At 38.0% G+C, this 278,813-nt stretch overlaps 15 protein-coding genes and 2 long non-coding RNA genes across 40 annotated transcripts; 7 read left to right on the forward strand and 10 right to left on the reverse strand.

The window, feature by feature from the left end:
• Nucleotides 1–11,504: 11,504 nt before the first annotated feature.
• LOC106084209 (uncharacterized) lies at nt 11,505–12,371 on the reverse strand. Its single transcript, XR_009398077.1, has 3 exons — nt 12,261–12,371; nt 12,049–12,099; nt 11,505–11,935 (listed from the first exon to the last, which is right to left on the reverse strand). It is a non-coding gene; the product is annotated as an uncharacterized LOC106084209 (long non-coding RNA).
• A 20,181-nt stretch (nt 12,372–32,552) lies between these two features.
• Nucleotides 32,553–33,830, forward strand: LOC106084206 (succinate--CoA ligase [ADP/GDP-forming] subunit alpha, mitochondrial-like). The gene has a single exon (XM_013247749.2). It carries the CDS (start codon nt 32,660–32,662, stop codon nt 33,686–33,688), a length of 1,029 nt encoding a protein of 342 aa, XP_013103203.2. The 5' UTR covers nt 32,553–32,659; the 3' UTR covers nt 33,689–33,830.
• Nucleotides 33,831–60,360: 26,530 nt separating this feature from the next.
• LOC106084169 (27 kDa hemolymph protein) lies at nt 60,361–61,268 on the reverse strand. The gene has a single exon (XM_013247682.2). The coding sequence runs from the start codon at nt 61,255–61,257 to the stop codon at nt 60,361–60,363; it is 897 nt and encodes a 298-aa protein (XP_013103136.2). The 5' UTR covers nt 61,258–61,268.
• A 6,528-nt stretch (nt 61,269–67,796) lies between these two features.
• LOC131997133 (inducible metalloproteinase inhibitor protein) lies at nt 67,797–68,380 on the reverse strand. Its single transcript, XM_059367531.1, has 2 exons — nt 68,233–68,380; nt 67,797–68,140 (listed from the first exon to the last, which is right to left on the reverse strand). Exons 1-2 carry the CDS (start codon nt 68,303–68,305, stop codon nt 67,947–67,949), a joined length of 267 nt encoding a protein of 88 aa, XP_059223514.1. The 5' UTR covers nt 68,306–68,380; the 3' UTR covers nt 67,797–67,946.
• Nucleotides 68,381–74,524: 6,144 nt separating this feature from the next.
• LOC106084203 (tetratricopeptide repeat protein 28) lies at nt 74,525–123,242 on the forward strand. The gene is made up of 7 exons (XM_013247745.2): nt 74,525–75,016; nt 90,306–90,538; nt 115,228–118,345; nt 118,432–118,551; nt 118,623–120,297; nt 120,366–121,099; nt 121,172–123,242. Exons 2-7 carry the CDS (start codon nt 90,413–90,415, stop codon nt 123,223–123,225), a joined length of 7,827 nt encoding a protein of 2,608 aa, XP_013103199.2. The 5' UTR covers nt 74,525–75,016; nt 90,306–90,412; the 3' UTR covers nt 123,226–123,242.
• LOC106084210 (uncharacterized) lies at nt 80,396–81,309 on the reverse strand. Its single transcript, XR_001220768.2, has 3 exons — nt 81,193–81,309; nt 80,616–80,875; nt 80,396–80,547 (listed from the first exon to the last, which is right to left on the reverse strand). It is a non-coding gene; the product is annotated as an uncharacterized LOC106084210 (long non-coding RNA).
• A 13,848-nt stretch (nt 123,243–137,090) lies between the features above and the next one.
• LOC106084216 (inositol oxygenase) lies at nt 137,091–138,620 on the forward strand. The gene is made up of 4 exons (XM_013247760.2): nt 137,091–137,368; nt 137,443–137,855; nt 137,971–138,309; nt 138,391–138,620. Exons 1-4 carry the CDS (start codon nt 137,189–137,191, stop codon nt 138,497–138,499), a joined length of 1,041 nt encoding a protein of 346 aa, XP_013103214.1. The 5' UTR covers nt 137,091–137,188; the 3' UTR covers nt 138,500–138,620.
• LOC106084215 (protein suppressor of white apricot) lies at nt 138,609–148,568 on the reverse strand. 2 transcript variants are annotated; one of them, XM_013247759.2, is made up of 8 exons: nt 148,263–148,568; nt 145,089–145,261; nt 144,293–144,480; nt 143,748–144,171; nt 143,202–143,687; nt 142,670–143,143; nt 142,463–142,591; nt 138,609–139,443 (listed from the first exon to the last, which is right to left on the reverse strand). In XM_013247759.2, the coding sequence occupies exons 1-8, from the start codon at nt 148,460–148,462 to the stop codon at nt 138,755–138,757; spliced, it is 2,763 nt and encodes a 920-aa protein (XP_013103213.2). In that variant the 5' UTR covers nt 148,463–148,568; the 3' UTR covers nt 138,609–138,754. The 2 variants fall into 2 exon arrangements, with proteins under 2 accessions (XP_013103213.2, XP_013103212.2); XM_013247758.2 differs by having other exon boundaries at nt 143,202–144,171.
• A 987-nt stretch (nt 148,569–149,555) lies between these two features.
• On the forward strand, nt 149,556–150,481 carry LOC131996800 (uncharacterized). The gene is made up of 2 exons (XM_059366755.1): nt 149,556–150,055; nt 150,124–150,481. The coding sequence occupies exons 1-2, from the start codon at nt 149,892–149,894 to the stop codon at nt 150,473–150,475; spliced, it is 516 nt and encodes a 171-aa protein (XP_059222738.1). The 5' UTR covers nt 149,556–149,891; the 3' UTR covers nt 150,476–150,481.
• LOC106084218 (peroxisomal targeting signal 1 receptor) lies at nt 150,466–152,340 on the forward strand. Its single transcript, XM_013247766.2, has one exon. The coding sequence runs from the start codon at nt 150,568–150,570 to the stop codon at nt 152,230–152,232; it is 1,665 nt and encodes a 554-aa protein (XP_013103220.2). The 5' UTR covers nt 150,466–150,567; the 3' UTR covers nt 152,233–152,340.
• Nucleotides 152,341–152,423: 83 nt separating this feature from the next.
• On the reverse strand, nt 152,424–153,863 carry LOC106084219 (cytochrome b5 type B). Of its 3 annotated transcripts, XR_009398005.1 has the most exons (5): nt 153,678–153,863; nt 153,509–153,597; nt 153,382–153,450; nt 152,738–152,799; nt 152,584–152,673 (listed from the first exon to the last, which is right to left on the reverse strand). XR_009398005.1 is itself a non-coding variant. In XM_013247767.2 (4 exons), exons 1-4 carry the CDS (start codon nt 153,783–153,785, stop codon nt 152,592–152,594), a joined length of 348 nt encoding a protein of 115 aa, XP_013103221.1. In that variant the 5' UTR covers nt 153,786–153,861; the 3' UTR covers nt 152,424–152,591. The 3 variants fall into 3 exon arrangements, 2 of the variants coding, with proteins under 2 accessions (XP_013103221.1, XP_059222739.1); XM_013247767.2 differs by lacking the exon at nt 152,738–152,799 and having other exon boundaries at nt 152,424–152,673; nt 153,678–153,861; XM_059366756.1 differs by lacking the exons at nt 152,584–152,673; nt 152,738–152,799 and having other exon boundaries at nt 153,378–153,450.
• A 1,066-nt stretch (nt 153,864–154,929) lies between these two features.
• LOC106084217 (gamma-tubulin complex component 6) lies at nt 154,930–162,897 on the reverse strand. Of its 4 annotated transcripts, none has more exons than XM_013247764.2 (11): nt 162,419–162,897; nt 159,480–160,098; nt 159,216–159,418; nt 159,007–159,160; nt 158,794–158,929; nt 158,402–158,618; nt 157,391–158,327; nt 156,206–157,318; nt 155,603–156,140; nt 155,278–155,530; nt 154,930–155,175 (listed from the first exon to the last, which is right to left on the reverse strand). In XM_013247764.2, the coding sequence occupies exons 1-10, from the start codon at nt 162,806–162,808 to the stop codon at nt 155,305–155,307; spliced, it is 4,533 nt and encodes a 1,510-aa protein (XP_013103218.2). In that variant the 5' UTR covers nt 162,809–162,897; the 3' UTR covers nt 154,930–155,175; nt 155,278–155,304. The 4 variants fall into 4 exon arrangements, with proteins under 4 accessions (XP_013103218.2, XP_013103217.2, XP_013103215.2 ...); XM_013247763.2 differs by having other exon boundaries at nt 154,930–155,197; XM_013247761.2 differs by having other exon boundaries at nt 154,930–155,530.
• Nucleotides 162,898–163,797: 900 nt separating this feature from the next.
• On the reverse strand, nt 163,798–175,889 carry LOC106084213 (acid phosphatase type 7). 7 transcript variants are annotated; one of them, XR_009397940.1, is made up of 7 exons: nt 175,829–175,884; nt 175,352–175,519; nt 173,173–173,330; nt 172,389–172,732; nt 170,917–172,333; nt 169,916–170,832; nt 167,212–169,841 (listed from the first exon to the last, which is right to left on the reverse strand). XR_009397940.1 is itself a non-coding variant. In XM_013247756.2 (6 exons), the coding sequence occupies exons 2-6, from the start codon at nt 175,461–175,463 to the stop codon at nt 165,423–165,425; spliced, it is 1,296 nt and encodes a 431-aa protein (XP_013103210.1). In that variant the 5' UTR covers nt 175,464–175,519; nt 175,829–175,889; the 3' UTR covers nt 165,335–165,422. The 7 variants fall into 7 exon arrangements, 4 of the variants coding, with proteins under 4 accessions (XP_013103209.1, XP_013103210.1, XP_013103211.1 ...); XM_013247756.2 differs by lacking the exons at nt 167,212–169,841; nt 169,916–170,832; nt 170,917–172,333; nt 172,389–172,732; nt 173,173–173,330 and adding exons at nt 165,335–165,542; nt 165,706–166,264; nt 166,330–166,673; nt 166,749–166,909 and having other exon boundaries at nt 175,829–175,889; XM_013247757.2 differs by lacking the exons at nt 172,389–172,732; nt 173,173–173,330; nt 175,352–175,519; nt 175,829–175,884 and adding exons at nt 165,335–165,542; nt 165,706–166,264; nt 166,330–166,673; nt 166,749–166,909 and having other exon boundaries at nt 167,212–170,832; nt 170,917–171,638.
• Nucleotides 175,890–176,670: 781 nt separating this feature from the next.
• On the forward strand, nt 176,671–177,590 carry LOC106084173 (28 kDa heat- and acid-stable phosphoprotein). Its single transcript, XM_013247687.2, has 2 exons — nt 176,671–177,323; nt 177,382–177,590. Exons 1-2 carry the CDS (start codon nt 176,846–176,848, stop codon nt 177,450–177,452), a joined length of 549 nt encoding a protein of 182 aa, XP_013103141.1. The 5' UTR covers nt 176,671–176,845; the 3' UTR covers nt 177,453–177,590.
• Nucleotides 177,591–177,810: 220 nt separating this feature from the next.
• On the reverse strand, nt 177,811–178,805 carry LOC106084172 (ribosomal RNA small subunit methyltransferase NEP1). Its single transcript, XM_013247686.2, has 2 exons — nt 178,538–178,805; nt 177,811–178,481 (listed from the first exon to the last, which is right to left on the reverse strand). The coding sequence occupies exons 1-2, from the start codon at nt 178,703–178,705 to the stop codon at nt 177,891–177,893; spliced, it is 759 nt and encodes a 252-aa protein (XP_013103140.2). The 5' UTR covers nt 178,706–178,805; the 3' UTR covers nt 177,811–177,890.
• Nucleotides 178,806–181,396: 2,591 nt separating this feature from the next.
• LOC106084202 (homeotic protein female sterile) lies at nt 181,397–216,306 on the forward strand. 4 transcript variants are annotated; one of them, XM_013247740.2, is made up of 13 exons: nt 181,398–181,638; nt 182,017–182,237; nt 193,014–193,265; nt 193,376–195,058; nt 195,563–196,751; nt 196,857–197,027; nt 198,325–198,444; nt 203,452–203,580; nt 209,730–209,785; nt 213,286–213,637; nt 213,865–215,794; nt 215,887–216,058; nt 216,155–216,306. In XM_013247740.2, the coding sequence occupies exons 4-13, from the start codon at nt 193,937–193,939 to the stop codon at nt 216,218–216,220; spliced, it is 5,307 nt and encodes a 1,768-aa protein (XP_013103194.2). In that variant the 5' UTR covers nt 181,398–181,638; nt 182,017–182,237; nt 193,014–193,265; nt 193,376–193,936; the 3' UTR covers nt 216,221–216,306. The 4 variants fall into 4 exon arrangements, with proteins under 4 accessions (XP_013103197.2, XP_013103194.2, XP_013103196.2 ...); XM_013247743.2 differs by having other exon boundaries at nt 181,397–182,237; nt 193,376–195,046; nt 196,857–197,015; XM_013247742.2 differs by having other exon boundaries at nt 181,398–182,237; nt 196,857–197,015.
• Nucleotides 216,307–225,650: 9,344 nt separating this feature from the next.
• On the reverse strand, nt 225,651–251,559 carry LOC106084227 (protein giant). 9 transcript variants are annotated; one of them, XM_013247779.2, is made up of 5 exons: nt 229,634–230,032; nt 229,453–229,559; nt 227,960–228,126; nt 227,320–227,830; nt 225,651–227,207 (listed from the first exon to the last, which is right to left on the reverse strand). In XM_013247779.2, the coding sequence occupies exons 4-5, from the start codon at nt 227,372–227,374 to the stop codon at nt 225,913–225,915; spliced, it is 1,350 nt and encodes a 449-aa protein (XP_013103233.2). In that variant the 5' UTR covers nt 227,375–227,830; nt 227,960–228,126; nt 229,453–229,559; nt 229,634–230,032; the 3' UTR covers nt 225,651–225,912. The 9 variants fall into 9 exon arrangements, with proteins under 9 accessions (XP_013103233.2, XP_013103234.2, XP_013103232.2 ...); XM_013247780.2 differs by lacking the exons at nt 229,453–229,559; nt 229,634–230,032 and adding an exon at nt 231,502–231,663 and having other exon boundaries at nt 227,982–228,126; XM_013247778.2 differs by lacking the exons at nt 229,453–229,559; nt 229,634–230,032 and adding an exon at nt 231,502–231,663.
• Between the last annotated feature and the right edge of the window lie 27,254 nt (nt 251,560–278,813).

Raw genomic sequence — 278,813 nt, forward strand, 5'->3', positions numbered from 1 at the left:
TGCATAAATAATGCATTTTTCACCGCATCATGAAGAAAGGTGGTTTACATATTTACCCGAGTTGGTGGGTATTCAAAGTTTGGCCCGGCCGAAGGCGTTTTTACTTGTTTCAACGTAACACATTTTGTTTAAATTTTTTAAGGCTCTAAAGATCATTCCTGGTTCTTATCTGCTCTCCATGAAATGTTGGAAAAACACTGTGCCATAACATCACCATTAGTTCTAAGAGGCTGGCAAAGCTGTTAGCGCAATCAATTGAAATGGGAGGGTAGTGGCGGCATAGGTTTGCTTTGTTGATGATAGTAACTCCACTAGGAACCTCGCCCTTTGCTATGCAATGCTCCAGGCTGAGTGTGCCAATGAAGACGAAAATCACAAATTCAAAATATTATTTATGGCTTCTCTTCTCCATTCTGTCAATAATCGATTTCGATAAAAGGCCTGCTCCATCATCTCAGACGACCGGCCAATGATGACTTTCTTTATATCCAAATTCATCCTTCGTCATAGATTTACAAATCGCTCAATTTATTATTATTTTTATTTATGATTTGAGCTGCTTAAATCACCATCACCATGGCCACCATGCTTGTCATCATCATCGCTCTGAGCTGCTGGTGCTGGTGCTGCTTCCTTGGCTACAAGTAGATACTTTGTATGTTTGCCATTTTACTTTTTTTTCGGTGCTAGCTTGGAAGATTGTAATAAATTTTCTCGAGTTTTTTTTTATTCTTTTACTGCTTGATTTTGATGTGAATGCTGAAGGTTTTTTTTTTTTGGTGGGAGCAGAACTACATACGTATGCTCTACATTCGCGCATAATCATCGCTGCCACTTCTTGCACTGTGCGCCTTGTGAAAAGAGCAGACCATAAATCATCTTTTTATGGGTTTCCTCTGCAAGGATTGCTGCTTAATAATGAAGACAGAAAAAGCGACAAAAAAAAGAACAAAGAAAAAACTTTGCTTGGTGTTCTATGCTCTCAGAGGACTGTGATTTTTGAATGTTGGATTTCGATTTCGATATCATACATTCGCTTGTGAATGTTGCTTTTCTTGTTCTATGACTTCTTCGATAATTAAAATGTCAATACTTCGTGCCGTCGTGCTGAGACCTAAAATTGTCCGTTTCTTTTAACAACACACATAAATCCATTTCTCCTGTCCACAACTTCGAAAGGATAGCTCTTGAGAAGTGGAAACACTAACCCGCCCACAATGTTTTTGCACAAGTCGGCAGGCAGAATGGTGTTTTAAATATTTCATGATTTCTAAGTGAATTGAAGAAGAGGGCGATTGCTGCTATACGACTCAAAGGCAACCATCCAGTTTGCAGCGGAGAATTTACAGGTCTTTTTGCTTAGCATTGCAGCGCCGTACAGCTTAGCGTTATGCTACGTTTTCGCATTTAACCCTGAAGAAAAACGAAACGCATTATCTGCCACACAGCCCAAGCAAAAAGTTACAAAGAAATCTTAAGAGCTCTGTGCTGCTGCTCTTCAGCTGGGTTCACTCACGAACTGATGCATTTCATCCTACCTTTTTGTTGAAGTCTTCTATTGCTTTTTTCTGACCCTTTTTTTTTGTGTGCATAAGAGTTAAGCTAGCCGAAAATAAGGAAGAGCAGATTTACGAAACCAGAGAGAAAGTAATGCACAATACCCTAAGAAGACGTTTAGAAAGACGATATGCCTCAGCCAGCACTCTTAGAATGGGCTCAGAAATTCCAAAAATACTAGCAAATCACTCGGCTCTCAAGTAATCAACAAAGGTGTCACATTTCATGCACACAAGGGCAACTGTGTATTATGGCCAAAGCCATTCCGCAGAGGCTTCCCTGTGTTTTCTGGAGCCCATCCAAGCGTTCCATTGCAGCAACAAAAGAAAAGAAATACTAAACGATTCTATGATGAATTGCTAAAATTATTTTCTTTATTTGCCTGTAACAAGGTGGGAACACCTAAGCAAAGCAAACCAACGACCAAAGGACGGACAAGAGTGGAAGCGGAGTAAGAGAGTGAGTGAGAGAGAAAAGAAAATCCTACTGTGAAGACAAAAAACTTCGGACAAAGAAGTTTAGTCTACAGTTGTCGCAGCAAACTTTTTGCAAAGTTTTGATAATAAATTTCTCAAATGTAATGCACGTGGACATACGCACTTACCTACCGACAAAAAGAGCATTCTCGGGCCAAGGAACAAAAGTTTATTTGAATTTTCAAGAGTTTGGCTAACAACAGTTCAATTTTTTTCCACAAGAGGATGTTTCAAACCATAGAGGAAAGGGACACAAAGGTGTCATAACGCCTTAGATACATTTTTCATTTTATGAAAGGGAAACTTGTCACGGGTTCCAATGGCTGCAGCATGAGTTACATTTGTCTTAAATTTGAATATTCAGAAAGTAATATTTTAAGAAATTTTAGATTTATTTGTTCAAACTGAGTGCTATTTTTATTGATATACCTACCGCCCTCGGCACAGAATGATTGTTACCTTGGAGTTATTTAGATCACCTATTTTGATGGGAAGATGGGAAAATGCATTGCTGCTTGCACATAAGTCGTCACTTATGTGTAATGTCGGGCTTACAGTCCGCCTTACCGACTGAAAACCCGCCTTATTACTTCGAGGTGGCTCTTAAAATTGGTCCTTACACCTTCGTCTATTACATCGTCCTCGTCCAAGTTGCCATCGTTGAAATCACTTATACACTTCACATCCCCATGTTTCCTATATACAAAGTTCTTGATATCTGGGATTAGTTTCGCGGTCCAACCGCATCTTCCGCTTTCTTGTAGTCTCTTCTCTTATTTCATTTCTGTAGTCTTGGATAGGTACACTATTGTTCACTCTCGCCTTCAAAAGCGGTTCTAGGGGTGCCATTTCTGCTATTATCTGCACCGCAACAGCCGAAAAGGTCAGATATGCCACTCTTAGTACGGCGGTGCTCAGAAGATTAATCAGCTGTTGTGCTCTGTGCTTGGCATGTGTTTCGCACCATAAATCGTTATGATGATACTGGTAGCGATGTCAAATGGCATGGTAATAGTGAAAGAAAATAGTGCAACTGCACGGTAGATACGGCGAGTGAAGGCGCGAATTTAGTGAAATCCATGTCATACTGGCAATCAAATGGCTAAAGATATAAGCATTTGCGAACTTCGATACACGCCCTCCAATCGTTTTTATGGAAACTGCTTTGGAGCCGTGAGTAGTGTGCCATGCCTACTCATATTCACACATGTATTTCGTATAGTCTTCTCCAACAGGATGTAAAAGAGATCACACGAAACCTCGCCTGTCGGAAATCTCATTTAGTATTGAACGGTTGTGGGAGTTTATTTTCTATTTCAACTGCGGAACGTGCAAGAATTATCCTGCAAAGTCGCATCAGTCCTGCAGGGATACGAAGGTCAGACATGGCTTGGAATACCTTTGAACGTATAGGGGTGTCGAAGTCGGCTTTGTAGTCAACGGGAAGATGGTAGATGCTGATTTGTCCTTCTCATGTCTTTTTTTCTTTTGGTCTAAAGTGGACTTTCAAGGGTGACGTCGCTAAATAGGGCCCAATTATCTCATTGATTTTAGACTTTACCACAGTACGCTCGATAGTATCTTGTATGCAATAGGAAGGAGACTCTTTCCTCTATAGTTGATACATACTGTCTTCTCTTTTTTGGTGAACGGGACATAGTATGCTGAGGTTCCAATCCACGTTCAATATGTGTTCTTATAGACAGTTTGTGCAGATAAGCTGATGAGTAAGGCGTATCTACTTGTCGCCCCCATTCTTAAATAGTTCAGCCGGCAACCCATTGGCTCCTACAGCCTTGATCGTTTTTCAAAATGCATGGCGGACTACCCACAAGAAAACACATACTGCCTGACACAGATATTATGGGTCGGTCACCAGAAGAAGCAATTGCAGCTATTGAAAATATCGAAAGAGAATCTGACGGGATCGGCCAGAAAATGGAGACAAGACAAGTGGATGGTGTCAAGTGCCGCAAATCCCAGTACACCCAAGCAGATAAAGAAAAGAAGAAAGTTGAGTACTACAACTTTGAGGCAGTCGGCAAATGTAAATTGTTTTGAAATAAAAGAAAGGAACTGATGCCATTTTGGTATTAAGCAAGCACTTCAGGAGCTTAGCCACCTCTCGACAGATGAAAATACCTGTGCTACTACCTGTGCTGTTGTATGACTCCGAAACACAGTTATTTGTGAAAGCACATGAGGTAATACTTGGAGTGTTTGACATAAATATCATTCGTAAAATAGATGGGTCAGTCTGCTTTGTTGGAGAAAATAGGCTTCGCACAGTGGGATGGGAAAACAATTAGTGGAAATAAGTCTGCCATTTGCAAACGTATAAAGATATCTTCACAAAATTGTATATGGACCCGTGTGTCCATTGGTTGGGATTCAAAGTTGGTCAAATTGGCCCTAAAGCATTTTTGTTCTGGCTGCCAAGAGCGCGTTAAGGCCCGATTTTTAAAATTTTAAATGCTGGAAAGTGTTCGAAAACCCATTCAAAAACACTACTTTTGTTAACCTAATAAACAAATCTTTTGCAGAGGCTGGGCTCTTAATTTGTTCTTTGGGAAGGCATTTCTTACCCGACTTCCAATTTTTAAACAGATTCGTATTCACTTCTTCACTCAAAAGTTATGCGAGTTACAAATCAAAAAAATTGTGATTATATTTTTTCGTCTTTAAAAATAAAATTTTGCTTGAAGCTTTCAATGTAGCTTATTACACTGTAAAGGGGGTTTAAGGTAGATGCGTTTTAATCGATTTTTTTTATAATTTGTGTTGAATCAACTAGGAAACATGTGGAATACAATATTGCCATTTTTCTCCGAAAAAAAGGAAAGAACCTTCGACTTCTCAAAACGAAAAAATGGAACCCTCGAATTGATAAACATATTTTTGTTTGTTTCGTTAAAAGAGATATCTTTATGAAATTTTAACTTTACACAGCTGAGGTATTTGTTATGCGTTATCCTCAATTTCAGGACATTAGAGAATCTGGGCCTTGCTCATGCGCCCTTTTGATTAAGCCATCAATAAAAGCATATAATGCTTCAAAAATATAGCAAATTTTGTCAGTTATCCGAATCAGTTGAAAACTTGAAAATCGGATAAGAAATGCCTTTACAAACAACAAATTAAGAGACCAGCCTCTGCAAAAATTTCAAAAAGTTTAGTTTATCGAATTTTTTTTGGATACTACAGGAGATATAAGGAACAGGGGCTAACTTCTCACATATCAATGAGTGCAGTCCGATTCAAGGTTAAGATCAATGATAAGGGCCTCCTTTTTATAGCCGAGTCCGAACGGTGTGCCACAGTGCGGCACCTCTTTAGAGAGAAGTTTTACATGGCATAGTACCTCACAAATATTGGCAGCATTAGGAGGGGAAAACAACCGTTGACAATTTTTTCTGATGGTCTCGCCAGGATTCGAATCCAGGCGTTCAGCGTCATAGGTCGACATACTAACCTCTGCGCTACGGTGGCCACCATTACATAAAGCATGTGTAAACCAAGAATGGCTAAAAAAAATATGTTCCCCACTTCATATAGTCCACACATTGCCTGTCCAACTTTCCCGATGCCAATTCGATGGACTTTTCTTTTTGGGCCATTTAAGATAGCAAGCTAAGGATTCGAAAATATGTCAATATGAATACGCTGAAGAAAGCCATTGTACAAGAATGGGCAAAAATACCTAGAGATTACATTCGTGCAGCTTCCAACTTGTTTTTTTTTTTTGACCGGCTCAGAGCAATAGCCTAGGTAAAATTGAGTTATATCGAGCAAAATTGAAAGGATTATGAAATGAAGGTTACTTCCACACATTTTTGTCACATGAAGCAATAAAAAATATGTTAACACACACAAAAAAAATATGATTGTTTGAATTGGCACCACTTCGTGTCAGTTACCCTGTTTCGGGTACCGACTTTAGTAAATGGCTCCAAGATCGGATAAGCTATGATGGCAATTACATTTATATTTACGAATATAGCCTACAACTTTAAAAAAATGTGTTCAAAAAACTATGTCATTATTAAAGGAAACTTGACTTAAGATGTCTTAGGTTGTAAATCTGAAGACTCTACCACGATGCCTTGTGGGTTATAAATTTTTATGATTTTGGTTTATTTTTGTTATGTTCTTTAGGAAATGGTGTAGTTTTCACTATCGTTCTGTAGTCAACAAGGCAAAGCTAATGAAGTTATTGTTGGTTTTTGCAACTATCCTTGCAATCCAAGGACACTATGATTGGATGTATGTGTGTGTGTATATTCGTACACATAAATCCATTTCAAATTGCGTTAAGAGTGTTTGTTAGCTCTTGCAAAGAGAGGGCAAAAGTGCATCTAAATGTTTTGCAAACTTTTTTTTCCTGGCCAATGAAGAGCTTGTTGTTGAAGTTGTTGTCGTTGTTGTTACTGCTGACAATGGCCATGACGACAACAACAACTATGATGTTGTTGCCATAAAATTGTTTGTTAATATGTTTTGCTGTGCATTTTATTACTTTTGCTATTTGGACTTTTGTCCTGCAGCTATAAACTAATTGCCATGTTTGTTTTCTCTGACGTTTTTTGCTTTTGTATTTTTTTTTTCTTTGTTTTTGCCTCTCGACTTTGGTTGTTGTTGTTGTTTTTTGCACTTAATATTTAAGTTTTCCATTCCTCATTTGATTGCTGTTGCTGGACTAATTCACTCAGTTCTTGCAGTTGCTGTTGTAGTAGCTGCTGCTGCTGGACTGGCACACAGTTGCAACTTTAATTTTCAGTTCGTGTGGCACTTGACGTTGCACTGCCACTGCTGATGTTGCTACCGCTGCACTGCTTGCTAAATGTTGTACTCTTGTTGTGGTGATTGTTGTTCTGAATTGTTGCCATGAACACAAATACAACTTGAAACAATAGAGAAAAAACTATAACAACAACAGTAGCAGCAGCAGCATAAACACAACTCAACACGACAAAAAGAACAAACTTTTCCATTTTTCCAACAAACAAAAAAGTTTCCTTGCATACAAATACGAGGAGCTTACAGACGAGATCAGGGAACTAAATCCCAGCATTTGTTGGTGATACGATCAACCTAAAGTGCCAACATCAGTTGCAATTGCAATATTTTGTCGGCATAGAAGTTGTAGGAGCAAAATTTGCTCAACTGCTTCCTTAACTAATAGTGGTGCGAAAATAACAATCAAGCAAACAGGTCTCCTGCAATCGCGGTATTGGTAGAATGTGTGGTATAGGTATCACTGTCTTTCTTGTGTACAGGTCATTTGCAGAATGCATCGATAGTTGATTGCAGTGCATTCCGTTTGTAACACCTCGAAATATTGATCTGCGACCCCATCGCCATGACAGTCGATCTAGCTATATCTGTCCGTCCGTCTTGAAATCAACGACAGTAACGCAAAAACACAAAATTGGCATAAAAATTTGGGGTCAAATAACCGTGGGGGATGCCACGGGCAATATGGGTATCAAATGAAGGGTAATTGAAAGTAGAATATGGAAACTCATATACAAATTTGGAGTCAAGTTCATAAGGGCCGGTCCACCCCAAAAATTACTCCCAAACGGAAAATTACTCCCGATCGGGAAAATATGGGATTCAAACGAAAGGTACTTGAGCGTAAGATATTAAAAAATTTGTTATATCCCCAAAATTATGACTCAAATGGGCATGGATACCAAACGGGACAAAATGGGATTCTATTGAATGTGGCAAAAGTGGGCCGCAAACACTTATGGGTGTAGCGAAGCACACCGGACCAACTAGTCTTATATATAAAAATCAATTTGTGTTTGTTTGTAGGTTTGTTTATTTGTTTGTGTGTTCCTTATAGACTCAGAAACGGCTGAACCGATTTTCTTGAAATTTTAACAGATGGTGCATAATGACCCCGTGATGAAAATAGGGTACTATATTTTTTGATATCTGAAGGGGGGGCGGACCCTCCCCCTTACCCTAATTTTCAGAAACGCCAGATCTCGAAGATGGGTGGTGCGATTTAAGCGAAAAAATAAATAAAAATAAAAATTTGGTATCCAAATTTCGGATGGGTTACCTATGGGGACCGCCCCATCCTAAAACCTACCAAACATATATATAGACCAATCACGACAATATGGGACTCAAATGAAAGGTATTTAGGATAAGAAAACGTATCTGATATCCAATTGTCGGACCAAGTGCTAGGGGGACCGCCCCAAGCCCCAAAACACCCCTAAATCGGACATATTTACCTACCATGGCAATATGGGACTCAAATAAAAGATATTTGCGAGTCGAATACGAATCCGATATCCAAATGTGAGACCACGTTTCTGGGGGTCCACCCCTTTCCCAAAACACCCCCAAACAGGACTTATTTACTGACCATAGGAATATGTGGTGACCTTAACTAATAGTGGTGCGAAAATAACAATCAAGCAAACAGGTCTCCTGCAATCGCGGTATTGGTAGAATGTGTGGTATAGGTATCACTGTCTTTCTTGTGTACAGGTCATTTGCAGAATGCATCGATAGTTGATTGCAGTGCATTCCGTTTGTAACACCTCGAAATATTGATCTGCGACCCCATCGCCATGACAGTCGATCTAGCTATATCTGTCCGTCCGTCTTGAAATCAACGACAGTAACGCAAAAACACAAAATTGGCATAAAAATTTGGGGTCAAATAACCGTGGGGGATGCCACGGGCAATATGGGTATCAAATGAAGGGTAATTGAAAGTAGAATATGGAAACTCATATACAAATTTGGAGTCAAGTTCATAAGGGCCGGTCCACCCCAAAAATTACTCCCAAACGGAAAATTACTCCCGATCGGGAAAATATGGGATTCAAACGAAAGGTACTTGAGCGTAAGATATTAAAAAATTTGTTATATCCCCAAAATTATGACTCAAATGGGCATGGATACCAAACGGGACAAAATGGGATTCTATTGAATGTGGCAAAAGTGGGCCGCAAACACTTATGGGTGTAGCGAAGCACACCGGACCAACTAGTCTTATATATAAAAATCAATTTGTGTTTGTTTGTAGGTTTGTTTATTTGTTTGTGTGTTCCTTATAGACTCAGAAACGGCTGAACCGATTTTCTTGAAATTTTAACAGATGGTGCATAATGACCCCGTGATGAAAATAGGGTACTATATTTTTTGATATCTGAAGGGGGGGCGGACCCTCCCCCTTACCCTAATTTTCAGAAACGCCAGATCTCGAAGATGGGTGGTGCGATTTAAGCGAAAAAATAAATAAAAATAAAAATTTGGTATCCAAATTTCGGATGGGTTACCTATGGGGACCGCCCCATCCTAAAACCTACCAAACATATATATAGACCAATCACGACAATATGGGACTCAAATGAAAGGTATTTAGGATAAGAAAACGTATCTGATATCCAATTGTCGGACCAAGTGCTAGGGGGACCGCCCCAAGCCCCAAAACACCCCTAAATCGGACATATTTACCTACCATGGCAATATGGGACTCAAATAAAAGATATTTGCGAGTCGAATACGAATCCGATATCCAAATGTGAGACCACGTTTCTGGGGGTCCACCCCTTTCCCAAAACACCCCCAAACAGGACTTATTTACTGACCATAGGAATATGTGGCTTAAATAAAAGGTATTTGAATACGAATCCGATATCCAAATGTGAGACCACGTTTCTGGGGGTCCACCCCTTTCCCAAAACACCCCCAAACAGGACTTATTTACTGACCATAGGAACATATGGCTTAAATAAAAGGTATTTGAATGTAGAGTACGAATCTGAAATGGAAATATGGGGCTTTAATTAAGGGTATGTGGGAGTAGACCACGTATCTGATATCAACATTAGGGGCTAACTGTCTTACGAACGTCCCACCACCATAACAACCACCAAATAGAACATATTTGCTCACCAAGACAATTTGGGTCTTAAAGAGAGTGGAACTAAATATTCATAGTTTTTAAGGCCAATACCCCAAACCGGACATAATTGCTAACTTTTGCAATAAGGAGTTTAAATAAGATTAGAAAACGAATTTGATATCCAATTTTGAGGGCAATGGCAATATGGGGTTCAAATAAATTATATATAGATATATGAGAATAGAGCACGTTGGTGATACATTTTCAGGGCTTAGAATTTGGGGGACCACCCCAATCCCCAAAAAACATCTAAATCGCGCATATTTACCGACCATGACAATGTGGAGCTTAAATGAAAGGTATTGGGGGTAGAGCAAGAATTTATTCCCATTTTCGGAACCAATTTTCTGGCGGTCTACCCCTTTCCCAAAATACCCCACAAACAGCAATTTTTTAGTGACCATCGCAATATGGGGCTCAAATAAAGGTATTTGGGAGTAGAATACGAAAAATGATATCCAAATGTAGGACCATGTATTTAGGGCATCACCCCTTTCCCAAAACATCCCTAAGGGAAAAAAATTTTTCGACCATGGCAATATGTGGCTCAAATGAAAGGTATTTGAGATTAGAAAACGAATTTGATAACCTATTTTGGGGCCATGTGTTTGGGGGACGCCTCATCCTGTAAACTCCTCTTAAGCCAATGGCAATATGGGGTTAAAGTAAATGGTATTTGAGAGAAGAGCACGATGCTGATATTTTTTCAGGGCCAAGTGTCTGGGGGACCACCTTACCTCCAAAAACACCCCTTAATCAGATATCATGAGAATATCTGGCTGAAATAAAGTATTTTATGAATGAAGTACACCTTAAATCCAAACTTAAATTCGTTGACCAATAAACATCATATGGGATTTAGATCAAGGCACTTATATTGTTAAACTCTTAGTCAAGCGATATGCTATTTTCGTAGCATGGTATTTCACTAAAAGCTCTTTAATTGTCGAAAATAAATATTCCAAGGAAACTTTTGTTCTATATAAAGTAAAAGAAGGCGCAGCGGAGCGGGCCTAAATTTCAATTTAAAATTTTAAAACACAAAATTAAATTAAAATTGTTTAATCTAACGGTCTTTAGACCTGGTTATCCTCTCTTAAATGTCCGTAATTGTAGGATGAATGTATCGTAAATGTAAAGAGGCAATTATGCTTATTACAGAACGTAGAATTTGACATTTCAAACAAAATAATTTTATTAACAAAAAGAACTGAAGGTAAGGGAGGGTCTGACGACGGAAAACTTTAGACATGCCTCAAGGGCTAGCCAGAGGAGACGGCCCACCACGAAGTGGTGCGAGAAGTCGAGACGTCTTTCCAACTTTCCATCGTATAGCCGGATGAGTGTATGTTCTTTCGGGCAGAGCTCTGTGCCATAACGATAGCCGCAAAGGAAATTCTGGGAAGGGATTCACAATTTTCGAAATCAGTATATATCGCGTCCCTCAAGGTCGAGGGTTCTATTTAATGAGCTATGTAAACGGGGTTTAAGAGCTAAATGATATTTTCCTCAAAAAAAAAAAAATTCTCCAAAGACAAAATTCCAATGCAGTTTTATTTAAATGCAAAATTTTCTTGAAATTCTCTCCAAAAACGATTTTTTTTTGAAACTTTCCCCAAAATGTTCAGCAAACTTTCAATAAAATTTTCTCACTGGAATTTCCAGTCGACAGTCTTGCACTCTAAGACCCCTCGTAGTAAGCATTCTTCCATGCGCTAGCAGTTTACATGCATTACAATTATTTATGTTGCAGGAACTTTAAGCATATTTGTCTTCATGCTTGTGAAGTGAAAAAGCAAATGTCCACATTTATTGAAATTTTTTCTGCATTGTTGTAGTGAATGGCATGTTTGTTCCGCAACATGCAGAGAAACCCTACAACTTTATGCGAGTCTTTTACTTGTGGCATTCAAGAGTTCAAGAACTTGGATTTATTTACTGCAATTCGTAATGCAATGTCATAAAACTTGCGAATAGTTCACATGAGAAATGAAAATTTAATTAAAAGGAAAAAACCAAAAACCAGAAATGATGAAATGATGAAATGATTTAAAAGGTTTTTAATTTGTATGTACTTACATTTCCATACACCAAATTATTTGTGTGGTTGAGCCCTTTGGTCGATTTCATCTGAAAAGAAAGAAAATGATTGAGATGCAAATCTAATAACTGAGATGGGCAATTTCGGCAAACATTTAAATGTACATTATAATTAAAATAAAATCAAGAACAAAAAACCTCATCCTCCTCATTTATTTAATCAAATTTATTCAACTTGGTCTTTCATTTACTTTTCAACACCACACCACACCGCAATTCACTGCATCGCACCACACACCACACCATATTTCTCGAGTGCTTTTTTTATCTTTGCCAGCCAAAGAAGCCTCAAACTGAATAATAATTGCAGATATAAACACACATGTGTGTGTGTGTGTATGTGTGTGTATGTCATACTCACACATACATGCATGCATGAGTTGGTATATGTGAACATAAAGAACAATTTGTTAGCAAACATTTTAACTTAATTGCTTTTCCACATTCTTGACACTGATGCCTCTGCATTTCATTGGGGTTTGGCGAGAATGGTCTGGTTGGCTGGCATGCATTTTGCAAATCAAATGGGAAAAGTTTGAATTTTTTCAAATATTGTTTCATTTCAGAGGTTTTGCGGTCCCCAGACACCTCATCAAGTCAACTGGATTCAATTAAATCTTATTGGGAATTCAAATTTTGTTTTAGATTTTCCATTCAACAGCTCATAAAAACAAGGACATCAAAACACAAAATGCTTGACAACTTTTAAAGTCTCGGGTCTATTGAAGCCTGAAGGAAATCCCCATTTCAAATAGATCTGTTGATTTTAATAATGGATTTGGTATGTACAACAATCGGTTTGAGGTGAATTTGAAATTATGGAATTGTTATAGAAAATGGCAAAACAAACTTCTGAAACGTTCCAACTGTAGGAACAGAGGTGGACTCAAAGAGTCCATACATGTCCTCAGAAATCATTTGAGGTATGTTGACATACTCTAAAGAAATAAAAACAGATTATCTGAAATTTTAGATATTTTCTTTGATCGGCTATGATTTCAAACCTGCGAAGCAAGACTTAAAAATAACGTTGCTATCATTTTATTTCACCTTCACACTTTCCACCCATGAAAAATCAATCACGGCGTTGTCAAATAGACCCCATCGGTTCATAAAAGCGTGCCCCGCCACACACACAGATGTGTTCAGATCAACCACAAATATTCATAAGTCAACAACAGTTTTCTTCAAACGAAATATTGCAAAATGTGCCGATATTTTAACCAAAATCGTTTAGTTAGAATGCGGCAACAGAAAAGTTTACGATTTTGGTATTCTGTTGCAACTTTTAAAGATAATCGTCATTGTTCAAATCACATGTTTTGGTTAACGAATAGAAAATTGTCAACTAAACAACGAACAATTATTTGTTGTTTACTAACGATCAGAACGAAAGCAAATTGTTTACAGGGGCTTTTAAGTATTTTTCTATTGATTTTTCGTAAAATATTTCAGAAACGGGTGTACAATCAATTAAAAAGCGTGCTTTTCATAATTTGAAAAAAAATATATTGGGGATTGCGAATGGCCTATATCGGTTCAGATTTAGATATATCTCCCATATAAACCGATCTCCCGATTTAACTTCTTGAGCCCTTACAAGCCGCAATTTTTGTGCGATTTAGCTGAAATTTTGAATGCAGTGTTCTGTTATGACTTTCAACAACTATGCCAAGTACTGCCAAAATCATTCTATAACCTAATTATGCCCTATAGCAAAATTAATTTTGTATACATTTTTTGCAGAATCCATGGTGGTGGATTCCCAAGATTCGGCCCGGCCGAACTTAGCATGCTTTTACTTGTTTACATTAAAATAAGAAAAATTTCGGGCGGTGATAAAAATGATTTGCTTGTTTTTTGTCGTTTTTTTTAATGTTGCCTGTTTTCCATACATCCCAATTGTATGTTTACAAACATCTTACTACATTGCACCACAGACACCTAAGTACGTTAGATCACCCTATGCCATAAAAATCATTTCCGCAAGTTATCAAAAATACGCCTGTTTATGATAATGACAACATTGGTTTATGATTTTGCAACGTCTTTTTCTACCAGTGCAAAGGTGTTTATGTCCAAAACCATTCCTACAAGTTTAAAGCGATTTTTGGTTTGATAAAAATTCGCTGAGTTATTTATGCTTGTAAAACTGGCATTCCATCCAACTGGGTCTTAGGCTTGCAAACGTTGTTTTTTCTTACTACCGGACACAACTTGTGCCTCTAATTTCGATCGCTGACGAATGTCCTTTTACATCACAAATGACTTCGTATAACTTGTTCTTCGAAAAAATCGTAAATATTTAGCCGCTCTCCTTTACGTAGAGCTTTTCTGTTTCTTTAGCTATGTTGGCCTTGTCCAACATATTTTCTAACCTTCAACGATTCTTTTTCGAGGTTAGTATTTACAGCTCACAACAAGCCGATTACTGGCTTAGTTGTATGCCCATTGCGGTATGGGACGGATTAATATCCGCACCTTCTTTTCAACCTAACCTAACCTTCAACGACATTTCGGGTCATTTATGGATTACAACCCAACTTTAGTTGTGTAGCCTACCGGCAAATTTGTGAAATTCCCTTTTTTGTATTGAATTGCATGCTTCTTTACAATTTATTCAGTAGCTGAAAAAATTTTCAGCAATGGTTATCCCCTCATAATGCTGGCGATATTTGATAAGGTACTGTACCATTTGGTTTGGCAGCCATATATAAACTTATCCACATAGAGGTGTCGCACTGCGGCAAGCCATTCGGGCTCGGCTATAAAAAGGAGACCCCTTATCATTGAACTTAAGCTTTAATCGGGCAGCACTCATCGATATGTGAGAAGTTTTTCCCTCTTACTTAATGGAATGTTCATGTGTAAATTTGCATTAGAGTACAATTTAAGAAGAACTTCCTTAATTTCTAGTCAAAACTCCTTCACCACAAAAATGTTCCATTTAAACTTTGGAAAATTGGTAATCTTGAATAACAATGATAACAAGTGAATAACAATTTTGGGACAACAACGTTTTCAGTGTATCAAAATCTTTGTTGAATTTTTATTAACTAAATAGGATGGAATGCAGCTACATCATACGTAGCTGCATTCCATCGTTAGACTAGAAATTTAAAATTTAAATTGCCTTAATTAACTTTCTCATAAATTAACGTTAAAGTGCAAGCCGTATGCAGTATACAGCTTTTCAGTACGAATATATCATTACTGTTGTATTATAGAAGACCTAGAATATTCCACAAAAACCATCCATTAATATTTTCACACACTTTTTAATGCCAAAATGGCAGAAAAAAAATTCGATTGTTTTGTTTAAGCCCAACACATAAACGATTACCTTTTCCGCCCTACGAATTAAACCTTTACAAGGGATGTGGAACCAACATGAGTGGAGGTGGTAAAATCACAGCATATTTTGCGTTAGTCAAATTAAAAAGTTTTACTCTCAAACTCATTCAGCATAGTTGCCAAAGTGAAGCTATTTATGTAACAAGCTGGAAAATATGGCAGCTTTGGCATTTGTAATGTCGAAGGATGAAATTCCCGCAATTCTAAAAGTCCCACGGTGTTCAGAGCGTGCTGATACATTCTGCGAGAACAAAATTCATTACACCTTTTGAACATTAAGCCTTTGGAAATGTTTGATGTCTTTAAGAAATTTGTTATGCTTGTTCTTGATTTTAATAAAGGTTTTTGTATTACCCACATTGATTTTACTTCACTATATCATGTTTCAAACTATAAAATAAATGTGTCTACCTTAAATAATGCAAGTAAAGCGTGTTAAGTTCGGCTGGGCCGAATCTTATGTCAAGTTCTTTGGACGCTTTCTCTTTAAAGGCAGAAATTTAAAAGGGATTTTGGGAGATCATATTCTGATTGAGCTTAAACTTGAATCGGACAGCACTCATTGAAGTGAAAAGTTTGCCCGTGTTCCTTAATTGAATGCTGATGGAAAAATTTGTTGTTGTAATTTGTAATGGTAGGTCGTAACAAGAAATGCCCAAGAGAGCTTTATCAGGTTTTAGACCTATCAGAATCGTACTCGATACATCTGTTGGAGGTCATGGGAAAACTCATTGTGCAATATTTCAGGGAAAGCGGGTAAGAGCTGCGCTTTTTAAAAGCTTAATAATTATAATCTGGAGATTGGTTTATATGGACCGATATAGCTCATACACAATCCCAACAGACCTAAATTAATAAGAAGTATTTATGCAAAATTTCAGACTCCTACCTTTCTTTCTTCGGTTGTAGCGTGATTTCGACAGACGGACGGACATGGCTATATCGATTTAAAATGGAATGACAATCAAGAATATAAATAATTTATGGGGTCTTAGAATAATATTTCGAGGTGTTACAAATAGAATGACGAAATTAGTATACCTCCATTCTGTAGTGGAGGGTATAAATATAGTAATAATATAGATGTAGTTTTATATTACCATCTCTTTCCCAGACGTATGAAGCCATTTTTCCTGAATAAATCAATTAACTAACATATGCTTGTTATGGAAGACAATCAGTCATAAAAATAATTTTACATGCCATTTACTTCAAAGTATTACAGCAAAATTATAGTTTTAGATAAATAAGGGAAGCATTGCAAAGAAGTTTTGGATATACATGACCGATAGTTAAAATGCAACATATCCAAGTATAGCACATAGCTTGCATCAAAGACTATCTGTTGCCATACCAAGATGGGCGAAGAACTTTAAATTTTACCATTTTGGCTTGTTTCTCTTTCGAGACGAGCTCAATGATTATTTACTATTTGAAAAAAGAGGCCACAAGGGCGCTGTGGTTAGCTTGAATCTGGGCAAGGATATCAAAAAGATGGTTAGCTGTGTATAACATCTTTAGCAAGTGGTGTCGCTCTGCTGCACGCCTTCAGATCTGACAATCAAAAAGGTAGTCCCTTGTCACTGAGCTTAAACTTGAATCAGACAACACTATTTCATATAAGGAAAAGCTTCCCGCTATTCGTTCATGGAATTTTCACATTAAAATCTGAATTTCATTCAGTTTGTTAAACTTGCTCATGTGTTATAACTCAAAGGTGTGTCCATTGATCAGCTGTTTACCATTTCTCACCAAAGATTTTAGGAATTTTACAAGATATACAATACTTCTCAATATCGTAAATGGAACACAATTTAGATTCATGCAAGTTGGCGTATCGAATGCACCATTTTTATCAAATACTCTCTGTGTTCCTTCGTAAATAAAAAATTATTTTGGAAATTATTATCAAATTACGCTCAATTGTGTTGAAAAAGTTTTTTTTTAAAAATTTTTGGCCCCATTTATAGCAAGTTTAAAGGCCTATTTTTTATTTAACGGAAAAATTGGAAAATGTAAACATCATACCGCAAGTAACTGGGAGTGTCACTATTGTTTGAACCTAAATTGTGGGTTTATTACAATAGAAAACCAAGCAGTTTGTATTCAATTTCTAAAATCTTTGTTTCACACAAGCTTTTTGTCTCACCCTGTACTGCCGGTATGCAAAATGCCTTAACACTTGCCTCAAGTTATAATAAAATTGCAAAGGAATCTTTTCCTGGCGCATAGACTATAGCCAAACTTTCAAATGGCAGCGTTGGCAATGGTGCGCTATGGTTTATGCCGCCTGAGCTCCATGCAGTTTATGTAGTTCATATTGTCGTTGGCAGTGTTTGTGGTGCGAGGGTGGTGGTGAGGGATGTGCTTGGGGTTTTGTGGCTTCTCCCATGTTTGTATTTAAATTAAGCTTTGACAGTATGAAACCACAAATTAGACCACAAAATGCTTATAATTTGCGGATTTTACACGAAATTCTCCCCATATAGATGTCGTTTTTCAACAAAGTTCCACACTTTGCCCTTTTTTGGTGGCGGCGACTGTGGTCGTGAATGTAAAACAACAGACAAGCTCAGGGGAAATCCAAAGGATACGCTGCAGCAGCAGGAGACGAAGTGCACATTTGGGAATATTTAAATACTTCTCAAACTAATAGTTACCTAATGAAGAGGGATGGAAAAGGGACAGCCACCGCTGCCAAAGGCTTGCCGCGCCACATCACTCCCATCGCCCACGTCGAGAAGAGCCAGACGACAGCCTTTATATTTCTCACACCGTTTGATTTAGGTGCGAGTGAAATTAAAGTTGCGGCTTTCCCATAATGAATTCCATGGCAAAAAGTTAAATAACAATTTCACAAGTCAGCCCAGAAACTAAAGTATACTTTCAGACTCATAACAAAAATGGATTGGAATGGAAGGGGGCGCAGCAAAGTTACCAAAAACTATGCAACATAACTTTTGGCACTGCCACTCAGGTAGCCAACACAATAGCAGCCAGTCTAATTTCATTTGTCGTCAGGGTTCGTATGTTTAAATGAAAATGCCGCAGAAAAATGAAAAACTTATGATTTAATAATTGGCAAAGTTTTTGCTCCGTTCCTTCCTTTCACTCTCGCCCTCTCTATCTCCTGCCTCCCAGTGGCATACATATGTTCGCATTCACAGGATGGTTCTTTATTGTCCTTCTGGCTTATTGCATGCGGCTCTCGCCACCGCCGTCACCACCACCACCACCACCATAATGAACAGTACACAGGAACAATTAGTTCTCCATGTAATATTTAATTACCTCTCACAACATCGACTACAACAACAACACAAACAACAGCAACAGTAGCATCATAAGCTGGGCAGCAACAACCGCATCCACAAAAGTTTTGTAATAATTTATGTTTCGGTTAATGAAAATACGAACGAACGAACAAAGCTGGCAAGCAAACGCAGCGAATCAAATTTCATAAAATGAAGCGAACAGAAATTATGCTGTTCTACACCCAATTATAGTAAAAGAGAACTTTTACTTCTTTGACCACAGCGGTTGCTGTGGAAATGTTAGCACTGGTGGCAATATCTAACCGGACGAAACCGGTTTTGCTTAAAATTTGTCACTTTAGATTTCAGAAAAAAAAAAACATTTAAAAATATACCAAGTTCGGCCAGGCGGAACTATAGGTACGCAGCCAAGTCGAATAAAAATTGGCGCATCAAGAAGGCTCAAGAACTCAAATCGGGGAATAGGGCTTCATCTATTAATGGACTTTGGTAAACGTACTGCGCATATCATTCCAACCCAATCACATAAAAATTGTAGCTTCTCACTGATAGAATACGTTGTTACAAAATCATGCACCAATGGTGTCATCATAATCAGATGGTGTTGATAATATTGACAACGTGCGGCATTTCTCTACCGATGGATGGAACACAGTATAGATTCTCAGCAGCTCACAAAAACTTTTTGCTATCTGTAAAAAACACTGCACAAAAGACGTTGTCAGAATGTGAACGACTGGTGGCAGTTTCGAACGTTTCATTCACAAAAATCGATTGTAGGTTTATGAACACTTGTGATTGAGCTGATAACTTCTGTGTGTGTTCTTTTACTTTTATGAACCAATGGTGTCAATTTGACAACTCCGTAATTGACATTTCCTATGAGTATAGGGGCTCAAAACATCAACACAGCAAAAATACAATCATTCATATGAATTAAAGTTTAAGGTTACAAAATAACATGCTATAAACTGTAGGCCCGACAGCCGGAAGGTAAGAGAGCAACACTATGGTACTGATGAATAGCTGTGGCCAACAGTGGCGTGTAGTCTGTTATCTGGCAAATTCTTTTCAGTATTCAAGAAAAATCCTTCATTTCCTGTGATGTTTCTTTTCATTCAGATTATTCCAACTCTCTCTCCCCTTTGGGAGCAATATCGTATATAATAATAAATTCATTGTCCAGCCATAACAGGCAAACATAATTAATTAACTGTTTTTATTTGAAACTGTTTCAAATTACTAAAATCATAACATCAGTCACCGTTTTTGAACAAGATAATGAAACAACTTTCAATTAAAAAAGCAATTTAAGTCAATTAGTACCAACTAAAACAAGTACAAGCGCGTTGAGTTCGGCCAGGCAGAATCGTATATACCCTCCACCATGGATCGCATTTGACATGTGCTTTGAATGATGCCTTTCCAATATATAGCAGATAGAAGTCATATAAAAATAACTGGTACGGCTGTTGGAAGCCATAACAAAATCGAACGTGCGAAATTTCAGCCAAATCGGGTGGTAATTTATCCTTCTAAAGGCTTAATAAGTCTTCTTCGAAAGTAAGCGTGCTTTCGACAGACAGACATATGGACGGACATGACAATAATTCAGTAGCAATAAACAAACTTTTCGAAAAGTAAACTTCTTTTAGGAAGAACGTTATAATTGTTTATTATAAAAAGAATTTGTGACGAATACATAGAATGTTTGGGTCAAAATACTGTAAAAAAATCTTTGTGCTGTAGAAATTCTTGTTGCCTCCAAACTTGCGCCGTTTGGAGCGAGATTTTTTGTTTGTGTTATTGTAAATGCAATCATTTTGTTCAGCTAAAGTAAAATTTGAAAAATTGTCACTTTCTGAGTTTACATACGCACACGGTCTGAAAGCTCCCCATAACGACTGCTAGTAGATTGAGTTTTACCCAATAAAAAAGTTTTTTTTTAGCTACATTTTCTGCCAACTGGAGTATACAAAAGATATAAACAAACTAAAAGAATCGTCTTTTTCTTTCATTTATCTGATAAGCATGTATTTTCATGAAAATGAATATTACTAAACTGAAAGGTTTTTATTGGCGGACGTTTCGGATGCTTAAAAAATTAAAGAGAGGAATGTTGCACAGTTACTTTAAAAATGGTGCTTCTGCAGTTTTGTTTGTCGCAAAACTATTCCAAATGGTTTACTTTTTGTGTGCAGTCGTTGAAAGTCATAATATAACATGAAACCGTTAGAAATTAGAGGATAGATTAGTTAGTTTGAATCTTTTCGAAAGATAGAAGTACGGACATCGCTAAATTGAATTTAAATGGCATGACGATCAACAATTTGTATAATACAAAGGATTTTAGACTTATAATACGGAGTATTACAAACGAAATGACCCTTTCCTCATTTTAGCTGCATTTTGAATATCATCATGCAGAGAAACTTAACTCGAAAGTTAAAGGCTGTATTGGGCTGCCTCGACATCGACAAAAAATCAGAATTTGGCTTAGTATCTATCATCAATACTATGTTGGTGGTTGATTGACCAAGTCTGTAGATACTGAATGGTCCTATTAGCACACCGACTTAATGAGAAATACACTCAATTGCATCAAGCATACAATGAGAATTGAAGAAGACCTAGCGCATTGACGTTTCAGCTATAATGCAGATTGCGGACAGCGGACGCATATTGACGTTTCAGCTATAATGCAGATTGCGGACAGCGGACGCATATTCGCTTTCACCATGTCGCGGTCTTAAAAAATTCCGCTTAAAATGTATGGGCCCTTGCTACTTGCATACTTGTTTGTATATGCAGGAGGATATTTATGCTTCAGTAAAACTACGACACTCACAATGGAACCAAATGTTGCTGACCAAAAAATTTATCCTTTGGTCCATCTTATCTGATGATATGGTTCAAACTAATTGGCTTATGTTATTTGCCTAAATTATATATCTTTATTCGTCGCGGAATACCAAATCAGTGCGTTCACTTCAACAGCAGCCTGTATATATTTTCCACATACATATATAGGTGCAAATAGAAACACACTCACACCAATGACACACACACAACTCTACGGAAGTTTGGAACATCCGTTTTCCTTCAGTGACTCCCAACTTCCCAAAGCACTTAAGTAGCATTCACAATAGTGTGAGTGAGGTTAGTGCACAAACATATAAACTTACTCACACCCACATACTCTCCATACACACATAATTAACAAACACAAATAAAATACTTAATGTTATGGCTACAGGCAAACCTCACTTAATGTCGCCACCCCCCAACCCCCACATGCAGAAACCCCGCAATTCACAGGAAAACACTGAAGTTGACTCGCAACAGCCCACCATGTGGGCAAAGGGGGTCACGGGAGACTGGAGCGATGTGGTGTGGAGTGGAGCGGGAGAAAACACTTAAGTTAATGTGGAAAGAAGGAGTAACGAGTTTATTAAAGATGCACAGCAATAGGATCAGGGATTTGAAGGTTTAATGATTATTAACACATTATCATAAACTTCAGCGTTAAGCCACTGTCTGATGGCTTGTGGTTGGCTGGCTGCCTGCTTGCTTGACTGTTGAAGCCACAATGAATGCCGTTAGGCACTTAAAGAAGCTGAAGGGACTTGCAAATATTTTCAAAAGGCCTTAAGTTTAAGACTCACATTGCATACTTGTGGAATTCTTTTCTTATGTTTAAATATGCATTCGACTGTATGGTGTGAGAAGCTGGTACATATGCCCACTAAAATAAAAATATTTCTTTCGGCCCTTCTTACACGCAAGAAAATAATTCGTTTCACATAAAGGAAATTTTCAACAGGTAAACTTCTTTTGTGAAAAACGTTGAACTTTGCTTGCGATGAAATTGCATGCTCCTTTACGATTAACTCGTGCAAGAATTTGTAACGAATCCACATTTTTGCTCATACGTTCAATGGCGTGCTCATCAAATTTGTCAACAATTATAAGAGAATGTCAAATCCCAAATTTCGTAGGTTCGTTTAAAAAATTACTGCACTACCTCAATATTACTCAAAATCGGACATACAAAGGATGATTTTTTAACTACTATCTTTTTGGCAACACTAGTTTTAACAGATCACGCACGTTTCGTGTTTTGTTTTACACTCAAACTTCTTCAGTTTATCATGAATCGTCTTACAAATGAACAACGCTGGCAAATTATTGAATTTTATTATCAAAATGCGTGCTCTCTTTAGAAAGTTCATCGCGCGCTTCTCATTCTCATTTTTGGATCAATGGGTACGTAAATAAGCAGAATTGTCGATTTAGGAGTAAAAATCAACCAGAAGCATTGCAAGAGCTACCAATGCATCCAAAAAAGTCACAGTTTGGTGCGGTTTATGTGCGGGTAACATCATTGGACCGTAATTCTTCAAAGATGATGCGAATCGTAACGTAACTGTGAATGGTGATGATATCCAACTTTTCGCCCAAAATGCAAGAGCTTGACTTACATGGCATGTGGTTTCAACAAGATGGTGCCACATGCCACACAGCACGCGTAACAATGGACTTATTCCACCGTAGCGCAGAGGTTAGCATGTCGAGACCATCAGAAAAAATTTTCAACGGTGGTTTTCCCCTCCTAATGTTGGCAACATTTGTGAGGTACTATGCCATGTAAAACTTCTCTCGAAAGAGGTGTCGCACTGCGGCACGCCGTTTGGACTCGGCTATCATTGAGCTTAAAACTCGAATCGGACTGCACTCATTGATATGTGAGAAGTTTGCCCCTGTTCCTTAGTGGAATGTTCATGGGCAAAATTTGCAATTTGCATTTGAGAGGCGAGTTTGTTGAACATTTTATTTCACGTTCGGATGGACCAATTGAGGCATAGTCACGGTCAACATTTGCATGAAATAATCTTCAAACATTATATTGTATGAATCGTACTATCGATTTAAATAAATATTTCATGAATTTTTCTGAATTTTATGAGTTTTTTTGTTAACTTTCCTATAGCTCTTAAAAAATCACCCTTCCTATAGACGGAAGCTATATCCAAATTTAAACTTTTTTCTAACAGTTAAAAAATTGCTATTTGTATACAAATTAACATGAACCGACAGATGGAGAAAAGTGGTTCTGAGTCGATTCGTATTCAATGGGCATTCTGATACCAATACTAACTGCTGACTGACCGACGGTAACATGTCTTCCTCGTTAATTTCTTTACAAAGTAAAGATCGCAATTTTAATCCAATCATCTGCTCAAATTTGGTAATGACACTTTTTTGACCTAGAGACAAAGATTGTTGAAATTTAAAGAAACTGGTTCAGATTTGGATATAGCTCCCATATATATATATATGTGTTTTTCGATTTAGACTAATATTACAGTAATGGTCATTTGTTATGTGATCCTCACGAAATTTGGCACAAAATGTTCTCTTAGGGCTTTCGCCATAACTGGCGCATTTCAAAGGAATCGCTTCAGATTTGGCACGAACGTTTCTTAAGGTGGATTTCATATAAATCGGATGAGTTTGAGATTTGGCTTCCGTAAAATTTTATCGGCCGATATTTACTTCTAGAGCCTTGGCAAGCACATTTATCAAACGATCATTTAAAAAAAAGCACAATGTCTTCTTCTCTAACTTTGCCAATTTGTATTGAATTTGGTCGTAATCGGTTCAGATTTACATATATAGGTACATACTGTTTTTTTCAAATATTTCTTTTTTCTTTTCTTCAATAGTTAAATACTGATGCAATCTAAATTAAAAAAAACGTTTTGTCCTTCACTGAACAACAACAAAAAAGGTAAAATTCAAAAGTATCAATAATATAAAAATTTTATCGGTATGATACTGTTCGGCCCAAAAAAAAAAATATTATTTTATATTTTTGCTCTGTTCAAATTATTTTTTTTACTTTTACCTATAAATCAAGCTGACATACCGTACGCCTATTTCAAAGTGTTGGACTTATAATTAGCGCATTGTAGTAGTTCTTTAAATGTTATAAATGGATTATTTTCCACATGGACATGTGAGATCTTTCGTTTTCTTTCCTCTACTTTCCACGTAAAATTATTGATTGAACTGCATAGAAAACTTTGTTTCTCCAACAAATCATTACATTTGCAATTCATTTAATGAATTTTCCCTCATTTATTATACTTTTGTTCACTTATTTTACCGTCTTCAGTTGCAACCCATCATTAAGATTTAAAATTTTTAATTACGAAACGAATATTGCAAAAAAACCTTTAAATTATAAGCGCACGTCGTTGCTTTTCTCCTTTTAAAATTTTAAGTAACAAAAAAGTAGTATTCTTTAGCAATAACATTATTTTAATAATAGCCCCTATTTTTTTTTTTTTCAAGTGCATTTACAGGAGATTCACCATATCAAGCATACGGGAATTAAATGAGATTTTATATAAAAATTTGGTTCACTATTCGAAACAGTTCTTCAAGAAACCTTTCATGGGTTCTTACTTTAGTTGCTGAATTTTATTCTTTCGTCCCTATTATTTTTTCCATTTTTATACCCACCACCGACGGATGGGGGTATATTCATTTTGTCATTCCGTTTGCAACACATCGAAATATCCATTTCCGACCCTATAAAGTATATATATTCTTGATCAGCGTAAAAATCTAAGACGATCTAGCCATGTCCGTCCGTCTGTCCGTCTGTCTGTTGAAATCACGCTACAGTCTTTAAAAATAGAGATATTGAGCTGAAATTTTGCACAGATTCTTTTTTTGTCCATAAGCAGGTTAAGTTCGAAGATGGGCTATATCGGACTATATCTTGATATAGCTGCCATATAGACCGATCCGCCGATTTAGGGTCTTAGGCCCATAAAAGCCACATTTATTATCCGATTTTGTTGAAATTTGGGACAGTGAGTTGTGTTAGGCCCTTCGACATCCTTTGTCAATTTGGCTCAGATTGGTCCAGATTTGGATATAGCTGCCATATAGACCGATCCTCCGATTTAGGGTCTAAGGCCCATAAAAGCCACATTTATTATCCGATTTTGCTGAAATTTGAGACAGTGAGTTGTCTTAGGCCCTTTGACATGTTTCTTTAATTTGGTCCAGATCGGTTCAGATTTGGATATAGCTGCCATATAGACCGATCCTCCGGTTTAGGGTCTTAGGCCCACAAAAGCCACATTTATGGTCCGATTTCGCTGAAATTAGGAACAGTGAGTTGTCTTAGGCCCTTTGACATGTTTCTTTAATTTGGTCCAGATCGGTTCAGATTTGGATATAGCTGCCATATAGACCGATCCTCCGGTTTAGGGTCTTAGGCCCACAAAAGCCACATTTATTATCCGATTTTGATGAAATTCAGGGCAGTGAATTGTGTAAGGCCCATCGACACCCTTCGTTAATTTGGCTCAGATCGGTCCAGATTTGGATATAGCTGCCATATAGATCGATCCTCCGATTTATGGTGTAAGGCCCATAAAAGCCACATTCATTATCCGATTTTGCTGAAATTTGGGACGGTGAGTTGTGTTGGGCCCTTTGACATATTTCTTCAATTTGGTCCAGATCGGTTCAAATTTGGATATAGCTGCCATATAGACCGATTTCTTGATTTATGGTTTTGGGCCCATAAAATGCTCATTTATTGCCCGATGTCCCCGAAATTTGGAACAGTGAGTTAAGTTAAGCCCCTTGACATACTTCTGCAATATCGCACAGATCGGTCCAGATTTGGATATAGCTGTCATATAGACCGATATCTAGGTTTTATGTTTTGGGGCCATAAAAGACGCATTTATTGTCCGATGTCGCTGAAATTTGAGACAGTGAGTTTGGTTAGGCTCTTCGACGTCCTTCTTCAATTTTGCCCAGATCGGTCCAAATTTGAATATAGCTGTCATATAGACCTATCTCTGGATTTAAGGTTTAGGGCCCATAAGAGGCATTTATTGTCCGATTTCGCCGAAATTTGGGACAGTGCTTAGTGTTAGGCTCTTCGACATGTTTATGCAACTTGGCCCAAATCGGTCCAGATTTGGATATAGCTGCCATGTAGACCGATATCTCGATTTAAAGTCTTGGCCCTATAAAAGGCGCATTTATAATCCGATTTCACTGAAATTTGACACAGTGCCTTATGTTCGGCTTTTCGACATCCGTGTCGTATATAGTTCAGATCGGTATGAGGTATTTGAGTATAAGGTATGAAATTTTCACCGAATTTTGATGAAAGATGGTTTACATATATACCCGAGATGGTGGGTATCCAAAGTTCGGCCCGGCCGAACTTAACGCCTTTTTACTTGTTTTTGAGTAATTTTGTAATAATGTGGCCATCCTTTAACGGATTCTTACGAAATTTGACATATACTTATTAGAATTTTGCACGGATTTTTCCAAAATTTGGTATGATTAAAGAATGAAGTAGGATAAGGTACATAGGTGTCGAGGTAACTTGACCCTGTGAATGAATTTTGCTAATATTTCCTATTGATTATCAAAAAGGGATTGGCAAACCTCAGAAAACACCCAGTTAGTAGACGTTTCAATGCTCTGTTAGGATTTTTCTTCATTATTAACGTGTTCGACAGACCTCTGTTTGTTGAATTCACAGTTCATGGCTAGTAAAATTGTAATTTTTATCTTTTTTTTGTATTCTCAGGTGACGGAGATTTGTTAGTCACATTTCTCATAATATTTCCTACAGATGTTATTTTATTCTCTTCGGGCATTAAAAATCCAATAGTTGGCAGACTACAAGAAACCTTGAAATTTCAGGTTTAGAATTGGCACGTAAAGGACAATAGTTCCTCCTCAATAATGTAATCGCCTGCTGAATTGGATTTCCAAGTATCACATCACCGCCTAACCCATGTTTTTACACGTATCTACATACCCCCTATCACCCGAGTTTTATTACAACGTTACCCAAATTTTAAATAAATAACTAAAGAGAATGTAAGCAAAATGTCTTCCATAAACTACGACCCTTTTGCCCTGCTGGGGAAGCTCAAAGCAACAGAATTATTAAAGGCACTTTGGATATTCAAATTCTACTCAATTGCCATAAACTATTCCGTTTAATAGCTAACATTACCCACGTCATCCCACTCCAAGAAAGATTTTCCACCTCATACATGTGCCTTGAACCCAAGCCAAGCTAAACCAAGGGCGAATAAAGTGTGAGTAGAGTGAGCTTTGTGGCTGTAAAATTTACCTTTAAACTGTCGCCACAATATGTAAATGTTGTCTGGCAGTCGCTACTCCCATAAATATGGTCAGACCGCAAAGTTGTTGTTTAGTTAGACTGGAACGGAAACATGTTGCAGCCAACAATCAATGACAATGTCTGCAGTATACCAAGGAGTTGTAAATGGCCGGTGATTACTACGATGTCGTTTGCATCGTTTGTCGGTGGTCGAGTGTAGCTGGATGGCCTCAAATCACTTTAAGGTGAGGTAGACCACAATGGTGATTTTCTCGGGTAACAACTTTCCTGGTTGAACAAATAAGGGAAATGTCTCACTCTCACCGCGGCTGACAATGTCCTTGTACTTCAATCATTCCTTTTTTGACGATTGCTCGCTGGAAGAGATTGCTGATTGAATAGCATAGACCATCCTTGAGATTTATTTATACATAGAAGTGTGCTATTTGATTATCCTTTCTATGTAGGCATTGCTATGGAAATTATCTTGCAACAAATAAAGTTTCATTCACTGGCCAATACATTTTGATATAAGTGATGGGTTCTTGGAAATGTTTTTCTCAGGATCTTCATTTAAATGTGGCATGGCAACTAGCACAATGTGAAAGACATCCCTTAGACCGTTCCATGCTATAAAAGAGAAATATTTCTTCGCAAATGGAGAAACGCATACCCTCCTTCTTTTAACTCCTTTTGATCCATATAAGCAAAATACGAAATATAATGCAATCGGTTAACGTTAACCCATGAACCGGTTTTAATGAAATATAGGAGAGGCTTTCGTGAAAATCGGTTGAAAATTGTAGTAACTACGACCTTATAAGGTTGAATCGGGCAATCTATATATATGAGAGCTACATCTAAATCTGAACCGAGTACTATCAAACTATTGATAGCGTTCGTCTTTGGGCTCATAAAGTGATATGAGAAAAATTTCGTGATAATTGAATCACAAATGCGATCTCGACCTTGATTACTAAAAAAAAAGGAAATAAAGATGGACAACCAGAAAAGAAGAAGATGAGGACGGACGGACATGCTTAAGTCGAATGAACAGAAATTTCTGAGTTGAACTATACATTTTGACAGCCACACAGTGTTACATGTTCATTTTGTGTTTCTATAATAAATTCCATGTAAATTTGAACTTGGTTTGCTAATTTTAAGGTAGGACATAAAAACTGAACTGTATTCTTTAGAAAGCACTTTATGCGATGTTATTTTCGCGATAGGAGAATGTTATTTTCGCGATAGGAGAATGGATTGAGGATGGGAGCATCTCATACCATCATACCGTTATAATCGAGGCGACGATAGGAAACCTAGAAGGGAGGGAAGAGGTTTCCGATCGCACAGTCTTGGATTGACGCAAACTTAATACTGCCATCTGGAAGATCATGTTACACCGTTGGATCAAATGTAGAGGACAGAGGGGGGCTGCATTGAGAACCCAGGGACAGAGATCTGTTTTAGACTGCCTGACCATAATACGGTCCTGCAGGCGGAGATCCGGCGATCACGGAATGCGTGAAGTGGTGTGGTGCTAACACGAGGACGTCGAATGTAAACATCTTTACCGATAGTAAAATTGCCAAATGGGCAATAACAACAAGGACGGTAAGGTCACCAACAGTTTTGCAGTGTAAGAAGGAGATTAACGCCTTCTCTGAGGTTAGCAAAATCCGCATCGTTTGGGTGCCGGGCCATAACGGAGTAAGGGGAAATGAAAATGCAGATGATGTGGCAGTGAAGGCCAGAGGACTGTCGTCAATAAAATTGGTTAACCCGAAGCCCTTCAGGTCGAGTTAAGGGCGTGGGTGACGAATGCGCATGCAACAATGTGAAACAACGAAACGGTCGGTAGGACGGCGAAAATCCTATGGGGGGGATCCAGATTGTGAGAAGACGAAGCTAGTACTGAAAAGAAGTAAGAAGGAGGTCAGTTTAGCTATTGGTGTCATGACGGAACACATAGGACTACTAGCTCACTTATGTAAAATCGGTGCGGCAAGCGATAGTATGCGTAGGGCATGCGAGGAAATGATGAGACGTTGGTACATTTCCTTTGTCATTGCCCGGCTTTCACGTCTAACAGATACCGACACTTTGGTGGGGTGGGGGACATGAACCAAATTAGGGGAGTGGAAAACAATTAAGGATTTTATAAGTAGCACGGAATTCCTAGCTTAGATTTTCTTTTTCGAGGTATTTAGAGCGTGGCATGGGGCGGCTTAAGATCTGCACCCTCTTTTCGACCTAACCTAACCAACATTTTTATCTTAGGAAATCATGTATTTTCAATATTCTTGTAAATTTATCAATACTTTAAAAGATTGCTGTGTCCTATGTGTGTTTTTGCAAAAATCTCATAAAAGCCAAAAATTTCAAGGGTATTGACACACTTTGACGCTTTCCGTATCTCCCCATTCAGGAGAAATAAGGTAATTTTAAGGTTAGGGATATTTTAGTTGTGTTTATTACTCATAATCGGAAAACATAATCATTTATTGTTTGTTTCTCTTTCGAGACGAACTGAATAATTGGAGATTTTTTTTTTGCAAATGGCAAACGGAAAGCCAGAGATCGCAACACGCGTTTCGTAATTTGGTTTAGAATTACGTATCAGCCATATTAGGTGTGAAGGCTTCAGGGCCGTACGTTGGTTTGTTGTACGTATACGCCTCTACGATATAAATACCACATTAACCGCATTCGACAATCTTTAGCTGTACTTTATCCAATGCATGTGTTCTTGTGTAACGACAGATTTGTTGTCTATACAATTACACTTCTCCCATGGTATACATATGATTCTATGTATCTGTTGGAAGTTGTATTGATGGCTTCGACAGCTAGACAACGGCTCTCACTGCTGCTTCGCTTGCCCAGGTTCGATTCCCGACCGGGATCTGACGAATTTTTTCACTTTCAAGTCTTTTGCCTGCTAGGGCGAAGATTATTAAATTTAACAATGTTTTGGTTGTTTCTCTTCCGAGACGAGCTGAAAGATCGGAGATTTTTCTTTGCATTCATTTATTTGTTGTATTATTTCAACGCCTGACCTAAATATGACCAAGTTACTATGATTAGATAATAAAAGACTACAAGCCAAACATTCCAATGACATAGCATAAATGGAGACCACCACACGTATTGTTGTTACACAAGTTTAATTGATTATAATCACAACTGAATCCATATCCTGGCAGTACGTTAATGAATATTTCAACATTCGAAGCTGTCATTAAAATCGGACACGAAGGTGTTTTTTGTTAAAGCTTGCCATGTTTCGTGTTAATTACATAAGCGTTTGTAACATTGTTACAAACAGACAGGCAGCTACATTAGTCTAATTAGACATTAACGAAGTGTTTTCGGTGAACATTTCTTTGGAGAATCATTGTTATACAAAAAAATCTCATTTTACATCTTTATAACTTAAGTAGGCGGCTTTAAGTTGTTCAACAACTTTCCATTGCCATCTACAATTTTTATACTCTCTACCTTAGGATAGGAATGTGGGTATTCCAAAGTAATACCCTAAACATACCCTACGGCCAAGGTTTTCAGATTGGTAAAGCCGCCATCCGTACTAAATTTCGAGTAAATCTGTTCAAAATTGTTATAAGTACGCCTCTATAAGTTTCAATAAGACGATTTATATACGTATATGTGAGCAATATATTTATCTAATATCCGAATTTGATAAAATTCACTAAAAATATCAACAGTCATAGGAAAATGATATGTGGCAATTTTTGTGAGGATCGGTTAAAAATTACCAACGTTTCGTAAATTTTTGTTAACATCTTCAGGAGTTACGTAATAAATTAGGATATATTAATCGAATCGAAAGTGATTCTGAGTCGATCGGTATACTTATCAATGTGTTTATCTCTCTTCCTTCTGGATGTTACAAACAAATGCACAAAGTTATACTACCCTGTACCACAGCAGTGGTGTAGGGTATATAAATTGTATGAATTTACCTATAGGCTCTAGAGCATTGGTGGGCAAATATACACTCTCTATTGCACATTATTTTGTAAGTGCACAAGAACGTAGTTCATGGGCTGTGAAGTGATTTATGCACCTGTTAGTGTGCCGACCACTGCCCTACAGTTTTGAGAATTCACACCCCTTTTGTCAAATTCACAATATGGTGCTTTATTAAACGAAATTTTATTTAGAGTGCATCTTTGGACAAAGAATAATTGTTACCACGTTGAAATTTTATCGTCGTGGGCTTCGATTCAATTCATATCACTGGATTTTTTTTTAACAAAAAAGGGTTTTCCTGTTCATGAAAAAGGCCAGCTGAAAATAAGAGTTTTAAATATCGCACGATTTTCCTTTCCTTGGAAATTTCTGAATTCTCTCTCCTCAACCACCGGAGATCGCACTGCGGCAAGCCGTTTGGACACGGCAATAAAAAGGAAGTCCCTTGTCATTGAGAGTAAAACTTCTATCGGACAGCACTCTTTGATATGAGAGAAATATCTCCTCGTTTCTTTAATGGAACGTTAATGGACAAATTTGCAACTTTGCTGATTTTAAGTGCATTCTAGCCGTCTACATGCCGGTGCACACAATAGCACACTTTGTTTGACTGCCTAGTCAAATCCAAACCACTTCTACAACATTTTGAAAATCATTTGTCAAACTTTTCATTTTCTAAACACAGTAACTGATATGTGATTTCAACATTCTCATTGAGGAAGTAGAAATTTCAAATACCTCATCTAAGAATAGAAATTTTTATTCAATTTGCAGAAAAATGTCTTTAATTTCCAATGTGCGTCGTTTAATTATCAAACGAGGCTTGCGCTACCCCATTTATGGCAGTCAACGTTTCAATTGTGGTGAGCCATATCATAACACGCTGAGAAATCTCCTGCTGCAAAAGGATACGAAAGTCATTTGCCAAGGTTTTACCGGCAAACAGGCCACTTTTCATTGCAAGGAAGCCTTGAAATATGGCACCAAAATTGTGGGCGGAGTCTCTCCGAAAAAGGCCGGCACCAAGCATTTGGACTTGCCAGTATTCGAGTGCGTCGAGGAAGCCAAGCAAGAAACCCAGCCCCATGCTTCTGTCATTTATGTACCACCTCCAGGGGCAGCAGAGGCCATAATGGAGTCTATCGAAGCGGAAATTCCTCTCATTGTATGCATTACCGAAGGCGTTCCCCAACATGATATGGTTAAGGTGAAGAAGGCCCTATTGGCGCAGGACAAGTCAAGACTGGTGGGTCCCAACTGCCCAGGGATCATAGCTCCGGAGAAGTGCAAAATTGGCATAATGCCTGGCAACATACACAAACGTGGCATGGTGGGTATTGTCTCCAGATCCGGCACCCTTACCTACGAAGCCGTCAATCAGACCACCCACTATGGCTTGGGTCAAACATTGTGCGTCGGCTTGGGAGGTGATCCCTTCAATGGCACCAATTTCATCGATTGCCTAGAACTATTCCTAGAAGATCCCGAATGCAAGGGAATAGTTATGATTGGAGAAATCGGAGGCGATGCCGAAGAAAAGGCTGCACAATTCCTAATGGAAAATAACTGCGGCGATCCACCAAAACCAGTGGCAGCATTCATTGCCGGCCTCACCGCTCCACCAGGTCGACGTATGGGACATGCTGGAGCCATAATATCAGGAGGAAAGGGTGGGGCTCAGGATAAAATCAATGCCTTGGAAAGTGCCAATGTCATCGTCACCAACAACCCCACTACAATTGGCAAAGTTTTGTACAAAGAGTTGATAAGTTTGGGAATTGTGAAAGATGATGGCAAGAAGAAGTAGATGACCTTAAACCAGCTAAAATCAAAAACAACTCAATAAATTCTAGTACTGCTTTTCTTTTGCATGCATTGCATGCATTTTTTGTCAAAATAAATAAACCAACAAAACTGTTGTTTAGATTGTCTTGTAATGGCAAAATGAAGCACACCAAATATTTAAGAATTGATTCATGTATGCCACTTGACGAACAGCATGCTACTTCTAAATGTCTTTATATGAATCATATATGATCTTTGTTACGCTATCGGAGGGTTTGGGGACATTTTAGTTTGGGTATAAGAGGTTATCCATTCTTAAATTTTTTTTGGCCTGATATTTCCCTGTGAAGTTGGAGGTTCCCGCAAACGTTCCCAAGTATCTTTCATTTTTGTCACATATCGACATGGACGGTAGAGTGTCAGTGGGGTGAGCCTTGTGGCTGTGAAATTTACCTTTGTACTATCGCCACGTTATGTAAATGTTGTCTGGCACTCGCTACTAGAGATGTGCATGTGAGTGATTTTTCACACACGGTCACGAGACAAAAAAATTATTCACGCATGCTAACGAGACAAAAATTTTACTCACGCACGACTCACAAAAAAATCACAACTCACGAGATTGCTTACAATGTGGAACATCCCGGCACGGGATAGCTGTGAGCACCACACAGACTGGAACAATGTGGTCCGATCTGTGTGGTGTTCAATACTATCACGAAAAGCTTAGTTACGAGCTACCGGGCGCGTCCTCAGGTTGCGAATAGTGGAATGCTCCATACGGAACAGCTGCAATGGCACCGGTTCTTGCAGAAATACTGAGTGCCACTGATGCTCGATATGACAAGGCGCGTTATTGGAGCCTTTAAATAACCAATAACCACTCTGTTCCCGCGGCGATCGGTTCTTTGGGCCATAACGAGCTTACTCACCTAAAGAAGCTTGACGAGGGTCGCGAGTTATTGGCGCCTTTAATTAACCAATAACCACCCTGTTCCCGCGGCGATCGGTCCGTTGAACCGTAACGAGCTTACTCCCCTAAAGGAGTTTAACGATAACCAATAAAAATGAGGAAAATGTCAAAAAATATAGTGGCATCCCGTGGATCGTGATTTTCTTGTGAGTCGTGATTAGCGTTTTGAGTCGTGAATCACGCACAAAGAATCTTAATTCAATCACGCTCACACACAATCACGTGATTAGATTTGGATTACACTCACGAATCACATGACTCACGGCTCACGTGCACACGTCTTCTCGCTACTCCCATAAATATGGTCAGACCGCATGTTTAGTTAGACTGGAACGGAAACATGTTGCAGCCAACAATCAATGACAATGTCTGCAGTATACCAAGGAGTTGTAAATGACCGGTGATTACTACGATGTCGTTTGCATGTGTCGGTGGTCGAGTGTAGCTGGATGGTCGAAAATAACTTACAGGTGAGGTAGACCACAAACAATGGTGATTTTCTCGGGTAACAACTTTCCTGGTTAAACAAATAAAGGAAATGGCTCACTCTCACCACGGCTGACCTTGTACTTCAAGCATCCCTTCTTGGATGATTGTTTGCTAGAAGAGATTTCTGATTGAATAGCTTAGACCATCCTTGAGACTTATTTATAAACAAATGTGTGGTATTTGATTATCCTTTCTGGGTAGGCATTGCCATGGAAATTATCTTACAACAAAGAACAATAAAGTTTCATTCACTGGCCAATACTTTTTGATATAAGTTCTAAGTTCAATGAAATCCTTTTATCAGGGTCTTTGTTTAAATGTAGCATGGCAACTTGCACGCTGTGACAGATGTACACATCTCCCCATTCAAGAGAAACAAAATAATTTTAAGGATACGAATATTTATGTTGTGTGTTGCTCCTCATCGCCGAAAAATATAATCATTTATTTGTTGTATTATTTCAACGCCTAACCTCAATATGACCAAGTTACTAGGATTAGATAATAAAAGGCTACAAGCAAATCATTCCAATGACATAGCAGAAGTGGGGACCAGCACATGTTTTCTTGTTACACAAGTTGAACGGATTGTAATCACAACTGAATCCATATCCTGGTAATACGTTAATGAATATTTCAACGTTCGAAGCTGCCATTAAAATCGGACACGAAGGTGTTTTTTTTTGTGAAAGCTTGACATGTTTCGTGTTAATTACATAAGCGTTTGTAACAAAAAGACAGTCAGCTACATTAGCCTAATTAGACATTAACGGCAAGGTTTTCGGTGAACATTTCTTTGGAGAATCATTGTTAAGCCACAAATAAAATATAAACTTGCGCAACAACCTTCTTTTGCCATTGTTCCGCAGCATGAGGATGTGGGTATACTTTTTCCGTCATTCCATTCGTAACACTTCGACACATTCGTCTAAGACCCTATAATGTCTGTCTGTCTATCGAAAGCACGGTAACTTACGAAAGAGCAAAGCCACCGAAATATCCTTTTAGATGAAGTTCCCATATAAACTAATGTCCGATATGACTTTGAAGCCCTTTGAAGAGGCAATAAATTTAATAAAATTTGGCGTTGAATACGAATAATGAGAACTACGACAGAGGTTTTCAGATCGCTAATAAAATAATCCGTACTACATTTGTAGTAACTACGCCTCTAGAAATTTCAAAAAGACGATTTATAGATGTATATGTGAGCGATATATTTATCCAAATGCAATATGTTTCATATGCAGGCAAAACAATTAAGAGCGTGCTAAGTTCGGCCGGGCCGAATTTTATACACCCTCCACCATGGATCGCATTTGTCGAGTTCTATGCGCGCTATCTCTTTTTAGGCAAACAAAGAATATTGAATAAGAACTGTTGTTCTATTGGAGCTATATCAAGTTATAGTCCGATTCGGACCATAAATGAATGCTGAATATTGCAGAAGGCATTGTGTAATATTTCAGTTCATTCGGATAAGAATTGCGCCATGTAGGGGCTCAAGAAGCAAAATCGGGAGATAGGTTTATATGGGAGCTGTATCATGCTATTGATCGATTCAAACCATATTAGATACTTATGGTGGAGGTCACGAGAGTAGCCGTTATCCAAAATTTCTGCCAAATCGGATGAGAATTGCGCCTTTGGCTCGAAAAGGTTATACAAACAGAATGACGAAATTAGTATACCCCCATCCCATAAAAATATCTGTACCGAATTTGAAGATGATTGAATAAAAATTAACATGGACACACAGACAGGCAGAAAGAGATTCTGAGTCGATCGGTATGCTTTTCATTAGGCCTAGCACTCTTCCTTATGGGTGTAACTAGCAAATGTACAAATTTATACCACCCTGTGTCTGAATAGTGGAATAGAGTATACAAATTTTAGGAATCGATCTAATAGCTCTGCAGCAGTGGTGGCCAAATACACACATGCTTATGTACGTGTCGGCCCATGGGCTTGCAAATAGTTTGGGCTCTTGTTTGTGAGCCCACTATTGCTAGTCTTGTGAATAGGGAATTTGACTAACGAAACTTTATTTAGGGTGCACATTTTATCGCCATGGGTACCGATTCAATTCAAATCACAGGATTGTTTTTTAAATAAAAAAAATGGGTTTTTGGACATGACAACGAGCCGATGGAAATCCCATGGCAGCCGGTTGTATGTACAGGATTGACCTGATGAAGGCCCTCATAGGCAAGGGTTGCCGCCTCAGTGCATAATATTGGAAAGAATTGGCATTTTTCTTTTCTTAACGTAAAAAGAGTTTCCAACGAATTTTTCCTTCCTTTAATTCTTAATTTCCTTTCCCCAGCCACCCAGCGGTCAAGTTTTGTCGTTCGCGCTCTATGTAGAATTTATTTAATATTCCATTCCAATTCACAACTAAGTTGATTGAAGCAAATATTTCAACAGATTCGTTGGCCCAGCACAGAGTTCTTTTCATAGAAGCCACCACAAGTTTACCTACCATTTCACCTTAAACCCAGTGTTTCCAGTTTTAAGGGGCTTTATTTGTGGTTATTTTGCCCTAGACCCCACTGGCTCTGGCCGCAATTGCAAATGTTGGCAAAAAGGTCTGCTCAGTTAGAATTGCACTTTGCTAAATTTAATTTCATGCTCCGCCTATAAAGAATTTTTCCATAATTCCTTGCCTAATATCCTCCTCTTTGTTATCCTTTTAAAGGCAAAAGCTCTGTATCATTGCCTTTAAGTGTTGGCGGTTATTATGATCTCTGAGCAATTTATTTGCCAGAAAGAAAAGTTGAAAATGTCTTATCATCACTTTACGCATGAAAATCTTGTCCCAATTGAAAGAGCACACAAAAATCCTGCATTAAAAACTTTTCAACATTTTTATCTTCGTGCCAATAACCAGGGCTTAGCAATTGGGGTACACACAGACAGACAAGAGTTGATACCGAAAAACAAATGCCTTGGTGTGATGATAATCGAATGCTTAAAGCAATGTTACCACCTCCAAATTATCCATTTTCAGTGGCCGAAGTGGCAAGGAATGTAGGAGGTATTTGGCAGTGTTAGCAGCACCTGGTGCCACACAGTAAACACGACGGCATGTTTATGACAACATTGTTGACTAAATTTAATCGGGATTACCGATGATGCTGTTTATGAAGAGAATTGGCATCATTAGCGCAAATATTTAACTTTTAGCGGTTAAGGTGACATTGCAGTTGATTTCATTTAGAACAGATTGGGTGTTGATACTCATAAATTCGCTAAAGTAAACACTTGGGTAGTATAAGCACAAATCATTTGAAAGCACATAACAAACGTATCCCCAAAACATTTGTATTTTTTAGAAGATTACTCTACATGGATACCATGTATATCAAAAATCCAAATCTACGTACGAGAACTTTAGCTACGTGGGAACAAACGACTGGTTCCTTTTAGGGTTACAACTTAGCACATAGGTCAACATGGCGAACGTCTGTGATCGAATGGCGGGAACATCAGAAAAAAATTACCAGCTCTGATTAATCCACTAATTCTGGTGACATTTTTAGGTATACAACCGTGTAGTCCTTCATTTTCGAGCTTTAAAAACTCATCAACATAAACAGCATTTATTGATATGAGAGAGAGAGAGAGCGAAAGAGTGAACTGTTCCCGCTATTTCTTAATGAAATCTTAAAATTTGCAACTGTCGGACAGACAGACACGCGAGCATTACTTAACCATCTTAGCGATCCCAGAAATGGTACCCACCTAGGTCTCCAGATGGATATTTCGATATGCCCCTAACGAAATTAATAAACGAATTCTACGGTGGTAAGTATGACACCTCAATTATCCACAGCAATAATTTTGGATTTTAAAAACTTTGATTTTGAAAACAAAGACTTTACAAAAGGGAATGATGTGGTCCGGAGGCCACTGTAGCGCAGAGGTTAGCATGTCCGCTTATGAAGCTAAACACCCGGGTTGAAACCCATCAGAAAAAACATTTTTCAACATTTATGAGGCACTATGACAAGTAAAAACTTCTCTCTAAATGTGTCGCACTGCGGCACGCCGTTCGGACTCGGCTATAAAGAGGAGGTCCTTTATCATTGAGCTTAAAACTTTAATTGATATGTGAAAAGATAGCCTCTGTTACTTAGTGGAATGTTCATGAGCAAAATTTGCATTTTTTTCAATGATGCAGTTCTTATGTTGCTTTTTTAAAGAAATAAAACTTTCAACCATAAAAAATGGATTTCAATTTCTCACTACTCACCGCTGCTGGGATTCGCCTAGCTACACTGAACTTTCGTATCATTGAACTAAAAATGAATGGGGCAGCAATTTCATTAAGATAAAATGTCCTCTTATTCCCTAGCTTGATGCTTGCATAAAATATAACAGCACGTGTAAGTAAGATTCGAATTTAAATCAGCATCTCAAAATTTACAATTTTATTTTGTTTATAACAAAATTTGCAAAACAATATTCGGAATCAATGTTTTATAGTCATCATTAATTGTGCCCAACACTTTCCCTTTACTATTCGAGACAACAATAGAAAAACATTTACAGATTTCAATTGGGAATAGGAATCCCTTAAATCTCTCCATTTGTAGAGACTACAATGATATCTACAATTTAGAAAGTTTTCACAAGGATTCCTCGCCACGAAGGATTGCAAATAGTGTTTTTTGTTTTTGTTTTTGTATGCATTCTGGTTATCCCTTTGCGGAAGGGGAAGAATTTTCCTGAACATATTGTCGAAATAAATGAATAGCCAAATGAATGTGCCTTTGTCCACATTGTCATTTGTATGCATGAGGAAACGGAAGTAGCCAAATATAAAAGACACACACATGCATGTATTTTGAAAATTTGTTCTAAAAGACAAATTGCAAATACCACAGAGTATTAAACAGAGCATTGATTGCAGGTACTTTACAGGGTGGGACATATTCTTCGCCAATAGCAAAAGGACAACCACTTGGATTATTCCGATGCAATGACATTAAAGCACTATACAAACGTTATAAACAATTCATATAAAATGAATTTTGCTTTATGTGGGACATTTATATCGACACCCAATGAAATTGCAATCAAAACATTAATAAATTCATTTCAGATTAGCCAAATCTTAAATGAGCTGTCAAATAAACTTTCAAGTGTATGTGTATGAGAGTGCATGCAAGGATATTTTCTGCATGCAACGTTTAATCAATTGTTCCATATCCCCTAGTTCTTTTCTCCTCTCTGCATCCAATCAACCAGTGTGGGCTTATGAACATATTGCCCATACACATATACATATGAACTTTCATTTTCACTGCATACAGACACAAACTCAAATTGCGTCATAGCACAGCACATGGGGACTATCTCTACTATCCCTATGCCATGCTATTATCCATTTGTCAATTTCGTAACACTTTCGATGCCCAAATACAAATGGAAATTTTGGTAAGGTTCTTGACCAGCAAGCATTACATATACAGAGAGGCGCATATACGAGGGACAGTTAACAAATTGCTAAAGGCTTATGGGTCAAATTTTAAAAGAAGTTAAACAGCATAATGTCGTTCTATCATTGAGCTTAGAATTAAATCATTACTCATTGATATGTGAGAAGTTTGCCCCTTGCTCCGTAATGGAATATTCGTGGGGAATGTTGCACATATACCAATCACTACAGGTGTCAAGTCTTCCCTACGAGCATTTTTTAAAATTTCGGAAGAGCGTTCGTCCCCACGACGAATTCTCCCTTTCATGTGAGTCGCGAAACAATCATCTAGGATATAATTGAATAATCCACTGCGTGTGTGGAAGTTTAAGCAACCCTTCGGCCCGATTCTCTCAGTACTCATTAGGTAGCAATCGTCCGTACAGTCGTGAAACACTTTTCTGGGATATCATTGGACAATCCACTATTAGTAACTCTTCGCGCCGATTCTCTCACAACTCATTGCTTAACAATCGTTCGTATGAGTCGTGGATATCATTGGACAATTAAATGCTTGTGTGGAATTTTTAGTACCTTGTCGTGACAATAATTACGCAACTCATTGCATTATAATCATCACGAATTTTTTTCTATAAATCGCCTTAGTCAACTGTGGATTATTTTTATTTTCATGCCTGTTCTCTTTGTTGGTTTAAAATGCTTGCGCACATTCAATGCTTTTTATTCATAGAATAGCATAGCAAAGAACTTATAAAAGTTAGAAAAGTGTGTGCTGTTTTTCAAAACACTTTGACTGGCATGGTGGATCGCGATTTCTGATCCGCCATGTAGTTTCATCACCAACTTTGTCAAATTAATTAAGGCGCTCTGCACACCCCACGGCTATTGAGTATGGTGTAGAGCACGCTTTTGTTTTGAAACAGGGATCAATAAGTCCTCTAACTCCACTTACCTAAACTTTATAAGTGTTTTGCTATGCTATTCTTTGAATAGTAAGCATAGAATATGATATCGAGCATTTTGCATAACTGATACGTTTTTGAAGAACAACTAATATGCATTTCTCACACAATCATTGCGCGATTCGAAAATCTTGAAAGACTTAATCGCTACCAACTCATATGGAAGAATCGCGGAACAATCTTCCCGAAGATTCGTCTTGAGAACACAACTGCTTACCATGGGGGAATCGTCTACGGCTTATAAGCTTCATCAAGAAGATTCGCGAAAGATTGTTTGACGAACGAAAATGCTTGCAAGACTTATATATAAACAAGTTATAGTCCGATTCGGACCATAAATGAATGCAGAATATTGTAGAATTCATTGCGCAATATTTCTGTTCATTCGGATAAGAATTGCGGCTTGTAGGGGCTCAAGAAGCAAAATCGGGAGATTGGTTTATATGGGAGCTGTATCAAGCTATTGATCGATTCAGACCATATTAGACACGTATGTTGAAAGTAATGAGACAAGCCGTTGTACAAAATTTCTGTCAAATCGGATGAGAATTGCGCCCTCTAGAGGCTCAAGAAGTCATGATCCCAAATCGATTTTTATGACAGCTATTCAGGTTCTATACCGATTTACGACTTACTTAGCACAGTTATTGGAAGTCATAACAAAACACCTCATGCAAAATTTCAGCCAAATCCGATGAGTATTGCGCGCTCTGTTGGCTCAAGAAATCAAGATCCAAGATCGGTTTATATGGCAGCTATACCAGATTGTGAACCGATTTGAATCATACTTAGTACAGTTGTTGAAAACATTACGTGTAAAATTTCAGTCGAATCGGATGAGAATTGCGCCCTCTAGAGGCTCAAGAAGTCAAGACCCAAGATAGGTTTATATGGCATCTATATCAAAACGTGGACCGATTTGAACCATACATAGCGCAGTTGTTGGAAATGATACCAAAACACTATGTGCAAAACTTCAGTCAAATCGGACGAGAATTGCGCCCTCTAGAGGCTCAAGAAGGCAAGACTCAAGATCGGTTTATATGGCAGCTATATCAAAACATGGACCGATTTGGGCCGATTTCAAGCGGCTAGCTTTACTCCTTCGAAAGTTAGCGTGCTTTCGGCGGACAGACGGACGGGCATGGCTAGATCGACTTAAAATGACATGACGATCAAGAATATGTATACTTTATGGGGTCTGAGAGGCATATTTCGAGGTGTTACAAACAGAATGACGAAATTAGTTTACCCCCATCCTATGGTGGAGGGCATAAAAATGAATTTGTGTTTGTGCCGTATAGATTCGAAAACGTCTGGACCGATTTTCTTAAAATTCTTAGGGATGATGCAGAATGGTCCGAAGTTAAAATATGGTACTTAATATTTTTTAAATCTTAAGAGGAGGGAAATTTTTGCGCCATGTGATTGGGGAGCCACCCCATCCCCTAAAAAGACCTCAATCCTTTTTCTAAGGCCAATTACCTGGGTGGCCACCCTAACCCAAATCTCCACCGAACCGTCTAATACAACGCTCGATGAAAAATTTTATCACAATTGGGTATAAATTGTCGGTTATAAGCTTAAGAAGTTAAGTCGAAAGATCACCACCATGGAATTAATATTTTATTTCAATTATCTTGATGAAATCAATTCGCCTAATTTAAGGGCTTTAGAGGTCTTATCGGAGAATCGGTCTTATTGGTATATTTATGAAACTTACTGGGCGAGATTTGGAGAGGTTATAAGAGATCATAAACATATTTCATGTGCCAAATGCCAGCCAAATTGGATAAAATCGGGGCATCTGTTTATATGGGAGCTATGTCTATTTATGGGCCTTTTTAGGCGACATGTTATGGAGGCCATTAGGGGGGACCGTAGCTCAGAGGTAGGCTTGTCCGCCTTTTATGCTAAACCCCTGGGTTCAAAACCCGGCGAGAACATCAGACATTTTTTTTATCAAAAGTGGCTATCCCCCCTAGTGCTGGCGACACTCGTGAGCTTTCTACCAAAGTTAATAAGCCGTGTAAACTAAAGTTATGTCGATCTGCGGCAAGACGTTCCGGCTCGGCAATGAAAAGGAGGAACACTTCCCATTGAGCTCAAACATATGGCGAACTGCACTCATTAATATGAGAGAAGTATCCCCGCTGTTCCGCAATGGAATGTTCATGGATAAATTTTTAATTGAATACCAAAAATTAGGTCTTCTTGAGCCTCAAGATTTCAAAACAGAGGATAGGTTTGTAAGGGTGGAACCCTCGAAACCTACATCAGTATCTTTATTCTGTTGAACACTATAGTGATTTCGACAGACGAACGGACGTAAAGATATGACCAAATAGAAAGTGACAACATTCAATTGTAAATATCTTATAGGGGCAGGAAGTAAAGATATGTTGATGTATTCGAAACGAAATGAAAATATTTACTGTCGAACAGTCTCCATAACGTAGCAGTTGGGGACCGACGAAATACTACGTTATAGAGAAACTGACCAAAATTAGGTTTAATTGGACCTAAGTGCAAAAATAAAAAAAAAACACAGTGGGAATCGGGAAGAGAAAGTTTAGAGAAAACCCTTTGAAATGTTCAATGGTAATAGCTGAGAAGGTAACGAGATTACTTATTTCAAGGCCGTAGTTGTGCGGGCCCCTCATGGCAAGCCCCTAAATCAAACCTTCATTTGTGAATTTTGCTAAAATTTTGCTTTAAAAAAGCAAAAAAAAAGGAACGCAACATGAACTTTTTTAACTAATATACCCTAAAATACCAATCTTTGGTAAATTGGCTATGTAGGAGGCTAAAAATATTGTTGGGTGCAAAAAGTTTTTTTGGGAAGACTGCCTCGGCATAAATTAAAAGTCGAAAATCCCCGAGACCAGAGGAGATATTGTAGAAATCCAGCGGACTTTTTTGTAGGGATTTTTGATTTTTTCAATAAAAAAAAGTTTGCCAAAACAATTCGTTATGGAGAAATAAGTCTGGGTGAGAATTTCAACTTGCGCTTTAAAATACAAATCGATACAGAGAAGTATTCGTTATGGAGAAGTTCGTTATAGAGAGGTTAAAATAGGTCAAAATGGCTGAAAAAAGTTGTGTTTTCAATTTTGATTCGTTACAGAGAACTATTCGTTACAGGGATGTTCGCTATAGAGAAGTTCGACTGTATATACCCCACTTCTATGCGCATTGGTTATGATTAACAAAAAAAGCTCTCGGAATATGTTATCCTTAGTTAAGTTAACACTAATTATCAAATATTTAAGAGAAATAAACTTACCAGTGTCATCAAACACCGAGATCAACACCCATTTTTGACGTAAGAGTGATATCTGCAAAAGAAATTATAAGAAGGAAATATGTTAATGTGACATAATAATTATTTGCTATGTTTTATTTTAGTACGGGATAGACAAGCCGTAAAGGGCAAAAAAAACTCCACTACAAGTCTGCTTGTTTGCCATGAGGTGGTAACGTCATTTGCCAAACTGTCAAAACAATACGAGGGAAAAAGTGAGAATATTTGCAAAACATGTGAGGGCATAGTCAAATAAAATGTATTAAGATTTGCGCATACAATTTTATAAATATTTTATTAATTGGTTTAATTTTATTTAGCCATTCGCATGATTTCTGCGGGCTTCACTTATCTGTGAAAAACTTATCTGTGAAAAACATATCTGTGAAAAACATATCCTGATAACAGATGTTCTATATAAGCCTGCACTGTTCATTTATCCAGAACTTCGTTGTCTTAGATAGATGTCATTTTCATACAATTTTCCTTGCACTGCACTATATAGTACTATTGGGTTGCCCAAAAAGTAATTGCGGATTTTTTAAAAGCAAGTAAATGCATTTTTAATAAAACTTAGAATGAACTTTAATCAAATATACTTTTTTTACATTTTTTTTTCTAAAGCAAGCTAAAAGTAACAGCTTATAACTGACAGAAGAAAGAATGCAATTACAGAGTCACAAGCTGTGAAAAAATTTGTCAACGCCGACTATATGAAAAATCCGCAATTACTTTTTGGGCAACTATAAAATAAAACACAGATATTATCAAATGACTTATTCGAAAATGTTTTTCGTGACTGTGTTTTGAAATGAATATCGGTGCCCAAAATGACAAAGCCAAGTACTCATGCACTCAAACACTGTCCTCGCCTGCCTCCTATGGACTGGTCACAGCAATGAACACCATTTTCTATTGCCAGCAAATGTAATTGACATCTATTTGACACTTTGACATATTTCAACACTGAAAACTGATCTGGCGACATTCGTTCGTTGTGTGTTTCGGGTCATATCGATTCAATTTCTGACAATCCATCAACGTACTCAAACACTCAACTCAAGCACATATGCTGTGGATATTGGTTACAAAACACACGTGCTCCCCTTTAAACCCATCGTCCAATATTTCAGTTGGGAAATTAGGCACCATGTTATAATGCAATACACAATTTAATCAATTACAGCCACAGAGAAAGGTTAAAAAGGCAATCCTTTTTCATACACATTTGAATACACAGAAAAAATATTCCGAAAATGGAATATCATTCAAATGCAACAAATTTCATTGAAACTCACTCCAAACTCGGCCAGTCTCCATTTATTCCTGACTTTCTTTTGTTTTGTTCAGTGTTCAGATATCGCAATAGGCAAAATAAAATTTCCAATACTAAAGATGAGGAAAAAGGTAAATTTGGCTTGTCACTATTTCGGATTGACAAGTTTGAAATTAATTCGGAAATAGAAAATCAACACTCACTGCTGCTGCTGCTACTGCTGCTGCTGCATTTCCTACTATTCAGCCTCAATTTTAACACTTCGCCTCCATTGTGAATACACAACTGCAGATTCGACATATACAACTCGAAGCTAGGACGGTTTATTTGGGTTAAGAGTAGTCATCTTGCAAAGTTGAATTCTTTGCCAGAATGTCCGTCTGCAATTGTAACAGCCCAGAAAGACCAAAGTGAATTGAAATCAAACCTGTGCAAATATTTGCCTTTTTCGATTTAAAATGCAATGCCGTTCACAGAACCTATTTTAGTAGAGTCCTGAGTGTACACGTAGCTCTGTACGTGTGCGCCACAGTCCGCATCTGAATCTGTATCTGTATCCGTATCCATTGGATGGAAGGTATTCCAATAGCTCTTGTGTAACATGCCCAAAGTCGATTGTATTCGAATGAAGCTGCCTAAACCAATAGTTAGAAATTTACATGAAGTATACTTGTAACGCACAATGGGGTTGCCAAGTCCTCACAAAGATTGTCATTGTCATTCAGAGTAGAAATTTAAAACGATAGCAACGGGTCCCCCTGGCAACTTTACCAATACTTTAATAAAAAAAACTCACCTTTCCAACGAAATAACTCCTATATATAAAAGACGGGCGTGATTGATGCAGGACTGACTGATCACTGCCCAGCCCAAAACGGCTAAAGCTAAAATCATGAAATTTTACACGAATGTTGGTCTTGGGTAGTAGGCACGTGACAAGGCGGGATTTGGTGATATTCGTACGTTAAGTTATTAAAAAGTACCAAATGGTACGGAAATTGTGACTGTTTACAAGGGGCGAAATGAAAGGGCTAGAATTATAAGGAATTATTGTGCCCAAATTAAAGAGCGTTTCGATCAAATTAAAGATGTGGGTAAAAAAAAATTATCAAAATATTGCCGTAAGTGGCATAAATAGAAAGATTAGTGCTGCAATTGGCACTATTTGGTACTTTCTTTGTAAATTGAGCTATGAATGTTGGTACATATGTAGGTACACTAGGGCAAACCAAATTGGGAGACTCAAGTGTTTTTGGACGAAAAAGGTGAACTTCGCACAGGACATGAAAGAGATTAAAGACATCTATTGCAAAATAATGAGAGTGGAGAGAAAAAAATTAAATATAAACGGGAGAAAACGTACATTTAGAATCGCAATTGGAACCATTTAGTTCGGATTGAGCTAAAGCTCTGCAATTTTGTGGGATACAACTTGTGTAGATACAACTAGCAACTTTATGATGGGCGACTAAATGATTTTTTCTAAATTCGTACATTTTGGTACTCAAAAAATGTAAATATTTTGCAGGAATTAGTGCTATTTGGTACTTTCTTTGCTAATTGAAAGTAATTGCGGATTTTTTAAAAGAAAGTAAATGCATTTTTAATAAAACTTAGAATGGACTTTAATCAAATATACTTTTTTTTACACTTTTTTTCTAAAGCAAGCTAAAAGTAACAGCTGATAACTGACAGAAGAAAGAATGCAATTACAGAGTCACAAGCTGTGAAAAAATTTGTCGACACCGACTATATGAAAAATCCGCAATTACTTTTAGGGCAACCCAATAGAATTTAAACTCTATCTATACCACTGGTTGTCACTGGTATGCATTCGTCGGAGGCTATTAGGAAAATTGTGTCTGAACCGAAAATCCTTTGGGCGATAAAAAGTTTCGACTCCTTTAAGCCGCCAGTCTCTGATGATGTATCACCGGTTGAATTACTAACTGTGTCTGATAGACATTCCCTGGCTTAGGGAGATATACTCTGCTTGTTTCAGAATGTCATATATACCTGTGAGATGGAGGGACACGAAGGTCATTTTTATTCCGTAAGCAGGAAAACCATACCACACGAAGGCGAACGATTTTCGTCCAATTAGTCTCTCATCCTTTATGCTGAAGACTCTAGAGAGTTTGATAAAAACAACTCTTAGGGCAAAAATTCCTGAAGATCGCCTGTCGCGGCAGCAGCATGCATATAGTGAAGGCAATTCCACTGAAACAGCCCTAGTCGTCTACATAGAGAGTTCTCTCGCTGTCAAAGGATATAAAATAAAAGCATTTGTTGACATTGAAGGTGCTTTCAATAATCTAAAACCGACGTCAATCATGAAGAAATTGGAGTTTCTCTACCGTAAGGAAGTTTATTAATAACTTACTTACTAAAAGATGCATTACGGCAGGCTTGGGGTCTGTGGATCTAAAATGATGTGTCAGCAGAGGAAAAGCTCAAGGAGGTGTACTGTCTCCTCTACTTTGGAATGTAGCCATTAACAAAATATTATTATCTCTGGAAGAAAAAGGCGTAAGTGGTCACGTATGCTGATGACGGCGCAATTATGGTTAGGGGAAAGTTTCACAGCACTCTAAGAGATATACTTCAGGAAGCCTTACGTGCAAAGTGTGTCTAAGTATAAATCAGTGCAAGACAAGTTGTTCTTTGCAGCAGGAGATACTAGTTGCCCACAGTGAAATCTGTCTCCTTGGGTGGAGAGAAAGGAGAAAGCGCAAAGTACCTGGGTTTTTTGCTGGACAGGAAATTGGACTTCAAATCCAACATTTTGGAAAGGAAAGAAAGGCAACTCTTTCTCTATACACCTGCAAGAGAGCCAATGGCAAAAGTTGGGGGTTTACACCGCGTGTCATGCATTGGGTATATACAGCAGTTGTCAGACTTATAATACTATATGGTTGTTGTTGTTGTTGTTGTAGCAGTGTATTGTACACTGAGACGGCAGCCCTTGCCGATGAAGGACTTCATCGGGTCAATCCGGTACGTACAACCGGGTGCCTTGGGATTGATAAACTATATGGTGTTGTGGTCTGGCAGACGGCGCTTCAAAAGTCCACCTACTGCTCAATACTTAAACGGATCCAAAGGATGGCTTGTTTGTGCATCATAGCACTGAGGTCGACACCATCTGATGCACTGAATGTAATGCTACATCTAATGCTTCTGGACATTGTAGCTATCCAAATTACAGCGAGCTCTGTCGTGAGGCTAAGGGAGCTTTTTCATTGGTCATGTGGCGGCTATCCTCGACACAATATCCGATGTTCCAGCCAATGTGGATTACACTCTACCTAAGCCGCTTTTTGATAAAAAGTACTGTACCACTACTCCTGATATAATCGATTGGAACTACGATATCCCTGGTAACAGAAGTTACATAGACTTCTATACGGATGGTTCGAAACTAAGCGACCAGGTGGGCTTTGGGGTATACTCTAAAGATCCAGAACTGGTCATATAGAAAAGGTTACCTGACCACTGCAGAGTGTATCAAGCGGAGATCCTTGCAATTAAAGAAGTGGTGGAATGGCTAAGATATAATGTCATTACGACGATTGGCATAAATATCTTCTCAGACAGCCACGCAGCCATTAAATCCCCTGAGAACGTATTTCTAAACACAAAAACCGTCCTCGACTGTTGCAGATCTCTCAACAAGATGACTGAACAGTTCAAAATGCACCTGTTCTGGGTGCGGGCTACAGAGATATCCCAAGGAATAGTAAAGCGGACGAGATTGCGAGTCTAGGAGCTACCCTACACATTCCAGGGATACTGGAATCTGTGGGTATGCATCTGGCAACATGTAAGCTAAGTTGTCAGGACCCGGTCCAAAGGACAACGAACAATAGATGGTCACAAAGAGGGGGCTGTGAGCATTCTTCCCCAAACTATGTGGCCTAATCTAGACTTGAAGAGGTCTACTGCTTTGCTGTCATTGACTAGAACAGGCGTCTGAATCGTTGTGTCCGTCATGACAGGTCACTGCCTAATCGGTAAACATGCTGACAGACTGAAGGTAGCCAGCAACGTCTTTTGCAGAAGCTGTGAGGACATCGAAGAATAAGAACACCTTCTGCGTACGTGTCCCGCACTAGCAGTCAGAAGGAGTTCCACTTTCTCCTTTCTTTGAGAATCTGTCTTATTTAGCGGATGTGAACATTTGCAAGTTATTGGGTTTTTTAAAGCGATCTGGATGGTTCAGCGGTAGGAACGAGAAGACATCTTCCTTTTTCTGTTCCAGTGGTATCAAAATGGACGAAAACGTCTAAGTAAGTCTGATGGCAGACTGCAACTTAAATCTAACCTAACCATACCTCCGGTTCTAAAATTACTGCCAGTAGAGTTGATATTATAGCAAGGAGTAAATTATCACCAGATAGACAACATTGAGACTGTTTGTAGACCAATTCATTGTACAAAAAGTAAAAAATTAACCAAAATGATGATTGGACATAATTTTAGTCTACTTGAAGCCTTAGATCTCGGAACTTTTATTGATTCTTGAAATGCATATGCCGCCATACCGCCTTGGCAACTCTTTTATCGCCACACACAGCAATACTGAACGCGGTTGCCGTAGAAATTTAAATGCAACACTCTTCATAGTTCAATGCCAGAAATACCAGAAAGCCACTCATCGGAGTCATTTCAGTAGTGTAATCGATTTGCCAAAATAAATTCAATGAAAATTCAACGAATTCTTCAATGAATGCGAGAGTCTATTCCTTTCAATCTCACTGCTAAGAAACAGCACCGTAATGCAAGGGAATGCAAATTCACAGTCATTGAATGAGCAAACCTTTCAGAATGTTTTCAAATGTACTTGAAAAAATTCTAGGCTGCTATTAAATTCCTACACCTGAAATTTGAAATTTGTTTTTAAAGAAGCTAAGAAAAAGGACGTGAAATTAATTGAACTAATGGTCAATTCATAGGAAATTCCTTAAACATTTGATTTTAATAGAATATTTTCTTAAAATGTGATTTCATATTTAAGAAATTTTGGTTATTTTGTCAAAATTTTATTTCCAGGAAAATTTCCGGGACATCCGTCCGATACCAACTCATCTGCTAAAGCGATTTCTATATCAAATTTTGATAAAATTTAATTCCAATATGATTTTTTATGCAATGTCTGTAGGAAGCTGAGAAGACAGCATGCTTGGATTACCAGTTCTAAAATCCCATGGCAGCTGGTTGTAAGTACTGGATTGGCCCGATGGAGTCTTTCAACGTCAAGGTCTGCCGCCTCGGTGTACAACACACTGATACAACAAAACAGTCCTGGGTCCGCGTATTTAAATTTTCGCCTAAATTTGTTTCATTATCAAAAACTTTCTTCAAATTTCATCGAAAAATTTCCAAATCAAATTTTGATTTTCTAAAGAAAAGAAAAGCATCCAGATTGATTGTCAAAGAAAAATTTGTAGATGCTCCACAACGTTGTTAGCGGACAACTGATTTTAGAAAATATATATCCCACTTTCATATTTCAAAACTGGACATTAACGGTCTGGAATCGACATGTTGGAAAAATCCATACCACTAGGTTTGTTACCTCCATGTCTAAGAAGCATTCAAATTTGGGCCATGAATTCGTTTGTAGATGCCTGGACACTATGCAACGTCTCTGGCATATTTACACAGAAACATGCAACGTGCTGCCGATAACGATTGCTTGGTATGTTGCACAAAGATAATCTCTCCTATGAACGTTTAATAGCAACTTTATGTCTGTGTAAGTAAATTTAGCTACACGTTTACATGCCCCCACAAGCGGCAACAGCAACCTTGGACACAATGCAGTATATGCGGGATCTATGGGTATGCGCTCCAAATGCAAAGTTCGTTAAGCTAAACAGATGAACGAGCGGGCATGGCAGCTGAAAAAGAAGATGCACGGCTGAAACAGAAAAAAAAGGAACAAAAACATCAGGCACTCCTTCAAAATGTATTGAAATGCAAATATTTTCTTTGATAGACATATTGGCTACAGAGTATCTAAACGAAAGCATCTGAATTCAACTCCAAGCAAAGGGAGAAAGGACTTGAGCAAACACTAGCAACGGAGCGAGACTTGTGGGAAGTTCTAAGGACCATTCTGCAATGGAGCCATACACGCCGCATTATTGCTTAGGCCACATGGTACTGGGGCAGTCTGCAAGGATAGTTGGTGGGCAGGGAATCTAGAATAAGACTGATAAAATACAAGACTTTGTTATGTGCTGAGGCTGGGTATAGGACAAAGTGAGTAACCTTCAAAGGTTTACTTAAATCCGTCTATTGTGAGGAAGTTCTGTTTTGTTTGTCAGACTTCCTTCCTTTTTTGCAAATACTTCAATTTGTGGAATACAAATTACAAAATTTTACAACAGCGCTTACAAAATAGCCATTAGTCTGAAGTCCGACAACTACACAGGATAAAATCGTAAGCCATTAAGGAAAATATTTAATTGTTTAATATTTTTTATAGCAAATTCAATTAATACCCATTCCATGAGATTTAAAATAATGCAAGCAGAACAAAATATTCTTCATGAATAATATCAAGTTGCACTTGGATTAGAATAACATTAAACTCTCTGTACACCATGAGTTCGCTAGGGAACGTTTTACAATTCTATTTAGCTGTAGCATCCAATGTTAAAACTTCATGCATTCAATAAATTAATAGTTCTGAATCGAATCTGAATCATTGATTTGGAGCGATTTTACAAAGCTCTTTCTATTAGCGCACGATGAGGTCCCGTGGGACCTCGTCAAAATTAGTGTTGTATTGCATTGTATTGAGGATTATGTTCTTTGCTCCTGGATCTACGGATGTAAATTTTCCCGTCTGATAAAATCAAGCAAATGAATACCAGGACCAAACAATATAATCCTAAGCTCCCCTTGAAGGCCTTAAAATATGGTGGCGTCACATTGATGAGGCGTCAGGCGTCACATTGATGAATTGGGGGGTGGTTTTCTGTATCTAGTCTATATCCCATTTCCTGGATTAGGTATAAATTGTGTGTTTTGGATTACAACGATATCTAAGGGAATAAAATCCTTCCATTTGCCGAGGAAAAAATACTACTTAAGTGACAGTTCATGTGAGTTAACAACTCAAAGCACTGTTCTAGAGTAGCGGAATTTAAGTTCCAAGAGCTTTTTGTACTGAGTTTGGAAGACCTACCGCAATCATGGAACCGAAATCTTATTGAGAACCTCTGGGGCATAAAATAACAATGATTTGAAACTTTCCTTATATGTTTCTTTAATTTTTCAATCACTTTTTCTCTTCTTCAGTTGTGTGAACTCCGCGAACCATTTCGAGGTGCTAACGCTTTAATTTACAAAATGAATACTGTAGTAAATCATGTGAATGAGTGGTAAACATTTGTCTTTGTCTCCTCTTAGATTTTAAGTTACAAAAAGAAGACAATTTATAAGTAATTTCAACTTTTTGATAAGTGTTGCTATTATTTTTTCCAAGTGAATTTGCAGAAAAAATCACCATAACGAGTATCCGTGAATTATGTGAAATTTAAGTTCACCGTTCAAAGTCCTGAATGTCTACGAATATTCTGGTTCAGCCTTATACAGAAGTAATCATGTTTTCTAACTCTTTTTGTGCAATATAATTCTAAGTAACTGTTGTCCCTATTATTTTGTACACCACTGTATATCCGTCCTTACAAATATCCGTCTTGAGCATTTAAAACGCGTATGTTTTATCCGGTAATAATATGCTTCAGATCGTACAATATTCGCTTATAGCTACCATATATAGCGATGGATGATCCCATCAAAAACGCTTTCGATAAAATTAGGTACAATAAAATGTATAAGACTCCTCAACTAGCGGTGCGAATTATATTTCAGATAGGAATATATTTGGATATACGAGATCAAATACAAAATTACCGTTATTTTAAATTTTTCCAAAAGTATATGTTTGTTTGGAGGCCACCGTGGCGCAGAGGTTAGCATGTCCGCCTATGAATCCTGGCGAGACCATCAGAAAAAATGTTCATTTTCGATGGGTCGGTTTTGGGCCGAAATCATTGTGCAAAATTTCACCAAAATCGGATAAGAATTTATCCCTCCAGAGACTCAAGATATATAATCTGGAGATCGGTTTATATGGGGCTTATTTACCATTGCAACCGACCTACACTAATAGGAATTTTGTGCAAAATTTTAGGCGCCTAGCTTTACTCCTTCGAAAGTTAGCGTGCTTTGCACAGACGAACGGGTGGATATGAATAGAACGACTAAAAATGTCATGGCGATCAAGAATATATATACTTTATAGGGTCTTAGACCAATATTTAGATGTGTTACGAACGGAATGGCGATGTTAGTATACCCCCATCCCATGGTGGTGGGTATAAAAATCCGAAAATCGAACATACGTAACTCACGAAATTTGAAATTAAGGGTTATTTTTTTATTAGATCAGGGAAATAAACGTCTTGGGTCGATAAAATATTCATTCATCATCCATTCATTCAAATCATGAAAATTTAATCACTTTTTGTTTGTATTTCAAGAGTTAGAAGGTGGTGGCCAAGAACCTCATCACTCAGATATGGCAATGGAAATGTTCTTATATCGGAGGGTTAAATAGAGACTAACAAGAACCCTAATACGTGGGTTGCAATCGGTCAACTGACAACTCTATCGTAAAGCTTAACATTTTTGAAGTTATATGTCCTCAGAATGTTTAGACATACGAGCGCATTTTGTGTTGTTTACAGTAACATAAAAGATTCATCTCGCCAAAAAAATGGAATTAAATCGCAAACATTTTCGTGCGATTAGTTTTTACAACTTTCGACGTGGATTAACTCAACCACAGTGCATCGATGAACTTTATTCAACTTTTGGAGGTGAAGCTCCATCAAGGATCAGTGTTTATCGATGATATGGTGAATTCCACCGAGGTCGTAGATCACTCCAAGACGTATTTCGTGAAGGTCGTCCAAAATCAGTTGTTGTTCCAAAAGCCATGGATGCTGTGAGCCAACTGATGTTGAAAGGCCATCAGGTGACCTATTGTGAGATTGTGACAACCTTAGGCATTAGTGGGACCAGCATACATTCAATATTGCATAAACAAAAAAATTTGTCCGCGTTGGATCCCTTGGATCTTTTCAATTGGTGGAAAGAAATGCTTTAAAAATACAAAACAACTGCATTTTTGAACACTCAAGACAGCGATTTGATGAGTCATCTGCCGTAAAGTCCTGACTTGGCATCGAATGACTTTTTTATTCCCGTAAATAAAAAATAAGATGAGAGGTCATCGTTTTTCGACACCTGAAGAAGCGGTTGATGCGTTCAGAATGCATGTTTTGGAGATACCTCAATCGGAGAGCCAAAAGTGCTTCGACAATTGGTTCAAACGCATGCAAAAGTGTATAGATCTTAATGGGGAATATTTTGAAAAACATTAAAGCGATTTTCGATGATTAATATTTGTTTTTGTGTTCTCTAATCCCGAAATTTAAACGCAACCCTTGTACAAGGACAATTGGCAAAAACTCTTAGAAACTATTGTTATATATTTCCACCTAATAGGCTTGCCAAATATGTTTATAAACACCAACTCAAGTTCCTTACAACCCCAATTTCACCAAGAAAATCACTGAAGGCTTAAATTCACTTGTTTCACATGTTTTGCTTTCAAGCTTTCTGCGGCTCTAGTCGATAGCGCTCTCGTTTTCGTGAGCAAATAAGATATGCGGCGTTTCCACCGCAACACAATTGCAGACTGTAATATAAAAATTCAATAAAATCATTCCGATTGCTTGAAATGGTTATTTGCCTCAAATATGTTTAGTCATCTTATCACTTATCTCTGCTAACCCAATTTTGCGTACTCTTCCCTAGAAACTATCTTTTTTTTTTTGTTTTGTCAGAGTTTTAACAAAAAATGTGGTTTGTCTACATTGGGAGTTGCTGATCGTTCCTCCAAGTATGCTCAGCTCCTTAGTTTTGGCTTAAATGTTTTGTGTATCGTTCTTGCACTTAATTATGTAAAATGCTGTGCAAATTCAATTACGGCACCGCCACAGAAGACAATGACTACTCTCCTTGCCAGAATGGGGGGGGGGGGGGGGAAACGCAACTGCTGTATTAGTAGCACAATCCATAAGGATATAAAATAACCCTAACACCATCAACTTTGCTGGTTACACCCGAAAAAACGGAATGTTATAAAGGGGATTTTGTTTTTTTTTTTGTTTCTATTTTATTATTGATTCATTAAGTATATGTGTTACAAAATTATGTTAGTCCCTGAGCGCCAGAGGGTATTACAGACGCAAGTTGACTTTTTTTATTACACACAATAAAGAAAATTAAAAGAAAGTCTTTTACATACATGGTATAAAGGAGCAGTTATATACGAAATGATTTTTAATAAACCAGGAGCAAACTTCATTTCCGAACTATTTACTGCCAATGTAATTGGGAATGCCTCAGTTCGATGTTTAAGGTAGGTCTGGATTAAATAAAACCTGCGAGATGAAATTACTTCAAATACGAAACTATCCAGACAAAGAAAGTAAAAAGGGATGATGTTTTTATATTTTAGGTCGTGTTAGGAACATTTTTCAAAAGTCTCTGAACAGGAAAACGGGGGGATTGTGTCCAGACTTTGGAGCGTAGAGTAATGCAAGAGAATGCGAGAGTAAGACTAGTTACATTGATACACAACTACTTACACAAAGATAATTTGGGTAGGAGAGACAAATTAAGCACAGTGGGGAGCTCGAAAATTTTTAAAAGAAAATGAGGAAATTTTAATACTAAGCGCAGATAAGGGAAGAAAAACTGTGGCGATGAAAAAAGGAAAATATTGCGCGAAAATAAGATGCACCCTAGGGGACATCTGCACATATAGACGACTAAAAAGAGACCCAACATCAGTATTTCAAATCAAAAACGACAAAATTGTGACCACCCTTTTCAATTAAAACATCATAAACACGACGATAAGAAACAGGTTATTGAGTAAATCTGCTAACGGACTACCAAAAATCCATAAAACAGTTACCCCACTTAGGCCGATATGTTCCTCTATAAACTCCCCTACATACGGATTATCCAAATGCATCGCAGAGATATTAAACAAAGTTAAGAAGGACTCAATATACACCATAAAGGGTGGAAGAGAATTCAAGACGAGAATCAATTAACTTCTATTCAAAGCATCCAAGGAGAATACAAATCAACACTGCCAAAAATTTTATCGATAGGGTGTTCAAAATAAGAGACAAATGCTTCCACATCGAAAATAAGAAGAGAATTCAAAACATATCAGAGCAAAATGATTTTCCAAGAAAAACGGTAACGGAACAAAAAGAAAGAGGATACGAAGAAACTTGCACCAAGAATTCATAAAAATACAACATATATTTCAGGCTTTTCAGAGAGATTTGGTAACTCCAACATTTACAACAAGGACTCATACCAACTGGCACTAAAAAGCGGCAATACCGTCAACGGCCTATTTAGCAAGACTAAAAATCGAACGTGGTATTCAAGATAAGCTGCGCTGGGGACAAGTCCAATTTATGCCCAATGGCATATATTGGCACTACAAAAACGAAACTAAAAATAAGGGTTTCCGCTCATAAATCGGATCAACAGGCAAAGGATACGCCTTTATAATAGAAAACTGCACTCACAGCCCACTGTGTAACTCGAGGACATGTACCAAACTTCAAGTACGTCAAGATGTTAGCCAAGAACCTAACTACAAAAGATGAAGATACACATTAGAAATGCTGCACATAATTAACACCCCAACTGACCAACGTATGAACTACAAAACGGATACAGACCACTGTGCACCAATATATAGAAACTTAATACAAACATATAAGCAATAGACAATAAGCTTCAGTCATTCTTGGGTGGTGTACGAAATACGTTCACTTGTTTTAAAATGGAATTTTTGTTTCAAACGCTTAATTTTAATCATATTTCTATTTTTGGTTCTGTGCTTTTATTCTGTTTTATGTTACTTTAATCTTTTTAGTTATCCATTCCCTGATGAAGATTACCGACGCTATTCGAAATATTGGAAAAATTTAAAATAAAACAATTAATAAATGAACACGGACATCTGTTTTTAATAGATGAAGACAAGGGTGGGCCAATTTGACGCACCATGTTTCCTCAATAGAACGATTTCGATATCTGTAAAGGTCAAATACTTAGGAGTGAACTTAGACAGGAGACTGAATTTGAAATACAACATTTAGGGGCGTACCGAGAAGGTACGTAACTCATAGATGTTAGACAATATGCAGAAGCGCCGTAGGCCCGAAATGAAGCCTGAATCCAAAAATAGTCCACTGGCTCTACAGTAGTGTGATTTGACCAATACTTACTTAAGCCTCAGTAGTTTGGTGAGCTGTGATGGAGCTAAAGTGCAACGTAAGTATACCACAACAGGTTCACAGAACATGTTGTTTTGGCATGGGCGGAGCGATGAGGACCACGCCCACTAGAGCACTGGATACTATTCTAGATATCTGAACGATAGACATACAGTGTGAGGCAGCCACTGCGGCTATGAGACACTTAAGGCAATGGGGTATTGATACCCCAATATGCCTTTTCAAGACCAAAGAATACCCTATTTGATTGTTACAAAATAATTCAAATACGAACTGAGCTAATAAGGTTACATACATATTTAGGACAGTCCCAAGATTCGGCCTGACCGAACTTAGCACGATTTTACTGATTAATCTTCAATTATTCCCTTCCCATCACTATGTTGAATATTTTATGTGTAGACTTAATAAAAGTTTCTCTCCCCCATTTCGAGACTCAATTTCCGCCAGCCAAACATCTTAAAAGGGCTTCATTTCAATTGAAATTTTTGCTTGGGTGTGTTACGGTCATAGTTGCATTTTTAAAATTGTTTTTAAGTTGACGTTTAATAAGTTTTAAATGCTTATTATGTTTACATTCGACGACATTCTCTTTAGAATTTTTTGTTTTTTGTGTTTTTCTTTGCCCTCATTTATTTTATTGCAGAGACAAAACGAGGAAGTTGAAAAACAAAATGAAAACAAGCACTTGCAAGAAGTAAGTGCCAGATTGTGTAATGCAACCTACGTTAAGCATGTTTGGAGGAACTTCTACAACAAAATCAAATCAGTTGGTTCTAAAAAGTTGCTTAAGTAAAGTTGACATCCACGGTAGCCAAGTTCGCGATTTGCCAAATAATATGTCTAGAACTTAATAACAAATTTATTTATTTTTAATAATGAATTTTATTATTTTTTTTTTAATTTTCCTATTACCAATTATTGTGCAGACCATTTCTAAATATTTTCTGAAAATGAAATAAACGCATTGCAATTGCCGGTTTTAGGGTATTACTAATTGCCAAACTAAGTGCTTATAATTGAAATACCCCCCATGAAGTTGCATTCCGTTTGCATGAAAAAAAAAACTGTCGAGGTATGATATCCTCTTTGTTTGTTAGGGGCTACATTTTCTCTTTCCTCACTACCTACCTATCCACCTAGAGAAAAAGCATTTGAAATGTTAATCTCCTGTTTGGGAATGAAAGAAAATTTCAGCAAAGCAAAACCAAATAAACAATTCACAGCACTTTGGCAAAGGATTTCAGCTTTTCTCTTACTTAAGCGCTGCAATGCGGTAGTAGATGGGTTTATGATTCTCTTCAGAGAGGGGGAGCCACAAAAAAAAAAAAAAAACATTGAAAGTGCGACTAATGTGTTCAATTAACCTAATTGCATTATGGCAACAGGGACGAGACTATGTAAATGTATCGCAGATAATCGTCTTGCAACCATAAGGTTGCCTGGAATCACGCCAAAATGTCAGCTGGTAATTGTTTTACCCACAAACCCCAGCATAATGCCATAACGTCATAACAACGAGGTGCACACACACACACACACTACATGGAATGTTAATAATAGCACCCAAGAACGTGAGCATTGAAAATTGTCAAGAGAAGCTGTTTTATATTCGGCAAGAGAAGCAACTAAAACACAGAGGCACTAGCGAAAAGAAAATGTAATGCAATGACTTGGCAATTACTTAAAAGGAGGCCATTGCAATTCGACATTGAAACAATACTGACAAAAAATTGCGCTAATATCCTTGCCTTTGTCTTGCTCAAATGGGCAATTCTTTAAATAATCAAAGTTGGCTCTTTTTGCTTCACAAGATTTATTCACACTCTTACAGTAAAAACTTGACACTTGATTGTGAGGCCAATATTGCCGCCAGTATTGCGAACATTGGCCATGCCAACTTGGGGGCAAGCATCGCCCCATTGCGTTGATGTTTGGATGTCACCTTTTCAATTTCAACTTGACATATGGTTTCTCTGCGCAAGTATCTAAAGACGGACTCCACAATGCCCGATGGAGTTACCTCTTTACACTTTTCCAAATAGTTCAGTACACATTGCTCAAAGTCATGCAGCTCAATGCACTGCTTGGAGCCTATGACCAGTTCTGGCAACTCTGCAGGCACCTCGTCGGGCAGGTATGCGGCGAATGTGGCATTCATGCACTCCACAATGTTATCCTTGTTGGCCTCTAAACACTCGGGACCTTCCTCCGCTATGAAAAGGGCTATCGAATCGCCGTTTTTATGGCAGAGGGCATCCAGCAGCGATGTGAAAATACGCATCATATTGGCATTTTCAATCCTCTCGCTTGGAGTCAAACATACCAAGAGTTGCTCATTGAATTCGTTTAGACACTTCTTCGCTTGGGGAATTCTTTGGCAGTACTTCACAATAACCAAATCCAGATCTCCTGTGGGGCGTGCAGCTTCCACTTCTTCCAATACCTCTGTAGCATTGGCAATGTTGCTGACACACTCGAAGAACTTGTGGCCAGCCCTTTCGAACTTCTCGAATTGTGTTGAAGCTGTGCTATTTAGCAGAACTTTGCTGCACTTCCTCTCCAGCAGATCTTTGGCAGCTTGCAGGGAAAATTTAGATTGGCCCCGATTCGAAGGTAAATAACCTTGAAGTTCACTTTCTAACTCGAGCGCATTTTGGGCACTTGCGTTCTGAATCAGAGCACATGAGGTGAGAAGAACGAGAATCGTACACACCTTGGCCATGGAATTGGAAGCTAATATTCACCCTTTGAGAACTTAAATGCTACTGCTTGCAAATTTCCAATGACCACTCTCAATGGAAGCAGACCTTTATCGGTAAGCATGCTACTTTTTCACAAATACTTCTTAACCATTAGAAAAGTTTGTGACAGGTGCACTTCTCAAAACAGGGTAAAATATAAAATTTCGCAAATAGAGCTTCGTACAGTTTTGTGAATTATTTAAAAGCTTCGAATGTCAAATAATTTTTGTAATAAATTTCTAACTTTAACTTTGGACGCTTCAAATAAACGGTTTTAGGGCTCATTTTAGTCGGCCACTGCACCATACCCTGTCACCACGGATATCTTATCGGAAAGACCAATTCAAGCGCAAGAGATTATCCGCTGGTATGAATGCCGATTTTTAACTTATCAAACCCCAAAAAGCTAAAAGATGCGATAAGACGCAGTTTTTTGTGACCACTACAAATTGGCTCTCGAATGGCTATGACACCATTAGCGGGTATTCCATGCATGTATCTACATTGCCAATTTAAATTGGTACACTCTGTTTCAGAGAAAAACAAGTAAAAGCTAAGTTCGGCCGAGCCGAATCTTATATACCCTCCACCATAGATCGCATTTGTCGAGTTCTTTTCCCCATATCTCTTTGGAGGCAAACAAAGGTCAAAAGAAAAGAATTGCTATAATATTGGAGCTATACCAAGTTATGGTCCGATTCGGACCATAATTGCATTGAATGAAGAAGACCATAGTAGAAGTCATTGTGTAATATTTCAGCCAATTCGAGCAAGAATTGCGCCCTTTAGGGGCTCAAGAAGTAAAATAGAGAGATCGGTTTATATGGGAGGTGTATCAGGTTATAGACCGATTTGGACCCAATTTGACACGTATTTTCATGGTCATGGGAGGATAATAATTACGCCCTCTGGAGGCTCAAGAAGTCAAGATCCCAAATCGGTTTATATGGCAGCTGTATCAGGTTATGGATCGATTTGAACCATTTTTGGCACAGTTATTAGAAGTCATAACATAACACGTCACGAAATTTCAGCCAAATCAGATAAGAATTGCGCCCTCTAGTGGCTCAAGAAGTCAAGATTCAAGATCGGTTTATATGGCAGCTATATCAGGTTATATATCCGGTTTAGACCTTACTTAGCACAGTTGTTGGAAGTCATAACTCAAGACGTCGTACAAAATTTCAACCTAATCGGATAAGAATTGCGCCCTCTAAGTGCTCAGCTATATCAGGTTATGAATCGATTTAAACAATACTCAGCACTGTTGTTGGAAGTCTTAATAAAACACCTCATACGAAATTTTAGCTAAATCGGATAAGAATTGTACCCTCTAGTTGCTCAAGAAGTCAAGATTCAAGATCAGATTATAGGGCAGCTATATCAAAACATGGACCGACAAAGTCCATTTACAATCCCTACCGACCTACACTAATAAGAAGTATTTGTGCAAAATTTCAAGCGGCTAGCTTTACTCCTTCGAAAGTTAGCGTTGGCGCTTTTTCGACAAACAGGCGGACGGACATGGCTAGATCGACCTTAAATGTGATTACAATCTAGAATATATATACTTTATTGGGTCTTAGACGAATATTTTGAGGAGTTAAAACAGACCGACAATATTAGTATACCCCCATCCTATGGTGGAGGGTATAATAAAAACCCATCATCAATCAGCATTTTATGCGAATGCAAAAATTCCATTATATTTGTCTTTCTAAGAACTGCAGTTTGAGAATAAGAATCGGAAATATTTCAAAAGTTCTCAGATGATTTACAAACTCCGTGTTTTAGCAAAATTTCCCCTGCACACAACCCACTAAAAAGCAGAGCAGTGGTTATCCCCTTACTAATGCTGGCTACATTTGTGAGGTATAATGCCATGTTAAAACTTCTCAACCACGTGGTGTCGCTATGGGACACGCCGTTTGGACTCGGCATAAAGGGCCCCATAAAGGCATGAGGTCCCTTATCATTGAGCTTAAACTTGAATCGGACTGCACTCATTGATATGAGAAAAGTATGCCCTGTTCCTAAATGGAATATTCATGGGAAATTTAGTGTGCCGCATTTAAGTTTAAGTTTATTGATAAATTCAATTTCAACAATTTCCCTAGACTTTGGATAGCATAAATAAACAAGGTAAACTAATGTAAAGGCCTTTAGGGCCACTTTCTTCATATCTGCGAGAAACACAACTAGACTCTAAAACTGACTATTACACTGTGCCTATCCTTGGGCTGTCATTTATACAACGATCTTTAAAAATTACTTCACCACAGCTAGATCAATGGATCGTGGCTATGCTAACGCAATTAACGCAAATAAAAAAAGACCTTCTCATGTAGAGATCAGGAGATCTGTAGCTCAATTTATTGGATGCTACCTATGCGCCAGCCACAAAAAGGAAAGGTTCTAAACTCCATTTTGACGACGAAATAAATATTTGCTGACAAAGTCATAAATATAATGAGCAAAATTGCGTTGAGTTTGACAGGGCCGAATATAAAAGCCCCTTCACTATGGATTGCATTTCTCAAATACTTCGGCAAATGTATTTCTCTTTTCTTGCAAACGTGCTCAAGAAGACAAATCAGAAAATCAGTTTATGTGGAATCTCTATCGTGTTAAACATTCGTGTAAAGGATGGTCCAAACCGGATGGGACCATACTCTACAAGAATGTTTTGGTCAAACTGGAAAAAATTGCAGTCTTAGGGAATCAAGACGCCAAATCGAGAGGTCAATTTGTATAGGAGCTATATCTATACACAAAAAAAAAAGTTAAAAATAAACACTTCTTTCATCGGGCCTGATCCCGAAGCCCTAGCTTACATAACGCTAGAGGCATACCCACAAATTCCAGTTGCACTGGAATCTGTAAGGTAGTTCCTAGTCTCGCAAGCCCGTCTGCTCTACAACTCCCTGGGATATCTCTGTGGCCCGGCACTCAGAAAAGGTGTGTTTTGAACTGTTCAGCCATCTCTTTGATCGTTCTGAAACAGTCGAGGGCGGTTCTTTAATTTAGAAATATGTTTCCCATAGATTTAATGGCTGCCTGAGAATATATTTATGCCAATAGACGTAATGACATTACATCTTAACCACTCCACAACTTCTTCTTGATACACACTACAGTGGTCGGGTAACCTTCTCGATATGAGCAGTTCTAGTTTTTCAAAGTACACGCCAAAGCCCAGCTGGTCGGCAAGTTTGGAACCATCCGTATACAAATCTCTGTAACTTCTATTACCAGGGATATCGTTGTTCCATTCGGTTTCATCAGGAAAAGTGGTACAGTACTTTCTATCAAAAAGAGGCTCAGGCAATGTGTAATCCACACTGCCTGGAACATCGGTCATTGAATCAAGTACGTAGCCGCCATATGACCAAAGAGATAGTTCCCTTAGCCTCACAGCAGTTGTCGCAGCAATTTGTCTAGCCGCAATGTCCAGAGGCATTAGGTGCAGCGCTAAATGCAGTACATCAGATAGTGTCGACCTCAATGTAGAGCTGGCAAAATATTGATGGCACTATCGAAATTTTATTTTTTGTCTGAATATCAATGGATATTTTTCCTCTCGATACTATAGCTAAAATGCAATTGTTTGCAAAATTGAACAAAAATCAGCGATCCTACCTTGAATGTATCCTCTAAAATACACTGCGCCTATAGAGGGCGCAATTTTCATCTGGTTAGGCAAACATTCTTTACAACGATTTTCCCCATGACTTCCAAGATTAGTTGGGCGTATAGAGGGCGCAATTTCCATCCGGTTAGGCAAACATTTTTTACAATCATTTTTTCCATGACTTCCAACTGACTTTATTAAATTTCTATTGCTTCCATATAAATTGATGTCCCGATTTTTTGCTTCTAATTTTCATTTGAAATATAGGAGATGCGAAACTTACGATAGTATCGATACTATCGATATTTATTATTGGAAATATCCAATATAAAATCTTGCCATTATCGATAGTTTGCCAGCTCTACCTCAATGCGGCTGTAATGCACCAACAAGACATAAAGGGTGATTTTTTTGAGGTTAGGATTTTCATGCATTAGTATTTGACAGATCACGTGGGATTTCAGACATGGTGTCAAAGAGAAAGATGCTCAGTATGCTTTGACATTTCATCATGAAATCGGTTCGGTTCGAAATGTGTTCAAATTTTGACAAATTTTGTTCAGCGATGAGGCTCATTTCTGGTTGAATGGCTACGTAAATAAGCAAAATTGCCGCATTTGGAGTGAAGAGCAACCAGAAGCCGTTCAAGAACTGCCCATGCATCCCGAAAAATGCACTGTTTGGTGTGGTTTGTACGCTGGTGGAATCATTGGACCGTATTTTTTCAAAGATGCTGTTGGACGCAACGTTACGGTGAATGAACACATTTCGAACCGAACACTGATTTTGGTAATAAAATTCAATGATTTGCAAGCGTTGCTCGTTAGTAAGTCTATTCATGATGAAATGTCAAAGCATACTGAGCATCTTTCTCTTTGACACCATGTCTGAAATTCCACGTGATCTGTCAAATACTAATGCATGAAAATCCTAACCTCAAAAAAATCACCCTTTACTAAGGAACAGGGGTAAACTTCTCACATATCAAAGAATGCTGTCCGATTCAAGTTTATGCTCAATGATAAGGTCCTCCTTTTTATGGCTGAGTCCGAACGGCGTGCCGCTGTTCGACACCTCTTGCGGGGAGAAGTTTTTACATGGCTGCCATACTATTTTTTTAAATGGCATAGTACCTCAGAAATGTCGCCAGCATTTAGAGGGAAAAACCACCACTGAAAAACTTTTTCTGATGTTCTCGCCAGGATTGGAAACGGGGCGTTCAGCGTCATAGGCGAACATGCAAACTTCTGCGCTACAGTGGCCTCTAAAGAATGAAAGGCAAATGGGATGAAATCTAGCGCCTTGCGTGTGCTACGGTTACCGTTGCGACCCCCCATCCCACTTGGTATATACGGCATGCTGATATAAGGGAGTATACCTCCCACTTGGTATATAGGGCATGCTGATATAAGGGAGTATACCTTCCCAAGCAAGAAGCCGGTCTATCCGACACAGTTTGTTATTTAACCGGTGATGCATCATCAGGGTTTGGCAACTTAAAGAAGTCAAAACTTTTTGTCGCCCAAAAGATTTTCGACTCGAACACAATTTCAGCATTTATTTAGGGGGAATATTCATTTTACCATTTCGTTTGCAGCACATACAAACATCAATTTCCCACCCTACAAAGTATATATTCAAGATCGTCGTAAAATTCAAAGACGATCTAACTATGTCTGTCCGTCCATCTGTCTGTCTGTCCAAACGTATGTTGCTATCACGCTACAGATATTGAGCTGAAATTTCGCATAGACCTTTTTTATTAACATACGCAGGATCTGTGCGTGATTGGACCACATCGGGCCACCGTAGCGCAGAGGTTAGCTTGTCCGCCTATGACGCTGAATCGGACTGCACTCATTGATATGTGAGAAGTTTGTCCCTGTTCCTTAGTGGAAGGTTCATGGGCAAAATTTGCATTCCTTCCTTGAAATTTGTACATAAATAAAATTTGATTCAAATCGCCCCTATTTTGCTATAACTATGGTATTTTAGAGATGTTATATAAAAGGATTACAAATGTATCCATGGAAGATGGTCTCCAAAGTTCAGCACGGCCGAATTTAATGCGGGTTTTTTTGTTTATTGGATGTGCCCGAACATGCATTATCCCCATTTAAACCTTATAAGGATCGAAAATCCATTACTGGTGTTTGGGTTGCCCAAAAAGTAATTGCGGATTTTGTAAAAGAAAGTAAATGCATTTTTAATAAAACTTTGAATGAACTTTAATCAAATATACTTTTTTTACACTTTTTTCTAAAGCAAGCTAAAAGTAACAGCTGATAACTGACAGAAGAAAGAATGCAATTACAGAGTCACAAGCTGTGAAAAAATTTGTCAATGCCGACTATATGAAAAATCCGCAATTACTTTTTGGGCAACCCAATATAGTAGGACAATTATTCGCAGCTGCTATTCTAATTCCGTTATTTCAGTAACACTTTAAAAAGTAAAATAAAATTATTTTCCATCTTGACACCTGAAGTCGATGTAGCCTTTCTATCGAAATCATTAACAGATACTTTGCAACGACGTAGGTCGGTGGGGATCGCTCTTTCATAATTGGATATAGCCCCATACAAACGACTACGGATATTGACTTTTTGCTCGATTTGATGTGTGAGACATACTTATATCCTCCAAAACCATCACCAAGTACGGCTCTGATAAGTACATAATTAGATATTGCCCTCACACAAAGCGCTTCACCAATTTGACTGCTGAGCCTCTTAAGCCTCGCTGATTAACCCATTGCGCTGAAATTAAGTACGCGGAGTTAACTCATGTCCTCCATCAATGAGACTAAAAGCGATCCAGATTAGTTTTTAAGTAGACATAGACCCCATATAATCGTGTTCGCGAATTAAGGCTATTACAAGCTTGACCTTCGTGTATGTAAATTTCTTTTAATGTAAACTTTTTTCTCTTTGCAATTTCATAATGGCGACAAAATAAAAAGACAGCAACCAATTTCGTTATGTTCAACAGTTATTAGATCAAAATTATGCATTGGCTCATTCAAGATATGACATTTATCTAACTGTAAGGACATTTGTCAATTGGTATACAAGCACCGCTGGCATCTCGTGCATAGCCTTTATTGCAGTAACAGCCATCGGGACACCTGAAATGTGCGATAAGACAGGGTTTATTGAGGGTAGCACATTCTGTCTGACATGAATCGCCACAGTCGGTATAGAATTCATTTTGTGGACAACTCCTAGCAACCGCTGCAAAGTAAAGGCGGGAGGGGAGAAACCGAATCAATAAAATCAAATAATAATCGTATTGTCGTCAAAAAAAACAAACAAACAAACAATACCTCCAACCACTGCCACCAAAGCCCACAACGTCAGACAGATTATAATGAGATTACGGGAACTAGTTTTGGCCATTGTTAATTGCAATTAATTAGCACACAGATGTTTCTGTTCCTTATTTTGAATCACAACTGACTCCACAAGCAACGAGTCATCAGCTTTTATCTGTGTTATATGACTGTCAGCCATTTCGAAGAGAACTTTTTATTGACATATTGAAAGAACTCACGAAACAGAGACCAGATGAGAGACTTCAACAACACAGAGATCGCATTTGATTGCTTTTTACAAATGAAATGAGCGTTCTACGTAGTTTATAAAAGAAAATCGTATAAGTATCTACAGCATGAAGCTATGTTTACTTTTTTAAAGACCATTTTGGAAATCAATAAGAAGATAAAGATTTGGTTAATATGCTTAGTTTTTAATCATTCATCTAAAGCTTCAAAATATTAAAGTTTAAAAATCATATTTAAATCTATTGAAATTGTCATTTGAAAAATTGTTATCGAAATTTTAATTTCAGAGAAATGTTTGTTAAGAGTTTTTATTGTAATTAGAGAAAATTTTCTGTAAAATAAGTACGAAATTTCCTTAAAATTTTGTAACTCAGAAGATTTTATTGAAATTTAAACTTTTGAGAAAATGTCAGTCAAACTTTGAGGAAAAATTCATTGAAATTTTGTCGTGAGAAAATTTGTATACCCACCACCAAAGTATGGGGGGATATTAACCCATTTATGCATAAAGCTCCCTAGCAAAGTTTATTTCATCTTCTTGGAATTAAGTGGCGACAAATAAGCAATTTTGAAACAGTAGTCTTAACCTTTATGAAGAACGATATGCAGAGAGTAAGCTCAATGTAGGCCAATCTACTTCAAATTTATCATAATTCGAACGGGCACATTGTTGGGATGTTTCCAAAAGCCTGAAAAATAAATCTATTGGTCCCGTTAACGTACATCAATTTTAAGTTGATTTTTCTTGCTTTTACTCTCCTGCCACGCTTGCTTTTTTAGAAGTTTTTTTTTTCATTTTTTCCATTTTTTTAGTAAACAAGAACTTTAAAGTTGAAATTTGATCAAAATTATAGAACAACAGTAAATTTTGCTATGTTCTAACTTCTTTTCATCAAAAATAATCAAAAAAAATTTTCAAAGAAATAAAAACGTCCTATAAAAGGGACACAATGGACTAAGGGGTTAATCCATTATCCATTTCTGACCCCATAGCATATATTCCTGGTCGTCGTAAAAATCTAAGACCATCCAGCCAAATCCGTCCGTCTATCCATCGGTGTGTTCGTGTGCCTATTGAAAATCTGTCTTCAAAAATAGAGATATTGAGTTGAAACTTTGCACAGATTTTTTTTTTGTCCGTAGGCAGCTTAGGTTCAAAGACAGGCTACATCGAACTATAAATTGATATAGCTCGCATATAGGCCGATCTCCCGATTTAAGTTCTTGGGCCCACAAAAGGAGCATTTTTCATTAATCTCCCAAAGGGGAGCTACAGGCTGTTTGACCATGAGAATGAATGTCACTGGAATAAAAGCCATAAATTTAACTAATTTCGCAGAATATTGGTACAATGAGTTGTATTACACATCCAGAATATTGTGTAGATCGGACCATATTTGGATACAATCTCCCGTTTTATGCACTATTAGATTCTTCAACGTCCCTGACGAGTTTGGGATCGGACCATATTTCGATGTAGCTTCAAAGGTTTCGTAAATGGTGTATTGTGAATTGGTGAATGACACCAGTTTTGAGATAAAGCACAGAATAATACTGGCAAACAAAGATTACACTATACAAGACACTGATACTACCCGTGTTGTTATATGATTGTGAGGCATGGGTACTTGTGATAGCAGATGAGGCAGTGCTTGGACTATTTGAGAGAAAGATTCTTCGTAAAATATAGGGACCAGTTTGCGATAATGGAGAACATAGGCGACGTATGAACCACGAGCTGTATGACGACGATAGCATAGTTACACGCATCGAAATACAACGGCTGCGTTGGCTAGGTCATGTTGTCAGAATGGATGAAAAAGCTCCAGCAAAGAAGTCTTTTGAAGGCAAACACGTTGGTACACGCAAACCGGGAAGACCAAAAGCCCGATGGAAAGACCAAGTGGTGGGAGACACCTCGAAACTTCGTGTCAGAGATTTAAGAATGAGCGTAGAAGATCGAGGCGCTTGTCGAGTAAGTAAGTAGGTGTATTGTTGGTGTATGTATTGTTGTTTTGATTGAAATTTGTTCTTTTCGCTGCTAGATTTGTCTAGGTAAAAATTTGGTAAACCTCTTCGTTCATAAAGAAAATTTCTTTTCAATTTTGTCTTTGGGGCATAAACATAGAAAGGCCTCTGGGTGGTGGGCTAAACACACTAACACTAACTTTCGGGGACACTGTTTTATTGGTATACAAACTCCTTGATCATTTCACGCATTGCCACTATTGCAATAGCAGCCATCATGACATCTGACATTCACAATGAGACAGTGTTGATTGAGGGTAGAGCATAGAGTTTGACATGGAGAGCCACAGTCGGTACAGAATTCATTTCGTGTACATGTTCTAACTGACGCTACTATGCCAAAGGGAAGACCAAGCAATCAAAATATGAAAAAATCTTTATAGAAAAGAAAGGCAACACCTCCAACCACAGCGGTTAAAGTCCACAACGTCAAACGGAGTATGATGGGACCAGAGGAGCCGGTGCGGAATTACCGCATACGTGATCGAGTGCGCTTAAATATCGAATGAAATTTCATCTCGTATTTAATGGATGTTATAGGACGTTTTACACTTTTTAATTTAGTTTTATTAGCTATGATCGGTTTAAACATTCGCGTTCAAAATTCTCTTTTAATAAAGAAATACATAATTCACAATAGAGAAATTTAGACATTGTGAATCACCCTCAAATAACACACAGTTGTTTGTGCTCCTTTATCTGAAATCTGCGCAATTCAGTCTGTGAAACCTAAAACAGCGCCATTTAATTTATTTCATGTGCTGCCAGCCATTGTGGTTAACAGACATTTTTAATAATAGCAACCATATTGTAAAGTACTATTCCGTTTGAAGAATTCAACCAATCAATAACTGCGTTGTGGGGTGTTTCGTCATAGGTTTAAATGTAGTCCGTTTTCTTTGCTGAAATAATGACTCAAAGTTATTTTTGTTACAACAAAAATCAAGCAGAGTAACACTTTATAGCAGCAGTAAATATTGTTTTAGTTTTCTTGCTTAAAAACAATCACCTATTGGTTCTATCTAAATTTTCTTCTCTTCGTTCATCATTCACAATAGCCACTGTGGCTTGTGTCTGTGCTAAGTCGACTGTCAGCTAAGCAATCACAGGGTGCACTGAAATCATTGAAATGCATTAGGGGTATTCAAATACTATTTAAAGCTTTTTAAGCTATTTAAAAATACTATTTAAAGCTGAGTATGCACCTGTCGCGCAATTTCCGGTTGCAGTCAAGACATTTGTGTTGCCACTGAAAAATAATTGTGTGGAATACAAGATGGCGACAAACATCGATTTATAATTTTTACCAAATTTTAATCATTTTTGGCTAATAAAGTACATATGTGCTGTGATTATTCGTTTTTATTTGCAAATAACTTTATTTCATGTTTCATGGAGCTATTAAAACATAAATTTTCATTCGTAACTGCAAGAAAAAATTCTCCAGTGATTATTATGTCACCCTGTTAAGCGAGATTTTCGGTAACGGCACCGGGAACGAAAATTTCACCAGAAGTGCATACTGCGCTTAAGATGATAAGTTATCTCAATTTTTTATGGCAATTTGTTGCTAGTTAGAACTTCTCAATTCCCGTACTTGTGGGTTATGGTTGGCGCTTTAACCCCAATAGGAAAATTCCCATATGGTATCAGTACTGACCCAGCCCTGTTTGCTTAAAAAAAAAGTTACGTGACTTGTGATAGATGCAAAGTGTTTAAAACCATTATCCTTTGTTGTTGTTGCTGTTATCGTAACCACATTTGTATGCGTTAAGCTCATAGCTAAGCAAGCTTGTTGCGGTTCATAGGACCGATAGTCGTAAGAACGTTAAAGCCATTGATTACTTAAAGGCGTCAATTCCTCGCGTGCCATAGTAGTTATAGCAGAGCCGTCGACGGCTCTCGATATTGCTGATTATCCGCGACTGCAATCACAGCTACTCCGTACAGGGAGCATTCCACTATCCGCAACCTGTTGAGTATGCACCTGTCGCGCAATTTCCGGTTGCAGTCAAGACATTTGTGTTGCCACTGAAAAATAATTGTGTGGAATACAAGATGGCGACAAACATCGATTTATAATTTTTACCAAATTTTAATCATTTTTGGCTAATAAAGTACATATGTGCTGTGATTATTCGTTTTTATTTGCAAATAACTTTATTTCATGTTTCATGGAGCTATTAAAACATAAATTTTCATTCGTAACTGCAAGAAAAAATTCTCCAGTGATTATTATGTCACCCTGTTAAGCGAGATTTTCGGTAACGGCACCGGGAACGAAAATTTCACCAGAAGTGCATACTGCGCTTAAGATGATAAGTTATCTCAATTTTTTATGGCAATTTGTTGCTAGTTAGAACTTCTCAATTCCCGTACTTGTGGGTTATGGTTGGCGCTTTAACCCCAATAGGAAAATTCCCATATGGTATCAGTACTGACCCAGCCCTGTTTGCTTAAAAAAAAAGTTACGTGACTTGTGATAGATGCAAAGTGTTTAAAACCATTATCCTTTGTTGTTGTTGCTGTTATCGTAACCACATTTGTATGCGTTAAGCTCATAGCTAAGCAAGCTTGTTGCGGTTCATAGGACCGATAGTCGTAAGAACGTTAAAGCCATTGATTACTTAAAGGCGTCAATTCCTCGCGTGCCATAGTAGTTATAGCAGAGCCGTCGACGGCTCTCGATATTGCTGATTATCCGCGACTGCAATCACAGCTACTCCGTACAGGGAGCATTCCACTATCCGCAACCTGTTAACGCGCCTGGTATATCTCAGCTGAGCTGAGCGCCTTCTCTGAGTAAGGCACGATCCACATCGTTTGGGTGCCGGGCCATAGCGGAATAAAAGGGAATGAAAAAGCAGACGATTTTGCAGTAAAGGCTAGAGGACTGCCGTCAATAAACCGAAGCCTTTCAAGGCGACGCAGTCCGAGTTAAGGGCGTCGGCGACGAATACGCATGTAGCCCTAAGGAACAGCGAAACGGTCGGTTGGACGGCGAAAATCCTATGGGGAGATCCAGATCGTGAGAAGACGAGGCTATTACTGAAAGGAAGTAAGAAGGAGGTCAGTATAGCTTTCGGTATAATAACAGGACACATAGGACTGCGAGCTTACTCGGCTTTCGCGGCCAACAAACACCGGTACTTAGGTGGGGACACAATAGCAGACATGAACCAACTAAATGGCCTGTTATGGAAAACAATTCAGAATTTTGTAGCACGGAATTCCTTGTTTAGGGCTTTCGAAGTTACTTTTTAGTATTAAAAGCGATCAACAAGCCCATTAGTGGCTTAGAGGTATGTGAATAATGGCATGGGGCGGATAAATATCCGCACTCTCCTAACTTTCAACGATATTTTGACCTTCATTTTAGATTTTTGTATTTAATACCAAGACGCAAAATGAAGGAAATGTTAACCTTCCAATTAGACCACCCGTGGGAAAACTGGCAAATTTTTGCTATTTTACATTTTAAAAGTTTGTAGAAAGCTCACCAGACGAACTATAGAACATTTGGTCGAGCATTTATTCCTATAAAAATTGTTAAATGATCGGTTTTAACTTAGGCTGTAGTGCTCATACCAACACATCCTCAAGTCAAGTTTTTCGCTCAAGTTCTAAATTTTAATTCGGATGTTTTAAGAATTTGACAAGAGCTCTTACAGACATTTATATCGAGCCATGTCTAGCTTAGACACTTGAATTAGCGTTCGAATTGCTAAAAACTATCCGCAATAAAAGCCTTACAAACAAAATTACGCCTCAAAAGGAAGAAATCATGACCAAACAACGAACTAACCCAATAGAGATCTGATGATTCGATTTCTCTCTTGCCAAATTGCCACTCTGCATTGTGAGCACAACTTCGTGCTTTACCCCAACGACGATCTGTATGCTGTAGAGTTAAGAAGAGAATGCTGCCGCTTCCAACTGTCTTAGATGGAAGTTACTGGTGGCCAACTCTTTGGCTATTGTGTGGCGAGCATTCAGTATTCAACGGGAGCGCAAACGAGTAACAACGTAAAAAAGACAAACGCGGCACCACGCGAAACTTTTGATGGTCAAGTGTGCAAGTGTAGATGGTTGTATAGATGTGTGTGTGTGTGCAACAGAAAATAAAAGATACATATGAGATTTTCTTTAAGTATTCGGCCTTCTCGAATCAGAAAAATTTAAAAGAAAATACCCCACATCAGCAAAAAAAAAAGCAAATTCAAAGCAAAAATTTAAAAGTCCAAAAAAGAAATTGTTCCTAGAATATAAAGGAAAAGGCTTAAATGGTTCTTGGCCGTCTCTTTACACTGAACATGGTGCGGTAGATGCGTTCTCAATAAATCATCGCTGAAACATTAAAATTCGCGCTGTACTCCATCGTCCGAAAGAAAACCAATGGTGACAGAAAAACCAAAATTTCCCTTCACGCGCGAGTATTAGTGTGTGTGTGTGTGTGTGAATGTGTTTGTTTTTGTGTGAGTGTGGCTGAACGAAGCAGCTTTTGGCCGTGTGGAAAATGGTAAAGAAAACGTTGGCATTTTTCCAATTGTATTTTCATTAATTAATATTAAAAGAAAAATTGCAGTGTCACGGGAAAATGCACACAAGTGCGAGAGTGTGTGCCAGAGTCTAGGGACATGAGTGTGTGTATGTGTAAACTCAGTTCGTGTTCGAGTTGTTGTTGTCTTTTTTTTTTCTTTTTCTTTTTGACGTTTTTACGACATTCCTCAGTGTTAGCAGCAGAAAAGTTGTCTGACTTGTTTGGCGTTTTTGGTTTTTTGCTGGCCATGTTGTTGTGGTTGCTTGTATTGTGCTGTGTTTTTTCGTTTTGTTTTCAGTGCTCTGAAGGAGAATCCAACACTCGCACTACAAACACACACACACACACATACCAACAAAACATGGGCGCACATTTACACTCAAGAGATGTATTGTCCGTCCCCACGTTTTGAACCCCAGAAAAAAACAACAACAGCAACAACATGGACTAGCGAGAACCAAGATCAAACACTTTGGCTTCCTTCCCCCCTCCTGCTTCGGCAACAACTTGACGATGATTGGGATTACACCAAGATGACGATGGCAATGATGATGATGGTGTTTATGCAGTTGTGCTTGTTTTCGGACCCCACGACTATGGCTTTGTTGTCTAAGAAATTTAGCAAAAACCATAAGAAAACACCAAAGCGATCTCTTGCTGCTTCATTTAGTTCGGTTTTGTGACCATTTGCCCAATATGAGCAATCACCTGTAATTAACGAAGACGTCTTTTGGTAATCACCCGATAAATACAGTTTCCCAAAGCAAGTGCTCCCAACAAATGCTAATTCCAAACGCCGATTCGATGGTGTAGTTTACATTTCTTCGATTGATTGAAAGAGACCTGTGAAATCATACATAACGCGTTCGTTTCTTAAGTCTTTCGTTTTGTTTGCCCAGTGTTGTGCAACAACAACCACATGTCTCTCCCTCTGGCTTCTTTCTCTGTATGGCCCCCTAAAGAAATACAACATGCGTGTTGCCTTTAACAATGGAAAATATTTAACAAGTCACTCACCGTCATCATCATCATCATCACCACCACTGCCGCCAACACAAGGAACCACAACAACAACAACAACAACAACATTAAAACATTTTGCTAATGTTTATTTAATAACAGATAACAACATAATAACACACCGGGGATGACCGGAATGCCGGAAAGAAGTATTTCGTAGAATTAATTAAAACCAAAAAAAAAAAAAAAGAAAAAGAAGAAAACCTACAACAACAACAAATTTACAAGGCATTAAATTACAACAATCAGATATCGTTTCCCAAAGATGTAATCAAAGTTTTCTAATGAAATAAAGGGAACATGGGCTAATTAGTCAGAAGAAGAAGTCTCAAAAGTTTCTGAGAAATTCATCTAAATGGAAGACTTTTTGTATTTTATAACACTGCGTCCTTCTTCATCTCCCATAACTATAAGAATGGGTTGGGAATTGACTAAAAGTTAAGCCCTTCAACATATGATGAGGGGTCTTCTTACTTCATCATACCGTCAACAACACCTCACAATACTGACCCAAGACTTCGAAATGTATGCATATTCTTGATCACTTTGATATTATAGCAATGTGCGTCAGATTGTTTGACAAATGCTTAAAGTTTTGAATGGGTAAGGCTATCTCCTTGAATTTTTACACAAATAGTTTTTACTTCTATAGGTCATATGGGAAACCTTGTGAGAATGAGATTAACGCATTCTTTGAGTATGGCATGATCCACAACGTTTGGGTGCCGGGCCATGGCGGAGTAAAGGAGAATGAGAGGGCAGACGACTTGGCTGTAAGGACCAGAGGATTGCCATGAATAAACTTTACAAAAGCAGAGCCTTTCAGGGACACACGGTGCGAGTTATGGGTGTGGGCGGAGGGGGATTTTTTATGACTCAGTTTTTCGGCGTGGCAGCACTGGTTGATAATTGTGTCGAAACGTCGTGAGTGTACATGGAAAGTGTTCAGTATACTCTGTCGGTTTGTCAGGGAGAAACATACAATCGAGCAACTATTGCAAATCGAATACCAGGTTATTGTTGAGAGAAAGTCAGAAGGAGGTCATAATGGCTTTCGGTATCATAATCAACACATATGAGTATGGGCACACTTATGCACAATAGACTTGAAACAACTTAGTTGCATAGAACAGAGAACGATAAGGGATTTTGGGAGCAGCACGGAATTTTTTGTGCAATCATGGATGGATTATGCAAAATAAATTTGAAACAACTTGGGGGAATAGAACATGGAACGACAACGGACTTGGTGAGCAGCACGAATCCCTCACAATTCTTTGGGGTAACTTTTCAGTATTTGGAGCGCACCAAACAAGCCGATTGCTGCTTAGGTGTAGGCATGTTGGCCGAAATTGTTAGTTGTTATGTTATGACTTGCAACATCCACGGTTAATAACCTTGAAATAGTTCACATACGAAACGACCATCCAAGTAATCTCTTGAGCATCTAGAGGACACAGTTCTTATCCGATGGTACCTTAAGCTTCCTTATGATTTTTATCATCTGTAATACATAACCTGGCACACAGAGCCCATACACAGCTCTTTTCCGAATTGGATGAAATATTGCATATAGGCAAATCCCAGAAACAGTTTACCAACCAAAAAATTTTCCAAAAGTTCCAAATGAATTTTTTGGTTAACACAAAGGATATGGCATTTTATAAATCTATAAAAAAAAACTAGTAAAAGCGCGTACAGCTTTGCCGGGCGGAATCTTATATACCCTCCACCATGGATTGCATATGACAAGTTCTTTGAATGACCTTTTCAAATATATAAGAGCTTTATCAAGTTATAGACAGTTACAGTCATGGCTGTTAGAAGTCATAGAAATATACCACTTCCAAAAAATCGGGCAAATCGAGTAATAATTACACCCATATTATATCATGTTATGAACTGATTTAGGCCATACTTGGCGCAGTTGTTGGAAGTAATACCAGAACGACACATGCAAATTTTCAGGCAAACCGAAAGAAAAAAGTTTGTTTCTTATTAGAAAGTATTTTTAAACCCCTTAATTCACTATAGGTTATTTACTTTACGTAATATTTCAATCGAAAATTGGGTAAAAATTCCATTTTTTGATCAATCAGTTCTAATATCCCTTTAAAAACGAGCAGTATATTGCACACCTGCCTCCTAATGCCAGCCTTGAAGTTTTCATTTGGTACCGAAAACATTTCTAGAGGCAACGAATCCGTCTGCGGAAATTTCCTTTCTTGAAGAATCTTCAATTATCAATTGTAGTTCAGTTCCCATCAATATTCTGTGCTAAGCCATCCTAAGCTAAAGGACCTAACATTCCCAACTTAGCCTTAAAGAAGCATGCTGGTGTAAGCTTCCTTAAAATCACTTCTAGCTGCAATATTTCTGTTATTTATCGCTTTCATCATCTATAGATAATTACTTCATAGTCTTTTGTCTTCCATTTGCTCAAAACAAAATCTTGACAAGTGTTTTGTTTTGTTTTTAGATTTTACGCTACACAGCTGTTGACACAGCGATTTCATAGTCAACGAAATGCCTCAAAGTGTCAATGGCTTGTGAGCAACTCTTTTCCATAAATATCCCATAAAGATAGACATTTTATATTTCCATGTTGACATACTTCGGCCATTCCATTCCACACCACCCTATCCCACATTAAAATTTTTATCAATTTACAATACACCACGACGTTGTTTAAAAATACGGGTACGGCGATCGACAGGTTGAAACAGTTTTCGGCATAATATCATGGATCAGATTAACATTTTAAACAACAATGGCCAAGCGGAGAGCACAGAGCAAAGAACTGAAAAAATTTTAATCAAATTCAGACTCCCGCTTTGGATTACAAGAAGTATGTAATGCGACTTTTAAATTGGGTTAATAAGACACATTTTGTGGTTTTTCAGGTTAGGCTACGTATGCCAGCTAAGCTATAGTGTTATTCAAACTTTTATTCATATTGGAAATTTCTATTAATTTGGAATGCTGAAGTGCAATAAAACTTTGTCACCCTAAAACTTAAAATAAAACCAAAATACGATGTTTTGCGTTTGTATTCCATGTGTGGTTTGTGCACCCTGTTTGCAATTTCCCATGAAGGTACCTAAAATTTGGAGAGAGAGAGAGATAAACTTGCAGAAATTGGCTTTAGATGATGAGAATCAACATACATCAAGTTGCGTTTACGTTTTCTTGACTCCCTTTCGTATTCAATAGAAACTCTAAAGTTTTTGAAATTTGTATGGATATCTACATACAAATTTCAACAACATTTGAGTTTCTATTGAATACGAAAGGAAGCCAAGAAAACGTTTGACTAACTTTAATCACAACTTTCAAGATACGCATTTATAATGGGGGAGAAGAAACTTTAGAATCAATATTTACAGATCTTTCAAAAATAGAATCAGTGATAAGATTATACATTAATATGCTGGACTGCAACATATCATTGCATTGCATTGGATAGAATCGAACAAAAACTACAAGCTTGTCCAGGCACCTCCTGGCAGGCCCCTAAAATTAGTCACCTCTGATTTTTGAAATATTGTTCGGGCTGCCAAATCTTCATTCGTAGTCCTATTTCCAAAATATCCCTAAAGCAAAGTCCTCTTGAGGTCTAAAAAATCTCTTCTGGTCAAAAAGTTATCTCTACCCGTTCTCAAACGGCAGATTTTTTCGACTCAATACCACTGAGCGTTGGAATTGAATACTTGAAAGACCTTGTACCTTGATCATCGTATCCAAAATTGTAGAAATATACCATCCCGACTTCAAAATCAGCATTCATGTGACTGCCAAACACTTCAGATCAGATATTGTAGAATGAAGTCCAAAGGCATTATGAAATGTATAGAAACCATAAAAAAGCTGCAAGCACATGACACATAAAGATACTCGACCTGGTACCCGAGAGAAAGTGGGAGGATACAATAAGCTAGAAAATATTTCGAATAGAGGACAGAATTATAAATCAAAACTAAAGAGATCCGCGAGTTATTTGTTGGTTTGATCTGATCTAGGTGTACTCTATGGTTTGACATTAATCACAAGAGGTCTAATAAACAACTTCAATTCGGTTAGCGATATCCAAGAACTCTAGCAGCAGTCATAATTTAGCACCGTGTTATATACCCTAAAGCATGACATACCATGTATTGTAATAACTGTAGTAGAAGCTGCCTTGATTGGGAATAAGATGATCCAGTGGATTCGATTGGGCTGATCTTACGAATGAACCACTCACAATTATATTCACATATTCCAACAGGATGTAATATTCCCAACACAAGACATAATAAAGCATTTGATACCATCATCATGGGGACGAACGCATGCATATTTACTATAGGAAAAGTAATCGGGACATGCAATCCTGTCCACATTTTTTATTCTCTTCAACTATCTCAATGTTAGACAAACTGTACACTTGCTTAAAGCATTGGCAAGCTATGAAAATCACGATTTCATGGTGATTGAGCGTTTTGATTTTTCTGTAATAAAAATATACAACAAAAATCAATAAATGACCATAAATAATTAAAGATCCAGATACATTTACCGTTCCCGCATATGTTATCTCAAAGTATAATAAATGGTAAAACATTTGTATACTATGTATGGCTTTAAATTATTACACCAACAACTCTGCTTATAAAATAATCCAATAAAATCCATCTCTTTGCCATCTTGTTTTCTAGGTAGCCCCACCAGCTTTCCAAGTGAATTCCATTTATGGGGCATAACAAACAGCTACCAGATTACATACATTCATAGTTCCCACATATTAGTTTGATTTTACAAAACCCTTAAGACGACTGGCTGCTCTCGATCCAAGGTTCATGCAACAGACATAGAATATCAAATGTTTGAAATTACAATAAATGCCACATTGTTTTCAAATCCGGTTTTTCTTTCTTTCCAATTTTCAAAAATCAAAAAATGGTCTAAATGAAATTAAATTCAAAACAGCTGCCGCATCTATCGACAGAAGACAACATTAATTAGATTGGGGGCCCGAATGCGTAACGTTTGTATCGCGGCGCTCTCTGAACGACCGACCTAACTTATCGATATATTTTTCAATATTTCATGTCAGACCAATCATTCGATAACAATTTGCATAAATTACCAATTACCAGGGCATTGTTGTTGTGCACTTTGGTATTCTCTGATTGAAATTGATGTTGGTATTCTGGTAGCCACAGAATTAATGCTTTCGAATGGTAATCGGCGGAGGGAGGGTGGGTTTCCCCCTGAAAATGTCTTATAATTATGTTAATAAGTTTATTGATATTTCAATAACTGTCATTTGGTTGCTTTGGGATGCTGTACTATTTTTGTTTGGCTTAAAAACTAATATCTCAAAAAGGTAAAAACGTGGGGATTGGAGTTGTTGTTGCAAACCCAATCTTCAAAAGTAAGCGCCGCCGCATTTTGGTACGAAATGCTCATGAGATGATAGTTTAAATTCATAAAAATGAATTATAATGAGGCTTGAGTTGGCCACCATGTACTTGTGTGTTCTAATACTATATGGCATCGATGATTTATATGTTTTATAATCTAAATACACAGACTTTAAATCGTTGACTCAGACAACAATACTCGTCGCAGTAGCCGCAGTCAGAATCCGCCGTCCATATATCATACACCCAGAAATAAAGGTTTGCTGATAACAGCAAACTCTGTCTTTTGTTTTAAAAGTACAGTTGTTTAACCTTTGAAGGAAACATGTTCAAAATTTTGCACATCTCAAAGACAGCCAATTATGATTACGATTTTAGTAGTCTGCTGCTATTTGAAATCATAAAAAAAATTATAAAAGTATAAAAGTATAAAAAGTTATGTAAAAAACTTTTAAATTAAATGATAAGATGTGATATTCATATGGTTTTAAAGCACTTTTGAGAGTTTGAGGTTACAATCAAACTTCCACCAAGTAAAAGTAGCAGAAAATGTTTGCTGTTTTTGCAAAAAATTACTGTTGCTGTTTTTACCAACAAATTTCACTGAGTGTAATAGTTCGTTTAGAGCAGGCGTTTACAATTAGAATGATTAAAATCATTACGAGCATTCTATAAATAATATTTACTCTTAGAATGATCATTAGTCATGTCATATTCTTAGACATATATTCGTGTGTATACAAAAAGGAGAGATTTGATAGTTTCTACTATAAATGAGATAAGGATTTTATAACATGATTCGGACCTTAACTAAATCATTTGAGAATTCATAAACAAGTCAATAGCAGTCTTTCTGGTCAATTTGGTTCTAGAATGAGAGAAGAAGTCTGTTTGCAGAAGTCTTAATTCTTTGGTATATTTGGGGCACTTGACTACTCATTTCCCGTAGGGACATGACTAATGATCATTCTAAGAAAGGCCATTCAAACCCAGACTTCTGCAAACACCAATTTACCCATGAACATTCCATTAAGGAACAGGGGCAAACTTCTCACATATAACTGAGTGCTGTCCGATTCAAGTTTAATCTCAATGATAGGGGGCTCCACCTTTTTATAGTCGAGTCCGAACGTCATGCCGCAACCTCTTTGGGGAGAAGTTTTTACATAGCTGCCATAACATTCATTCAAATGGCATAGTTCCTTACAAATCGTCTGCTTCATGCTATCTTGTTCCATATGCCATTTTCGAATTTTTTGAGTTAGGAAACCGATCCTACACACCCTTTTAAGTATCATTTTTAGTTTTCGATATACAAGGTGTAAATTTCAATGCATTTTGCAAAACTCAAGTGCGTTTATCTCAAATTCAATCATCTCAAGTGGTGTATGAACAAGATAGCATTACACCTCCGACAGAAGAAGAAGACGAAATGGCGCCAGCGTTAGGAGAAGACAACCGCGGTGAAAAATGTTTCTGATTATCTTAGCATCATTCAAACCCAGGCGTTCAGCGTCATAGGTGGACATGCTAACTTCCATTGGCCTTTCTTAGAATGATCATTAGTCATGTCCCTACGGGAAATGAGTAGTCAAGTGCCCCAAATATACCAAAGAATTAGTTGCCCGTCACAAGACATATCCTACAGGGAATGAAAAGTTTCAATTGTCATATCTTATGATTCTTAATTATTTTTTAAAAAGTCGCTTAATTATTGTTAACAATTGCTTATCCGTTAAATATATTTGCTAACTAATGTTATCTTCCTTAAAAATCCTTGCACGGTATACTCATCATTTTCGAACTGTCCCAGGATCTATCCTAAGGTGTTAGAATGGTGGCAATTCGTCACCTCGAGCGACAAATCTTATAAAAGTGATAGGGTTTTCCATGTTAGAGGACGAGAACCTATCCCGTGATAGGTTTGGGACCTGCCCCATTCCCCGTAGAGGCCTTATTCTTAGTGCAGGGAAATCATTCAGATTGTTTTAAATATTGCAATACCTTACGATAACTCTATACTGCTGGTTATATGTTTTATAGGTTCCTTTTCTAAAATCAACGGCAATCTTGAGTTGTAACATTCGGTCTCTTAGTTACATTTCCAATAAGGTATGAGCAAAACTGCTGATCGTAGCAACAAAAGTAAAGGAAAGCTCAGTCGATATATTTCAAAGTTAATATAGGTAACTTCAGTTGCCAGCAGAATTCAAAAGCCACCCTCCACTGTCGCATATCTCTCAGCATATGGCTGAACAGTTTAAAATTCACCTGTTCTGTATCCCGGGCCACAGAGATATCTCAGGTACGATGAGCGCGCGAGACTAGGAACTACCTTACGCATTCCAGGGGAACTGGAATCTATGGGTATGTCTCTAGCGACTTGTAAGCTAAGTCTTCAGGATTGGGCCCGAAGGCTAATGAATGGCAGATGGTCAGAAAGTGGGAGTTGTGAGCACCCCAAAATTATATGACTAAATCTAGATTTGAAGAGGTCTACAACTCTGCTGTCGCTGGCTCGAACAGACGTCTCAGTCATTGTGTCCGTCATAACAGGTCACTGTCTGATCGAAAAACATGCTGACAGACTGAAGGTTGCAAGTAACGACGTTTGCAGAAGATGTTGTGCAGACGTCGAGGAAGAAGAGACTATAGAACACTGGCAGACGGATGCAGTTCCACTTTAGGTTCTCAAATTTAGCGGATGGATGCATTCACAAGTTGTTGGGCTTTTCAAAGCGATCTGAATGAAGCAACAGTACGAACTAAAAAACATTCTCCTTCTCCAGTTCCTGTGGTATCACAAGGGACGTAAACGTCTAAGGGGGTTTGATAGCAGACTGCCAACTAAACCTAACCTACATCAGTTTAGTGTCGCTCGCATTTAAATGTTCATTTACTATCCGTCGTCTTTTTTACTCCATCATCAAAACTGAAGCTGAATCTCTTGCAAAGTTATCTGTTCGACCATTTTCTGGAACATTTCTGTGACTTTGTACCTAATACAGATAAATTTTAACTTATTCAACCACATCGTAAAGAGGCCTGGGACTCTCGAGTTATAAAAGCTTCGGGGCTAGCCAAAAAGAATTCTCACAGAACTCTCATTGTATTCTAAAGGTTCTTTTATGATTTCATAGACCTTTATGTCGGTGTCTACTTGTATACTTTTCTATTTCTTGGTTAACACATGCCTTGGGTTAGGTTGAAAGAAGGTGGAGAATTTTATCCGCCCCATGGCACTATGGCCTTGCACCTAAAAACTGGTACTATATTCACTTTTCGCAATAATTTTCGCTATCCATTATGGTAACGACTCTAGATTAAACTTGTAACATTAGAAAAATTACCATTTTCATTTATTATTTTCTTTTTAAAAATCGAATTCCGCCAGCGAAAAGCGAACATAGTTCCAGAAATCATCTTATTCTGCGTTGTAAATGCTGGAATCCAGTGTTAATCGCAGAATTCATAATCGCTCTCTTTGATGGTTCAAGTCTGATAACGTATCCCCACCTATGTGCTGAAGACAATTAGTCGCGAACCTTATATTTACCTGTATCTAAGGTAGTTGTCTGCCTTTTGGCCAAATCATAAGAGTTAGTGCTTGTGTTAACTTAACAATGTCTGCGCTTATTATGCTTGGCTTCAACCTTTTTACTTGGTTATCGTTTAAAATGTTCCTCTGACATCAGAAACTGTGAATTTTTCTATCTTTTGCTGATCGCCACTAATAGGACACTGGTCTGTAGTCCATTTGCGGAAGGAACTGCTGGATTTGTAGAATGGTCATTCGGTGTTCCAATTAAGAAATCTTCAAAACTTCCCATAATCAAATCTTCAAAACTTATCAGAATTTGCTAAAAGTCAATCCATTTTCGCACCAAACTTACTTAGCAAATATTTCCTACTCTTATTGTCTTTCATTGATGTCTTTGACACCTTTGCATCTTCCACCGTCTTATTGCCCACAAATAATTGTCGTGACAAAACGAGAACTGCTAGTTCCTTCTCTGAAATATGGGTTAAAAATTCACTTTTGTATTTTGCAAAAAAATAAAAAGGGTTTACTGTACTTAGTCTTTGCTATTGGCATACGCATAGGCGGGAGCGGAGGGAACATTTCAAGTCTTCCCTGGAAATCCTTATTGCCAAATTTTGAATACCGTATTAATGTTAACAAAATTCGTTTTGCCTAATAAATGTTTATGTCTCAATTCCTGAGGTGGCAACCAACAGCAACCAGCAAATGGCAAGCGAACGAACGACCAGCAACCATGAAATCATTCTACCACTCCAAGCCATTATTAAAATTTTAACAACTTTTCGGCCCACCGAAGAAAACCAAATCAAAAGATAACGTGTAACGGTTACACCTTAAATAATAAACCATCACTTTCGCAATGGAGAATTTAAGCTCCTTTATTAAAGAAAAAGTTCATTTTTTGTGGCAAAAACAACAACAAACACAAATTCATATCGGCCAAGTCTTATTGCCACAAAAGGCCAAAACATTCAAACTGACAACTGGAAAGAATTTTGATAAATAACTTTATCAGCAGAATAAATTGCAAAAGCCGGACACATTCTCAATGCTCTACCTTTGGCACCACATCATCAAAGAGGGTGCGCACCATTTTGTACTGCTGCTTTGCTAGTCAAGTCAAAATCAATGTTGCCACAATTAACATAAATTGGAAAGAAATTGGGGGACTGTACATGGTTAACACCAACTGCAAGCAATCCAATCAATGGTGGCAGTAAAGATTTGAATTGGTAACGCATGCATGTATTGGACATATGTCACCAAAGACTTAGGAAACAAACCTGACACAAGGATTCGTTCAGCCAGCAGAATGTCCACTCTATTTCTTCAACAGTATGCACCATTTAAATAATAAGTTGATTTGAATAATGTCGGAAGCAAATCAAAACGAACAGAGTGGAGCGATGCAACTTTCATTCGGGAGAATTAATAGCATCATAAAAGTGACTATCATATGGCAAGCATTAGGGCATGTCAAACTGGATGGGTGATTATAAATGAGGATGCCTATTTCTTAGGTGAAAAAGTGGAATGCTTTTCCGTGGAATAGGAAGAACTTATCCAACATCAAAAATTACTATCGGACTTAAACTTTGGCACTCTTTATTTTATTTTACTTTATTTTTCATTATTTTATTTACTTCACTTTAGGTATTTTGGTTTATTCTTTTCTTTCAACCAAATTTGTTATTCAAAACAGAAAAATGTTTCCTAAAACAGCAGTTTTTGTCTGCTGAAAATGGAAAAGCAGAAATTACTGCTGTTTCGGGAAACATAAGGCTGCTGTATTAGCAAACATTTCGGTCAGCTAAATCAGCAAACAAAATCTGCTGTTGTGAGTACAAATATCTGGTGAAAAAATGTTTATGATACTGTTATGTTTGCCTGTTACTTGTATAGATTACTTAAGGCATTTTTTTTTAATTTTGTTGGAATGAATGATTTTATTTTGTGGAATACAACTGTAAAGAAACTAACTGTTCCGTCTATTCGTATACATTTCCAAATGTGGATGAGCTCGCTTGCATTTTTGTCATTGCTCTACTAATGTGTAGATGGCTGGCATGGCCTTTTGTATCTAAATTTGAAGAAAGAAGATTTTCAACAAACAACAGGCTTTTCAGCAGTCAGCCTGATACTCTGAAATTGCAGAACTGCTGCTGTAATAGCAGAACTTCTGCTACAATAGCAGCAGACAATATTAGCTATTTTCACCAAACTTTTCTATCAGTGTAGTACACACCTTCAACTTGGTTAATTTGTCAATTCGAAGCTAACGAGTGATAGCCATTGTACAGTGCATAAATGGTCAAAAGATATATACCTCGATGTTTGTGCAAGGCCAGAAATCCACCCAATGTACAACACAAGTCGGGTAGAGCTGTTTAAAAAACTACAAATTATAATACAAGTTCCTCGGAAGATGACTCGGAATCTATGTTGGAAGCCTTACAAATCTAAAAACATTCAGATAAAATTTAAATCATTTTGGCGCTAGAGGCGTCTATGACGCTAAAAGCTTGGGCTCGAAACCTGGCGGGAAAATTGGAAAATTTTAGGCAGTGGTTATCCCCCCACTAATTCTGGCGACATTTGTGTGGTGTTCGGCCGTGTAAAGCTTCTCCAAAGTGGTAAAGCCCTGAGGCAAGACGTTCTTACAAAAAAGAAATTGTACAATCAAACAAAGAAACGCAAATTTTACATGCAATCGAATGTAGGTAGGGCAAATAAAAAGCCTTGTTTTGATCTAATGTTTAACGCTATTGAATTTGTGGACAAACAATACAATCGAAAATGTACGTATTTGACATATTTTAGACAAAAATGAGAAAACAAGTTGCGTAAAATATTTGTCTAATCTGAACGTAGCTTTAAAATGTCAAGACCGATCAAGCTTATCTATATATACTTTATAGGATCGCAGACCAATACTTCGAGGTGCTAAAAACGTTACGAGCAAGTTGTGCTGAACTCCTCGACATCCGTACCGAGTATGGTCCAGATATGACTACACTTCGATGTAGCTGCTATATATGCCGTTCTCCCGATTTGCCTTATAAAACGTAAATTTATTGCCGAAATTTGCACAGCAAGTTGTGTGGAGGCCTGGGCAGGAATCCTGGCGAGATCATCAGAAAAATTGTCAGCGGTGGTTTTCCCCTCCTAATGCTGGCAACATTTGTAAGGTACTACGCCATGTAAAACTTCTTTCCAAAGAGGTGTCGCACTGCGGCACACCGTTCGGACTCGGCTATAAAAAATGAGGCCCCTTATCATTGAGCTTAAACTTGAATCGGGCTGCACTTATGATATGTGAGAAGTTTGCCCCAGTTCCTTCGTGGAATATTCATGGGCAAAATTTGTTTGTATTTGTAGTTGTATAAGGCTCCCATACATCGTTTCCATACATGGCCCATTTATTGCACGATTTTCTTGAAATTTGGAGCAGCGAGCTGTGTTAGGACCACTCAAGGTCCCACCGAGTTTGGTCCAGTTCGGACCAAACTCGGTGGGACCTTTCGATTCAATCGATTTTGGCGAAAGGTCCTTAATGTATATATCTGAGGTGGTGGATATCCAAAGTTTGGCCCGGCCGAACTGAATGTGTTTTTACTTGTATTTTGTTTTCAAACTTTCAATATTTATTGCGTGCTACCCTAATGTACATTAACGAAATATATGATACGCACTCATATTTTATCGTCGTGTCATTGTATGACAAAATACGTCATGTATTTTGTTTTCAAACTTTCAATATTTATTGCGTGCTACCCTAATGTACATTAACGAAATATATGATACGCACTCATATTTTATCGTCGTGTCATTGGCGCAACCGTTAATTCTAAACGTAATCATCAGCTCAGTTCGCCATATGAATTTTCTGCCTCAACAACTCCCTTGTTCACAGCTGTGCGTTCCACAGAGAAGTTGTCATCGACTCGAATGCACGGCGCCACTCAATCGCCCTCAAGTCTCAAAGATGTTCGTGGATATTCAATCCAATACCCCCTCTCAGGGTTTGATGGCAATGCATTCAACTGAAAGCCGCAAATCAATGATAACATAGAAATATGAGAATGTGGCATACTGCCATTAAAGCAACTGCAAATGCAAATAAAAGTTCTAATTCGCACACTATGAAATCGGCGAATACAGGCTCTTCTACTGAGATTTTGTGGGCAGTTTTGTTGGAAAGTGCCGCTTTGTTTCAATCCTTTGATGGTGGTCAAAAAAATGCCAGCAATAATGAACAAATTCTGGGAATTACATTTTATTGAGAAGTTTCAGCTTGGGTTTTGGGCTACACAAGGAGGCTGCGGCAGGAAGCCAATACGTCACACGTCAGTCGGTCGGTCGTTGCTGCCCTGCCAACAACAATTTCGATTTATCTTGCCGAATGTTCATCCCTTGAACCGTACGACAGTGTGGCCAAGTGAATTTGCTTCTGTGAATCGCAAACAAAGGAGGAAACAAGTGGCGCCTAAAAAAAGACATTCTTTTGTTCGATTAGTCGCGGCATATAAAAGTTCTGGCCCGAAAACATCCGTTGTCTTGTTGTATCATAGGTTAGGGGTTTCAAATGAACCAGGTTTTTAAATATTTTGATTTGTGCTATGAAGAGACCTAAAACCTTGTTCGTCCATCAATGGGAAATATTGTGGTTTGTGTGCGAAGGCTTCTCACAACTCACAACCAACTGCAGATAGATGGCTGCTTGGTCCTAACCAAGACAATTTACACCTGTGCCATTATTGGCCTGACAAATAGTCCACTGCTGCCGAACCACTTGTGTTACAACTGCATGCATGCTGTTGCCAAAATGTTGCCCAGCATCACTTGTTGTGCAATTATGTGCTGTACACCCATAACATTTTGTGGGACACACATGTGGTGGTCGGATACCCCACCACTCCTCTACTACCTCTGTTGCGAGTTGATGGCCTGGTCGTTATCAGATTTCTTTGCGAAAATTAATTTTGAATTCTCTATGGTATTGAAACACACAACAAACAAAAAGTGAGAGGCACAAAGTGCAGTATCGAATTTTTCAGTTGATTTATCGAAAAATATTAATTTGCAATTATTTTCATGAGATGTCCAAAAACAACGAAACACTGAAAAATAATTCTTCACACCAGTGGCATCGAATATCTCACGGACCCATTGCTCGATTTCGATTGGGGCGTGAAAACAAAAAAGAAACTACACCTTGCCCTGGGAAGCATAAAACGACCTCAATTCATTCACCTACAAGATAAAATAATAATTCCGTTTGTTGTTCTTTTCTTTTCAGGCTATAGCCAACTCAACACTTTCCCTCAATTGATACATGAGTCTTAAGCGACATGTGAAGAAGTTTTTAAAACACTCAAAAAATAAATAAAATTAGAAAACGAAACAATGACGAATTATGAAAATTTACTAAACTTGCCGTTAAATTTCAATGGCAATGAATTAAATGCAGAACTGGCCAATGCAAATGTAACCCACGATGCTGTAAAAATGTCCCAGAGAGATTTCTCAGAGGTAAGACTTGAAATCATAAACATTAATAAAAACAAAGTCGGACAATACCAACCTTTTGATATCCAAAAAACGTACAGATATTTAAAGATTTTGTTTCTTGATCAAAGGGTTTTTTTAATGATTGCGAGCTAAAATACCATCCTTAAGGACACATCTAGGGATTCGGAGCGGGAGCGTCATTTTTAGAACCCGGAGCAATGGAGCGGTTTTCAATCTCAAAATCCGCTCCTAATAAACCTTTTAAATACACATTTTTATTGACGAACTTTGTTGACGAATTGCAACAAAAATTATTTAATTAATACGAGATAACTTCAGAGTTAACTTTCATAAAATCGTTTTCGAAAACGTATTAGAGAACCGATTTCTATCAATTTTAAGAGGTTTCGTCTTAAAGTAAAAATAAGCTAAGTTCGGTTGGGCCGAATCCTTAATACCATTCACCATTTAACCCATTTTCAAGTTCTTTGCACGATTTCACTTTATAGGCAAAAACTAAAAGGGCTCAAGCAACAAACTCCATGTATTTTTATACCCGCCACCATACTATTGTATTAAGGGGTACATTCATTTAATTATTCCACCGAAATATCCATTTCCGACCCTACAAAGCATATATGTATATTCTGGATCATCGTAAAATTCTAAGACGACTCAACGATGTCCGTGTGTCTGTCCTTCCGTTTGTTGTAATCACGCTATAACATTCAAAAATTGAGATATTGAGCTATACGTAGTAACCTACTAGTTCTTGAATTAGCAAAATCCAACTATGGGTTGCCCCATAGTGATTAAATGATTAAAGTTCATTCTAAGCTTTATTAAAAATGCATTTACTTTCTTTTAAAAAATCCGCAATTACTTTTTGGGCAACCCAATATATTTAGATATTGCTGCCATGTAGACAGGAGGCCACCGTAGCGCAGAGGTTAGCATGTCCGCCTATGACGCTGAACGCATGGATTCGAATCCTGGCGAGACCATCAAAAAAAATTTTTCAGCGGTGGTTTTCCCCTTCTAATGCTGGCAACATTTGTGAGGTACTATACCATCTAAAACTTCTCTCTAAAGAGGTGTCGCACTGCGGCACACCGTACGGACTCGTTTATAAAAAAAGGAGGCCCCTTATCATTGAGCTTGAAATTGAATCGGACTGCACACGTTGATATGTGAGAAGTTTGCCCCTGTTCCTTAGTGGAATGTTCATGGGCAAAATTTGCAATTTTGCCATGTAGACCAAACTCCCAGGTTAGGGTCTTAAGCTCAAAAAAGCCGATTTTATTGTCCGGTTTCGCTGAAATTTGAGACCACGAGTTGCACTAGTTCTCCCAATAACTGAAGGAAATATGGCCCATATTGGGCCATAATTATGGATAGCTGTCATATAGGCCGAGCTAACGGGATCGGATCGTAAGACTACAACAGGCGCGCATAGCATTGGAATTTATTGTAGAACAGCGAGTTTTATTTGGCCGGTCGACATACGGAGCAAGTATGGTCCAGATCGGATTGTTTTTAGATATATTTAGCCTATAGACCAATCTGTCTATTAAGGTTCTTAATCCCATTTATTACCCGGTTTTGATAACATTTTGAACAGTAAGTTTTATTATGACAGTCGACATCCAAACGGAATATGGTCCTGGTAGGTACTTGTTAGGATATAGTTGTTATAAAAGCCCCATTTATTACGCTGAAATTTGAGACAGTGATTTAGTCCAGGCCTCTGGTTGTCTGAAATGAACATTGTCCAGACCGCACTACATTTAGATATACCTTGCATATACATAGCTCGATATGCCGATTTCGCTCTTTCGCTGAAATTTAGAACAATAGGTTGGACTAAATTTCCCATTTGGCCGAACCAAATTTGTTCCAGATCAGACCATATTTTGCTATAAATTTGGAACATGGAGTTTTAGTTGGCCATCCGGTATCCGAACCGCGTATGGTCTATATCAGACCATATTTGCATATAGCTGCCACATGGACCGATCTGCGATCATAAGCCATAAAGTCTTCATTTATAACCCGATTTCCCTGAAATTTTTAACTGTCTTATCGCCACCAGAACCGAATATGATCAAAATCGGCCTAAACGTGAGCATCTATATAGATATAGTAGGTTTATAATAAAATAAGATGATAAATAAATCCATGGTGGTGGGTATCCATAGTGCAGCACGGCGGAAATTAATGCGATTTTTATTTGTTGTTTATTATAAATTTGGTTACGAATTTCTCCCGGTATATGCTAAAGAAGTAACGTCGTAAGATCCGTTTATATGGGAGCAATAGAGACGGATTCAGACCATACTTGCATGGATGTTGAAGGTTATATGAGAAATATTTCAGCCAAATCGAATAATAATTGCGCCCTCTAGAGGCTTAGGAAGTAAAATTATATGGGAGAATTTTCAGGTTATAGACTGGTTTTGACCATACTTGGTCTATACGACCTCTAGGGGTTCAAAGAGTACAATCGGGAGATCGGTATATATGGGTTATGGACCCATACGGTTATGGACCAATTGGGCCTATACTTAACAAGAATGTTGAAGGTCATAAAAGAAACTGGTTTGCGAAAATCGGTTAACAATTGCGCCTTCTAGATGCTCAAGAAATCAATGCGGTGGATCGTTTTATATGGACGTTTTATAAATATAGTCCGATATAGATGGCGATCAAATTACTTGATGTTGTAAATGTAATGTGAAAATTAGTATATGACTTGCTTCTTATTTCGAATTTTCAAATTTCGCACACCGATAAAAATAGTTGTCTTAACGCCCACCTGAACAGTAGATGGAAATCCAAAGAACAAAGTCATTACTGTTGCAATCGAATGCAATAGCACCCATGAAAGGTTGCAATCATTGTAATCCCCAAATAATAAAGAAGAATGTTGATAAAGGAGGATAAAGAAGAATGTTGATAAAATATTGAACTGCAGGTGAACTGGTGTGTTAGTCTCTGTGGTCTTTCAGCATAACATATGGCAATTTCATAGGATGTGGAGTATTTAGACGACTTTTTCAAATATATAGAAGCTTTGTCCAAAGAGAGCATACGCTGTTCTATCAAATGCATGTCGAACACTCCGCATTGAATATTTGTTTTCCGAACAATTATCTGACGAAAATTCGAACTACCTCTGACTTTTGTCTACAGACCAAATTCCTCATTGAACCATCGATGCCATATCTGTTGAACGCTGGCTTTCTGATTGTATGGAGCTCTGTGGTTGACGTTCTGTCAACAATTCAGAACATACTCACTTTACTAGAAGTAATGCAAGACATCTGGCTGTGTTTTTTTTCCAGCCACCTGTCTAAGATCCGTCTTTATAAGCAGCTATACGCTTGCGGATTTTCCAAGCATAATCTCTATGTTATATTTGACTTCCAGATAGCCCCATTGTTTCCAGACTTTAAAAACATTAATTGGCTCTTTCTGTATCAAATGATGGATGAAATACCATGGGAAGACATTTACCACATGGAAAGTGTTGATGAAAAAGTTTTTAATTTTAACCTGTGTCCGATTGACGACACATATATACCTGTTAGAGCCATATGATCAAAGCTCTTAATTTGGCCTACAAACGATGGAGGCGTTTCGGATTACAGGATGAGTCATTTAAATGAGACTTCTAAACAAACGAACGAATTTTTAGCCAAATCGGATAGTAATTGCCCCCTTTGAGGGTCAAGAAGTCAAATCGGCCGATCGGTTTATATGGAAGCTATATCAGGTTATAGTTATAAGAAGTCAAGATCAGAGATTGGTTTATATGGCAGCTGCACTCATAGAAAATAGTGTGATGAAAATAACAAACGATGTCTGCTGAATAGTGTTAGGTAATTTCCCTGCTATTGTAGCAGTAGTTCAGCTATTACAGCTGTAGTTCTGCAATTCCAAAGCAGCAGGCTGACTGTTGTTTGTTGAAGATACTGCGATTGTAGCCAAATCGGATAGTAATTGTCCACTCTAGAGGCTCAAAAAGTCAAATCGGGCGATCGGTTTATATCGAAGCTATATCAGATTATAGTTATAAAAAGTCAAGATCAGAGATCGGTTTATATGGCAGCTGCACTCAAAGTCTGTTGTTTGCTGAATATTACTGCTGCTTAATTATGAAGGGGATGTTAGAAGAAAAAAATATATACAAATGTAAATGTGTGTCTCAAAGTTTCTAAATAAATGCCTAAAGTAATCAAAACAAGTAACAGACAGCTTTTTTTCAGCTGATTTTTGTATTTAAAATGACAGATTTTGTTTCCTGATTAGCTGATCGAAATGTTTCCTAATAAAGCAGCCCTATATTTGGCGAAACAGCAGTAATGTCTGGCATTTCCCATCTCCAGCAGACAAAAATTGCTGTTTTAGCAAACATTTTCGCATTTACTTGGCACAGTTGTTGCAAGTCATAACGAAGCATCTCATACAGGATTTCAGCCAAATCTTGTAAGATTTGCACCCTTTAGACACTCAAGAAGTCTAGATCCGATATCGATTTAGAAGACAGCTATATGAAAACATGGACCGATATGGCCCATTTCCTATCCTAATAGGAAGTATTTGTGCAAAATTTCAAGCGGCTAACTTTACTTCTTCGAAAGTAGGCGTGTTTTCGGCAAACAGACAGGCGGACGGGCGGACGGTCTCAGATCAACTTTTCGATGTGTTACAATGGGAATGGCGAAATTAGTATACCTCCATCCTAGGGTGGATCGTATAAACATGGGCTATAGAGCTGGGGGCCTCACTCGTCATGTAGATATGAGCAGAGCGACGGAAGTGAAAAAGAAAGTGTAGCCAGCTTTCGAAACGTTTACCAATGGCTGCTATGTAAAGATCTGGAAACCAGGCAATTTCTTTTCACTAACTTTTCAGTAATCAAATCTTCCCGCCTAACATAATTCCCAATTCTCGAATTCTCGAATTTACTTAGAAGAAAAGAGCAACTAAAGCATTTGAGAGTCATTTATCAAGTAAAAGGAGTATCAGTCAGCGATTGAAATACGAATCGGTAGGTTGTGTTCTTAAGTATAGAGGGATTTGGGACTTTCATTTAAAGATGGCATCTTTAGTTTTGAGGATTCGATTCTTTGTAGCGCATTTATAGCCAACATTTTTCGATAAGGGAAAAATTTAGAAAATTATTGAGTTATCTGATTTTTTTGTTTGCATACTCGCAATTTTCTTAAATCTTCTATAAAGTTGTCGTTTTAAAACTTACCAGCTGCCCAACATTTTTTGAACTCGAATCGGAACCTAAAAGAAATTAAGAAATAGGAGAGTTATTAAGGTGTTATTATCTATAAAATGTATGATTTATCAGTTTTAAAATGGTGATATTTGGAGAAAGAAATCTTGGAAGGTATCACCTTCTTGTCTCAATCAGTGTTAGTTGATAGTTTAAATATGACAAATGTAGGCGATACTACAATTCTGTGTTTACTCTACTTTTAGATTTAGGGCAAAACTCATTTTGTTGTCGTTAATATCCGTTGAGATATATCCTGGCAAGTTTTTAGTAAACTTTTTTTTCGCACATGTTTGACTTTTTTGGTCGAAATTACATACTACCTTGAAACTACATTAGTGTGTATTGTAATTCATCTGTTAATGAATTTTTAATTAGTTTTAAAATTCGCCGAAAGCCAAGCTAATTCACTTCTGCTGTCTGTTCATCATACAATTGCCTCATCCAAACTGAACCACCAAAGAGTGGCAGCATCAACTGCGGCACCATTGGAGTGCAGTGCTTCAATCCTTTGATTTGCAATCGTCGTCCTGCCGTATATTAAACACTCTTCTGGCAGTGATCGTAAGAACCCCCCAGTCCACTTGTTGTCGGAAATGTATTTGCAATCACCAAGCTCTTATCGCTCCGATACTGTCTCATCTGCTTTGTAAATTATAAAACAAATTAAGGATGGCTACAAAACCGATCTGTTAACAATGCCACAGACAGAGAGTCAGATAAAAAAAAAAAAAACGAAGCCATGGCAATACACCATACGTACTTGGACAAAATCAAGATAAAATGCCAAACAAAATAAAATCTCCACAAAGACAAGCTCTAATTTGTTGTCTTCGTTTTGGGGTATGCTCCAAAAAGGGCTGGTTTTAGGCGAAACGCTTTTTGGTCTCAAATGGGAGGCCAACAACATTGCACATCTGACCCGAGTTATTTTCTGTTATTCTGTTCGGCAGAGTTCTTTGAGCGAATGCCTACCTACTACCTAAACCTTTGGACGATTGACCTTCGGTTGGGTTCCTTTAATCTTAGCTCCTCTTGGACGATGGTGTTGTTGCGCTGCTTAATTTTATCTTTCTGCATTTTGCTTTTAATTTCTTTTGATTGTTTTAATCGATTCCTGTGCTGTTTTTTCCTTCGCCGGTGTTCATTCCCAGTCCCTGTATCGAGCAGGGATTTGATGCTTATAAGCCTCGACTTAAACTCAATTCGCTACAAAGAAGAACTTGTTTGCAATGCCCTGCGCCTTCGCATCGCTTGCCAGCAGAGGGGACCCTTCCTTCTATTGTGGGAATTAGAGCGGAAAATTTAATTTTCAACTCCAACAGATTAAAAGATATTTCGAGGCAATATTTATGTACGCAGTCTGCTGGCAGTGCGAGTGGCAAGTAGAGAGTGGAGAGTGGTGAGTGGTGAGTGGTGAGACTGGCAGACAGACAAATTTCTTGAGTTTGAAGGCCATTGCCGCCATAAATCTACGAGTAGGCGTTCATCAATACCAATTATTTATGATGGCTTTGATGTAAATCGAAATACGATTTTTTAAATACACATGCATGTCAAAAAGGAAACATCCAAGCGTTGAATATTTCCAATGATATTTCCATAAAAGCAGTCTAAATGAATGCAACAATTAAAACAAGTAGAAGCGTGTTCAGCTCGGCCGAGACGATCTCTGATTGATTCCTGTATTACTTCATAGATGACAGTCCAATTATTATTAAAACTCAACATTTAAAGGAGCTCCTATTTTTAAGGCTATTTTGAGTCTTTGTCTACGCTACACTGTTGTCTTGTTCTAAAGTCAATTTCCTAACATTCAACGATATTTTGAGCTTCATTTAGATTTTTGTCTTTAAATAAAAAATCTTTTTTTGTTTAAAATAAAAAAAAATCTTAATATAAAGCAAAATATTTTTCACTGAAAGAAAGGTTTCCTTATAAAGCTGGAAAATTGATCTTTCAATTAAGTTTGCTAATCATTGGCTCGAATCTTTAAAATAAGGACAACATTTTTTCAGTGTACCCTCCACCATAGATCACATTTGTCAAGTTCTTTGCCGGGTATCAACATGTGCCCAGTGTTGGGCACATGTTTTCCTAGACCATGGGCTTATGTTCCTGTGTCACAGTGTGTTTGTATTAGCCCGTCACTGCCTTATAGGCAAAAAAAGGATAATTGATAAGAATTGATACGCTATTGGAGATATATCAGGCTATCGACCGACCGGACCATGCTTGGTTTAAAAAATATTAGAAGTAATTGTGCAAAATTTCAGCCATATCGGATGAGAGTTGCGCCCTATAGGGGTTCAATAATTAAAATCGGGAGATTGGTTTATGTGGGAGCAATATCAGGTTATAGACCAATTCAGACCTTAGTTGGCAGGTATGTTGAAAGTCCTAAGAGAAGTAACTATGCGCAATTTCGACCAAATCAAATAAGAATTATGCCCTTTAGAGGCTCAAGAAGAAAAGATCCGAGATCGGGTTGTATAGCAGCTAAATCAGGTTATGAGTTGGTTAAGACCTTACTTGGCATAGTTATTGAAAGTGAATACTAAAAACTTCATGCAAATTTTCAATCAAATCAGATGTTAATTGCTCCCCCTAGAGGCTCAAGAAATCAAGATTAGAGATTGGTTTATATGGCAGCTGTATCAGGTTATGAACCGATTTAAACCATACTTGACATAGTTGTTGGAATCCATAACAAAACATCTAATCTAATGTCAGCCAAATCGGATTAGAATTGCGCCCTTTGGAGGCTCAAGAAGTCAAGATTAAAGACTGGTTTATAGTGCAGCGATATCAAAACATGAACCGATATGGCCCATTTACAATACCAATCGACCTACCTAGCAAGTATTTGTGCAAAGTTTCAAGCGCCTAGCTATATTCCTTCGAAAGTTAGCGCGCTTTCGACAGGGGGACAGACGGACGGACATTGCTAAATAAACTTCGAATGTCAAGAAGATCAAGAATATATATACTTTGCTGGGTCTAAGATCAATATTTCGATGTGTCACAAACAGAATGACGAAATTAATATACCCCATCCCATGGTGGAAGGTATACAAAGTAAACAAGTAAAAGCGAGCCAAGTTCGGCATGGCCGAATCTTGGGTACCCACCGCCATGGATTCTGCTGAAATATGAGATCTATATCTGGTTATAGACCGATTTGGACCGTTTATATGGGAGCTAATTAGGTTATAGACCGATTCGAACCTTACTTGGCACAGTTGTTGGAAGTCATAACAGAATACTATGTGCAAAATTTCAGCCAAATCTGATAAAATTGAGGCTTTCAGGGGCTCAAAAACACAAATCGGGAGTTCGGTTTATACGGAGGCTATATAAAGTTCTTGACCGATTTGGACCGTACTTGGCACAGTTGTTGGAAGTCATAACAGAACACTATGTACAAACTTTCAGCCAAATTGCGGCTTCCAGGGGCTTAATAAATCAAATCGGGAGATCAGTTTAAATGGGAGCTATGTCTAAATCTGAACCGATATGACATATACCCAACCGACCTACATCAATATTAAGTATGTGTGCGAAATTTCAAGCAGCTAGCTTTGCGCGTTCGACCGCTATCGTCATTTCGACAGACGGATGGACGACTCAGAATGTCGAGACGATCAAGAATATATGTACTTTATGGGGTCCTAGATCAATATTTCGGGGTGTTACAAACGGAATGACTAGATTAGTATACCCCCATTCTATGGTGATGGGTATTAAAAAAGTGCCAATTTCTGCACCGACGACCTTCTGTAGCATAATTTGATAAGACCTCCAGTTGCCCAAATAAAAATTTGGTCCATTTATATTTCCAATAACACTCTCCCGCTCCCTTTGGTTGGCAAATAAATTACGCAAGGGGCTTTCAAAAATTTCAAAAATTGTTGAGTACGCGAACACTTTTACTATACTACAGCCCATCTGTGGGGTGGAGAATCCAAAGTAAGGTGGTGGCATTAGGTCAGTAGAAGAAAACAACAGAAGGATTTAAAGTTCTCAAGCAAAACTTGTTGAGGTTAGGTTGTATATCAGATTCGTAATCTTCTCTTTAACATGTTTCATTTAGGTCCCATATTGTACCGGTCGGTCTATATGCCCGCTTCCCAGAGCTTTTGGGGATAGACAGCCCTCTAGACACTTGACCCCCTTCGTCTTCTTTTAATGCCATATTTAAAGGACTTTAAAAAAAGGATGGCCCGAGAGCTCGAAGTCTTTTTGGAGTTTTGTTCTACTGACCTAATACAGTAATCCTGACTTGGAGTTTTCTATCCCCCTGAATTGAGCCTAAAATTGCTCCACTATATAATAGGAAGTTTTTAAGAAAATCTCAAGTGCCTAGGCTTACTCTTTCGGAATCAAGTGTGCTTTGGACACACTGACAAAATGGCTATGTAGGGTCTTCCAATGCTATCCTATTGTGGGAGACACAGAAAGTGGGTGGCTTCAACAGCGACGCTTATTTGAACAAGAAGGTCAAACTGGAGTGTGAACCCACGGTTGTCAGCAGACACTGACGCCATTGATTCATGCTGTGAAAGGAAACCAGTTTAACATGTTTTTCTCTGATGCCATCGTTTAGCAAAGATTGGAATGCCATTGAAAAAACACAATTGGGCTTTGTCAAATGCAAAAAGGTGTCGTGGCCTAGGGTCGCACTTAACCTTACAGGGTAATAAAGTGAAAAATGCCCAAAGAGGAGGATACGTTGCCAAGCAAACCCCAACAATGTGGCCAAATAATCCTGGGAAGAACTCCCAAAACAAAAAGCCGAATGCAATTGGCAGGCTAAAACGTTCTTAAACTGTCATTTAAAATCAAATGAAGAAAAATACATTCGTTTTGCATCCGATACAGCCTCTGCCCCAGCCACCGCTGGCTGCAATATGAAACAATTGAAGACATTTAAATTGCCAACATAACATCCTCACTCACTCATGGGAAGCAGAGAGAAGATGACCGAAAAAAGCGATGACATCGTAAGAATGTGCCAAATTCTTAAGAATTAAAATCATTTTACAATACCAGTGCAGGCGCAGAATGCAGCAGATACCGAGAACTGCTGACGAAGATGGCACAGGGAGTACCAACCAAACAGGGAAGAAAAGTGAACGAATTCACATTGAAATCTTTACGATCAACTCACGTCTGGCACGTCTCTTCAGTAGTGACATTACCACGTAAGGCATCTGATGAAGAAAAACATTCGCCAGCAAAGGAAACAAAGGCCAGCCAGCTAGCCAGCCCAACGAAGGGGTGGGTAACGAAACACAAAAGAGTTGCGGCCATTTGGCCAACGTAAATGTGGAAGTGCCATAAGAGTAGCAGTTTCAGTTTGCAAGCAACTTTCAATCTGGGGGTATCAAGGCAAATGACTGAACTTTAGTGCTGCCTAAACTGCCTCGGCCTCAGAGTTGAGTTGGCAGTTGGTAGCCCCACAAAGGCTTTGATAAAAGAAATCGCTGTCCGACAACAATGACAGCGATCGGTGAAAAAAACCCTGTGTCACGTTTGTCAAATCACAGTTTTAGGGAATTGCCAACAAGCCAAAGATGACAAAGAAAAAACAATTCTTCTCTGCAAACAGAGGCGAGCTTGCGCAAACTTCTTTCGGAAAAAAACACAAATTCTTAAGGATGTCTTTCTGTGGTGCCGCGCAGGCAGAGACAAAAAATTCAAATTACAAAAAAAATCCTAATTAACGAATAGTGTCATAGCCAAGAAATGTCACAACTCTCAAGTGACAGGAGCTAAGAATAAAACTTTTCACAGAAATAAACTAATTTTACAAAAATTTCTACTCCTTCATTGAAAATTTGCCCCAACTATAGCATTTTCCCACCGTTCCGCAAATCGTTTCATTGTACTTTTCACAATTTACCCACCTTATAAGTTGCGGATATATTTGCAAGCTCTTAAAAACATTTTGGAAATTGAAAACCGAATCCCATCTGATGAAAAGGCCATAAAGTGCCACAACGATAGTTGCTGGATTCAAATTATCAACGAATGAGTTTCGGATAGAGTTACGCGTCACTCACTCAGAGGCATCTTTGGATAATACTCGCTTTGCTGTTTTCAATATTTTTGATTTCGGGTTGGCTAGAGTAAGCTTAAACCTATTTGTGGCCTCTGTTTGTTGTTGCTTCAAGTCGTCGAAGTTGTTGAATTTAATAACTTTAAATGTTTTTTTTTGCGGTTGCTTATATGGCCATTTTTCAAGGCTTGTTAACGCCCTAAACTTTTTTGCTGTCATTTGTAGAGACCTCTTAGAGGGGACACAGCCGCAGAGGTGAAGTGTTTGTACACACTCGCGTATTCGGATGTATAAATGCGAGATTCACATAGATGAACATTAGCGTGGTGCCATAGTTGTCCCCTTTAACAGTAACCCCAGTTTAACTCATAGCCTTAGTAAGGCGTATACTCGGCGAAAGTTTTGACTGCCCTCTGGTAAATTCATGTCAGCACTAAGTCAAGGGTAAATTTTGGCCGGGCCGAATCTTGGAAACCAACCACCATGGATTTTGCTACAAATTTACACACACACACACACACAACTAAATTGAGAGGTGCAGTGTACTTTACTGCAAAACAAGCCAAAAATGTAAACTTAAAGGGCTCGTAGAAACCAATCGGGTTTATATGGCAGCTATATATGGTAACAAACCGATTTGAAGCGTATTTGGCATGGTTGTTGATGGTCATAATTAAACACTACGTCTTTGCTTCCAGGGTCTCAAGATGTCAAATCGAAGGACCACCTTATATGGGAGCTATGTCCAAATCTGAACCGATATGGTCATTTGTAATCCCCAGCCTACATTAATAGGAAGTCTCTGTGCAAAATGTCAAGAGGATTTCTTTATTCGTTCGAGCGCTATGGTGGCGGACATGTCTGGATCGACTTAGAATGTCAAGATGATCAAGACTACAACATATACTTTGCGGGCTCGCAGATCAATATTTCGAGGCGTTACAAACGGAGTGACTAGATTAGTATACACCCCATCCTATGGTGGTGGGTATTACAAAAAAATCGTAGCCTTCCGACAGAAGATAGTCTTATTTCTAGCGAAATAATTAGCCTTTTTGTTTGACCCATTCTAAGATAATTATGTGTGTAGAGATACTTGTTTGCTGCTTCAATTGCTTGGCATACCACCTGTGCTTTGTCGAATTTATATGACTTCGCTCGATGGACCGCAGATGAAAGACCAGCAACCAACAATCAGAAACGGAGATAAACAGTTTAATATTGAAACAGAGGAAGAAAAAACATCAGACTGCCAACAACAAAAAATGCGCACGGAAACGTAGAGAAAGATACCAACCGAGAGTCAAACTGGCATTCCACAGTTCGAACAAAAACCAAAAAAAGTTACCCATAACATCTTTACAATACGCGTGCGCTCACCATTGTGGTAGTTACTTGAAGTTTAGTGTCTTGCCACCCGGCATAGTCGCCACGATAGTATTCCCTTGGTCCGAGTTGTAACACAAGTGGCACTCCAGGTGAATGTTGAAACGTTAACGCGTACAAATTGATAATTATCTCACAAACCTCTAACTCTCGATTGCCTAAGACCCATTTCCCCGAAACTTCATATATTTAACGTATTTTAAAGCTAAAAACGGATTTCAAAATTAAAAACAAAAACTTTTAGCAGTAGGTTTTTATTGCAAAAATGTTTTAACGCCGAAAAAGTGAATTTGTGGGCCATGACACATTTTTATACCCACCACCATAGAATGGGGGTATACTAATCTCGTCATTCCGTTTGTAATACCTCAAAATATTGATCTAGGACCCCATAAAGTATATATATTCTTGATCGTGTCGACATTCTGAGTCGAACTGGCCTTGTCCGTCCGTCCATCCGTCTGTCGAAATCACAATAGCGGTCGAACGCGTTAAGCTAGCCGCTTGAAATTTTGCACACATACTTAATGTTGATGTAGGTCGTAGGGGATTGCAAATGGGCCATATCGGTTCAGATTTGGATATAGCTCCCATATAAACCGATCTCCCGATTTGGCTTCGTGAGCCCGTGGAAGCCTCATATTTCATCCGATTTGGCTGACATGTTGCACATAGAGCTTTATTGTGACTTGCAACAACTGTGTAAAGTACGGTGTAAATCGGTCAAGAACCTGATATAGCTTCCATATAAACCGATCTCCCGATTTGACTTCTTGAACCCCTGGAAGCCTCAATTTTCATCCGATTTGGCTGAAATCTTGCATACAGTGTTCTGTTATGGCTCTCAACAACTATGCGAAATACCGTTCAAATTGGTCCATAACCAGATATAGTTCACACATTTTAGCATAATCCATGGTGGTTGGTTGGTGGTGGGCGGATAAGCTGAGCTCGTATCTTTCATTTGCAAGACCACTTAAACACGTCCGTATGAATGTTTCTGCTGGAACTTTTATAAAATATCATAAGAATTTGAAACTTGGTGCAGAAAGATTTGTTGTCCACACGAAATTTTAGTTCAATAATGGGATATAAATCCTAATTTGATATTTTAGATTTTTTTTGATGGAAACGCTAAAAACGCACACATTTCGTTTCCTTCACTTATCCGTAATATTCATTTAGCACTGTTTGGCTAGGTGGAATTCATTTCAAGTTATGCGGTTAAGCTCCTTTTACACGATCAGACGTGTCATATGATTTGGACTTTCTATATTCATAAAACTTGTCTTATGTACGTCATATACGGAAAGAGCGCGCTCTAATCGCCATGTATTCTCATATGTATTGTACTTTTTTTATAGACATGTGTCTATATAATATTCAATGAAATAAAAGCTTGATTTAATCGAATAAGTTGCATATTTATTCGCTATATTAAATTTTTCGTACGTTTCACTCGATGTGTACAACTTTCAAAGTTGGTATTTTTAAAATTACATATGATATGTCTGATCGTGTAATGGCAGCTGTAGTCGTAAGCGATAAGATGAATTTACAATAAATAATGCAATTTCGTTAATTTTCAGTTAAGCTTTTTTTCGGATAGATGAAATTCATTACCAGTTTTGTGAAAAAATTCCCTTATGCGAATTTTTTCACAAAAGCGTATTACAATATTAAGCCTCTCCAATATCCATATAAAATACAGTTCAAACCGCATACGCTTATGTGAAAAATCTTAATGGAAAGTGCCGTTAAAGTTTCCAATGCAATTAAATTCGCCCAAGTGAAATATCACTTAACTGATAAAATCCCTTAACTGGAAGAGTTTTAAAACCCCAATTGAATTTTCATATGAACTTTAATCTCTCTCATCAAATGTCATGTCAAAAGCATATCTTGTCATTAAGATAACTGTGTCTGACTTGCAAAGAGTGCTACTGAGCATTGCCTTTTACCAATTCATCTTATTTTATTCACAATTAGTACGATGATCGTACGACGATCAAAAATCAATTTCACTTATGCCTTATCGCTTAACTGACAACGAATCTCACTTATCCGAACAACACTATACTGAAATTACGGATAATTGAAACCCATTTGTAGCGTTTCACTTATTCGGTTTCGAGTGTATATGACATATAGACAAATTTTTAGACATTGGAAATTCTCCCATGAATATCCCACTTATGTGCTACTGTGGCGTCCATAGGCATAACTCCAAATTAACGGATTTTGACTTACCTGGTACAAGTATATAACGGATAGAAGCACATCGTGTATAAGAAAAAAACGTTTTGTAAGAAAAATTTTCGAAACATTATGCCTTTGGGAGGCCACTGTAGCGTTGAATTTAGCATATCCGCCTATGTCGCTGAATGGGTTCGAATCCTAGCGAGAACATCATAAAAAATTTTCAGCGGTCGTTATCCCCTTCTATTGCTGGTGACATTTGTTGGGTAATATGCCATTTGAAAAGATGGTATAGCAGCCATGTAAAAACTTATCCCCAAAGAGGTAAGGCATGTCGCACACCTTTAAGACTCGGCTATAAAAAGGAGGTTCCTTATCATTTAGCTTAAACTTGGATCGGATAGCACTCATTGATATGTAGAAAGTTTCCCCTGTTTCTAAATGGAATGTTCATGGGCAAATTTTGCAATGTATTTTTTTAGATGGACTCTACCCATATGAGAAAAAAAAATTTTATATCAGTATGTATATATGTAGGTAGGAAACTTTTTTCTTATATGTGAACATTCCATATAGGAAAAAAATGTATGAGAAAAAAAAGGTGAATTTTTTTGGACTTTCCTATAACCGTTGTCTACTGTAGATAAGTTGAGATATCTAGTAGATAAATCGATATTAGGCAAAATTTTGCGAGAAATACCCACTGAATTATTTGAAATGTTGCCGCTGGCGTGGGATGACTACGTGGCATTGGCAACGCGACGGACTATGTGCTGCGCGGATCTTTCTTCGATGGAGATCTGGAGGTTGTTATCCTAGAGAAGGGAGCTTTGGGCTGGGAGCATTCCGCACTTCTTGGGTCCCTCCGTTTACAACGATGGAGGCTCTGGGGCAGGGATTTTTGCTGAATTCCTAGGACAACCTAACATAGACTTCTGGGCGGATGCAGTGTCATTCAGACTGAGGTTTTACTATCCGCAGGGCCTTGGATATCGTCCTAAATCAGGGGACTGTCATATTTTATGTGGATAGTGCGGGGCTCATGATATTGGGTGTGAAGCCAAGGCAGGCTTATCGGGAGATTTAAGGAGCGTTTTGGGCATTTGGCTGTCGGATTGTGCCGGGCCATCAAGAAATGGCGGTTAACGAAGCGTCTGACGAGCTGGGTAGGTTCTCTCTCTCTCTCTCACTCTTATCTCATTTCTTTCAGGACCAGAGATCTCTGAGTGAAGTGGTTTGCAACTGTGGTTGTCAGGCGCACGTGTCCTTTAACCTAACCTACCTACTCTAACATATTTGAAATTTTTATTAACTGAATCTTTAGCGGATTTCGGTTAATAGGCATAAGGCTTTCAATAGTAAAATTAGGCCGATGTTGATATGGTAAACGTCAATATTGCCGTTTTACAACAAGTAGACTCGCCTTTAAAGTATTTTAGACATGTTAAAGTCTATTCGCCTGTTGCACTACATTTTTCCAACTCTGAATATTCGTATGTTGGCCAACTCTTCCAATGATGCTACGCTGTAATAAGCGGTGCCATAAAAGTTTTGCGGTAGCCATCAACAAAGCTAACCTACCCAACAACAATGAAAATAACAACAAGCTCCCAAGATTGTTTTTGCTTGGCCAACAACAAACAACAGCAGCAACAACAAAATTCCCATGAATAAGTCCAGAATCATCAAGGAATGATGGCAAAATAACAAACGAACAAACGAACCTTCAGTTGCGGGGCAAACAAGAAAATGAGAAATATGTGCGCCAATAGCGGGCCATCTGGAATGCGATCAGTGGTGATCGGTATGTGTTGATTGGAATTTTAGCTGAGTCCAGCTTGGCGAAGCGCATTAAAGGCTATTTCATTTGCCTTGCATCTTCTCTGCTCGTTGATTGAATTATTTTTATTGCCTACCCAAAGCGTGTAAGCAGCTCATTCATTCTTCTTCGTTTTGTTTTATTATCGAATAAGCCTTATTAAAATAATTTTATGGGCCGCCGTTTCCCTTACACGCCGAATCCTAACGTAGTTTACGGCGGGGTTTTACAGAGCAGTACATACATACATATGTAGCTATGATTATGCAACAATGTACGAGTACTTGTGAAATTGAATGAACTTGGCACAAGTGAACACCTTTTCATGAGGATTCCCAGAAATGTTCTGGGAGCGAGACTTCGGTACTTTTCAGTATTGGTTGATGCAAAGGCACTATACATGCTAGTACCACCTGCACCATAATTTTCTTGCAAAACAAAGTTTGTGTTGAAACAAAGAGTTTTTCCAGATATTTTCATATCTTTTGCGGGGGAAATTAGACGAAAATGCATTTTGCGTTGATTTTTTTTAAGGATTTGCTAAATCCACGCAAAAACGGAGTACTACTACAACTACAAGCAAAGACTAGCAGGCAGAATTGAACCTATCTTCCATTCTGCTATTGAAGAACAAAGGTACCACAGCAAGAGAGGAGTTGCAGAAAAGCATGAGGCTAGCAAACGTATAAGGAATCCTTTCATTATGTACCGCTGTCATGTCACATAAATCGCTGTCTGTAAATGTCTTTTCAGACAGAGCAAATATACGAACAAATGTCCGTCCGTCCGTCCACCCGTGCGTCTGACTGACGCTGCACCAATGTTAGTTGTTGGTCGCAAATCTTTTGAAGCTATCCCCATGGTGGTAGATGTGTTTGGCTGTATGTGTCTACATTTGAGACACAACAACCGAGCGCGGCCTAAAAGGGCTCATTCTATGTTCCCTCTTTTTTGTTGTTGGCTAACATTTTGCCTTGCATTGCCTAAATGCTCGTCCAAGCTCAGAAGATAAAAAAAATCCATATCTAAGTTAAGCTTAGCCAGCCTTCCAAATCCGTCTGATTGTGATCCCAACCTCCATCTCCTCTAAAACCTCCTTTTTCTCCTCTCTCTCTCCCTCTCTCTCTTCCCTGTGCCTTAGCTATCCATGCCCAAGCTAGTTATTCTAAATCGGCTTGCGGTTTATACCCATCCTCGTCATGGGCCGTTTTATTTTCCTTTGCTTATCTGCTTGTACCTACAAAACTACAAGAACACAAAAGCAGTCTGAGTATTTTGATGTCATTTTAAAAATTGGCGCCCAACGGCAATCATAAGAAAGCAACAACGAGCAATGGCCAACCAACACATGCCACTTACCTCCACCACCACTAACAACAATGAATCGCGAATTAAGGAAAATAAGACAAAAAAAACACGTTAGCAGCCAGTCTGTGCCGATTACTCTGATGATGAGGGTTACTCCATAGTACAAATCAGAATGGCTGGCCTCCTCTCTTCGTCTATCAAAGAGACGATTCTGAAAGACATTATCCAAATTGGTGGTTATGTTTTACAAGAACTCACAAACATGCACAAACCGAGACGACAGCGAACAGCAACCCTTCCCGCGAATTCTTCACAAAGTACCTTGTGGTCCTTACCACTTGGCATTGGAGGGAATAATTCTTTCAAGTAATTATACGTTTAGTAGAATCTAATGCTTTTTCCATTTAATGCTTCAAAACAGGAGTGCTTAAGTAATGAGAACTTCCTACAAAGTAGGTGGTGAACAAGCAACGATTCTCTTGCTGCAATCGAATTCTATAAAATGTTTGTGTGTGCATGTGATTGTTTTTATTTGATTCCAATTATTTAGTTACATTTGCTGAAGTACTTCGCAACAGAGATGGGCCAAATCGGTCCTTGTTTACATAAAGCTCCCATAAAAACCAAATTCCCGATTTGACTTCTTGAGCCCTTAAAGTGCGCAACTCTTGGGGTATACTAATATTGATGTAGGTCGTTGGGGAATGCAAATGGGCCATATCGGTTCAGATTTAGATATAGCTCCCATATAAACCGATCTCCCGATTTCAATTCTTGAGCCCCTGGAAGCCGCAATTTTTGTCCGATTTGGCTGAAATTTTGCATGTGGTTTTCTTTTATGGCTTCCATCAACTCTACCAAGTACGGTCCAAATTGGTCCATAACCTGATATAGCTGCCATATAAACCGATCTCCGGATTTAACTTCTTGAGCTCTTAGAAGCCGCAATTTTTTGATTGCGATTGGGCTGAAATTTTGCACGTGGTGTTTTGGTATCACTTCCAACAACTGTGCTAAGTATGGTTCAAATCGGTTCATAACCCGATATAGCTGCCATATAAAGCGATCTCCCGATTAGACTTCTTGAGCTTCTAGAGCAAATTTTGGTTTGGTATGACTTCCAACAACTATGCCAAGTAAGATCTAAATCGGTTGATAACCTGATATAGCTGCCATATAAGCCGATCTCCCAATTTGACACTCTGAGCCACTGGAAGGAACAATTTTTACTCGATTCGCCTGAAATTTTGGATGTGGTATTTTTCTATGACTTCTAACAGCCCTTACAACTACGTTCCATAATGGCCAATAACTTGATGCAGCTCAAAGAACTTGAAAAATGCAATCCACCGTGAAGGGTACATAAGATTCGGCCCGGCCGAACTTAGCACGCTTTTACTTGCTTTAATATAGAAACCATCAAATGTAAGAAGGCTCTAAAACGTTTTCCAGGAAAATTTTTGTTTAATTTTTTGAGCTATAAAAAATTGCCGGAAATTTTTTAAAACATGTTTCATTCGTCAACTTTACGACAATCCAAATTTCATTTGATTACCTCTTTCCTAACTCGAGCTAGAATTTCTATTCTTGGGTATTTTTCTACCCATTCGTCGTTAATGTCAGTGATTCGTCAGTCTACTCATACTCGTCCTTCGCTTTAACAAATAGCCGAAATCACGATAGCGTTCAAAGGAATGAGCCTATCCGAAATAAAATTTTTCATAGATACTTCTTATTGATGTCGGACGTTCGCCATTGCAAATGGGTTATTTGGTCTACACTGATTTAAGTTTATAATACTTAAAAATTTTAAATCATTTGAAATTGTTTCGTACTACCTTTCTGAGTACGCACTTTCAAACTGTTCGAAAACTTAGCGTTTTCAAAAAACAGGTGCAAGTTTTTAATATTTGTGTACCCTATAGCACTACTGTCGTACAAGGAAGAAAGATAGACCCATTAACAAGCTTCCCGATCGACTCAGAATCACTTTCTGATGCGTCTCGTCGTCTGTTAATAAAACTAATAAAATTTCCCGAGTTGTACTGGATGATAGTTGACAATAGAATATCGATTCAAAATAAACTTCTTTTGCATAATCAAATGATCAAAACAATATGGACCTACGGAATACAGCTTTGGAGTAGCGCTGCCAAGAATGAACAAACTACAAAATCACTTTAACTCTGGCTTGAACCATATTGGTCGAAACTATCCAGTCACCGGAAGACTCCAAAGAACTATACCAATGGATCTAGTCCCTTAGGGGGCCATAAATCCGAGGAGAAACTAGGATGTAGTTACTGAACTATTTCCACAACATGAATTCGAACTAGGCTACACGTTATTTTAAAATTACTAGATGAGTGTAACTCAGTCGCAATAAAAATTAATACAAAAAAAATGTTAATTTGTGTACGAGGGCGCAATTCTCATCAAGTTTGACTGAAATTTTGCATGAAGTGTTTCGTTATGACTTCCAACAACTGCGCTAAGTGTGGCTTAAATCGGTCCAAACCCTGATATAGCTGCCATATATACCGATCTTGAATCTTGACTTCTTGATCCAATAGATGTCGCAATTCTAATCCGATTTAGCTACAATTTTGAATGAAATTGTTTATTATGACTTCCAACAACTGTGCTAAGTATGGTTCAAAACGGTACAATTCCAAACCGATTTGACAATTTTATAAATTTCGCAGATTGTTTTTAGTTATTTTTCTCCAAATGAACTGCTGGTAAAGGAAGATTTTAGTCTCTGTGTTTGTTCAGCATCAGTGGTGCGAATTTCATATAATGTTGAATAATTACCAAAAAAATGATCTGCAAAGCCGGCAGCTTCGACAATCATGTGGACATTAGCAGAGCGAAAATAGTGAACAAGGAAGTTTAGCCATCTACTAGATTAGGACTATGTTTTCCCCTTCTATTTCAAAAGTCATGTACGAACCGTTAGAATGTTAAGAAGGGCAAAATTTATCAAAAACTATTTTCCACTATTAAGATGTGAATAAGACTACGTGAGACTTAACCTGTGATTAATACGATGTAAATGTTCTACCCCATCAAGACAAATATATATCCATCTTTTTTTATTTGAAATCTTTGAAAAATTTTTATCTTCGTACTCGAAACAACCTTACAAGCAGCAGCAGCCGCCAGGCTTTAAGTTTTATTGATGTATAAATATTACGGAAACCAAGCAAACATTCAAACATGGAATAGCCAAGCCGCAGTGACAATGACAATGTCGTTGACAACGAGGACGACGACGTCGACGTCGACAGCAGAAGCAATCACTAATGGCAGAAATATGTTTTGTTTAAATTTGCATGTGCCGTGAAGTTATGTTTATTGCACAGAATTTTACATACTTGCATATGCATGCATATAAATCTGTACATACCAACACACAAAAACACAAAATGACGCTCAAAATGGAGGGAGAAGTAAAAAAAAGAGGAAACGAAATGCATAAAGAATGCAACTGTAAATGATGTTATTCAAACGAATAAGAAATGTAAAAATTTGCTACAAAAGAAAGAAACAAAAAAACAAAGAACAACGACGACGACGACGACGAAGCGAAGACAAACAATGACAACCGCAATGTATACAAAATAAAACACTTATAGAAATGAAACATTTACATGGACATACATACACATACATTAATATAGCCACATGCATATGTGCGTATGCATGTGGCGTGTATGGTTACAAGCCATGCAAGTTTGTTGCTTAAGTCTTTCGTTTTTTACCCGCTTCCATACGCTGGTGGGAAAACCCTTAACAAAATAGGAAATGCCACAACAATGGCATTGACAGGAATTCTATGCAGCCATCAAATCATTACACAGCGAAAAAAAATGTAATACAATTTATACACTCAAAAAAATGTAATACAAACATTTAAACACTCACAGAAAATAACCGCTACATCCCCGATTTCAGTCGCACTAGTCAACAAATTTAAAATTCAGGATAAATTTGAGATCAAATTGTATCTTATTGTATCCAATTTGATCAAACTAAATATATTTTTATCCACCTATATCTGATGGCAGATATGATTGCATCTGATCACATAAACTGTTTTTACTTGGGCGGTATTATTTTATTCAATACCATACGACATTGGTATCGCCAGGGATGTCAACGTTGGTGCTTTAAAGACCAAAAAAGGCACTGACTTCTTTTGCAATTCTCGTTAGTGCTATTGAAAAACTTTTTGAAAATTTTGATTTTAGGGCTAGGGAAAGACAGCAAATGCCACACGCCAATCAAAGTATGATGTGTTTTGACCATTGGCAGAGGTCTTTTGGAATACTTTCTAGTATGAAGGCCGTACATTGGCAGATAATACTTGTTTCGAAGTTTTTGCGAAAATGCTCCTACGAAATTAATAGGATTCCTCCTCCCCCCTACGATTGGGTGAATCTAACTTTAAAGACCAAAAAAAAAGGAAATGAATACGACATTTATCAAGTTCGACTCCTGTCACTCTCAAATCAATTAAGATCCCCATAAGTTAAATTTTTCACTTGTTTGCAGGTAGTTGTGGGAAGCCTTATAAAACAATGTCTCGTACAAATCCAACACAAGTCAAACGCGCGAAAAAAGCCAAAACAAAATGCAATCAACTCAGTTTCATATTCTAAACCTAGGCAACGGATGGCTGAAATCAAGGGCAGACAAGGCTGTTACTTTGGCCACACGAATAAATGGTAATCGGCCGGGTGGTTGGCATGTGCAATTACAGTAAAAACCAAGCAACAACAACAACAGCATAATGTGGAATGTTTGAAACACTTAACATTGGAGCAAAAAACAAAAGCAAAAACAAACTAACAACGCCAAAAAGGAACCATAAAAAAGATGAAACACTTGAACAGCCAAGAAGGAATATGCATTTTTTAGCATAAACGTGACTCAATCTACAAAGACTGCTGTACTTCTGGGCCATATGGACTCGTTTGGCCTTTTGCAGGAATGTGCAGCGCCAGCAGAAATAATCTTGGAATTACTGACCAGAACCCAGAATGGGTTACAAAAATTCCAATCCAAAGTCAGCGAACAAATGGTAAAAGGGCAGCAATATCCCAGAGCAGTAACATGACCGCATTTAATGTAATTATCGGCTTGAAGAAGCAAATCTCACATAACGACGATGGGGCAACAGCATCGGCAATTGGCATTAATTTTTCTTACATTTACATACATGCACACATAATGACCATAAAATTGCCATATAAAAGTGTGTGCGCTCATACAGTGTCCAACGAGTGAATTCCCAAGTGTATGCAACACCCCATTCCAAAGAGTAGAAAGAAGCCATTATTTTAGGTGATTTTTCACATCCATTCGGTTTTCCAAGATGGCAGATGTCCATGTTATAACCGGGGCTGCGTAGTCTGACCCTCGACTCTGATCCCTGGTCGGAGTATAAGTCGGCGTCGGGGTATTAAGCCCAATAATAGAAGCAAGATCTTTCATCAACTTTCGCCTCCATGTCATCTTGGGCAGACCCTGGCTGCTTTCTGCTTTCTTGCGGATTCCAATCCAACGTCGTTCTTGTAATAGAGTCTTACGATTTTCTCAAAGTGTGAACGAGCCATTTTCTTTTCATTCTCTTTTGTTTGTTTAAAGTGGTTTGGTTTGTCTAAAGTTGGTCACCTCGGTATTTCAAAATATTTGTTGGGCTACCAAATCTTCATTTGTGGTCCGATTTTCACAATTTGCGGGATAGTGCTCAAAAATCCCTACCGTTTGACAATATCTTGTCTTGTTTCGGGAATATTAGAATTTTTTTTGCAATTTGGACCGAGACCTGCATCGTATTTTGGAATTTACGGATGCAAATTTTTATTAAAAAATTGGAAAAATCCTTCAAGTTTTGAAGTTCCAAAGCCCCAATCCCCTATTTGCGCACATTTTTCTTTTGCTCACAAAATTTACAAATGCTTTTTTGCACCTAACAATATCGGTAGCCTTTACAGCAAATTTACTATAAAATGCCGATGTTGAAACTTTGCTCAAAATGGGTATTTTGGGTAGTTCTGTGAAAATTTTCAGGCAATATTTATTTTGGGGTTTTAAAGACATTTTTATGTGCAATATTCAAAAAGAATTTTTAAGATATGTCAACTGGTTTTTTATAACAACACCTCAGCTCTAACAATTCCAAATTTCAAAGAGATATCTTTACCCGTACCGACATGGCATATTTTTTACTAGTTTTTTTCGGTTGTATCCCATTGTGCGTTGGTAGTGTACACACTACTGTAACATCCATTGTGTGGTACTCGAATTTCTCGAATAATCGGACGAATGACAGCTATATCTTAGTTTGAACCGATTATGACCAAACTCCATACATATGGCCGTAGTGGTCAAGGAAGGTTGTGGGTATAAAAATTACGGATTATTATTTCCAATTGTTGGCCAACAGTTACTCATCCTCAATACAACCCCATTCATTTTGATGGCATCTCTTGACTTGACTAGACATGGTCGTGATGCCTAATTATCGTTTTACAAGTGTTGACCACACGGCCCCATTTAGAGTCAACACTGATTTGAAGAATTTCTGTTGTTGGCGATTATTTAGTGAAACTGTTTTTTCTCTTTTTTGTCTTTTGCAGAATGAACCAGAATGCAATGCTGAACTGACGGCTGCTAATCGTGCGCTATTTTTGGAAAAAGTTCGTCAATCGAATGCCGCTTGTCAAAATGGAGATTTTGGCACCGCGGTCATACTTTATACCGATGCCCTGCAATTGGACCCCAGCAATTACATACTGTACAGTAACCGCTCGGCGGCTCGCCTAAAACAAGGACAATTTGCCTTGGCTCTGCAGGATGCCACCAAGGCTCGTGAGCTGTGCCCCCAATGGCCGAAAGCCTATTTTCGCCAAGGCGTTGCATTGCAATGCCTCGGTAGATATGGCGAAGCGCTGGCTTCCTTTGCGGCCGGCTTAGGACAGGACCCGCAGAACAAGCAACTATTATCTGGCCTGCTGGAAGCATCAATCAAAAGCCCTCTGAGACATGCCCTCGAACCGACATTCCAACAGTTACGTACTATGAGCTTGGATCAGTCGCCCTTTGTGGTCATATCGGTTGTAGGACAGGAACTACTGCAGGCTGGCCAATATCACTCGGCAGTAACGGTGCTGGAGGCTGCCTTGCTCATTGGCTCGTGTTCGCTGAAGTTAAGGGGATCAGTTTTCAGTGCCCTCAGCTCGGCCCATTGGGTTCTCAATCAATTGGACAAAGCCATTGGCTATATGCAGCAGGACCTGGCAGTGGCCAAAAGTCTGGGAGACACGGCCGGTGAGTGTCGAGCGCACGGCAATTTGGGTTCTGCCTATTTCAGTCAAGGTTCCTTCAAAGAAGCTCTAACGGCTCACAGATACCAACTGGTGCTTGCCATGAAATGCAAGGACACCCAAGCGGCGGCGGCTGCTCTAACATCCCTGGGTCACGTGTACACTGCAATAGGGGATTATCCAAATGCATTGGCCAGCCACAAGCAGTGCGTGCAGCTGGTCAAGCAGATTGGCGACCGACTGCAGGAGGCGCGGGAGATAGGTAATGTCGGGGCAGTGTTTTTAGCCATGGGAGATTTTGACTCTGCGGTAGACTGTCACACGCAACATCTGAGATTGGCGCGCAAGCTTGGTAATCAGGTTGAAGAGGCAAAGGCGTACTCAAACTTGGGCTCCAGCCACCACTATCGACGCAATTTCTCCCAGGCCATGACCTTTCACGAACAAGTTTTGAGAATATCCCAACAACTGGGGGACCGCAACATTGAAGCAAGGGCCTACGCCGGTTTAGGGCATGCCGCTCGATGCGCTGGCGACATTGTACAGGCCAAGAAGTGGCACGAGAAACAGCTGGAAATGGCACTAGCGTCACGTGACAAGGTCGGAGAGGGAAGAGCGTGTTCCAATTTAGGAATTGTTTACCAGTTGCTGGGCGAACATGACGCCGCACTGAAATTACACCAGGCTCACCTCACTATAGCAAGACAGTTGCACGATAGGGCTGGAATGGGCCGGGCCTATGGCAACATTGGCAATGCCTACTCGTCGGCCGGCCTGTATGAAGCAGCCATAAAATATCACAAACAAGAGCTGATTATTAGCAAGGAGGTGAATGACCGCAGCGCCGAAGCCTCTACTCACGGAAATCTTGCTGTGGCATATCAAGCCCTGGGTGCTCACGACATGGCCATGATTCACTACCGGGCACATCTGAACATAGCTAGGGAGCTGAAAGATACGCAAGGCGAAGCCTGTGCCCTTTTAAACCTGGGCAATTGTCTCAGTTCCCGCCAAGAATTCTCCCATGCCGTTCCATATTATGAGCAATACTTAATGTTGTCCCAGGAGTTGGGCGACGTAGCGGCCGAGGGTAAGGCCTGTCACTTTCTCGGCTACGTTCACTACTGCATTGGCAACTTCAGAGAGGCTGTACGCTATTATGACCAGGACTTGGCTTTGGCGAAAGATCTACAGGACAAAATAAACATGGGGAGAGCCTACTGCAACTTGGGACTGGCGCATCTTGCTCTTGGGAATACCCAGGCAGCATTGGAGTGTCAGAAATATTTCCTGGCCGTGGCCCACATGACCAACCATTTGTCGGGCAAATTTCGCGCCCTTGGCAATATCGGCGACATACTCGTAAGAACGGGCGAAATTGAGGAGGGAGCCAAAATGTACCAACGTCAGTTGACTTTAGCTCGCCATTCGCGCGAAAGGTCTATGGAGGCGGCAGCCTGTGGGGCCCTCGGCTTGGCGCACAGGCTCGTCAAAAAATTCGACAAAGCCTTAGGGTACCACACGCAGGAGTTGTCGTTGCGCCATCAAATGGCCGACTTGAAAGGAGAATGCAAAGCCCATGGCCATTTGGGGGCTGTGCACATGGCTCTGTATAATTACACTCAAGCTGTGAAGTGCTACCAGGATCAGCTGGCAAGGGCCCAGGAGCTACAGGACTCCGCTATTGAAGCTCAGACGTTTGGCAATCTGGGAATTGCAAAACTGAATATGGGACATTACGAAGACGCCATCGGTTATTTGGAACAGCAACTGGGAACATTGGAACGTGTCAACCTGCCGACCACCCAGCACGACAGGGCGCGAGCCTTGGGACACCTGGGCGATTGCTACGACGCCCTGGGTGACTACGAAGAAGCCATAAAATGCCACGAACGTCATTTGCAGTTGGCAACAGAATTGCAAAGCTTTCGCGACCAGGAGAAGGCCTATCGAGGAATGGGTCACTGTCACCGCGCCCTTGGCAACCTACAGGAGGCTCTCGTGTGCCTTGAAAAGCGTTTAGTGGTGGCTCACGAATTGGGAAGTCCCGATGTCAAGGCCGTAGCCTATGGAGATTTGGGCAACATTCACTGCGCTCTGGGTAACCACGAACAAGCCGTCAACTGTTTAGAACACCAACAAGAAATCGCCAGAGAGTTGGGAGATCGAATACTCGTATCGGATGCTACGAGCGCATTGGGCAATGTCTATCAGCGGATGGGCGACAACGATGGGGCGCTGAAGTTGCATAAAATGGATTTGGAAATGGGTGATCACTTGGGAAATGCTGGCATGCAGGCAAGAGCTTGTGGCAATCTGGGTGCCGTATATGAGGCCATTCGCTCCTACGATGATGCTGTAAAGTTCTACGAGAAACAATTGACCATGACGACAGACCACCTCAGCAAAACGTTTGCTTGTGGATCGTTGGGTAAGATGGAAAAGATGGGGGACGATGACATATCTCACAGCAAAGACAAGACAAGACAAATGAAATGTGTATTCTTCTCTTTATAGGACGCGTATTTCACCAAATGGGTCAACACGCCGAGGCCATTAACTATCTCAAACAAGGGTTGGCCATAGCACAATCCATCAATAAGTCGGAAGAAGAAGCTAAAATAAGACATCAACTAGGTAAGCATCCAACGCACTGACATTCATATTCCCCTGCCCCCACCCACAATACATGATCTATGTCTTTAAAGGTCTTGCCTTAAGGGCTTCCGGCGACAATGAAGGAGCTAAGCATCAGATGGAAAACGCTGCTCAACTTTTGGAGTCTGTACGATACGATCAACGCAGCCCAGATGCTCGTAGCAACCTATTCGACCTACAGACATCGTGCTATCACATTCTCCAGCAGATCTTTGTGGCCATGCAGCGCAACGAAGACGCATTAGTGGCCGCCGAGCGCTGCAAGGCCCGCTCTTCTCCAGACACGAATAGCATTACGCGCAAAACAATGATGACTTGCAGCGAACACATCTACGACATTGTCAATCGCACCAAGAACAATGTCCTCTACTTTAGCTTGGCCATCGACGAGTTGTACGCGTGGTTTTTGCAGCCGCAAAAAGGAATTGTGCGCTTTCATGCCATTAAGATCAGTGAGGAAACTCTGAAAATGTCTTCCGAGAAATTGGCGGAACACGCCAAAGACTCCGAGGATAAGGAGAGCCTGCTTGAGCGATACATCAACATGGTGCGTGACAACTTGGGAGTGAACTCGGACACCGTGCTGCACGAGGGTGATGGCAGCGGTTGGCGTTCATCGTCGGAGAATCTCCTGGATGACTTTTCCAACGAGAGATCTGGCTTCCTGCGCATGGTCAATCGGAACCATCTGATGAACTCATCTAACTATTCCCTAAGTTCGCTCTTCAGTTTGGGTTCGGTGGGCGGGTCGGTTGCCAGCAGCTTGCAGGGGTCTACCCGTTCCATAGGAAGCTTGCAGGGATCTGCACGCTCGCGGAGAGCTCCCATGCTACCCGTCTGGCAAGGCCCTTCCTGTTTGCACACCTTGTTTAACATATTAATGGCCCCGTTCGATGACCTCCTACCCACGGGTGGAGCGGTCTCCAGACAGGGAAGGAAGGAACTGATTTTAGTACTCGATAACGAGCTATACCTGGTGCCATTTGCCATACTGCGCAGTTCACAGGAAGATGGAGAATATCTATCAGAAAGGTGTTCGCTTATTACGGTTCCTTCTCTGCACTCGCTGCGCATCAAGAGTAAGATACTACGCTCCCGAGAACTGGCGGAGAATTTGAACACAGCGCTGGTAGTAGGCGGTCCACGCATACCAACCACTTTGGCGGAGACTTGGCGGTGGTCAGAATCGCCCGCCTCCCTGCAAGAGGCGGCAATGGTGGCCGATATGCTGCAAGCTAAAACGCTCGTGGGCTGCAACGCCACTAAAGAGGCTATCATCTCCGAATTGCCCTCGGCCGAATGTGTGCATTTCGCTGCAAATCTGAGTTGGAAACTGGGAGCTGTTGTTTTGAGCCCTGGCGATGTAGTGGATTCACAGTCTCAGAAGCGATTCTATCAGTCATCGAACACTGACACACCTTCCGAGCAGGATCACGAGACTCCCGAACTGTCGGGAGGCAACATGGAATTGCCACAACTGTCAGACTTTATTTTGTCAGCGGTCGACGTTTTGAACATTAAGCTCAACGCGAAACTGGTGGTTTTAAGTTCCTATCACTCCATTGAGCCCATAACTGGTACGGGCGTGGCGAATTTGGCTGGCAGTTGGTTGAGTGCTGGTGCGGGCGCGGTCCTCATCTCTTTGTGGCCAGTGCCAGAGACAGCGGCCAAAATTCTACTAAGAGCTTTCTACTCGTCCCTACTTCAAGGGGCCAGAGCAGCAAGGTATGAACTACGTGGCCATAGTCGTTGTACTTTGATATTGATTTTCACTATTTTCATGTCTTTCACAGAGCTTTGGCCGAAGCTATGCAGACTGTGCAGCACACCAAACATTTTGCCCATCCTGCCAATTGGGCCGGATTTCTTTTGGTGGGCGGAAATGTGCGTCTATCCAACAAAGTTGCTCTCATGGGCCACGCCTTGTGCGAACTCATGCGCACCCCTGACAAGTGCCGAGATGCCTTGCGCGTCTGTCTTCATTTGGTGGAAAAAAGCCTACAACGCATACACCGAGGGCAGAAAAATGCCATGTATACCACGCAGAAGAGTATCGAAAATAAGGCGGGCCCAGTGGGCGGTTGGAAGGATCTACTGATGGCTGTCGGCTTTCGTTTTGAGCCCGCCGCCAATGGGATACCATCCAGTGTCTTCTTCCCCCAGACTGATCCCGAGGACAGATTGTCGCAGTGTTCAGCCAGTCTACAGGCGCTGCTCGCTTTAACACCCCTTACTCTGCAGGCTTTAGCCAAACTGGTCGGTAGCTCCGACATGGCCGATGACATAATAGCAGTAATACGCAACGTTTTGGCCCAGTACCCACCCAAAGGTAGTCCAGAGACCGAAGCGGCCATAGAAATTCCGCTCTCAGTTAGGTTGTGGCGTGTGGCCGGTTGCCACGAGCTGTTAGCCTCGATGGGCTTTGACTTGACGGAGGTGGGACAAGATCAGGTTACCTTGCGTACGGGGAAACAAGCAAATCGACGCATCTGTCAATTCGTTTTACAAGCTCTCCTGGCTCTGTTTGGTAAATAGCTGTTCATTTCTGTTCCTGCTTTACTATCACTGTTATTTATATCTATGTTTCTTGCCATTATAGATACCCAGGAGGCTCCCAAGAGTCTAGGATTGGATTCTTCAAGCAGTTGTGAGTCCTTGATCGAAGACAACGGCACAGATGTTACTGTTTCAAATGCGCCAAACAATCATCAACATCTAACGTCGACGCCCCACCAGGCGTTGGTAACCGATCCTGCTAAAGCGCCACTGAATATGGGCATGTCCTTGCCCCCCTTGCCGATAAATCGTTCCCGCTTAATAAGTACCGGCAGCGGAGCCTTCATTTCTTATGTGCGACGACGTGGCGAACCCGACGGCGGTCGAACCGATAACGAAACTATGCCAACGGCCAGTGCCGCGTGTAGTTCGTCCACCATTTACCCTATCTTGGATCAATCCAGTCTCAATAACACCACAGACAGTGAACTCTCAGATGGTTATATATCTCAAAGTCATATAACCAAGACAAGTACCTGTCGTCTACCGTCGTCCACTTTAAGGGGTCCAGTGCGAGTTTCCAGGCCTGGCGGTGGCGGCGAAAGTGATGCCGCATTTACCCCCAGCCCCCCAGTCACCACACAAACCCAAGTTGATCCCAACGTGTCCCTGGCCCTAGCTCACCAAACAAGAATTAGGAACTTGTATTCGGGCTCAACCATGGGCTATTTGGGAGATTCAGTTATTCCGGAGATATCCGCTGTGCCAAACACAGTCGGCCGCCGCCCAGACAGTTCAAGTTCTGCAAGCTCGACCACCGACTGGGAAGGATCTGGTCATGCCACTGTTCTGCGGCGAGGTGGTCACATGCCGCCATTGCCACCGCCAAGGCAAAACATGCCTTTGGTTGATAGTCTGAGGCCGTTGGCTCCCATGGCCCCAGTTTACAACAACTTGAATGCCAACATGGCGTCGACTGCCGCTGGCGCCAATGCGGATTCCAACAGTAGCGAGTCGGAGTTCGAAAGAACTCTAAAAGTAGGCCAGTTGCCTATGTCGCATTTCAGACTGAAACCAAAAATCAAGCTGGGAAGTGCCCAAACATCGGTCGCGGCCAGAGTTAGCAAAGAGCACGCCCTCTTCATGGATCGACTTAATGTTCGCACAGAAGTCAATTCTCAAAGTACCCCAAACGTAGCACCACCAGCAACAGCCACATCTGTCACCAACAACACTGCAGGCAGCAGAAAGGCCATAAGTTTGCCCGACGATGAAGACAACCCTCTGGTATTCAGCGCTCCCACCTCCCTCTACTTCTCCCAAGCAGACAGTGATGCTCTACAAGAAGCTAAGAAGGATTCAAAGCCGGTCAGTGGCCATGGTACTGCCGCACCCGGCACAGGTAACTCAACCGGGCAAGGCGCCGTTGCCAAGGAAGCGGTCAAATCCAATCAGAAGACAATTCAGGACTCCATAATGCGCCACATGAACAGAGAGATGACCCCCACCATCTCTGAAGTCTATCATGAGCGTAACATAGGTCTGGGTCTGGCGCCACCGCTCTCCAAGCTATTGCTTAGTAAAAACTATGACGAATCGGAGCAAGCCTGCAAGGCCACGCCCAACAATTCGATTGCTGCCCTAAGTCTAGCAGAAGCTTCCAATGACATTGAGCTAAGTGGGGCCTCGTCTTCGTCCTCCGTCAGCACCACAAACACTAAAACCCTAAATACCCAGAGCTCCAGTGGCAACAACGCAACGCCCAAAGAAGAATGTCCAACTTGCGGTGAGCCCGATGACATTATTTGTCGCTGCAAAGCAGCCACCGTTCAGAAGAAATCTTCCCACAAGCCTTGGCTGAGCAATGTGCCCTCGAGCATTGTGAAGGCCAGTGATCTGACAACGGCCGACATCTTGGAACGGCAAAATAAAATTCGCACCAGTGTTAACAAGGAAGTAGGCAATCTGGCGTCCACCGCTCCCAATTCCCTATCCAACCTCAAACGAGTGCCCAGCCCCTTCAATGAGTTTTGTCGTCGAGACGAGGGCGATGGCCGATCTGTGGCCGATTCCCAGTGCAGCAGTAACTACAAAAACATCACCATCCTAAAGACCGACGCACCACCTACCATTTCCGTAGCAAGTAGGAAGGTCTAATGCAAACACCCCCCACCCACCACCCCCCACCCCCCACCACCCATCTGATAATCGAATACTATTATTTATTATTATTATCACTGCTTTGTTTTTATGTGTGTATGTATGTGTATACCGAATATTGTTAGAAATCAATGCAATATTTTATTTTATTTTTTTTTTTTCATAGTATTACTCACATCCACTGAATCCAATTCAGCTGAGTGCTGTTGAATGAAATGTACAGTTATTTTAATTTTCTCTTTCTTTCGTTTATTTTTTCATCCAAATACCCAGAACTGATTAAATTTAATTGAACTACTGGTAGGTACGAGTAGCAATAGTTGTTAGTTGTGTAAATGCAATTTTATTGAATAATACAAAAACAATAAAAAATACTTCAAGTTGTAAAACCCACACGCGCGCTCACTGTTTATTTTCTGATACACTCATGTCTCAAAACAATGTTGACAAAGTGGATCACTACACTTTGGAGGGGTTACAATCTTTTGAAAATTTTGTAACATAATCAAAGTCTTAAGAGTTTCGTAAGAATTTCTGACAAAATTTTATTTTGACTGAAAAATAAATTTCCTTAAAATGTATGTCTGTCAATAACCGTTTTATTTATTGAAAACTAACTCGAGGTCAGTTTTAAGAAATTTATTTAATTTTGCCTAACCTCGGTCCGCATCAAAAGTTAAAAAAAAATGGGTAACAATAGTTAAACGTCCTACAATGTTCTACCCATGTCCGTAAGTGTGTCCGCCTATCTGTTGTAATCGCGCTACAATCTTTAGAATATTTTTGCACAGATCATCTTCTTACCACAGGCAGGTTGAATTCGAAAATAGGCTAAAACGGACTTAATCTTGATATATCCCCCCTATGTAGAACGATCTGCCAATTTGACTTCTTGAGGTCTTAAGTCGTATTTTTGATTCAATTTCGCTTCTCAATACCCGTGTCGAATATGAGCCAGATAAGTTTATATTTGGATATGCGATATAGATTGAATTTTTTTACCCAATTTTGTTGAAATTTGGCGTTGTGAGTTGCGTTAGACCACTACACGGACGTGTAACGAAGTCGACAGTTTAAGAATTTTCCCTTTTTCAATCTATCCTCCTTCCAGGAACGAATGTTCAAATCAATTGATATATTTATCATCTGCAAATCAGGGAAGATTAATTCCGTTTCGTAAATACTAATTGGATTATGGCTTACGAACGTTTTTTTGTCAAAAAGTTATCGATTTCGGAGAAGAAAAAATCGATCTGCCTAGCATATTTTACCATCTCAAAGGTAAACAAAGCAAATAATGGTTGTTTAAAATAGTCATTACTAGTAACAAAATGAACTAAAACACAATTTAAACAATTGCACGTTTTTTAACGACACGTTACTGCTTTTACACAGTACATTGTTGTTTTATATGAAAGAGGACTACAAATTATGTGGCTTACGCCGCACAGTGGAGCGGTTTGAGTTTTTTCGTTCCAAAAATCATATCTTTTGAACCGAATAAGATAATTGAATGCTTTAAACGCCGTATGACAGATAAGTGTTCAGCCTATACAATGAATGAATGTTTGTGAAAGAATGGTAACTAAGTGGAGTATTTTTTTATATTTAGATTGTTTTTCTCATTCTTTCAGGCTTTAATATTTTAAAATTATCAACCTAGACTTTGAGAAGGGCAACTTTGAACGTCAAAAATTTCGTAGGCGCACATGAAAATGTTAATTTTTGCCACCTGTTTGCTGTGTCCGCGCCATAATGCGTCGCCCCTATCACAGGCAAAAGGAGAACAGCAACCAAAGTAAACTATGTAATTGGAAAAAGTTAGAAGCCTTTCCTTGAAAAATATCCTATCGCATTAAAGTCAGTGGTTAAATGACGCAACATTTTGCTTTGGTCATGTTTTTAAACATTTCTATAATTTGATAATCTTCCGATTGTCCTTTACCATTAAAAGCTATTTGTGATTAATATTTTTTAATTTTTCTACGCTTTCTTAGCTTATAATGTCAATAATTTTTTCTTAAGACCAGGCACCATCGTATTGATCGTCGTGACATTTAATGTCGATCTGGCCACGTCCGATCTCGGAGCCACTAGAGGGCGCAAAATTCTAATCCGATTTGTATGAAATTTTGGAGGTGGTTCTTTTTTGTGACTTCTAATAGCCATTTTGGTCAATAACTTCATATAGCTCATATATATTTGAAAAATTTATTCAAAAAACTTGAAAAAGCGATCCAAGGTGGAGGATTCGGCCCGGCCGAACTTAGCACGCTTTTATTTGTTTTAATATAAAGTTTCACAAATCCTTAGGTATTTGAGTCCAACTACCAGTTGGATGCCGAACTTAGGAGCACTTACCCCATGCTTTGGTACATGTAAAAATTAAAAGAAAGCAGGGTTACCATACTGTCACAATTCAAACTATGATTCCCAACCAACTAATCTTGACATCTTAGAATACCACGATTAAGGCTCTTTTGCACGGTATGTAGGTGTATGACATGTGAAATTTAGCGCATGTGAAGTTGTACATGTCGTGTGACACAAATGAAACAAACATATGAAAATCACTTTTGAAAATAGCACATGTAATTATTTGGTTTAGAGCGTGCTCTATTCTCTCCGACAAAAACCTAAAGAAATCAGTTGTGTTTTCTTTGTCAGAGGGATGAAGCAAATTGTTTTCAAAACTTTATGATTAAACCAACTTCCTCACAACTTTAACGCATTAAAAATCGGCTTTTGTTAACATTTTTAGGTTATGTCATATGAATAAAAACATATGCGAGTGTGATAGTAATGTTTTTAATTAATTGAAAAGGTTGACATACATAATGGATAGAAAGTGGTGCGTAGTAGTTCGTTATAAATTCTGAATGATGTCTGAACTCTGTGTCGGATGTTTTTGTTTTTTGTACTTGCGTTTTCACATACATATTTATTTGTTTGAACCGTTAGGAATTTTTGTTCCGACAGTTCTGATGGAATTCGTTACGATAGTTCGGGAGGAATGTTTTTGCGTTGCGAATGTTTTTGTCTTTTTTGTGCCTGCTTGTTTGCACTTTTTTTGTTTGTGAACCATTCAATGCCACCGTAGCACAGAGTTTAATATGCGCGCCTATGACGCTGAGTGCCCGAGTTCTAATCCTGGCGAGAACTTCAGAAAGAAATTTGTGAGAAACTATGCCATGTAAAAACTTCTTCCGTTCGGACTCGGCTATGAAAAGGAGATTCGTAATGGAATATTCAAGAGCAAATTTGCAAATCGAACCCTCGGAAAACACATTCGAATGCTGTAAGAATTATTTCAGAATTATATCCGAATTCTACAAAGTTTTATTCCAGAATTGGGTCAGAAATTGATACGAAGAGTCAGAAAAAACATTCGAATTCATGAGGAATGCCAATATACTTTCGGTCAGAAATCGATAAGACAAGTCGGAAAACACATCCCAATGTTCATTAGGACTCGAACACTCGAATTTCCCATCATTTTAGTGTAGAATTCTGGCAGAAACATCCGATTTCTCTCCAACATTTCGTTTCGAAGTCGTGTCAACCACTCGATATATTTTTCGCTAAGAATTCAGACAAACTTCGGATCCGATTTCGGATACATTTTTCGACCGAATTCTGAACTTTTGATTCACTGGGTGTATTGTGCTGGCTTATGTATAGGTTAATCAGAATTGTGTACACAAAGTTTTGAGTACACAATTCTGATTCACAAAAACTATTAGAAACATTGCCATAATATGCATTTCTATTTACGCACTTTGTTCAACTCTCATCGATAAAAGGGAATTCCTCCATATTTCCTCAGGCTTAGTTTTTTTTTTGTTTTGTTCTCAAATAAAAACACAATTGATACGATATCGCCAAAGCAAACTGAATCAATTGCTATCAAACTTCTCAAGTATTCCGAACAATTCCATACCCCCTATAAGCAAAGCAAGAAGAGGAGGTCAGTATGAAAACACAGGCCGTCAATTTCCTTATCACATTTACAATCACAATTAATATTTCCTCAAGAGACGTTATGTATGTATGTATGTATGCATACATACATATGTTTATATACAAACCATACAATTTCTAAAATTTAAAAGAATCAATTGCACGTTATTTCTAGCAATCTGCAATACACACGTTAGTATACACAATTTGACGAATGACGGTGAACAATAATGCATTATAAACAAACATTCATATGCATGTATATAAAAGCAATTAGAGTAATAAAGAGTTATGGGACCACTATTGTTATTTCGCGCAATATGGTCTGCTCACTACTACTCAACCAGAAAAAATCCAAGTGATATTTTTAGGCCGGGCGGCACCGGCTCTTGCACAAATACAGAGCGCCTATGATGCTCGATATGACAAGGCGAGATTTTGGCGCCTTTGAATAACCAATAGCCACTTTATTGCCGCGGCGATCGGTCCTTTGGAACGGAGTATGACGAGGATCGTCAACTCCTCACGAAAATGTGGCAACAACAACAACGAGTTTAATTATCTGGCTTTTGTAGCAAAGTGCAATTTATTAAAAAAAAAAAAGAAAACAAGCTACAAGTTCGATTTTTACGCATTTAATTTAATGAAATCCAGCACATAGTTAACGCAACACAATAACAAAAACTGGGTCGTTAGAAATGGAAGATTATTCATGATTTAGTCCAATACAGCTATATAATAGCTGAGTTGGTAGCCGCTTCGGCGACTTACCAGTGCGCGGGACGTAAGTTCGATTGGCACCAGAGACGGTGGTCTGTTGCTACTGTGGTAGAAGAATGGACTTCAAGTTGTATCGTAACGGAGTAGCTCAATACAAAAACAAAATACTTGCCGTGTTTTAGTTTAGTTGAAAGTCAATGTTCTGGCAAGAATTTCATGTCCTTTATTTACAACAAAATGTGAACAATAGTTAAAAGTTCAGTGTGAACATAGGACATCAACAAGCACCCTCCATCTAGCTCTACAGTTTGCCAAAACCTTGGCTTGATTCCACGATATATGGGTTGATTTCAACTCTCTTTTCGTACAGTGGATGCCGGTGTTTCCCGGGCGCCCCACCTTTCTCTGGCCTTGCAGTCCAGTATATTTCTCGCTATATCATCGCGCGGTCGGCATAGGATATGACCCAACCATTTTCCAAGTCCATTTTCTCTTCAGGATTACTGCATCGACAGAGGAAGCGTTTGTTTTTTTTTGCAATTCTTCATTTGAAATACCTTTTGGCCAGAAAATTCAAAGTATCTAAAGTGTAGCTCCGACGAGTTCATAATAATAAAGTATAAACATCTAGAAACCTTGTCGTGACTTATTCTCATTTGACAATATACGAAATCAATCCTTCCATTTTCACAATAATTTTACTCCGAAATATATGAGAGTTCCAACCTCCACTCTTACCTCAACGAAAAAAGAAAAACGTTCATCCCAAGATTGAATGACTTCTGTGTACGTTCACGGATATTTTTCTAACCTTTTTGTAATTGATATAGTAAATTCTCTCCAATAACTTATAATTGAGTTCTGGGATCCATTATTCCTTGTTTGCGCCTTTGCTTTTGTCGTCTTATTCATAAATCCTAACTTTCGTTGGTTGTTGTGATAACATCAATCATACAAAAAAGCCATAAGAAGCGGATAGATGAACGTTGTATTTCAAGTATATGATGGCCCTTTACTTAAATACATTGGTACATGTGAGAACAAAAAAATATAACTTACCAAACGCACGCGACACTTTTCACATCGTTACGACTCGTAGTATTACATTTACAATTATATTCACCGGTTATCAAAAAGGAATTCAACTAACGAATTTGTTTTATGATGTTGCTTTGTTGCAAAATTAATAAGCGACTGACCGCGGAAATGAACATATGTTCGCAGGGTTGTCACACTACTGTGTCATAGCAGAAAGATGTTTACCGTTATGTTGGATGTTTGGCCTCTAAGAAAATCTGCGCACAACCAACGTAACATGTCAAATTAATGACCGTGCTTTTTAGTTAAGTGCTATCAACCTGTGCCAAATGGTATCAATTTACTAGGGTGAGATGTTTTTCACTGGTGTCAAAAAAATTACAGTTTAATGACAGGTACTATGTTCGATTTTCGCGACATTTTTTCGTAATAACGTTGTTCTTAAATAATAGAATTTGAAGGAAAAAAATGATAACATAATACTTTTATAAAATTTGTTTCAAAATTAATGGGGAATGTCCTACTGAATGGAATCAGCAGGTCTTTATTGTAACAAAATCTATTATCTAAAGAAAGTAATCACGAAAACATTTCGCAAAAAACGAACATAGTATCAGACATTACTGTGTCATCTTTTATACTATACAAATTTTCAACATTTTTGCCAAAAGCGCTGTACGCAGGTCCAGCGAATATAGGTAACATTCGGTTGCAGCCAAGACGTTGTTCTTAAATAATAGAATTTGAAGGAAAAAAATGATAACATAATACTTTTATAAAATTTGTTTCAAAATTAATGGGGAATGTCCTACTGAATGGAATCAGCAGGTCTTTATTGTAACAAAATCTATTATCTAAAGAAAGTAATCACGAAAACATTTCGCAAAAAACGAACATAGTATCAGACATTACTGTGTCATCTTTTATACTATACAAATTTTCAACATTTTTGCCAAAAGCGCTGTACGCAGGTCCAGCGAATATAGGTAACATTCGGTTGCAGCCAAGGCGTTTATGTCTCCACTGAAAAATAATTGTGTAGACTACAAGATGGCGACAAACATCGATTCATTAGTTCGCTCGACAATATCACTTATTAATCAATCATAATCAACACCAATAATTTACAAATTTGTCATTTACTAAGCAATCATAAACAATACCAATAATTTAATATAATTACTATAACAACAAATGCTGTCGCTGTTGTTATAGAAAGTAATGTTGACCGTAAAAGGTTTACACTGATCATTGTTTTATGGTTCATTGAACATGCTAAAACTTATTTGGATTGCTTTACCATACAAAATTTTTCAATGAAAACATTTGAAAATAATTTCAAGCGTCGGTTGAAAAGGCTCTAATAATAACTGATTTCTTTATATAGTGTAGCACTTATAACCAAGTGGTAATTGACAATATTCTCATTAAAACAAATTAATGTATACGACATTCGCAAAAACTATCTGGTCCAGGGTGCTTCGCTACACCGTAAAAGGGGTTGTTCCTTACATTTTCTAACATTTAACAGTTTTTATTATTTTTACATTCTACTTATTTGTTATATGCTTTCAAAATCATGTCATAAAATACCATATAGGATTATACTAACTACTTAATGGTTCCTCCCAGATTAAGATTGTACTCTACTCCCAAAGCATTTTCAATTTTTTCCCTATCGGCCTACATGTACACGTCTGTTTAAAGTATTTTTTTTTTTTTTTGGTTTTGTGGACGGACCCCATTTTCTTCATTCAAAATACGATGTCAGAATCGTACTCTACTCCATTGACCGTACTCTAATTCGTTCCCCATAGACCATTTGAGTACCAGGTTGTCTCGATCTGTCTTCATGTCCTCTTGAGTTTTTTTTGTGTTGGCATGTGACCCCAAGACTTTTGGGGCCAATTTTTTTTTATCTAATTTGTATTTAACTTGTTATTCCCTCCTTTTGACGCCCATATTGTTTCATTCAATCAACATGGTGGTTTTTCGGCCCGAAATATTAATATCAGATTCGTACTCTACATCCAAAGCACCTTTATTTCAGTTCTATATTGTCCAGGTCGGCCTACAAATCCGTAGAATTTTATTTTGATGAAACGGCCTTTTCATAAATGGAAGTTTTAGATTCGTACTGCACTCCCCAAGGCTTTCCGTCTTAGGGGTGGGGTGCCACCCAGATACTTGATTCATAATATTAATATGAAATTCGTGTCCCTTTTGTCCCATATTGAGCCAATTGACTTATATATCCATTTACAGGACTAAGGTGACCAACAGAATCTTGGGACCGCTACTATCAAATACCTTTAGTTTGATGCCCCCGTTGTCCCAATCAATAAATGTGTCCTTTCTCCTAGGTTGCTTAACGCCAAATTTATATAACAAATACATACGCATTTTTGAGTAACGATAAGATTGCAAACAAAATTTTGCCACTTACATACATACATGTGAGAATAGAGAACATAAAATAAACATGAGGAACTTACCAAAAGCTCAGGACATTTTTTATCGAAAAAGGTTCACAACACTTTTCACATCGTTCAAATATTATACATATCCGATTAGTTAATAGCTCGAGTTACATTTAACGCTATATCAAACGATTATCACAACTCTAATCAATTAAATAATAGTCTTTCGATTTTTGATGCGCCTTTTACAAAGATAAAAAGCGGACTGACCGCAAATATTATAAATATCCGATTAGTTAATAACTCGAGTTACATTTAACGCTATATCCACCGATTATCACAACTTTTATCAATTAAATAATAGACTTTTCGATTTTTGATGCGCCTTTTACAAAGATAAAAAGCGGACTGACCCCAAAAATTAAGAAAAAAAACATGATCGCTGCGAGGGTTGCCAACTGCTTTACAGTGGGATTCCATATTAAGGGTGGTATTATGTTCGACTTTCGCGAAACTTTTTGGTGGTTACTCTTTTTAGATAAAAGATTTGAAGCAAAGAAAAAACTTGCTGATTTCATTCAGTACGAAATTCCGCCGTACCTTATGAAGCAATTTTAAAAAAAGTATTATGTTATTATTGAGATTTTTGTATTGCTTTAAAAAATAATTCGCGAAATATGTGTTTTCAACTGCCATTATTATGAACAGGAGACTTTTTTTGCAAAACAATTTTGATAAAGAGTTATGTTAATGATACATCAAGACGACAAAAGGCTTAATAAAATTATTGGATTTATTATTGGTATAATTTTCCCTTTTCCATTAAAAACAAGTTATTACAGCGTAAACAAAGCAACCTTAATAAATTCCTTGCGGTGAAAAACATCTTCGGGTTGATCACAACAAGTTGTTCCAAGTGTTGACGGAAAGTAAAACCCGGAACACACCAGTATATAACCAAAGTGTTCACTCAACTAACAAAATAGATTAAAAAGAAACTAGAAATACATAGATTCAGGGACTTTTTTTTTCACTGCACTGATGTTGTAATAACAGTTTATTAAGTAGGCAAATCTACAAACTTTACAAATTAGATAGGGTGCATCCAGAGTGATCTGGTAATTAGTCGAATTCAACGATTTTGTCAAGTAGTTACTGCTTAGACAACATATATTTGTGAGTTCGCACAGAAATTAACTTTGCCTTCTGATGGAGATGGTCCACATAAATAAATGAGAGCAGCATGCCGACAGGTCTTGATCTGTCTATGTTTTTTGCTGTCCCGGTAGTGAACAATAAATATATTGTATGAATTTGCAGACAAAACATATGTTTTAATATATCGAACTGTGACTTCGAAGAAATTATTTCGTGTGAATTGGCGGTCACTTAAATATTTATTTGGTGAAACGAATGTGAAAAGAGAACACTGTTTTTGGCGAAAACAAGGTCACACCGGACTGTTTGACGAGTGTGAAATAGAAGATAAGTTGGATAAACAAAAAATGCGCGATCCAACGTTTTAGGCCTGAACAGAGGGACTTTTCATATGCCTTGTGCGGATTGAATATTTAAAATACACATAGGTACAAATTATTCAAAATCATACATCGTTAAGGTGTAATAAAGGTACAAAGCTCAAGATTTGTTTATAAGAACATTAGATATGCCAAATTTATCATCATATTACACAAACAACAAAAAATGTTTAGTCAATTAATGAAGATTAAGAAGTATCTCTTTGAAATTTCGCACACTCTTCAAGTGCACACGAAATATAAATTCAACTGATAAGACCCAAAAGCATAGTCCAAGTCGTTCTCCGTCTGCACATATTGGCCTTCTAAACTTTCATAAATTATTGCTTTCGTCCGTTGTTGTCGGTCCATCATTTAAATTATTTTTGAATGTTTTATGAATGTGCATATAAATAATTAATAATAATCGTTTTTATAGCATGTTATTTGCTTTTATTGTCCCCACACACACACACACACACACACATTTATATTTTGCGATAAGAATTTGTATGAGTTTTGACAAAAAAAAATCGTATTCGATTAGCAATTTTCTATACACTTAAAAAAATGTTTAGAAAATAATCTAATTCATTTAAGTTGCGGTATAAGCAGTAAGATTTATACGGCTTCAGAGAGTACACCAATTGCCGCTTCAGTGAACTGACGCCGCCTCAAATGTGCTAGTTGCCGAGAGGAAACTCCGAGACATCATTAATGCAGCAGCCGCTCGCTCCATACCAGCCGGTCGAATACCCCAAGTAATTTCTTGGCGCAAGCAATGGTACTCGCAGACGAGCGTAATGGGATGCACGGAACCCACTAACCCCAGAATCAGCGAGCCGAAGCTGGAAATTAACAGGGCTGGAACACTTGGAGCAATGTAACTAAGGTATCGATTTAGGCAAGCTGTGTCGGCTGTGTCACTAAAAAGTGACACGTTTTTATTGAGAAGTTGTACATGGCTGAAACACTCACAAATGTTGCTAGCATTCGGTGACGGGATAACCACCGCTGAAAAATGTTTCGGCAGGATTTGAACCCAGGCGTTTGGGCACGATGGTCGGGCATGCTAATCTATGCATCACGGTGGCTCCCCATTTGAAAAATTTAGGGATAAGAAATCGAAACCTTTCTACCTCCATTCCACCACCTCCAGACGGCATAGAGATCTATTATATGCGGACTATTGTACGATCATGGCATTGGGCCTCCCACCATTGATGACATCTGCGATAGGTTAAACGTCTACCTCAACGAACTTGCCTCTTATTTCGCTGCAAGAAATCTTCAGCCACATTGTTCACTACATACACGCATGAGGTGAGTAGGAAGTTGAATGTGATGGTCGACGTAGTGACATTTCCGACCATCAAGTGTCAAGTGAAGTATTTTGTACTTCATGTCGCATTTAACAGCTCTTACAAATTCTCCTCACATGCCACAGTAATTTACGATAGTCAAAAGTAGAAACAAGGTTGCCGGCAGCACTCGGGGTGCTGACAAAGAAACCTTGTTGACCGCGTACAAAGCAATTGGCCGGTCTGTGGTAAGAAACAAGGGCCAGTGTGGTCTCGACTGCTCTGTGACACGCAGTGGAATAATATGCAGATCTGTCAGAATGCCGCTTTCGAACTGCTGTCTAAGCAATACTTTGTGGCCTGTTTTCGAGAGAAACCAACCAAATCGTCATCTAGTGGATAGCCCTAAGGCCTAGACATTCATGCAGACAGGGTAGCAGATACGGTGAATAGCTACCAGGTGAATGTGTTCCTTGGAGAACAACCGCTTCCCATTGCACTTGAAGAGATTGACCTCACCCTAGCAAACCAGAGTAGTTCTGGCTTAATTACGTTCCGGCAGATGTAGCCGCCTCAATTCCTACTGAGCAAGGAATGATGCCAAGTGCAGGATGTTTGTCTCGATTGTGACCAGGGACCACAGGACACACATCACCTGTTTAACTGCCAAGCCAGACTCACTCGTCTCAGACCCAGATCCCTCTGAACGCACCCCATCTCAGTCGCAGAGTTTCTTGATCTGGATACTCAACGGAATCAAGCGGACGAAAGATAGAACAAAACACGCTGCTACGACAACAACAAGTTTTTATGTACATATTTTTTAACCGTTATGATAAAGAAAACAAAAGCTATAACAATTTTCAGTAATCTTGCCAGTTTAACAAAAGTTGTTTACGACACGTAAAAACAGAAATATCAGAAACGATTTGTTTTTTTGTTATAGGGGTATATGTGGGGTATCGATCGTTGGCCGGATTCTATGAATGAACTGGTTCGTTCCGGTGCATACACCCGCTAAATGGCGACACGAAATACAAGAGATGTTGCATTGCGCCATGGTTTCGAATATAGGTTTAAATCGAACTACCTCCTTGCTTTTCCCCTATTTACAATTGAATCGAGGCAAATTTATTGGGCGCAATTCGCAACAGGAGACTTAGGTAAGGGAAATTGAAAAGAAAACTTTTCCAGAACATCAACAAGCCGGGATGCGGAACCAACTATGGAAAAGAGTCCTTCTTTTTAATGCCAAATTACATTACCATAGAATTAACTGAACGAAAGGATGGTTTGAAGCAATAGAGAAGACCCAGGCGGCTATCGTATAGGCAAACGATCGTACTAATTCATATTTCATTTCCATAAGATTTAGATGTTTTCTGTGTGCCGTTTTCTGAATATTTTCAAATAATCTGGCAAGTGATAGCGTGTGTAGGGTATGTGGGGAAGATGCTGATGATGACGTGAGAGCATTGCCAATGTCGTTGCGTGGCTTTCGCGACTAACAGACTCCGGCACTTAGGCGGGGATACAATACCAGACTTGAACCAACAACCTGGAATGAAGAGCAATGAGGGGCTTTGTGAGTAATGGCCGGTACTATGTTCGTTTTTCGCAACTTTTTTTAGATAATAGATTTTGAAGCAAAACAACTTGTGGAAGTAAGTTGGACGTCAGTGTGGAAGTAAGTAGGACATTCCCTCATTACTTTAAAAAAAAAAAATCTTAAAAGTATTGTGTTTTCATTGAGATTTTTGTAGTGTTTCGAAAAAAGTTACCGTGAAAATATGTGTTTTCAACTGTGAAAAACGAATATGGTAACAGGCTTAACACGGAATTCCTGACACCGATTTTTTCGAGGTTGTTAGTTAGTATTTCGAGTACACCACAAGCCGATCACTGGCTTAGGTGTATGTCCATAGTAACATAAAATAATCTAGAGAAACGTAAATTTGCCCCCCATCATAACTTTAAGGAGCAGGGGACAACCTTCTCACATATCAATGGATGCTGTCCGATTTAAGTTTAAGCTGGATAATAAGCGACCTGCTTATTTTAAAGGCGAATCAGAACAGCAAGCGCCAAGATGACACCTCTTTGGGCAGAAGTTTTTGCATGACATAGTACCTCACCAATGTCACCAAGTGTTCTGATATTCTCGCCAGAATTCGAACCCAGGCGTTTAGCGGACATGCTAACCTTGGCGCCACAATGCCACCCATTGTGGAGTAGCAATAGGCGTTAAAAACAGAAGCTGAAAAGATTACAACTGAAGTCATTGTTCATAAGATTCCGTTAAAAAAAGAGCCCAAATCGTCGTCAAGAATGGCCTGATCTAAAGTTTAATCTTGGATAAACTTGGTATACATTATCAATTCTTATTCAAAGAATCGAAACATTTCAAATTCCCGGCATACATACAATGTACAATACTGAACAAGTACGTCAGAACAAACATGGCAATAAATCTGCCTCATGCTTATCGTATTATAATTGCTTGATTACGAATTGGCATATTTGATACCGTCAAATATCGAGTGAATGAGCCAAAATCGCTGTTCCATATGGGAAAGATTTTAATCGCAGTGCACTTGGTGTACAAGGTTTAAAACAAATAATAATACACGCAGAATACCCTCCTTCTAGTATCGATTTGAAAGTGCAATGAAGTACCTTTCGAGGTGTTTTTCTCATCGAATCGTGTACGCCATCAATTTTGCCTTTATTTTTTTATTGTCAGCAGGTTAATCTAACTAATGACTTCTTGATTTCCCAAAATTAATACACGACTTGTTGACACACTTATCAGTATCAACTATTGGAAAATAAAACAAAAGTTAAGAAATGAAAATGAAAATGAAAACAATCAACTAACGCTCTTGCACTTGACTTCAATCGATTAATAGCCCAATTATAAAAAAGATTTTTGCGCGCTCTCACTCAAAATGCTGGCGATATCACACTAGTATTGCTGCCTTCTCTTTCGGCGCCATCTCTCTTAATGGTACGTATAAAAAGCAGTGTTTCCGTCAATAATGAACATTTCAAGGAACGCGATAGAACCACGAACTACTACTACGCTAAGAGCGGACTGGACGGGCTGTTTGTCAACAAAACAAATTTTACATTCACAAAAAGCAACAAAAAACAAAACATAAGAAAAATGCGCATATTACAAGAGGTATTTAGAAGTAACGCCTAGTGAGTACGACCGTTCCTGCGTTCATTGTTTCATTGTGTCTTTTCGTACAATAGCATCAACTGGATTTTATCGATCCTTCGGAGTTGCTGCGACCTGAACCGACATTTGCCGATAAACAGTTGTCAAAGTTTCGCGACTACAGCATTGACGAGAATGACCCGCTTAAAGAACGGGTGCGGCAAACCTATCGTCTGATGCACCAAAACCAAACAGTGGATTTTGTCAGAAGTCGTCATGAGCGCTGGCTTAAATTCAACACACTGAAAGCCACTGTCCGCCAAGCATTGGAAAAACTCAACGACCTTATTGATGAATCAGATCCAGACATAGACTTACCTAATATAGTGCACGCTTTCCAGGCAGCCGAACGGGCAAGAGAAGAGTATCCGGAATTGGATTGGTTGCATTTAACCGCCCTGATCCATGACTTGGGCAAAATAATGGCATTCTACGATGAACCGCAATGGTGAGTACATATCTCTAGGAAGTATGCAGCAGTCGTTGGGACATTCTGGGTGTATGCAATGAAAATATGCAACATGTACTCACTTGAAGCATAATTTTTCCGCTCTCCGTTATAGGTGTGTCGTCGGAGATACATATCCCGTTGGATGTGCTTGGGGCGAGAGTATTGTTTATCGAAAGGATAGTTTCGAGGGCAATCCCGATGGAGAGAATCCCTTGTATAATTCCAAATATGGGATATACAAACCCAATTGCGGTGTTGATAATCTGATGATGTCCTGGGGCCACGACGAATATATGTATCAAGTACTCAAGCATAATAGAACAAAGTTGCCAGACATTGCTTGCAAAATCATACGTTTCCATTCATTTTATCCTTGGCACAATGGCGGTGACTATGAACACTTGACTAGACCAGGAGATGACGAGACTAAAAAATGGGTGCTGATTTTCAAGTGAGTATAGAAATCAAAGTCCCCTATTGTCCATTATATTGTACCTCAATTAAATAATCCTTGCTCCTTGACTCATTTTAGTCGCTATGATTTATATACCAAGAGTGAGAAAATTCCTGACATTGACGCATTATGGCCGTACTATCAAACACTAATAGACAAATATTTGCCAGGCGAATTGGATTTCTAACCCCGCCCCCGCTTTCTGCTTATTTATATTTAAAATGTTTAACTGTGATTAATTGAACAGAAATATACACACAACTTGTACTTTTTCTCATAAAAAAAAAAAAACAAAATCAAAACGCCTATCTTTATTGCCTTTGCTTATTGTATGAATTGCCTAAAACAATTTGAACAACGTGCCGTAAATCGGTTCTTACAGATACGTGTATAGTATAAATTTATTTTACATTTTGAGGAAGGTATAGGGCTGCGAGATGATTTAACTGCATTCGTATCGGCGCCGTTTTTCTTTGTAATGGTGGTGATGTTGACTATCGGTAGTGCTGCTATCGGACGAAACGGAACGGCCCCGCCCACTCGTCGTTGATCGGTAATTACTGTGCGAACGGGAACGAGATCTAGTCCTAGATTTGGATTTTGTTCTCTTCTTTGATTTCCTTTTGGATTTAGATTTTTTCGATTTTGACTTCTTTGATTTGTGGGATTTGGATTTTGAGCGCGATTTTGATCGAAATTTTTCCAATTTTTCGGGTTCCTCCTCGTTGTTGTCCGACAAGCAGGACGACGAGTGCGACTCTTGTTTTCTATATTGACGTTTATTCGCTGCAGATACTATTAAGCTTTCCCCATGGTCCCTGCTTCTAGATCGAGATTTTCTCTTTCTGATGGAATTTAGATCGGGTATCAATGACACATGATCTGGCTCAACAGTTTTAGTTAATTTTGTTCTCGTAACTTTGGACTGTTCAATGTGCGTTGGAATTTTGTGGGGCCTAAGGCTCTCTGTGTTTTCTTCTTCGCTATTTTCTTCAGGGCCATAGGATGTAATTGGGATAGAACGCACAGAATCATCCGACTCTTCGCTGACCAAGATGTCTTTGCTGTCACTCATTTTCTCGCTTGCTTGTTCGTCGTTGACGGGATTGTAATTTTCTCCTGAGGTTACAGCTGCAATAAGTAAGATTCCCCAAGATTAAATTTTCTTAATTTCTTTCGATTTGTTTATACATGGACAATTAGTAGGCAATTGGACTATAAAAATTGTAATCAATTGTCTGGCATTTGTAGTGGGCGAAGTTTCAACTCCTTGAGTCAATATTAACTATGCAATGCAAGCAATAACAAGGGTTTTCGTAAAATTATAGCAAACAGATATAAAATTATAGCAAAAGATATAAGATGGCCTACTGCCAGCATTGCTCCAAAGCACACTACCGTTTGCCATACGACTCGTAGAGACGATTTTTTAGGAGCTGCGTTTTGCTAGACTACGCACCGACTGGGTGCCAGGAGGTTAGGCTTGTTTTTATCGAGCCCTTCGAATGTGAGATTGGATTTCATACATACATGCGGGCTGGTGGACAGAAAGAATACTCTTTTGGTAAATTGCGGTGTGCGATGAGTAAAGAGCAGATAATCAACGTAATACTGACAGAGGGCTCGATGAGGAAGATTGTGACCAGAGGAACTCCGCAAGGTTTGGTTTTATCCCCTCTATTGTGCCTTCTAGTTATCAATGGGATTCTAAAGTTTTTCCAGAGGGAGAGGTCGTTGCCAACGCATGGTGGATGGATGTTTCCTTTCTACTATTGCGGACGATCATTCAGGGGCCTTGAAGAAGCTCTAAGGATGGGCGAAGGCCGACGACGTTGGCATAAACCCCAAAAAGGTTGAGCTGGTATTTTCACCAGTTGGAGCCTAATTCTGGCAACCGCTATCGAGCGAGCTTTTGTTCGATCGATTTCGGGAGAGAAAAAATCGATCCGCTGAGCATATTTTGCCATAAAAAATCTATTTCTAGTAAAAAATCAATAATACGTTTTAAATATTGGGTTGCCCAAAAAGTAATTCCGGATTATTCATATAGTCGGCGTTGATAAATTTTTTCACAGCTTCTGACTCTGTAATTGTAATTGCTAACTTTTAGCTTGCTTTAGAAAAAAAGCGTAAAAAAAGTATATTTGATTAAAGTTCATTCTAAGTTTTATTGAAAATGCATTTACTTTCTTTTAAAAAATCCGCAATTACTTTTTGGGCAACCCAATAATATGCCATTGTACCAATGCACGACCTTTGTAGCCCTCACACCGAAAGATTTCTGACGATGACCCCCGTGTTATGGTGTGGTGTATCTCCTGTGGGTTTAATTTTCCATTGTATAAAATTTGCCATTATTAGGTTAGGTTAGGTTAGGTTTATGTGGCAGTCTGCCATCAGACTCACTTAAACATTTTCGGCCATTGTGAAACCACAGGAACAGAAGAAGGAAGATGGCTTCTAGTTCCTACCGTTGATCCATCCAGATCGCTTTAAAAACCCAATAACTTGCCAATGTTTACATCCGCTAATTCAGACAGGTTCTCAAAGAAATGAGAACCTAAAGTGAAACTCCTTCTGACTGCTAGTGTGGGACACACACACAGAAGGTGTTCTATAGTCTCTCCGACTTCGATGTCCTCACAGCTTCTGCAAAAGTCGTTGCTGGCAACTTTCACTCTGTCAGCATGTTTTCCGATTAGACAGTGACCTGTCATGACGGACACAATTATTAAGCTCACCTCATCTCGAGAAAATTACATATTGATGTTTGTTTTATTTTCGCCCAGGCACAGCCAATGTACGATTGGATAAAATTAGCTTTTCCTTGAAAAAATATCCCGCTGCATTAAATTTAGTGGTTTAATGACCCAATTTTTGGGTTGGTCATATTTTTTAGATAGTTTGCTTTGCACAAACCTGGTTTAAGCACAAAGTTAATTTTTGTCCAGATTAGACAAAAATACCAGATAGGTATTATAATTATTGTTTTATTTTCTAAAATAGATGCTTCGATGTCCTATTTTTTGACAAATTTCTTGGAAACAGTAACAGGTAAATTGTTGCGGGCAAAAAGTTTCGAATAGAATTTATCCATTTAGGATACAATAATCCAAAAAAGGCGAAACTCGATCATTGATTGCCAATGCGAGAATTATGCCCCTGTTCAATCCGGAGGAAAAGTATGAGGGCGTGATTCTTAACCAGAAACTAAGTTGGAGAAGGAACGTAGAAGAAAGGGTCAAAAAGGGCTGATCGCGCTCTACTTCTGTGGCAACTGGATACAAAGGAGTAAAGGCTTAGGCCGGGGACGGTGGTTCAGGATCAGGCAATTTTTTTTCGCTCCGCTCCGCTCCCACACTTTGCAATTAAATTGACTTTTTTCACAGCTTATTACGTTTACAACATCAAGCAATATTCAACTTCGATTATATATACTCTTGATCGCCATCTACATCGCACTATATCTTTGTAAAGCCCCCATTTAAACGATCTCCCGAATTGACTTCTTGAGCCTGAACCTGTGTAGGTGCGATTCTGTTGTTCTTGTAGCAGTGTTTTGTACACTGAGGCGGCAGCCTTTGCCGATGGAGAACTCCATCGGATCAATCCGGTACGTACAACTGGCTGCCATGGGATTGAGGGTGCGATTCTCATGCGATTTGGCTAAAATTTTGCAAATCTGTCTCTTTTATGAACTCCAAAAGTCTTATCAAGTATATATAAATCGATCTCAAGAGTGTATTTCTTGAGCCTCTAGAGAGCGCAATTCTTATTTGCTTTGGACGAAATTTTGCATAATGATTTCTCCTATACCCTCCCACATACATGCCAAGCATGGTCCGAATCCGTCTCTAACGAGATTCTCATCCGATTCGGCCAAAATTTTGTTTTTGGAACAATTAAAAAATTAATTGGAAATTTTGAAAATGTACAATCATTTTTTAATTGAATATGCTATTATTTTAATAGAAATTTTTTCAATCACATTTTTCGAAAACTTTAATTGATGTTATCATTTTTGTGATTGAAGCAGTTTCATTTAAAAAATCCATTAATTTCGTTGTGGCTTTTATCAACGCTTCCATTAATTCTTACATTTACAATGATCGAGCTCGATCTTCTTTATCACTAAACAAAAAGAATTTACCTTTTATTTGATTGAGAAATGCCATTGCTTTTCGCTTGCGTTCCAACTGAAGTTGTTTTTCCTTGGATACAAGTCCACCCAGTTTTTCCCTAGCAATTTGTGCCAATTTATCCTTGACCTTTTCTTCAGCTACATTGAGATACAATTGTTTGCTTAGGTAAAAATATTTTCTCAATTATTTTAGCGGTTTGTATTTGTATTACATACCCTTCTTTAATTCTTTGTGCCGTTGTTGTTGTTGCTGTTCGAAGATTGCGTTTCGTTCTGCCTCCTTTCCGGTCGCAGCGGAGGCCCCAGAAACTCCAGAAGATTTACTGGCATGAGTTGGCGTAATGGTTGGAAGTACATTTTTGACAGGTATTACGTTAGTCTGTCTTAAAGCCAAGGCTGCGGCAGCAGCTATTTGTGCATTTCTGGCCATTAACTGGGACTCGACCAATTCAATAGCCTTTTGTACATGAATTGGAACATGCCTTGCTTGTTGATTGCTAGCGTTGGTGTTGGTGCTGATGCTGGTGCTGGTGCTGGTGCTGGTGCTGGTGCTTGCACTGATACTAGGGGTAGCAACTGAAGATGTTGCCACCTTATCTTCGTCATCACTTGGGTCTTGAGGTAAAACGGTATTCTGTAATGCAGTTGTTGCGCATTCATCCTTATTTTTGATGGAAAAGGAGACGGTGTCTATGAAAAATTAAATTGTTGTTAATTTTAAATACAGAGATGAGTGTTGCCTGCTTACTGGTGGCCGCTTTGTCTCTGGTTAAACCTTTTTTGCTCAATAGAGCTTCTGCGACTTCTTTAGCCTTGCGCTGCTTGCGTTCTTTGGAAGCGGCATTATGATCTCCAGTTATTTTGTACATATAGTAGGGATAGAACTCATTATCGGGCAAGAGGAATGTGAAACGTTCAGCGGATTTACTTCGGAGCGTCTCTTCAAATTGTCTGCCATTTTTAATAACATACACAGCAGTTTTATCGATAATATTTTTGAGATTTTCCGTTGGTACGGGGAACTCCAGATTGGGCGGTGTTTTTTCCTTCTCAAATCTAGCTGCTGTGTCCTCTCCATTTTCACTTTCTGAATCGGAAGAGTAGTTCTGTGCTAACGCTAATGCACTGGAATTCTTTAAAATCTCTACCTTCGGCCCAGAGTCATTAAGATTGTCTTGGTTGGTATTTGTGGCAGACACTTTGCAGCCGTTGGAGTCGGAACTATCATCATGTTCTGTCATAAATGTGGCACCATTGTATTGTAGAAGAACTGGCGTAATGGAAGGCGACTCACCCGCACTTTCTTGCTGCTGAGTGCCGTTGCTGTGACGAGACGATTCATCGTGTAACTCAGATAATGGAACTCCCTTAATTTTACTTATCAACTGTGTGTAAGCGCAATCTGCCGAAGGTTTGTACTTGACCATGGGCACTACAACCACAGGCTTCTGGCTTGTGGCATCATTTGTTGTGTCATTTGAAATATCTTCATCATCTTTTCCGGAATCTCTGACTTCCGGTATATCTGGATAGCTGCCATTTTTGATGGCATTAATTACGTACTTATAGTAGGGGTTGAGCACGGAATTCTGGGATAAAAACTCAAATTGGACGTTATTGGATTGCTTGGCCTTAAGGAGAATTTCCATTTGTGCACCCTGTGATGCAATAAACCTGGCAGTCTTTTCAATAATGGCATGTTGTTTCATTGTTTCAGGCTAAACAAGAAGAAATGCGTTTTAAGCTCAACTTCGTAATATTAAGCCATACGGCCCAGTTATACAATGGCTATAGAACTACTAATGCCGTTAACGTACAAGCAGCCAAACGTGTACTCACCAAATGCATTTCCGGCGGAACCTCGAAATTGTGTGGCAACGTGAAAAGCTGTTCTGGTTCTTCGCATGTTGGAGAATTTGCATATTCCTCACGACTTGGCCCGATCGGTTGGCTTTGGTCATATGAGAAACCGACCTGGCTATAACCACCGCCGTTTGTCTCCTGTTTCAGGCGCTTCAATTCCTCCTCTATCAAGGTCAATGCAGATGGTAAGTAAGCCAAAATAAACCCAAAAAAGCATTAGAAGAAATACGAAAGACCAGCATGAGACACTGCGTGATATTTACACCAATTACGAAATAATAACAACCGAAGTTGTAGAGAAGTACAACAACTGGTTTTAATCATGTTTAGGTGGTACATATATCAAAAGAAAAACAAATGAAAGAAATGTTTTCGAGAATATTTTAGTAGAAGCTGTCATTCCCCATTGTAGTCGAACCTGAAAGTATACATTAGTCTTTTCAATTATATTCGGAATATTTACCTGTGCGTTTGCAGGTTTTTATGTGTTTCAGCGTAGGTTTCATACCCGCCGACGGTTACATATGTTTAAAAAAAAAAGAGCACTGGCGGTGCAGTAGACGGATTTAACGAGTAGGCCAGCCTCACATCTGCAGAAACTACTTACGTGTTTGTTCTTTTTTCTGTTTTATTTTGTTTCTAAATCTATGGATTGTGTTTTATCAAAATTGCAAACTTAAAACATAATTTTATATAACTTTGACAGAGCTTTCCTAAAACGCTTGGTTGTTACACAATGAAATATAGTACCGCATATTTGTTGCCAACTTACCTTGTTTCGTTATTACGTCTTCCTCGTTTTTATACAAAAACAAATAACGCTCCTCTTCGCACAACTGCTCAGCCCTTTGTTCGTCGGCAGTCAAGTAATCTAAGCGATTTTCATAACCACCGGGCGGAGGTTCGTACGGTGTTAAATCATATAACGCTCCACGAACATCATATCTGCATTTTTTTTTTGTTTGTTTGTTTTGTTTCAGGCCGAAGTAGATTGGGAGAGGATTTTTGCGATTTTTAACAATAGTTTCGTGGGCAAATCATGTATGAAAAAGAAGTAATAGCCAACAATATAAAATTAAAAGCAGGATAAAGGCACTAGTGAGTTTGAATAAAAGTAAAAACAAAAAACGGAGTGCTCCACATCTTGGAATTATTCATGTTAAATACATACCATTCGTTCACCTGCTTTACGGGTTCGAATTCGTTCGGTTTCTTTTTCTATCCATCCAAAATAAAACTATAACAACACAAACCTAAAACTAAATGGTAAATCATAATTCCAAGATCCCTCAGAAGATTTTCCAGTCGATTCAGTATGAATGCAAACATGTTCGCTACATACCATTTGGTCACCTGCTTTACAGGTTCGAATCCCCACTTTGTTTCTATGCATCCAACGAAAGGAAAACCGACTTCAAATATCAAAAACGGTGTACATTACAACCTTTGTAAGGAAGTTCGACATTTTGACGGAGATGGCCAAACACACATACACTATTCAATACACGAACAAAAACATGAGCCCATTGGCTTGGAAATTATAGATTCAAGCTTAATTGAAAGACATTTGAGAGCCCTTTTGGTGGAAACCAATGCCATACAGCCCAATTCTGAAAAATCCCTGGAAATAAACTGCCATGGAATTTATTTCTTCCTCGAATAAAATCCACCTATTCTGATTGAATGGGGAGCGAAAAATTTGGGAGAGGGAATTTCGAATTTTCGAAAAGAGCTGCTTGCTTCAGTTGTTTTATTTCGGCTAAACATTTGACTATAATTTTTTTGGAAAAAAAGAACATAAAATGGAGAAATAAACAAAAAGATGGTAAAAAAGTTTGTTAAAAAAGTTTACAAACTTCTTAAGTGTTGCTCTTGTAATGTAAGTTTTACTTTTTGTATTTTAGTGCATCATTATGGCCTAAAGCTAGTAACGATAATTCTTGATGTGATAAGAGATTTTCGTCTTTATCCAACAATAGTTAGCTAGAAGGAGATGCTTCCTGGTCTGGTGGACAGATAGATTAATTGTGTTGTGTTGTCCTGCTTGCATGCATGGGGGCACACATCCTGCATTTTGGAGTTTTTTCTTGCCAAAAGGAGCTTCGTTGGCTGAATGTACCCGACCGTTTTTGGGCAGAACTTACTTATGTGGGTAGTAGAGGTTTCCTTCTACTTCGTCGTCGCGAATGCTTTGGTGGTCTGCCAGATACTCTGCTTTATCTAAGGGACTATTGTTATGGAGGTAGAACTTAAAGACATTTCCGGGCGGCAAGTGCTTTTCTTTTTGCTTGGGAGGGCTGCTGGATATAGTGCTGCCGAAAAGCTACTTTTGGATTAATTCCTACTTCTGTGGAATAAATGCTGCCAAATGTGCCGCCAAGTATTTTAGAATAATTGATGGTATAAAGTGCAATGTTGCAAACTTGCCCACGAAAATTCCATTACCAAATGAGTGCTACCCGATTCTACTTTAAACTCAATGGTAAGGCTAGTTTTAATATCCAACTCCGAGCGACGTGCCATTTAGCGACATCTCTTTATACATATGGATCAAAGAATATTCAAAGATTTTCCATATATTTTAGACACCAATATATATTTATATACCAATTCTAGAATTCCCGCCTTTAATTGTTAATAAAACTGACAAACTTATGCAAATTTTCTATGGTAAGTACATGACATGTCTAAACCGGGAGAACCTAACAAAATTTGTACTGGTTTTTGATAAAAAAAAAAGTGAAAAATAATTTCCGTACATAATAAATTGTTCGCAAATAGCAAGATGTATATTTTTTTTATATAAACAATAAAATTCATAATTTTTTATCCCAACTTCGTTTGTTTGGGAAAATTTTTCTCAAGTTTTAATGTCTCTTTCTCCCTTTTATTTCGATTTAGAATACCTCATTTTTCCCTGGGAGATATTTACCTTTTTCGAAGTTTGTTTAAAATAAGGGAAAAGGGAGTAGGGAAGAAACTATTAGGAAATTGTTATTCAAAGTAGGGGAAAAAGGTGTAGTGAAAAAACTCCTAGAGAATTTTTATTCAGAATAGCGCTGACAGTGCTTTCGTACATTAAATTAAGGCGAAATTGGATAGAAACTAAGCCTAAAAGTGCCCCCACTTACAATACCCTGAGAGAACACTGCGGTAAAATATTTGAATGTGAGGTTTGTGGATAGGATTTGGTTACCTCATTAAAGTAAAAAATGAATTGGACAGCTCCTATTGATATGAGGGAAGAGTAAAGCGTTTTAATACCTCCAATAAGTGTTAACATTATAACAAAAGTCGGACGAACATGTCACAACAGTAGGAAATATATGCAAGTTTATACGGTGTGTTTATTTCATTGTTACATTGAACGAAGTTGAAGCCAACTTTAATAAAACCAACTGAACCTTTTCTTACATTTCAAACAATAATATGAATTTTGAAATCATTGTAATTAATACTTCTAGTTAAAATTTTTATAATTAATTGATTCTTATAACACACATGAACAAGGACTGGTGTTTGACACCAGGTGTTTGAGATTTACCTACATGCCCTTGTGATCAGGGCTTATACAGAAGTTACTCATGTAATCTGTGTCTACCTGTATAAAACCTGGTTTTGGAAACAGCAGACAGCCATTCTTCAACCCACAAATCAAAATAAAGTCTCACATACCCGTGAAGTTTGTCTGCATTCATACTTTCTTTCCCTATTAAGGCAACATCAAATCAAATCAACAGCTGTAGAAACCAACTAACGTCGCTCCATATTTGACGGCGATTTTAGGTTTTGCTTAATATCCTTCTTGAAGCATTTGAGAAGGCTTTCCGTTCCATATCAATTGATTGATATGTTCATATATTGGCAATGAAATACATGTTACAAATGGCGTATGGATATATAAATGTAATATATAGACATAAATGAAACACAAACAAATATTAACCTGTCAATTTTCAGACTATTCTCGTTCATCCATGGGATCAAATGTTTTCCCTGGTCTATCTCTCGGGCCTTCGCATCATCACGAAATATTTTGCAAGCATATCCAAACACTAGAAGATCCATATGACGCTCGGGAACAGTAGCCTCCGTTGTAGATGTCTTACGCAAAATTCCATGTGTGTCATTTCGTGGAAAAGACATTTTACATTCTATCTTCTATTTGGGAATATCTTAATATCTTCTCTTATTCTTGTATATCTTGATTCCTTTAACTTGGACTCGTCCGGTTACCAATAGGTTATCGGGTACATCGATATAAAACTGTCAAGAGCCGTTGAACAAACTTAACACAGCTTCTCTTTTAGCAAACTTAACACAGTTTGTCTTTTAGCTTTATGAGGTGTGGACAATAGACTCGTTCGAGACTCGTATAATCCCCAAAAACGCAATGTTAACGGACAGGATTTTTTTGGATTTATTTAAATCCAGATCATATAAACTTCAATGTAAACGTGCTACTTCAAAGATCCAAATGGCAAAACAGTTTTGAATTGTTTGCAGTCAAAACATTTATGCAAAAACAATTGTTTAGAATACAAGATGACGACAAACATCGATTTATAATTTTGGCCGAATTTTAATCATTTTTGGACTAATTTTATCGTTCGAATTTATAATTTACGAGTTAATAACCATAAATCTTTTGATCTTGTGGCTGCTTCACATGAAAACTAGAAAAAACTGCGAAAAAAAAACTAGAATATCAATTAGGAAGTGTCAAGAAATTTCACAGCCTAATGGGAATTTGCACCACGATTCTCACAGGGATGTATTGTTGATTCCGTTTACCTTGTATAAAACCTCGTTTTCACTGCTCATTAAATACGGATTTAAAGCTCTCGTCCGCTGATTTTATAATAGGAAAACAGATGATCGAGCCACTAAATCCGGATTTGAAGAGCAGTGTAAACGGGTTTTTATACAGTTTTAGTCTTAAATTTTACAAATATTTGCATTTTTTCCTCGTATTGTTTTGAGAGGTTAGCAAATAGCGTTATCACTTCATAACATACAAACAGACTTGCACTGAAAACTTTTTGGGAGTTTTATTTTTGCCCTTCAATAAAATAAAACACAGCAACTATGTTCCGACCAAAGCTGTTTTGAGCAAACGACTCGCTTGCCACAAAAACGAGTCATTACCAGTATGTGAGCTCATAAATGTGTAAATTGTGCTAAATAAACACAGCCCTAAATAATGTCAAGAACTAAAAATCTAATTTTTTTCCAAAAGAAAATTTAAATTAACAACATTTTACTGAGAGAGCTGGAAAAACAAAAAATTAATAATAGTGCACTACAGCATTTATAGTGGAATGTGAAAAAAATCAATTTCCAAAACATCTCAACTAGTGTGAACGGTTGGGATGTTTTCCAAAACGACATAAGCAAATCCAGTCAATGTAGACATAGCATTACTCCCCTCACACAAACTAAGAACCACCACAAGTAATATTACGATTTGAAACAAATATGGGAACACACCTTATAAGTCATAAAATAATATATTGCTTCCTGCCGAATCTTAAAGAACCTCTTCAGGACAAAAATTAGCAAAGTTTAGGATATTATGTCCCAGGGAAAAAATAAAATTAAATTTCAAGGAAAGGAATGCTTCAGCAGAATGAATTTTCTTTATCAAGCCTCCATATTGATGGCAGGGAAAAATGACTGTTTAGCATCGTATTACGGTGAACTGTGCAAAAATATTGGAAAAAAGTCTGTATTGAGAATGTAAGTTTTTACGTGAGCGCTAGTTTTCGAAAACAAAATTTTAAATTTTGGATTACTTTTTTTTTAAGGGAGCCCAGTATCAAGAGAACATTGTGCAAACGTTGTTCTTTGGCTCAGCAACCTAGCATAACCTCCGAAATCCTTGTCCGAAAGGGGAAAACGACAAATATTTATCCCACATCCTCCATAGATGAGAGCTCCGAGTTGATATGCAAATGCAAGTTATGTGGACATAGCAAAAAATTCGTTGTCAATTCTAGTTATAAGTTTTGGTTAGAAAATAAAGATGAATCAGTGGCTGAAGTTTTGGAAACAGAGGGGTCAAAGAATCGGCGTGTAAGCACATTGGTGCTGTCAAAAACAGCTGTGTTAAATAAACAAACTGAACAAAGACAAAACATTCAGTCAATTGGACATTAGACCCGATGTTTATCATTTTTTTTATTGATAAGTTGGTTTACGTTCCATACATCTCAAAAGTACTGTAAAAAATATTTGGACATTTCAGCAAAATGTCGCTCAGACAACTTGTTGAAGGTGATTGTGGAGGTGTCAACCCTCTGATGCAGCTGGGTGGACAATTTACACGCGACGCTGCACACAAAGATGATCTTGGTTCTCAAGCTGCATTTGAGCGTAGCATACGCCAGGATGAACAGATGGTTAATGATTTTTTGGGTCAAGTGGCAGGTCCACCTCAGTCATTCCAAATGGAGACATTGCTACAGGAAATGCGAGAAATCGAGGGACAGGCTTGTCAACGTCAGCTGCACTCTGCGCCACGGGTGATAGACGAAGTTTCTAGCCAATGGTCCAGAGAATTTGGAACACAGATGGTTACTCCACAGCCACAGCAGCAAATGGCACATGTTCGGGATTTTTTTGAAGAACCTGGTACCTCAGCGTCTTTCAGGGCGGGCATGCCCTATATGCCTTTGTTTCATTCTTCGTTGCCTATGATCGAACAACAAGTACACACAGGATTAACTGATAAATTCTTCGAAGAGGCCAACGCTTTAGAAAAAGCACAAGACCTACCTGAAAGTCTTCAAGGTGAGGATTGGGTAAACGATTACAAGGCCAGTAATGAGAGCAATGAGCAGGCCGCTGCAAATTACAATGAAAAATTCTGGCAACGACTGCAAGACGAATGGGCAAAAATTTCGGAGGAATCTGATCACCCATGGCTTTCTGAGTTTGATGAAAGCTACGATCCATATAAAGAATACAAATTCGCCGAGGAGAATCCAATGAAGGATGTGGATAATGCATTTGAAAAAGGAAAAGAATACCTGGCAAAAGGTGATATACCTAGTGCCGTTTTGTGCTTTGAAGTAGCTGTAAATAAAGATCCAGACAATGCAGATGCCTGGGAATATTTGGGTATAACTCAGGCGGAAAATGAAATGGATCCACAAGGCATAGCTGCTTTAAAGAGATCATTAGATATAAGATCCGATAATCCTAAGGTTTTGATGGCGCTTGCAGTGTGTTACACCAACGAAAGCTTGCAGTCTCAAGCTGTGAAGATGCTTACCAATTGGCTAAAGGCAAATCCTAAATACCAACATCTTGCTCCGTCGCAACCTGAAACTCCTGCTGACGCTGCTGCCCAAATGGCATCATCACTAATAGGAGGCAATAAATTGCAGGAAGTTCAAAATATGTACCTTGAAGCTGTCCGTATAAATCCCCAGAACGTGGATCCCGAGGTACAAGAAGCTTTGGGTGTCCTTTACAATTTAAGCTCGGAGTATGATAAGGCAGTAGATTGCTTTAGAGCCGCTCTCCACGTCGATCCGCAAAATGCAAAACTTTGGAACCGCTTAGGTGCGAGTTTAGCAAATGGTTCTCGCTCAGTGGAAGCAGTAGAAGCCTATCAAAGGGCTTTAGAGTTGGAGCCGGGATTCATTCGTGTGCGCTATAACGTAGGGGTCTGTTGCTTGAATTTAAAAGCCTATAAACAGGCTTGCGAACATCTTTTAACAGCCCTTAATATGCAAGGGAATATAGCTGCCGATCTTCCAGCGGGCACTCCTCTAGGAAATGGACATCAAATGTCCGAATCAATATGGAGTACCTTAAAGATGGTTATTTCACTTATGGGTAGGAACGATTTACAGGTCTACGTTAGTGATCGCAATCTTGATGCCTTAAATCAATCATTTAAGGATTAATTTTATATTTTCTAATTTTCGGGTGATGGGTTGGTTGGGTCATTGTTTCAACTATGCCGTAGGAAAGTAAGAAAAAACTTCACTTATGAATAAAATAAATTAAAATAATCTTTATGGCGTTTTTCTCAGATAAGCAATTTTTGCTTGTTAAAACTATCGCTTGGGCCTAAGACCATCTATGTGTTCTAGGATTTACTTTCATTTCCACCAATATTTACTTTAGTTTATTTATACTTTAATATTTATTACAATTACTTTGTTATTTATGTGTTATATAATTATCAACCGACGATGATCTTTAGCACGAACACAAATTGCACAGTTTTACCCTGGAATGACAGCTGTGGGTAGCTCGTTTCCTAGTTCCTTGCTAAAGTCTTTTTAATGAAAAATATTGCTGCTGCACCAATGGCGAACGATATAAGGCATAAGGTGATTTCCCTGGGAGTATAGAAAACAGTTACTCAAGTTAAAATATATTGCGTTGGCATTGAAAGAACGATACCACTATAAGTGAATTAAAAAAAACACAACATTGTTTATCAACGAAGGACTCGTCATTGGAATCTACAAAAAAAATGGTGGGACAAATGAAAATAAATTATTTGAAAAAGCAGTGAGAGCTAGACATTGAGAGCCACATAAAATCAGACCACACACCACAAATGTTGAAAATGTGAAATGGTAATGCAATAACTAGGAACTTACACATCTTAACAGGGGCGGATGATGAATGACGGCGTTCTGAAATGTCTCACTTGGTGGATTTGTAGTACCTAATCTTTTTTGTTGCATAAAAATATCTACAACTGACAAAATATGAATTTTATAAAAATAAGAAAGTTAAATGGATAATGTATCCAGCTTTTTTTTTTTTTGGAGAAAAACTGGAATAGTTATAAAATGATTATTTGATTTCTGTGTGGTTCGGATGGAATGGAATATGATCATCCATGCTGTGTTTGTGACGTATTTGTTAAAGCGCCGATAAGAAGGAATTATTACGCACATAAATGAGGTGTATGCACATTATGACTTTGTTTACATGCACTTTGCTTCATGGTACACCATTGTAACCAAACGATTGCGAGTTCCAAGGACATATAGTTAATTGTTTCACATTACCAATATAACATATGTAACAATTACCTTAACGGAAGCTTTCCTTTACAGTCTTTCGCAGCCAGATCTCCAATATAAAATTTTTTCATTATCTCCCTAGACAACCAAAAGCATTTTTTTTTTACCAAATTAAAGAAGATTTGATAATGTCTACCTGGCTTCCTGGCTATGACCGACCTCCATAAACTCCTTGGTACCGTCTCTACCTGCCACTTCGTCCAAGGACTCTTCGCCTCCTGGATGCTGCATGAATGCCGTAAGTCAAATTTATAAATCTTTACTTTCATGACTTGACAAAAAATAAAATAAGTCGTGCTCCTCACCTCACTACGGAACTTTGTTACATCGTAGACTTTGTTCTCTATTACAACCCACAAATCTGTTGGCTTATTGTGCTGCTTCACCGTTTCAAGAGGTATCTCGTTCACCATTTTTGTTCACGTGGCTTTCCTGGACAAATTGCAAATGAAAATTCCAAAGGAAATGTTAGATGTACATTAGAAAATAAAACAGCTGATAAAATCAGCTGATTACACTATGTAACAAAGATTTTAGGAATTCTACTAGATGGCCAAATTGCTTGGTCTTCTTTTTTTGCAAGTCGCACAGAAAATGCTCATACGTGTGTGAAACTGCTGTTTTTTACTTACGGTATGATGTTTACATTTTGCAATTTTTCCATTAAACAAAAAATACGTCTTAAAACTTACTATAAACGGTACCTAAAGGTAAGGAAAAATTTTATTTGTATATTTCACAAACACAATTGAGCGTAATTTCGTAATAATTTGCAAACATAGGCACTCAGTATTTGTACAAGAGCCGGTGCCGCCCGGCCTCTCCCTGAGTCTCACCGCTCGATGCCCCTGATTGTCCGCGACTGCACTGGCAGCTACTCCGTATGGAGCATTCCACTGTTCGCAACCTGTGGACGCACCCGTTAGCTCACAGCCAAGCTTGTCGTGAAAGCAATGAACACTGGACAGATCGGACCTCAATGTGTGGTGCTCACAGCTATCCGGTGCCGGGGGTCAGACCTGGCCTGCATCGCTGCAACCAATATGTTCTCCCGACTATAACGTCGATCTCGCCTCTCAGATCATTGCAATTCAATTATGCAATTCAAGATACACTTCCCAGCTCTTACCTGGTAATATTGGGGCTGGGATGCTGCTGTTGAGTATACGGGAGAGGTCGAGGTAGTCACATAGTCCGACGACGAGGACCCAGAAGGCGATGACGACGACGCTTGTGACCAACTGCCGTCTATGTCCGCCAAGCACCTTGCAACATATTCAGTGTGGCTATACTCCCGTAGTGATGTATGGCCAGAGCAAGATCGGAAATGCACCCACTCCAGCACCTCACCGACACCGACCAATGATGGAGGTGGTTCTGGCAAACCGAACAGAACCAGGGTCCAGCGTTCTTTTCAATTCCGGAACCGGATGTGCCTCTCCCATGACGAAAAAAGGACGAACACATACACTGAGGCGGCACACTATCCGGTACACAGACCCGGCTGCCATAGGGTTGAATAATTTAAATTTGTTTAGATAAAGTAATACACAGGAATAACTGTTAATTTAATTTATTTCATTTATAACAACTTTTTGTGCATTTGTTTGAGGTGCTATTAGACAACAGGCATATGTATGTGCTGTCACTTTTGCATGCTCTAATCGAAATGTAGGCCAGGTATGTATGTATGTACGATACCTTCCGATCGAACAAATTTATTCCATCATTTTTATTTCAACATCAGCTTTTCACATAACATGTTTCGTTGGTATCGGGGGATGTGGTTAACTTTGAGATATGCTATAAGAAATGGGAGACAAATCTGGTATGTTTTAGAAATGACACAACAATTTATTTTTCCAAAATGTCCCCGATTATCTAACCATAAACAACAATACATACTTTTCAATAACTTTTTTTTTTGTTTAGCTAGTTGTAGAGACTTGATTTCATGTAGTATTGGTTATAGTTAATCAAATTAATGAATTCACCAATTTCAGCCTGATAGCCATGGCGAACAATTTTGGTGCCCAAATATATTGTGTACTTGATGAATTTATTAAACTCCACTTCATCATTGACCAACTTTTCATACCGGGAATGTGTATGATAAGTTTCGCCGGGCTTTATTTTGAACTCGCGCGACTTCAAATTACTGCAAACACACAAACAACAAAAACGCGTTAAAGAAAAGTGTTAAAGGAATTAGGCAAGCATTTTCACTCACTTATAAAATCGTATGGCTATTTTGAAAACATTTTCTATGGTGTTGTAGAATTCGGCACTTCTTTTATTCAACATGCATAGAAACAAAATTCGCTTTATGTAGGTGGTATGTTTGCGATATAAATCTTCGATTGTTTTGGCGCTCAGCAGCTCGTCTTTGAAAGTTTTCCACGAGGCCTGCAAAGCATTGCCTGTGATGTGGTTTTGTAAGGCATGCACGAAATGATAGAATTTATGGCGTATTAGTTGAACATGCCGATACTGCGGCGATTTAAGTAGGTCTTTGCCATTTTTCTTGACGCTCTCCTTCAGTATTTGATAGGCTTTTTCTAGGATCCAACTTATGCGACGTACGCGCACTAGATATTTAAAAATATTCGCATATTGTTCCAAAGTCTCCGGATTAAGAATGAGATTCAAAGGCCAGTTGATGCAATAGCTAAGGCTGAGATTATTTAATACATCGGGTGAACTTAGTTCGAATTTTTCAGGCACGTCATTTACAATGAATGAGAGATTTTCAGCATTCTTATTCTTTCCTGTAAACAAATTCTATTTAAGTCGATGCCTTTTTGTGCTGCAGAGTGAAGTAATGTTGTCTCACCTGTAATACTCGATCCTAATGCTGTGTCTAAAATGGAATGCAATATTTGGTAGTTTAGCAATTTCTGTGGTTTGGCCCCATCCTCCAATTTCCCAATGATGCCATCACATATAATGGAGCCGAATTCGCCATCCATCATAAAGAAGTAATTACGCAAGCTTCGAAAGTGATCTAAAACTTTCAAATCGACCAGAAACATACGCATAACCTCATTATTGACCAATTCCAAATGGGTGCCCATTGGTGTGACAACGGACTTTTGCAGAAACTCAGTTAAAAACTCTGTAAGTGTGGGGGACTTATGTGTACTATTCGAATGATTGTTGCTGCTATTGAGGCGTATGTAAGGACTCGTTGTGTTACATCTAAAATTCGTCGCAATCAGTTGCTCACAACGTTTGTACGGCTGATTGTAATCTGGTTGCGGGCAGGCATCTTCTCTCTGCAGTGAATCATTATTAAAAGCAACTTCGATACATGTTTTCTGGCAATCAGCACTTGGAAAAGTGAAGCCCTGCTTAGCCCTAATGCCTGCCGTGTTTAGTGCACTCTCAGGCGTCGAAGGCAAACATGTATAAGGAGTGGTTAGGGCTGACTCTTTGGTATTGTCTGGGCGCATCGTTACATTTAGTTTTAAAGTGTCAATGCCGACATCAACTGTGGAACCTGGCGTGCCAGAGTCATTATTTTTAGAAATATTTCCATTGTCTTTGTCAGCCTCGATTTCGCTCAAGGTTTCCGTTAAAGGAATATCATCAGATGCGGTAGACATTGGCGTATCAACCGTTGCCATATTTGCCATTCCAGTTAGAATATTATATTCACTTTCTAATACTTTTTTACGATTTCTTGCTCGATCAGTGTCCAAGGGCAAATACAGATTGACTGACCTGGGCTCCGGGTCTTTATTGTATTCACTAAACAAATCATTTTGCATCATACGTCGGCGATTTCTCTGTAATTCACTCAATTCTTCATCCTGCACATCATTAAGATTAACATCAGGCATTGATTTGGTGCGATGCGTTTGATTTGATATTTGGATTTGAAATTCATCACTTAAAACTTTAAATTTGTTTTTCTGTGCCTCTGTCAGCGGCATTTCCTTGTTATCTGTAATCGGAAAAAGTCACAAAAGTTGGAAAAATTGGAAAAATTCAAATTAAATAATTATTGTGATTTTACCTGCTGTTCCTGCTGTATTTATCTTGAGAGTACTCTCCAGAGCAAAGGACGAAGCAACAGTTGAGGATTTTTTTAGAGCAATTTCCGTTGAGGCTGTTGTGCAATGTTCCATATTGTGGCCTGACATAATTTTTTGACGATTCTGCTGTAAAATATTACCGTTGTCTACGGCAATATTTTCGCTATTGCAATTTATAAGATCTACAGCATGGACTAGTTCTTGGTGGATTTCGTTCTCCAAGATTGATTCCTTGTTGCATTCCTGCTTTTCACTTTGTTCAGAAATGTCTTTTATTTCACTTAGCTTTTCAGCACATTCTTCAGAGACACATTCCTCATAATCCGAACTTTGTTCTTCATCTTCCCCACAGCACGACTCAAAGTCTGTGCCAGCACTCGCTGGTGTTCGAGGAGATGGTTGGGCTGTTGCTGCAGCTGGTATCAATAAAGTTAAGTTGTTCCTGTGTTCTTTGTCTTTGATAATATCATGCAATTCTTGGTAGTATTCAATCCGTTTGCGTAAATTTATATTCTCTATGGCAGTGCGTTGTTCCTCAAGTTTCTCTGCTTCTCTCAGATACTTTAACTCATTTTCTACACTAACCTTTCTCTCTAGCATCTTACGCTGTTTGGCATCGTGCAGTTGAGCTGATAATTCCTCTAGACGTTGCTTCTTCCTTTCAGCCGCCAAAAGTGCAATCTCATTCTGTTCATCTGTCCATCGCTCAAGATTGGCGCGCGATCTTTCGCTCATGCGCTGAAACAACTGACGCTTTTCTTCTGATCTGGATTCAAAGATCATTTGTATAGTTATTGGATTTAGACAAAGCTTTTTGGCATTTTCGAAATACTCCTTGCAGGATAATTCTAACTTTTCGAGTTCGGCAACACAAAGACATACGGATATAGAGGGGTATTCCAGGTCGAAAATTGGGTGCTGCGATTGAAAAAGACTGTCAATACACACACACACACACACACACACACAATGTTTTCAAATGAAATATTTACATTTGGATTATAGGCCTTCAGCAGCATGGTGTATTTTCCGCATTGCAGGATTTCTTCTTCAAAATTTTGGAAGAAACCAGGTACAACTTCCCTTCGCACGAAATAAGCTTTATCGTAAAAGTATTTCGTATTTTCTCTGTAGTGGTCTACAAAGCCTACGAAAAGCTCATTACAAGGATCATCCAGCAACCCATAGTATATCCACTTTTGTAAGTGCCTAAAAAAATAGTTTTGCATCATCCAAATAATCGTTTGTAGAAACTCTCCAAAACTGTTTGGAATGACACGGTTTATTGACCAAGAACCAAAATATGCTAAACAAACAATATTTGGGTCTATTGTAAACTTGCTGCGGCTAACAGTTTTGGTTGCAACTTCATATTTACACCTACTTGAAATACACGTGGCAACACCTCTTCATTATAAAAATTAGTATAGCCAGAAAATCATTCTCTGTGGTACGCATTATTTCTTTATACAGATAGCCCAGAAATTGAGATCCCATAGGTGGCTTAAAATTATCGTCAACTGCAAAAATTACCAACGTAGTCGCATGCATCCAAATATGTACGTAGTACTGAATTCAAAATAAACAATCAACTTACCGTTGGGATGAACGGCTAGGGTGTAGGATAGACTCGTCAATTGCTTAATCATCTTTTTGATACGCTTATAAAATCCCAATATATGATCATCATTTTTGCCGAATACGTATTGACGGAATGTTAACAGGTACTCGTCGATGGCACTACACAAAGCCTTTTCAAAAGAGATTGTTTAGATTCGCGGAGTTAAGAAGTGCGGCAATACTCACCTTAAACATAAATCCATCAAACATTAGCTTATAGTCCTTCTTCAAAATCATTGTCTGCAAGCGTTTGTAACACGTCCCACATTCAATGAATTCTGCAACGGCATATTTAATTGTTTCAGGCAACACCCCAGCTATGCATACATTCTTCTCCATGTGGAACACAATAAACTCATCATGTTTGAATGAATTTGATTGAATACCAACTTAAATAAGAATGGAATAATTTACAAGACGAGATTACACTTCAGATGTCTCCAATAGTACCTGTGAGAGACTTCAAATCTGTTATGAAATCTTTTTCAGCCACAATTTTCGCTTCAAATTTAACATTCCCTTTCTGGCTTAGATGACTCTTCAAAAGCAATGACGCATTTGTATCTCCAGCAAATGGATTTGTACATGATATGCCGAAACAAGCCAATCCTTCCCAATTCCAAGAAAATATTTTCTTGGAAATACCATTTTTCTCGCTATCCGAATCATTAACGTGTGTGCTTGAAACTGGTCTGACTGTTTTTATTTGCGGTTTTTTGAAACTTTTTGGGAATAGTTGAAGCGAATTCATATTTATACGCATAGAAGTTCCCAACAAGCGATTAGTCATTCCAGTAAAGGAACATTCCGAGTCGTACTCATTTGAGGAACAGGCGACCGTAAATTTATTATCTACTGCCAAAAGTTGATCTTTCTCACCTTCGAATATAAATTTTGGCAAGTATGGATTGTCAGGGGATTCCAACGGTTTTATGCCTTTGAAATATTTCGGCATTGGGTTCATTATGTCAGTCCATTCATTTAGTACGGGATAGCTTTTATTATTTTTATAGTCAGCATACAGGGTAAAAGGGCCAGGCACCAATAAATCTGGACTGCGCGGAATAGGCTGAAACACAAGAGATTTTACTATCAAATTCATCACCACATAAGGATTGGTACTCTATTCGGCTTTTCACATGAACAACTGCCAAACTCCCAAAAAAGAAAAATGTATGAGCTAAAAACATGTCCATAAATGTCTTTTTCACGCTTATGGTTTAAAAGAAGCACATCACAAGAATTAATCCTAGTGTAACATGAATGTAATATTGAGTCAGTACAAATAATTTCATGTAAAATCATGTAAAAAAATGCATGCAGTATAAACTTCAGGTGAGTGATTTTTCCAGCAACACAATTAAGGAGCTCGGAAAGATTTATCAATTCCGACATATGGATAGATTCCTTCATCGGCAAGGGCTGCCGCCTCAGTGTACAACACACTGCTACAACAACAGCACTTGTTATGTAAATACCTTAGGCCATCATCTTTACTAAGTGTAGTCGCTCCGCGGCAAACCGTTCGGACTATAAATTGTCCTTTGCTTTCCCAAATTGCATTAGCATATTTGCCATAATTATAGCCAATGCTAATTAACGTATGTGGGAGCAACAAAAACTAAGACGAACTCCTTTTTTATTTGAGAATCCCAACTTTTCATGCAGCCTTTAAAATTACTTCGGGTAAATGGCGACCCCTCTGTGCATACACTGATTAAGTCAATTTTTGAAATTCGTGTCCACTCTTTGCAGCTTATCAATTTGTTTGCTTGGGATTTCAAATAACCATAAAAAAGTGTGAAAATAAGTCTTGTCACTGGAAAAAACTAGTGCGTTTCTGGTAGGTTGTCAATCAGCACATTACATGCATTTTGACGGGCACCAAAATCGCGTTCAGTGAGTTCTTGCAACTAAATTCCTGTCGCATCTGGGTTTTTGCGAGCTGAACGCCGGGAGACCGAAACAACTGATACCCTCACTCATTCATTTCCGGGTTAAGCGGCACTTCCACACTACCGAAATGAGTTAACCTACGACAGAATCGAATTACGGCCAGGAACAAGTCTGTGAGAAGGAATTTCAAAGCGAGCGCGAAGGGCACATTGCCCAGCAACAAGTGAGCGGCCGTTAGAAAAGCTCTCGACGGCGAAGGCCTGCATCTCCCTAGACCAGAGCATGATGGTAACTGACTGGAGAGAGGAACAAACTTGGGGACTTCCCCTTCCAGATTCGCACTCTCTCGACCCCTACCCGCACAACTCACCGTTCGGGAGTTTTTTAAATAAGTTAGGTTTCTCCGGCGCAACCTGTACAGTTAAATAGTCTGCCATTCTAAACTAAAATCCAAAGCAATATACAAATATATCACGGCCGCATTCTCAAAACTTAATAAAAATAGTTATTTTTGACATTTCTATAAAGGAAATCTGTCAAATAGACCTATTTCAAATCAACATTGTTTTGTGAATACTGGTGTTATTTTATAGTATGTGTTTATAAATACATATATGTAGATTTGTGTTTTTGTTTTATTTTTGTGGAATATTTGTTAATATTATATATCTAGTGCAAATCGTGAGGATGGCCATCGGAGGTTGTCGAAATATTGATAAAAAATTTAACACAAAACGATCAATTAAAACACCAAAAAACTTTTTTGTATTTATTCGATTATCAGGGGATCAATTCTCTTTATATGAAAACAAAGAATAAAGTTTTTTGCCTGTTAGTGCGAAGATTATTAAATTTAAATCAGGCAAAAAACTTGAAAATGAAAAAATTCGGCAGAGCCCGGCCGAATTTTGTCCGGTCAAACCTGGACAACAGCGAGAGCCGATGCCGTCGTCTAGCGTTCGAAGCCATCAATACAACTTCCAACAGATGCACAGAATCTTGTACGTATCATGGAAGTAGTGTAATTTGTGTAGACAGAAAATTTGCGTCCCATAGTGGTTGGTGGATTCGTTACTTTTTCTAATTTTATGTTAACACGAAAAGCTAAACGAATCATAAAAAAAATATTTGCCAACAAGTAAAGTCGACATAGATAAAATTGACCATAGAACCTAAAACAGGAAAACCGACCGAAAAAGAGTATGGGGAAACCCTTTTTCAAGCCCACAATTCAAATAGTCAAAAAATGGCGTATGGAACATACAACACTCAATCAACAAATGAAATTTATTAATGATGTATGAATAGAACAAACTTTGTCGCTGTGGAAGTATAAAAAATGTTTTTTTTTTTAGAATAACTTCCAATTTTTTTTGGTACAGTTTGAGATGTTTAAAAAGCAATCCCGGCCTATAACCCCTTTCTAGATAGTGCGAGCACGGAAAGAAGAAAACTGAGTTTCATTGTACATATAAAACATTAAGTTTTCTTACCACATCATCGTCCCCATGAGACTTCTCTTGAAGAGCTAACAAAAATTGGAGAATACTTTTGCCAGCACCCTCTGTAAAGTATGGCTCATTTTTAATAAACTCCAAGTGCTCCTCAAAAGCTGAAAAGCTTTTGTTGTTATGATTGCATCGACTATTAAGTTTAGCTGAAAATATTTGTATGTCCAACTCTCGTTCAAAATCATCTCCCTGGTCACCTTCATCTTGTTTCCTCGCTTTCAGCAGAATTTCGAAGGATAAATTCCTAAGCCTGCGAGCAGCTGTCAGTTTAAGCGATTGGTTTGGTAAATTGCACTGATCCAAAATGGAGAAGCACAATTTATTAAAAAGTAAAGTTATATTAACGCCCTCGTTTTCTCCCAAATCAGGCATTTTTTTATTTTATTTTTTTTTTAAGGTAATGTTTATATTTTTGATTCCATTGAAACTAGGGATCTAGAAGTCTTCTTCTTCTTTCTCAATCCGACATTCACTCAGAATGTTAGATTACGTTTCTTTGGGAGTGTGCCAATTGATAATTGTTGTGCGATGTAAAAATGCTCGCTCTATTGGATATTTTTTCCACTGGTTGTTGTTGTTGTAGCAGTGTGTTATACACTGAGGCGGCAGCTTTTACCGATGAAGAACCCAGTACGTACAACCGGCTGCCATGGGATTGTAGCATTATCTGAATCCACTGGTGCCAAACGGCACAGTAACATCGATTAATCGATAGTATTTTCATGCAGCCAATCTATCTCGCTCTTAACCGCTCGAGTTTCAAAGCCAAACCCAAATTTTTTTCACGATTACATGTTATTAAAAAAACCATGTGGATTTTATTTAGTGGGACATTCAAATTATTTATGACAAAATTTTAATAATGTCTATGTAAGTTTTTTTTTTATCAAAAAAATGAATAGGGAAATTTTTGAATTATCACTACGAAACTCAAACTTAATACCTACCTTAAGGCTGGTGCAACGTTCTCTTGTAGCGACTAAAATCTAAAATTTTTCATGATTACTCTAGATTTTAAAGAAAAAGACTGGCTGATTCCATACAGTATGACATTCTCTCGTTACTAATAAAAACGAAAAACGCGAAAACGTGTGTTTCCAATAGTGGAAAATTTTACTTCTATCATTCGGTATAAGTTCATTTTTGAAAATTTAAATATTTGTAGAGCTTAAAAATACTTTATTAGTATGCAGAAATGGCATAGTTGTGGTCAGAGGGATATGGTGGTAAGCTGAGTAGGATTGGATATTGGATATCCAACTTTGCCAACCCACAACAATTTGTTGTTCGCTTTTGCCAAATTTTAGAAGTGGTTTAGGTATGTTTCTAATTTTTTGTTCCAAAGACAAGATATCAAGACATACAATATGCACAAAAAGGCGGATTATAATTTATTATATATATGTATATATTATTCTACGTATAGTAACCACACAAAATTATCTCATATCACAATTTTTCCGATCAACCTTTATTCTTACATTTGAGCATAAGATCCATGTTTGTCCTTAATAATCCAGAACGAATCAATAATTTCACCGTCCTTGTCATCGGAAACTTGTTCAAAATATAGATGCGAGCCATTGTAAGCTTTTAGACGTGTGTAGCCATAGTCCTTAAAGAGAAAAAAAATACCAAAAGCGCATTAGTAACAAAAAGAGTAGTGTTAGTGTTACGAGATCAAACTTACATTACTGTGAAAAGCATTCCATTCCGGCAACACTTTAGAAAATGGCTCACGATTTTCATTGCATCCCGCAGAGCCCGTAATGATTTGTATAGGAGCTTTTGCATTGGTATATGGTGCTTGTGTTGAACCGTTATATACCTTATAGTCGTAAATGGGCCATAATCTAGTGTAGAAATGTTCGTGTGCGAATATCTCTACATCAACGCCGTGTTTGTAAAACAAATCCTCCAAGCCAAACCACTTTACAATAGGCAAGCCTTGGCGTATAAACGTTTCTAATTTTTCGTTGCAATCATACTCCTTGTCGTCACTACAATACATGGGTCGATGGCCGAACGTTATTATCCACGGACGAACCGCACGGTTTTCGGGTTTATTAGCTTCCCTCAAATCGTTTTCCAACCATTCATATTGCTTTGTCAACAACTTGTATCCATAGTTAAGGAAATAATACACTTCAGTGGAGAAAGAAATGAAATGGATTGGCCCCAGATCGAAGCTGTACCACAAGTTTTCTGTACCTCCAGGCCTGAAGCGAGTCCTGTAGTTGGAAAAATTGCTGTAAAGGTCAAATTGGTGCATACTCGATTACTTTTATTTAGAAATTAAATACGTACTATTTTTCCTCATGGTTGCCAGGACAAACCATGTAAGGAACGTAGGCGGCAATGGATTCAATTTGTCGCATAAAAGCGTCACCGACAGCAGCATTATCCGAATCCATGTCGTAGGCGAAATCACCTACATGAATGATGGCATCATACATTCCCTGTTGCGTGTCCTGCTGCAAACGTGCCAAAGATTGGGCATTCTCATTTCCTAAATCCCCATATATAGCCAATGACGGGGACCAATTACTGCCTTCAGGTGGGGTAACGAAAGAGAATGTCGCAGACCAACCTAAATCGCTCCCACAATTATATTCGTATCGCGTTTGAGCCTTCAGATGTTTCAAGGAAACGCTGTGTATATACTGGGAAGATCTCTTGGGGCCACCATCGACAAAAAGTCTGGAGGATCCCTCAGCCTTTTCCAACAATTTCGGCTGTTTAAAATCTCTCCCAAACACAACAATTGATTGATTTGTAGCATTCAACGTGGACCACGTAACAACGATTTCATTGGTGTCTCCTGAAAAACTTCAAAAATTAGTTGACCTTAAAAGACCTGTTGGTTTATATAAAAAAAATAAAAACCCTTATTAAAAGTGTATTTATGCTTTGGATCTATATATTTTGGAGAAAGCTTAACATTTTAATTTTCAAACTATAAACCATTTTTTATATGTATTTCATGTTAATTTCTGTCCTTTATGACCCAAAACTGGTCTATGATTTGGCCCTTTTTGTCATCAGAAACTTGTTCAAAATGCAGGTGTGTTCTATTATAGGCTTTGAAGCGAGTATAACCAAAGTCCTGCAATTTAAATAGCATGAAATGGATTAATTTTTGAAATAGATAAATAAATATTTGCCATATTTTAGCTTTCGTAGTTTAAACTGAGTATTGCAAAACATCAATTTAGACATTGGTGGACAATTTTGTGAAAGCTACATAAATATAGAGGTTAATGCCGCACCTGGCTGTGAAAGGAACTCCACGCTGGAATGTCTTTACGAAACGGTTCACGACCTTCTTTGTTGCCAGCTGCTCCCGTTATGATGTGCACCGGTGCCTTGGGGTTACGGTAAGGCTCGCTATAAGACCCATTTAATACCGTATAATTGTAGATGGGCCATAGACGCTCGTAACAATGTTCGTGAGCCCATATTTCCACATCCACGCCAAACCTATTAAATAATTCCTCCAGACCGAAGGAACCTAAGATGGGTAGACCTTTGCGAACTACGGTATTATGGTGTGAACAGTCATCTCCATTGCTATTGCTGCAATACATTGGTCGATGGCCCATAGTTATAATCCAGGGAATCTTAGAACGTCTTTCGGGAGAAGAGGCCAATTTCAAGTCTTCCTCAAGCCACTTGTATTGAAAAACCAATGGCTTCAGACCGAACTGAAGAAAATAATAAACTTCTGTCGAAAATCCAATAAAATGAACAGGGCCCAAGTCAAAGCTGTAAAACAAGCTATCCTGTCCACCAGGCATACTAAAACGGGCTTTATAGTTTGAAAAATTGCTAAGGGAACGCAAGAGTATACCGTAGTTATCGTTGTGACTAACCAATGATTGGAAAAAACATACTATGCCTCTTCGTGGTTTCCTGGAACAACCATATAGGGAACATACGCTGCTATCGTCTCGATTTGACGCATAAACTCATCCCCTACGGTACCATCTGCAGAATGCATGTCATACGCAAAGTCACCAACATGTAACACCGCATCAATTGAACCATTTTGTATTTCTTCCTGTAACCGTGGCAAGGACTGGGCGTTTTCATTTCCTAAATCACCATATATCAAAAGAGTGGGAGACCAGTTTGCATCTGTTGGTGGAGTATGAAACGTAAACAGAGCTGACCAACCTAGGGGGCTACCACAATGATACAAATAGCGAGTATTATCTTTAAGATTCGTCAATGCAACCTGCAAAATGAATTTTGATTGGGACACGGGTTATGGTTCTTGCATTTTTACAACAATTCTTTACGCTCTACCTACTCTGTGAATATATTGCACCCTTTTGGCTTTACCACCGTCAATAAACTTTGATGGACCCTTTTTGTTTTCCGATACGCTTGTTAGGCCATCGATGCCATATTTACAAATAGACACGTTAGTGTTGTCCCGTGTGGACCATGTAACAACAAACTGCGTTTTTTCTTTAATATGTAGAAAATATTTTAGAGAAATTTGTAGACGGGATGTATGTACATACATGTTATTAAAAAATACAATACTCATGTACATAAAGAGTGGCATAACGCAAAAGAAATCGATTTTACAGCCAGCTCATTTTTAGAAGTCGGCTGCCCTTTACTTACGTTCAAAGAAAAAAAAAATAAAAAAAACTTTATAAGATATCCGTATGAAAAATTTTACAATATTTTGAGTTGTCACTCTTCAAGTACACGAGACATATGTATATAACTGTGTAAGTCATTTGTATAAAACTTTTATATACCTTCTACTTGCATTTGTTCACATCATAAAATATCTCCCCCAACCCCATGGTCCACGTACCGGATTGACCCGACGGACACCTTCAACGGCAAGGGCTTCCACCTCAGCGTACGACACACAGTATATAACCTGATACTAACTCAGAAATTCGGGCAAACATCTGACGTTATATGCACGGTACTGAATATAGAAACACCGTCATACAAATCCATATATCGACCGAAGGGTAAAAGGGGAATCATAGTCCTGATATACAGCTTTTATAGCCATACACGAAAAATTATTTCTTAAACATGCTTGTGCAGTTCAAAAAAACAAATCGCCATGATCTATTCCTCTCTGCGGGCTTACACTGCCCCCAGTACTGAGACAAGTTACATTGCAAATGAGGTGGATTTTGATCAGTTTTTTTTTGGCATGCTACTGATACTCTTTAATGTCTTTCCAATCCATAATCATTTCTTTTTGTTTTTGTAATAGTTTTTTTTTTTTCAAAGGCGTTGCCATTTTTATAAATGCGTTTACACAATGGTAGTTTGGGTTCCAATAACGGATCATTTAACATGATTAGAGCACTCTGTAGACTGAAAACTGGACTGAATATCTTTCACATCAATGCACAAAGTCTGAAAAACAAATTTGATGAATTTCGGCACAGTATCGAAATGTCCAAAGTTGACAGCATATGTCACTAGCGCCAGGCGCAGGCGGGATGGGTCTACACTGCACGGAATGGTGTATCACGAAGGCCCACTGCTGTCAATATTCGCAAAGCACCTTGTAATATATTCAGTGCAACTATACTCTAGTAGTGACGTAGGCCAGAGCAAGATCGAAAATGACCCACTCCATGCACCGGTTACACCTGAACGACCCCGACCGATCTTTTCAATCCCGTCACGGACCAGAAGCGTGCGGAAAAGGCAATCTGGGATGTGCCTCTCCCATGACGAAAAAAATGACGAGCACGTACACTGAGGCAGCAGCCCTGGCCGTTGAGGATACCATCGGGCCACTCCGGTACGTACAAACGACTGCCATGGGATTGTAGGTTGTGTCTTATTGTCCCTGGTTGCATGCGGGCACACATCCTTCACGTTAGCGCTTTCTCTTGTCAAAAGGAGTTAAGTTGGTTGAATATATCGGATCGTTCTTGGGGCAGAGCTACTTAAGTGTGTAGTATAGAGTTTTGGTTCTACTTCGTCGTCATGAATACTATGGTTGTCATCCTGATACGCTGCTTTATCTAAAGGCCTACTTTTATGGACCTAGAACTTGAAGATCTAATCGACATTTCCGGACGGCGGTAGCTTTTCTTGGTGGTTGGAGCGGCTGCTGGACATATTGTTGTCGAAAATGCGACACTACTCCTGTGGAGTAAATGCTACCAAATGTGGCTCCAAGTACTTTTGAATAATTGATGGTCTGAAGCGCAATGTTGGAAATTTTCCCACGAACATTCCCTTAAGGAACAGGCAGAAGACTTCTTGCATTTCAAAGAGTGCTGCCCAATTCTACTCTAATCTCGATGATAAGGGACTTCATGTAAGTATTCGACTCCGTGCCACTTGGTGACATCTCATTATACATATGGGTCTAAGAATATTAAAATATGAACCACATATTTGATAGCTACACGATATGGTGGGTACATGGCATGTTTAAACCGGAAGAACCTAACAATATTTGCACTTGCTTTTGAAGAAAGAGTGAAAATTAATTTCGCTACATAATGAATTGTTCTTTAATGGTAAAAAGTGTTTAAATTTTTTTAAGAACCATTAAATTCAAATTTTTTTTATCCTAACTCCCTTTCCTTTGTTTGGGGGAATTTCTCCCAAATCTTATAGCCTCATTCTCCCTTTTATCTCAATTCAGAATACTTCAGGGAAAAAGTCCCTGGGAGATATTTCCTTTGTTCGAAGATTGTCTAGAATAAGGGAAAAGGGTGAAGGGAAATAAAACTCCTACGAAATTGCTATACAGAAAAAGTAAAAAAAAAAACTCCCAGGGAATTGTTATTTAGAATAGGGCTGCTAGGACTGATGTAAATAAGGAAATTGATTGTACTAAAGCTAGCTATTACGCCGGAAAATTCCCCGAGGCTACTGATTCGAAAAAAGTGAAAGACAATAAGAAAAATTAGTATCGGATGCAGTCTTGTCTCTTGATGCAAATCCTGATGAAGTGAACGCAACAAGCCTTGGGACTGATACCGGAAAAATACACACATCAACTGTTATATCAAATGCAACAATATTTTCTGAGTTCACAACGTTTGGATGTTCATTTGTTCGCCTTACTGTTGTATATGAGGATTGCAGGTTTATAGACCTAGACAAATGCAGTTGGTTTGGATTAACTACGCCAAAAATTCATAAAAATTTACTTTACCGCACATACTGTCGTGCATAACAAACTTATTCAAGACCATTTTAACAACTGGCCAATATCCAACCACATGGAAACCATCAAAAGTAAGACCAATACAGAAATCAAAAAAATATTTAATTAATCGATGTGCTTGGGACCGTAGTGGTCCCTCTATGTGCGGGCATAAACGACCTGCTATCTCAGCTCACATACTATACATATATATGCTGATGATGTCCAGTTCTGAGCTCCCTAAATCTGAAATAAAGCAAGGGTTGTTAAGAATCAATGAAGATTGGGACATTATTTCCAACTGGGCTCATGCCAATTACCTTTATATTACTAACCACTAAATTTTCCATGAACATTCAATTGAGGAATAGGGGATACTTTTCTCAAATCAATGAGTGCAGCTCGATTAAAGTAATATCATTGATAAGACGCTCGTTTTTTATGCCGAGTCCGAACAGCGTGCCACATAGGCAGATTACCCCACCAAAGTAGCCAGCATTAGTAAGGAAACCCAGGCGATCGGCGTCATAGGAGGACATGCTAACCTCTGCGGCACGGAGGCCTCCAAACCTTTATATTAGCCCTACAACAACATGGTGTCTCTTAATCTCAAATCGACACCAGAATATAAATACTGATGAATTTGTAGCAATTGGTATGTATCCAACCCGTACAGCTTGTCGATAAGGCTAAAAATCTTGGAATAACTACTGGATTGCTATGTTAAGTACACTGTACAGCCTGTGTACACTTCTTCTTACTGTCTGTACTCTGATATGGACGTGCACGATATTAGTGTTGATATATTAGATGTTGAAGCTATTCTAAAAAATATTAAAATAATTGCATTTATGTTAATGTCACTGGAAACTATTTAGTTTTTCTTTTTTTACCCACATACATGTTTTTTTTACACATTACATATGTTATTATATTGGCTAGGCTTTAAGTTTACACAATAAGCTGAGTTTGAATTGTTTCGAAAAAAAAAACAAATCAGCGAATTAATGGGGCTTCTAGAGGCTCGAGAAGTCAACGCACATAACTGGTTAAGCTTGCATAAAACTAAAAAAAGCTTCCGACTCAATTGTGTTTCACCTCACTTTCATTTTTCGATAACTTTTCACTTTCCCGTTGCCAAATTAGCTGTTCTGTCATAGCAGGGAAAAGCAATTTTTCGAATTCCTGTTCGAAAAATTAAAACATGATGGCTTTGCAAAGCCATATGATTTGCAGACTGAAATGTAAAAAAGCATTGATTTTTACGGAAGCAGTGGACATTTTTTCAAGTAATAAAAGAAGAATGAAATGAAATATTTACCAGCAGTTTAAAACACACCCCTAAATACGAAAGAAAAACCAGCATCCAAACATTTGTGCTGTTTTGTTAAAATTGATTTAATTTGACATAAAATTGATGTTATTGTAAAAATTATTTGTGTTTGCCATCGTAAATGTGTTTTTCATTGTAAATTAAAGCAATTCTGTTTGTATGCCGTGCCAAGAAATGTGTGAAAAGTGAAAGTGAAAAGTTTTCGTTTCACCAGCTAAAGTGAGTTTCAGAACACACCCGAATACTGATATCATGGTTTTATCTTCTGGCTTCGCAACTATAGCTGAGTTGTATTCAATAATCGGTCCATTAGGAAAACTTTAATATGTGGATTTGTATGTTGTATTACTTTAAAATAAATATAGATTTTATTGTTAAACACATAGAACACGAATACATAACTCTATGGATAGATATTTAGTGCCCTTTACGACATACAACAAATATTATATTAGTCTATAAATGCTTCATAAAATATATAACGAAGGTGCAGTTTTGAAATGGAAATTGGGGACCCATGGGTTACCTAAAATCGCATAATTATCGTTTAAAATACTGTTACTGATGGTTTCTAAAATATGCTACGACCTGTTTGGGAATGTAATAAAAAAAATGCAAGTATGTATGTACTAGGTAATTTCGTGACATACATATATATGTTTTGTGCTGCCAAAGGTTGTGCTAATACTTAATCATTTTATGCTGGGTCTATGGAGCCTCATAGGATCCATGTTTATCTTTAATAATCCAAAATGAATCAATAACATCTCCATTCTTGTCATCCGATATTTGTTCAAAATACAAATGCGAAGCATTGAAAGCCTTCAACCGTGTGTATCCAAAATCCTGGCTATGAAAAGCACTCCATTCGGGGATATTTTTTATAAATGGCTCACGACCTTCTTTGCAGCCTGCCGAACCTGTTACTATGTGAACCGGTGCCCTGGGATTACGATAAGGTTCATCATTGGATCCATTTAGAACTTTATAATTGTATATGGGCCACAAACGTTCATAGGAGTGTTCGTGGGCCCAAATTTCAACATCCACGCCATACTTGTAAAATAATTCCTCTAGGCCAAACAAATGAAGAAAAGGCCAACCAACTCTAGTTAGGGTCTCAGAATGCGTGCAATCATTATCGTTCTCATTGCTACAGTACATCGGTCTGTGCCCATAAACGACTATCCAGGGTCTCTTTCCGCGATTTTCAGGTTTTGTGGCCTCCATTAAATCGTTTTCCAGCCATTGGTATTGAAAAACTAAGGATTTCAGTCCGTAATTCAAGAAATAATAAACTTCCGTAGAAATGCCAATAAAGTGTATTGGGCCCAAATCGAAGCTGTAGAACATGTTTTCTGTCCCTCCTGGCATACTGAAACGTGCGCGATAGTTGGAAAAATTGCTAAAATATTTTCAATTTAAAAACAGTGTTGGAGATTGCAATATAATCTACTTACTACTTTTCCTCGTGGTTTCCTGGCACAACCATATAAGGAACGTATGATGCTATTGATTCTATTTGTCGCATAAACTCATCTCCTATCCGACTGTTGTCAGTGTTCATATCGTAGGCGAAATCACCAACATGAATTATACAATCGTACATGCCTTTTTGGGTGTCCTGTTGCAGACGCGCCAGAGATTGGGCGTTCTCATTACCCATATCGCCAAATATAGCCAATGATGGTGACCAGTTATAGCCGTCTGGTGGAGTCACAAACGAAAATTTGCTAGACCAACCCATTCTGCTTCCGCAGTGGTAAATGTACGTGGCGGAAGCTTTAAGAAAAGCTAACTTTACCTAATATTGGTTGAGAGAGACTAATTTCAAAATGTACACTTTATCAAATGTTGTTCAAAACCGTTTCCACCTACCCAACCTATTTCATAACTTTGTGCACAGTGCACACAAATCTCGGAGTCAAGTGGATTCGGTTATAAAAGTAGCTAAAACCGCACAGTGCTAAGACAGACCAATGACTTTTAATTTAATGGGATGAAAAAATAACAATAACAACTTCCGCCAAGAAGTTTTAAATGATATGTGTATTTCATCCTCTTTTGTAGTAGAAAACAACATTTCATTGGGAAAAGTATGCCCGCAGAAACTATTCGTTTCTCTTAGGCCAATTCCTATTCAACAATGCTTTGTTCTTAACAGCTGTGTTGATTATGAATTTTTTGATCCACATTTGGCTGTGCGGTTTTTTTCAGTGTAAAGTTAAATTGCCAAGATATTACCCTATGTATATATTGAGTTTGTCGTTCATCTCCACCATCTACAAATTTTTCTCTACTTCCAAGTGTCATGTTACTCAAATCATTTAGGCCCCATTCAACAATAGATTCATCGGTGTCATTTCGTGTTGACCAGGTTATCACGATTTCACTTGTTTTTTCTGCAATTCAAAATGCATTTTTTATATTTATTGCATATTATTGCATATTAGTTTCTGATAACAATTTTTAACAAAAGAAAATTGACTTTCATCTTTGCCAAGTACACGCACGATGTTTTATGGCCTTGCATTTACGATAAGTCAAATAGCACATAGATAATGAGTTGTTTTGCGATCAAATAATGAAGAAAAAAACGTGGCAACTAATAGCTAATACAAAAATAATGAGAAGTTTTTTTAAGTGTTTAAGTTTTGAGCATGTAGCACAGCAATCTTTGGGAATTTCTCACGCCCGCGATGAATTTTCATTTCTTGGGCACTTCTGGAAGATGGTTGGCAGAAAAACATTAACTATCTCCATTCAATACGGTCATGTATCGCAATTCAATTTTATTGGCTTTTCACGCCAATTTTCCATACGCATTATTGAGTTAGGGTCGGTCTTTAGGCTTTCTAAGGTACGTACTTTCAGAAATTTGTACGTATCTCCATTTGTTTTCCATTCCATTCAATACTTCATTCATTCCATTTCATACGCATTATTGAGTTGGGGTCGGTCTTTGGCTTTCAGAAATTTATACGTATCTCCATTTGTTTTCGAGATATTGAGATTTAAGTTTGTTCCATAGCCAAGTTTTTAGAAAGAAGACCTACCATAGAGGTTTTAAACCAAAGAAAAGGGAAAAACATGATTTTGTTATTTTATCTCTCAGATGTTAACGTGACAAGTGCCACGTTAATTGCTGTGTTTTTTGTTTTAGTCCAATCCAGTGTAAGTCAGATGGGGAAAATTCCACTTTACCCCTGGTTTTTTTTCATTTTTTGCACCCTCCCTGATTTTGACCCCAGTAACATGAATCGAAAGTCTGTTTTTGGGGCAAAGGCTCCTGTGCCTCCCCTAGGGGCCAAATCCCCTCCTGGGGGAAAGGGTCCAAGCTACGAAATGTGTTTGTCATATGAAAGTAGAGTAGATTACGAATATGTACCATTTTTAACCCAGCTAACATAGGCAAATGAAAGGTACGAAGAAGAGATTACGAAAGATACGCAAAAAAAAAATAAATGAAGCTCTTAAAGAAATATTTTTTAAAAACGGTCTCGCGATTTTTTTTCGCTTCGATAATACTTTTTATTTGATACCCATATTGTCTAGGTTGGACCACTTCCCTCCACGGGGGTTTTTTGGCCCTTCAGGAGGCCTTTAACCCTAAAACGGACTACTGATTCGTATTCCTGTGGTCAACCCACATCTACACACCAAATTTCAGCGAAATCGTAGATGCGCCCTATAAAGTGCATTTTTGCCACCACGAACAGCGACTAGAAATATGACCTGGCACGGGATAGCTGTGAGCAGCACACAGGCTGGAACATTGGGGTCCGATCTGTGTGGTGTTCATTGCTATCACAAGAAGCTTAACTGCGAGCTACCGGGCGCGTCCACAGGTTGCGTTAAGGTGGGTTAATGGCGCCTTTAAACAACCAATGGTCATGTTCCCGTGGCGATCGGTCGCATAGGCCGGAATGAGCTTGACGAGGATACAACAACAACAACAACAACAACAACAACAACAACATTAGAAATAAGTCCCCATATAGGAGCAGGTTTAAAGAACTCGGCCTGAGGGGAAAAGCAGGAAAGTAAAGAACGACCCTATAAATTGCATGGTGTTGCGGATTAATATTTCGCGATGTTACAATCGGAGTGAAGAGCTTAGGATACCCCCGTGAGGGGTGGTTATTAATAAACAGTGATAATCATTTTGTTTCGAGGCAGCATCTTTTAACAACAATGCTCACTGCTTCATATCAGTTTTGTATTAATCTAAGTAACACTAATAAACCAATACGACCTACATGCATATGTTGTTATTGCTTTTTATTTCTACGAACAATAGACTCTTATCAATATCCATATTTGCGACACAGAGAGACAAAGAAATTAAACGCAAATTAAATATTTGAATAATAATCTAACAGTAGTATATATTCCATACTGCGTTAAAAAAAATTCCACTTACCTCCAAATGATAGGTGGACCTGTTCAGGTTGAAAGTAAACAGCATCGTCCAAACTGTTAGCAAGAGTCAGTAAAACGCAAAAATATGCAACGACGATAAAGACCCGACACATTTTCAAAATTAGGAATAATGAACATAAACTTTGTAGATTCCAATATCAACTCCTCTCTATATGTTTACCAATATGAAATAATGAATCAGCTCAGAATTAGTGGGAACGCTAACGTAGAATTCTGTCGTCCAAAGCATGGTTGAATTAAGAAGGTTGTTTCATTTGCCCAGCTGATGGATTTGTCCAACTACAAAGTTGTATCCAAATCTCACTAGAGCATCAAACGCTTGGTTTGGATTTAAAAAAAATTTCACATTTTGTTCCTTTTTTTCCTCATTTTAATTGTTCTATCGTTGATTTCGTTATTGTTGGGCAAATGGGCCAACCTTCTTAATTCAAACATGGGTTGAAATCAACTATGCAACCCTATGGTGATGGTGGAGCAAATTCCCACTAGACTGTCAAATTTCTGGACACTTTCTAGTTGACATTCTAGTTTTTATTTGCAATATCATGATCAAAAGATTAAAATTTGGTTGGCTCAATTGCCCAACAACAACGAATACAAGTATACAACCCTGTGAGAATGGTGGCGCAAATTCCCACTAGGCTATCAAATTTCTGGACACTTTCCTAATTGACATTCTAGTTTTTATTTGCATAATCATGTGTAGCAGCAACAGAAAAAGATTTATGATTATAGATATATAAATTATAAATTCAAACGATAAAAATGTAAAAAACCTTAAAAAACCAAAACAAGCTTTTGACGTTTTAATGGGATTTGCATACAACTCTGGAATTAGAAAATTTCATCAGTTGGACTAATGACTTTATCTTGTATAAATTTGCCTAGATGCTAACGTGAACTCATAAATGTGTGTGTGTGTGTTTTCATGATTGAATTAAGAAGGTTGGCTCACTTGCCCAGCAGATGGAGTTGTCCAACTCCAGAGTTGTATCCAAATCTCACAAGACAAATGCTTGGTTTGGATTTAAATTTTTTTCACATTTTAATTGTTTTAATTTATAATTTTGTACATTTATAATCATAAATATTTTGATCTTGAGGCTGCTTCACATGGTAATGCAAATAAAAACTAGAATGTCAATTAGGAAGTGTCCAGAAATTTTAAAGTCTAGTGGGAACTTAGTGCCACCATCGCCACAGAGTTGTATCGTTTCGATTTCGTTGTTGTTGGGCAAGTGAGCCAACCTTCTTAATTCAACCATGTGCGTGTGTGTGCGTCCGAGCGAACCAGGCGATGTTTTAACAATCGATACTCGATATTAGGACTTTTGATTAATCGCCTGGTTCGCTCGCACACACACTCAATAATCACTTTCGCACTCTCGAATTCACGTATCTAAATTCTAATTACAATTTCGCATTAAGAAGTTGAAAAGTTGATTAAATTTAGATATATTGTTAATACATAATCATGCCACGTGGAAAATATGTTAACCATAAAGGCCGATCGCGTCATTTTACATCTCCGGAAGAAATGCAACAGCAAAGTGAGGATGAAAGTAGTAGCGAGGAATCAGGTGAAGAAGAAGAACAAGCAGGAAGCAGTAAGGGCAACGCAAAGAAGGGCGCTGCGCCACCTGGTACACTTCCACCATCAGACTCTGAAGAAGAGGACGAGTCGTCAGAAGATGACCGTGACGCTAAGAAGGGTGTTGCTGGTCTAATCGAAATTGAAAACCCAAACAGAGCTGTTAAGAAGGTTGCACAAAAAGTTGAAAAATTAAATGTAAGTGGCGGCGATAGTGCAAAACCAGAACTAACGCGACGTGAGCGAGAACAAATAGAAAAACAGAAGGCGCGTTTACGGTATGAAAAGCTACACGCAGACGGCAAGACGGCACAGGCTAAGTCCGATCTGGCCCGTTTGGCTTTAATACGGCAACAACGAGGTAAGATATGCTATATAAGATACAATGTTCAAATTCAAAACATTTTTTTAATACATAGCTGACGCTGCTGCAAAACGAGAAGCAGAAAAGAAACTGGCTGAGGATAAGAAGGGAACTACAAAATCATAGATGATCTGTAGATATAACTTCAACATTTCTTCGGCATATTTTGATATCCATTGTTTTCATTTCTTCAGAAACTCAAGCAATTGCAATGTTTTTATATATTAAAATATAATACATGTATAAATAATTTTACAGAATGCATCTCAAATCTTTCAATTTCGTATATTTGACAATTGGTCGCGACATTCTTGTACCAATCCTACGGTTGCCGGTTGTACGTATCGGATTGACCCGATGAAGTCCCTCATCGGCAACGACTGCCGACTCAGTGTACAACACACTTTTATAACAATAACATTCTTGTATCATCAGCCCTAGTAATGATTTGTATTAAAACTCCATGAAAGCATATGCATACATATATATAAAATAAATGTGCAAGTGCTGACGTGCACATATTTATTGATTATAACTAGCATTATTATGATTGTACAAAAAAAACTAAACTATGCCCCAGACTTCTTCAAATGCGGTGCAAAGTTTTGAACAGGCTATTGCTCCTGAGAGTGGATAGTTGCTAATGGAAAACAATTCCTCTGTATAATCACATTTCAAAACGCCATGAGCAAATGCCCCAACAACTAGAACTATAGGTTCGCCTTCATCCCCATTCTCGTCAACTTTGTTGGGAACCAAATCTCTTATGTTTTCTATTAATTTTCCAGAAAAGGACATGGCAAATTTTTTACATCCTACTGGCAAATGATCTGTTATAGGATTTTTTATCACCTTCATTAACTTTGTTGATGTGTCATTTGCTCGTATTGAAAATTTGTGAAGCAGTTGGACCATTAAACCTGCGAAACGCTTAAATGTCCGTGGTATTCTTGTTTGAGGGTTAATCTCAATTAGAACGTTGTGCTCTGTTCTCAGGTACACTTGGAGAAGGCCAGCACGATTTAATGGTGAATCGAAAAGCATTAGTAAACATTGGTGCGTTATATCCGGTCTGCATGAACCTGGATCACGGTTATTTTTGCGCATAATATTTGCATGGTCGTCACAATTTAGCAATTCAAATGTATTCCCCACCTGCAAAGCAACGAAAATAGTGAAAGAGAGCCTTCAACATGCTGGAAACGACATACCTTTACAGTTTCCAGTTGGGCACCTTCAAGAACTATTATCAACCTCCTCTCCATGGAGCGAACATGGGAAGTCTTCAAATGTTTTTTTGCCAAGTCAAACTCTGGGTCATCTTCTTTATGCCCTTGAAATTTACGCTTTTTGCCGATAACTTTACCCTTGCCACCCATAATTTCTTTTTATGGAGCCCACCGACCAGTTATTTATTTATTTATTTCTGCACGTGCTGCGATGATAGCGATGTGCAATCCCAATAACAAAATTAATTCAAATTCACAATAATGTTTGACAGATATGACAAATTCTGTATAAGTACTGTTCGGGCCAAGGAGTATTTATCGGGTGGCCCCACCAACTCAGCTGGTAGAACTTGAAATGTCAATTCATTTTTGAATTTGCCTTACAAAAATATAAACTCCAAAATAAATTTTTGATTCTTAAACTTAGATTATTTGATGGAACACGTCTATGTCGAAACTATTAAAGGTGGTCTCATTTGTAAAACAGCAACAAATCATATGTTGCAATCTGCCATCTTGCCATCAAGCTGATCGACTTTTTGCCAACACACACAAAGAAATTTTTGTGCGTACATGAGCAGAGAATATACGAGAAAGAAGATAACAACAGAGAGAATGCAATCAAATATCTGACATCTTAATACCGTCTAACCTGATCGGCCGTTAACAGATGTTCGCGTGAGATCACCTATTTAAATACGCTTTGGCACACGTCTTACAACCTTAATCGTTATAAGCTTCAGGGAACTTAGGCTCCTTGTGCCGCCCCAATATCCAAAAGCTTCAAAAAATCATACGAAACCCCCGATAGTTAAAATCTTCCTTTTTGAACTCTTTGCAAGTAGTACGCTAATTATTCTGCAGCATTCAACATCAGCTTCACTGTTAGGTATCTGCCTCTATAATAATATTGTAAAAACTATGCCTTCTTGATGGTTTTGTGCCTTTGGAGCTAATTGGAGCTTTGTAAATTTTTTAATTTGTTTTTTTTTTTTTTTGCTTGACACTCAGAAATAAATAAACTTCTTGCTCTGATTGGTCAAAACAAATTTGCCAAAAATTTGAAGTCACGGGAAATTGAATTTCATTCGCCTTGCTTACAAATTTTGATATATCAAGTTCCCAAAAAAAGATGCTTTATTGTAGCAATTCGCCGATGCGGCTCTCTTATTAAATACACCTTGGTTCGCCTAGAAAAATTTTTGTAGATAAACAGCCCGACTAAGAAAAATGTTATTGAAGCTCATATACTGCAAATTATATATTTCCTATCATTTCAGGAGTAGTATTTGCTGTCGTTTAAAGCTTGTTTTACGTAACTCTTTTGTTTGTTTACATTTCAGAGATGCATATGTTGAAAACTATGTAATTATTTTTTTTGTTTTTGTTTTCGGAAAAAGCCCTATTTTACTACGTGAAATAAAAAATTTTGCGTGGTTGTGCAATATGCTGCATTTTTCAGAGAAAATATAATGGACTGACATTTTTTAACATATACAATCCGTAGTGCAGTGCAATGAAGTTTGTATGAAAATGTTTTCTATCCAGGACAACGAAGTTCTGGATAAATACCAGCTCAGGCTTATGTAGAACCTCAGGGTGGATTTAAAAAGGTGGTCTCACGCGAACAGCTGTTAACAGCCGGTCAGGTTTAACGGTATTAAGATGTCAGATTTTTGTTTGCATTCTCTTTGTTGTCATCTTCTTTTTCGCATATTCTCTGCTGACGTACGCACACGTAAACAAACTCACACACAAATTTATTTGCGTGTGTTGGCAAATCGTCGATAAGCTTGATGGCGTATTGCACCATATGATTCTTGGTTGTTGTACAAATGAGATCAGGATTGATATGATATGTTCAAGGCGAATTTAAAAAGGTGGTCTGACGTGAACAGCTATTAACAGTCGGCCGGATATGAATTTATTAAGATGTCAGATTTTTGTAACATACACAAAATCAGAATTGTACTAATCACTGATTTTGACAGATAGTGCACTCAATATTTTGTTGTTGGGCAACTTCCAATACCTGTGAATGAATATATCTTGGACTATGTTTGAATTACAACTGCCTTTACACGATCAGTCATATTTAATTTCAAAAAAAGCAACTTTCAAAGTTGTACACATCATGTGATACATACGAAAAAATTCCTTTAGACCCATGTCTATATAAAAAAGCATTATACATATGAGAATTCGTGCCGATTAAAAGCGCGCTCTATTCGTATTTGACATACATATGACAAGCCTTGTGAATGCAGAAAGTGACAGCTCAAATGACATGTCTGATGGTGTACTAGGAGCTAAACACATGACAAGCAAAAAGTAAAAACGAAAAGAAAAATGATGCCGACAATGGTTGACAATATAATCAATACATATATAAAATAAAGCAAAATTTCTCCAATGCCTATTATGTCACGCTATAACTTGAAATGGGCTGGGTATACCTGCAAGCGAAATTTTCAATAGGGGTGTCGAAACTGAAAATTTCGCTTAGCATATGCCAATGCAATTCTTATGGAAACGGAGATTTTCGCCAGGGTTGCATACTGCCCTTAAGTCTTTAAATAAAGTCTTTATCAGTGTTGACAACACTGAAAAAATTCGTATGTACATATCTCTGTCGCTCTAAAATTTGGATTGACTGTAGTGTGTCCGTCTCGTTCGTGTCGTAGACTGTAATAAAATGTCTAATTAATAGTTTGTGAAATATTTGATTATAGATGACGTTATATGAAATCAATATTCGGTTAATATCTTATACGGATTATATTCTAATTCAAATATAATTGTAGATATTCATGGTGACTTTATTTTCGCTATTTAGTACATTTTTAGTACAAACACGTAGTTGTGAATCATGTATGCTCTCTGTCACTCTTATGTCATATTGTTCGTGTTAGAGTGCGACGACTCGTGACAGACGTTCGTTGTTACTCGTGAGTCACAAATGTATATTTGGTGGAAACCCGCGTTCTTACGGTCGGATGCGCGTACTAGTGCAGAAAATTTATTAAAAACAGTATATAAAATCAATGAGATAAATTTAAAATAGTAAAAAAACATAATTCAATGTATGCTTTAGCGGTATTAAGTGAAATTTTGTGAATGCATTTGAATTTAATGGCTTAAAATTGTGAATGAAAAAAGTGAGACTCCACAGGGCAACAGCAGCAGCGTATACAGAGAAACTACCCGAACAACAAGGAGAAAGAAACAAGAAACACGACGACGAACGGTGTGTCTGAAAAAAAATTTCACTATTCAATCTCGCGTGTATATGCGAATTGATGAAATATAAAATTGATATAGCGTGTGTGTGTATTTGTTTCCGTGTTTATGACAAGAAGGAGCGTCAAATCGTGGGTTAAAGACGAAATTTTCTCGATTGTTGTTGCCCGGGAGTCGGTTCGAAATGTAAAAAGCTATAAGTAATAAATGTAATGTTTTAGATTTCCATCGATCACAGAACAAATCGCAACATATATCTCATCGTTATTAAAGTTTATAGAAATTTCTAAAAAGAAAAAATACACATATATAGGAATATGCCCTTATATTGGACAAAACTTTTGCCAATGTTTAAGTATTAATGTACTCCACTCAGCGACATAGGATAACACCTAAATAAAAACTATAAATATATAGTGGATAATGAATTTACATTTAAATGGTAAATACACATTTTCATAAATAATAAATTGTTGCCTTTATTTTTTAACTTTTCGTTGATTGATATTTAGATGCTAACGCAACTACAAGTACAATTTTAGCATTCTTGAATTGGCAGTGTGGTCTTGGCAGTATTTAGGGTATTGTTTTTTTTTTAATAAAGTATTAATTTTACGCAGTCTTCGATTCCATTGCCATGTAAACAATGCAAATGTTTATCGTTGTTCTGACCCAAAAAATGCAACGCTGCTAGCTGTGTATTTTCGAAATCTGGCGTCCACAAATTGTTTAATAGGGATGGAAAATTCGTGCTTAAAGTTTACAATATAGTACGATTTTATGTGTCCCTCTTTAAATGGACGATTTTCAATCTTAGCTATGTTTATTTATGCTTGCTTTATTTTGAGAACAACAGAAAAAAATGTTCAGCGGTGGTTATCCTTTCCGAATGCCGGCGACATTTGTGAGGTATTATGCCATGTAAAAACTTCTACTATAAAAAGGAGGCTCCATACCATCTGGGAAGACCCAGCTATTTAGTGAAACGATGAGTTTTACAGTTTGTCTATTTCCTATGTAAAGTGATTAAATTTGCCATCACATGTATGTTTTAGCTCAAGGATTACACCTTTTTCAGTTTGGTATGTTTCTTTGCCAAACACTAGTTTAATTTGCTCCGATTTTTTGGCAACAAAACCGTGCTTTGTTCATTAAAATATAAAAAATCTACAAGATAGAAATTGAAACGTATAACAATGACAGGTTTTTCTTGTTACATCCTAAATGGATGAGTAAAATGAGTGGTGTTGATTCAAGAGGACATAGCTACATATAATTATTTTCCTTTATTCATGGGTGATTTTGATGTCGTTGTTCCAGTTTGTTGTGTTCTATTTTTCGTCTGCTTGATTTTGTTGAATGTCCAGATCCAGGAACACTGCGACTAAGCTGATCCCTGGTCACAATCGGGACATACAACTTGCACGTCTGCACCAATACTTGCACTGCAGGAATTGAATCAGCTGTATCTGCCGGAACGTAATTGAGCCAGAACTACTCTGGTTTGCCTGGGGAGGTCAATTTCTTCAGGTGCAACTGGAGGCGGTCCTTCTCCAAGGATGACATTCATGTCTGCATGAATGTTGTCTAGACCCGCATGATATGCCGCTTAGCGCTGAAACACACGTTGGTCGATGGATAAATGATTCCGACCATCAAATGTCCCAAAATACTTGGCGTCACATTTAATAGCTCTTGCACACTCTCCCCATATGCCACAACAATTTATGGGTGATGTTTGGTTTGGTTTTCACTGGAACACTGATTTGGTAACTTCCACAGTAGAACCACAGATGTTCAAAAGGTATAGATGTGCCGTCACTTCTTTTAAGAGGCACCACGTACAAAGAAAATTAAGAGAAGAAAGAATTTCAACATAACTGTGTACGAACAATGAATAAGTTTTCAATGGGTTGTGGACACTTTTTTGTTTTAAAACTTTAAATTATTTAAAAAAACACACTTTTTAACTTTCTTGTTAGCTTCTTATTTTGTAATGTACTTGTAGTTTTCTGCAGTTTTTATGTTCACCTAATTTCATGTGCCTCTCTCTTAGATGACACTTAAGTATGAAACAGAAGAAATCGTCAGATTTCTAATTGTTGTTCGTGGTTGTCATTTGTTTGAGATAAGTAAAATTCATATATAGGAAATCTAGTGTCTGTGAGTAAAACTAAGAATGTAGAGTCACTTGCCCAACAACAAAAAATTTACGATGCAACTGTGGAGTGTAAAAATTCCCCCCCTTCTGTATACTGACATCCTATTTTTTTATTTGAACTGCCATGTGCAGCAGCCAAAATAAAATATACATTATAAATTAAAACATAAAAATGTGGAAAAATAAACAAAATTTTGAAAAAACTTTAAAAACTAAACAAACCGTTCGACATAAAAAGAGTGTATTTGGATATAACTCTGAAATTGCAATATTGCATCAGCTGGGCAAGTGACAACCTTCTTAATCTACATGCAACTTCCTAAAAGTGTTTGTCACGTTTGGTATCGTACATAATTTTGTATCTTTTGTGCTGTGTAACATTTTCCATCTCCGACAAAGAAAAGGAGCGAGAAAAATAGCATAAAAACGGACACGAACGGTCTCTTTCAGTTTTAACGCAGTACTAAATTCTGCAAACATGCAAGAGTAAAAGAGACATCGATGTGATGTTTGTCCAAGTAGATGTTTATTCATTCGCACACATGCATATGTCAAGTTTCAATTTTAATTCACGTTCGTTGTTCGTTGCCGCTGCTGGTGAGAGAGAACGAGTTTTTATCGTTTTAGGAAAGCAAAATTTAGCATTTTTTATTTCGCCATTTGTGTACCTTAAATCGAAAATATAGGTTAAGATTTTTTTTGAAAAAGGTTTGGCTGTGGCAATGTAGAGCAGCATGTATATAATATTTGAAGTCTTAAAGAAATTAATAGTTTCCTCCATCAATTGATTGAATTGCCTTGATATTTTACAACACAAGTAATTGTTTTTGATGCTGGCGTTGGCGCTTGGTCGTTGCCGTTTTTGTTGCAGTTGTGTGGTTGGTTTTTCTGCTGGCGTCGATTTGATGCTTTTTTTTATGTGTTTCTGCATACGTTATTTCTCTCCGGCCGTCGTATGGTGGCGGCTGCGTCGTCGCCAACTCTGTATACACAGAAAGCACCACTGAAAGCCAACAAAATCAACACAACGGTGTAGAAAAGCCGAACGATTCCGAGTTTTCACCACAATGTCTACTGTACTATATTTGTTGCCAGATGTGCTGCTGCCTACTGCTCTGCTGCGTTAGGGGTCTCGTGTGGAAGGTTGTGTGTGTCAGAAAAAGACAACAGCATTCAGGACTTGTGAGGAAGAAGAAGATAATCATTTTCTGTATTGTATATCAAAAGAGAAATGTAATGTAGTAAATTCTAATATCAATAATAACAAGAACAAAAAAAAAAACACTTGCGAATCTATCTAAAGGTGTAAATTGGTGGCCGTCCATTGCTCCAAAAACCGTTTAAAAATATAGAGCGCTAATTTTTGTTATTTCATTGTTCTATAAACTCTTAATAAAAAGTGAACACCTTTGTTATGAACTGCAACAGAAGAATCGCTCCATTTGTCCCCACTATTCCCATTGCATTGGGCTTGGGTCGTACATGTAAAGGAATAATACTGGATGAACATTTGTATTCTCCATCGAATGTAATCAAATTCTCTACAACTATACTTGGTTTGTTAGTGATTTAAATATATTTCATACCTACATCATTGTTAAAGGGACAAATTGTATGCAACTTTTGCATATTGCAATCTGAAGTTGGAGAGCGCGTAACCACATACAAGTTGACACGACACCAATTTGTTTACAGATTATCACGTATTTTTATTTTGATACAATTTATTTATTCAATCCCAATACAAAGAAAGCCCACATCGGCCAATTATGTATGTATTGCAGTAAATAACTATGTACAACAAGATGTGAAAAACTACTAAACTAACATAAAAACTGAATATAGGTATAAACTAAACGGCTCCCCAGCCTCATGAGGTGTAGTAACGAAACAAAAATAAGAAATAATATATATATGCTACTGCCTTACAACAAAGCATATCTTCAAAATAGGCTAAAATATTACTTTTGTAACCATTACAGGTAAATGAAAAAACTTAAGGCCATTAGGCAACGTGTTCTAAGAACGATAGATTCTCACCAAAAATGAGTGTTCATAAATCGTAGAACGAATCAATCGGACATTTATCTGAACATTGCGTATAGAGTTTACAAAGGGAAATTCGTCAACCAAAATCTCAGGTTGTCCACATTTCATGATTTAATAAAAATGTAGCACAGAACGCAGGTTAAGACAATCATGACCCTAAGCCATTGGGGTAGGTTAGTTTACACGATCATGATCACTCAAACCGAAACAAAAACGAACTATTTGTCTAACAACTCTTTCTAGCAACCATGTGTGGATTCAAACTTGGCTGTAATCTCATTTTGTTCCTTCTTCATATCGTCAGACAACCTTCGTAAATAATCTTTAAGATTGGCGAATTCTCTTCTCATTTCTCTTCTGAAGGCAATATCAGAATTATTAGGTGGATCCTCCATGCCCGAAACGCTTGTGTAAGCCAGGTGGCGAAATTTGTCGAGTGTGGGAAATAACGCTTTAGGCACATTTTCACAATCTGCATGATAACCAAATGGAGGCCGCCGTAGCGCAGAGGATAGCATGTTTGTCTATGACGCTGAACGCCTGGGTTCGAATCCTGGCGAGAACATCATGAAAATTTTCAGCGATGGTTATCCCCTCCTAAGGGCGCCCCGGTAGCCGAGTTGGTAGCGTGCTTGGATTACCAGTTCAGGTTCGATTCCCGCCAGAAGCCTTGGTCTGTCGCAACTGCGGTATCACAATGTGCTTAAAATAGTCTAAGTGAGACTGAAAAGGACTGTCACTCTTACCTAACCTATCCCCTCATAATGTTGGCTACATTTGAGAGGTATGACAGCCATGTAAAAACTTTTTCACAAAGAGGTGTCGCCCTGCGGCTCGCCGTTCGGACTCGGCTATAGAAAGGAGGCTCCTTTATTATTGAGCTTAAACTTGAATCGGATAGCACTCATTGATATGTGAAAAGTTTGCCCATGTTCCGTAATGGAATGTTCATGGGTAAATTTGCATTTTGCGGGATACCAAATATTACAAACGGAATACGCCTTTGCTTGGTAAAATTATAATTGCGGCACATTCAACAAATTTGTTGAGGTTAGATTCAGTTGCCCAGAACCACCTTCCAATCCACAATGACAGTATTAGGATCTGTTTAATTCTGACAGTAATGAGTTCCAAGCCAGCATCAAAAATAATTTCAGCACCATTAAAAACTGCAGACCTTATATGCAAAAAAAACTTTAATCTGATTCATCCAAATGCAGCAATCAACGTTAGATGCCGTTAAGTTAAAGCAGCTCGGAAGTTCAACATCAACAATTGCATTCGCAACAACAACAGAAACATTAAAAGTAAAAGAGAATATATACAAAATATTACATTACTGTCACCTGAACCAATCTTATTTCATAGCAGAAGCAGTTGCCCAGACAGGTAGTTAGTATCCACAGACACCAAGAGGGACCAATAGATTTCGCTGGGTTCCACGTCATCAAGATGTGATGGCAAATCAATGATGCAAATGCTGACGTAAGAATATTCCCGCGGGTTGGTTTATATAAAAAATGCTGCACCCCCCTACTCTTGATTGACCATATGGAACTTGATCAAAATATTCTATATAGCATCCGATTCTTCCAACGAAGCTCGAGGACTGGGCGATTAAATTATTTCTAAAATTCATCAACATCTCCAATGCCTACATTTTAAGTCGCGCCGAACAATCAGACCTAAAGCCTTTGAAATGAAAACGCTAAATTTTGATTTTATTCTGGTTTTAACTGTTTGCCTTGTGCGTTGGCTTATGATGTCCAAATTTTTATTAAAAATTTCTTTAGAGGGCAAGGCTACATTGCTTCTAAATTGTTGGACGTTGCGGGTTAATAATCTACTTGTGATTACCAGTCAAACAAAGCCATGTGTCATTGGATAAGAACTAGTTCTTCTATTTGTTGTTTGAACAATTTTCAGTTACACTAATTTCTAAGTTACTACTATATGGATAACCAACAATATGGAGCTTAGTCTCTCATTGCATATGAGTTCACTGTAGCCAGGTTGAGAAAAAAATCCTAATTGGCAAATTCATAACTTTTGCTTTAAGTTGAGGTTAGTTTAGAGTGGTCGACTCACTAGACTTTTTTAGTCCATTGTAATGTTAAAGTAGAGAAAGACAAGGCCTCTGTTATCCCCGCATTGGTAATCCGAGCACTATAAGAAAACAAATAGAGACATACACTCTACCCCGACTGTTATGTTATAGAAAACCCTCCTTTGGATATAGCGGTCCTCTTTAAGCTCCAAAAGTGAGCAAGCTCGTTTCGGTTAATAGGACAAATCAATGCGGGGACATGATGACAGTTGGTTATTATAAAAGGGCGCCAATAATTCGCCTTGCCAAAGCAAGCATCACAGTATCTGAGTATTTAGGCAAGAGCCGGTCGGACGGCACCGGCACCTCTAATTGAAATTCTCCACTCACTACCACTGATTGTCCGCAATTGCAGTTGCAGCTACTCCCTACGGAGAATTCCACTATGTACGCGGCCGGTAGCTCCCAAATAATCTGCTAGTGATTACTATGATAACACACATATCGGACCTAAAAGTTCCCGCCTGTGAGGTGCTCACAGTTATACCGTGCCTGTAGCGATTTTTGTATATTTAAGAATTTATTTATTCGTTAATATCAATGGTGTGCCACTGATAAGCGTTGTTTCCGTGCAAGGTATATTTCGGAATTTCTTTATAGCAGTGGTGGGGTGCAACTTGCACCGTTGATTTCCTTTAAAAGCGTCTTCACCAGCCCCTTATACTAGGGCTGCTATTTAAAATTCTGGCCTAGCCATAAAAATGCGAATATTTATCATCAATAAGACGCCACATGATCAGTTTTGCCGAAGAAACATGGGACCATTTGTTTCGAAGTCCTTCTTCAACGAACAATTTTCTTTTGATTGTTGATCGACTTCGAAGACCCACGCGGTTGTTTGTTGTTTTGTTTCGGGCTGATACGCATAGATCCACGATTCGCCAGATGTAGTTATGAAATATATTTGAATCACATCAAACAAGCCAAGTATAGTTCTGGAGAATTTGATTACATTCGATAAAGAACGACCCAAGCCCAATGCAATAGCGGGGACAAATGGAGCAATTTTGTTTTGCAGTTCATTAAAAAGGTGCTCACTTTTTATCAATGGCTTGTAGAACAATAAAATAACAAATACAAGCTACGTTCTTATTGTTCGTTGAATTATATCACGTCCGGGACCGTTCAATTGGCCGTCTGTCGTGCGATTTAACGCCTTTAAACTATTTTTTTGTGGTGCAATAACTCGCCTTGTCGTATCGAGCATCATAAGTATTCAGTATTTAAGCAAGAGCCAGTGCCACCCGGCCTCTCACTGAGACTCTCCTCTTGATAGCGCTGATTGTCTGGGACTGCAGTTGCACCTACTCCGTATGGAGCATTCCACTATCCGCGACCTGTGGCTCGCAGCTAAGCTTCTCTTGACAAAAATGAACACCACACCGTGTCGGGCTCAAATCATCTTGTTATTATCACGCAAACAAAACGTACAAATTAATTATTTGTTTTAAGATCCTTTTTTGGTTTTATCTAAGAGCTCTCATGATGAAAATTTGGGTAATTTTGAAAATTTGAAACGTAATCATCGGCAGTTTATTTTAGGGGAAAAGTAAAACCCAGAACACAAAAACTTACCTTCATTTTATACAAAGTTGTCTGTTTTTGTCCGTTGCACGAGGTTTAGAATTTAACTGAAGAGTGGACAACATATTTTGTTTTGTTTTTTCTATTTACAGTAAATGTTGTTACTTTGTGTGTACTTGCTGCTCGGTTGACACAAAACAAACTGAGATTGTACCATTCTAAACACCTGATTTAAAGAAGAGAACTGCAATGTGTACAGGTATTACAACTTGAAGGGGAAGCGAATGCGTTTATGGTCTGCTATGTTGGAAAAAAAAGAAAACAGAATGCTTTTTTACAGGCCTTACACCTGCTTACAGGCATAAGGCCCACTGCGAATGAATAATCAGATCGAACTTTGACCTTATAAACGGAACACATTGCAATTTAAGTCATTAAATACACCTGATTTCGGAAATAATCCACCCTCCTCATTCCGTCTTTGGGTGGGCTTGTGTGTGTGTGTGTCTGTATGGAGGCCACCGTAGCGCAGAGGTTAGCATGTCCGCCTATGACGCTGAATGCCTGGGTTCGAATCTTGGCGAGACCATCAGCAATAATGTTCAGCAGTGGTTTTTCCCTCCTAATGCTGGCCATATATATGAGGTACTTTGCCATGTAAAACTTCTCTCCAAAGAGGTGCACGCCGTTCGGATTCGGCTATAAAAAGAGGTCCCTTATCATTCAGCTAAAAACTTGAATCGGATTGCACTCTATGATATGTGAGAAGTTTGCCCCTGTTCCTTAGTGGAATGTTCATGGACAAAATTTGTAATTTGCAGTGTGTCTGTATTTGGCAAAAGACGTGGCATTTTATTACGGAACAGTTGGGATGCACCGCTTATATCGATGAGTGCTGTCCGTTTTAAGTTTAGGCTCAATGATGAGGGAGCTCGCTAAAAATGAACGAAAATTCCAAATGGTGGACCTAGGATTAACTAACATAAGGTTTTGTCACTTACGACAACATAAAGTGGATGTTTTTTTCTTTTTTTTCTTTTTTTCACGCACATTGCAAACAAGTAAGAAAAGCGTAGACAATAACAAGTTTGACAAGCTTAATTGCGAAGATGCAAAAAAAGTATACCGGCTGATCGCTTGCCATAAACTTGTTAAGTAACTTGTGACAGACGCTTATGAAGAAAATTCAAAGAAAAAGTATGTCGGTCGATCGTTTGGCATAACCTTCTAAAGTAAATCCTAAGGCAGACCTAAACATGGATAAGTAAGGAATATGAGTACATCACAACGTAAAGCAAATAATTTAAAACAAGTACCCCGCAAAAATTAAAAATTCGGGATACTTTGGTGCACACATTACCACGTTAATTTATGATATTTTAAATCTTTGTTCATTGTAGTTTACTTTTTTCACAAAAATGAGTATCCTGCAATTTTGTTTAGCTGTTCAGTTTTGGAGATCTGTGAGGAACACACAGATAAGTATCTCTACAATTACGTCTTTATTAGAAAGATGACAGGGTGGATCGGCTGTTTAATTTTTTGCCTAAGATTTTTTAAAAACAAATTCAATTTCTCTCCCAATGCCTTCTGTAATTCTAATCTTGTGGTTATTACACTTGAAGCGTGGCAGTCTACCTTTCAATCATTATACAAGTACAGTCGAACTTTCCTATAATGATCCTTGACGGGACCAGAAAATTACTTTATTATATAGAAACTTCATTATAAAGATGTTATATTTGTTCCCACTTTTTTTTTTATAAAAAATAATAGGGCATATTAGATTGGGTTACACTTTTCATTTGTTTTGTTTAACAAAACAATTTTATACAAATTAGATATATTTTTCTCATCTTTATTTAAATTATTTAGGTATTTTAGTTTGGAGATCACTCTTCCATTTATCTTCGGCAACAAAACCTTCTAATATAATTAGAGACTTAAATACATTACTTGGCACGTTACTCTTCGTCTGCACAAAGGTCTAAAAACATCAATTGATGAAAAAACGTGCTCCAATGTAGGTATCGTCTTATTGACATCATTATCATTATCTGAATCTGTGGATTTAAAAGTAATTTGGCATTTGGACTAAAAAATGTGTATAGAGGCAAAACTAATAAATATTTACCTGTTATAGCCGGAACTCTACGAGTTTCCAGAACACTGTTCAGAATATTCTCATCGTACGGAATGCCCATGGTCTGCACATCAATTCAACATTGACATAATCTTCAAATGATGCATCAACGTCCGTTACTTGCCAAAATGAGGCCTGTAGAGCAGCCAAATCAGCTAACGGATTATATGAAACTACTTTATTCTCGGTACACAGAGCTGTTAGTGTGCGTAACAGAAAATTTTTGGAAAAATTCTTTATAAGGAGACAGAAACGCACATAAGCCAAATTTACACATGCAAAATTGTTTCATTGTAAGGAGATCAGAAGAATACAAGGAAATGGGAAGGAAAAAGCAGTGTTTTTGAAATTTGTTCATTCTAGAGATAGCTTCATTGTATAGAAGTTCGCTGTAGCGAAGTTTGACTGTACTTTGTCGTTATTTTATTTATTTGTTTAAAATATTTTACATAAATTAAATTTTAATTTGAATATATATATTGGGTTGCCCAAAAAATAATTGCGGATTTTTCACATAGTCTTCGTTGACAAATTTTTTCACAGCTTGTGACTCTGTATTTGCATTCTTTCTTCCGTCAGTTATCAGCTTTTACTTTTAGCTTGCTTTAGAAAAAAGTGTAAAAAAAGTATATTTGATTAAAGTTCATTCTAAGTATTATTAAAAATGCATTTACTTTCTTTTAAAAAATCCGCAATGACTTTTTGGGCAACCCAATATATATATATTTGGTAGTATTCGTATACCTAATGAGCAAAATAAATAAAAATATCGCAAGGTTAGCTGAAGAACTGGAACATATGTCCTTGAATCTCGATACATAAAATTGAGTTTAGTAATGTTGTTGGTTTAGTATGTTGTTGTTGTTGTTGTTGTTGTAGTAGTAGTAGCAGTGTGTGGTACCTGAGGCGGCAGCCCTCGCCGACGAAGGAATTCATCGGGTCAATCTGGTACATACAACCAACCGGCTGCCATGGGATTGAGGTTTAGTATGTAGGTCGATGTAACGTAGCTGCGGACTCTATTTAGACAGCATATTGTGATATGAGGAGGTAAAGCGATTTCAAATATAATTAACCTCGGAGGGATATACTGGAAACTTGTGGTGTTGTTAAACTACATGTGTTGCTCAAAATAATATTGCGATTTTCATATGTAAAATACATGTATATATGAATTTATTAAAAAAAAAAAACAAAAATGTTCATACTCATTCTTTTGTATTTCTCTTTGCAGTATAAATATTAGCTATTCGTTTTAATACTGACGTCTCCTGCAATCGAAGGCTTCTGCACAACCAACTACTAATAGGGAAAATCGACAGGGAAACCTACAACATAGCTTACTGATTATTCCGAAGAAGGGCGTTCTTGTTAACCGTTTTTGAAGAGGCAACCAACAAGTTGAATATCCAAAAAATCAAATCAAACACGAGCATAATGATAACCATTTTAAGTTGATTTCCCCTTCAATTGCTGTACATGTGTGGTGAGTTGAAATGTCGTATTGCCATTGTGCAAGTGCAAGTAGAAAAGAATATCTATAGGTACTATGTTTTCAATTTTATTTCTAAAATGATTACACGTTTATTTATTTAGTTAATTTAGCCGTAAAATGCAGCCACCAAAGACAGGAGAATCAAAGCACGTACAGCAGCAGCAGCAGTATATGGCAACAAACGTATTAAGTACGGATATGTACTGCATAATATACAAATTGCTCTATCAAAAGAATTTTGGACAGCAGCAAAGGATTTGAAAACACGAAACCGTTTAAAAATTCCCAACATAACTTAACACAACCAACGGCAATTATATTAGTAAAATTTCGAAAAGCACTCGTCTATACCAACGATTGGAATATTAGGGGAAGAAATTGGCGTGCGGAGTTGAACGAAAGAGGAGTGAGGTATAAGGTGAAAGTAATTTGACCAATTTTGACGGAGCCGAAGAAAGGTCGAACGCGGTATACACTCGGCAACTATTCTTTTGGCAAACAAGCCGAAGTGAAATCGCTAAAAAGCTCCATAAGCTACTGACCAGAAGCACAAATTTGTAATACATTTTGTATATAAAATACAAATCGAAGTAAAATACAGCGGAAGAATTGTCTTGATAAAGCGCAAGGAGGAGGAAAACTCAGATTAAAATTTAAGCAAAATGTCACAAGAACCACCGCCCCGCAATGAACCGTATGTGGAACCAGTCAATGGCGTTGTGCAGCCACCAACGGTGCCGCCACCAGATCGGCCTGGACGTAACACAAATCAACTACAGTATCTCATAAAGACGGTGATGAAGGCCATTTGGAAGCATCATTTCTCGTGGCCGTTTCAACAACCCGTCGACGCCAAAAAACTCAACCTGCCCGATTATCATAAGATCATAAAGCAACCAATGGATTTGGGAACGGTAAAGAAGCGGCTAGAGAACAATTACTACTGGTCGGCCAAGGAAGCTATACAGGATTTCAACACAATGTTCTCTAATTGTTATGTGTACAATAAGCCAGGCGAAGATGTTGTTGTAATGGCGCAGGCATTAGAAAAGGTATTTCTGCAAAAACTAGAAGGCATGGCAAAGGAAGAAATAGAATTGGAACCGGTAACGCCCAGAGGCGGTGGGAAAAAGAAGCCTCGTCCACCGTCGGCAAAACCAACCGCTGCAAATGCATCACTACTCGGAGCTCCTGTGACGCCCGCTAGTGCAGCAACTAGAACGCCAAGCGCGGCCAGCACTCGGCCGTTATCTGCCATGGGTGGTACGGTATCATCATCGGGCGGAACTCCAGGATCTACGCCGGGTATACCTCCTATAGCGACTGTGCCACCACAAACAGTACCGGGTAGTACGAACACAACTACTACAGCTTTAGCAGCAGGTGCTCCAAGTACCTTATTGTCCGGAGCAAACATACTTCCAGCCAGTGGCGTAGCTGCCCATGTATCCTTGGTGGGCTCAGCAGTTGGAGCAGCGACAGGTGCTGTGGCAGGTTCTCTCGCTGTTAATTCCATTGATGGTGGTATAGCCGCTGTTGGAGCGAATCCATCAGCGTTAACCAATACTGCCGCGGCCGTACCTGCGTATCATGTTAATAGTACAGCAGGCGTTGAAGCTGTCATACCCCCACAACAACCAGCCAAAATGAAGAAAGGAGTGAAAAGAAAGGCTGACACTACAACACCAACCGCAAATGCATTTGAATCACCCTATGCACAAATCGACTCCAAAAGTGCAAAAATAGCAACGAGGCGTGAGTCCAATCGGCAGGTAGGCAAAAAGGTAGGCCAACGTGTTAGAGCATGATGTACGTACACAAGTATGTATGTATGTATTAATGTGCATATTAAACTACATTTCGCATCAAACATAACCCCACCACCCAGAATATGTATTGTGCCGCCAAAGTCTTGTACGTTTTGTGGTCAAAAAATGTTGGCCACATAACCATTTAATGAACCAATGAAAATGCATCTTGAAGGGAACATTTCGTTTTTAACCTCATTCATCAGTTGACGCCTATTTCACAATATTTGATCATAAAGTAATGTGCATATGCTTGTTGTATATGTTCCCTTAATATGCTTCATTCAAAACGTCACATTTTCCAACATCATGCTTTCACCAAACACGCTGTAACGCCTGAAAATCCGATTTTCAAAATTTGATTTGTGCATGCATCCTCCCCTTTCATATACTACAGAAGCCTCATGTCATTGTTCTTAGTCTTTATATTGAAATTTGTAAAATAGAGCTAACTTTTTTCCATTTTGTACTGATTTCTAGGACGCTGGTTATCCTATGTCACCTATAGGTGTTGGTGGGGCTGCTGGTGTAGCTGGGGGCGCCGTGGGTGTTCCGGGTTCAGCGAAGTCAAAGGAAAAACTTTCAGATGCCTTGAAGTCCTGCAACGAGATCCTTAAAGAACTCTTTTCGAAGAAACATTCAGGTTATGCATGGCCTTTTTACAAGCCAGTCGACGCAGAGTTACTAGGGCTGCATGATTATCACGACATCATAAAGAAACCAATGGATTTGGGAACTGTCAAAGGCAAAATGGACAATCGCGAGTACAAAAGTGCACCCGAATTTGCCGCTGACGTGCGATTAATATTCACAAACTGTTACAAATACAATCCCCCAGATCATGATGTTGTTGCAATGGGTCGCAAACTTCAAGATGTCTTCGAAATGCGTTACGCCAACATACCCGATGAACCTGTGGCAAATGCTCATGCGGCAGCCGTGGCAGCAGCGGCTGCTCATCACGGCTACGGCAAGCATGATGCATCCGATTCATCGTCCGACGAATCATCGGACAGTGAGAATGAATCAAATTCTGATGAGGAGCGCAATGCCAAGCTCAAAATGTTGGAGACAAAACTACTGGATTTGCAAGAGGAAATGCGAAAGCTAATGGAAGAAGCCTCGAATAAAAAGAAGGCCAAAAAGAAAATGAAAGAGAAGAAGAAGGCCGCAGCTAGTGGAGCTATAGGTGCCGGTGGAATGGTGCCGGCTACAGGTGCTGGAGCAATAGCACCTGGCGGTGCCGGCGCCGCCACAGGTGTTACAGGCGCCATACATGGTCACGATATCGCCTCTGGCATAACAATGGGTCAAATTGCTAGTGGGGGCAAGGGCGCTAACATGACTCCAAGTTTAGCGGGACAAGCTGCGGCGACGACTGGTAAAGGTGCTAAAAGTAAAGGACAACGTGGCCCGAAAGCTACAAATGCAAGCGGCGCTGGCTCTGCAAATGCAGGTGGTGCGACTGGAGGAGCTACGAAACGTACCAAAGGAAGTGCCGCATCTGCTGCTAGTGGAGGTGCTGGTTCTGGAACGGGAACCAGAGGACCCAACAAAAAGAAACCCAGCACTCAGGCTCTGGTATTCGATTCTGAGGAAGAAGATACCGCCAAACCAATGTCATATGACGAAAAGAGGCAACTGTCGTTGGACATCAATAAACTGCCGGGTAAGTTACTTCAACTATCTTCTATCATCACAACCATTCCCTACCCGGATCTGTATTATAGAGTGAATAATATACAATTTGTTGTTCTTAATTTTCCCACAACAGGTGATAAACTAGGACGCGTTGTGCACATCATACAGAACCGCGAACCATCGCTGCGCGACTCGAATCCGGATGAGATAGAAATTGACTTTGAGACTCTAAAACCTTCAACGCTGCGAGAACTCGAGAGCTATGTCGCGTCTTGTCTACGCAAAAAAACCCGTAAGCCTTACTGTAAGTTTATCCCAATGACACGCACTACTCAAGATTTACAACAACTGCGACAGCAAGAACATCGTAACCAACTTCTAAGAAGTTGAAGCGAATTAATCTAAATTGTTGTTAAACGATATATGCATCTCTGACAAAATTTCGTTTTCCGTTCTCCACTTACTCCAAATAATTAGTCCAGCGACATTTTAATTTTTAACCAGATTTTTTTTTTTTTTTTTTGATTATTTTTCTCCTTTTTCGTTGCAATAATCATCATTTTAAACACCCATCTTCATCGTCGTTGTTAAATTATCATTTTGTTATTCATTCATAAGAATTTTGGATTTTTCTATGTAAAGAGAGCGAGCGAGCGAGCGAGCAAGAGTAGCACCACCTTAATTGACAAATTGTAAAGCTAACTGCTTTCACACAAACCCACCACAGCCCGCCCATGTTTTTGTTTGCCAAATACTGTTTGATTTGAAGCTATCATCTTCCCTGCACCATACAAGTAAAAGCCATCTCCAGTTAGGCTGTCTTAAAGACGTTGATTGATTTTGAATTTATGTAGAATAAGAATCATATAGTTATTATAGTTATAAAACACCAACCACATACACCAGAACGCAAGGTTGTTGTTGCAATGCTATGTTTTGTTGTTGTTGTAATAAACTGCTCCAATCAATGCGTTGCGTAACGATTGCACACCCCCGATTGCCTCATCGAGGCAATTTACCCCGATTGTGTGTCGAAAATAATTACAGATTCACTCTCACTCGATCGATCAGTCAGTGTCATAAGCACAGGTGAAAATACTTTGAAACCATAGTAGTGAACGTGTTAATTGGATGAACTAAATACCAAATATGTATTCTCTATTCTTTAAACTGTACGTCTTTATTTCAAATTTAGTTTTACCTATATATATATATATATATATACCTACATACATATATCTACTTTCTATATCTTCATTATCGGTATTTTTGTAGAGTCGAAAGGTGCCTTTCTCCGAAAGGACATCCAGCCTCCTTTGTTTGGAAGATTCAAAATTTGGTGTTGGTTTTTGGTTGAAAAAAAACAAAAAAAAAAAACAAAAAAAAAAATCTTTCATTGCATGATTTAAATTTTTCGTTGTTTCAATTGGATTTTGTTTGTGAACGTAAATTCTTAATTTATTTTATGTTATTCGATTAACAAGTATTTTCTCCTTTGACTATTTTACACACAACAATTATAATTGCTCTTCGTTTTACCCGCTGCTCAAGTCATATGCGCCTACTCAAGTGTTCGATTGCATTCTATTTCTTTTGCATAGATAAAAAACCCTCTGGCAAATCTAAGGATGAGCAAATGGCCGAAAAGAAACAGGAATTGGAGAAACGTTTGCAAGATGTTACGGATCAAATAGGTACCAACAAGAAACCAGCCAAAAAAGGTAAGATGATGAAAACACACACAAAAAAAAAACCAAAACAATTGCGTCACTTTATTCCTATTGCTATTTTCCCGTTATTTTGATAGCGTATAGCGATGACTTTATAGAAAAAGCGCCCAACTCGATTTTTTGCTTCTCTTTACAGAAGAAAGAAAACTTCCGTAAAATATTAGATAAAACATTTTTTTTAAATACAAAGTTAAATGTTGTTGAATTGTATTAGTTTTTGTTTTTTGCAAAAAGGACACTTCAGGGCTTAAGTAAGTCAAGAAGGATAATGCAAAAGAAACGGCTGGAAAGGAAGAGCAAATTTATAAGCCGCTAACTTAAGTTTCAGCGTTTTCAGAACGCCTTAACAATTCTGAGTTGTAAAACAAAGAGAAGGTACAAATTTCGTAACGAAAGCAAAATACGGTTAAAAAGTTTTTCAATAGGACGAAGACTAAGTTAAAAAAGGGAACAAGTCGACAAGTCGATCGTTTACAAATTCAGAGGGAGGGTATATGTTGGTACTACAAAAACAAATAAAAAACAAGTATTTCGTAACACTCATCCGATCAAAAATCCATTGATACGACGCCGATCGAGCACAAAACTGCACTTGCTGCACATTGCAGCGTGCAATATGGCATAGCCCAAATTTTAAAGAGATTGATATGTGAGCACGTTAATGTAATAAAAAGCTAAGAAATGCTTCACATAATTAAAAAAAAACACTAACGACATCTGTTTTGTTTTCTTTCCATTACCTTGAGCCAGTTTATTTGTTTTTTTTTTTTGGATATAAAAATTTTCGGATTTTATTATGTTTTTCCCTTCTACTGTAAAGAAACTAAAAACGAGTTAGGCTCTTTTTATTTTTAAGCCATCTGTATGTATGTACGTTCTTCCTTTTTATTAGTTTTTGTTTTTTCAAGTCATGACATTTTCATAAATTTAAATATATTGATAACTAGCTGGTCCCACCGTAGCTCAGAGTTTTGCATCTCCGTCTTTTACGCTGAAGGCCAAGGTTCAAATACCCGTTGTTCCTAAATGGCAAATTCGCAACTAGTTGGCCCTGTGTGCTTCGTTACGTTGTAATGTTGTTGTTGTGGTCGAAACACCGTAGAATGAAACTGTTAGATCCCCAAGGCGGAGTGATATCTCTGGCACTATTTAACCTCTACCCATCCTCCACCCACTCTGGCCGGCATAGAGATCGTCTCATATACGGACGATTGTACGATCATGGCATCACGCCCCCACCCATTGATGACACCTGAGATAGGTTAAACATCTACCTCAAGGAACTTGCCCTCTTTTTTCACTGCAGGAAATTTGAGGTATCTCCCACCAAATCTTCAGTAACCTTGTTCAGTACATACACACATGAGGTGTATGTAGGGAGCTGAAAGTGATGGTCGACAGAGTGACAATTCCGACCATCAAGTGTCCCAAAATACTTGGTGTCACATTTGACAACTCCTACAAATTCTTAAATGCCACAGCAATTTGCGATAAAGTCAAAAGTAGAAACAAGACCCTCAACTCCCTTGCCGGCAGCACTTGTTCTGCTGCCAAGGAGACCTGGTTGACCACATATAAAGCAATTGGACGTTTGTGGTTATGCAGCGCCAGTGTGGTCTCGCCAGCTCTGTGACACTCAGTGGAATAGTAATCAGTTCTGTCAGAATGCCGCACTTCTAAATGCGAGGCGCTGTCTCCTCAGTTCTCATGCGGACCACCTCCATCAGGAGATAAAGATCCTACTAGTGCGAAGACATAACTACGTGGTGTATAGGCAATGTCTTTTGTGCTGTTATCGCAGAGAGCATCCAAATCATCATCTTGCGGATGATTTGGCTGCTCCGCCCAGAAGCCTTAAGGTAGATCTATATGATCGTGAGCGTGAGGTCCAGCGCTACAAGAAAGAACCTCTAGATGAAGCAGCGTATCAAGCGCGTCTAGACAACATTCATGCAGACACGGTAGCAGATGTGGTAAATAGCTATCAGGTTAATGTGGTCGTTGAAGAACGACCGCCTCCTTATGGCACCTCAAAAAATTGACTTCGCCCCGCAAACCAGAGTAGTTCTGGCAGTAGTTCTGATGCAGCCGCATCAATTCCTACAGAGCAAGGATGATACCAACGTGCAAGATGTATGTCCCGATTGTTACCAGGGACCACACGACACACATCACCTGTTTAACTGTCCAGTCAGGCCCAGATGCCTCTGGACGCAACCCCTCTTTGTCGCAGAGTTGCTGGATCTAGACACTCAATAGAATCAAGCAGACGAAAGATAGAACACAACACACTGCTACAATAACAATATATAAAATCTTACATTAATAGGCCAATGTGAAAATAAAGGAACATTCTGCGATTGGGGTGGTTCCGAATCAGAAAATATGTGAGACGATCGTAGAAATTAATAATATAGTTCTCGATAGTTCTCGAGTGGGGGTGTCACTCTTACAAAGCTGTTTTTGTTAAAACGTTTTATTATTCTGCGCTGCTATTTTTTGACGGCAGCTTTATATTCTTGATCCTAGTAAAATGATTTAATGATATTCATGGGTCTGCTACGCCCTCACAGTAATAGTTCATGCTACAGAAATAGATTATGCCACAGCCTTTAGAAATTTAGATATATTTAGCTACCATATAGACCAATCTACCGATTTAGGGTCTTGAGCCCATAAAAGGCGTAGTTATTATTTCGCTGAAATTTAAAACATTGAGTGGTATTAAAATCCTCGATGTCCTTGCCTAATTTGGTTTCGGTCGGATTATATTTAGATATAGCTGCCATATAGACTGATCTTCCGGTACAGTGTCTTAAGCCCAAATCAGGCGCATTTATTGCCCGAGTTCGTTGAAATTTGAAACAGTGAGTTGTATTCGATCCCATGACATCCTATGACATGGTATCTCCTATATCCATAGTTATATCAAAATATGGGCCGATCTGTACTGCATTTGGTGCGAATTTGGCGCAGTCTTAATGGAAGGCGATTTGGGCTATTTTCGGTATATAAGTATAGTTAAGGGGCTAGTGCAACACACTGTTCCAAATTTCAGCAAAATCGGGTATAAATGGTAAGAGCTGCGATCTGGACTTCAAGGCGTAACTGTCAGTTACACTTATAACAACGCAGAAGTTAGAGTGTAACTTCGAACCACAAAATTTGATAGAAAATTCGTATAACAGAACATTTCGTTGAATCTCTCAGTGACACTTTGCACTATTGTAGTGCATCTGGCTTTCATTAAATAACATCAATCCCATGGCAGCTGGTTGTTCGTACCGGATTGATCCGATTACGTCCTTCATCGGCAAGGAATGCCGTCTCAGTGTACAACACACTGCTACAACAACAACAACAACTAGATAACATCTGGCTTACACTTAAATAAAGAACGGTCACTGTGTCAATGCCCAGCTCACGCCAAAAGAAGGCAAAACTTACTATGGGATTTCTCTGTTCATACTCTAGGTATTCTAGGAGGGGCAAGCAGACCTATGAAATAAATAAGTAATGATCGACTGACTAAAAGGCGTCTTTAGTAGAATCTTAATTGCAACTGACGCTTCGCCCCATGGTGACAAAAATTTAGAAACAAAATCGACCATTGGCAATTGTTTTCTCATTTTTTTTAATATCCTGTTTACAAATTCCATATCAGCGAAGTGCTCTACATATTTTTTGCCAGACATGTTACAAACAGTGACAGCCACTTTGTTAGCTCTGGGGACAAAGGATATCTAAAGTTTGACACTTACTCAATAGACTGAACCTCTAAAATCGTGGAAAAGCTTGTTTTGGAAAGAGAGCAACAAGAAGTAATATCATCCCTTTGAAGAGAAGTTTTACATGGCATAGTACCTCACAAATGTTGTCAGCCAGCATAAGAAGGGAAAAACCACCGCTGAATCATTTTTTCTGATAGTCCCGCCAGGATTCGAACCCAGACGTTCAGCGTCATAGGCGGACATGCTAAGCTCTGTGCTATGGTGGGGTCAACCACAGTGTTCCAAAAACAATAAGTATTTTTTTGGAACACATACCCTCCATTTTTTTTCTTTTGATAACCCGTTCCGCCACGACGTCCAAAGTTGAATGTACTGATTTCTAAGGAATCTAGTTGAGTATTTTAGGTCCTAGCATGAAATTGGTAAATTAAATATACATTTATATGGAATTTATTACAAAACCACAAACTGTACCCTGCACCACTACTGTGGCTGTGATCATATTTGTAGTTCGACTCAGAAATCTGTCCGTCTGTCGTTTTTTATACCCTCCACCATAGGATGGGGGAATACTAATTTCATCATTCTGTTTGTAACTTCGAAATATTCTCGATCTATAACCTTATATAGCTGTCATAGAAACCGATCTGGGGTCTTGACTTCTCGAGCCTCTAGAGGGCGCAATTCCTATCCGAATTGGCTGAACGCGTCAAGACTTCCAACAACTATGCTAAATATGGTTTTATGGACTGACATAACCTGATATAGGAGCCATATAAACCGATCTTGACTTCTTGAGCCAGTAAAGGGCGCAATTCCGATCCGATTTGGCTGAAATTTTGCACAATGGCTTCTCCCATCACATATAATATATATAAATCGATCTCCCGATTTTACTTCTTGAGCCCCTTAAGGGCGCAATTCTTATTAAAGTTGGCTGAAATTTTACACATTGACTTTTACTAAGGTCTCCAACACTTTATTCAATTATGGTCCGAATCGGGCCATAACTTGATATAGCCCCAATAGCATAGCAATTCCTTTTTGCATCCTAAAAAGAGAACTCGCCAAATGCGATCCACGGCGGGGGTATATAAGATTCGGCTCGGCCAAACTTGGCACGCTTTTACTTGTTGGTAACTAAATAAGATGGTGTTTCGTATTTGTTATCCAATCGACCTCTTGTGTATTTCGAATAGATTTATGCTATTTCTATCAATACCTGTTTTTGTAACATGCGTTTTCTCGTATCTTCTTTTTTTTTCAGACGAATCATCGAATAAAGTTGAAGCTGTTCAACCCGCAAATCGCCCTTCATCAAGCTCAAGTTCGAGCGACTCATCCTCGTCCAGTTCAAGCGACAGTAGTTCTAGCGATTCAAGTGACAGTGAAGCAGGTTAGGACGCGTTTATTTGTTTTAATTAATTTTCTTTTATAAATACTTTCTATTTTTAATATTACCAAACTAAAAAAGAGAAAACTTCCCTATCTTAAACCTATTTACCTTATCCCCTACCAACACTATGACTAGAGACAAAAAAAGAAACAAACAAAAAAAGAAAAAAAAATCAATGCATAATATATATTAAAAATTATATTACGATTACTATTGACCACTATTATTTTCGTTTAGTTTTCCTGTAATTTGCTAAACATTTTGTTTTTTTTTTGTTTTTTTTTTTTTTTTTAATTTAACAATAACGTCCTTTCTATGGTTGCAAGCATTATACACAAGATTATAAGTTGTAATTGAAGATATTTTTAATGATGAAATATTTATAAATATATATATATATATAAGTTGAGGTATATACGCTTTGTATATATGTTTGTATACATTAAACTCTCCCTTGAAGAATTGAAACAATCAAGCCTTGAGTATAATTTTAAAGTTAGTTTTTCTATTTATCGGAAGAATTCAAAATGATGAACCCCTTTATCCATCCATTTAATTTTTAATGAATAATTTTCCCATCATAAACTCATAATGAGTTGTAGAGTAGAGTTTTAAAAGATGATTATGCAGATATCCGGCGAAGAACTTCCGTATTATTGTTTGTAAGCTCGATATGCACTTTAAACCAATCCATCCCTAGCTTTTCTGTTTTGTTTAGGCATTATTTAGTTTACTTGTTCATCAAATTAGTAGTTTAGGTATTCGTAGTATCGAAGGCATAATTGTTTTTGTGTATTCCTCGAACGATTTTTGTTTGCCCTTTCCTATTTTCATTTTTACCATTTGCCCCAGCCCCTACCACCCAGTAGTTTTTGTTTTCCAGCCTGAGGAGGCGGCCCCTAACGACCTTACAGACAGATGGGTAAAGGCTTTTTGGCCGACTGCCTGCCAAAGAAAATACTAAAAATATGCTGGTTAATGCAAAGAATATCAATTGGGTTGTTTGTTTTGTTTTAAAAACTCTGGAACAAAGTTCTGGTTTTTAAGTGCAATATTATTTTGTTTTGTTCTATTTATCTGATCATGATCTGCAAAATTAATTTTTCCGATGCCGGGCAATTAAGGCAAAAGGCTAATTCCATGCGGCATATTTTTAGTAGCTTTGATGGCAGCGCGAACTCGTATTTGAATGCAAGGATGTGGTTATTTGTCAAACAATGCCTATATCCTATCCAAATTATACATATAAAAAGTCTTTAGCCATCCACCGATTTTTGTTACATTTTTTCATTTCCCAGCTTCTCAGGCTGGCCGCCTTTAAAATATTCAGTCCGTTTCAGTAAAGCAATGATTTCGTACTGCAATACTGCCTCTCTATAGCTAAGTCTTCGGTATGAATCTTCCAGTATCTCCTTCTCCTCTGTGGTAGTTCTTCAGTCTCTGTTCTATTCACATTTATACCAATTATTAAAATTAACTGTGCTAATGCTTGAATCATTAAATCGTTTTTATACAAAATATATAAGTTTTATGATTTTTTCTTGAAAGTAGCAACCACCATTTTATTATCTTATATGTATTTTTTTAAATTAATTTTAATATGAATTCTAAGAAAATCGTGAAGCAATTGTGTATTGGGGGCAGCCAATCATTCCAATCTAAAATAGAGAAAACAACAACATAGAGCAGCAAATTGAGTCAACACGTTTATTATATTAACATCAACGACAAAAAGAACTTAATCGCTTTCTTAAAATTACTATTAAATTAAATACAAAAGCTATGCAAAATTTTTAGTGAGAAAACAAAGATGTCACTTTCAAAGTTTTATTTGGAGGTCTCATCTCAAGAAGTCAAATGGGTGGTAGACAAACTCAAACAAAGGAAAGAGATGCAGAGTCTAAACGTACACTTACAAAATTTCCAAAAACAACCGCTGTTGGCGGCGCTGCAGCGGCGGGTCAAAGGCAACTGCCTAGCGCTCAAAACAAATCGACTTTATTGGCCAGAAGATTACTTTGCTCGTTGTACTTTCATATATATACTACCATATGTGTATATCTATCTCTTTGGTGAAAAATTTACCTGCCGAGGGTCCTACAATTTCACATCCAATTATTTGCATTTAATATGACATACATTTTCATGAGTGTGTCTTCTGTTTTGTTTTTTCCCCCTAAGGATACTTTCGCACCATTACTTAATTTTGTTTACTGATCTGATGTGATTTGAAATTTGATGGCATTACACAATAACTTACTTGTTAACGAACGTAACCCTAACCTAACGATAATAATGTATGTGGGATAATAGTTAAGAAGTCGCGCTTTAACTCTTTTTTTTCTGACTCGACATTTTGCTCTTCGAAAATATGTTGATTGAGCTTTGTTACCACCACCGTTTCCTTCATAAAGCCGCATAATCACAAATACAATGGAACTCTTGAGAGAAGAAAACACAAATGAAACGTTGCTCGCAAACTCCATCCAGAAACTCGAAAAATACTCTCTCCATCGCAAAACAAACACATGTTGTTAAAGTGAATCCAGGTTGAGACCCGCGTTTTATTTTTTGTTACCAAAAAAAAAATGTGAATTTACAAATTTCAAAATTGTAAAAAAGAAATTTTTTGCAATGGTCAATCGTTTGTTTTTATTTAAAAAAAAAGAAGTTTGGTAGTACACTTGCAGACAATGTGTAAAAAGTGTGTAAAGTTATCCTATGAAGGCAAAAAGAAAGGTCTATCCACTCTTAAGTAGTAAATAAATTTTGTACGGTTTTAGTATCTCTTTAAGTTGTTTGGCCAACCTTTTGATGACAACGAATGCTTCTCTCTCAATTCATAAGAAAAACAACAACAAAAAATCTATGCTGTTTTGGGATATGCATAAATCAATGATCTTAAAGAAAACTGAAAATGTGCCACTAAAAGTATTTATACATAATGTATTATGTAATTCATTTGTTTCAGTTTTGTTTCTTAAATGAATATTTTTTTTTCGACAATTACCAAGAGATCATTTTACCAAAAAATGCTTAAACGAGTCTCCAACTTCATGAATTTATCATCAGTTTTGACGGCTTTTTCATTTCTTCTAAGCTTTTAGCCAACCATCCAAAATGTGCAGACGTATCTATTTTGAGATTTGTTCCCATCATTGTTGCGTTATTACGCCGCTATTACTATCCAATATCTGCCACATTTGCAAATATTTTATTTCCAAGTTTTGCCCATGAACATTCCACTAAGGAACAGGGGCGAACTTCTCACCTATCTATGAGTGCAGTCCGATTCAAGTTTAAGCTCAATGATAGCCGAGTCCGAACGGCGTGCCGCAGTGCGACACCTCTTTGGAGAGACGTTCTACATGGCAAGTTCTCCTCTTTATTGAAGTTCACTTCATTGAGGCCCACAGACGAAATTTTTATCAAACTCACCTGTCGCATTGTGACATTAGCCAAAATTGCAAGAAATTTCGCCAATTCTCTCGAGCGTCGTGTCAGCATAGTCATACATTGTTGACAACTTTCTGCACAGTGTACGTGTAAAGACTTTAGAGAGAATACTGTCTGTTGGCGCCTGCACTGCTAGCTGGTAGTCCACGCAATGTGATCTTTGTTTTTAATTGGAAATTATCATGAATTATTTCAATTATTTGAGTTATTTTTATTTGCCAATCCATGGAAATATCCTTGACAAGAGAGACGACTCCTACTGTTGTCAGTACACATTTTCAAGTTAAAAGTCACAAAACAAAAAAAAAATGTCAATAAAGGTAATTGGAATAGAGATGTGTAGGTCATGTAAACGGGGCACAAGGAATTACAAAAGCAAAGAGAAACTCGAGTGTTGTTTAAGTCATTTCTTCGCTTTCCCCCTCCCCGAACGAACACAAGGCGTTGGATTTATTTTTTCGGCTGTCGGCTTTCCCCTTTACACATTGTTTGCACGTTTTTCATTCCTTTTAATAAAGAAGAAGAAGAAGAATAACAAACAAAATCACTGCTATAAACATTTTTTTGTTAAACGATATACTCTGGAACAAAACAAAAACAAAAACCAAAAAAAAAAAACCGTACAATTTTGAAATTGTAAATTGAATGGAAACCATGTGAGAGTAAACTTAAAATACAATATCTTTAGATGATTATCCCACAAAAGTTACCACCACCACATCATATTTCGTTTGTTGTAAACTTACATAAGTGTACTATCGTTTTGTATTTTATTATGATTATTTTCATTTTGCAGCTTCAAGTTCAAGTTTCAAGCCCTTGATTACGAACACATAGACTAACAAAAATAGCAAAAAAGGGAATTAGTCGATAAAAAAAACCATACGATTAGAACAAGTTTAAAAGGTAATTTTGTGTTGTAAAGTCTTAAGCTTACTTTGCTCGAATTAATCTATGCAATAACGACTTTTCTCTTCATGTTCATTTATTTATTTGACCAATTTATACCTAAAAACAAAAAAAAAAATGTCACCAATTCTCAATAACGACTTAATTGTTCAAAGTCTTGTCATAAACTAGGAAATTTTTACAAAAACGAAAGAGAAAAGCAAACGAAAAGAGAAACAAAAATGAATACCCACAATAAAACACATCATACACCAAAACATGAATAGAATCAAAAAACTCTTCTCGAATGTGGCTATACTTTGTAGGAACTAATTGTAATTTATGCAAAATACATTTTGATAAGAATCTGCTGTAGTTTCACATCATACAATTCCAGCCTCCAGCTGGGGAAAATCGATCGATTTGGCCATTAAATTGATAATATTCCTGGTGCGCATTTATTTTAAGACAAACACACACACACAGAAATAATTGTAAAAATTTTCATATCGAATAGGAACTCCCGGGTTTAGAAATGAATTAACTAACAATTGCTGTGTACTCATCGTCCGTTTTTTTTTGTTGTTTTTTTTTTTTAATTAAAAGAAGCAGCCAACGAAACTTTCCCCAGCAACTCGAGTTACTTGAAGAGCGCATTTGACATTGTGATGAGTGCAACACACGTTGCGTTTCTCACTTTGTCTTATCAAAATGTATGAATATTTCCTGAAACCTTTTTTCTTTTTATCCATAAAACTACCTTATGAAGTATGTCACCATTTTCCAAACCCTATAAGAAATATAAGTGAGAACAATGAAAAAAGAAACTTAAGTTTGCAAACGCATTCACTTATAACATTTAAGTTGTAGTTTAAGTGTTATGGAAAGGAACAAAAACACACAAAATCGTTAAGAAAAGTAAAACAAAGTAGAAGAAGCAAACAAAAAAAAAAAAAAAAAACAGAAAAAATAAACTGAAGCGTTTAACAATATATATTTACTTTAGATTTTTTTATATACTTTTAATGTTAGTTTATTTTCTAACACTTCATTGTTGTTTAGCATTAAATTATAAGAAAAAATAAACAAAATATTTTCAAACAGAAATACATGCATAAATATTATTTTTGTAATTAAAATCTGTTTATTATTTTTTTTTTTCATTTTTGTAAAACAAGTATGACATTTACATATATAAAGCCTATTCATTCGATTAGCATTACAAACAATCTCTAATTACCGAGAAACATTAACGATTCATTAAACATCCACGTTTTATTCCCCTTCTCTCCACACCACACACACACATACACACACACATATATATGAAGAGGGAATGGACAAGGAACAATCGAAATAAAATAAAACCACTCGTACATATACATATATTATGGCGAAACTGAAATCTAATAAATCCATAAATCTAAAATAATAAATAAATTATAAATCTAAGTTTAATTAATAATAGTAATTAAAGAAACCCACAAAAAGATACGAGAAATAAACGTGTTTTCAATAAAAAAAAACAATGGCGCGGTTCATTTTGTTACAAACACTTGCGGGTATCGAGGGCGATAGGTAACTATAGTCAGACCTAATATTTTGTCAAGCGACCGTGTGTCCATCATGGGTCGTCGATGAGTCTGTGATGTGCTGCTCCCACCTACAAACAATTGCTTCTAGATTTTCGATAGCGTATTTTAGTTGATTGTAAAAGAAACCTCAGGTATTTAATTTAAGTTATTATCATACTTGTAGAACATATTATTACCATCCCTCTATACCTTTCGTTAAACAATTTCCAGGCGAAACTGAAGGTCCACCAAAAAAGAAGAAATCCCGCGATTCAAATAGCAGTAACGTAAGTATTTATTTTTTTAATTAAAAAAATCCATAACCCTACTTTTAGATGAGTTTTCTAACAAATAATTGTGCTCCATAATTGTTTTGAATATCAACATAACAACCACCACGTTTTGTTTTCACACCATTTTCGTGGTCACCGCTGTGCCGCCGACGAGAAGTTCAATTAGTAGATATAAATAACATAAACGTATTTAATTAGGGCAAAAAAAATTGAGATTAGCTACACGACTTTAAAACAAAAATTACTATCCTAATTAACAAAAATGGTTAGCCAAATTGCAACTGCAAACGTAAATTTGCCCATGAACATTCCAATAAGGAACAGCGGGAATACTTATTTCATATTACGTATACCAATGAGTGCTTTCCGGTTCGAGTTTGAGCTCAATGAAAAAAGATCTCCTTTTCATAGCCGAATTTGAACTGCGTAGCGCAGTTTCTATATGGCAAAGTACCTCACAAATTTCGCCCGAATAAGGAAGGAATAACAAACGCCGACAAAAAAAAATTTAATCACCAGTTTGATTGTATCTTCTTCTTGTGTAATGAAACTTCCATCCAATCAATGTGTATCCCCCTAGGGGTATATACCGCCCCAAAAGGTATTTAAATACCAAAGTATTTACCCATTTATACCCAAAAGCTGGGTATTTATAATTTTGCAGATATCTTGGGTATAAAAATATGTTCCAAACAATTTTTGATGATTTCATATTCTTTGTACATAAACCTGATCTTTTCATCTCATAAAATCGAATTTTAGTTATATATAGCCGCTATATTGACCGATCTCCAGACTTAAAGTCTTGATACAATAAATTTGTCATTTTTCATCCGATTTCGATGAAATTTGGCAAAGTGAGTTCTGGCAGACTCCTACCCATTTCTGTATAGCGTGGTTCAAATCGTACTATATTTGGAAATAGTTGCCCTTAGACCGGCCGCCCGATCTCCCGATATATGGTATTGAGGCAATAAATTGGTCATTTTTCACCCGAATTGGATGAAATTAGGTACAGTGTGTTCTGACGGACCCCAACCCATTCGTGTCAAATGTGGTCCAAATCGGACCGTTTTTGGATATAGCTGCCATATAGACCGATCTCCCCATACAGAGTATTGATCTCATAAAAGTAGCATTTTTCATCCGATTTCAATGAAATTTGGGACAGCGAGTTCTGGTACCCTTTTTTGCATCCCGATACAGTGTAATGAGCCTATAAAAAGAGCATTTTTTCTTCCGATTTCAATGAATTTTGGCACAGCGAGTTCTGGTACCCCTCTTTGTTGAATATCGTCAAGTTCAGACCATATTTGGATATAGCTACCATATAAACCGATCTCCCCATATGGAGTATTGATCTCATAAAAGTAGCATTTTTCATCAGATTTTGATGGAAATTGAAACAGTGAGTTTTGATATTCATCTAAAAGGTTTAGAAGAAAACTCACTGTTTCAAATTTCACCAAAATCGAATGAAATATGCTCTTTTTATAGGCTCATTACACTGTATCAGAAGATCAGGTTTAAATACAAAGAATGCGAAATCGTCAAAAATTGGTTGGAAAATATTTTTATGTCCAAGATATCGACAAAATTATAAATGCCCAAATAAATACCCAAAAAAGTTGGGTATTTCACCGGTAGAAACCCATCGCTAGGCATGAATACAATTTTACTTACTCACCATCTATCGAATGCTGAAAATTCATCTATTCGATTTAATTTGTTCTCCATGTTGATACCACAGTTACACATATAATATAGTCGCAGCGACAGATCAAAGCCCATGGTGAGAATCGAATCCAGAACACAGTAAGCCCAGTGGGTTATCAACTCAATACATCACTTCCCGAAATGTTAAAAAATAGCGCTATATTCGGATGAATAAATACATCAATTAGCTTTAACGTAAGAAAAATATCCGTAAAAAGCGGGAGATGCAGACAACAGCGACATTTCTCAACAAAAGGGGGAGTCTAATGAAATTTTACTTGATGCGATAAAGTACTCTACCAGTAACTTCAGTTGAGTTGCTATCATGCAACTTGCAACTTTGTTGCAGAAATTTCCATAACCTCTATGAATTGCATAGTATGTTTTTAAAATTTACTTTGTAGCTGAATGTTTAAAACATAGATATTGAATGGAACTGAGAAAAATTTTCAATTTTCAACCAATAAGTAAATTGTACAAATGTATGCAAACTCAGTGGAAAAATGGAAGTTGAGTTGCAATCCGTACTCGAGCCATATGATTCTTCGCTCTAAGGAATGAAATTCCAGAACTTCGAACCCCTGTCTAAATATTGCTTAGCAATTTCTAAAGAGCATCGACGAACAGTTAATGCATTTAACATTTGTGCCCGGATGTCTGTAGGTGTCAAGAATGGATCTCACGATTTTCAAAATACTGGATCGTATTGCTTACTTTTCTTCAAAAGATCAAAAGCCGAGTAACTTGAGCAATACTTGGTGTTTGTTTTTTTTTTTTTAATTAATCCCACATAATCTTCCTTTCGCCTAGGGATGAACCTTTTTTAATACTTTCTTACATAGGTATTAGAACTCACACCAACAAGGATGTGCAGTAAAAGAAATTAAGTAAAAAAAAACGTATTTTTTTCGTTCGTCTTTTTCGCGATGTCACGATGTATGAGCACAAATATATGTATAATAAATATTAGGCGATTAGGGAGTGGCCCAGTCCTTGGTCAGAAACAATCGTGCGTTGTCAGGAACTACGCAGACCCGACTCCAGTGGGAATCTCTGGGATAGGCGGACATTTCACTAACACTAATGTTGCAATCATTATCTTCCGCCATATCAACGGACATATATACGGACCTACAAATTGCGTATATACATATGTAGTCTTGTGCGTAGCATAAGCGTACATATGGTCATACATACATACGTCATCATATACAAATGTGTTTGTGTAGTCTTTTGAAATTGTATTCCTTCTCATTTGCATGCATTCAATATTATGAATAAACATTCGTATTGCAGCAGCTCGTTCGCGTACGCATTTGCCACCCCGATTGAAAAATGATTGACTTCGAGTAAGCGAAACCTAACACACTAGGTCCAATGAAAGTTTGTTTGGCTTTCCTTTTGATGTTCCTTTTAAATATGGATTGTCTGCTTTAGATTTGTTGGCATAATTTTGACAGAATCCAAATGATGGCGATTATTTACATTGGCACTTACGCCAAGTAATTTCCGTCCGTTCTCGAGTTTCTCACTACTTTAGTTACTACCAAAGCGAGCATTTAAAACTTTTGATTAGCATAGTTTTAGTTTTAAACTTCGGTTTACACCTTGCTCTTTGAACGGGCAAGACGATACAATCCATGCGCTCCAACTGTCACTTTGTGATGATGTACTCGCGTATTAGCGAACTGCCCAATATGAATGTATGTGTCATATGTGTCGAGACCTAATCATCTAATTCTCTAATTGTCGGTGTTGTTGCATAACACGTTTTGTAGGTAAATAATACTATATCAACAACGCCAACCAGTGCGAGTGGCAGTGGTGTTGCTGTGGCGGCGGGTGGAGTAACAGCAACGTCAGCTGCGGCATCAACGGGAACGGCAGCAACAACGGCACAATCTCTAACAGTACCATCGGCAGCAACAACTGTATGTGCTGCTGTAGCCACGCCATCGAACTTAGGCACACAAACTTCATTATCGAGCGGAAGTGGCCAACAGACGAATGTCACTGCACCATTGGGCGGGACAGCAGGAGGGACACTAGGCGGCGGCGGCGGTGGTTCAATGGTGGCTTCTGCAAACCCGCCAGCAGTTACAACGCAGCAGCAGCATATAACTGGAATGAGTAAGTCATTGAAGCGAGAACACGGTAACAACACATCAATGTCATGTTCTGTGTTCGCGGTTGTTTTCTTGTTCTTTTGAATAAGTGGCTAATAATTTCTTTGTCTGTCTTGTTCCGTTTTCATTTGAAATTTCCTCCCACTCCACACATTTGCATTAAAATACCGACTACTACGTCCCTGTGAAATTGTGATTTGTCTGTGTGATCACTTATCGCATTGCGTATAGTGGGGGTGACAACATCAACATCGGGAATTGCAGCAGTAGCAGCAGCTAACAACGGCAATACCTTGGCTGCAGCAGCGGCAATAAATAATAACAATATCAATCCTCTTAAAACACCTTCAGTCACGCCTACATCAGCAGCAACTCCATCCGTCGTTCCAACAACAGGAGCAATATCTACGCTCGGTCTATTCAGTAGTGTAAGTTCTGGTGTTGGAAGTGCCGGAAGTGTTGTTGGTGGGGCTAATGGTGGCAGCACTAATGGACCAAGTGACTTGACAATGCCACCGACTTCTGCTGTAGGTGTGAACACTGCGACAGCTGCAACCGCTCTAACGACTGTTCTAAGTGGTGGTGCTGCTGCAGTTACCGTGGCCAGTACCGCTGGTGGCGCTAGCGCTATTACAAACACAAGCAGCAGTACGGGTAGCAGTGGCGGCAGCGGCGGAGGAATACGCATTGCTAGTAATCTACACAAACTACCTACAGATGTGGCTGATACACCAGCAAGTGTTGGTGGCGCTGCAGCTACTTCGTCGCAGATAAACTCTGCGGCGTCATTGGCAACAGGCCTTAAACAAATTCCTCAATTCGATGACCCCGTTGAACAGTCGCTTGCTTCATTGGAGCAACCATCACTATTGGCACCACCGCCAACCAGCAAAAGTGCTGCTGATAACTTTCTTATGGCGGCTGCGGGTATTAATGCGGCTCATTTAATGCAACAGCAATCTACACCGCAGCAACAGCAACAAGTCTTTGGAAGCGGCCAACAACAGGCGCAATCCAACCAAGGTCATGGAGGAGGCAGCAATCAACATCATGTAGAATTTATGAACGAATTGTTGTCGAAAGGCGCTGCTGCGGCAGCTGCGGAAAATGTTCCTGGTATGAATGGCAATCATTTTCCTCTGATGCAATTTGGTCTAATGGAGGGGCTGAATATGATGCAACAACAATTCCAACAAGCCGTACAGCATCACAATAACGGTTACAATATGTCCGATGTTGCGGCGCCCAACGCCCTGGATACTCTTGGCTTGGGCTTGGGTCTATCGCATGGCGGCGGCGCCGGGGCACCCTCCCTATTCGACCAATTGCCCGGAAGAAACGATAATCATTTGCTGGCCATGATGATGAGTGGCGGAGCAGCTGGAATGCCTAGCAACTTGTCTCTAGGGGGTCCTACCGTTGGATCGGCGATACAAGGAGTGAGCGGTAAAAAGGACACTAATTCGACCAGCAGCAATGGTGATCAGGCACAACAACACTCAAGCAAATTGCTTATAACTCCCAAACCCATCGAATCTATGATGCCTAGTCCACCAGATAAAAAAGGCCAACATTCACATGCATCGCAGCAGGCAATGGTTGGCGGGGTGGTAGCACCACCTCTACAATCGCCATCGGAATTAAAAATACCCTCAACAACGGCAGCCGGGGCAGCTGGTAATCAAGCTATTTTCGCCCAAGCATTCAAAACTCACGAACCAAATGTTAAAAATCCCAGTTCGTGGTCAATACTTGCGGGATCGCCCCAAAACACCCCCACTTCGAACAAAGCCAAACCTGCCATGGACTCATTCCAACAATTCCGCAACAAAGCCAAAGAAAAGGCCGACCGCCAAAAGCAACTGGAGGCCGCTGAAAAGGAGAAAGAACAGAAACGTCAGAAAGAAGCCGCCGAAAAGGAGCAGCAACGAAAGCAACATCCCAAACCTCCGTCCCATCTGGTAGGTTCAAGTTCTAACTCCAGCAATAGTGGCAACGGCAATGGAAGCGCTGTTGGCAATAGTTTGGCTACAACTCTCACCGGATCGCATCACCAATCAGTTGTTGCCTCTGGAGGAGTACAGCCACCCCACGCCCATGGTGGTAGTGTGAGTGCAGCTCATTTAGCTTCATCAATAATGGATGTTACGGAAAGTGGCAGGTGAGTTGTTAGCAGCCATTTCCGCGCACATCTCTCTCCAACAGCTAACCAACAATTTCATCATTTTTCATAACATTCCCCTGCTCCTATAGGAAAAGTGTGCACGATGTTCAGTCATTATCCCGCGTTGTTGATGACATCAAAGCTTCCCCACAAGGTTGTGGCTCCCCAGCTGGCACGGCCCAACAATCGCCACAAGATCGGGCTGCCGCCAAACGTGCCGAGTTGAGACGGATGGAACAAGAGCGCCGAAGACGAGAAGCGGTAAGTTTCCACTGGGAAAAAAAATATACATTACCCCACCTTTCTACCCCATATCACACATCACCATTTTTGTTACTTACTACTGCCGTTTTTCAGAGAGCTGGACAAATCGACATGAATATGCAAAGTGATTTAATGGCAGCGTTCGAAGAGACGCTTTAATATATGGCTAAATAACTTCCACGTGGGAAACTGTTAAAATATATCTCCTCTTTGTTGTCATAATAAATATTGGATTTTCTAATTGACTTGTATGCCTAGGAATATAGTAAAATACTACTGCTAAAAGGAAACAACTACCAAGTTGCAGCAGAAAACGTTTTAAGTCGAACTGCATATGTCTATGTATATGTAGAGATTTAAGCGAGAAAAAAAAACAACAAAAACGAAAAAAAAACACAAAAAAAAATAAATTATTTATATAAACCCACAAACAATTGTAATGTTAAGAAATGCGCTTAACAAAGCTGCAGTGAAAAACAATCACTATTAAATTTAGTAAGACAACTTTTTGTTTAACTGACAGAAGACGAAAGACAGACAGACAGACGACACAAATGGGATAGGAGGTCAACGAAAAAAATTAAAAAATAGTAAGATTTTTTGTTTTAACTTTACAATGGAGAGATCGATATGTAAGAAGCAGTCACATGGAGCAATTTCTGATTTTTATACATTACAACTAATATACATACATATATAAATATTTACATATTTTTATTTTTTTTAACAATCGTTATTTAATTATATTACGCAAATAATAGATGATGAACAATATTTGAATCAAAGGTTACATATAAATGGCATAATTTCCTTTATATTATACATATTATATATATATATATATTACCATTATTATTATTATTATTATTATTATTATTCTTTTTTCTAAGCGTAAACAAACACACTTTAGATGTAATTAAATTATAATCAACAACAACAATAACAATAAAGTAAAAACACTATAAATATTGTACTAGTAGTAGTTAGTAGTAAACTACTTCGTGTAATAAAAAAAAAGCAAAAAAACAAAACAAATAAAACAAAAATAGTAATAAAATAAATAGAGTATGTAATGATAACGACACACACACACACACAAAGAGAAGTAAATAAACATGTAATTACTGATTTATTCATTATTATTATTATTACTATGATTATGATTATAACTATTACTACTATATATGCGTATATGCAAAAGGTGAATAAGTCCAATTCAATATTTATAAATATTGATATATTATTGCATACATACTTAACACATAAGTATACAAACCCACACCCACACACCACTTACCATAGACAAGTTTTTTTTTTTTTGTTTTTTGAAATGCCCCTTATACATACAATCTACTCATGGCACTTTCAATTTTCGATACATGGCCATTTCACTTTTTGTTTTTCTTTCTTTTTATTTAATTTACTTGAAAATATATTCCTGTTTTCAATTGGAAATAAAATCGAGGAGAAAAGATGAAAAAATGAATAAGATATGTTATGTGAGAAAACAAAACAAAAAAAAAAAAAAGAAAAATTAGCATAAAAAATTAATGTTTTTTAATTATAAAATAAACAACATAAATTAAAATCAACAAACACCAATAAAGTAAATGAAAGAATCAGATGAGCGCAGACTTAATAAAGTAAATTTTAGATGAAAATACCAAAAAAAAAGAAATCCTTTTGTTTTGAACTCTCTAGTGCATTTGTAAAACAGTGCATTTGTTGTCATGTGAAACTTTCTCGTTGCAAATGTTTGTATGTCAGCTCACACAAGCCAACGGTTAGTTCATATGAACTAACCACGATGTCGGTGTTTCTCATTAGGCATCCGTTTGGGGTGTAAATGTAAATTCGTGCCCGAACATTTCTTTAAGGAAAGGGACAGACTTCTCTTGTATGTGTTTTGCCGGATTCAAGTTAAGTTCAGTAATCTGGTGAGTTCTTGGTCTTACTTTCCCTTTCACCGCTTGAAACAAATTATTATTCACCCGATACGGGATGACTTTGTGGTGGACCATGCGGATTAGAACTCTGAGATCCGATTTTGTGTGGTGTTTATCACGTCATCACGAGAAGCTCAGTGGAGAGCTACCGGGGGCGTGCACAGGTTGCGTACAGTGGAATGCTTCATTTACGGTAGTAACTGCAATTGCAGTCACGGACAATCAGCGATATCGAGAGGAGAGACTTAATGAGAGCCTCTACAACAACAAACAATTTTTTGTTCACCCTTATTCCGATTGGCAATGGCGCAATCGAATTTCGACTATGAATGGGCGGTCTTGGTTGTGTTTGTGGCTTTAGAATTTTACGACGAACAAAATTTTAGTTCGGAAATGGATATTTTAATCTATTGGAATGGGAAATGTATAAGCCCTATATTCCGTAAGAAAATGTAAAGAAAAAATCAAATAAAACGAAACTTTATTTTATGAGTAGAAATCGACCCTTTGCCAATTTTGGCTCTATGCTGTAAATATGTGCTGGAAAAAATCTCTAGCAGGAATTAGCGAGCTGTCATATATCGTATCCAAAATTTTGTCTGTTCTGTTCCCGTACTTTTCCATTTAAAATTTGCAAGCAAAAATGTACAGGAGAGTAAGAGCCTTTTTACTCTCTTTAAAAAATTTGCAAGCAAAATTACGCGAACGACTTCCAGTGAAAATTTGCAGAAAACAGCTGATTTTTGTTTTTGTTGTTTTTTAATTTGCTTGCTTGGAAAACTGTTTTTTAAAATAAAAAATCCTGGCGTTACTTGTGAGTTATTTTCTTTAGATAAACGTCAATTTATTGACCCGAGAGTGAAAAGTCTAGAAGGGGGAGCCATTCGTCATATCCACGATCTCCGTGGCGCTGGACAGCCATCACAAATTACCGTGCAATCCCATGACAGCCGGTTGTACATACCGCATTGGCCCGATAAAGTCTTTCAGTGTAGAACACACTGCTACAACAACAACAACAACCGTGCACGAAGCTACGAATGTCATCCGTAGCACCAAGTCGCGCAAAGCGCTGGTTCCAGACAGAATCTCTACACTGATGTTGAACAATCTTGATCTGCCTGGAGTCGATTATCTTAAAACTGTCCTCAGCCTATCTGAACACTATTATAGTACCCGATGTTTTGGAAGATGGGCAGTCCGATCCCGCTATTGAAACCAGAAAAGGACACGAGCAAGGGGGAGTCATACCGACTGATCTCCCTTCTCTCATCAGTAGCCACGACGCATGAGGGACTACTCCTCCCGTGCAGATAAAAAACGTCTTTTGGTATGAAATTAAAAACAATACATAACTATTCATTTCCGAAAGCAGAATAGAATACCAACCAGTAATCGACTTGTTGTGCGCTCTAAATACTAAAAAGTAACATCGAAAAAGAAAATCTAAGGAATTCCGGTCTTCTGTGTCCTGTTGTAATACCGAAAGCTATACTGATCTCCTTGTTACTTCCTTTCAGTAATTGCCTCGTCTTCCCACGATCCGGATCTCCCCATGGGGTTTCCGTCGGCGTCAGTGGATTGGAATAAATATTACTTTGTTTTGTTAATCTAAATCCATTAATTGCTTTTTATTTTGCTTTAGTTGGTAGATCTCTCTTAGGAAGGCAGAATCGACGATTTCATGGCTTAACGGAGTTAATTTCTGTGGTTGGTTTTGGAAATGTATGGATTTTAAGTGCAAAAAAGTTTTCTTGCCGGCAGCAACATCAACAATTAAATCGACACAAGTATAGTAAATGGCTACCAAGTTGGAAGTGGTGAAACAGTGGCAGCAATATTATGGCTTCTAAAAATAATCCCGGCCGATACGGGATGACTATGAGCACCACACGGGCTGGAACTTTGAGCTCCGGCTTGTGTGGTGCCCATCGTTATCACAGGAAGCTTAGCTGAAAGCTACCGTCGGATCTTGGAGCAAGCGGCTCGCCACAACGAGGGATTCATGCAATCCCACAAAACCCATGCGGTTGGGGCGCTAGGCCACTAACCCGCCCCCGGAAAACATAGAACTACTATGAAAAACAAAGAAAAAATAATCTAAAGTCCAGCATTGATTGAAAACGACTATGGCAAGGTTTCATATATTTATCTACTTCCAAGCAATGTATACTGTCACCGAGACCACGAAGTAGGGAATAAAACTTCCACAGACTCCTAGTCGCCTTAGTCTGTGCGCAATTTCGTATTATTTTTGGTGATATTTCATTTAATTGACCAGAATTGATGGTTATTTAATTCATGTTAAATTTTTCAAAAATAGTAATTATAGTAAAAATCATTCTTTCTAATAAATAGACAAAAAAATGAGAAAAACACGACTACAAATTCTTATGTGCACAAATAAATGCATAAACAATTCAAAGAAACCCTTCTCGATGACAACGGAGCAATTGAAAATTATTTTGAAGAAACGAAACCCGATATCGAATCTGGTGATTCGAAAAATGTACAATTCGATTGAAAAATCTCAAAATCGAATGCCGTGTTTAGGACCCTGGTTGTTATTGCCCTGATGGCTAGTTTATACTGTTCATAAAGATGTTCACACTCGACGTTATCGCATGAAAACCGCACCACCCCACGCATTTCGTAATTGCCCGGATGTATGCTTGCAGGATTGTGGCCTGGCAGTCTAAAACAGATTACAGTACTTGGGTTCTCAATGTAGACCCTTTATGTTCTCTAGCTTTGATCCAGATGACAATACTAGGGTTCCGTCAGTCCAAGATTGTGCCGCTGGCAGCATTGCTTCGTACTCGACCTGAAATGTCGCCTCAGGTTTCCGATCGGAAGCCTCTTACATTCCTTCCAAGTTTCCTATCTTCGCCTCGATTATACCGCGATGGTATGACCTGCTTCTATCCTTTATTCATCCCATCGCCTTAAGTCCCATAGACGCAATGGCTGTCTCACACTCCATCTGTATGTCTATGGGTCGGATATCTAGAATATTCTACAGTGCCCTAGTGGGCGTGCTCTGCCTATGTCAAGACAACACGTTCTCTGAACCTGTTGCACTTTTTCTTCATCGCGGTCCACCACACTACTGAGGCATAAGTAAGTATTGGTGTAATCACGCTCCTGTAGAGCCAGTGGACTATCCTCGGATCCAGGCTTAATCGTAAGAGCCTGGGGGGTCATCCCACACCCAAACAAAAAATTTTACCGATTGGGCAATATGGGTATCAAACAACCCCCGCAGGACATTTTAGCCGATTGGGTAATATGAATGTCAAATGAACGGTATTTAAAGGTAGTGTACGGTAGAGATTTACCTCCAGGTGTTTGGGAGGTCACCCCAACCCTAAAAACGAGGCTGGATACAAGGATGGATACCACCGAAACTATACATATTTAGAGTATACCGCACATCCAGCATTAGGTAAGAATAGCAATCGATGATTTTCCAGCTGAGCTATCTGGTTAAAACAAATCCTACGTGATATCATTTTGTTCCTAGTGCACAAGACACATAACAGCACTTGCCATATAACACCGCAACCGTCACTGTGATGAGTTGTTGAATCTAGTTAAAACAAATCCTACTTGATAGCATTCTGTTCCCAGTGACCAAGAAACACAACAGTATAATCCCATGGCAGCCGGATTGACCCAATGAAGTCCTTCATCGGCAAGGGCTGCCGCCTCAGTGTACAACACACTGTTGCAACAACAACAACCACAGTACTTGCCAACTAGGGACTCAATAAGACTTCTTCAATCATCAAATCAATCAATAAAGGAAATAACATATTCGAGCAATTCCGTACTTAATTTCAGCTCCTATGATCCTTTTTATACCCTATCAAAAAGGTCAAATGAAACTTACAGCGGTCAAAAAAAGTATTCATCATTCAATGTTTTTTTTTTAATAAGTCTACAAAAGACAATTGGAATAAAAACATATTAAACTAATGATGCAGTAGTGCTTGTGTGATATATATGTACACAATTTCATTGTTTTTAAAGAAAAAAATAGTATTTATTGGAACAAAAAGGGCCATTTTACAGCTGAACACAAAAAATTAAACAAAAAAAGTATTCATCATTGCAAAAAAACAAAAAATAAATAACATAATTTAAAAAAATTAATACTTTGTTATTCGACCACCGCGTCTTATAACTTCTTTTAAACGGTTTGACATCGATTGGACTAATTTAGCGGTTATATTTTGGTCTATATTAGCCCATTCCTCCATTATCACCTGTTGCATTTCACTCTTGCTCGAAAAATTGCGCGTTCTCAATTTGCGTTCGAGATGTTCCCAAAGATGTTCAATTGGGTTCAAGTCGGGACTTTGAGGAGGAGTTTTAATGACTTTGGGGCAGTTATACAGCATCCACATCTTGGTATTTAAAGCAGAATGTTTGGGGTCATTATCTTGATAATATTGAAAGTTATTACCAAGCCCAAGTTTTACAGCACTATCTTTTAAATTCCTCTTTAAAATGTCAATGTAATACTTATGATCCATTACTCCATTAATAATTTCAAGATTTCCCGCTCCTGGAGCCGCCATACACCCCCAAACCATTAAACCACCTCCACCATGTTTTACAGTAGCAACTGTGTTTCGTTCTTCAAGCTCTGTATTTGGTTTTCTGTACACTATGACCTTTCCATCGCACCCAAAAAGATTAAACTTGCTCTCGTCTGCAAAAATGACTGTTTTCCAAAATGATTCGGGCTGTTTTACATACCTTTTTGCGAAGTTTTGCCTTTTCACTCGGTTTATTTTATTTATAAAGGGCTTCTTACGTGCAGTTCTTCCTCTGTAACTATGCCTTTTGAGTGTATTTCGAATTGTTTGTGTAGTAACTTCCTTCCCTAAATATTCCATAGTGTTTTTACGAAGAATGGTCGCATTTGTCTTCGGAGTTTTCTGAACTTGCCGCACTAGCCAACGCACATCTCCAACTGAAAGTGCTTTTGGTCGACCAGATCTTGGTTTATTGTCAACAGTTTTCGTTTCTGTCCACTTTCTGATGATGGATTGTATAGTAGATCGTGGTCTATTTAATATTTCACTGATAGTTTTTTGAGTTAAACCATTACTGTGGTGTTTTATTATCAAAACTTTTACCTCATCAGAAACCTCGTTTTGCTTACGACCCATTTTGACAAAAACTATATTTTCAATGAAATTAAATATTTGCTGTCAAGGGCAAAGCCTCCTTTACTAAATAAAACAGAAAAGGGGGATTCCCAAATAATATTTGAATTTGACTTTGATGATAGCACATCAATGATGAATACTTTTTTTGTTCTGTTTTTGGTGTTATTATATAAAATTGCATTTTTTGCGCTAATTAAATTTATTTTTTGAATTTATTTTAAAACATATTACGAAAAATAAACTATTGCATAAAACTGCATTATTTGTTTACTTTAAATTTTCTTCAATTACCCAAAATAAGTGAATTTATTATCAATTTTGCTAATGATGAATACTTTTTTTGACCGCTGTATGTACAAATGCAAACAACACATGCCGGTCACCCATACCCATGTTACGAGGTCTGCTCCATAAACTTCTGACCTAATAATGAAAATGCAAATTTTTATCATCGAAAATCAATTTTTTTTAATTAAAAGTACCCTCCAGCATGATTTATATACTTTTGCATGCACTCAAACCTATTCTCTTAGACTTTTTCCACTCCGATTGGGACCCTTCAAAACATGGTTATTGAACGATTCAACAGTATTTTCTGGATACAAAAAACAATTCGTTATCTAGTAATTGGGTGCCAAGTCAAGGCCGTACGGCGGATGACCCAACAACTGGTATGTGCCGATGTGTGGGAGCTCGCATTGTCATGGTGAACAATGACTTGTCTTCAGGCAATCAAGTTGTGATGTACCACTCAGAATTGAGCGTCCTACGTTGCTCAAGCAGAACATTCGTCACATAATCAGTTTTGGGAAGAGACAGGCGACCATATGCTTTGAAGTCCTTCTTCAACGTATATTGAAGCATAGCGATCGTATTTTTTCAACATTAGTGCTAATCCACACGACCCATTTTTTGAGCGATTGTCAAATTGTGCGGAATACAACGAGAACCTGTCTTACGGGAAGGTGTAATGCATGGTGGTGGAAGAAATGTCGAAGGATGCCTCTATCTCACCATATGTCAAATGCCGATCTTCCATTATGAGTTCACGCATGGCATCAATTTTCTCAGGCACTAGGGCAGTTTTTAAACGACCTTCATGGAATTCGACGTTGAATTCATTGAACCAGTTATTGACAGTGCTATAGGATGGTGCTTCATCGCCACACATAGATTTAAGTTCAACAATGAACTCTTGTCCTGATAATCCACGCCGAAAGGTGAAGTATGCACGAAAATATTTACGAGTTAATTCCATTTTTGCCAATTAATTTTTTCAAGTCACTGTAAACAACACAAATGACAGTCGTACATCAAAACGGTCTAAGTACGATTATGCTTTTTATAATTTTTTTTGAAGGTTTTTGTTTTGGAGCTGGGGCGCCCCTCCTTACACTTGGAGATAAAGTTGTATATGAAAATCGTACTATTCAGTAAAATACCTTTCATTTGACACCTGTTTATATATACCCATATATATATGGGTATTGTATATACTATATAATGCAAATCACATTAATCATTTCATATTATCTGTTATTGTATGTTATCGATAAAATACCAGTACAACTTTGCACACATATATTATCCAGATTATCCAGGACTAAAATAATACAAAGCTTGTATTACAATTAAACACAGCAAGAGAACGCGAACAGTCGTTCGCTCTGTTAAAAAGTTGTGCCCCATTTTCTCAAATTTTGAGTGCACGAACACACTTACTGTCACTTACAGTGCACTAATAAGCGTACGACAAAGCAAACAGCTGATTTAGTTGCAATTTGTTTGGCGAGCATAATTTGTTGATTCGAGGCGATCCTCTGGCTTTCATTTTCCATTGAATTAAAGTTTTCGACCATTAAGCTCGTATCGAAAGAAAAATAGAAACAGACATTTACTCATTAAAGAATGTGATTTAGGGTCGCGCGTGTTTTCTTGATTTGTGATAAAAAAAATAATGTTAGTGTTTTGGTGTGTTGAGAATTATTAAGCAACAGATAAGTGAATAAAACACTGAAAAATTAGTCTTAATAGGTATATTCCCAAGATTCCCGTTACATTCGACATTGACGACATAAAAAGGTAAGTTGTAAAGTTTTCCAGTAATTGGGTACATATTTGTTTGTGTACAATAAATACATAAGATGAGGAAAAAAATAATTTTTCGTTTTACTATCAAAATGCAAACGTTAGCAGTGTCGCGTCCGATGGACACACATTTGACAGACACTCGATTTAGTCAGACAATTTACTATCGAAAACAAAACAAGAGGTGGAAGCACTAAGAAATTTGCTGGAACTCAAAACCATGACCATTGCTTATAGTGCGGGAGTTTAGTAGGGTGTTGCCTATTTAGTAAAAACCTTTTGCACTTTCACAATTTTTAAGCCCTTCATTAGATGTTCAGAACATTATTCATTTTTATGCCTAGGTATGTAGGTATGTGGAAAAAAATTCTTCGATTAAAGTGTGCAAATATTATTTTAACAAAATTTATTTAATTATAAAAGTTTTAGGTGTACAGCTTAGAACTAAGGGATGATGACAATGAGATTTATTTACAGGAGTAACTCAATGAATTGGTTTAGTCAGTCAACCGATCTACAGCTAAATATAGAACTAGATACACAGTACAGCACAGTAAATGATTATGTCACAGATATGCTTTCCTTAAAGCGTTCAACGCAAACATGAGGATATGAGGGAGTATGCATTTCATAAGGTTCACATTTTTGATGTCAATGCGGCCAGTTGAGCTTTAAGGGCATCAATTTGGCAAAGCAATTCGATATTTTGGCGTTCAAGGTACGCTGCACGAATGGCAATCTCGTCCTCTTTGATGCGGCGGCGGTCTCGGGATTTCTTGGCGGCAGCGTTGTTTTTGCGACGACGTTCGTAGTAAGCTGCATCTTTAATGATGCCATTGCAGGAGGTATTCGTGGAGTTAGGGGTATTGCTGGTGTTTCCTACTGCGTTGGTTGCATTATTGTTGGTGCTGTTAGCGGAGTTTTGGCTGTCATTGCCTGAGTTGGAATCACAATCGCTGGACTCTTCACAATGCTGACGTTCTTCACTTTCGCTGTTATTGTTGGAAGAACCATCATAAATGCTACCACTTCGCGAATTTGTGCGACGCATTTTGGGATTGGTGATAGTACGAGAGCCACCATTGGAGCTTCGAATTTGCTCCAGAACACGTTTACGATATTCCGTGTAGCGTTCAACACGAGGATTGTCTAGTAGAACATCCGTGGCTGCAAAATTGGCTGCTATTACCAGAGGATCCCGTGGGAATGCCTTGAAAGGGCGAGTGCTTTTGGCGTCGAGAGAGGAAGGTCCGTTAGTACTGCTAGTTGGAGTTGTTGCTGCATTGGATTGCTGCTGCTGTTGGGGCGAATGTGGCTCGGGCAAGTCTTGTTTCATGGAGACTGCGGCAGCAGCAGCAAATGTTTGCAAAAGGCTTTTGCCGCTGCCATTGGGAGCTTCTGTCTGCGATGAAACAGCCGCAGGGGGTGGTGAGGAGGTTGCCATTGGCTCTTGTTTTACTGTATTTGTATAGTATAAACCAGGATACAATGAAGCTAGCCCAGCGGGAAGAGCATTTTGGGTTGGTTTTTGCGACTGGGCAGCGTACAGAATATTTGCAGGCAGTAATGAAGCGCCAGTTGTTGTCGATGTACTTGATTGCTGAGCCACAAAGAAAGCTGAAGGTGATCCGGTAGGGGAGCCAGTGCCCAAGCTAGAATTGGTCTGATATGGCGAAGGGGTTTTGCGTGGAGTCTCAACAGAATCGCAGCGACGAGATAAATCAAGTACTTCGGTTCCTTGTGGCCGCGTGTGTACATTTGATTGGTGGAGAGGAACGGCCGAGTTAAGCAGCTGCTGTTGTAATTGTTGCTGATACGCGTATGCCGAGTATAAATCGAGGGCTGGCATTGGCGGCGATGGTGGTTGCAAATGCATTGGCTGTTGTTGGTGGTGGTGAGCAACGGCGGCAGCTTGCAATAAGCCAGTGCGATCTAGCAAAATAAAACACAATCGTTAGTAAATGGAAAAAATACGTTGTCGATGTACAATTGCTGTTTGGTTGCACAAAGCCGCATCACTTTATTCTATTTAAATTGTACTTACCGTTTTTCAAATCCAACAGAAATTGTCCGGACATCAGTTTTTCGTGAATCATCATTTTGATCAATTCTTCGAAACGATGTTATAATCCAAAAATATAGTGAGTTTGTGCTATATTTTATAATCCAAATTCTCTTCGTTATTGTGGGTATTTATGCTTAGAATTAGATCGTCGTAAAGTAAAATAATTGAAGTCGATTTGCAAAAGGACTCGATGTGTTCGATACTATGCTGTGTTGAAGACTGTTCGATGCGTACTGATTTGGAAATGCAGTCGTCACAACTTATATACTGGGCCCAGTTGAGTAGCTTCGATATCGACGCGCCTGCGTTGCAATTTCATTGACAGGCAATACCAACGCACCCTTACTACAAGTCATGCCTCCCTCTCCCTCTCTCTCACGCACACGCACACAAACACACATTCGAATGCAGCAATGACATTGTAACTCTTTTTCTTTTCAACCCTCACCAAACTATTGGTCGGCCTATTGCTCGTAACAGAAGCAGGTAGCTGTGACAATTTCAATGAACAAAACCAAACAAAAGGGTAAAGAGAATGCTGAGATTAGTACAAGGGTTGCACATTGTTCAAAGAGAGCAAGTTTTGTATCTGCATTGGACTAGGTAATTGCACACTCACATGACATCACTGAGATACATACATAGTACATAAATGGCCGACATAAGCAGCGATAAATCCATCCATCTCGCACTTCACATGCAAAATGTACTCAGCTAACGAATGGTCTTAAACTCCTTTGGAATAAGAAGTATAAAATGTTCTTTTTGATTAAAGATTTAGACATCCTAAAATAGAAAGTGGATATCTTATATACAATATATAGCTTTATCAAACGGTATAGCCGTCTGGGGGCACCGTAGCGCAGGGCTTAGCATGTTAGCCTATGATGCTGATCGCTTGGGTCCGAATCCTGGCTAGACCATCAAACATTTTTCAGCGGTGGTTATCCCCTCCTAATGCTGGCGACATTTGTGAGGTACTATGTCATGTAAAAACTTCTGCTCAAAAGAGGTGTCGCAGTGCGGCACGACTTTCAGACTCGGCTATAAAAGGTAGGCCCCTTATCATTGAGCTTGAACTTGAATCGGATTGCACTCATTAATATGTGAGAAGTTAGCCCCTGTTCCTTAATGGCAAATTTGCACAGCCGTCTGATCGGAAATATTACATAACCTCTGGTGGTGGACTTGTGCAAATCTTTTTCAGATTCGGAAAACTTAATCATTTTATGTTCTGATTTTTCTATCTTTCTTGACCCTTAAAAAAGGGCTAGGGAGTCAGTTCGTGCAAATTAGAGACAATGGAATTGGTGAGGCTAGAGTTAAGTATGGGGTACACCAAGGTAGAGTTCTTGAACCGTACATATTTATATATAAATTATATCACTAATTGGATTTGAATGCGGGAACGTTTTTTTTTATGCAGATAACGTCGGCCATTGTATTGACGGAACTCGCTTTCCAAGCAGAAATGTTGAACGCTGGCAATTTTGAATTTAATATTTATCACTAGAGTTGATAAATAATACAGTATATTTCGCTAAATGGTGGGAGACACCTCGAAACTTGGTGCTAAAGATTATAAAATGAGCGCAGAAGATCGAGTTGCTTGGAACGCTATACCTAGTGGAACAAATGTTCTGTCATAGCCAATTAAAGTAAAGTAATATTTCGCTAATAGCTTACACGTTTCGTTGCACGACATTAGATGCTTATATCGCGAATTTTGAATATGGATTATATGCTTGAGAACATATTATACCTTCCGCAATAGGATGCATACAGTTGTAACACCTGAAAATATTAATCCAAGTTCCTAGAAAGTATGCATATTTTTGATCGTTATGGCATTGTAAGTAATCTAGCGATGTCAGTTCGTTTATCTGCCGAAAGCACATTAACCTTCGGACGAGTAAAGCTAGACGCTCTTAATATTGCACAAAAAACTTTCATTGACATACGTCCGTTGGTATTGTAAAAGGTCTGCCAATTTGACTTGTTGACTAGAGGGCATAATACCAATCCGGTTTGGATGAGATTTGACGACCTGAGTTGTGTTGTGATCAAAACCTACGCCAAATATAGTCTGAATCAGTCTATAACTAGATTTACCTCTCGTATTATCCGATTTTCCATTTCACTTGAGCATAACGTCTATCCATTGTACATCTTCCATTAATTGTGTGAATTACATGTTATGAGTGCTTCATATCTAGGGTCTTTAAGCAAAAATGGACGATTTGCAAGTAAATTGATTATATTCGACGCGAAAATTTAAAATTTTGGAACTCACTTATGCAAAATCGGTGCGGCAACTGATATCATGTGTAGGGCATATGGGGAAGATGATGAGACGTTGGAGCATTTCCTATGCCATTACCCGGCTTTCGCGGCAAGCGGCAAAAAAATTGGAAATAAGTCCTCAACATTTTGTCTGTTGATCTGAGGAAATTTTAATACAGCTTTGGATGTAGGGTATCACAGTTGACCACTTCTGCAACCTTCAAAGGCTATAACTTTTAATCCACTGAACGGATTTGCATGATTAAGAAAAGGTGTGAAATTTCCCATAATATAAGTAAAATAAGGCGCTGGGTTGTCATGTGCAATGGCAATGACAACAACAAAACTTCGATATTTACTTTTGAAAAATTGATTTTTATGTTGCCAATTACATAAAATAGCATAGACTTGATTTATTTGGACGACTCTTTCTTTGTTTTGTAGAAGTGATACCTACACATGTGTGCAACTATTCTTTTTTCATCAGTATTTTGGATGCCACGACCTCATTTAGAGCTGGTATATGAAGATATATTCCTTAAATTGGAACAATTCAAGCTTTTATTTAAATTAAAAACAAGTAAAATAATCGCAGCGCGACTCGTTTGAGTTGACTCAAAAAATTGGCCATATTGGTTTTAAGATAACGGCGTGGATTGATGTCGAAATAAGTCAAATTTGCATTTAAAACTTTTTTTACCTATGCTTTGATGGCCAACGTTTGCGAGAACTTAAAGAAAATAGGAGTACCTTTTTGACAAAAAAAAAACAACAACAGCAAACTTTTGACAAAAAAAATGTTTTTTTTTTATTGAAAACAATGAAATTTTTTAAAATCTGAATAAAATCGAGCAAAATTTTGATATTTTTAAATTAAACTAAGTTTTTCCTTAGATCTCATCAAGCTTTTTCTCCGGAGTCCTAAAGTTATAGCCCTTTGAAGGTTGGAGCAGAGGAAAGTGGTCAATTTTGATATATCCTGTATCACACCCTGTATTAAAGAGAAAGACCAACAGCGCTACTTTCCTGCAAGCCTTTACAAATGTCTAGAACATTTTTACCGCTCATATCAACACTCATAGAAAAATGCTTGCTGATAATAGCAAACACTGTCTGCTGAACTTTAGTAGTTAATTTGCTATTGTAGCAGTAGTTTTGTTATCACAGCCTGCTATTACATGTCTGCTTTCCCATTTTCAGCGGGCAAAAACTGCTGTTTTAGCAAACATTTTTGTTGTTTTGAATAACAAATTTGGTTGTGTGAACATATTAAAAGTTGTGGACTTATTCCCAAACTTGTTCGCCGTTTGGCACACTGTGGGCCATTTTGTCATTAACTTCTTGAGAATAACTTTATGTAAATGTCGTCCGAGGTTATGGTTTAAATGTTCCATTTGTAAGGTCCAATTTTGCGCCACTGCCTATGACGACTTCTTGAGAATAACTTTATGTAAATGTCGTCCGAGGTTATGGTTTAAATGTTCCATTTGTAAGGTCCAATTTTGCGCCACTGCCTATGACGACAATGCTTCTCCATAGTCGTCCTCGAAAAGAAAATGGAACAATGATGTCAACATCGATATATCTTGTGCGGCATATGGTTCTTCTTCACCCCAGATGGCACAGTTGTTAGTAGTTTGTGAGTATCTCTGATGAAATGGCAGAGAAAACTGAATACTTTTAATTTTCACGGACAACGTTTGGACATTTTCACCTTCATGCATTTCTCTAAATATCTAAAAGTTCTATTTAACCAATTGGACCGAAATTCACCATAAAAATTGCCCAGTGCTGTAGTCCCCATATTTAATTGTCCGCTGCCAACTGATAAACAGTTTTAACCCAATTTAGACCACTACCCCTTTACATATTACTTACGTATGTAAAGTTTCAAGGCGTTTGGTTCCCTGCTAAATAAAAGGTACACCGGTATTTTTATGTAGTATAGTTCCCGAGAAATCGGAGTTGGAAAAAAAAGATAGGACAGACACTATATTTAATACCAAAAATATAATTTTGTTTAATATTTTCTATCTTCTAGTTGACTTCGAAATGTACTAAAATTAATATTATGACATATTCCTTTTTTTTTTAACAAAATATAAAGGTTGTAAAAGTTAAAGGTTCCTTGGTTTATTTTACGAAAAAATATAATAAAAATACCACAGGCAATTTTGTAAAAAAATTCTATATTATTCTGTTGAGTCAGAGCAATCCGCAAAAATGGTTTTTTTCAATATAAGTTTGTAATATACAGCCAATACACACATGTAAATGTTCCCCAAGCAATTGACTACTATTTTTATATATTTTAAGTCCAATTTTTCGCATAAGACATTTCATTAGTCTTAAAACAATCGTGAATCGTACATCATGAATATAGTCAATTCAAATTAAGCGATTATCTCGTATGTAAAGGATTCTGGAAAAGAAAGGATTTGTAAAAGCGGTCAGTGTGCTCACATGTACTTGCATATTGGTTGGTTGGTTAGTGCTGTCATCCAGCTTTGAGTTAAGCCGTGTACACAGACATACAACAATCTAAATATGCTAAGCCAACAACAAACAGCAAAGAAATTTCCTTAAGCAAGGACTTATTACCAGTTCTTAGTTAAAGAGACTAAGATAAACAGCACAAGGCTGCTCGTATGTATGATTAAAACCTCACTTAAGTAAGTCGTTTTGTTTGGCGTTAATAGGAATTTGCAAGGATTGTCGAATGCCAACATGTTCTGAAGTACCAGCATAGAGGATTTACAGGACTTTAATGAATAAACAATGACACCAATCACAACAGTTTAACTCCATGCATTAAATGGCAGCAGACACATACGAGGACATCCATACCATAATGTAGGCGCATGACAGGAGTTTAACATGTTGCACATCCGAAACCTAAGTTTTCTTTTTAATTGTGTCCAAGATCGTCAGAACCTTTAGCTTTCGCAATTTGCTGTGAGAGAGAGAGATTGTGTTGTTTGTGACAACACAATCTTGCATTCACATTATACACTGACTAATTGTTTTTGGATGCTCTCTTTGAGTGCTTAGCGAAAAAGAAGCATCTATTTCACACATTTTTCATTTACATACAATTTTTTATATGTCAGAAAAATTTGGTTATCCCCTCCTAATGCTGGCGACATTTGTACAAATGGTACAAATGGTTATGGGCATATTTCCATTTTTTAGTAGAGTACCAATCTGGCTTTAGAAAAAAGTACTCTACAATTGATTGATTTTAGTGCAGCTTTTGATAGAATTTCAAGAAGCTTATTGATTTTGAATCTGCACCAAATGGGCATTTGATCCAAATGTGTTGGGATAATAGAAAGCATTTATCGAACAACAGAGTCCGCTGTTAGGGCTGGAATGGAGCTGTCAGAATATTTCCCAACAACATCTGTAGTTAAGCAAGTATGCCTATTGTCGCCATTATTATTTGCATTATGCGTTAATGATTTGCATAATGCCCTAGAAGGGGGTTTGTATATTGATGATACTAATATCAGAATACTACTTTGCTACAGATGACATCGTTATTCTGACTAGACAGACACATAATGCAAAAAATGATATTTAATTTGGAGGACTACTGTGAAAAATGGAATCTAATCAAAAATTATGATATTCAGAAGAGGTGGAAGACTTTCTGGGCAAGATAGGTAGACATTCCGTGGAGAAGAAATTGAAATACGTTCTCAATACAATGGTCTAGGCGTTATTTTAATACCACAAATGAAGTTTCTAAAGCACATAGAGAATGGAAATGAGCAAACAAAGACTGCAATAAATATAAGTTGGACCAATTTTTTAAAGAAGGACTCTGTTAAGCTTGTGCATAAGTGGCACCTTTACAGGGCAGTCTGTAGAAGCGTACAATCTTATGCTGCTCATTACCCATTTCGAAGAAGCAGACAAGTTGCAACATTTCTGACGCACCCAGATAATACTCCGGGTTATGCTATTTCTATTGAGACTGGATTGGAAGAGGATACATACATACACAGTCCAAATGCATTTATCTTACATTTACAGAACTCTGTTCAAATACAACAATGATCGATTACCTCACCAACTAACCAAAGCATTAATTAGGAAGAAAATTTTCTGGTTCCAGAATATAAATGATCTCAGTGTTGTGCTTGATATGTCACACTTAGACGAGAACATAGCCTCTACTAGTTGGAATCTCATAACAAGAAAACTAATGGAGCATCAAGTATTATAAAGCGAAAGAGATGTGCTGTAAAAGGCACAACAAAGTAACATAAGAATATACAAATATGTACCTAGATCACACAAGGGGCATGTTATACATTAATGGGTAGTATAATACCGGAGAAGTATCATGGATATGGGTTATATCAAAACGGCTATTAAATATCGACAATATTTAATAAATGAGTATAAATAAATTAATACTTTTAATATTCGCATTGTTCTCCTTAATATGAATTTCAACAAAAGCAGATGTATTATTAATACAGGCCGACGACAAACTGTCATAGCCGTACATCTTTTTTTTGAAAATTTTAAAAATTGGTTTAATTTGTATAATGTTACTATTTTTAATGGAATAAATATACTTTACTACTACTATTTCCATTTTTGCATGCACCACAGAATATAGATTGGGTAGAGCAAATTTTAATTCATTAAATAAATATTGAAGTATTTTTGCCGACTTGTATTTATTTTATGGGCATTTGTGCCCAGTTCTAGTTTTTTTTCTTTCATCAATGAAATGGAAGCGCATGACGTTTTAGAAATCACCCAACCTCCGGATTATTGCCTTTAAAAAACCACAGGGATTAGTTTAATCCAAATGCAACCGTTCGCTAATCCTCTTGTGGCGGTAGAATGTAGCGTCTAAGCGATTCAGAAAAAAGTTAGTCGATAACTAAAAATTAGTCTCTAACTAGATTAGACACCATAATTTTTTACCTGCGCTGTGCACCTTTTTAAAAAGGCGAAGACAGCACAGACTGTCCCTAGGCCAAGAATGTCTCTAGGGAAAATGGTCATAAAAAAGAGTTACTAACTCCATTTATTGCCTTGCTCTCGGAATTCGGGGAATATCCTTTTTCCGAACAAACATGATGACAAAATGCATGACTTACTTATGCATATGGTATGAACTTGGCTGGTAACATTCTTCATGGAATCATGGTCATCGATTTTCTGCTTGCACGTCCTCGTTAAGATGCAATTTCTGTGCAATCCTTTCATTTGAAAAATCCTCGTTCGGCTTCTTAACTTTTTGCCGATTGCTCGACCAGTTTTCTCTTTTCATTGTCCGCATTCGTATGCTGGGCCAAATTGCCATAGATCATAAAAATGCGAAGTGTCTTCGGAACCCCTCACCCATTAGGATGGGTCATAAAAACGGGTTGGCGAGTGTTTTTTAACGTAACCAAATTTTATTGCATAATTTTTTAGGGTATTTTTTTAGGAGAAAAACGTCTGTTTATCACTTTTCGTGGAATGGCAAAACGAAAAGGCACTCGCTCTCAGGTAGGCTCTTTTGTTTTTTAGCAGTCATAAATGTTTGAAAATTGTATCATAAAGGGTTTCTCGTTGTTTGAATAACCTTCCTAGTGTCACTGCCTACACATGTCCTTCTGTAGGTAGCCATGTAACGAATGGAATGGTAATAATTAAAATTAGCGACTAATTGACTACGCGAAAGGGTTCTTTTGTTCCCATTTGTTGGCTATCCCAGGAAAATGTGTTTCGTTGCTAATATTTGCCAGTTAAATAATAGGTGCAGAAAAAAATTGTTGTAGTTCCTGGAATTTAAATTCTAAATTTATTTCGAAGATGTTCGAGTTGCATTTTTATAAATAGTTTTACATGTAGAGTATCAGCAATAGACTCTTAGGGATCACAAACTGTCAACGATTTTTTTTAAATAAAAACAATCCTTTTTTGCAATAACACAATTCTCTGGAAATTCTCTTACTGCATTTCATAATCTATAAAAAGTCAACCTGCATGAAAATGGTTCCCAATATTTGCAAATATCCGTGCAAAACACGGAAACCTACTGTCTTTTTTTAACTCACATAATTTTTGGCTTATGAGCAAGAAACCATGTCTAATAACATTTACTGTTCTTGACCATAAATGGGCGGATTGGTCTTTATGGTAGTTATATTCCTATATAGTCAGATCTACACCACATTCAGAATGTATAGGGGTTTAATAAAACTTTTTGTACAAAATTTCCGACCCAACAAAGTATATATATATATATATATTCTTGATTCGTCGATTTAATTATGTCGGTGTGTCTGTTCGCCCGTATTTTCGTCTTTGTGTCCGTGTGTGAGATATTGAGCTAAAGTTTGGCACAGATTCGAATTATTTCCTTATGCAGGTTCTGCGGTGGGCTCTTCTAAGCCCCTGGTCATACTTGCCAAATATTGTCTCGATCGGACTTTATTTAGGTATAGCTGCAATATAGATCAATCTGCCTGTATAGGGTTTAAGGCCATAACATGCGCAATTATAACCTGTTTGAAACAGTAAATTGTATAAGGCCTCACGAAATCGATAAGGCGATTTTGGGTCTCAAGCCTGTAAAAGCCTTTTTTATTACCAGATTTCATTGAAATTCGGAACAGCTAGTTCTGTTAGGGTTCTTGACGCCCATATCAAAAATGGTCTCGGTCGGACTATATTTATGTATAACTGTCATATAGACCGATTTCCAGGTATACGCTCGTAGAAAAAAGTTTGCTGAAAATAGCAAACACTGTCTGCTGAATATTAGTAGTTAATTTTGCTGCTATTGTAGCAGTAGTTTTGCAATTTCAGAGCAGCAGGCTTACTGCTGAAAAGTCTGTTGTTTGCTGTAAATGACTGCTGCTGACTTATGAAGGGGATGTTAGAAGAAACAAGGATGATCGAGAGACCGGTTTACATGGAAGACCGATTTAGACCGTACTTGCAACACTTGTTGAAAGTCAATACATAACACCACATGCAAAATTTCTGCTAAATCGGACACAAGTTGCGGCTTGTAGGGGTTCAAGATGACAAATCGGGAGATCGGTTTGTATGGAAGATATACCAGGTTATAGATCGATTCGGACCGTACTTCGAACAGTTATTGAAAGTCGTAACAGAACACTAGATGCAGCTTGCGGCTAGTAAGGGCTCAAGAAATCAAAACGGGAGATCGGTTTATATGGGAGCTATATTAGGTTATAGACCGATTTGACATGGCACGGATGTTGGAAGTCGTAACAGAACACTTCATGCAAAATTTCAGCCAAATTGGACAAAAATTGTGGCTTGCAGGGGCTCAAGAAGTCATATCGGAAGATCGGTTTATATGGGAGCTAAATCTATAATCTAAATCTGGACCGATATTGCTTATTTACAATCACCAACGACCTACATCAATATTAAGTAACTGTGCAAAATTTCAAGTGGCTAGCTTTACGCATTCGACTGCCATCGTGATTTCGACAGACGGACGGACATTGCTAGATCGAATGGGAATGTCGAGACGATCCAGAATATATACACATTATGGGGTCCCAGATCAATATTTCGAGGTGTTACAAACGGAATTACTAGATTAGTATTCCCCATCCTATGGTGGTGGTGGTTATAAAAATAAAATACAAATGCAAATGTGTGGCTCAGTGGAGGTACACATGCCAGTAGGGATTTAAGACATAACAGGCGCATAGATTACCTTACTTCGTTGAAATTTTGAAGAAGTGAGATGTATTGAGCCTCCCGATATCCAAACCGAATATAGTTCAGATCGGGCCCTATTTAGACATGGCTGTCGTATAGACCGCCTACCAGTTTTCGCTGAAATTTTAAACTGGGATATTGTCATCTAAGTTATAATAAAATAGGATAGTAAATTTATTCCTGGTGGTGGTTAACCAAAGTATGACTCGGCCGAACTGAATACGTTTTTACTTGTTTTGGTTTATGAACTTGTTATTTTGACCAAAATAAAAAGGATCAGGCTAGGAATTGTTTCCGGTGTATATTATGGGAACGATTCCATGGAATACCTTTGTTGCGAAATTAAATATGCATTTAAATTTTCGTTTAGATTTTAGTATTTTTTCCATGGAATTGACTGCAAGTGTTTTGAGGTAGATTTGTTAAAAAAAAACAAACACTTTGCGGTTACCAACGATTTAATCCTCTTCTACTATATAACCGAAAAGTTGTGAGCAGCTTAAAGTGATTTGGTATACACTTATATTTGGTTGGACCTGACAGGAGACACCTCTGTTGGATCAGTTCATAGCATTGACGTTGGGAAAAAAATCCGTGCAAAAATCATCAGCAAACGTTAAAAATCAATAACTTTTCTCTCTTGAGCCGGATTAACGATGTCAGAATGTTACCGCGTCTTATATTTACATGATTATGCAAGCAATTGAATCCGATGGCTCAGACGAATGTTTTTCTCCATAATCGCCAGCTCTTAGTTCGAAAGTTACAAGTGCTTCTAGCTGTCCTCTGGTGGTGGACATCTATAAGGCGCAGGAAATATAAACAGGTACTTGCTATGGAAATGATGATGATGGTAAAGATCTAACCCAGCTAGGAAAGATTTAATCGTGGCCGATTAAAGCGACACTCTCAGATGTATTACCTGTTGCAGGGAACTGAGGAGCTAAAGTAGTCATTAGATGAATATGTGCTTACTTAATCATGTAATGGATATATTCCGATATATATTGAATGCCATCATGGACAGGAGTTTTAGGAGTGTCCTTGGAACTTGTAGAAAACGAGAATGACATAATTAGGAGAAAATTCCTTCCACTTAAGAAATTTTCGCAATCATTTGTAGATATCCTTGAAACTGCCGTAGCCCAATGGCTTTCTCTTTGTTAGCTTGGTATTTATCCATAGCTAATTTACCATTACATTGTTTACAGGTAATTTGCATGAGCACAGAGGCACAAGCATCCAATTGCACTGGACACATTGCATTAGCCAGAAAAGGTTACTCCTTTCCTAGCAAATATTCGCACAAAATTAGCTGTGTTTTGTGCCAAATCCTGACGGATACTCCTCTAAAGTAGGGTTAAAACATTCTATCATCTTTGCCCTTTAATGCGACAGACAAGGTCAACTGTTTGTGAACGCCTCTCTCGATGAAAGCAAGAGTTAAGGCCATACCAATACTAAGCTATGCTCTAATCGGGATGTCCCGCACTGACATTTGCATTTCTATACTAACAATGCAAATTGTTCCTCCTCCACGATGTGAGCAACGATCGTGGCTGTTGTTGCATATCCGTTTCTCAAATGACCTACAGGAAATGGAGAAAAGGAAAATATTAAAGGATTTTGGACAGTTTTACCCCTTGTAAAGAAACGGATTAGAGGGATATGTAACGAATTATGAATTGTTCAAACGTATGTTTCAGTTCCGATGTAGGATCAAGCCAAATAGATGACACATGAATAACCAAACTATCATGTAAGAGAATAGAAGGCTTAAATGTCAAAATATTGGAAATATTATTGCAGAAAGAAGATCTCATTAAATGGACGGTATGTATTAAAGCTATGTCTAAATCTGTTGAGATTTTGATTTTGCACACCTATTAAGATATCGAATAGAACGTCTTCAACGATTTTCGTACGATCGAACCAGAATTGTGGCTACGGCAGGCATAAAAACGCATATGAACTAAAAGATATGTATAGGAGCTTTATCTAAATATGAACCAAATACGTATTGAGACTTCGAAAATCACACCCCACGGAAATTTTTGTAAAAATTCTGTATTAGCCCAAAGCTGTGGCTAATACAGAAAAGTAATCAACGGAATGTTTGTGATACAAATTAAATTATATTATATTAAACTAATTTGGAGTCCCATATTGTCATGATCGTCCAAAATTCTTCTTTGAGTGGGTTTTCGGGTCGGTGCCGCCCTTAGGTATTTATCGCAAAGTTTTAATATCGTATTCGTACTCTTATCTCTAATATCTTTCATTTGAGTCCCATATTGTTCCCATCGGACCACTTTTAATTCTGGGTGGTGCTTTTGGGGTAAGGGGGATGGTACGCCCCCTTCCGATATCAAAACATTATATAGCCTCATATTCCTTCCAGACCAACCTAGACAATCTGTGAAAATTTCAAGAAAATCGGTTCAGCCGTTTTCGAGTCTACTCGGAAGGAACAAAACACACTTTGAGTTTTATAAAATTGATATAGAATTGCGCCCTCGAAAGGCTCAAGGAGTATAATTGGGAGATCGGTTTATGTGGGAGCTATATCAGGTTATAGACCGATTTGAATCATACTTGTCACGACTATTGAAAGTCATGAAAACCCTAACGTTCAACCAAATCGGATAATATTTACACCGTCTAGAGGCTCCAGAAGCCAAATCGAGAGATCGGTTTATATAGTAGCTACTACAGGTTATCAACCGATATCGATCATACTTGGCGCGGCGATTGGAGGTCGTAGCAGAACGTAACGTGCAAAGTTTTAGCCTAATCGGATTATAATTACGCCCTCTAGAACCTCAAGAAATTAAAACGGGCGATCGGTTTATATGACAGCCATATCAAAACATGGACCATTTACAATCCCAACCGACCTGCTCTAATAGCTTTACTTCTTCGAAAGTTAGCGTGACAGACAGATGAACGGACGGACATGGCTTAGACTTAGAATGGCAAGAAGATACTTTGTTGGGTCTCAGATCATTATTTCAACGAGTTACAAACGAAGTAACGATGTTAAACCCCCATCCTATGGTGGAGGGTATAAAAATCTTTCACATTTCTATATATCTGGCGTCGCTCTTTGTAATACATTAAAACATTAATTCAGAGATACACTCTTGCTCTTGATGTACCATAATACAGTGTCAATATTAAATGCAATCAACATTGGGCATCCATGAATTGAACGTTCTTTAAGTCTGATATCACCAAAGGTCGTGGGAATTTCTGTATTTAACTATCGACGGTTCAAATTCCATCATATGTGATAACTCAGCTCTCGCATCACTATCGCTTTTTGATTAATTGGTAAATATTGAACTTTGAGCATTGCAATCAGTAAGGCAACATAGGATCTCAGTAGACACTTTGACGCCGTATGGGAAAAGTTCATGCATCTTACAAATAAAAATACATATTTGATAGCAAAGTGTAATAGGCAATGCACAGCGTTAGCGAACGGATTGAATCGGATCCTATCTAACACAATGCAGGCGATGAAATGACATTTGGACTAAAGCTGTAGTTGAGCAGACAGTTTCTTTAGGGCCAAAGATAGAAACAATGCTTTGAAATTAGGTAAATATTCAAGGCAAATGAGATACGAACTAAGGAATAATATCAACAACTGTATATGTATTCGCTTTTCTACTTCTGAAACAAACTATTTTGAATGCCATTGGCGAAATATGTACCTGTTGAAATTGTAGATTAGACAAAAAAATATCAATTTCTCCACAAACTGTACCAAAAAGAAAGGCAAAGATTGATCCTAATTTCAATATTGTCATTTGAAAACCACAGTAATTGAACAATCCTGCGAATGACAGGCCGTTACGGGTTTGGCCAAGCCTCATTACAAAATGCATTTGTTTGCAAATACACAAATGGATCAGAGGAGACAATCGGCATAGGGCCATCTTTGCGGTTCAGTAGATTGGTTTAAATTTCCGGTTTTCCGCTCTGGCTTTTCTGCACACTTCCATTGATCCCTGTCCGGTTCGCTATTGTTTTTGTTGGATGTAGTTGGCAATGGCAAAAGTACGAGTGGTACTTGATATTTGTTGATTCTTAATTACAGCATCCAAAGCAGATTTAGCCAAGCACCCAAAAGAGCCAAACAGCAGCTCATTTAAATGTATTTCGATTTTTGTATTTAGTTTTCTTTCAGAATTGTCTAAATAAATGCCCAAACCTGGGTGTTGTGATGAAGACAATATGGGATAACGATAGGATAACAATTAGAAAAGGATTTAGTGTGATGGATGTCTGTGCATGTATTTGATTGTCTTTTTAAGGCTGGGCTCACAACTAAATCAAGTTGTTGGCGAAAACATGGTACATAGTAGCATGCACTCATGCAGCTCCTTTCAAATCCTTTTCAACATAGGTTTCTTCTTGACATTGTTAAGAACTAATCCTGGAAAGGATCTCTTTTTTATGGCTATTCAGCTACAACTTCCGTGTGATTGTGTTCCTTTTTGCTGAGGAAACGATGGCAAACATTTTGCATATTTAGCCGGCCATTTTACACTGATAACAAGCACTGCTGTTGTGCCCTTTTTCGGAAGTATTTCCTAAATGCCATTCAAATTGAATGGCAAACGACATACTTAGCAGCAAGTGGCATTTGCATGTGAGCATGTTGTGTGCATGCAAACAGCCTTTATTTGTCGGATATAACAAAAGGATTTTCCGCAAAACTAAAATTTTTTCAAGAATAGCCTTTTTTACTTTGGCTTTATATCCGCATGCAACACAAAATGAGAGATATTAGATTATCCTTCTTAAAATCAACACATCCCCACAGAGATACATCGGCGACATCCGACAAACTCGTTAAAACGTGCTGCAATATGGATAGACGGTTTGAGAAGAGTAAATTGATTGCAAGTTATCTCTCTCGATGAGATGAAAGGTGCAATAATATTGGGTTGCCTAAAAAGTAATTGCGGATTTTTTAAAAGAAAGTAAATGCATTTTTAATAAAACTTAGAATGAACTTTAATCAAATATATAATTGCCATTTTGTTCGATAACCTTTTGCCATCTTCCTGGCAAATTTAGTATTCCACGCTCATGGAACTTCTGGCCTTTATCTGCAAAAAACTGAACCAAGTGCGATTTTATAGCCTCATCATTGCCGAAAGTTTTACCATTTAAGGAGTTCTGCAAAGATCGAAATAAATGGTTGTTGTTGTTGTAGCAGTGTGTTGTGCACTGAGGCGGCAGCCCTTGTCAATGAAGGACTTCATCGGGTCAATCCGGTACGTACAACCGGCTGCCTTGGGATTCGAAATGGTAGTCTGATGGTGCAAGGTCAGGGCTATATGGTGGATGCATCAAAAGTTCCCAGCCAAGCTCACTCAGTTTTTGGCGAGTGACCAAAGATGTGTGCGGTCTAGCGTTGTCCTGGTGGAATATGACAGCTTTACGATTGACCAATTCTGGTCGCTTCTCCTTGATGGCTGTAGCAGCTCAAAATATACCACACCCTTCCAATCCCACCAAACAGACAGCATAACCTTCTTTTGGTGGATATCAGCCTTTGAAGTGGTTTGAGCTGGTTCACCATGCTTGGACCATGATCGTTTTCGATTAACGTTGTTGTAAACAATCCATTTTTCATCTCCAGTTATGATTCGTTTTCGCGTTTAAGGTGCATATCACAAGCGTTGATTCGGTTTGTTAAATGAATTTCTTTCAATACATGTGGTACCCATATTAAAATTGACGCCAAACAAGCAAATGTAAACAAAATTTTGCGCACTTTTTTTTCTAAAGCAAGCTAAAAGTAACAGCTGATAACTGACAGAAGAAAGAATGCAATTACAGAGTCACAAGCCGTTGAAAAAATTTGTCAACGCCGACTATATTACAGACAATTACTTTTTGGGCAACCCAATAATTCATCAAATTAGTTGACTGTTGGCAAACGTTGAGGGACCAAAAATCTGGGAAAACTTCTCTCATCTCAAGGAGTGTTGGGCAGTAGGTCAAAACAAAAAATAAAAATGACATAAAGTTTGGCCGGATCAGGCATTGAATATCCAACACTGCGGACCTTGAGCCTTATGTTAACCTTGGGCCTTTGACACTAATATAAAAATAACCGCATTTGACAAAATATGAATGTTTTATGTCATAAAGATCGAAAAATTATCTTCTCGTCCTGTGCCTGTAAAAAAAAGTAAAGGTTGTATGTATTCATATTCCGAGATTAAGATTTAATGTCTCGGAAGAAACACTTTTGCCCAATCGCTCCATAAAAACAGTTCTATTTTCTCAAAAAATCTCATATTAAAAGGGCAAAGAAGGGTGTGGTTAGAAACAAAATAATATCTCAGTGAAAAAAGTGATAAACGAACTTTCTAAAATGGAAGTTGTAGGGCAAGAAATAACATGTGCATACGGAATAACTTGGATACTAACAATATTAGCTTAGAAGTAATGCCAAATTTGTCCACACGTCCATAAAGTTTTAACAACCTGCTCAGACTGAAACAGCGACTATTTAGACATCGTTTAAAAGCCTTGGGCCTCTAGATAACGAAAATTTCATATTTGGCTGTAGTCGTTTGCAGCTGGATGTGTAGTAACCGATTTTGTGACATAACATCAATGCGTAAACTAACTAAATATTGAGTTCACATGTGGGTTTAACATTGATAATTTTTTGAAATTAAATGCCAGTAAATGTTTATGTATTGTTCTCGTTTTGCCCGGGTGGATGAAGGCAATGAGTCAGCCAAGCAGCTCTTTTACAGTTATACTGTATATATACAGTATACAGTTAAACTCATTCTTAAAAAATCAAAATTTTGGGTTTCTTTAAGGGATTCAGGGTTAAAATTGTATATTTTGCACAAAATTTAATGCTATTAACCCAAATCACTTCCTTCTGATTGGGGACTGTTATTAAATTCAATACCAAGAGATATATATATTGAGGGCATAAAAGTACTTCAAAGTAGAACTTTACAAAATTGCCACAACAAAATTTCAATTCAATATTTTAATCCGCTGAGTGAATATAATTTGTCTTACAAATCCGTTAGGTGAAACAATACGTTTTACAAATCTGACATTTTATGTGCCAAATAGTCCTTTTTGAAACAAATAGTAAATTTTGGTGGCAAATAGTACTATTTGATCCCAAATAGAACGTTTTTTGCACAAAATTCTACATTTTTCAGATCAACCATATTCCAAATATAGGCTCCTGCTCCATTTGCCAAGTGGTACGGTAAAATGTACATTTCGTACAGTTGTATAAAAAAAGGTTAATTTCGTGTCTTTTTGTATGTTCCAATCCATTCCTTCCTGGCCCCTTTGATTCCTAACCTCCATGCATTATTTTAAAATTATACCTTTAGCCATTTCGTCCAGACGTTGTCTATTATTCCACACTAACAAATACATATATACTATAAAATAGGTAAAACATGTCCGATCATTCGGAAACTTTTACATTTGTTTACCTTTGAACTAATGACCCTCCCATACAAATGGAACCAGTGTGCAATGTTGTCATAATCATATTATTGAAAATATTGTCAACATGCAGGGTTGATTTTGTGAACATGGGTTGTTAATTTCATGCACCGACCGTTGTGTACATAACCCCTAAAAAATTTGTATCTATACCAACCTTAAGTTTACGAAATGACTCAGTGGTGCAAAGTGATTAGGCGTTTAAAAACACACAATAACCATGGAACGGATGGAACACAGGTTCGATTCTCAGTTTTTTTTTTCGATTCCCAGTAGTACACAAGAATTTTTTTCAATCTTTAAATAAAAACGTCGAAATGTGAACAGCTATGGACAGTTTCAAACATTTCGTTCATAAAAATACTGGCTGTGGACAGTTTCTAATGTTTCGTTCACTAAATCTGTTGATTTATGAAAATTTGTGGATGATGTGCATAACATATCTGTGTTGATTCGCGTTTATGAACGAATGGGGTCAGTTTGACAACGCTGTGCTTTATCTTTTCTATGGGTGTATAAATAGATCGACGTGTTACAAACAGAATGTCCAAATTATATATATCCTCCATCTTAAGATGATGAGGCTTTTGATGAAAAGCATTTTTCAGAGGGTACGACGGGACTGAACAATGCGGTTGATCGAAGGCTTATTATTACAGACTTTATGATAAAGAAGACCTTGATAAGTGCAACGTAATGATAATACAAAAGGTTCAGAGAACATGTTGTCTTGGCGTATCGATGACCACGCCCTCTAGGCCACTGGAGGCTATATATTCGACCCATAGACATACAGATTAAGTGTGAGGCAGGCACTGCTGCGAGGAGGAGTGGACAGCGAGAAGAGGAGGATATTACTGGAAGGAATTGAAAAGGATATCCCTTTAGCTTTCGCTATCATAACGGTACAAATAGGACTACGGGCGCACTCATGCAGAATAGTTGCGGCAAGATGGTGAGATTTTGGAGCATTCCCTAAGTAATTGCCCAGCTTTCGCGCCTATCAGACACCGGGACTTGGGCGAGGACACAATACCAGACATGAATCGACTTAGGGCGTGGTATTGATAACATTTACGAATTTTTTTATTAGCACGGAATTCCTGCCTTATATTTTTTTTCGAGCCTTGTATGCCCAAAGTACCTAACCTATCCTATCATGGAGATGGGTGTTGTGAGGGGCCTAAGCGTTTAAACACTTTCGCAATGTAGATTGGTTTCGACAAACAGCGAAATGGACGGATATTCCTACTCTAGACTCTAGAACACACGTATACTAGAACCAATATTCGTGGATATAACACAAAAAAAAAAATTTGCACCTCAACGCTAGAATTATATGCTTGTTATTTAATTTAGTTCACTTTTAACTTCCCACAAGTAAAATAATGAGTAATCAATTTTTGCGACCTTAGTCTTTGTTATTGTTTATAGTCATTGTTATAAGATATTTTGTACATTAAACATAAGGAGTAGTTCATTGCAATTTGTTTAATTTGGCTACTGCGTGGCTTCAAGTTGCATTATCTGAATAAAATGAAAATGAAAAATTTAAAAATTGAAATTGAAAAATCGCTATTTCCGAACTCTTCGGAGTATCCAATTGGAGTTTGACGGACAAGTTTTTATTTCACAACATATTTAGTTCCTGTCCTTTCTCCAACCCTGTCTCTCAATTTTTAGCTGTCTTGAAGAAGACAAATTTAATGTGAAACATTCCAAATGCAAATTTCCATAAACATTTCATTAAGGAACAGTGGCAAACTTCTCACTTATTAATGAGTGCTACCCGATTCAAGTTTAGGCTCAATGATAAGGATCTCCTTTTTATAGCCGAGGTGGAACGGCTTGCCCTAGTACGATACCTCTTTGGGGAGAATTTTTACATGACATAGTACCTTAAAAATGTCGCCACTGAACAATTTTTTTGTCTGATGTTCCTGCCAGTATTCGAACCCAGTCGTTTAGATTCATAAAAATAAAAATTATTGCAATTAACAAATTATAAATTAAATAAATCTTTACCTTTTGTCGAAGCCATTTTTCTGAGTGTATAATCTTTATAGGCGGAAGGTATAATAACATGCCAACAACATTTTTAAATAGAGGATCACAAATATCTTACAAAACAAAAAAGATTTTGGCCATTTAAAAACGAACATCCCATTGGCTCTAAAAAATCAACATGTTGCCAAATGGACATATATTTCCTCTAGAAGACGAAACCCCAGTTATTACCCTTATGAAAATTATTAGCCACACAAAAACAGGAAGCAATAATTAAAGTTGCATACATCACGAAGAGTAACGAATCCGAATGAGTCGTTCATACGTTCGTTTTCGATCGTATAATGTTTTTCCGCAAGAAATGTCAACAAAAAGGATACGACTGAAAGGAATTTGCTACTTCCTTACGTCTATTCCCTTGGCGATGCACACATACACAAAGAAGCACAAAGAGAACTCTCTTTTCAAAGAGAGCTAACACGCCCCTTAAGTCATCTTTTTCAATGCGGACATGCATGAGAGTTGATTTCGTTTCTACCAGTGTGTCCGTTATGAGAGTCGTATTTGATTATTTATGGATCATCCATTACTTAAGCATCATTTTCGAGTATGGGAAATTATGAGTGGCGAAGTTGCTCGACAATCTGCACAGTAAACACAGATATGCCATGAATATCTGTGTTTACTGTGCTCGTCAAAAGTCGAAAATTCAACAATGCTCGAAAATGTTCGATTTGGACCATAAAGGTGCCATATAGTTTTAAAGCAAATTTTTTGCCTGATTACGCTGAAATTTCACGGCCCCTGAATCAAACATGATCAAGATCGGCCCATATTTTGATATAATAATAGAAATAATAGAGTTATAAAATAAAATGGAATTGTAAATTTAAAAATGGTGGTGGGTATCCCAAGTTTGGCGCAGTCGAACTTAATGATGAATGGGGGTTTATTCATTTTCTCATTCCGTTTGCAACACATCGAAATATCCATTTCCGACCCTATAAAGTATATATATCCTTGATCGTCGTAAAAATCTAAGACGGTCTCGCCATGTCCGTCCTTCTGTCCGTCTGTCTGTTGAAATCACGCTACAGCCTTTAAAAATAGAGACATTGAGCTGAAACTTTGTACAGATTCTTTTTTTTGTTCATAGGCAGTTTAAGTTCGATGATGGGCTATATCGGACAATATCTTGATATGGCCCCGTATAGACCGATCTGCCGATTTAAGACCGATCTTATCCGATTTTGCTGAAATTTGGGACAGTGAGTCATGTTTGGCCTTTCGACATCCTTCTTCAATTTGGCCTAGATTGGTCCAGTTTTGGATATAGCTGCCATATAGGCCGATCTGCCGATTTAAGGTCGTAGGGCCATAAAACCACATTTATTATACGATTTTGCTAAAATTTGGGACAGTGTGTTTTGTTAGGCCCATCGACATAATTTTTTTAATTTGGTTCAGATCGGTGCAAATATCGATATACCGATCTGCCGATTTAAGGTCTTGGGCCCATAAATAGTGCGATTTCACTGAAATGTGTTAAGCCCTTCAACATCCTTTTTTTAATTTGGTCCAGATTTGTATATAGCTGCCATATGGACCGATCTCTCGATTTAAAGTCTTGGTCCCATTAAAGGCGCATTTATTATACGATTTCGCTGAAATTTGAGACAGCGACTTATGTTAGACTTTTCGACATCCAAGTCCTATATTGTTCAGATCGGTATTTATTTGCATATAGCTGCTAAAAATATTTTGGTCTACAAAATTGAACAGTGACTTGTATTTAGCAGACCTCTCAATGCCCGTGCCAAAGTTGGTCCAAATCGGACCATATTTCGATATAACTGTAATGGGTGCATAAATTTCGCATTTTTCACCGGATTGTGGCGAAAGTTGGTTTACATATATACCCGAGGTGGAGGGTATCCAAAGTTCGGCCCGGCCTAACTTAAAGCCTTTTTACTTGTTTTTAATTTAATTGATATCTAAAATCTAGAATTATTTTTTCGGCTTACGTTGCACAGTGTTGCCCGGTGGACAAAAATACAGACATCGAAAAAGAAAATTGTTATGAAATTTTTTTCCTAATCTTTCAAAAACCCTGTAAATAAGATTTGAAAAAAATATTTATGTTTGATGTCCCCCTTCAATTAATCGATGTTTTCGTACGAAGGTTTTTTAACAAATGAATGCTTACATATTTTTTTCCACAAATTAAAATGTTGGTTCATGTAAGCAAAATGGATTTTTTTACTTGGGGTACCAAAGAAGAAGATCCTAACGAGAACATACCTGAAAGCTCATTTGTCAACGATAGGAGTTCCTGGCATGAACATATGGTTAATATTGTTAGTTTTAAATAAGAGCCAAAAATAAAGCAATAACTGTCAAAATTGAACTTTTCAGCAGAGTGGATCTAAATAGTCCGACTTGGTCGACCCCTATTTTCAGTGTTCTTCAGTGAAGTGCCCTGAATAAAAAAAAAAAACTAAATTTCAGCCGCACAAACTTGCATCAATTGAAAATTTTGAATTATTTTGTAAAAAACCGATTTTTTTGGTCCCTTTCATGGTTAAATTTTCCTTTAAATTGGGATTTTAGCATATCAAAATATTCTACAAAAATATTTACCGCAAAAATTCTACTACAGTTCCCTGAATACACCAAAACCCAAAACTTAACATAAACACAGGAAATCTGTAAAACGGAAAACACAGTTCAGATCCAAATCAATGGGAGCTACATCGGGTTATTTGGATCATGCTTGGCAGAGTTTATGAGAGTCATAGCTGAAGTCATTGTGCAAAATGGGATAATAATTGCACCCCTGGAGGCTCAAGATGTTACATCGGGAGATCGGTTTATGTGGGAGCTATACCAGCTTATAGAGCGATTTGAACCATACTTGTGGTAATTGTTGCGACTCTTAATAGATGTCATCATGCAAAATTTCAGACAAATCGTGTAATAATTGTGACCTCTAGAGGCTGAAGAATTTAAATCAGTAGATCGGTTTATATGAGAGCTATATCAGGTTATAGACGGATTTGGACCATACTCCATTTTTTTCTATATTGTACTCAAATATACCTCTGTGCAAAATTTTAGAGCTATATGATAACTCTAACTATTTTTGTCCAACAATGGGTCGATTATGGATTGCAACCCAACTGCACTTGCGTTGCCAGGAGATAAAACCTTCATTCAGCTACTAAGTAAATTGTAAAAAAGTATGCAATTCAATGAAGAATTGGAAATTCGTATTACAAATTTGGCCGTTGGCAACGCAACTGAAGTTGAGTTGCTATCCATAATCGACCCCTAAGACGCAACACTGTGTGTCGCCTCTGCCACATGTAAGATGGTATAAAGTTTGGAGGTTTTCCTTGAAAACATTTCCTGTCACATTACATATACTGGTTAAATGTCAAAATTTTTAGCTTTAGTCATGTTTGTTCAAATTAAGGGACCAAAAATTTAATTTGTGTCCAAATTGAGGGACCAAAAATGTGAATTTTTTATAATTATTGCTTTATTTTACAAAATCAATTCCCCAATGTGCTATATTTTACCTAATTTCTTGAAAATAGACGAAAATTTGTTGTTTACTATAGGTAAATTTCTGCGGGCAAAAACTGGCCCGAATGAAATTAATCGATAACGTATCACCAAAAAAAAAAAAAAAATAGGAAAGTCAATTACGGGAGCGGCAATCAGTCCCTGTTCAGATTTAGATATAACTGTCATATATTTATATACGTGTCTCTTAATTTGCACATTTAGCGCATATGCAAGCCGATCTTCTCAAAATATGCCAAATATAAAAGTTAGCAACCAAAATAACTGTTTCTCAATCGATTCTTACGAACTATGGCACATAGTATTATCTTATAGGCGTTGGCATTACTACCGAAATTCATGTTAATCGGTTAAAATTTGAATATAGCTCCCATATTTCAATGTATCTACCGATTAGGCCGCAGTAGGTACAATTTTCGGGTGATCCATATATGGTATATATGTATATAAATTACTAAAGTTGATATGTCTTCCCATCAATTTCACAAACACTATGGTTTGTGGGAAAATTTTAATACAATTGTATCGACCATTTTCATTTTGCCCAACACATAAATTTTAAACGAATAGCATAAATGGGCTTGGGTTGCCAGTGTTGCTATCATTTTAATTGGGACCCTCAGTATTGCCTGTCGCTGTTGTCAATGCACATTTGTGACATTTCATGAAAAGAAGTGAGAAACCGTTGTAACAGTTTCCATCACTCATTATGCGGTCGCTGATCAGGGTGAATACATCATTAACTGTCATCTCAGCCGATTAAATAAATCCACACTTCATTAAAATCTATCAATGGCAGCAAATGATTGCCACCATACTCTCAACTACTTATGTATGTATATTGCCTATATGTGATGGTGACGTTTGACGATATCCTGAAGAATCCAAGCAGTATAGAAAAAGGAATGTAGTAGCGTTGATGTGAGGCCAAATTATCAGTGAGAAGTGTGTGTGACAGAGATGTCAATTGTCTCGCATAATCCATTGCCACAATACAATACTTCATTTTGGTGAGGTTTCGAGGGATCACATTGTTCAGTACCGTTTTTTCTCCTCCATTGTCCTTATTTGATTGTAACACAACTCTTTTTTCCCACCTTGAATGGCCTAAATACCGTTGTTCTCGCCTTGGAGATGTACCACTACTTTGGGTGCTGGTGCCGTTAGGTGTGACATTCTGTTGTAAAGGTGTTTCCCAATAATGCCTTCGATTGTTGCACATTGACTGGGTGATATGAATCGAAACTCTTTTCCGTATTTTGCGGAAGTTGCAAGAGAGGGCCACCTCAAAAAATCTATAACAAAAAAACCCTAATCTGCACTTCTCGTCCATCATCCACCTCGGGTTTGAGCCATTTTATGGAATTGTTTTCGATTTGCAAGCGACCACGTTTGTTCACTTTGAAGCACAATAACGGTTTAGCCGGATTAGAGACAGTAATATGAACTCCATGGAGAATCCTTTCTTTACACCTTTCACTTTGTGGGAGTATTGTCATCTCAGCATTTAACTTAAATCTCTGGCAGATTAGTTTGCCATCTAAGCCTTCCCCGTTTGCATTGTTGATCATTTCAATCTTCTTCCGCATTCATGAAAAAGAGGTATTCTGTGTTTTATGCTGTGTAAGAACCATTTGTGTACAATTTGAGACAAGAGGCCTTTTTGTAGGTGTAACTTAACTGAAACGCTTGTGGAATTTTATGTGGCACAGAACGCATTGCGAAAAATTGTTTTAAAAAATTCTTTTAAAAGGTTCGAATATAATTCATCCATGTACCACAAAGAAGTCAATGAAAATGAGACATTTCGTGTCAGTTCGATTAAGAGCTCTCATAAAAGCTGTAAAAACCGTAAAAAGGAGGTTAACTGCAACAGTTAGTAAGGCGGCGGATGGTCTCCAAGAACGGTATTTACTCGATAGCTGTATAACGCTTTCTCTTACGTAGCCTCGTGAATGCATTTTAGCACTGGGGCGGAGGATTTCTCTTGTTGCGATAACAGCCCAGTAGATACTTCGATAACAAAGTAATTGTGTCCAAGCACGGTAATTATCTTGATGGAGGTCTGCTGATAGAAGTGGTCCACATGGGAGCTGCGACAATCCTTTCAAGTTCATAGAGCAGCATTCTGGCAAGTCTAGATTTTATTCCACTGTGTGTCGCTAAAATGGCTAGTTGCTGTAATTATCTTGATGGAGGTCTGCTGATAGAAGTTGTCCACATGGGAGCTGCGACAATCCTTTCAAGTTCATAGAGCAGCATTCTGGCAAGTCTAGATTTTATTCCACTGTGTGTCGCTAAAATGGCTAGTTGCTGTAGAAGCTACATATTTGCTTGTGGAGGTAGCGATCCCCGTCAAGCATGTGTAGGTGAACAAGCTCGTTTCGATCACGATCTGGCCATTGGTTAGTTAATGGCGCCAATAACTCCCTTGTCGTATCGTGTAGTATTTAAGCAAGATCCGGTGCCGCCCTGCCTCTCACCGAAACTATCCGCAATCTCATAATAACCACGAACACCACAGAGGTCAAAGCTCAAAATTCCGATCCGTCCGGTGCTTATAACTATCCCATGCCGTGATAGCTACGAGTAGTTATCCCAAATGGCAAGTATACACGGTATTCTCCCCAAGTGCTGACTACAAGCTGTTTGAGGACTTTGTTTCTACTCCTGACTTTGTCGTTCTGTCAAATGAGACACCAGTTGGTCGTCCGAATTGTTGGACTCGCACGTCATTGACTTTTACATTCAGTATCTGCGGGAAGAGATAACTATCATATCATAGCACATTTTATACAGGATACAAGATATGACGTAGAGGTTAGGATGTCCGCCTATAACGCTGAACGCCTACGTTCGAAGGCCGTTTGGACTTGGCAATAAAAAGAATGTCCCTCATCATTGAGCTTAAACTTGTATCGCTCAGCACTCATTAATATGAGAGAAATAATCCCACAGTTCCTTAATGGAATATTTACAAGTTATGGATTACTTTTATTGTTGAAGTTATAAGCGAAATTTGTTTGTTTGTGTTTCTCATCTAGAATATAGAACTTCAGAAAGTGGTTATGTTTTCAGTTTTTCGTGAACACCATGGGCCTTTTGAATCAAAGTTTACACACAAAACTATCCCCATAGCGTAATCCTTAATATTTGAAGAAATATTCTATCGCCATCAGCTAGTTTTTCAACCCTTCAATCCTTGCGCCATTTTTACGTTGAAATATTTGCTCCAGTTTATGTCTACAAGCGAATACTTTCGTTTTCATCCCCTTTATTTAAGAACCTTCCCTTAGGCAAATTAAGGGGTAGGAAAACAAACACTCACACTCTTTGTCTCCTTCTTGCACTACCCTCTCATACAACGACATTGAGGAATGAAAAAATCGAAAAATCGTAAGATTGCGAGTATGTATTTGACGAATCTATCCATTTAAGAACTCCCGAGTTAAGTAGTTCAATACAATGGAACTCTAGAGTTTTGGAGTGTGGTTGTGCGTTTGCTGTTACACATACAGACATCATTCATGTTGTAACATTGTCAGGATAATACATAATGGAGTGGTGGAAAGGACCAATCGCATTTCAGTGGAGTAAATGTGTTTGTAAAGTAGTAGTGCGGCTCAGGGAAGGCATATATATTATTTTTTTATGTCTGTATTCTTTCTTAATGGTTGTCTTGATTCCAGCGGAATGTAAGGCTTTAAGACAAGCCAGTTCATGACTTGATTTTATCTTCAGCACGGTGTTAAAAACTACCAGGGATGATATATGGCCAAGAAGAGATTTATGAGGCAAATTTAAATTTGTCCCACATTCATCTAATGAGGGAGCTGTGGGAATAAATATCTTATACCAATGAGGGCTGAACGATTATATTTTTAGATCAATAATACGGGACACATGTTTGGACTGGATTTTTCTCTCACTTTCAGCGTGCCGCTGCTGGGGGGACACTATTCCGTGAAGAAATTTTAAATGGGTCAGTGCCTTATAAATGTCGCTAAAATTGGAGAGGTGACAAAAATTGCAGAATTTTTTTCTAATGATCCCCTCAGCATTGGAACCTAGGCATTCAGTTTCTTAGAAACATGTTTGGAGTATATAAAAGTTATTGACAAATATTTCAGACCGTATAATCCGACTGAATTAGACAATTTGTGTCCATTGTGATATCACGGTACCACCTGAGCTCGTTGCTAAAGTTCGCTACCGCTGCACTTATTGCTTGATTAGTTAATACTGGATTTACTCAGATTTTCAAAAATGCAAGATCTCGGAGTTGGGTGGGGCGATTTAAGTGAATTGTTGTGTAAGTCGTTACTGTAAATTTGGGGTGGTGTGTGACGGGCAAGGAGCCTCACCGTAAAACCTGACTAACACAATATGGGTGTCATATGAAAGGTATTTGAGAGTAGAAAGGGACTCACATAACTACTTTCGAGGTTTCAAGTGTTTTGGGCCTCCCCAATCCCAAAACAAGGTTCAAATGAAAGGTATTGGAGAGTAGAGCACTGAATAGTCACCTTGATTGCCAAATGTATGAGGTTCCACCTCAAAAACACCCCCCAACATGCCACATTTACCGAGCATGGCAATGAAAGCTATTTGGTTGCCCAAAAAGTAATTGCGGATTTTTCATATAGTCGGCGTTGACAAATTTTTTCACAGCTTGTGACTCTGTAATTGCATTCTTTCTTCTGTCAGTTATCAGCTGTTACTTTTAGCTTGCTTTAGAAAAAAAGTGTAAAAAAAGTATATTTGATTAAAGTTCATTCTAAGCTTTATTAAAAATGCATTTACTTTCTTTTAAAAAATCCGCAATTACTTTTTGGGCAACCCAATATTTGCGAGAGGAGCACGAATCGGATAACCATTTTTGGGGCCAAGGTTAGACGTTCCACCTCAAAACCGAACATATGTATTTATCGATCCTGGTAGTGTGGGGCCGTCACGGGATAACTATGACCACCACACAGGCTGGAACTTTGAGCTCCGACTTGCGTGGTTTCCATCGTTATCACGGGAAGCTTACCTGAAAGCTATCGGGTCCACAGGTCGCGGATGGTGGAAAACTTTGTTTTTATGCGGAGTAGTAAATGCGGCCACGGACTGTCAGCGATTTCTGGAGGAGACTCCCAGTGAGGGATCAGGTTGCACTGGCTCTTAATTAACTGCTGAGTGCCAATGATACTCGAAATGACAAGTCGAGTTATCGGCAACTTTAAATAACCAATGATCAACAGTTAGGAGCGGCTGGCTGGAGGCGGGCGTCGGATCTTGGAGCAAGCGGCTCGCTTAGCTGAAAGCTACCGGGTCCAGAGGTCGCGGATGGTGTAAAGCTTTGTTTTTGTGCGGAGTAGCAAATGCGGCCGCGGACTGTCAGCGATTTCTAGAGGAGACTCTCAGTGAGGGGTCAGGTGGCACTGGCTCTTAATTAAATACTGAGTGCCAATGATACTCGATACTCGACAAGGCGAGTTATCGGCACCTTCAAATAACAAAAAGCCAACATCAGAGTCTGTTCCCAGATTAGGAGCGGTTGGAGGCGTTCGTCGGATTTTGGAGCAAGCGGCTCGCGACATCGAGAGATACATGTGCAATCCCACAAAACCCATGCGGCTTGGGCTTTGGGCCCATAGCCCCCTCCCGGAAAACTATGAGAACTACTATGAGAAACAAATGAATAGTAAAATCGGACACACACACTTTATAGAGAAGGTGCAGTATACGCGCTGGCGGATGTATTAGAGAAGTACAAGGCAGTTATTACCGCCTTAAAGGAAGAGCGATGGATAACACCAAACGGTTACGAATTATACTATAGCCGTCATAACACGAGGCATGAATTTGGCTGTGGATTTGTGGTTAGTCGGAGACTTAAACACCTTGTCTCAAGATTTATTCCGGTGGATGAGAGGCTAGCCACAATACGCATATAAGCAAAATTCTTCAACATCAGCCTTATTTGTGCCCATGCCTCGACGGAAGACAAGGACGAGCAGACCAAGGATATTTTCTACGAGCGCCTAGAGAAAGAACCTGACCGCTGCCCCGCCCATGATATTAAAATCGTTCTGGGAGATTTGAATCCGAAGATAGAGAAGGAAGACATCTTTGGTCCAACAGGCGGAAAGTTTAGCTTCCAGTAGATAACTCCGATAATGGGTTGAAGCTAATAGATTTCGCCGTGGCAAAAAACATGATAGTAAGCAGCACCACTTTTCAACATACAAATATTCACACAGCTGTCACCCGCTCAAAACACGAGGAACCAAATTGATCACATTGTGATAGATGGAAGGCATTCACCCAGCGTGTTAGATGTACCATCGATCCGTGGAGCGAATATACATTCGGATCATTATCTTGTTGCAGCAAAAATTCGCACCCGTTTGAGCATGGCGAGGAAAGTACGATCTGACACTGCACTGAAGCTGGGCATTGTAAAGCTGCAAACACAACAGATGGCAACGGCATACTACACTCGACTGACCCAACTGCTTGAAAGCACTCCTTTTTCCGATGATATAATGACACAGTGGCAAACCATTTCCCACTTCATGGAAAACGCCGCGAAATCCGTACTTGAGTACCGGAAGCCTCCCCCAAGAAACCAAGCCAAGAATGCGGCATACAGAGCAACCCTGCAATCAGTAGCAACACGCCAGATAAAGGAGAGGTATCGGAAGTAAAGGAGAGAGGAGGAACGTCTATTCCGCAGAAAGAAAAAGAAAATGGAAAGACGTGAATACGAGTGTTAGCGAATTGTACAGTAGCCATTATGTTGCAGGCGCATCCTCCTGCAGTGAAAAAGAAGGAAATCTGGGAACGGCCACAGATAGTGTGCTGGGGATATGGAAAGAAAATTTTACCCAACTTCTAGTGTCAGATGTTGGAGGTGAAGAGAATATCGCAAAATCAATCCCTGATGATGGTATAGAATGTTTACCTCCTGGTCAGAATGAGGTCCAAGTAGCTGTGACTAACTAAAGAACAACAAGGCTGCAGGAGCCGACGGGTTAACCGCTGAACTATTCAAGACGGGAGGAGACACGCTGATAAGGCGTATACATCATATATATACCTTGTTCAAGACTAATCTTACAATTACCCAATCAGCCCAGTTGAGTCTATGACTGCTTGCGGTCTCTAAAAGAGATAGTGTGACAATTTTTCGTTAGGCCTTTTTACTGGCTTCAATATAGCCGACTATGGTATGATCACAGTTTAGTGTCAGTCACAAAATTGAAAGAGTATGACTGCTGGGGGTCTCTTAAAGAGGCAGTGGGAAAATTTTTCGTTAAGCCTTATACTAGCGTGGTATCTCACCGACCATGGTATGGACACAGTTTAGTGTCAGTCACAAAATTGAAAGGGAAGGAAAAAATTTGAGAGCTAAAAAAAATTATAAGACCATAACCCCAGAAATTAGGAAATTTGTTATAAATCTTATGGTATAATAAGGAAACGCAGTTACCTACATACCCATATCTGTTCAAAATGCTACAGTTCTTATACCTTGCGTCTCAAACTTTGTAAATTTTTTAATGTTACAAAAAAGTTGACATGAGATATATTTTACAGAGCTGCACCTAAACTGAAAATGTTCACTTTGAAGCTGCTTAGTACTCAATGGACTATTGAATTATCTTTTCATATGCGTTACATATAAAAGGGTCATTGCTAGAAAATAATTTGGTGGCTTCTAATAGTCCTGTGATTTGTTAAAGCCATTCTTTGAAGTTATCAATGACAAGACATCGAAAAATGCCATCTGTCCATTTATCAATCGGACAAACGTGTGACCACAGCTGGCGATTGATAATGGATTCACTGCGAAAAAGAAAAAAAAAAGAGAAACGCTACAAAAATATGCTCGGATGTTATATGGAAGTGTACAGTCAGTGTATACAATACTAAACAATGGGGAAGTGCTTACCCCAAAGGGTTGCAAAACTATTAGTATTGGACATGTATTGTGGAGAGACGGACATTCATGCATACATATCTGACAAACATGATGAATAATTTGGTCATCTTGGTGGCCAGCATTTGGTGATGTTATTGTGTTATCACTGAAAGGGTTTTGCGTTCTGTAATCCTTTAGCCAGGGGTTGTTTGCCTATTTTTGGCAACGTAGTACGTGCTGGATACACAAGTACGTGTATTGACCTTAAGTTGGCGATTGTGGGCGCAATCTGCCACATAACACGGTCTCCTTCTACCCCCAAATAGACTTCTCAGCATTCTTGACACATTTAGTGCTGGCCGAGACATAACATTGTCCTACAAATGGCATCACCCCTTTCTCCTTGGTGTAAGGAAGCAAAGCAAAACTCCGCAACTAAATCGATTTTCATCACAGACATGTCTGAGTTCCATTCCGGTTGTTTTGTTTACGGAAAAGGGATGAAATTTAATTAGATTTTTTTTGCAATTTATTTGCTTCTATTTTAGTCAGGATATTTATTATTGGAAATGGTTACATACACATTCACACGCATGTACACATACATATATATATATTTATTATCTAGTTATGTACCTACTGTATAGGGAAGTAGACAAATACGCGCACGAAAACATCATAATTAAGACGATGTCTTGACAAAGGGTAGAGAAAAAAGTGTAATTTCAACATACGTGTACATACTTATGGGAATGGAAGTTTTCGATATTTTCGATGGCTACCTTTTCATGATTATCACACAAAATCTTTTTAGGCTTAAAAACCCCAAAGACTGATGTGTTCTCATAGTTTATACTAAAACAATGAGCGATATTTTAATCCACTTCCGTAGTAGAAACAATGGCTTGAACAATGCTTGGTGGTCAATAGTTTGGCCACAAACAAAAAAGGATAAAGAACAAAAACATGTTCGATTTTCAAACCATTTGTTTTGCTAGATATTCACCTTCTTCTTCCAGCTATCAAAGGGGTAGTTCAAGACAAAAAAAAAGGTTGTATGATTTGGCATCACATAAATCGAATTCGACTGTCAAACTCCTGTCGACTCCTAAGTACAACATGCATGTTAGCATAAAGAATATGGGGCTTACATGTAAATTTTGTCGTCTTGAGGACGGGTTATGGAAAACATCTAGGGATTTTGTAAGTAGCACAGAAATCCTAATGTAGATTTTCTTTTTTGATATGTTTATAGTACTTAGAGCGCATAACAAGCCAATTACTAGCATAGGTGTATGTCCATAGTGGCATAGGGCGGATTAATATCCGCACCTTCCAACCGTAACCGTAACCTAAACTGAAGAGCAAGCTCTTATCCGCAACGCCCAAATGTATGTACATACCCGGAGGATCATCGGTTCATTTGTACCAAAGTGCAGATTCTATGTGTGTGCCTACCAGTGGTCCTGCCCGTCTACGCACACATGGCCGAGGGTAAGATCGCATCGCGTCACCTGTCGGAACCATCCAGCTTTGTCAACGTATTTAAGGAGACCGTCTGATTTGCAGGATCAGCCAAAAGGGAAAAAACCCCTCTCTGAAATATGGAAAGTGTGCGCCCCTATAGAACCGGACAGTCACAAAACAGTGCTCGACTGTCTATGTCTCAACATCATCAAGACAATTTCTACAATAATCATTATGCATGATTTCCATGTACGACGACATATGGCCTATCGCACAGTGTCCGGCTGTAACTCCTGTAATAATACTCAGTGTCTTCCTTTCCAAAGTCAACAACCTCTTTGTCGTCCTGGCTTTGAAACTGGGTATGCATATATATGCTCGCCGCTGACGTGCCTTCCTGCCATATTAATTCACATTCCTATTTCCCGGAACACCATTGTTTCCGAGAACCCAATTCAGCACAATGTTAGAAACTCGGAGTTTATGTAGTCATTCTAAATATTCCATCATGAATAGCGACCTCATTGTCCTCAGTGTCACCATACTGTCCACATAAACCATGAATTTCAAAGACGGTTATCGTAATGCCACATATATCTGCCTGAACAACCGGACACTCGTACGGCAGTCTCAGCGACATAGCTATATCGAGTGCATCGGAGTAGACCCCAATCCCGTGACTTGAAAGAATCAGTAAAGACCGAGATCTTTACGATCTTATCCCTATTCAGATTTTGACGCAGAACAGTATTTGTTTATTCACGAACTCTCTGGTGCAATTCTTTCTATCTACAGCCTTCTACCATATCATCAGCACTGGTCCCACAATGGCCGTGTACGTTAAGTAAATATTGTGAGGGTTAATTCTCCACTTCCTATCGAACATCATCCTACAGGAGTAGAAGGGGCACAGTGCCGTTCGGCTTCTCCGTATTTCTTTTCCTAGACAGTTTCGAATCGAGGAATAGACTGGGTATTTCGCCTCTTTCAAAAACGGAAGACTTAAATCTTGTTTCTTACATTCAACGTTGCCATTAAAAAAATCCAACCAAATTTTTCAATATCAGCTAATATCTCAATTTTGAAGGCTGTAGCTGTAGCAACAGATCGACACAAAAACGACGGACGGATCATACACTGAAAAAATTTTGTCTTAAAGATTTGAGCCAAAGATTAGCAAAATTAATTTAAAGATGACCAATTTTCCCAACTTTTTGAGGAAACCTTCACTTTGGTGAAAAATATTTTCCTTCATAATAAGGATTATTTATTTTGAATTGTAGGTTCTTATTTTTCCTCAATCAACCAACACGTAGGGGATGTCCCTAAAATATGCAGTGCATAGCGTTGGAGAGGATAGTTAGGGTTCGGAGGGGTGAAAGAGGGAGGGTGTTTTTTGACATTTGTTTTGAATTAATGGATGTCGTACCGTCTTGGGCAAAAGAATCCTCTTGGTAGTGCATGGTCCGATCAGCTGGCCAATCGATTACAAACCGGTTTGCACTTCTAGAAAATCTTGTATTTCTGACTAACAACATCAAGTCAGGACACAGAAGACTGATTTCCAAAGAACGCAAACCGTGGAAGAATCGATAGAACAGCACCACACCACCCATAATTAGGCGATGTTCAATGGAATCAATAGAGTTGGATACCCTACCACCTCCAACCAACTCCAACGCCAGCCTTTGGACACGGTCAAGCAGCTCCAGGGATGATTTTGAAGCTCCGACCCATATATGCAAGTTATATTTTATTTCAGCCTGATATATCTACACCGTCGATAGGTTGTACTTTGTGTTTTGTTATTGAAGTCAAAAATCTAAATTGAAGGACAAAATATCGTTGAAAGTTAGGAAATCGACTTTGGGACAAGACAACAGTGTATCGTAGTTAAAGACGCAAAACAGCCTTTCAAATGGGAGCGTCTTTAAATGTTTAGCTTTTAGGTTAAGATGCTACGATTTAAAAATGAATTTATCAAAAAATAATAATTGGACAATCATCTAGGAAGTTAAATAAGAATCAAACAGCGATCAAAATTTGAAACGGATGGCCGTATCCCCGTTAGTAAATAGGAAATTTATTTTAAAGATAGCATCTTTATTTTGAAGTTTTGGTTCTTTGACTCGTGTCTATTGCTAAAATCCTACGAATAAGGAAAATCGAAACCTTTCGGTCAACTTTTTTTTCAGCGTAGAATCGTCGAGGACGTTCGAGAGTATATGAATGCTTTTTAGTAGGTTGGAATTGGATATTTCGATGTATTGCGAACGGAAATATATACAATTTATTTTAAAATCGAACAAAGTCGAAATGGGACGTCCACCAAATTAGGTAAAAATAGACCAAAGCGGCCATGCTACTTGTACCTCTGGGTTTAAGAGAAGACTCACCTTCGAAATGTTATCTTGTCAGGCCTAGTCTGTCCACTATTCCTCCCAAGTTTGCATTGAATATTCTGTCGCATAGCATATCGTTTGTCCACTGGTAAATATTCGGATGGATCCTCAAGCGAAGATCTACACTTACGATGGAATTAAAAACAGACGACCACATGCAACATTTCTTACATTTCGTATGATAACCGTGTTCTGTTGTGGCTTTACCAGGTTATGGACCATACGAGATTATACTAGGTATGGATATAGGAGTCATGTCAGAATTCTCACAGGCAAACTCTCATGAACAATTGCATATACAAATAAATTATTTATTTAAACATTTGTTTATATCGCATTTGTTTATATCGCTCATACAAAGAAATATTAAATGTAGGACTGTGTGTTATCAGATGATGATGATCCTCAACTTTGTGGGAAATATCGAAGTTGAGGTACTTTCCGATATCTTAATTTTTGTTTCACGCTCAATTTTATTTAAAAGTTATTCCTCCACTACAAACGAAAGGCTAGTGAGAACAAATTTTATTTGTTTGGTGGTCATCGACACCAACCATTAATCACCCATAACTACAGAAGTAAACCATATGTATGTGACTTTGGTCAATCCCAGTAAAAGTCCCTAGTAAATGACAAGCATTAGCCCAGACCTGGAGTTACTACATACTCGTTAAAGGATGGTTATGTGTTTCTCATGTGGATAACCGGAACAAAAATTCATTAGTCAGCAAAAATTAATTCTTCTGTTTTCTTTGCCTCAAGCATTTAAATACCATTTTGCCACATGGCCATTTAGAGGAAATTTATTAAGAATTCCAGTGTCAGGAGAATGTCAAACAATCGCTGGCAATACTTGGTCAACTTTAAGTGTGGCCGCAACTCCATTATCCTATGTATCCCTGAAGAGTATCCATGCGCATGTGCAGCTGATATGGCAGACATGCATCGAACAAGCGCTCAAACAATAACAGAGGGATTGTCAAAGGATTCTGGAAAAACGGAATAAAATTAAATAAACAAATACACGAGCTGTGTTGTGTGCCCGAGAATGCAATGCATTGTGAGGGAGTCGGAGGAGCAGTTATGTACGTCTACACCACAATAATATTGTTCCAAAGCGTAGGATCGACTCGCTTGCCAAACATTCCGCATTGTGTGCGGCGGCAGGATCATTAATCTGGAGGGGGCGTTTACACGCGCCGCGCACATGCTCTCTAAAGTAAATAGAAAAATAAAATGAATGGTGAGGCAATGGCATTCACGCACACACATCAACACCTAATGCCTATTGGCAAATGTAGGATATGCTCTAGCTTGTGTATTGTGCCCAGCCCATGCGTGATCCCAAAAATTCCTCTTATAATTCTTAACATACATATTTTTTTGAATTGAGAGCTTCTGGTTAGTTTTAATTTTTCTTACTTAAGAAGCAAATTGAAAATAAACAAATTTCTCGAGAGGAGCGTGCTTCGCTCATCATTGAATATGAATTGCCTATAGGTGCGAAAGTTGCAACATACTGATTAGGGGTAAAATACAAATGATACGAAATTTCCATTATTTATAGGTACGATTTCTCTAAGGAGATTAGTAAACCCCACCCATCCTATGGAGAGTAATAATTACATCGCCATTCCGTTTGTGTCATCTTGAAACGTTGGTCTAACACCATCTAGTCATTTCGTTCCGTCCGTCTTTCTAAATCACGCTTACTCAGCCTATACGCTGGAAATTTTGCAAAAATACTTCTTATTGATGTGGAGGCCACCGTAGAGCAGAGATTAGCATGTCCGTCTATGACGCTGAACGCCTGGATTCGAATCCTAGCGTGAACATCAGAAATAATTTTTCAGAGGTGGTTTTTCCCTTCTAATGCTGGCGACATATGTGAGGTACTTTGCCATGTAAAAACTTCTCCTCAAAGAGGTACCGCACTGCGGCACGCCATTCGGACTCGGCTATAAAAAGGAGGCCCCTTTATCATTGAGCTTAAACTTGAATCGGACAGCACTCATTGATCTGTGAGAAGTTTGCCCCTGTTTCTTAATGAAATGTTCATGGGCAAATTTGCATTACTTCTTATTGATGTAAGTCGGTTGAGATTTCAAATGCGTCAAATTGTTCCATGGTTAAGCTCCCATAAAAAACCCATCTCCCTTTTATTCTTATAAATATACACTTTTAATATTTTTACAAATGTTTGTGGATTTTTATGTTACTTTAACTTAGAAATCGGGTTTCAAAGTTGGTCGAAGGTTTTTAATAAATTTTTGCTTGAACATTTTGTCAAAATTTGATTTTTGTAAAAAATATTATCCATTAAGATTTACTTAGACATTTTTATGTGGAGACCACCGCAGCGTAGTGGTTAGCATGTCCGCCTAAGACGCTGACGCCTGGGTTCGAATCCTCGCGAGAACATCAGAAAAAAATTTCAGTAGTGGTTATCCCCTCCAAATGAAGGCGACATGTCATGAAATAACTTCTCCCCAAAGAAATGCCACACAGCGGGACATCGGTTGGATTAAGCTATAAAAGTAGGTCCCTTATCGTTGAGCTCAAACTTGAATCGGACAGCACTCTTTGATATGTGAGAAGTATGCGCCTGTTCCTTAATGACATGTTCTTGGCCAAATTTCTCTGGGTTTCAAAGATTTTCGAAATCTTATTTCATCGACATTTTTTGAAATTTTATTTTCAATAAATTATTGTTATTGTGTGAAATATGTGGTCAGTTATGATTTTCTTAGACAATTCTATCCAATTCTATTTGTCGATATGGATTTCCATTAAAATTCTTAAAAAAAAAAAAACAGTTTTCACTATTTGATTATCATAAACATTTTTGCCGCATTTTCATAGAATAAGTTCGTTGAAATGATATTACCATAGATTACTTATTCAAAATTCGTTACATTTAGAAGTTCATTCTATACATTTCTTTTGTCTATGATTTGTCGAAATGAGATTTTCATAGAATTTTTTTAACAGTTGATTTTTATAACAAACTGCATTGAACTTCTTCAAAATACAATTTTTACAGAAAGGTTTATTGAAACTTTATTTCTTATTATAAACTATTTTGTCCAAATTTAATTTTTTTACAGAAAGTTTTATTGAAACTTGAAAAAATTTTCAAAATTTTCGGAAAAAAAAAATTCTCAAAATTTGGAAATAAGATTTTCCCTTAATTTAGGGTTTGTTGTCAAATTCAAAATATTAAGGACGATGTAAAGACATTTCTATTTTGTAAATTTCGATTAACAGTCTTGGGGAATTATAAAGAGTTCACACTTTTTCCTCACCTGCTGTGTGTGCTGCGTGTCGGACAGACAACTAGAGATGTGTTGCCTCCTGTGGTGGTTAACAGCCTCTTGACCTTCGTTGGTATTGACAGCTCTTGTTTACTTTTTTACAAAGAACACCGGGAGTTAAAAAAGATATGCATGGCAAGGCTCACAAGAGATGAGCCGTAAGAGATACATCATCGTAAACATACATATTAACCTCTATGGCAACTCACAAACAAGAAACGATTCCTTGCACATGCCAAAAACTATTCGGCCAATCAGTTCTAGAGAGATCGGTTTTTTTTTTCTCACACAATGCACCCAATAATGAGGCAACAATGGGCCCATTGTTGGGCTATACCTAATTGCCAAATAGTGCGGTTGTTGTGTTTTGTTTTCCAATGAAAATCTATGGCAATAATTGCAACATCGAGCGGTGGGAGTTAACTTTCAAGATAATCTTTCACAAGTCACAAAAAGATGACTGATGGGGTTATTCTTGAGAATATTGAAATGAAAATAACATTGGCCATCTGTTAATGGTTAAAAAAATGGGGAAAAATCTTCCTCAGTGAAAGCCGAAATTATAATTTTAGAACTTTTTTTTGCTCTGTACCCTAGGTTATTTAACACCATTAATACAAGCAGTATTAAAATAAAAACAAACAGATAGTTAACCCAAGGATGGGCAAACATTTTTTCCATGTTGTTGAGCGGACGTGGTTTGGCCAGACCACAACTTTAAAAAAGTTATAAAATGTTAATGGATTATTTGAAATTTTATTATCGATTTTAACTCAATTAACTCATTTTTAAATTTTAACGGGCTTATTCACAAAAATTAATTTAGACTTGAAATAGGTTTCTTTAAAAGATTTCCTTTATATAACTGTAAAAAAAAATATTCCAAATCTACATTAAGTTTTCTGTAATTGTTTAAAACGATAACTAAGGACAAGCGAACGAAATGATGGAGATATAGTTCAGAAAATTACAGAATTCTGCCATATGAGGAAAAAATTTTAGCTTCTAGGGGCCGTAAAGATAAATCGGAATATGGAATCTATATCAGCTTATAGGCCGATTTAGAAAATAATTATCATTGATGTTGGAAGTCATAACAATACAATCCGTGCAATGTTTTACTCAAATCGGATAAAAATTGCGGCTTATAGGGACACAAGATCCCAAATCGGGAGATCGGCTTATATGGGAACTTTATCAGGTTAATGACCAATTTGGACCGCACTTGGCATGGTTGTTAAAAGTCCCAAAAGAACATTTCATTCAAAATTTCAGACAAATCGGACAACAACGGCGGCTTCTAGAGGCTAAAGAAGTCAAAACGGGGTATCGTTTTATATGGGGCTATATCCAAATCTTAACCGATAAGGCCCAAACCTTAACCGATAAGGCAATACCTTACGACCTACATCAATAAGAAGTCCCTGTGCAAAATATCAAATGGATATCTGAATTCGTTCGACCGCTATCATGTAAAACATAATAAATAGAAAAAAAATTACTTCAACGAATCAATTTCATTTCAATTTCAAATTAAGACAACTTTGTTTTTTTAGCCATGTTTTTTAGCTGAAAAATGTAAGTAAAAGTCAGTCCATGTCCGCTCAAAAAATTCAAATTTTAAATCAAAATAATTTAAAATTTTATAATTTTTCTTTTTTAATTTACTTAGAACCATTTATTATTCCCTACACAGCTACTGTGGTATAGGGTATTATAATTTAGTGCATTGGTTAGTAACACCCAGAAAGAAGAGACCCAGACCCGGATCGTGAAAAGACGAGGCTATTACTAAAAGGATGAAAGAAGGAGATCAGTGCAGCTTTCGATATCATAACGGGACACATAGGACTATGAGCTCACTTATGCAGAATATGTACGGCAAATGATAGCATGTTTGGGGCAAGTAGGAAGATAATGAGACGTTGGAGCATTTTTTATGGCACTTAGGTGCGGTCACAGTACTAGGCATGAATCGATTTAGGCGCGTGGTATAGAGAACAATTATGGATTTTGTTAGTAGCACGGAATTCCTTAGGTGTATGTCGATAGTGGCATGGGGAGGATTAATTTCCGCACCCACTTTTCAATCCAACACAACCGAATCTATTAAAAGGCGTATTTCCTATCGGATTTGTACGATATTTGGCTAAGATATATATGCGTTGCGGTGGGCATCGAGAGTTCACACTTTAATGCGTTTTTATATGTCTTGTGACTTAGTTTTGATCTTAAGAAAAAACAAAAGAAAACGTCAGATCTCCTATCATTGCATTTAGATAACATTTTTTGCTGAGTGATGGAGCATCTATAAGACTTATCAAATGTGAAATAAATTAACAAATTCCATTACGAATTTTGAACTTCAGAAGTCTACTTTTCCCAGCAGACAGAGAGGTAGAGAGAGAAAGAAGAGATCAAAATAAACAAAAGCCTTTGGTACGTAACAAATTATGGGCCATGTTACGAACTTCTGAAGTTTTCTTTTCCAAGAACTGAACAGAAGACATTAAAGTAGACAAAAATCCTTTAGGTGCAATCTGCTGCCTATTTTTGGCACACGTGTCCACTGTAGCCTAAAATAACAGAAGTTGGAGTGTGCAAGGAGAGGCCAGAAGAGATATTTTTGTGCCTTTGGTATGGACGGCAAACACAACAAAAATTTATTTAAGATCTAATATTGAAATTGTTTGTAAGGAATAACAAATGCTAGCTAGGTTAGGGCCAAACAACCACCACATGACCTTACGGAAGAGGGCGACAATAGTTGCTTAAAATAACAATAATAAATTCATAGAAAATGGAAGTGGCTTAGCATTTATAAGTGTATTAGACTGGACATATCCACCTCCGAAAATCCTTTCGTCGTTTAGTGAACCATTTGCTAATGATGCTGAGATATAGTAGACTGGCTTATGATTTAACCAAATGATCCCTTTCGCTCTCCATGAGGTTGCCTTGTCTTGTGTCAAACAGAGAAATGTTAATGATGTCGGTTCCGCTAAGTTTTGTTGAAACAAATTTCTCCTCCACGACTTGTAATTGTAACCAACGAAAGGACGAGCCATTGAACCACATGTAATTTGCCGGCGGATAAGTGATTAATGATCACTTGCAGCAATCGTAGGCAAATTGCATTTGCATTCTGAATTCCAACAGCCATTTGAAAACTATTCTCCATATCTTGTGAAGCCATGAAATTCAACAAAGAAAATGTGATATCCATAAGGGGCATTGAAAATTTCTTCGTTGACCAAATCGTCCAACCAAAATGTGTTGTGTCTTCGTTGCACTCTTGTAATTCTCTTAAAATTTACTATGAATGCCTGAGATTCTTGCTGTGCTCTTATTGTCCAATGGTGTTAATGTAAGACATAATCATTAGCACAGTCTAACGATTTGATCTCATGCATCAATGAATACATGTGAATTATTGTAACAATGGCCTATATATTTATGTGAAGCAATCAGGACGATATTTGTAGTGCAAGAGCAAGCTTTATGTATTAAGCAAAATTAAAGAAAATTTGATACTCCCTGTAACTAATTTTCAAAATTTTGTATTAGAATACAATTTAAAAGAGAAATGTTACTTGTATTCAAAAGAAATATCTGGAACTGTTACAATAAATTTAAGTGAATATCTTTCTTTCAATTAATTATTTAACAATTATGGTGACCCGCTCTTATTTACTTCTATTATAGGTGCATACAACTAAAAATTTCCCTTATATCAGTCACTCACTATGAGCATTGTGGGTTCTGTGGTTCAACTCAGTATTTGTTACATTTACCAGAGTATAATCCGAGTATCTTCCATAGTCCAACAAGTTCATTGATCCATGATTAGAGAAGTTTTTAAATGGAATTTAGAAATCTCATGTATGGATTTGGCTCGGGGAATGCACATGCCCACATGTTTGCCTGCTCTGTAGAGCATTTTTGTAGGCGTGTGCTTCGTGCAATCCTCTTCTTTGCAGCAGCACCTAACGGGTTTGGTCTGGACGCAAAAGAGTACGGTACGTAATGCAGGGAACATTTTGTAAACAATTGACCTAATTAAAGCCTCCTCAATAAAATGGGCTTGTTAGTTTTGTCTTAAACCCTATACACGCGCAATCACACACACACACACACACCTATTTAGACTGCCTTAGCCACCAAGTAGGTAGTGGCAATGTATGTAAAGAGAATGCACGCATGCGCGTAGTTAAGACACAAGTATTAGTAAATCCGGTAGCTTAAACGAGTTAAAGGAACTTGAGCGGAACTTAATCCCATAAATATGGGAAAAATACATTTTAATCAGGTTAATTCAGGTAAGGCGCTGTGTGTAAAATTGCGTATATGTCTTCGCATAGCCGCATAGCATTGGCGAGAGCGAGAGAGATTAAGGCGATTGGGATTTAAGGCAACCAACTCTAGCCAATGGAAAATCTCGTAGTCTGAGAGGCATGCTGCGATTAGAGCGCGACATTTTAATTTAATCTGGGACAGACTTAAAGTGGACTTAAGTTAAAGCAGACGCTCGCTCCTTCGATTTCTAGCGCGGGTGGATCAAAATTTAGCAAATAGTGACAATTTATTCTCCTTCCATATGGACTGATCCAGTTTTTCGTTTAAGCCCGTCTTAATGCTCCCAGATTATTGAGTACGATTGTATTGTTTGTTAAACAAGATCAAGATTACCTTTCATTACCGAGTTTCGAGTAATCACCTGAAATGCCCACTCACACACTAATCTGTAGCAAATAACCCTATGACAAAAATATCCAAATGGGTTACACTATTTCGTAAAAAGAAGCGCTTGAAGATTTTTTGCTGTCGCTTGTGAAAATCTAGAAATTATATTTAGTAAAAGGAAACAATTTTCTAAACAGGGGTAAAAGCGGGCTAAGTTCGGCCGGGCCAAATCTTATATACCCCCCACCATGGGTATATCAAGTTGTTGACCGTACTTGTCATGGCTGTAAGAACTCATAGAAAAACACCACCCCTAATGTTTACGGCAAATCAAGTAATAATTGCACTCTCCAAAGGCTGAGGAAGTTAAATTTGGAGATCGGTTTATATGGCAGCTATATTAAGTTATCAACCGATTAAGATCAAACTTGGACCAGTTGTTGGAAGTCATATCAAAACAACATATGCTAAATTTTAAACCAAATTGTATAAGAATTGCGCTCTCTAGAAGCTCAACTAGTCTAATCAGGAGATGGGTTTATTTGGGAGCTATATCAGGTTATCAACCGATTTGAACCATACTTAACACAATTGTTGGAAGTGATACCAAAACATCGCGTGCAAAATTCCAGCCAAACCGGATAAGAATTTCTCCCTCGAGAGGCTCAAGAAATCAAAACCCAAGATCAGTTTATATGACAGCTATATCAACTGCCATAAACTTATAAAAAGTATTTGGGCAAAATTTCAAACGCCTAGCTTCACTCCCTCGAAAGTTAGCGTGCTTTTGATAGACGGACGGACGGACGAACGAACGGACATGGGAGATCAACTTTAAATGTCATGGCGATCAAAAAATATACAGGGTGGCTGATGAAAGCCGCTACCAAAAAAAAATGTAATAACTTTTTTTCTATTTAATAATAATAATTTAATAATTAATTTAATTAATTAATTAATTAATTTAATTAATAATAATTTAATAATTAATTTAATAATTTAATTTAACATGAATAAAAGAAAAATGTATTCCATACACCGAAAAAAAAATGTAGCAATATTCATCATTGTAGCAATATTCATCAGCCACCCTGTATATACTTTATGGGGTCTTAGACACATATTTCGAGGTGTTACAAACGGAACGACGAAATTAGTATACCCCATCATATGGTGGAGGGTATAAAAATAGCCAAAAACAAAAAATTAAGATTTGGTCTAAACTGTCAAAAAAATTTTGATTTTTTTTCAATAAATATAAGGGCCTTAAAGCTCGAATTTGTCGTGGTATTTGTTAATCGTAGCATGGCATGTAATGTCAGTCTACGGTCTGCGTTTTACCAATAGTCAAATAACTATTAAAAACTGTAAATGATACTAACTTTGCAAGTTGCATTTATCGCTTTCTACAAATAGGTTAAGTATGGAACATGTAAGCCGAATTTTTGATATAGCCGCCGATGTACAGGTACTATAACTTAGTCCATTTATTTTGTAAGATCCAAAAGGAGTCTTAAGTATACTTATTAACTCTGATTAACCATCGAATACGATGTAGCAATGCTCGTCTATCTATTTTTCGTATGTTCAAAAAATTGTTGTGTTTTATTTTAGTCTTAAAGATGACGCCTTTTGAAATTTGGAGCAATTGGTTCCCAAATATGTGTAGCTAAAAACAAAATGCAAATTTACCCATGAACATTCCATTAGGGAACAGCGGGGATACTTCTCTCATAACAATGAGTGCCGTCCGATACAAGTTAAAACTCAATTTCCAATTTCCCTTCTTGAGATCATAGAGGGTTTATTTTGTTTCTACCATTATTAAACTCCTAAATATCGCCTAGACAAACCCAGTCGTTCAGTTTGAAAGGCTGGCATGTTTTCATCCCTGATGGTGACAATACAATTAATTGGCCAAAACTAATATCGTTTTTAAAAAGGCACGAAATCTAAAGAATCACTTTTTGATTCGATTTAGTTATGTCCGTCTGCCTATATGACCAATTATTCTTGTAATCATGCTACAGGTCACATTTGTTGTTGTCCGATTACCATAAAATTTTTCACATGCTATTTTTTAATCCAAGGACGAACGATATTGTTTTTCGTAAAAATCGATTCAGATTTAGATATATATACATATATTTCATTCGATATAGACTTTAAAGGCTACAGTAGCCACAATTTTAATCCGATCTTCGGGATGTTCTGTATGATGTCGCAATATGTATGCATAATTTCACCAAAATCGGCCCACATTTAGTGACATCTTATATCCGATATGATCTTTTGAGGCTGTACTAGCCACAATTTTAATCCGATCTATACAATATTTAGCATGAGGTGTTTTATTGAACGTTCCAAAAATCGGCTGATATTTAGATATAGCCCTTATATATATATTTCAGCCAGTATGGTCTTTTAAGACTGTAGTAGCCAGCATTTTGGTCCGATATTTACAAAATTTGCCATGAGATGTTTTTTTAGACGTCCCATTGTGTGTTTCGACAAAATCGGTTTAGATTTACACATAGCTCTCATATATACCTTTTAGCTAATATGAGCTTTTAAAACTGCATAAGCTACGTTTGAAATCTATCGTAAGAGAATTTTGCAAAGCTCTTCTCGATATTTCAAAAGGTATAGAAAATTAAAGTCTGAATAGATTTAAACACAGGTGTTATGTATTAAAAGAAGTGGATAGACTCGGTGGTGTAGGGTATATAGTCGGCTACCTCCGACTTTTGCCTTTCCTTGCTGGTTTTGAATCAGTAACTTGATTTGGTGTAATTTTTGAACGAATGTTTTCAGTAAAACTATAAGTCACATGACCTTCAAACTTTAAACCATCTGTTTCAGACGTTAAACTTCTTTTCCAAATTTTGCTACAGTGGATATCAATGCCAAATCGTCCGCTCTTTCATTTCCCCTTACTCCGCCACGGCCCGGCATCCAAACAATGCGGATCGTGCCATCCTCAAAGGATGGCATAGATCCGCATAGTCGAAGACTATTCGTGACTTTCACGGCCAAATCGTCTACTATTTCATTGCCTCGTATTCCGATATGGCCTGACACCCATGAGCCATGTGTAATACAGATACACATAGCCAGTTAGAGTTAGATCAATATACACATTATATTAAAATCAAAATAGATATTACACAACAATGAAAGAACAATAAATATGTATACAGTCTTCTCTGGCAACTTCTACAGCATACGTCAGACGAAGGAAAGAATTCTTTATTACATGAATAGGATCGGTAAATAATGTACTACTATACAATTTGTTATATACATCACGCAAAGAGCGAAGCTGATTGTTTGACTCGTAATTAGATCCCACTAAAGGTAGTCCAAGAGGTATGTTATTCCAAGTACTTCGGAGAGGTATATAAAATTTTAAATCGCCAGTTAAGAATTGGGAATCCATCTGAACACGCAATTATTTCACAATTAAAACGGCCCTAAGCATCAAGCGCCTCCTTTCAAGCATTGGTAAATTAATAAGTTTCAAGCGGCTCTCGTAAAGGGGAGGAAATTCAGCCGAATTTCTTGGTAAGCCCCTAACCACAAAAAGAAGACATTGTACCTGGACTGGTTCATTCCTATCTGAATAATACTTGTAGAATGGGTTCAAAAACCACGTAACCGTATTCCAATGAAGGCCGGACTAAGCTTGTAAACAAACGCTTGGTCACATAAGGATCATCAAACTCCTTGGACCACCGTTTTATAAAACCCAACAACGACTTTGCCTTATTAATGCACGAGTCAATATGCACATTAAAACGTAATCTACCATCCAAAATAACAAAGATCAGTAAAGGAATCTACGTTATCCAATTTATGAGAACCTACAGGGTGGCTGATGAATATTGCTACAATGATGAATATTGCTACATTTTTTTTTCGGTGTATGGAATACATTTTTCTTTTATTCATGTTAAATTAAATTATTAAATTAATTATTAAATTATTATTAATTAAATTAATTAATTAATTAATTAAATTAATTATTAAATTATTATTATTAAATAGAAAAAAAGTTATTACATTTTTTTTTGGTAGCGGCTTTCATCAGCCACCCTGTAGAACAGGACTAGCCCTGAAAAGAGATATCTTCTTGCACTTGTTCTTTAGATTAAGCGCCATGGCATTAACACTGCACCAGTCCACCAGAGAGTGCAGATCGCCGTGTAAGCACTATGACCGATCTGGAGAATCCAAATTACAAAACAACTTCATCTGGGAACATTAAAATCCTTGTAAACTATTAAAACGAATTAAGCTTCGAATCTTGGTTTTTCTAATTCAGGGGATCCTCGACTATATATATGTTCAAAAAAGTGATGCCCGATTTGAGTCGATGCCAAAAAGCACCTATTTGGAAGCTTGTATTGCCTGTGTGCCAGTTTTTGGTCAAACTAACATATTTGAAATAAAAAAAATATTAAAGCTTGAATAAGTTATCTGAGATTTTATGGAGATCTAGTTTGTACATGTATGTACATATATATTATTGGGTTGCCCAAAAAGTAATTGCGGATTTTTTAAAAGAAAGTAAATGCATTTTTAATAAAACTTAGAATGAACTTTAATCAAATATACTTTTTTTACACTTTTTTTCCTAAAGCACGCTAAAAGTAACAGCTGATAACTGACAGAAGAAAGAATGCAATTACAGAGCCACAAGCTGTGAAAAAATTTGTCTACGCCGACTGTATGAAAAATCCGCAATTACTTTTTGGGCAACCCAATAGTATCAAATATAAATCTGATTCGATTTTCTTGAAATTTTTCACATATTCTAACTATGGTATATAGCATCCCAATAGAATATTTAGTGTGGGACAATAGCAATTACAAGGAAAATCTTTAAAATTATATATGTCTGAACAATATCCAAATTCGAACCGATTTTTTAAAAACTCCTCAAATATTTTCTCATACGCTTCGACTACGTTTTCAGTAAATTTCGGCCCAAATGTTTGTTAAATATTGATGTTGTATCACATTGAAGGAATATCCTAAAAATTATATATGTCGGAACCACATGGAAGTATGAACCGATTTAATTGAAGTTCACTATATATCTCCTTCTAGGCATCGGCAACATCTGAGACAAATTTCATCCCAATCGGTTGTTGTTTGTAGTTGTAATAGCATAAAAAAAATCTAACTTCTCCTAAAGAGATGCCGCACTGTGGCACGCCGTTCGGACTCGGCTGTGAAAAGGAGCTTAAACTTGAATCGGACAGCACTCATTGATATGAGAGAAGATTGTCTCTGTTCCTTAAAGAAATTTTCATGGCTAAATTTGCAATAGCATTGAAAAGAAATATCTCAAAACATATATATATTGAATATACATATACCCAAATGTGAATAGATATTTGTGATACTCCTCAAAAAACTTCCTATCATCTTCTTTTCTTCCTGTGCTGAATATCAATAAAATCGTAACATAAATCGAAGAGCTATTGTAATATCATTAAATAGTCTGAACAATATATATATCAGATATATATAAAAATCTTAACCGATTTGATTCAAACTTAAAGTTTTTCTTTTTCCACATCTATAAGTCATATATACCGAATTGCATGATGATCAGCGTTGATTTCAACGACATTTAAGGTCAAATTCCCTCTCCACTGTACGCCGTTCAGACTCGGCTATAAAAAAGGGATCCAGCACTCATTGATGTGTGAGAAGTTTCCACTTTTTCCTTAATGGAATGTTCATGAGCAAATTTGCAAAATATTATTACCAGGCTCCTCGAATTGTTAACTTTTTCAGCTAACATAGATACGCCTGTTCTGCTGTTCTGAAAACTAACCAATTTTCTGCTGAATTCAATCACCAAAGAGTTAAATTATCTCTAAGGTCATAGCAGGATGTACTAACATACCATTTTGTGGGAAACAAACCCGTTATAGTCAGATAGAGCCTACATGTTTGTCACCTGACTTTAAATCAACAAAAGACATTTGCTGGCATAGCCATATAAAAAACCTATTGTGACCACCATTACTATGGCCTTTGCAAAAATCCCATTTTGCCGCCAATAGGCAAATGACCACAAACGGTTCAGTAAACAATGGGCGACAATGTCGTAGTATCTGTCGTCTAACGGTTATATGATTGAGCCATTATGGTACGTTGGCCATGATCTTAAGGGTAATGCCGCCGCAACGTTCTAACGGGAATGGTCCTGCATGAGTAATCACACACTCATCATAATCAAATACTTTTTGCATTTTTGTTCTTCTCATATTTCTTATTTTATTTATTTTTTGTTTTTGCTGAGTCAATTCAAACAATGGTCAAGCAATGTTGTGTGTTCTCTTCGGTATCGCTTGTCCTCTGAGTGAACCTCTTGCGGCAGGATGTGGTCACATATGAATGTATGACAGCAATCGTCAGTGTCTCCCTTAAAGGCAAGACATCAATTAGTTAGAAAATGACTTCATTGTTTTTTAGTTTGTGCATGAAATTTTCCCCGAAAAGTTATCTTTATATTCCTTTTGACAGATTTGCGACCAATTTTACAGCAGTTTGGACAATGCTACACGAAATTGCCATGTAATCTTTGGCGTGTGAAATGTGATTTGTTATTGATTTAAGAAGTTAGTCAATTCTTCATAAACGACGATGGCTCTCTCGCTCATTCGAAGTCTATTCAAAGATAATTCTGAAACTATTACTTGTACTTCAAGATAGGTTTATTTTAGTTGGACCTGCAAACCCATAGGATTATGTACATATAATGATTACAGTCGAAAGCGGATAAGTGAAACGCTAAAAATACATCGATTTGGTTTCATTTATCCGTAATTTTCGGATAAGTGTAATTAGTTTCCAGTTAAGCGATATAAGCATAAATGCAAGCGCATAGATTGGTTATTAAAAACGGTGACTATCGCCTTGGAGGCCACCGTAGTTACCATGTTCGCCTATGACGCTTAATGCCTGGTTTAAAATCCTGGCGAGAACATCAGAAAATTTTTCAGCGGTGTTTGTCCCTTCCTAATGCTGGCGACATTTGTGAGGTACTATACCATGCATAGACGACGCGATTTTTTTCGTCTTTAGTCATGTATAACCTTCTTACGAAGGGATACCACTCAGCGATACGCTGTTTGAATTCGGCTTTAAAAGAGAGGTTCATTATCATTGAACTCAAAACTTGAATCGATCAACACTTACTGGTCCTTATAAAAAAGTTTAAGTTGAGAGTTTTAATTTCATAAGACTCGAAATATTAACTTTAAGTGAATCGTATAACTTTATCAAAGACCCTTAAGGTTATTTTTTCATGATGAAGTTAGGAAACGCCGCCATTTCCAACCACCATAAATGTTGTGCATGCGTACAATGAAGTTAAAGGGCGAATATATGACTCCTTATTGGACTGACAGCCAATATATAATGGGTGGTTGATTTGACAATAATATTAAGGGGGTTGTTATTCAATATTGGTTTCTTACATTTATGTACTATAAGTGAGTTTTTGACGTACATATATAAACAATTTGAATTACATATGTATGTATATAAAATTTGATGTTTTCAGGGGAAGTGTGTGACAAATAGAGCTATGGCATATAAGGAAATAAAAATGCAGAAAATAAGTATGCATTTTAACAAAATCGGAATGTACGAAAGCAACCGATACCTATGCAATATAACAGTTTAACAATTTGGGATTCAGCTAAAGCGCAGTGCTTGGGAAATATCTCAAAAACAAATAAATTTAAATCGCAAAACCCTAAAATGACGCCAGGGACGCGAATATGAAGTATTCCCCTTGCCACACCCTAAGGTAATGTTGGGGTTCTCAAAAAAAAATTTTCGTATAATGGCTGCTCTATGTTCGTTTTTCACCGTCGAAAAAACTTTTTTCGTGATTACTTTTTTTAAACATTAAACTTGCTGGAAGAAATCAGCAAGTTTTTTTCTTCTTTAAAATCTATTATCTAAAAAAAGTAATCGGCGAAAAATATCGCGAAAAGCTAATATAGTACCAGCGTTAATATAAAAATGAATTTGAAAGAGAAGACAAAAATTTAAACTGTATGGTGGAAAAGAATACTGAAAAGTTTAAAATCATTTTTAAGCAAAATATTTTTTTCTTTTTTTACTGCTTTTTATACATTTTGCTTTACTCAATTTTGTCTTTTTCCAACCTGTGACAAGTGGCAGGCTAGGTAAGAAAACAGTAGCATTTCGTTGTCAACTAACTCACTTGGATAATTTGCAGCCCATTATCATATCACATTAGCGACAGGATAAAACCTCTGATTGGTTTCGAACCCACGTTCCAAGCACTGATAAGTCAAGCTCGCTAGCAACACACCCACAAAGGGGCGCAAAGTGGAAAAGTGGTAACTCACCAAAAAATAAATAACCTGTGCTGTGGTAAAATAATACTCCTCAAGGGATGGAAACGCCAATGACAAGAATAATTTTTGTTAAATACGAACTCTAGAGAATATTTCCTTTTAGTGAACGCTGCATTGTAATTTTGTTAAAATGAGTCAAAATTCTCAAGTCTATAGAACTTCTAGGTCA

This window comes from Stomoxys calcitrans, chromosome 4 (genome assembly GCF_963082655.1).
Source record: "Stomoxys calcitrans chromosome 4, idStoCalc2.1, whole genome shotgun sequence".
Classification (NCBI taxonomy): Eukaryota; Metazoa; Arthropoda; class Insecta; order Diptera; family Muscidae; genus Stomoxys; species Stomoxys calcitrans.

Coding starts and splice junctions, on each gene's coding strand:
- LOC106084217 (XM_013247764.2), bottom strand. CDS start 162,808: ATGCCTGATTTGGGAGAAAACGAGGGCGTTAATATAACTTTACTTTTT. Junction 159,419..159,479: donor AGATTTGAAGTCTCTCACAG/GTACTATTGGAG, acceptor TTCTTATTTAAG/TTGGTATTCAATCAAATTCA. Junction 158,930..159,006: donor CCTAGCCGTTCATCCCAACG/GTAAGTTGATTG, acceptor TAATTTTTGCAG/TTGACGATAATTTTAAGCCA.
- LOC106084173 (XM_013247687.2), top strand. CDS start 176,846: ATGCCACGTGGAAAATATGTTAACCATAAAGGCCGATCGCGTCATTTT. Junction 177,324..177,381: donor TTTAATACGGCAACAACGAG/GTAAGATATGCT, acceptor TTTAATACATAG/CTGACGCTGCTGCAAAACGA.
- LOC131997133 (XM_059367531.1), bottom strand. CDS start 68,305: ATGGCCAAAACTAGTTCCCGTAATCTCATTATAATCTGTCTGACGTTG. Junction 68,141..68,232: donor TTTGGTGGCAGTGGTTGGAG/GTATTGTTTGTT, acceptor TTTACTTTGCAG/CGGTTGCTAGGAGTTGTCCA.
- LOC106084216 (XM_013247760.2), top strand. CDS start 137,189: ATGGTACGTATAAAAAGCAGTGTTTCCGTCAATAATGAACATTTCAAG. Junction 137,369..137,442: donor AAATGCGCATATTACAAGAG/GTATTTAGAAGT, acceptor TTCGTACAATAG/CATCAACTGGATTTTATCGA. Junction 138,310..138,390: donor AAATGGGTGCTGATTTTCAA/GTGAGTATAGAA, acceptor GACTCATTTTAG/TCGCTATGATTTATATACCA.
- LOC106084215 (XM_013247758.2), bottom strand. CDS start 148,462: ATGTCTTTTCCACGAAATGACACACATGGAATTTTGCGTAAGACATCT. Junction 143,144..143,201: donor CAGAGACAAAGCGGCCACCA/GTAAGCAGGCAA, acceptor AATTTTTCATAG/ACACCGTCTCCTTTTCCATC. Junction 142,592..142,669: donor GCACAAAGAATTAAAGAAGG/GTATGTAATACA, acceptor ATCTCAATGTAG/CTGAAGAAAAGGTCAAGGAT.
- LOC106084206 (XM_013247749.2), top strand. CDS start 32,660: ATGTCTTTAATTTCCAATGTGCGTCGTTTAATTATCAAACGAGGCTTG.
- LOC106084219 (XM_013247767.2), bottom strand. CDS start 153,785: ATGGTGAACGAGATACCTCTTGAAACGGTGAAGCAGCACAATAAGCCA. Junction 153,598..153,677: donor TAACAAAGTTCCGTAGTGAG/GTGAGGAGCACG, acceptor GCATTCATGCAG/CATCCAGGAGGCGAAGAGTC. Junction 152,674..153,381: donor AAAGGAAAGCTTCCGTTAAG/GTAATTGTTACA, acceptor CTATACTCCCAG/GGAAATCACCTTATGCCTTA.
- LOC106084213 (XM_013247755.2), bottom strand. CDS start 175,463: ATGTGTCGGGTCTTTATCGTCGTTGCATATTTTTGCGTTTTACTGACT. Junction 165,258..175,351: donor GGTCCACCTATCATTTGGAG/GTAAGTGGAATT, acceptor GAAGTTTTTCAG/GAGACACCAATGAAATCGTT. Junction 164,052..164,126: donor GGAATGCTTTTCACAGTAAT/GTAAGTTTGATC, acceptor TTTCTCTTTAAG/GACTATGGCTACACACGTCT.
- LOC106084169 (XM_013247682.2), bottom strand. CDS start 61,257: ATGGCCAAGGTGTGTACGATTCTCGTTCTTCTCACCTCATGTGCTCTG.
- LOC106084227 (XM_059366613.1), bottom strand. CDS start 227,374: ATGATGATTCACGAAAAACTGATGTCCGGACAATTTCTGTTGGATTTG. Junction 227,208..227,319: donor TCTGTTGGATTTGAAAAACG/GTAAGTACAATT, acceptor TTATTTTGCTAG/ATCGCACTGGCTTATTGCAA.
- LOC131996800 (XM_059366755.1), top strand. CDS start 149,892: ATGTCCCAGGGAAAAAATAAAATTAAATTTCAAGGAAAGGAATGCTTC. Junction 150,056..150,123: donor AAAAAGTCTGTATTGAGAAT/GTAAGTTTTTAC, acceptor TTTTTTTTTAAG/GGAGCCCAGTATCAAGAGAA.
- LOC106084218 (XM_013247766.2), top strand. CDS start 150,568: ATGTCGCTCAGACAACTTGTTGAAGGTGATTGTGGAGGTGTCAACCCT.
- LOC106084202 (XM_013247740.2), top strand. CDS start 193,937: ATGTCACAAGAACCACCGCCCCGCAATGAACCGTATGTGGAACCAGTC. Junction 195,059..195,562: donor ATCGGCAGGTAGGCAAAAAG/GTAGGCCAACGT, acceptor ACTGATTTCTAG/GACGCTGGTTATCCTATGTC. Junction 213,638..213,864: donor GCAGCATATAACTGGAATGA/GTAAGTCATTGA, acceptor CATTGCGTATAG/TGGGGGTGACAACATCAACA.
- LOC106084203 (XM_013247745.2), top strand. CDS start 90,413: ATGACGAATTATGAAAATTTACTAAACTTGCCGTTAAATTTCAATGGC. Junction 118,552..118,622: donor TAAAATAAGACATCAACTAG/GTAAGCATCCAA, acceptor ATGTCTTTAAAG/GTCTTGCCTTAAGGGCTTCC. Junction 120,298..120,365: donor CAAGGGGCCAGAGCAGCAAG/GTATGAACTACG, acceptor TGTCTTTCACAG/AGCTTTGGCCGAAGCTATGC.
- LOC106084172 (XM_013247686.2), bottom strand. CDS start 178,705: ATGGGTGGCAAGGGTAAAGTTATCGGCAAAAAGCGTAAATTTCAAGGG. Junction 178,482..178,537: donor CCCAACTGGAAACTGTAAAG/GTATGTCGTTTC, acceptor GTTGCTTTGCAG/GTGGGGAATACATTTGAATT.